The following is a 288,358-nucleotide window of genomic DNA, read 5'->3' on the forward strand; positions in this document are numbered from 1 at the left end:
TAAATGGATAGATCTCTGTAGTTATGCCTGCATTTGACAGGAGAGGATGAAGTCTCCTGGCTCAGTGAAGATAAAAGGCATTTCTGGCTGCTGCTTCTGTTGGATAGTCCAGGAGTAGAGCTGATGCCAACAGGACTGAGAGACTGCGTAACACCTTGAGGTCACAGCTCCTACTACTTCCTTGAAATGCTTTCTTCTGCTTCTCACCATCACTTCAGTCTTCCTAGACTGAGTCTGACTCATCTTTTTTTCCCCATCTAGGTTCCAATTTACTTCAGACACTGGAACAGCTAGGAAATGGCATTCTCTCCTGTTCAGCAGGAGATCCTTAGAGATGAGTTTAAGCACAGTAGGCTATACTGGCTTCTTCCATTGAGGAAAATATTCCCTCACAGGAAGTGTTCAAAGAACAGCTATCTTAAACTTTATGGGCCCAATACATATTTCCATCTACTTGTATATTTCTAGGATATAAATGATAATTACTCATTGTCAAATCTTCAGAATACTTCTTCTACCTTTTATCAACTGTATTTCTTACAAATATATATTTCTTCAATTAGCAACAGATCTCCCTTATCATTAAAAGAAATGTCAGAACAAATTACGTCTGCAAAATACATTCTCAAACATAAAATTCAATTACAACTAAAATATGACATTCTGATAATGATAGTTTGAGAAAGCAATGTAAAATGTACTCATAAAATACGTTTTCAGATTACTTTTAATAAAGTCAAGCAGACAAAACTATAATTACATTTATTTTATCTGAAAATATATCTAACATCAGAGATTGCACCAGTTGGAAGCAACTTATAGAGACATTTTAGATGAAAACAGAACGGAAGGGAAGGAGGAATTTATTTTGTCATCCATATTGAACTCAAACTACTGAGAGACAGACATAAGAAATGACTTGCACACTCACATCTCTACCAAAGAGAGAGAAAGTGTTTTTAAACAACTCAATCAAAATAACAATGTTAGCAAAAAGGTTAGCTGCTCAAATTACTGACTCCATTCATATTTCTTTCCTGGGTTTCTTTTGTAAAGACAAACATCATAAACTGAACATTTTGAAATACTATTGAATTAATACTAATACAGCTCATTACAGCATTTGATATCTGTAATAATTTTACATTAAAATTTGCTATAAATGCCCCACCACTTCACACTGGTCTAGATCACAATTTTATTAAACTGGCATATTGTATTTAACAAAACACATTAAAATGCCAGAGACTTGTCAGTTTTTGCTACAGGCCAATAAGTTACACTATCTGCTGTCCTGAACTGGGCCACAGTTTAAGGAGTAAAGACCATTTTGGTCTGTCTGTCTCATTCATCACTGTCTCCAGGTAGGCCCTCTTGATTCTTCACTGGCCAACTATTTCCCCACATCCATTATTTATTGATATTTTTTAAAAAATTAGTTAAGTAAAATAGATAGTAATTGTTTCTGTGTATAAAGCATAGAGAAGGGGACATGTGGCTAAAACAGTGCTTTATTGGAGCATGTTAGCAAAGCATTTTTTTGCTATAACTAATGTCATCCAAAGGTGCCTTTTATTAAATTTAGTGAAAGTGAAGCAAGCAGCAGTGACCACAATTATAAAAATAAGCAAATGAGTGCAGTGCTGGTTTGCTGAGTTAGATTTAGGGATATAGGCTGATGACAGCCCTTCCACCCCCTCACCCAGGGACTCTGTCACCACTAACCAACCCTGGCACTATTTTTAGCTCAGCATCTTATTTCCAGTGGACATCTTCTTAGTCTCCATCAGTTCTACCCCTGCAAGTGGTTGCAGTGTTAAGAGGTTTCCTTTTCACTATAGCCTGACATCTGGGGCACCCAAACCACAGGTTAACTCAAGTCAATCACCAGGAATGGGTTAAATTCCTGAAAGGGCAGGGTCCCCAAGCACTGCTGTGGGTGAGGAAACATGGGCCGGTGGATAAGACTTGCTTCACTTCTCCCCCTCAGACCAGGCGCAGCTCATTTGTAGTGAGCTGTAGCTCACGAAAGCTCATGCTTAAATAAATTGGTTAGTCTCTAAGGTGCCACAAGTCCTCCTTTTCTTTTTGCGAATACAGACTAACAGGGCTGCTACTCTGAAACCTCTCATTTGTAGGGTAAGGGAGTCCAGTCACACTGACTGCTCAGGCCTGGACTGTGCTAGCTGGCGTCCCCCAACGCTGAGCTGTTGTGTCTGACACAGCCCTCCTGCTGTCTCGCCCTGTGTGCGCGCTGCCGGGCGGCTGAAACGGCTTCAAAGCCTGAGAGGGGCAAATTGGGGGGCTGCCCCCGCGAGATGACACAAATCACCGGTGTCCCTCTGAATCGCAACGAAACAGGCGCCTCATTTGCTCACTTCCCTGCCACTACGGGAGCCTGCGGCTGCAAGGACCTAGTCTCCCGCTCCCGGGCTGCGTAATACTTGGGTCGCATTTCAGGTGTTGCGTTTAGGGTGCGGGCGCTGGGGGTGGCCTGCGATACGCAGGAGTCAGGCTGGACGACGGGGTGCCGCCTTCTGGCCTTAATATCGATGACGCTCTGCCAGGGATTGGGAACGGCGACGCCAGGGGGGCGACAGGGGGAGCCCCGGGAGAGGGGAAAGAGGAGCCCCAGCGCAGCCAGGCTTCTGGGAACAGCCCAGCGGAGGCGGGCAGGGGACTGGGAGAAGCGGGGCCGGGCTCCGCGGCGGAGAGGAGAAGGGGGAGCCGCAGGACGGGGCAGAGGAGCAGGGCACAGGGCGGAGAGGGGTCGGGCTCGGCACTGCCCGGGCAGGGAGCAAGGGTTGCGGTGCCCTGGCTGCGCGGAGCGGGAGCCGCGCCGGCCCCACTGAAGTTTTCCGGAGGTGTTTTATGCCCCGCGGAGCGTCTTACCTGGGGGTCCTGCCCGCGGCTCCGGCTCACGCTAATCCCGGCGGCTCGCGGGTGGGCGGGCGAGCTGGCTGGCTGGGGAGCGGCGGCGGCGCGGCTGTGGCTGCTGCTGAGCGCCCCTTGGCTGCCGCCGGCTCTGCAAGTTTCCATAAAAGTCCTGGTGCGCAGCCCTCGCCCGCATTCCAGGCGCGCCCCGGCCCGGCTGCAGCTGTCCCGACGCAGGCAGGCAGGGCCCGCCGCGGCCCCCTCCCCGCCGGCACAGGCCGACTCAGCGCGCCTGGGGCAGAGCCAAGCCCCCGGCCGCGGCGGCTGGGTTATTTTGAGCTGGAAGCACCACAGGCTATAAATAACCTGGGGCTCTGGGGAGCAAAGCGTTCCCGGGGCCGGGCCCCGCGCAGGCGGCCTCCCGCCGGGATTACTTGACAGGAGGGGAAGGGGACCCAAGGAAGCCTGGCAGGTGAGACAGGCAGGGGACCAGGGCAGCGAAACAGACCTTGCCATGGCCGAGTGGCACCTGCCATGCTGGGCAGAGGTGAGACCTGGCAGGTACATACCTGGCGCGCCTGGGATATTTGTAAGGCGCCTATCACCTAGTTTCAGAGTGGTAGCCTGTTCGTCTGTATCAGCAAAAACAACGATCAGCTTTCAGAGTAACAACCGTGTTAGTCTGTGTTCACAAAAAGAAAAGGAGTACTTGTGGCACCTTAGAGATTAACCAATTTATTTGAGCATAAGCTTTCGTGAGCTACAGCTCACTTCATCGGATGCATCTCGATGAAGTGAGATGGATGCTGTAGCTCACGAAAGCTTGTGCTCAAATAAATTGGTTAATCTCTAAGGTGCCACAAGTACTCCTTTTCTTTTTGCAAAAACAAGGAGGAATCCTTGTGGCACCTTAGAGACTAACACATTTATTTGGGCATAAGCTTTCCTGGGCTAGAACCCATTTAATCAGATGCAGGGAGTAGAAGATACAGGAGCAGGTATAAATACATGAAAAGATGGGAGTTGCCTTACCAAGTGTCTTCTAAGCAGTCAGAAAATACTTACGGCTCACAAGCCTTTCAAGGGGCCTCTTCCCACACAAAGTTCTGCACCACAGCAGGCGGAGATAATGCACTGGCTCATGCTTTGTGAGTAACTGTGATCTGGGCCTCAGGCCCTAAAGCCCTGGGACATTTTATAGCATCAAGCCCATGAAAGCAGCCAGCTAATAATAGTATGTGACAAAGTTCAGGGTGGTGGAGTGGGGAAGAGTCTAGACAGTACCAGGACTATGGAACTACGTTAGCTACCTAATGAAGAGTGTATAAATTATTCTGAAACAGCCATTTAGGGAACAGATGGTGCCTATCTTCCTTCCCCTGGAAATTAAGAACTTTTCTGTGCTTGATGCACAAATATAACTTTAAAACTTGAATTTTAAATATACTCTCCTCCCCTCCCCCTTTAAACTCACCTATAGAGTTCTTCCTTCCTTAGATTATAAGGTCTCTTAGGCAAGAAGGACTGTCTCCTAGTTACATTTGTTGTACTGTGCTTAGCAGAGTGCCTTAGACTTGGTTGCATACGCCTTAGAATAATACATGATATTGCAGCTGGCAGTCTGAACATTGGACTGGAAGCAAGGCATATTTTTTTAACACTGAAAGTAATTAACTGTTGGAACAATTTAGCTAGGGTTGTGGTAGATTCTCCATCACTCACAATTTTAAATGAAGATCAGATGTTTTTCTGGAAGATCTGGTCTAGGAATTATTATGGGGAAGTTCTATAGCTTGTGCTATATAAGAGGTCAGACTAAATGATCACAATGGTCCCTTCTGGCCTTGTATTCTATGGAGATTTAAAAAAAAAAAAAGAGAGTGAGGACACAAGAATTCCTCATCCTTTCCTCACTCCAGTGGATGAACCAGTATCTCTGAAATAAACCTTTCGGTTAAAACCAAGATGGGATGATTTAATTTAGACTTCTTTTTAGATAGCAATGAGCAATTTGAAAGACAGAGTTAAAATAAAATGTCTTGTGACTTTGTGGCTACAAGACTTAGATGGGAAAGTACCATCTATTTAGGTTGTTAAAATAATGCTTTTTGCCCTACAAAGCCATTTATAATGTACCTATTACTATGGAAACGGAAAACCTTAAAAATACTAGTGCATGTGAATGATAGATATTATCTTTGCTCTTCCTTTCTAATAACAAATATGACGACTTAGCGCAGGAGGGGTGTCTAATTTAGAGGAGATCACTGGATTCCATATCAAGTTATGGTCCAGGATATAAATTCATAACTTCATAGACTACTCAATCTAGACACTGCTGCAGGGGAGGTTTGTCTAAGGGAAAAATATAGTTTATGTAGTAACTACACTTTTATTTATAACTTATTCATGTGCTGTCATTATTCAGTGAGAAAACCCACTCTCCTTTAGGCCTCCTGTTTCTGTTCTCTTTCTTTGCATGCATTCTCTGTACTGTCCTTTGGCTTTCTTTCCCTGCAGCAACTTGCAATTCTCATCCCTTGAAGGCTTCACTTCCATCCCCTTTCCCATTAGCTATTAGAGTTGACACACCAATAAAATTAAAAGAGGACAGGAACATTCACACCTCATAGTCACTGTTTCAGACTCTGACAGATATTGTGATATTGGCTTGCACTCTCACCTCATAGGAGCCATCTCATTTTTGATTGAAGTGGCCTTGTCTCTAATGCTCCCCTGCTGGGCTCTTCCTTTGACCTGCAGTGGCCTATCACAACCTGCTTCATCCCCCAAATCCCCTCTGGATGTTCAGTGATTTGGTTCTCCAGCCATGTCACATAAACGTCTAAACCTCTTCCAGGCTACCACAAACAAGTCCAAATAAAAATCAAAAGAAGTCTTCAAACTAATATCCTGCTACCCCTTTGAAGCTTCATTGTAGTTCCCTTATTGACTTTACCTCAGGGCTTCCACTGCAGGAACCTAACCTGCTCCTATAATGTTCTTCCTCCATTGTTTCCTAGCTATTAAACCCTAGCCCAGGACTTCTCTTTGCCAGAGAGATCTGTCTCCTCTGCAGGTACTCACCAACTGAGCTTCCTCTTACCTCCTGGCCTAAGGAGGCAGAGCTATTAATTACCCCCCAGATGCAAAGCATGACTAATTGGGGTTCTTTCTCTTGCCTTTCAACTGGTGGGGATTAAGCCCCATCAGACACTCCAAGGTCTATGAGCAGGGTCTCTATGGGTCTGTCATGCCACTTACACTCATGACATGGTCTAGATCCTACCTCCAGGCTATACGTTTGACACTCTAGGTCTATATCTTTTCTTCACCTATGTTTTGGTTGATAGAAGAAAGGAGTAATAACTTTTAAACTACAGGACTAAACGACACCAATTTTCTGTTAGACTTTTGCTAGATCATCATCTTATCATGCCAAAAATCATGCTTGGGGATTGTTTAATGTGTAGAATTAAACAAAAAAGGGCCATACTATCAGTTTAAATTAATGCACCTAAATGAAACATGTTCTAATAGTTTCTGCCCCCCTGCTTTTTCTTTTAATTATTTAAATTAAAAAGAGTTTGAGAAGAAAACCCCAATACCTACAAGTTTCATTGGTGCCAAAGGTGGCTGCAAATAAAATATTGGTATATTAAAGTACACATGCACGTTATAGGAAAACCTAATTAAAATTTAGACATGTAAGGAAGTACTGGAGTAGATATGCATCAAGCTGGTCCAACTACATATAATGAATGAGCATTAGAACAAATATATAGTAATTTTTTGCTTTATATATGGAAATTCATTGTACAACTCAAAATGAGAATTATTTTTCTTCTATAGTATTTTCATTTAATTGTTATACTCGATATACACGTTTCATTTAGGCAGTAGACAGTTCACCAGTATGCTTACCCTTAGCCAACTTCAGTTGATACATATTTAGTTTGGTAAAAAACAGACTACATAAGTGAAGTACGATAATCATTAACATATTAAAAGTGAGATTACAACTAAATCACAGCTAATATAAATATCTTAATCCTTAAAAAGAAAAGGAGTACTTGTGGCACCTTAGAGACTCACCAATTTATTTGAGCATAAGCTTTCGTGAGCTACAGCTCACTTCATCGGATGCATTCAGTGGAAAATACAGTGAGGAGATTTATATACACACAGAACATGAAAAAAAATGGGTGTTATCATACACACTGTAAGGAAAGTGATCACTTAAGATGAGCTATTACCAGCAGGAGCGGGGGGGGGGGGGGGAAGGGGAGAGGAGGGAGAAACCCTTTTGTAGTGATAATCAAGGTGGACCATTTCCAGCAGTTAACAAGAACGTCTGAGGAACCGTGGGGGTGGGGTGGGGTGAGGGGAAATAAACACAGGGAAACAGTTTTACTTTGTGTAATGACCCATCCAGTCCCTATTCAAGCCTAAGTTAATTGTATCCAGTTTGCAAATTAATTCCAATTCAGCAGTCTCTCGTTGGAGTCTATTTTTGAAGACTTCTTGTTGTAATATTGCGACTTTACAACAAAAAGACTTCAAAAACAGACTCCAACGAGAGACTGCTGAATTGGAATTAATTTGCAAACTGGATACAATTAACTTAGGCTTGAATAGGGACTGGATGGTCATTACACAAAGTAAAACTGTTTCCCCGTGTTTATTTCCCCCTGCTCTCCTGCTGGTAATAGCTCATCTTAAGTGATCACTCTCTTTACAAGTGTGTATGATAACACCCATTTTTTCATGTGGTGTGTTTATAAGTCTCCTCACTGTATTTTCCACTGAATGCATCCGATGAAGTGAGCTGCAGCTCACGAAAGCTTATGCTCAAATAAATTGGTTAGTCTCTACGGTGCCACAAGTACTCCTTTTCTTTTTGCGAATACAGACTAACAGGGCTGCTACTCTGAAACTTATCTTAATCCTTGTATCATTTAATGTTTCTGACTGACCTTAGCAGTACCGTATGGCTTTTGCATGTAACTTGCTCCAACTAGCATCAAAATTTGCATTCAAAAGTAGCATGTTTGAACAAATAAATTCAGTTCTGATATTTCATTATGAAATACTACATATAAACCACTGTAGTGCAGTAGGAGACGTACCATAAATACTGAAGTGTAACTTTGGCATTCCTGCTTCCCAGGATAGCAGGCATAGGTAGAAAGCACTTCAGATATATGTAGCTGGTTAGCAACAGATCTTCTTTATGTACTTTCTTCGAGGCAACCATGCAAAGGAATTAATTTCTGTGACAGAAGCAGCCAGCTGTAGGATGAACTAGAAAGAAAAAAATTACAGTCCAAATAACTGCATCCATGAACACTGACTCCTTCTCTCCAAATCTGTATCCATTTTCATCAGCACAGTTTATTGGAAGTTCACATGATAAGTACTACTTGCTACATACTATCTGAAGCACACAGTGGTGACCATTTCGCTGAAAAGCAAGATAGTGACTACATCAGAACAGGAAACACGTGAACCTGATTTAGAGCCTAATCCTAATTCTGTGCGATGCTGACTACCACCAGCTTCTACAGGTTTAAAAGGATTAAAAATTAATATATTGAATTATCATCTATGTTCTACACCAGTGGTTCTCAAACAGTAGGTCAGGACCCCAAAGTGGGTCACGACCCCTTTTTAATGGGGTTGCCAGGGCTGGTGTTAAGACTTGCTGGGGCCCAGGGCCGAAGCCCTGCCGCCCAGGGCCAAAGCAGAAGTCTGAAGACTTCAGCTCTGGATGGCGGGGGTCAGGTTACAGGCCCCCTGCATTGGGCTGAAGCCCTTGGGCTTTGACCCCCTCCCCCCATGCCCAGGGTGTGGGGCTTGGGTTTTGGCTTTGCCTCCCCCCCCCCAGATTTGTTCCCCCCTCCCAGGGTTGTGTAGTAATTTTTGTTGTCAGAAGGGGGTCATGGTGCAATGAAGCTTGAGAACCCCTGTTGTACACCACTTTAGACTTAAAAATAATTGAGAGACAAGGTGGGTGCAGTAATATCTTTTATTGGACAAACTTCTGCTGGTTAAAGAGACAAACTCTTGAGCACCACGGAGCTCTTCTTCAGCTCTCTGATGCTCGAAAGCTTGTCTCATCTCACCAATCTTGTCTCTCTCATATCCTGGGGCCCACATGGCTACAACACTGCACATTAACAATAACTGTTTCATTAATTTTTCTCTATTTAGCATTTTTTAAATACAAACTGCAGTTCTCATTTTGGATATAAAATAGACTATTCAGGTTCCAGTCAATTCTACATTTATATTATGCACAAGCACAATGGGTTGCACCTACCAATAGGGGCACATTTGTTAGTAGGGTGGGAAAAACTGGGCCGACTAGAATGTAAAAGAAGACATTTCTATTGAACTTTGGTTTTGTAAAAATTAAATTTCCACATCCTCATGAGCAGTGTTAGGTGGCAGTGTTCTAAACATCTTATGTAGAATGGAGGGAGGGGAATGGACAGGGCTTCCTTTGACATCATCTCAGCTGGTGAGGTTGCTGGATAGAGCATGCTGTTTCCTTAGTACTTCCATTCCCAGTTTGATTCTTAATTAAATATCTCATTATTCAGTATACTTCAGTTTTATACATCACAATAAATTGTTAAAATGTGAATTTCTGGAACTGTGCCCCAAGGGAAATGAGTATCTTTCTTTTGAACTGAACAGGAAAGGTGAAAAAGATTCCACACTCTATCCGAAAATACTCTTTGGAGAAAATACATATAGTGAGATGAGATGCCAGGTCATGCATCTTGAAACAGACAGATCAGCAACAGTTTTTGGTATCTGTATTACACATACACATCAATTATTATTCTGATTTTAACAATATTTCAGTTGACATTTCACACAGATTCACAAGTAACATCACCACCTTTCTTGTATTCAGAATGTTTATCCATGATTTTACATTTTTTTGGGATTGGTTTCTGCAAGAGAAGCAGAAATATATTTAATGAAATACAATTCCAATTTGTTTACGTATTCGAAACTAGAAACTTTTAGCTACAAAGCTGCAGAGTTATTTGTAATTATCCCATATCAAGTTTATTATATATGGAGGGACATTTCTCCCAATGTTGTGGCTGCTTTATGTCACACTTCTGGTGCAAAAGCAATTCAAAAGCAGCATGAAAGCCAGTGAGGCCAGCCATGGAAAGATCACTTCAGTTTGACATACAGGATCCTGCACCATCTTTACTCCTGACCGCTAGTGTAGGGAACGTGGCCAGGGAAAAGGGACTTGGCTACAAGCTCTCTGCACCCTGGTGATCCCCAGCTACTGTACTGGACCACATGGCAGTTGGCAGCCAGCACAAGTTATAGCAATCTGAAAGCTGCTCTAATTTATGCTATGAGACCAAGAGAGCACAAAGCACATTTTGTCCACATCTAAGGATCTGGGCCAGAAAGTGCAGAGTAAAGACAGTAGCTACTAAACCACTTGCAATCTAGCATATGGTGACAATAGTGCTTATAGTCTGCATTAGCAACTACTGTCAAGAAGTCATAAATGCTGGTGGCAGCACATTAAGATGCTACAGGTTATTCCATATTTTTATATATATAAAAATAAAATGTTTTAATCTGTTTTCCTTTAAAAATTGGATTGTGGAAGGGCACATTAACACAAATAAAAAAAATCTTACTCAACTCTTACTTTTGTTTTTGGTCTATAATGCAACATTAAACTTAAGACTTTCAGCCTTGAAGCCTTAAGTATCAGAACCTGGAACTGTAACTGTAATCTAAAATGTTATTTTAAAAGCTAAACATTTATTCTATTATGTGTATCACTCAGATGCTGAAATACTCTATTGTTATAAAGTACCATAAAAAGGGTCTTTGTGGCTTCTCTAAAAGGGATACCCATGAAAAAGTTTTTCTTCAAACTTTTTATTCTGAAATTCAAGACAAGACTACACGAAAGATTCCCTGAACTGAGCACCAGTTGTGTGTACTGAAAGACACACTTACCAAAACTCATATATAAAGTCTTCTCCCCAACCGAAGGCTGGCTTTTTGAAAGAAATGACTGAGACTGATTTAATTGAGAAACAACATGTCTTTAGGTTTTATTATACATCCTTACTTTAAAATATAGTTAAAATGCTACATTTGAACCAAGAATGATACTAGTTTATTCATAATCACAGCATAGTTTTAAAAACTTAGAAAGATGAGTTTTAAACCAATTAATTAACCCGAAAAAACTGTCATTACTTTTAGAATATACCAAACAGTGATCTCACTCGTGATTTCAAACATCAACCTCAGTGATGATGTATTTACATATTTTAAGCCAACACCAATTAGCATTGAGTTTTTCATGTTAGTTTCACCTGCCCAAATTGTGACTGCATTTACTACATTACTCCATTATGTTTCAATACAAAATGACTGCTTACCTACACAAACACAAGTATAGGGTGTAGTTAAATATTTTGTCAAGTTTTGTTTGTTTGTTTATTTTGGGTTTTTTTTGGCAGGTGTATCACATAAGTTGAAAGATGTGTATACCTTGGCTGAAACACTTTCTAGACATAAAGCACATTGCAGAGTTTGTACTGAACATTTCATATAATAAGGCTTAAAGACAAATTCATCTAATAACTCCATATACCACATACTACATAATATCTGTGGCAAGTGTACAGTATTTCATAAATACATTTTACCCAAATATTGCAGAAAAAACTTTGGGGTACATTATATATAAATACAGCTGAGCTGTGATTTTTAATTTAGGTATATATACTGTAATATGCTCACCAGTTCTTTTCCTAATTTTTTTTTTAATCTCCCTGAGTCCATTCCATATTTAGCAACACAGTTATATTTTCAGATGTTTGCTCAAAAACAGTAATGACAGCACTGGAGGAGGGGGAAAAGGCAAGGTACACTCAATTTAGATTTTTTTAAGCTTATTGTACTTTCTCTTCCAAAAGCCCATTGGCCGTGATGTGTCCACGACCACTTATGCAACCACTGACATGCCTTAGTGAATCAGCTCCAAGGTAGGCCATTAAAAGTTCAGTGCGACGCATTAGCAATTGCATAAGATCTTCAGCTAAACTCTCCATAGTTGAATATCGCACCTTTTCAAAGTCAAAAATGTCTTTGAGGAAGTAAAGAACTTGATCCTAGTGGATAAAAAAGAAAAACCTGTATTTACTTATAGCAACGTATAGAGTTTTGTTAAATATTAAACAATATGATATATTTTTCCTCATTTATACATAATCTCTCCAAAGCATACATAAAATATGCACACAAATTTATTGGGAAATTTCTTACTGTGTTTAACTCCCAACATTCAGTTACTAACTCTCTTGACTGTTTTAAAAAAAACCATTACAAATAGACACTGTCAGGTAGGTTTAGGCTCCAAAACCAACCTAAGATTAATAGAAATGTTCAGGATTAATATTTTTCTTAAGACGTTTTGCTGAGCTGCAGTGTTGGAAATAAACAAGAAAGCTTACAACAGCACTTCGATAGTGCATGGAAGAACAAGAAAGGGAACGGACTATAAATAAGTAAAACTGACCAATCTAGGTTCACTGTTCACACAAAATGAAATAAAAAATTAGAGCAACACCATAAATAGTGAATTGCAAATTATAGCCCTAATGTTGTAAGCAAACACTTATGTATACTAGTAGTCTCATGACTTCAGTTGGATTCTCATGTACAAAGTGTTACACAGACTCCTAAGTGTTTTCAAGACTGGGGGTCCTATGTTCTGACAATTCTTAGTGTGTTAATAACTTACAGCAGGGGTGGGGAACCTCCAGCCTGCTGCTTAATTTAATCTGGCTTGTGGCAAGTCTCTGCACATGGGCCAGAAGCCCTGAGCCTCGGTGCCTCCCCCTCCCTCCCACCCCATGGGGTTGTGTGTGGCCTGCGACTGAGCCTGCACCCCCACCCTAACCCCCTGCCCCAGGTCGGAACCTGCTCCTGCACCCCAACCTCCTCATCCCCAGCCCCATCCCAGAGCCTGCACCCCCAGCCAGAACCCGCACCCCCTCCCGCACCCCAACCTCCTGCCCCGAGCCTCCTCCTGCACCCTGAACCCCTCATTTCTGGCCCCACCCCAGAGCCTAGGGAAAGCCCCGAGCCACTGCACACCCCTCCCTCGCCCCATGGTGCTGCGTGCGGCCCGTGACTGATTTTTTTCTGTGGGTCAATGGCCCCTGATAGAAAAAAGGTTCCCCACCCCTGACTTACAGTATAATTAGCAACATAGGTAGGGATTGTTTTTCTAGTAGGGGGCAATTAATCCCTGTTATTTGTGGCAACTGGGATACATTATAATCAGGATGAATATTGACTAGCAAAGATTTTTTTATATACATTATTTTTATCTTAATGGTGTCCCTTTAAGTAATATCCTCCCATCTGATTAGTGCTTTTTTATGTTAGATAAATGATCATTACAAAAAGGATGCATACCTTAAAGAAGCAGCATAGATCATAAAGAGAGTTTCTAGGTCCCAAAAAGCCCCATGCCAAAACAGGACTCACATGCTCACAAATGGAATAGAAGTGTGCAAAAAAACCATCAGGTACCTGGTGATGTAAGTAGTAGAGAAAGGAGTTATTTTTCTCAGTATAAATCCCTATTATATCAAATTAAGGCATTATGTAAGTCTCTGGTAACTAGCCAAACTACTCATTTAAATTACATTGTATATCAAGTAAGTGGCAGGATTGTTAAAAGTTTTCATCTTCAGCAGTATTTTAGAATATAAACATTTTGAAGGAATCTCGATATAATATTGATAGTCATACATTAATAATTTAAGGCTAGAAAAGACCATCAAATCTAGTCCAGTGGTTCTCAATTGATTTACCACTGTGCGCCAGATATGCAGCTCTGTGTGTTATGGGGGCCGCATCCACACAATATATATACTACCTGTATGCACCTGAGGATGTCACATGCGCTGTAGCTGTGTGCTCATTGTGTGGCAAACGGCCTGTGGGTTGAGAACCACTGATATAGTATAATACTCTTATATAACACAAATCATAGAATTTCATCCAGTTACACCTGGATTGTTTGATTAAAGCACCTTTCTGAAAGCATCCTGTCCACCACTTCTTTTGCTAACTTGTTCCAATGGTTAATCATTCATTGATAAAGTTAGATCTTGTTTCTAATTTAAGTATGGCTGGCTTTAACTTGCAGCCATTGATTCCTACTATGACTTTCTCCACTAGATCAAAGAGCCCTTTAGTACCTGGTATTTTATCCTTGGAAGGTACATACACAACATCATCAAATCATCTCTTGGTCTTCTTTTTGATAAACTAAACATATATGACCTGAGAGGGTTGATATATAAACAAATGTGTCTACTACATCTATTTGTGTATTTTATTTATTCCTTCAGACTTAAATATCTATTGATGGCCAGCCTATTCTGTCAACACCAATTTCAAACTAAAATACAATAAAATATAGAAAATTATGCACACACCAATGAATGGCCACCAATCCACCCCCCTTTCCCAAGCAAAACAAAAACAAAACAAAAAAACCCTTCAACTAGTCTCAACCTTAGCCCCAAAGACTTACATATGTGCTTAACTTTATGCACTGTGAGTTGACCCATTAGTCAACAAGACCAGTCACACTGAGTCAAGTTAAGCACTTGCAGGATTGGGACTTCAGTGTATAGGGAATTAAACAGAAAAATAATCTATGCACTGAAATGATGAAAATAGACTCATTATTACTACTTTTCTAAGTACACGCTCTTACAAACTGTTAGCATGGAAACAAATGTCTTGTTTACTGGAGTAAAGATTCACAATTTGCAAAAGATGGTTACTTACCTGTACTGTAACTATTGTTCTTCGAGATGTGGACGCAGACATGTATTCCACTTAGGTGTGCACGCCCCCAGCACTCCGAAACTGGAGAACTTTGCCCAGTAGTACCTGTAGGGTTAGTGCTTTCATCCTATGGCTCTTGTTCTTCCCCAGGCTATTTAAGGACAGCACCATCCCAACCCCCCTCAGTTCCTTCACACTAAATGTCAAGAGTAGAGATTTTGATGCAGACGGGATGGAGGGTGGGTCATGGATTACACATCTGCACCTATATCTCGAAGAACAAGAGTTACAATCAGGTAAGTAACCGTCTTTTCTTCTTCAAGTAAAGTTGCAGACATGTATTCCATTTAGGTGACTCACAAGCTCAGAGTCTACTTAAACAATGACTGCAGGACTGCCTTCCCAAAGTTTGCATCTGACCTAGACACAGTAGTAATTATATAGTGCCTAGTAAAAGTATGTACAGAAGGCCAGGTAGCAGTCCTGCAAATGTCAAATACCAAAACATCACTGAGGAATGCTATCAACATTGCTTGGGCCCTTGTCGAATGAGCCCGCAACCTCCGTGGAAGCATCGCTTGAACTACTTCATATGCTGATGTAATATAGAAAGTTATCAATCTGGAAATCGTTTGCACAGAGACCATTTGACCCCTCAATCTATCTGCGTAGGAGAAAAATCAGACGAGGCGATGACTGAAAAGGCCGAGTTCTGTGTAGATAGAACATCAAGCGTGGTCTCAAATTCAACATGTGAAATCGCTGTTCATCTGCGCTGGAGTGCAGTTTAGGAAAGGACACCGGTAAGTAAATAATTTGATTAAATTGTAAAACCATTTTTAAACAAAAATTTTGGGTGCGTATGTAAAGCCACTTTGTCCTTGAAAACCTGTATGTTGGAGAGTCTGCCAGTAAGACCTCCCATAGTCTCCTTGCAAATGTAATAGCCACAAGAAAGGATGTCTTCTGACACAGGAAGGACAGAGAATAGGTTGCCAGGGGCTTGAACACAGGACCCATGATGGCAGTCAGGGCAGTATTAAGGTTCCACAAGGGAAGTGGCTCTTTCACAGACAGTTGGAGACAAATGACTCCCATTAGACATCTCAACACCATAGGGTTTGGGAAGACTGACCTCCCTTTGATGGGTGGATGAAATGCCAAGATCGCTGCTAACCCTCAATGGACTGAGACACAGATCAAAAGACTAAGATGTAACAGGTACTCCACAATGTCCTGAACGTATGCCAGCTGAATTCCCCAAGCAAGCAACAAACTGAAAACTGCTCACACTTGGCCAAATAAGTCACCCTAGTAGAAAGCTTCCCACTGTTACACAACACCTGTCCAACAACATCCAAACTTCATTCCTTCTGCTCATCTAGCCATGCAAGCATTCATGCCATGAAATAAAGAGTATTGAGTGCTGGATGCAAAACATGACCATGATGTTGAGTCAATAGTAGGTCAGGATGAAAAGAGAGAGAGATGGGAGTCTGAACCAATAGACCGAGTAGATCAGAGAACCAACATTGCCTCAACCAAGGTGGAGCAATGAGGATTAGTTTGGCATGATCCCACTTCAGCTTGAGAATGACGTGTGGGATGATTAGCATCAGAGGGAAGGCGTACATCAGATTCAACCCCCAGTTAAGGTGGAAGGCATTGGTTAAAGAGCCTGGATTGAGACCTGCTTGAGATTAAAATTGATGGCACGTCTTGCTGTCTCTCGTTGCAAACGGATCAATAGCTGGAATACCTTATTCCACGAAGAGGGACTTCAGCACAATGGACTTTAGAGACCACTTGTGATTCTGGGAGAAATTCCTGCTTAGGTGATCTGCCAAGAGATTCTGGACCCCAGGTAAGTGTGCTGCTATGGGAATGATGCTCTCCCTGTTTCAGAACTGCCACAACTTGATTGCCTCCCAACACATCTGGTTAGAGTGGGCCTCCCTGCTTGTTCACATAACGCACTGCAGTGGTATTGTCAATGAGTATATGAACCACTGTGCCATGATGTGACCCAGAAAGGCTTGACAGGCGTTGTAAATGGCTTGGAGTTCCAGGATATTGATAGAGAGGGAAACTTCCTGTTCCAACCACAAGCCCTGCATTTTTAATACACCTAGATGTGCTCCCTAAATTATTGAGGAGGCATTGGTGACTATAATTCTGGCAGGTGGAAGATGTGCAAAGGGAACACATTGGCATACGTTGCTCTGAACTGTCGACCACTCAAAGGAGGCTAGGATTGCCAGAGGCACAAAGACAACCTTGTCCAGCGAAAGACACCTTGATCGATAGACAAACTTTGGGGATCAGGAAATACTTGGAAGAAAAACCCTTTCCTTGATGTTGCAGGGGAATTTTCTCAGTAGTACCCTGTGTAAGAACAGTCTGGACCTGCTGCAAGAGCAATGTCTCGTGAGGGGGTCCCTGAAGGGGTATGGGGAGAGGCGACAGGAATTGTAGGGCATAACCTAATATCATGTGCTTAGGACTCATTTGTCTGTGGCAACCATATCACAAGTACTGTAAAAACAAGACAGCCTGTCTCTGAACTGAGGAGGGGAGGTCACAACTAGAACACTGTCCTGGACATGCAAGTCAAAATGGATGCTGGAGGATGATGAGCTGGCTGGTTGAAATTTACTCCCAGGGAATTCTGCACCAAAAAATTAAAAATTCTGTGCACAATATTTTAAAATTCTGCAAAATTCTGCATATTTTTTGTCAAAGCAACACAATATGATCCATCTAATTTCAATTATTTTGGTAATTTATTTAAGCTACAATACAATGGATGGAGAATGGGAGTGGGAACCCTGGAGGAAATCACCAAACCCCTCTAATAGTAATGTACCTAGTATTGACCCTTTACTTCTAATTATTAGTCAACAAATATATGTAGCCATATGTTCAGTGTTACATCATAGGCAACTGAAGAGCAAGTGAGGGCTGGGGATTCAAACTCACAATTTATACTGGCTACTGACCATTTCCAAAAAGGTCAGTAGCAAACAGTTCATGGAGCACATTTTGATAGGAAATTTTTTCAGTCCAAAAATTTATACCACTTCTAATCACTAAAGCACATAAGCATTTATAAGGTCATACTGTCCTTTATGAAAAGGCTCCTTTACATCACTCTGGCAATGTAAAGGAGCCTTAAAATTCTTACACTGGTTTTATACTTCTGGGGGGAATTCACTAAGAACAACAGGACCAATTTACTAAGTAGGCAGGCTGCTACATTCTGCTCTGAGGGGACAGAGCCTGCCCCACACCTACCTCCTCAGAAACACCCCAAAGCCCTGCCCATCCACACCGAGCATGCTGCAATAGCGAGCCTCTCTCTCTCTCTCCACCACCCCCAGCAATTTACATCTCTACCAGCTGCTCTGGGTGCCCAAACCAACCTGCCTGCACTGCTGAGAAGGGGTGCATGACTGCTCTTGTGGATTCCCTTTGCTTCTCGGTCAGAAGTAATTTTTCTGTGGAGAAGCAAAGAAATCTGCAGAATTCCCCTGGGAGTAGAAATCGGACCCAGAAGACCTCCTCTGCAATCTATGACCCTTCCTGGAAAAATCCTATGGTCTCACAGGGAAGGATGACTGGTGGAAAAAATGCTGAGAGCGGTGCTGCTGTTGACTCCTCTTTGTGACTGGGGTATAAACTCCCAAGGAAATCAAAGTCATATACAAGTCCTTAAAATTAACGTAAGGACTTGTCAGTCTTTTCTGAAAACAAAAAATAACTGCCAAAAGATAAGTCATCTGTGTACTGCTGAACATCAAGAACTATGCCGGAGATCTGCAACCATCAGGCCCGCCTCATGGTCACAGCTGGTGTCCGCCACATCCAGAGCCGACTGCAATAAAGTCTTGGCCCACCAGATGGCCCTCTGCCATGAAAGCCTTAAACTCTTACCGGGAGGTTTCTGGCAGCTTCTCTGTGAATTTGAACTTAGCATCCTGATGAACAAAGTCATATTTGGACATTAGTGCCTGCTGCTTTGCAATGTGCATCTGCAATGATGAAGTTGTACAAAATTTCCCTCGCCATCAATTCCAGCCTCTTGGATTCCCTATCCTTACTGGTGAACTTATATCTCTCCTGTAGTAACTTGTCATTTAGTGCTTTCATCACTGCAAGAGAGTTAAGAGCTGGATGAGAGTAAAAACACTCAAAGCACTGCATGGGTACATACCACTTAGCTGTAGAAGGTAATGAAGCTGGGGTAATCCAAAGGGACCTAGCAAGCTGCAAAAGGGTTTCATTTATTGGGAGATCAACTCTCCCTGGAGCCGAGGACTGGAGGATACCTGCAACTTATGTGTTCTCTTATATGTACACTTGGCCTGGATCCCAAGGTGTAAGATAATATGCCTGAGAAGGTCCTAGTATGACTTGAAGTGCTCAGGCACTGGTGAGGAAGAGTTCAGCATTGCAGTCATCCAGAGAGGAAGAAGAGTAGTGCAGGGCCAACAGAAGCTGTTGTAGGGGGGGCAGGTTCCTGCATGAGAGGGTCAGTCTGGAACAGCACAGGAAGAATGACCTGTAATAGAAGTGGCTCAGGAACAGAGACTGCAGCTGGAATTGGCAATCTTGCCCTGGACTACATCGAAGAGTGGGATCTTCCAGACTGGGATACATCCCAACAATTCCAAAGAGGCAACTGGGAATAGAGGTAAGGCATTGGTGGTCAGTGGGTACTAGGCCAGGACCCCTATTCTTGCTGCAGGAATAGTGTCAATCCTGGTACCAATGATGATCTGAGGTGCTTCGAGGGCGAAAGGGAAGAGGAAGATGTCCCTGAACCAGATCTCTAGAAGCCCTGGGAGTCAGCTGGTGGGAACAGAGAAGCCTCCCCTGATGGAGCAAACAAACCATCAGCCTTGTCCGACATCTAATAAGAAAAACTCATCAGTGCCGAGGATGAATGAGTGATCAACACCATCGGTATCAGGAGAGGCATCAACCTTTAGCCAGCACTGGCGCAAACGAGGGTGCCAAAACCCATGTCAGCACCAAATCCAACAAAGGGGTCCATAGTACACACATCATCGGAGCCAAAGAAAGTATCTGCACTGATGATTTTTTTGGTACTGCAAAAGACATTGGCTGTGACTCTGCGGTTTGAGACCCGGACAGTGCAAAATGTGGTACCAAGGAGTGAGACACCTACGTGACCTGAACAGACAACAGCAATGGTGCAGCAGAAGATGATGATGTAGAAGCCATGGCAACTGACAACACCTGAACTATAGGGGAAATCAGGAATGGAAAGGCAGAGCAGGTCAGATGTCGTCTAGTATGCCAATGGCATGAAGATGATCAGTGCCAATGCTGGCATCACTGGTATCAAACTCAACAGAAGACCCATGGCCAGAAACAGAGTCAATAGTACAGAGTCCAAATAAACTTGGCATGATACCGGGGAGTGCTTAGATGGGCCAGGTCCATCATGAGTACCAAAGGACTCATGGTGCCAGTCAGCACTCCTCTTAAACAACTCAGAAAAATCCCTCCAAGTCCTGAAAAAAATCTGACTGAGAAACCAAGGAAGAAGAAAGATCTCTCTTCCTGCTAGAGGGAGCACCGGATCTTAGGCCAGAAGCCACATTTCAGGTTGGCTCCAAAGGAAAGCACAGGGCCTGAAGAGGTTCCCATAGAGCAAAGCAGGAGGCCCACTTTGGCAAAGAGCTGCTAGTTTCAGATGCAAGGCTCTCGCCATCTAAGTGCTCTTCTTAAACAACTAGCATATAGCGCACCTTTCCTTAATGTGCCCCTCTCCACAAGTGTGGGGGTCACTACTGTGGATAGTTAACCCACATGACAGACAATATTTAAACCCCAGAGAGGGAATCGCCCAGGGCAACTATCTATCCTAACTACTGTAACTAAATCTAAAGGTACTACTAAGCTACAAGACCTAGCAATGAATTATATACAATAAATTCCCAGAGAAACTGAGAAAAAAAAAGTGAGGTAAACCACCACATAGAATGCACCAACTGTAGCTACAGGTGGTGAGAAGAACCTGAGGGAGGTTGGGGTGGTGTTGCCCTTAAATAATTTGGTGAGGGACTAGTGCCACAGGGCACAAGCGCCACCCCTATGAATTCTGCAAACATTTCCAGCTTCAGTGTGTTGGGGGTGTGCACACCTAAGTGGAATACATGTTTGCAACCATTCAAAGAACTATATTGATACAGTGGTGTGATAACTCAAGATTCCTGTCTCCTATTCAGACCATATGATTTTTAAATGATCTATTACAAAGTGTACCATTACAAATGAAGGCAACCTTCTGAAAAATGGATTTGTTAAGAATGGCCAACATGATTTGCCTGAGATCAGAAATCAGTGGTAGAGAAAGGATACTCAGAGTGCTAGCTGAGATTCAGGACAACTAGATTAAATTCTTTACTCTGCCACAGACTTCTTGCATAACCTTGGGAAAGTCACTTAGTCTCTATGGCTGAACTCCCCTTGTGTAAAATTTGGGAATAATGGTACCTCCATACCTCCTACAGGAATGCTGAGAGAATAAATACATTGAATCCCTTAGCATTTAGATAATATGGTAATGGAGGCCATGTAAGTACTTCTATCCAGACAGGACTAGAGGCAGATCTTGACTCCAAATTCTGTGCTCTACCCACAAAAACATTCTGCCTCCCTTGCAAGTGTCTTCAAGCCTCAGGGCATGTCTACACTACTAACTTAAGCAGACCTATATTTTTGTCAACTTATAGCCACTGCAGTAATTACTGCAGTGGTGCATGTCTACACTACCCTCCTTCGGTCAGTGATGCGCTCCTCACCAGGAGCCCTTCCACCAACTTAAGAAGGGTAATGCAGGGGACTGAGCGCCCAGGCTCTCAGTTCTGTGCGTAGCTCCTTGCCGAGAGCCTGCTGGCCCACCCTCTCCTCCCCTCCAGCTCTCAGCTCCCTGTGCCGGGAGCCCAGGAGGCAGCACAGCTACGAGCAGGGAGTCAGGCAGGGGCAGCCGGGCTCTTGGCTGGAAGCCCAGGCATCCCTCCCTGGGATGACAGACCAGGAGCCAATGTAAGTAACCCGCAGTGTGTACTGTGTAGCCCTAACTAAAATGACATAAGCACTATGCCTCTCGTGCAGGTGGAGTTATTATGTGGGTGTAGTAGGGCACTCACATCAGCAGGAGCAAAGCTGTAGTGTGGACACTGACAAAGTTAGGTCAATTTAAGCTCCTTACATCACATCCCTCCCACCCCATAGCGTGTGTCTGTCACACACACACACACACACACACACACAGTCTTTCACACTTACCTCCCAACACATAACTTGTATTGTTGTTACTTCTTGATACTTCTTGCAGTGCACATATATTCTCTACAATTTTATTCTTTCCAAGTGCTGTTATTTTAGTTTTCTGACTGGTCTATGAATTTCCTAATTTTTATTTCTCCCTTATGCTTAAATTTAATTATTTGATTAGTGAGTTAAAATGTCTAACCTGTCCTGGCTGGAATAATTATCCCTGCGGTAACTTTTAAAAATATATATATATTATACCTATTTTTTTTGTTTCTACTGGTGGCGCACATCCACACATTACCTTGATATTGGTGAACATAACAAAATTCATTCCACACATGGATGGAAAAGATTAGAGGGAACATTGCAAAAAATTAGTTGTCATCTTACTCTCTATGAAACCACATTAATTGACATGGTAGACTTTACACATGTACACTTTTAAGTGTCTGCAGGAGCAGGACTTTGTAATTTACTTCTTTGATGGCACATAGCATGACTTCAAACTTCTAGTATTCTAGGAGTTGGTCACTCAAGTTTGGTCAGAATCTCTGAATTATAAAATTAAACAGGCTTCAGATTAGATCTCAGGACAATTTACCTTCATTTGCTGCCTTTTTTGCTTCAGTACTGACCAGCAGCTTGAAGCCACAGCCTAAATATAAGAAGAAATTATTTATGTAACTTCTACACAAGAAAACTATTTAAAAAACAGTAGACTATAAGATCTTGCATTTGATGACCAGTTATTTCCTTTATTTTAATGCTGTGATAGCATAAGTTCAAACATAAAATGTTATCTGTTGTGAATAGCTCATTTTACTATCAGTTCATATTTCTTATGTTTAAATTTTAAAAAATGAAATTGTGTATTTTCCAGAAATTTCTGTCTCATTTTGCATTGGTGCCAAATTGTATTTGAATTACTAAGTCTCCTAACTGTTTTTCACAATTTAACATTAGCAACACTTAAATTCAACCTCGCAGACACACAGTATGTTGTGTGCCAAAATGTGTGTGTTCCAAAACCATAACTATCTCAGATTTTAAAAGGAAGCATATGAATACACAGTAATGGCCTTTTTCACTTTAAGAAAGAACATACTTGAAATAGTTTTGCATACAGCTATGGAGTTTTGTCCAAATAAGGAACTGAGCAATATAACATATTGATGGCAAATCGAGGCTCCCCTCCCCCCACAGCACATAACAGCATTCTGATGGAATGTGATGCTACTTCAATACCATGAGGAAACTTGCTACTCACAAAACACAATTTTCCACATATGCTACAAAAAATATGTGCCTTACCTTTTTTCTGTAGAAGAAATATTTCAATTGAAGGGTAAAAAATAAAAAAGGAAAAGGAAAACCAGCAGTTTATAGTTCTAAATAGATGCAATGACAGCAACATCTCTCACCTATGAACAACTGGCCACACCACAATCCCTTCCTTCAAACATGCATGGATAAGCTCAGTTATTATTATGAACATTTTCTAGCAAGCAAAACAGGCTGATGCACCTATGAAAAAAACCTAAAATAAGTTTCTGAAAATGTTATGAATATCTGAGTCTTTGTATATTTTACAATGCTTGCTACTTTCCATACCTGACCAGTACAATTCTGGGATATGAACGAATAGATTTCCCCCATAAATCAGTATATCTTATTTCAAAATGTGGTTAACATATACACCAGCCTTGCAAAATTCTACACATCCAGGGCAAATATTTCTTTTTGCCAAGTGAGTATAAGTTTTTTCCATTATAATCAAGCATCATGGCAAACGGCTGGCAAGTAAGTCTAATAAATTTTAAAAATTAAGATTTTGCAAGACTGACAAGTGTAGTAGTTTTTGCTCAGGAATATTTTAGGACTGAGCTATAGTTGGAAATGGAATTACCTCTGACAGAGAGAAAGGTCTCCCCAGATCAGAGTTGAAGCCACCCATTGTGTTTACTTGCACAGTTCGTAGCCCCTGGATAAAAAGGATGAGTTCAGTTGCTACAGATGCTGGTATCCTAATCTTTAAGGATAAGACAGGTATCTATTCCCAATAGTATACTTATTTAAAAATTTTAGAAAGGAATGTTGAAACTAAAGTAATTTTATCATGTCTCCTATCAGTTACAATAATCTATAAGAATCATCGTATAAGAAATTTTAAAAACCACTTACAGTTTCTTTAAAGGAGGAATTTAGCCAACGGTTGTTTACTACATTCTGTATAGATGTGGGTGGATTCTCTAAATCTTCAAAGGAATCCATTAATATAAAATCCAGAACAATGTCGTAAAAATTTAGATTTTTCACCTGCATTCAGTTAGAATAAGATCAAAATAACTTAACTTCTCTTTCAATACTGGAACAGAGCATAAGCCAGTATTCCATACTCTATATATAGATCAGGCAGATTTATCATTTTAAGTTATTTAGGTAACACTAAAAAGCATTTCACTAATGGAAAAGAACCTGACATTGCAACTCAGCGGTACAGAGGTTTTAAAAAAGAAGTGGAAGCACATTTCTCTAAATCATCTGAAGTATAAAAAAGCAGCTGGATTTCTCATACTTATGATTAATAAATATCAATTTTGAGAGGGGAAACAGGTTGTATAATCAAGTTTAATGAGGAAAAAAGCACTACAGAAATCCTAACTTACCCCCCTGGCAGCAAGTTCCATTTCAGTATTATCCCAGTGGTCTGTTTTCTCTAAAAAATGTATCATTTCATCAAAGACTTCTTCAAATTTCTTTGGATTCTGTGAAATACAGCCAGTTAAGTGTCATATTTCCTAGTAGGACGACTTGTTTTAGTTCTAAACTCCTAAAAGGCAAGTGTTTTGGGGTTTTTGTTTTTTTTTTGTTTTTTTTTTTAAATGTGCCTAGAGAATTTATCATGGTCAACTCTAAGACCAGACAAATGAACTTTGATCTCTGGTTACAATGAATACACTAAAGTAACAACAAAAAAGGAATTTACCTTTCGAGCTCTCACAATTAAAGCCGACAAAATTTTTCTTCCACTCTCAGCAAGAAATAGTCTGTTAGCTGTTTCTGAAAGAATTACCTAGAAAAATTTCCAGGCAATACAGACCTATAAGTACACAATTTATTTATGAAGGGAATTGCATTAAATGAGGCTATTAGTTTCTTTAGTCAAATCAAACTAAGAGATGCTTGATATTAATACAGTATGCAAGTACAATACTTCTAACCAATCCAGGAAGCAAAGGTTCCAAGGATACACAAAAAGATAGGTCTCCCATCCAGTGATGCACATCATTATCAAAGAGACCATTCATTTTGTCTTAACATATTGTCCCTGATTCAGAAAGGTACTTAAGCATGTCCTTTAAATTGTAGGCACCCGAATGCAACAACATTCTTAGGTAGATAAAATGTTACTCAAAAAGCTTTAAAATTAATGAAAAAACTCTCAAAAGTTCATAGTTCTCAAAACATAAAAAAGCCACTCCTTCAGTGAGCTGAATATTAAACAAAAATATGCTGCTCTCAAACAGCATTCAATAATTACAATATATAACTATTACACTAAAAATAGGTCACTGAAGAAGTAGGGCTAGACAAAAACCTCTTAGCTTTGACCTAACTCTGCTCTGCATATTGTAGAAGAAAGAATGTGTGAGAGAGAGTGTATGCACCACACTGATAACTAAGTATTTACCTGAAAAGCCTGCCGAATACAGTGAAGTTTAGCAAGAAAGTCACTATCTCCTAGACACTCCAACATTTCAGTCCTACATAAAATGGAAAAAAGTTGTAAACTATATTTAAAAAACCAAAGCACAGTACAATTTGACTAGGATTTATTTAGAAATAGCATCCATTACTCTGGGGTTAGAAGATTAAATGTAGTATTAAGTAGAGTATTTATCTTTATTCCTTGGCTTTTCTTGGAAATTAATTAGTAAATATAAATCAATACCTTAATATTCTGGAATGAATTTTGCCCTCTTCTGCTAAGTGCATAGCTTCTTCATATAATGGACAATGGCAAAGAGACTCTAGACCATAGGTATTTCGGATCTCTCTGTGTTCAGTAAGCTGAAAGATATTTTTTGTTAACGCTTATTAACTAACTTGCTAAAATGATTTTAAAAGTAAAATAAATTAATTCAAAGTCTGCTTGATAGTCTGATGAAAGGAATATTCTTTTCTACGTTGGTTAACTGTATCTATAACTGGTCAACACTCAATACTAAAAACAAAACATTCTAGAACATTGTGGATTTTAAAATGAAAGCTATGGTTTCAGATTTGAGCTTCTGCAGAGTTAAATTGTAGAACAGGTTCAGATTAGCGTGTTCAGAATTTGAATACTTAAACCCATAGGGTTTGTTGAAAGGAAATGTCTCTCTGCTGGTCACGAAGAATAAATTGATGATGAGGCATTAAAAGGGGCAAGAGGATCACATCATAAAGAAAGCTGGGAATGTTTATAGAAATCACTGTCATTTCCTAGTAAACATGGCTGTTAATTACTAAAACACATTTTCTATGATTAAGACATTACAATCCAATTTTTTACTTAGGCGCCAAAAGAGTCTCTTCTCTGTCTTATACGGTTTCTAATATTTGAGTTTAAACCTTTGGCTGACATTACTACAGAAATGCATCATTACCCATCCCACGGAATGTTATTAAAGAAATAATATTTAAACCATTCAAAAAACATTAATGTAGAGCATCCTATGTTAGGAATATCATAATTTTTCACTCCACATAGCAGTGGCTGGTAGATTAAACAGTTACCACTTCTATTACAAACATTACATCATTCTTATTATCTATCCAAAAAACCGTAGAGGCACACATTTTTCTATTTACTAAATGGCTAGAACACACATTTAACAACTTCAAAAAAATTTACTTTATAGTATTACTGCTGATCACCTGAAAAGACATTTTGTACTTCTAGGCATCAAACCCCTAATTTAGAAGTGTCTTAAATAAAACTAATTTTTACAACAATTAAAATATACTCTATCTGGGTTTTTAACATATTTATATCTCTGTCTTCTAGACATGTTCAAAGTTAGACAAACAACTGTTACAATGTTTCCTTCAAACACAGTCTTTCCTTAACATTAAGTTTTAAGATGATAACGTTACATTTATCTTCAAGTAAAAAAAAAAAGGGCATATTTTTCCATCATTGGGGATACATCTCTGTAAGAGGTGGCAGGAGAAGTTCTACATGTATATTAATAAGAAAAATATACTCCTGAGTGCACCTGTTCTGTGGTCCCTATTGGAGCAAATCCCAGTGACTACAATGAGAGTTAGACCAAGTAAGGATTATGGCCTTGATTCAGGAGAGCACTTAAGCATGTGTTTAAATTCCCCTGATTTCAATGGGACTTAGTGTGTGTAAGTATTGACCTGAAGAGAGAGGCTTTCCTGAACTGTGTTCAAAAGCATGACAGAGTACTTAAGAGAATAAGTGAAGAATAAAAACTTTAAAAAAATTGGTAAGATAATATACTTAGAGCAATTTACAAGCAATTAAACTATCATGAAAATTAACAGCTCTGTCTTGAGTTTTAAATCTTTGTCCTGTCTTGTTTATTTGCTGCTTTTGCAGAATGGACTAGGATAAACAGACTTCCTGAAATAAATCTGCAGCTGTGAAAACATATCAAAGTTTTGATACTAGTTAACAATAGCATCATATTAATAGTAACAAAATAGCCTAAAACATGTTTAGAGAATTTACAGTGTTACTCTCTAAAGTTGCTTTATCTTATTTAATCAAAAAAGCAACAAGTTCTTTCATGTGAAGATTGTCAAATGTATACTCGAGAAGTTGTAAGTAATATTTTAGCTGATTAGCAGTGGAAGGAATAAACAGATTTTCTAGTATTTTTCATATTTGAGGTATAAACATACTTGTTATGCAAGTTTTTCCAGTAGTTTCAGAATAAGAAAAAAGTCTTACTTCATACAGAATCTGTTTTCCAGTGTTACAGCCTAACAATTTTTATAGAAAGGTATTTTTCAAACTTTAATGTAAATATTTTCAAAAAGAACAAGCACATAACAGGACACACTGAATCATACTAATGTTAAAAGATCCAATCAACGCCTAAGGATGCCAACAGACTCCCATATGCTTTACTTCACCTGCAAAGCAGGAGAAGGAATACAGGTAACATGGGGCCTGATCAGACTTCCATGGGATTTGTATCAGGCGCAATGTTACCTGTAGTTAACAACTCCTTCTTATACTTTGCAGATGAAATAAAATAGCAACACACGCTACAACAGCTGAACCCCATGAGAAAGCAACTGCTTTCTTGACACATTCCCGTCAAGTCAAAGCATGTAGACAAAGGAGATAATTTATAAGTTAGTTATTACATCTATAAAGTATTTATATTTTACTTAATTGTCTGTAAGGGAGAGTTAAAGACCTGAAATGCCCTAGACAGGGTAGCCGCAGTGTTTTCACTTTCCTGGATATGAAAAATAAGTCATAGCACTTTAATGACAAAGAAAATATGAAATTACTTTAAAGTGTTCCTCATAGTGAAACTGTGGCAATTCATCCTAGTTCTGTAATACTATTAATCTAAATTATAAAGTAAAAAATATCCAAGTCAAAATCAAAAAGGGGCAAATCTAGTAGTAAAATAAGGTTTGTGACAATTAGCAAGTATACTGATGAACATTCAGTTCTTTCATAAAATTAGGGGACAATAAAAAGAGGTGTTTTACCTCTACTGTGGCTCAGTTTTTAGCAGCAGGATTTCTGGAATCAGAGAACTTTAAAAAAAAAAAAATCAACATAATAAATTTTAAGTCTAAAGCCATCAATGCATCCCAGCAGCCTCAGAGATGGGGGGCTTTGTCTGGAAAGGCAAGGTAAAGAGGGCTGTCTGGCTTCTTGAAAGGTCACCCCTCATCCTTCTAATGGGTGCTCAGCTGCCTCATAGGTTTTGGAGCTGACTGGCTTGTCTAGGGGGTGCAGTGAAAGCCCATATGGTCCTATACACCCACGAAGAAGGCATATAAGGTCTCTTCCCCTGGTTGGGGCTCCATCACATGACCAGAAAAACAGCTTCCACTCTGAGGTTAGGACCAGGGTTTTTTGAGTCTGGTTTGGATATTGTGCTAATTGCCTTTTCTGTGACTGACAAGGACTTTTCCCCTCATTGCCAGACTGGCCAGAGTTATTTTTGCCTTTCCCATAGCAGCCCAGGAACCTAGTGGGCTGGTTAGAAGGCAAGGGTGAAGTTCAAGTTGTTGCAACTTAACAGGTGTCCAGTGCAGATACTTGTTCGACAGGGGGTCTGCTAAACTGGAATCTGAAGTGGAGTTAGAAGCAGCAGCTGGGGAACAGGGCTGGGGTTCCTACTGTGTGGTACAGGGAGGAGAACTCTTTTTCCCAGCCCCCGGAGGACAGATATGTCCCAGCAATGTGTTAGGACCAGATGTGGAGAGGTGATGGGAAATGGGGACTGACAGCAGTCCTCCACCAGGTGGAACAGATTATGGAGGGAAGGATGATCTGCACTGGGCAATATATTACTGGATAGCTCCCAGATGAGTTAAATTAATAAAGTTGCAGCCTAGTTAAACCACATCCCATGTGTCTTGTTTGTCCCAGACAGTCAGGAAGAAAAGACAAATGCTCTTGGAAGCCGTGAAGAAACAAAGGGCCTATTCATGACCCTGCTCTGGTAACATAAAAGGTCTGTAACTTCCTGCCCCCTCAGGAATACCTGTCAGTATAGAGCAGGCTCTCTCACAGGGAGGGAACCTGTGCTGGGAATATGGCCTGTGAATTGCTGGCTATTCTCAGCTACCAAAATGGCTCCTTGGTGGCCAGCCTAGCCAACCATAGCCCCTACCTGAGACTGAACTATTCCCAAGCAATTGCTAAAACTTCAGGAGCACAAAGGTATTTTTAAAGTCTGATTAGCACTGTGACATAGCTGAGGATCTGGGTCAGAATGCCTGTGGTCTCGAGAACTCACCTGCCACGCAACCTTCAGGCCCAGCCCCATTCCTCACAAGTGTCCCCCCATCTCCGGAACTTTTATTTCCAATTGAGTCTAGAATTTATGGATGTGGTCTCACTCAGATTGTATGCAATAAATTAAAAGGTACTTTCTTCAAATACCTTCCAGTTGTAGATTTCAAGAAAATCTTTTAAAGCATAAAGAAGAGCAGGACCCTCCCAAATAATGTATTCTGTTTCTACAGTCAACACAGTGTGAACAGGATCAGATCCTGGGTCTAAAAGCAAGAAACAAAATTTGTAGTTAAATTTCTTTAGCTGTATCTACCACTCAAACTAAGTGTCAATCCACCAGCTATTAATTAGGACAGAAAATTAAAAGGGTACAACTGTCGTGACATCTGTGTGCAAAAGCTGCTTCAGTGGAAGTTAATGTTTCTGAAAAATAATGTCTGGCAAAGGAATGCAAGTAGGATCAGGCAGTTGGCTTGAAAATTTCTTCTATGTATGACTGACTTCTCTTGGCTTACAAAGATATCTGAGACAGAAAGGAATGTGCTCTAACTTTAACTTGAAAAAGGTGCCTGTATCAATGAATAATCTTTGAAAATACATCTGTAACACTGTCATCTCATCTGCCATTTCTTCTTTTCCCTTCTCACCATAACACAATTTAAAGTTCCTAATGTCTAGGAATGGTCCGTCAAATTCTCTCTCAGAAACAAAGTAAAGGCAAAGGTTTGCCAATACAATTTCCTGGTCCAGATAAAGCCTTGAAGGGCTTCAAAAGGAACAATAAACTTGACTAGTAATTTGAAAAGGGAAACGTGCCACAATTCCATCACAAAATTACTCTCTGAATCCAAAAGGTGAGAAACACTGACACTCTAACATGTACGCTTCACATCCCCATTTTTAACACAGTGGAGATAAGTCTTGCCACAAAGGGTCAGATACTACAGTGTTGAAACTCAGACAGAATTAACAACATATAGAGCATGGAATGTTTTTTAAAGAGAACCTCTCATGCTAGCATCAAAGGGAGCACTAACTCCATAATTTGTAAATCCCTGAGGCACACTACCTCCAAGTTTTTAAAAGACGTATTCATAGCTTTGCCAAAAATTCCTAAGAAACTACTGTCTGACTCTTACAAACCACTAACAAGAGAATGTATAATTCAGAATGATTAGTAAGATTAACTAAAATCGAAGAACAAGATGAAATAACAGTTTTTTCTTGCAAAGAAATGAAACAAGAAGGAAGATGTACAATAGCTACAGACAATAATGGATAAGTAGACGCCATATCTAGGAGCAGAATTAGACACTTGTGGTTCATTCCAACCCCATAAAGAATACAACCTACTCCTCTCTACCAATAGCTGAAATACACCAAGAAGTAATAATTTTTCATTCTCCTATATGTACAGCAGACTGCCTCAGTTATTTTTTTGAAAGTGTTTCTCTTCCCAGAGACAGGACAAGCTTCTACTAGAAGCAAGTGCAGGTTCATCCATCAGAAAAGATGGCTGCCTTGCTGCCTAGTTTGGAAATATATCTATCTTTTTTTTTTAAAGTCTATGCATGCATGTGAATTAGATAATCCAGATTAACAGAGCTTGATTCTTCACACCTCTCTTGTGACTAGACCATGTGAAGATATTTGAGTATGATACTGCCAGTAAGCTAACGAACCAGATTCTTTAGTTCAAGCTGTGGTGGTTCACACTTTTAGATCCAGAAGTCCCAAGTTCAAACCCCACATGTGACCGGGCCAGGGGTATCACATCAAATAGGATTGGTTTCCCATAACTGGACTGCCTGAAAGGTGAACTATTAAAAGTTTTTTTTTTTTTTTTTTTAATTTTAAAGTGAGGCTTTTAAGATGTGTAAAAGGCAATTCAATCCCCGTCACCCCAGTGTCAGATGCCTTCAAAATAGTAACCCCTCCAAAAACATTAGTAACTTCAGCTCACAGAGTTACCTCTGGTTTGCTGTAGGTAACTTTGGGGACACTGAACATCACTACTGTATGACGACGACTGGGACAACTGTGGCTGAGGTTAGGATGGAACATCCCCTTCCCCCATGGTTAGGGGCTGGGAATACTGCCGCTCAGGTTTCAACCTACAGTTATGACATTCTAGACCCTCTAAAGACTATCAAAACCCTCTTGTAGGTTGGCAAGTTCTGATATTTCAAATGTAATGCTGAAAACACTGTTTATACACTTTGTAGTCACTTTTAAACATGAAAAGGCCTTCATCACTTACTCTTTAGGCTATTCATATGAAGATGTTTCTCATTTACCAGGCTTCAAATGTGTTTCCACAGCAAGGAGGCTCATAATTGGTAATCAGACACCATTTGACTCATGGTGGGTAGTCCTTCACTGATTTTTTGTTTTTAGTGTGCATTCCTTATTTGTGGGACTACTCAACCTGGATTGAACTAGAACTAGGCCCTGAAGGTATTTATTCCCACAGAAACAACTGCGGGGGAATAAAATATAACCCAACACACTTTTGAATGAGAAATCTGTAGTTTCCTATGAACTTCTTTGCCGCTTCCTTGATCTTCAGAACTTCCTCTTCCAATGGAAAATTTCACTGCTAGGGAAGTAACAAGTAGGATCCCCAAATGAACGTCACTGGGATGGGTCACAATGTTTAGGGTATGATTGCTAAGTGGCCAAGACAACTGAACAGGAAGAAAGTATCTTACACCATTTTCTGTGCTTTTGGGAAGAAGGGAATCAGAACTGGCACTAAGGGTATGTCTGCCCTGTAGTCAGGAGGTGTGACTGTAGCACAGGTAGGCATACCTGATCTAGCTTATTAAAAATAGCAGTGAAGCCACAGTAACACAGATCAATCTCTCAAATACAAGCTTGCGTGGGACCCTGGATACATATTCAAGTGGCAAGCGTATGCCATTGCATCTTCACTGCTATTTTTAGTGAGCTAGCTTGTGTTTATGCCTATTGTACTGTAATCTCACCTCCTGATTGAAGTGCAGACATACCTTTAGTGGCTTTAGAATATCAAGATGGTGAGACTACCTTGACGATTTAAACAGGCAACAGCCAAGGCTATTGTTCTTGCCAGTTATAACAGTGTTTCTTAAGGAGACTGAATCACTTTAGGCTCAGGATCACTGTTCCCTCTAACCTGTGCGCGTGTGTGGGCGCGCACAGATCCTAAACCCCACGCACATGGCGAAACACCGCATGCACAAAAATTTGTACAGAAGCACAACAATTTGCACAGAAGAAATGTTTTGCGCACACAGCCTGTCAAAAATTTGCACAGAAGAAATTATTTGCACACATGGTCTGTCAAAAATTAGAGGGAACATTGCTCAGGATACGAAGAATCTCCCTCACAAAACATATCAATCTCTCTTACTGAAAGACTGTGTCCCCGGCCTGTTACCAAGCAGACACAAGATAACAGAGTGCATTCTCTGCATATCTGCTTAAATAGTAGGAAAGCTCATGTAAAAAAATGGGAGATGGGGTATCTTTTTTTTTTGTATCCTCTTGAATTGACAGCACTCACTCATCTGAAGGGACCTTGGATAGTCTTCTTCTCCAAATTACAGGAAAGGGCAACTAGTCACAGGAGATATATTTCTTGTTAGAAATTACTTTTCCCCATAGGACTGCAAATTACTTTGAGCTGCCAAACTCAGGAAATCTTGGATGGTTACATATGCTCAAGAGTTTAATTGCAATCAATTTCAGATAATTCACTTCACCAGTGAAGCATCTTCCCCCCAAACCTTCAAATTATGGGTAGGTGGCAGGAGCAAAATAATACAGTTATTTAGATGGTTGGTACTGTCCCGTCTAAATTTTGCTTCCTCAGTAATCAGAACCATTATAGGTGTTCATAGATATCCAGCTCTGATACCCAGAAAGATGGTTGTTTACAGTGGTTAGCAATTCATTTTTAGAAGGATGGCTACCTCATGGAATGTGCCGCTAGGTGACAACAAAAGCACTAAAATGACAGTTCTGAAAGCAAAACAAAGAGGACAGGAATTAGTGTGACTGTGACTCCACCAGTCCAAAGTAAAAAAAGTACTAGGAAGTTGTCTACAGAGGGAGGCATTTTTTTCATGTAAGATGCCATTTATTTTCCCCACAAAAATTAGTATCTTTTAATTTACAGTAAGAAATGAGAAACACTAGTAATCTATTTATTTTTCATGAAAGAAAGATTCTAGTATGGTTAAAGAAGAAATTCTTCTGACTCTTACCTCAGCTGCTGAAACAAAGGAGTCTGTTGATGCAATGCTCAGTGTATCTCGCAGACAGAAATCTTCTGTGTTATCCCTCACAGTTATATCGGTATCTTTATCTTAAAAATGAAAAGAAATCAATTTACCAGTTTGTCATTTTCTTTGACAGTCTATTGATTTAGTTATGTAAAAGTTGTTTAAGGAAATTGATATAATGAATGCACTGAAAACTTTAAAGTTTTTGTATTGCATTTATTTTGTTGAGGTACCTAGAATGCTACAGCATACAGCTATAAGAGTGAAAAGTTACCAAACCAAACCCTTACTCTTCTCACCAACACACGCAAGATTTGGGTTTTTTCCCCCAGTTTTTATTCACAGAGTGGCTTTATAAACATCAACTTCTGCCATATATGAGACTTCCAGTGGGAAAAAACAGCAAGAAAGATCCAAAGATGTCTTATGGGTTTTGTCCTCTGAGGCTGTTTTTCTCTCCTCAAAGATCTGCTACTTCACTAAACTAATTTAAATAATCAACTAAGACTTTAAACCTTACAAAATGTCAAATAAAAGCTTTTTTTTTTTTTTTTTTAAAGTAATCAGGACATGTTATGTGTGGTATAGGTTTTTAAAAAAAACAAGGTAATTTTAAACGACTTTAAAACACCTAATTAGATACATCCAATGAGCTCTAAAGTATAAGAATCCTAGAAACACTCAATGCATCTTATTGCTTCAGGTTTTGCTTTCCACTCATTTTTGTTATATTTTAAATATACATATCCTTCAAAAAAAATTTTATAATGTGACCAATGTTCTGTGTGATCTCAGTTACACTGATCATTTAAAAAAGGAAGAAAACAAACTCTAATTCTAGTTAAACCAAGCCACAAAGTTGTGTTTTGGGTTTTTTGTTGTTTTGTTTTTTAAATTATCCCAATTCTGTAGTTTTTCCATTTCACTCAGCTTGGACGGTAACCAGAGTAAAATCAGTTTATTTTCTGGTTCTCATGCTCTTAAAAGGAAACTGCAAGGGAAAATTTACCCTTCCCCCCCGCCCCCCCGCAAACACTTCTCCTAACTCCCCACAATCCTCTTCAGTGAAACACACACATCCAGAAAAATTTCTACCAGCATTATGATTTTTAAAACCTTCAACAAAGCCTGTATTTTCCACTAATATCACATTCTATTAATCTGCAATACAAATTCTTTCAATCTGCATTTAACTTCTTTCAGATTTCAACAATTGCTGTACACGCTGCCAGCATATATGGTTTTGTTTTAATCATGCAGAAGCACTTTCACAGAAGGATTAGATTCATAAGTCATTAAGTCAAATCTTGGCTTGATGTACTTCACACTACATTCTCAACAGAACACAGACATTTATCTTGGATTCCTTTACCTTCAAACATTACACATGTGTTGCTAAAAAGTCTGTTTTATTTCCAGCAGTCAGCAACAATGAGCTACCCAATGTCATCCAGATCAGTTACTATCATTATACTTTATAAAAAACACTATTACACAGCAAAGTGGCTGCATGCCAGTTTTACTGGAATGGTTTACTAATCAGTTGAAATGCTACAATCCACATTATTATTTCAGTAATTGTTATAGATTTAGAATGGCAGCTCAACAAATTATGCACTAGGTATCAATAAATCAACAATATCAATATCAAACTAAATATCCGTCTTTGAGAAGACCCAAGGAAAAATAATATTAAAAGTCTGGACAAAAGCGTTCTTAGATATTGCTATACTGCATTCAGTTAGACTGAATCCAACTTTAAATCACAATTTCACTATTACACATTGTGACGGATTTCCCCCCTGGGGTGCCACTTGATGTACTGGAGTACCACTGAGCCTGCCTGTTCCACCAGCCTGGGCTCCCTCACCCTGTCCTGCTGTGCCAGCTTCCTCCAGCACACAGGCAGGTAGGGCCACACCCAGCTGCAGAAAGACAGACACTGATATCAGATGTGCATGGGAAAACTCAGCTCGGGAATTGCCCAGCACTCAAGTGCATACCCACTCTGGAGTGTAAACCCCAAATTGTTTTGCCCTGCACAGAAAACTGTACAGCGTAAGTTTATGAAATTTGCTCCTTTCCTCAATGTGGCGGAAGATATGCACAGTTTTTTGTCCCTCAATTATGAATTGCACAAACTGGTTTATAGAAAACAAAAACAAGCTTCTTAACTACAAAGGATAGATTTTAAGTGATTTTAAGGGATAGCAAACAGATCAAAGCAGATTACTGAGCAAATAAAGGAACCACACAAACTGAGCTTAATACACTAAAGAAACTGGCTACAAGTAGTAATTTCTCACCCTAAATGTTGTTTTAAGCAGGTTGTAGAGTTTCTTGTAGACAAACCCCTCTTACTTGCATCTTAGAACTCCAGATATTCCTTTCACAGGCCAGACACCTTCTTGCCTGGGTCCAGTCCTTTCTTCCCCAGATCAGTCTTAGATGTTTTCAGCAGTCATCTTGGGTGGGGATTCAGTGAAGAACCGACCTAGATTAACTCACTAACTTGCCTTAAATAGGATTTACATATGGCAGGAATCTTTTGTTTCCCACTCACTATTACTGGAAAAAAAATAGTAGGCCAAGATGGGGCCCAATACCAGGTGACATGATCACATGACCCTGCAGTGTCAAAGCAGCATCCCAGGAAGCTTCTCAAGAAGGTGGGAGATTAGAATCTTCGAAGTCCTATTGTTCTCCTTAATGGCCCATTGACTAACCAGCCAGCCTGCTTGCATTTTGTCTGGTGGGCGTTCCCCAGGTGCAAACACTTTTGCAATTGATATAGTCCATATTCCTAACTTCAGATACAAAAATGATACATGCATACAAATAGGATAATCAGTCATAACCCTTCCAATGATAACTCACATGATCAATCTTCCATAAAATACAACTCAGTTATGCCATATTCATATCACAACAATATCTCTATGAAGAATATGGGGTGTATTATCACACTCATATTAAAGCACTGATTGTCAGATACTCTAATTGTTTTTAATTGTGTGTTCTCTCTCTCTGCTAGCCTTTTTAAAGATAAGAAAACAAAACAATTACAACATCCTGGTGGATTTTCCAAGCATCAAGAAACAATCATATATTGTACTGAAAATTGGAAAGCTGGGACAGCGGAGGTTCTCAGACTCAACTGTACACCACTGGTGGCTTGCAAAGCACTTGCTGGAGGTCTACAGAAAGCAGGCTGGTAAACCGATACTGCCTCCTCCTTATTTCTAGCTCATAATTTGCATTAATACCCATCTAAAAATACATTAAATGCTTTTTTATTACTTCTCCACATAAGCAATTGCTATAGCTGTAATACGGATGTTAAAGGCAGGGCTCCATGCAGCTGTAGTTTGGCTGCAAAATTTTCCATAGAATTGACCCTTACCACAGAACTGTGTTCCATAATAGAAACTATTTTTAAACTGAAAGTTTAGATCCCTCATGGTTGTTAAGAAAACCTCTAAATCAGTGGTTCTCAATGAGGGGTATGTGTACCCCTGGGAGTACGCAGAGGTGTTCCAGGAGTACATCAATTCATCTAGATATTTGCAAAGTTTTACAACAGGCTACATAAAAAATACTAGCGAAGTCAGTAAAACTACAATTTCATGCAGATAATGACTTGTTTATATTGCTCTACATACTATACACTGAAATGTAAGTATAATATTTATATTCCAATCAATTTATTTCATAATTATACGGTAAAAATGAGAAAATATGCAATTTTTCAGAATAGTGGCTGTGACATTTGTATATTTAGATTTTGTACACAAGTTGTTTTTAAGTGAGGTGAAACTTGGGGTATGCAAGACAAATCAGACTCCTGAAAGGGGTATAGTAGTCTGGAAAGGTGGAGATCCACTGCTCTAAATCAAGAGCTAATGGCAAGCCAACTCAGTATTATCTTCCAGATCTTCCTGAGTCTGCAGACAGCCAGTTACAATTGGTCTGAGAGATGTGAACTGCCACATTCACTTCAGTGAGCTGAACTCTGAAACCTCTGCTGACAACGCAAGTATTAACGTTAACCATTTCGCAGCTGATCCCTTTAGCAGAAACACCTAGATAGGGCCTGATTCTCATTTACACAAAGATCTGGGTAAAGCAATCTTTGTATAAATAAGAATCAGGCTAGGCCTGACACTAAAAAGTTAAGCCAACATAACCCCTGGTGTACATGGCACTAGGCTGACAGAAGAATCCAACTCTCAGAGAGGTGGATTTACTACAGTGACAGGAGAACCCCTCCCCTCACTGTAGTGAGTGGCAACACTTACATCGCCATAGCGGTGCAGCTGCAGCACTGAAGCCATGCCACTATATCAGTGTAAGTGTAGATATAGCCTAAGGCAGCATTTCTCAAATGCAACCACCTGTGGCTACCAGAAAAGCCCCTGCCTCCTGGGCTGTGATTTGGGGGAAGGCGGGCAAACCAGTTGCCCACCTTCCAGGGCCACCAGCAGATGGGCCCTGCCCCCCTCCGGAGACACAAATGCTGGAGATGCAGGCAGCTGGTGAATTCCCCACTTTCCCGGGGGGGGGGGGGGGGGGGGAGAGGCTTTGACCACAGGGCTTCAGGCTCCAGGCTCCATCCATGTGGCAACATGCTAAGGTTCCAGGCTCCAGCCCCAGGCTCACCACCCCCACCATTGTCCCTTGGCCCTGCTCCCTCCCTGCCCACCTCCCCATTCAGGGCTTACCGGGGCTGAATAAGTCTGCTGTGAAAAGTGATACTAACAAACATACAAATATCACTTTTCACAGCAGCAGACTTACTAGCTAGCAAGTCTTTAAAGAAAAAAAGCAATGAAAAAAAGCAAAACAACAACAAAAAGACAAGAATATGCAAAGCACCTTATTTGTGTTTCTATTCTGTTTAGGTACAGTAATGAAGAGAGACAACCGTACATTATTTTTATTACTGAGTCTGAAAAAACCCGACATAATAAATTACAATGATTTGGACATGTATGCGTGCATATTAATTACCTTTAGTAAAAACAAAAAGTATTTTAAGAAAAATTGTCAGTGCGACCACCAGCAAGAGTTGATGGCCGCACTCTGAGGCCACCAAAAAATGTATTGCGAGAACCCCTGGAAGGCCTGCTGTATGCTTATCTCATAATCCGATAAGGTCTCCCATATCTTCTCATGTGTACCTTTACCCTGCTGCCAAAACCTCCCATTAGTCTCTGACTACTATGTAATCATGAGTCAAGATAAAAATCTTCAGCATTCTGAAAACTACAAATCTTAATCTTGACATTAAATTACATAGATTATGTCTCTCATCACAACACAGGGGCCACTGAATTGATTAAATATGAACATCTATAAACAGAAATTATTAAAAATGGTTCCTAATGTAAATGAAACAGCCAGAGAATTTTCAGCTTGCTGCACCACATTCCCACTGATTCTAGGGACTTGGCTGCAGAGTTTAGGCCTGGCTTGCTGTAGCATACGTGGGGCTCTGGTTCTGGAATTTTGAATGGAAGGGGAAACAGTCTGTGCAACTGTGAATCATGGAAGCAGTGTCACAAGCCAATCCCTCTTTTATAATGGAGTTCATGCTATGGAAAAGCTTACAAGAGAAAGTGGAGTTACAGTTAAGAAGAGTTGAAGGCAGAGATTAAAAGTTCAAACAATCTCGAACGTTAGTCTTTGTTATGCACACTTTTGAACAGACTATGCTACTAGGAATAATAATTTTGCCAACTGATTTGTTTGTTTTTCAGACACTGAAGATAAAAAATTTCTAAAGCACCCAAGTCACTTAGGAACGTTGAAAGTGGAACGTAGGCGTTTTTGAAAATTTTATCTTGAAAACTAAGTTTTTTTAAATTACTTTTAAAAAGTTGATCCCTTGGTAAATAACTGTCTACCAGACATAATAGTTTTAAAATTCTACAGCCATTCATTTTTAGGAAATATTTTTATGTCTGTCAAAATCTTTGAGACCAGTTACTAGTTTTATTAGCAACTTACATACCTTTCCTAGATGCCAAGTTATTCGACCTTTCCACAAAAATGCTATTTCTATGTGCCAGTTGATTTCCTTATTTAAAAATATGTACAAACCCACACAAACTGTAACAGCAAGACACGTTGTGGGAGTAAAAAGATTTTCGCCCCAACTTCCAGATACAGCCCATTAAAGTTATCCACACAGAGCAGATGGCACTGGCCCTTTCACCTACTGACTGTCAAGGTCACTCTCAACTTCCGGCCTTCTTTGTAGGTTGATAAAACAAAATGTTGCGGCAATACTTTGTGGGAGCCCTAAGCTTTAGTATCCTCCTTAAAGTTGTTCTATGTGACGTTGATAGAAAGAGAAGAGTATAAACAAAGTTGCTCTCTAGTACTCCTTGCAAGATAGTTCAGTGACAGTGGTGGTTTCTAGAGATAGTATAAGGGGTAGACTAAATAGAAGATTTTTGTGATCCTAAATATGGTATTTAGCACTCATAACACAGTGACCCAGATACTTAGAACATGATCTATCCTCCCAGACAAAGGGTAGCTCTATAGGACACATTTTGTTGTAGACACGGTTTCTCTTAATTTTTATTTAAATTCACCTTTTATATAAGCTTATAAACTTCAGTAAATGGAAGTTTCTTTGCTAATGCTGTATTACTGCATATGGTAATCTTCCTTCTCTGATGCACGGGTGCGTGCAAATTGGCTGACTTACATTTATAGTAGGAACGGTAATGCTGAATTTTCTGACATGTATATTTTTAAAATTTAAACTGAATGTGGAATATCAGTTTTTGTTTTAAACACAAAAAATGCATATTCCTGTTACTGTTATTTACAAAGAATGGCATAAAATTCATAGGATTATAACACCAAACCAATTCAAAGGAAAGTATTAATTACTGAGTGATAGAAAATTAAGTCTTCTGGCAAGTGACACAGGTTCACTCAAAAATCAATCTTTACAAACCAAAAAATCCTGCTTGTCAGATATTCCTGGCTTCCTATTGCTGCTCTTAGCCTCCAAAACTCCATCGGCTAAGAAGGTGCTTAACACCTTCAATACACTACAAGAAGGGTACATTCTAAAAATTTTAGGGTACAAATTAAATTACAGCTGAAGTGTATACTGTGCAAGTGTTACAAGAACATTCGTAGATATGAGAACACGAGAAAAGAGACAGTAGCAAAATGAGAGTCTAGGAATGAACAGCTGCTTGAAGAACGTACTAACTACAGACCACATTTGCTGGTAAACTAGCTCTAAGTTCTCCACTATAAGTCCTAAGTTCTCCACTTCTTGTCAAAGTGCCCTAAAATTTAAAGTTGACTTAAAACTAGAATAAAGGCTATTGAAAATTCTAAAGAAATGGAACATGGTCTGAGTTTATAAATCCATGCTTCATTTCATGTGGGATTTTGCAAACCTTTGTCAGTTTGGAAAAAAAGTGTTTTAAAAAGCCTTAGTGGTTACAAGTTATTGTAGAATCTGCTTTATGTCTATGTACTTATATGGCTCTGTAACAGTGTGAGCACTTCCGTGCTCTAACACTGACGCATCATACTCTCAAAAGAGAAGGGGCCTGGTCTCTTCATGAGTAGCTCTGGCTCCAATTAACAGAGTCCTCTCAACATCCAGATGGGTAACAGGTCCCATAAGGAGACTGCAAAGTATTTAAAAATATAAACATCTTCCTCAGATCCCACTCTGTATAAGAAATGGGGAAGAATGGTTCATAAGGTTTTTGGGGGGTTTATTTTTGTGTATGTGTTAGTGAAAGCAGGAACATGTGCGTAAAAAGCTTTCTGCAGGTCAGAGAGATGCAGCTTGTATTAGTTCTGAATGCCACAAGGCTTGTTGCTATCATCTGTAGTGTCAGGTTGCATAGTTTAAGTCTCTTGCTGAAAGTTCGGTGAGTTGAACTCATGATTCTCTCCTCTTGGCTTCACAGTTTCATGGATCCAATGGAATATAGTTGCAGTGAAAAGGTACTGGGGATGGGACAGGTGAGATGACAGGTAACTATAGCCAACCCCTTGGATGACTTTGAAGATCCAGACAGAAACCTTATAATGGACTTTATTCAATGGGAAGCCAGTGCAGAGAGGTGGGGGGGGGGGGGGGGAAGTGGGTGAGTACAGAGATTTAAGCTGATGTGCTCACAGTGAAGTATGTGGCTAAGCAGACTGGCTGCTGTGTTTTGTATCAGTCAGCTTTCTCATGCAAAGCTTCACACCTAGAAATGAGCTGCAATAATCAAACTCTGAACTCACAAATGCATTACCGTAACAAGATCTAATTTCAATAGAATGGGGCACTGTGTTCTAGCCAGTCACAAATGAAGTGGTCGTTACTACCATAGCTCTTTGGGCATCCAAGGTCACTTAGGAGTCCAAAAAAATCCCAAAGCTGCTTTAACTTCATTTACCTTTATCAACAATCATAACAACAACTCAGGGGAGTTTTAATCAAGGTGTTAAGTAAAGGTTTGGAAAAAATCAGTCCTGTTAAGCAGGAACTGGCTCTTGGTGCATTGAAATTAAAATTTCCAAGATTCACCTATAAACTGGTTAACTTCACTTCAAAAGTCATATCTGCCCGAGAGAAGAAGTTTGTGAATCTTCAGTAGATATCCCCTAAAGATGAAGCCATGTAACAATAATCAAAAACAAGGATTTAGCACAGTTACCAACAGGATTATTTTAAGTAACAACTATTATCTACATGTATTATCTAAATTCTATTTCTTTAAGAGCACACTGATCACCAGCACAGCATCCCTTTGCAGTCCTTCAGAATCCTTAGAGAAAATCACTAGTCTCCAAGTTATATCCTCCTCACAAATGGCCCATTTAGTTGACATTAAAGTTCCAGTTGTTAGCACAAAAGAAGGGCAAGAGACTCAAATCTTGCCCCCTTGACAGTTTGCTCAGCCTGGCTGTTATACCAGTTACCAAATACAGCTACATTCTTCGTGGTTTAGAGCTTAAAAAAAATCTTATGTTTGATATTTTGAATTGAAGTGTAATTACATTTTAGCTCTTTTGACAAATTACCAACTTCTAAAATGTATACAAATAAAAATAACCTAAAAGAAATACTACTATTTTATTTAAATATTTAACCTAAAATTAAAATCTCAAAATAAGACCAAACCACCACCATACTTTGGACCATCTCCTTGATTATTCAGAGAACCATATTCAGTAAACAAACCTGATCACACTCCCACATACATAAAAATATGAGCTTGTACCTTTTCTTTGTCTGTTACTGATTAACTTTGCTTGACGTATATAACAAGTTTTATTGAAATTGGTAATTTGTGGTCCATATACAATGAGGTCCTTTTAGGTTCTCACTTTTCCTTCAATTGTTTTGAAAATTACGTTTGTTTGTTCACACCTGCACATTATAAGTTTCCACCAATGACTCTCAATAACGCTTCTTGCTCTTACGGTATGCTTGTGTGTAACCAATATTTATGTGATATTTTCTCTTATGCTTGCATAGTAAATTAATGTCCAGAAGTTAGTCTTATATGTGGTTCAGTGCCATAATCTCTGAATAATAAAATTATTTATACTATACTGTCTTGACGGTAATCATGCTGAACTTCTGTGGAGAAACTCAATGGCAGAATTTAGACAATTAAACCTTTTCTTTGCCTCCTGCACAATTTTAAATGTATGAAAAAGAGCGAGTAGTGGAGCTATTAAAACATATTACAAACAGGAATTGTTCTTCGAATAACAGCATTTTACTAATTTGTTGAGTTCAGGCAACAGAGTAAATGTTTTGCACTTGTTTGTTTAGTGCCTTTAACGTTCCACTTTTCTACTCTACCATCACACAATCAAACTTGGAATTTAAAACTGGTAAACCCAAATTAAGCTGTACTAAACCTCTAAGTTAGTTGCTGTCTGACATATTCTTGCACTTCCAAGAGGAAGTCCATCATAAAATAACTTCTTATTCTGAGTTGCTTCCCAATACCATTGAGTGAATTCTTAGTCCTGCTTTCAAATTGCCAGCAAGTTTTTATTTCATAAAAGATCCTGTTCCCTTCACAAGCTTTAAGTCACATTTAAAACATTTATGTAGGCAGACAATGTCCATGTGCTGCTTTTTTCCTCTGCTAGGCACTGAAGCCAACAATCAGGGGATCTGGTCTGATTTTAGACTAATGTTCTTAAATCCCAATCCAAAAATTCCAGTATATCTACTGAAGAATTTGACTGGCTTTTGGCCATCCCATTTGTTTTGAAGCCTAATAATTCATGTATCATTTGGCTTCTATACTTAAATTTAATTTGATTAAAGAAAGCAGAGATTTGGCATCTGAGGTTGTCTAATTCCTTCACAGTTAATTCAAACAGACTGTCAACATAGCTTATTTTCGTTTCTTCCTTCCCACTCTGCATAGCCTAGAAATCATTAAATCTATTTTGGCCACAGCAATCTACTTTAGATTCCAGGAATACTTTTTTAAAAAAAATCTAGGCTGTCGATTGGGAATTTTATAACAGAGTGCCATGATAACTTCCAGATACCTCAGTCGTCTGATTCAGATGTCACTGCCTTTTCTTAGCTGTTCTTTTCATATTTAAAAACAGGCTTTGGAATCCAGTCCCTCCTCTACTTTTGTGCAGAGCTGTTTTGCAGCAATTATGAAACGATCTGTCCACTCAAATTCAGTCTTATAGCACATTAATTAACGTATTCAGATACAGAGCTCACAAAAAAACCAATCACTTCAATCTCTCTAGTCACGCGATTACAGACATGAAAGTTGCTATTTTACAACAAAAAAACTTCAAATCCAGACTCCAGCGAGAAACTGCTGAATTGGAATTCATTTGCAAATTGGATACAATTCACTTAGACTTGAATAGAGACTGGGAGTAGCTTAGTCATTATGCAAGGTAGCCTATTTCCCCTTGTTCCCCCCCCCCGACGTTCTTGTTAAACCCTGGATTTGTGCTGGAAATGGCCCACCTTGATTATCATACACAATGTAAGGAGAGTGATCACTTTAGATAAGCTATTACCAGCAAGAGAGTGGGGTGGGAGGAGGTATTTTTTCATGCTTTGTGTGTATATAATAAGATCTTCTTCACTTTCCACAGTATGCATCCAATGAAGTGAGCTGTAGCTCACGAAAGCTTATGCTCAAATAAATTGGTTAGTCTCTAAGGTGCCACAAGTATTCCTTTTCTTTTTGCGAATACAGACTAACACGGCTGTTACTCTGAAACCTAAAACAACCAAACACATTTTTGGAAGGGAAGAGGGAGGAAGATTAATTACAGGGCTTCCACTCAGAGAAACTTTTAATTTTCCCTCTAAGGTTAACTCCCCATCCTCCTCCAGTTTCCAGTCTCACTCACCCACAAGGGAAGCCCAAAGAACATCTACAGAGATTTTAGGTAGTGCATCCTTCTCACTAGGCTTGAAGTTCAAAGGTCTTCTCATCTCTAATGCAAGGTACTTAAGCATGCAATGGGACTATTCATGTGATTAAAGTTACGCACTTGCGTAAGTACCCTACTGAATCAGGGTATTAATCTGCGCTACCTACTGTTCCTCTGTTAAGCAGCTCTCCGCCACCTTCCTGGATCTCTGCTGTGCTGCCCCAGGTAGATAAGCAGACAACGAGGGGAAATTAGTAACAGGGAGGCATAATAATGACAAGAACCTGCTAGTAATTACTCAGTACTTTGAAAGCTTTTTTAAAACAATGTCCGGGGATTTTTATCTTTTGAAAAAAGAAGAGAGGTAAATTAACATTCAAGAATGTTAAACTCATTGCTGGAGACTACAAGAGCACAGCCCCACACAATATGCTCACTCATTGAGGCACGGGCTCCTGCCAGCGATGTGCTAGCAATATTTTAAATGAAGGGTTTTTGCAAAAGCTTCTCTCCTTAGCCAGTGCTAAATCTTATATCACAGTGGCATACAGACTTCCTGAGGTAAGTAGTAAGGGCCAAGGGAATATATTTTGGTTTATTTCCCATTTAAAGAAAGATACACTGTCCAGCATAACCAAGAGGGGAGATTACATCATCACTTGGCAAACAAATCTATTTTAAGCATATGTGCTGGCACCTATACTCAGTTCTGAAAAATATATTATGTTTATAGCTTCAGCAAAGTCTGACTTCATGGAGCATGTACTTTAAGAATCTAATTCAGCAAAGCTCATGGTTAACTTTAAAACACGTGACTTAAACACGCTCAAGTGGTTTGCTGAATTGGGGCCTGAATGCATTCCACTTTCTCACAAGAATAATAGGGAGTGAGGCAAGCCTCTCCAACACATGTATTGAAGGAAGGAGAGTTCTTTCTCCAGGACCCTACTTCATTCAATCTACACTTGTGCACTGAATGACAGGGTTAAAAAAAAATTGCCCCAGCAAAAATTCCCGTCATCTTAATTAAGCAAGCATACAGGGCTACAACAATGCTGGGAAATTTTTATTAACCTATTAAACAAATGAATGCACAGGCAAAAAGTACATGAAATAATCTGCACTTTGATCAAATCAAAAGGGATTAATCCCAGGCCACTGAAACAGACATATCCGAGCCAAAAACATTCTTCTTACATGCAATAAATAGCTAAATATTTTGCACCAAAAAAAAAAAAAAGTTTAATGACAGATTTTACCCGCTCTGTTGTCTTTATTCTTAACATATAACATGTTTTTATTCTGACTTTCCAGAATGACAAATTCACCTGAGCAGAGATCAGAAAAGCCTAAAAGTGAAAGTTTGAGAAAGTTATAAAGAAAGAGGCCCTTTAGAATGGAAACACGTAAGCAAGCTCAACTATACATGCAATTATGCATGTCAGAGAATGAATATATATTTTAAATCAAAATGTCTGCATCATATTGCTGCTAACTACACACCTGTTGCTATAGTCTGACAGGGGTGCTGTATAAAGAACTGTGGGTAGGCGCTTCAGTGGGCATCAATTGTTGTAGAGTGTCCTATTTGTAGAGTGTCCTATATGGAGGCATTGCCCTGGCTTAGGTAAGCTTGGCTGGCCACTACATCGACACTGACGAGTTCAGAAATTAACTGTACCAGAAGGATTTAACTAATGTTAAGCTCTGAAACACTTCAGTCCTTTAGTGTAGACTGGACGTAAATGGAAACTCTGGTTTCAATAATATATGTAAAATAAATAGAAGTGGCTAGACCATGCCAGCTATTGGGAACAACAAAAAAAAAAAAGTTATTGCAGAAATTTAGTATGTTTGCCATGAAAAAAGTTAACATTTTTCACTCAAGTGATTCCACTTCAAAATGTGCTACTGACAAAAGTTGTATTTAATTTTAATACCAACGTGCAGTCCTGCACTAGTCAGTGGATTGCTTTGAAAGAATGTTAGTCATCACACGTCAATAGCTTTATGCAATACTTACAATATTCCATTCTGGTATTATTTTTAAAAAGGCAGAGGAACAAAATAAAATGGAGGTGTAACGTATCCTGATGTCTGCAAGGTTAATTTGCCAAAGTATCACTTCAGAAACAACCTCTCCTAATTTTATCTTTCAAAGCCACATATTCTAAATTGACATTTTATTTCAGCTTTTCAGGCAAAGCTTACTGAAAAAAACATTTCAATGATAGATATGGGCCAAAATTTGCTTCTGATAATCAGTTTATATAACCTCATGCTGTGCAACTCCAGCCAGAAAAAATAATATTTGTCTCACAGGAAAACTTGTTATTTGTCTGGTATAGTTCCTCCTGCCATTAGTAAACATATACTACAAGTATATGTAAACACATACAAATTATGAAGTATATGTAGATCTTTAAAAATAGAAGGAGGAACTTGTAAACTAAAACTAAATTTTAACTTGCTACAACATGCTGCACAAATACTTTAGGGAAATCTACAGGCAAAAGTAACTTTTTTTCTTTAAGTTGCTTCCACTTCCTCCCTAACCCATTTTTAAGGAGTGCTCAAGAATTGCTATTTTGTCAGGCTGTCAAACAATTAAAAAATTAATTGTGAAATTAAAAAAAGCAATTGTAGTTTTAATTGCACTATTAAACAACAGAATACCATTTATATAGATATTTTTGGATGTTTTCTACATTTGCAAATATATTGATTTCAATTACAACACAGAATACAAAGCATACAGTGCTCACTTCATATTATTTTTGATTACAAGTATTCGCACTGTAAAAAAATAAAAAATAGTATTTTTAAATTTTTTAAAAATTCAGTTCACCTCATATAAGTACTGTAGTGCAATCTCTACCATGAAAGTAAAACTTAGAGATGTAGAATTATTTTTTACGTAACTGCACTCAAAAATAAAATATAAAACTTTAGAGCGTACAAGTCCACTCAGTCCAACTTCTTGTTCAGCCAATCGCTAAGACAAACAAGTTTGTTTACATTTACGTGAGAGAATGCTACTCGCTTCTTATTTACAATGTTGCCTGAAAGTGAGAACAGGTGTTTGCATGGCACTGTTGTAGCTGGCGTTGTAAGATATTTACGTGACAGATGTGCTAAACATTTTTATGACCTTTCATGCTTCGATCCCCATTCCAGAGGACATGCTTCCACGCTGATGATGCGTTCTGCTTAATAACAATCCAAAGCAGTGTGGACTGAGGCATGTTAATTATCTGAGTCAGATGTCACCAACAGAAGGTTGATTTTCTTTTTTGGGGTTCAGGTTCTGTAGTTTCCAAATTGGAGTATTGCTCTTTTCAGACTTCTGACAGCATGTTCCATACTTCATCCCTCTCAGATTTTAGAAGACACTTCAGATTCTTAAACCTTGGGTGGAGTACTGTAGCTATCTTTAGAAATCTCACATTGGTACCTTCTTTGCGTTTTGTCAAATCTGCAGTGAAAGTGTTCTTAAATTGAACAACATATGCTGGGTCGTCATCCAAGACTGCCATAACACAAAATATATGGCAGAATGTAGCAAAGACCACAAAACAGGAGACATACTATTCTCCTCCAAGGAGTTCAGTCACAAATTTAATAACGCTTAAAAAAACCAAACCAAAAAAACCCGAGCATCATCGCCATGGAAGCACGTCCTCTGAAATGGTGGCCAAAACATGAAGGGGCATACAAGGGTTTAGCATACCTGGCACGTAAATACCTTGCACTGCTGTAGCTGGCATTGCCATGTTAATACTTGTTCTCACTTTCAGGTGACATTGTAAATAAGAAGTGGGCAGCATTATCTCCTGTGAATGTAAACAAACTTGTTTCAGTGATTAGCTGAACAAGAAGTAGGACTGAGTGAACTTGTAGGTGCTGAAGTTTTACATGGTTCTATTTTTGAGTGCAGTTATGTAAAAAAAAAAGAATCTACATTTGTAAGTTACACTTTCATGATAAAGAGATTGCACTACAATAGTTGTCTGAGGTGAACTGAAAAATACTATTTCTTTTGTTTATCTTTTTAACAGTCAAATATTTGTAATCAATATTAAGTGAGCACTGTACACCTTGTATTCTGTGTTGTAATTGAAATCAATATATTTGAAAATGTAGAAAGTATCCAAAAATATTTATATTAAATTAACTCAATTAAAAAAAATCAAAATCAGTTTTAATCACACACTGTTAAACAATAATAGACTACCAACTTAAATTTGTTTTGAGTTAATCGCTTGAGTTAACTGCAATTGACAGCCCTACTATTTAGATTTAATTCTTATGACAAATACATTCTAAAAGCACAACAATGTATCAAGCACTGAAGGATTATGAGAAAATTTACAAATTGTACATAATCTTTTTCCCCTATACAAAAACATACAGGAATAATAGATTAAAAAAGGTAAAATTATTTACATAAATTACTATGTAATGGTCACTGCTGCTAAGTAGTAATGACAAGAATTAGAAGAGGTTACTTAGGCAGGAATAGTTTAAATCAGGGGTTCTTAAACTTCATTGCATCACGACTCCTTTCTGACAAGAAAAATTACTACACGAACCCAGGATGGGGGACTGAAGCCTGAGCCTCACCGCCCCACATGGGGGCAAAAGCCAAAAAGCCCCCCGCCCAGGGTGGGGAGCCAAAGCAGAAGCCCAAGGGCATCAGCCCCAGGTGAGGGGGCCTGAAACTTGAGCCCCACCACACAGGGCTGTTGCCCTTGGGATTCAGCCCCGAGGAGTGGGGCTTGGACTTTGGCCCCAGGCCCAAGCAAGTTTTATGCCAGCCCTGGTGTCCCCATTAAAATGGGGTTGCGACACACAGTTTGAAATCTGCTGCTTTAAATTATTCCATACAAGGTTCCATATTTTACATTCACATCAGGGAAGATTCACACATCACATTCTTAACACTTTACAGGAAGATTGTGCATTTAAGGTCTGATCTGACTCCCACGGACCTCTACGGTAGGCAGATCAGGCCCTTTGTCCTGGCTTGGGGCAGTTTTTATAGTAAGGCTGCAAGTATAAAACCAAATGAAAGTTAAGTGCACCCACAGATTTCTCTCACACGGTTTACAAAGGTCAGATTCCCTGACAAGGGAGAAGACAGGAATTAGTGTCTGTCAAAGAGACATCAACCTTCTCCATTCTGTTCTACCCCTCCCTGACCCTTCTCAAAAAAGCCACAACAAAAAATTAACATGAGAAAATTTGATCTAATTATCATTTCATTCTATTTAATGTTTGAATATCAGACTATACTTAAAAATATTCACATGCATTACAGTGACTAGCCATATCCAACATCAAAATAAGTTACATCAGATAATGAATTTGTTCATAGTCTTCTACATATAAAGAAAATCTTGAACAAAAGTATTTGCCACTATAAATCCTTGCAGATTACTCCACAAGAAATGCCATAATTTTTCTGAGACGATGTCTTTCAGTTTGACTGGAGAGAGACTGAAACATTCTTCCCAAGTTAAAACTGGCTGTTCAGACCATGAATTTAAGATACCAACAAAAAAGTCATAGCAACAACATGGCTAGCAGGCCCTACCTATCAAAATGCTTTATTCGTTGTATTCCCACTCAAGCTGCCCTTATAAATAAAATACATAGTAAATTGCATCAGGCAACTGATAAGCTCTCCCTCAAGGGAGCTACAGAATGAACATTTGAAAAGAATGCAATTACTTGGAACAGACTCTTAGTAAACAAGCAATGAATTTGACAAACAATGGAACATCAATTTTTAAAAAGTCTGTCTTAGAAATGAAGTCTTTTAAATGTGTAATCACAGCTATAATTAAACAGATTACAAAATATCATATTTACAAAGTAGTAATTTTCTAAGGACTGAGTGATCAATGTTTAAAACTTGAGTTTACAGGAAAGAAGTTACAAGTAAACTGACAACAGCTGATATGCATGAGAACCTTGTGCCAATGGAAATTTATATGACTGTGGTTTCAGTCCTCAAAATGTAACGTCCATACCCCTTTCTCCTTTATGAGTTACGGTAACAGGTGTAAAGAAACATGCCAGAAAGCTAACTTTGATCTAAATTTAAACTCCCATGTTACTAAGAGCTATATTTAGTGGTTATAGAATATCAGCAGGATTAACAGATGAAAAGTACTGCCCCCTGGTGACATTCAAAGTTGAAGCTAACAAACATAAGATTTGTTTTGCATTAAGTAATTGGCAATTACCCATTTTAGATCAGGGGGCCTGTGTATCAGGGACATATCTTTGTCCATCCCTCTGAAAATCCCCCTCCCCCCAAGTTTGGCAAAGTTATAAGTCTTTGAAATAACTGCAGTTCACACATGATCAGACTTAATAGTGTTGACAGAGAAAATCTCTTAAGGTTCCATTCACACAGCAAGCTTCAGCTCATGGCGGAGCAGGATTTTCCCTGCAATGGCAGCTCTGAGCTGTTGAGGGCTGGGCCAGGTCTGGGTCCTGAGAACAGGGGGACAACATTTCCTGTACTTTTTGTGCCCCTTAGCTGATGCCCAGGAAGGAGAGACGAAGCTGCTGGATTCAAATGCAAAGCGGACAAGAGACAGGGTTTTTTTTTTTTTTTGGAGGGAAGAGAAGGGAAAAGGAAAGGGGGAGTGGGACTGGTTGGGTATTAGACTGGGAACTGGGTAGGAGGAGACATATGAGGAGAAGCCAGGATACAGGCGAAGAACTGATAAATGGCTGGGTAAAGAGAACAGGAAACCTGATTTGACTAGGAGCCCAGGGACCGAAACAAGAACTATGCTCCAATGGAGATGGAGAACGGGAAATGAGAAAGGGGCAAGAGGGAAGATGGGATGACACTGAGACAAGAAGCCTAAGGAGCCCAAAGTGAAATGGCTTGGTGAAGAGAATGGCAATAAGACAGGTTGGAAGGGACAGGGAAAAAGACTCTGTGCCTAGTACAGTACATTCCCTTCAGAGCCTCGAATGGAACCCTAAATTTCCCGAGTCTCACTATTCCTTTGTCAGCAAACATCTGTGAAAAGTCTCTGGCAAAGGCTCTCTCTCATCCCCATCTAGTATCAATCTACCCAAGGATAACAGCCTATTAGTTACTGTAACAGCTCAAGTGGCAGAAGTCTGTATGTTGGATCTAAAGGATCGGCCCTCCTACGTGACAAAATAAGTTTTTTCAGTTGGCTTTTTAGAAAACCTAGGAAACTGCGTACACACAAAAAAAGTATGTTAAGAATGCTAAGGTTGCAAAGTCAAACACTCAAATATTAGGAAATGCCAGAATTTAGGTTGCCAGTGCAACCTCAGTCTCGCCCTCTTGTGCACTTGCATTATGATACAGTCTTTAATTATATGATCACATACTACTTTTTCCTCCACAAGACCTCTGCCTCATTCACTGCACAGGACGGACCTGCTTTGGGGATAAATCAGGGTTGCAGATACAAGGATGCTGCTGTCTGTGAGACTCCTGCTTCATTTGTTACAGAAATTGGAAGGTGTATAGTGAATGAGGCAGGGTACTGAAGGAAGAAAAAGGACAGTCTTTCACGTAAGACAGCTTAATGCTACCCTGGAGAAATGGATTCTATCCTTGCCCCAGCATAGAGTTCCTACATGATGCCAGGCATGTCACAAACTTTTCACAGGCTTTTCACTAACTGTATGTTCTTCATTTTCTGGGTGTCTGACTTGAGACCCTGGGGTCTCATTTGCAGAAACACTGGGCTCTTGCAGCTGAAGTCTATGGAAGCCATGCCTAAATATATAAAGTGCTTTACAACCTTAAGTACTTTTGAAATGTCTCAAATTGGGCTCCAAACGTAGTGGATACTTTTGACCATAACCTCTGTGCCTCAAAGCTCCATCTGTAATACGGGGATAATACTATCCCCTCACCTCGTAGGGGTATTGTGAAGATTAATTAGTATTTGTGAAGCACTCAGATATTACAATGATAAGTACCATAGAAGAGGAAATTAATAATACTGCTTTTAGAACAGGGTTTGAATAATGGGACTAAATGAATTCTGGGGCCACACACTGAACTATGAAGGTAACAAAATACCGAATAGCTGCTCATTGAGCACCATCCATTCTGTGCACTGAATGAGGCAGGGGATTTGTGGAAAAATAGAATATGGGCTCACGTAATTAAAGATTTATCATAGGGCATACCCACAACAGGGACAAATTAAGGTTCCAAAGACAACCTTAATTCTGCCATTTCCTAATTTATGAGTGCTTGACTTTGCAACCTTAATAAATGTTCTTTTAACCTATTTTTTGTGTGTGTAACTCTCTCTCACACCCCGCCCCCTGCAGACCCCATCCAGGAGACTGTATGCCAATTTGCAGCCTAGACTGAATTTTTATAGCCTTTCCTACCTCCTGGGGAAGAGCACCCAGTCATGGCTGCTACATGAGGCAGGCAGAGCTCTTCCTCTCAGGAGCTAACACAAATTTTTGGGAAAAGAGGGGAAAGAAGCAGCAGTCAGTACCTTTTTCACAAGGAGAGAGGGCAACAGCAGAGCTGCTAAGCTTATTCTCCGAACTCCTCCCCTTCTTGTGAAAAACAGGTCAGTCTGCTCTCTGCTTTGCTTTCCTTTCCTCCCATCTTCTTTGCTCCAACATTAAGCCTAGGAAGGAGAAGAGATGATGGAACCTTAAAATTGTTTGCAAAGCTGTTGTAGGTGTTGTGCACACACTGGAGGTGGGCAGGGGAGTTAACCCCCCCATATCTTATTTTAAATCTTTTTCAGATCTGATCATTTTTTAAATTAACACTAATGCATGTGCAGGAGAGGAAAGGAAAAGGAACAGGACAGAAAGTGACGAGCAAGAGTGTGGGATTAACTTTTCCCCTTAAAGACAGCTAAAATAGAAACACTCTTAATATTACTCCAGTTCTTGTAGTTACCACAGGGTTGTTATGTGATCACAAATGGAAGGGGAGGTGATTCAGAAGACAATTTCATGGAATTTATTAGGGATTTAGGACAAATTTGTGTGTGGATAATTGCAAAATTTCATCTCTTTCATTTTTTGTAGGTCTACGCCATGATTATTTTCTTGCAATCCTTGAACTCCCCCAGTTCTACATAATATTTCAGGAATTATTGTTAGAGTTCAGAAAGTTCAGAGAACCCCTATCACCCCATTATAAGTATCATCTTAACTAGCCAATTTAAATAGACTCAGACTTTAAGGTCTATGTATTCTTCTTCTACAGATATTACTATAACATATTTTTAGGTTCAGAAATCCTGGAACATTGAGAAATATAAATATACCAGAAAAATACTCTTCCTGAGACCATTTATAAAGATGGGTAAAGTTTGGAGATTGAGCCAAGTGACATGCAATTATACTAAGCCAGATAATGGGGTAAAACTGAATTATGTAGAGATGATGGTCCATTTACTGTTCAGTATATTTCTGTTTATTGGGTCTTTGGTGTTTTTTTTACCATCTGGTTGATCATGTTAAGAATGATAAAAGTATAAAGATAGAAGAACTCACCAATATCATTTGCTAGGGAAGAAGGATCAGATGCCCCAAGGGTTGCCTCAAATTCCTCCTGAAGACGATAAGCTCTTTGAAGCAGGGATTCAAGCTTATGAATGAATTCAGCACTAATGATATCCTGCAAGCAAAATTAAATTATACTGTACTTAACAGAAAATCACATTTCTTTCTAAACTACTACTTTTCAAAACTCTAAAAATATTAAGCCTTCAAAGAGTTCACAGTACCCCATTAACTACGCAGTAAAAAAGTTCAGACATTATCAAAGAGCTCAGGCATCCAAAATACTTGCTCTACTGGGTACAGATACACCTTATTAGGTATAAGTAAAATAAAACCAGCATTTAAAACAAAAATCTTTGTAAGATGAGTGAAATCATCATTCCTGATATTTACTGCACTAGTGATGATGAACGCCATGGTGTTTGAAATGTGTGTGCATACTTTACTATCAGGCATTTTAGGACAGAATTTTATGGGCAAGGGGAACAAAGTTTAATTTCATTACATTGTGCATGTTCACCAATGAGTTCTGCCTCCCAGGAGCCATTTGTACTGAGTTCCTATCCCATCTCAGAGTTTTTCTTTTAACTTCGGGAGGAAGTGACAAATGGGTGCGCTGCAGAGAACTGGTTCAGGGAACGCCAATGGACCTCTGATTGTGTGGTGGTTTGATAATATCCTCCAGGAGGAATGCTAATGGAGCAACAATTGCCTATATGGCTAAAAACAGGCTAATGCTAGGGGGAAAGGCTGAGGTGGAGGGAAAAAAAAAAAAAAGAAAAAGTGCTCCAACTGCAGGTATTCAGAAGAAGTTTCAGCAGCTGCAGTAGAAGCTAAGCTCTGTTACTCAAATATTTTCAGTCATTTGGCTATGCTACAACTATATACTAATATGAGAGAGTATGTAATACTCACTTCTACACTCTCTTCTGCAATGGCATCTCCTGCTCCTAGTTTGATGGAACTACAATTTGCTTCATCTTCAGCCTGTCTGCTACGGAAAGTCAGTGCCTGCTCCCATCGACGTAGTGCCTCTTCAAAAAGCTCCATACCTTCAGTAGATCATGAACACTTCCATTACATCAACAGAAATCCTCTGCATTCTTTTATGTGTCACTGTCCACAACTAACCACACACAAAATAAGATTATAGTACAAGTGGAAATATTGTTTTAATTAAATTACTAGCAATTCCAACGTTATTTCCTTAAGTTCATGACAAGAGGTAATTTATGATTAAAGCAAAGGAGTTCAGTAAGCATCTCTCCTACTTACTTACAGAATTTTATATTAATTACCAATCTGTTAATGTAACGAACATATATTGTCAACTTTTCATCTTTTAAAAAATTGCATGTGTCATAACAGGGAAAGATTTCCTTTTCTAAATTCATTAAAATTAATGCTGGGTGAAATTTTTTGGCTGAACTTTTTTAAGCCAAAAAAAAAAAATGCAGATTTGGTGAGGATGAAATATTTCATGAATGTGCATTCTTTTTGCCAAACTATGTCAACAATCTGTTTATCGGCTTTAGGTAAAATAAGAATTCATGGATATCTGTATATTGGAGGTATTTTGTCTAGCATAAGTAAAAAGATCAAGTTTTTAGGCGGCCTTGGTAGCATATCATGATAATACTATGAAGGAGTCACTTTATTATAAATCAGGGTAATCTGTTCAAATTTTAAAGCATCTGAAAGTGGCTGGCAAAAACATAGTACGGCACCATACCACATATTATTATAACCTACCCATCAAATATAAATTTTCAGGTGTGGTCACTGGAATATTGACAAGCTTAATATCTTCATCTGCTTTGTCCCAGGAACTGGAATTGGCACAAGCACAACTATGGGAAGAGGTGACACTTTGGACCTAAAAAAGTGAGGTGCATTGTTAAACGAAGGGTACTTTAATAATAATTATTTCCTGGTGCAGTACACTACATAGCCCTGATTACAACTAGTTACTGTAACAGATTACATTTCAAAAAATATAACAAAGTATTGGCTCTTTTCAGGCCAAGAGTAATGTTAATTGCTTTTCATGACACCACACTCAAGTATTAACAACGATATAATAGAAGTGTTAATGTTCAGTCTCACTGGGAAATTCAAATTCATGATAAAAATTAATCAGTAATAATTACTATAACAAGAATATAATCAGCAATTTGTAATGGTTAGGTTTCAAAACTAAGTTTGACACCTGATTGTAAAACCATATGAAAAACAAGTTTAAAAAAATAAATCTTGCTCTCTAGTCTTGTGTTTTATTGGATATTTTACAGCTTCATCAGGCACTATACAGTGAAAAAAATTCCACTCTGATCTTTCTTTACCACCTAGAAGAAATGTGATCTCCAGGTACACTCGTTCTAGGGCATGGAATCTTGAGCGGTGCTTGGGGCCCTAGTACTAGATAACAGCAGGGTGCCACCTGATGGCTCCAGACAGGTGAAAGGGTAGCGGGAAAGTGCAGGATCCAAACAGGGCCTCATGGAGAGCTCCATAACTTGTCCCTGGAACCTGAACTAACGAGATTCCCTTTGTGTACCAGGCAAAGTGCAGCAGATGCTGCACTTCGAGGGGACATGAGGTTCCCCGAAGACTTACAGGAAGCTCTCTCACGGGGTTGCTCACAGCGAGGACCCGGGGGGGGGGGGCAGGCAGGCAAGGCTTAATGCCTGGATCTTTGGGCATAATAGATGCCCAAAATGATGGGGGAACAAAGGATGGGGAGCCCTCTTCCCCCCCGCCCCGATTCCCAACTGACTAACACTAAAAAAATAAAAACTATTTACAATATTTACAGATTCAGCAGCAGAATGCTGAAGAGTAGAAAATGGACACAGGAGTTTCCATCCCAATGAGTCCCAGACAGCAAGCAGCAGAAAAGGAATTGGAAAGGTGGTCAGTCTGTGCTACCCTTTATGTCTTCATTCAGAAGCACAAGGAGGTGCAGGATGCAGACCAACTGACATTGCTATTAAAGAATTTCTGGTCCCGGGGGCATGCATACCCACAGTGAATACCCATAGAGATCAGCACTCAGAGAAGAACAAGTCCTCTTCTCACTGCCCTGAGCTACCCAACACCAGGTCTGTATGACCTCCTCTGAGCTGTGCTAGCACAAAAAAAGTAAAAGACATGTCCAGAGGGAGATATACACAGTAAATGGAGGATTTATGAGAGCTCCTCCTCCACCTTCAAAGCTGTTCTAATGTGGAACTTACCTTGCTTCTACGTAAAAGATAAGCTAAACTTCACCATGCATGCGTCTTGCTGGCTGTGCAGCCCATACAGCCAGACAATTTCAGCTCAAGAGAACTGTGTGCATTCACTGTAGGCAGTGAAAATTAAAGTTCAGCAGTTTATTCAGTTTAGTGTATAACAGATCCTTAAGAATAGCTAATACTTACCGAAGCCAAACTTTGTACTGAACCAGAATATTTACTGAAAAGTCCTCCATTTGCATAAACACAAGACTGAGATCCTTTTTCTTTGGCTGAATTCAAAGAAAGAGTCAAGTTTTGTCTGCTACTGGAACAACTGGAACCTAATAAACAGAGAGACTAACGTTAAAAGCTTCTGCAACCAGAAACATTTATTATATCAGCAAGTGTTCAGCCCTGAATTTTATCTAAATATTCACTGTGTCACATAAGAACTTTAATGACTAATCTTATCTTCCCACTTTGATGTTTATATATAAAAGTATCAAAATACCTGCAAGAATGAGCACATTATTAAAACATTTGCTCTAAAAGATATCAAAACCACTTCTATCAATAGTCAAAATTTATCTTCAGAACTGTTGAAAACAGTAACTCTCAATAAGCTTTCGATTAAAAGATTTTATTTGCAGAGATTATAATTAAAACATTGGCTTTCAGAGCAATGCCTGCCTCAGTTATTATAGGGTTCTAATTTTTGTTTTTACACTTGTCTATTTTTCTATTTTCTTTAAATACCTTAGAATTACAAACACACAGTTTCCTTATTTCCAAAACTAAAGAAAAATCTGTCTTGAGTTTGATTACATAGTATTTAAGGTTTATGTAAGAGAAGAAAAAAGGCTTCTTTGGTTCTCTCATGTACCTTTTTCTGATGCAGCTGTTTTAGTACATTCTAATACAAGATGGCCTGGCTCCCATGGTGACACTTTTGTGTTTTTCTTTCCACGTTTTCTTTTAAAATGATGTGCTAGAAAAATTACAGATACTGCACTCACTGCTGTTACTACAAACAGCTTCTTCAACCCAGGGGAAAGTTTTACCTGAAAAGAAATCATGACTATGTCATCATTGAAAGTTAACACACGCTCTGATTCAGGCATGGCTCCTAAGTCCTTCTCCCGTCCACACACACAACCCCTTCAACTGAGAGCTGTGGTGCTTTCAACCAAAGCTACCTGGAGATAACCCACCAGCTTTGCAATGAAGACAGTCCAAATCACTTGTGTGCTGACAGTCCTTCAATGCCCTCCCACAATTCCCCCTGCGTGCCCAGAAGGATAGTCAAGTTCTTCCACAATTCACTGGGAAAGAATCAGAGTAGCTCAGCTTACTGCTGCACAACGAACCATAGGATATGCCCCCAGATGACTTAATGACACACATGGGTGAGTTACTCCTGGGGGAATTCTGCATCACTGCACATGCCCAGAATTCATGGTCCCCGCAGAAAAATGACTTCTGACACAGAAGTAAAGGGAAGGCGCAAGAGTGATCACGTGTCCCTCCCCGGCAGCGAAGGCAGGTTGGTTTGGGCACCCAGAGCAGCCAGTAGAGACTTAAATCATCGTCAGGATGAAGGGGGGATCACTCTGTCCCTATAGCTTATTATTGCGGCACGCTTGGTGTCGCGGAGCAGGGCTTCAGGGTGTTTCTGAGGTAGGCAGGCATGGGGCAGGCTCTGTCCCCTCAGTCAGAGCGCAATACAGCAGCCTGCTTGCTTAGTGACTTGTTCCCATTGTCTTTGTGAATTCCCCCAGGAATATAAAACATGGGTAAAAGTTTTAAGGCTCCTTTACATTGCCGGAGGGGTATAAAGGACAGTATGGCCTTATAAATGCTTATGGTGTTTTAGTGATTAGAACTGGTCTAAATTTTTGGACTGAAAAAATGTGCTCCATTAACTGCTTGCTACTGACCTTTCTGGAGATGGTCAGTAGCCAGTATAAATTGTGAGCTTGATTCCCCGGCCCTCAGTTGCTCTTCAGTTGCCTACGATGTAGCACTGAGCATATGGCTGCATATATTTGTTGACTAATAACTAGAAATAAAGGGTCAAACCTAGCTACATTACTATTAGCCAAGGGGGACTGGGGATTTCCTCCAATGCTCCCCACTCTCATTCTCCATCCATTGTTTTGTAGTTTAAATAAAATTACCGAAATAATTGAAACCATTTTCAATTATACCATAAAAGAGAGATTATACTGTGTTATAATATATATGCAGAATTTTGTATTTTTTGGTGCAGAATTCCCCCAGTAGTGAGTGCAGCACCAGTGAAGACACAGTAAGTCAGTTGTGGGCTTTGCAATGTGGCTTCTCACACCAGAAGTAGGCAATTCTGGGTGCCAGTCACCTCAGCGAAATCTTCACTAAAGATGTACCCCAAGAGTTGGGATCTTTTTAAAGCATTATTAAAATTTTACTGACTACCTAAGGAATTGACACTGAAACTTTCAGGTAAACATTTTTAAATATCAGTAACTGTCAGATCCCATAGCTACTTTCCAAATTATTTATCCAACAGCTTTAAAAACAAAGAAACAAAAAAACCATGAGGAACAGCAAAGACCTCAATGGACTAACGTTTTTTGGATCAGTATCCCTCCTCTTTCCACAATTTAAGAAACATAATTTATTCCTTTTTTTTTAGTTTGAAACACATGTGCTTACACTTTGTATTTGGCTAGCAGAGTGATATTTTACTTCTACATTTTTGTCTGGATATAAGCCACTTTCATTTGAAATTTTAACATGAAGTTTTATGGAAAACCTGACATTATAAATGCACAATAAAGCACAATTCTGCATTGGCAAAGAAAAACTAGGTGATTAAATATAATAGCCTCAGACTGAGTCTCAGTCTCTAACATCTAGGAATTTCTTCTGTGACTCTCTATATAATGTGATAAACAGTAAAGTTCAGATACCAATAAGCAACACTCTAAATATGCAACTACTGGAATTAAAAATATTAACAAAACTTTGAAAATCTGAAGTGGCAAACAGTTCAGGAAAGTAAAGAAAAAAATTTAAATGGAAAATGAGGTGTTAGATCATAAGTAGGGGATTTATGCTGTTTTGGTGGTAGAGAGCAGAAAACAGAAACCCACTTTGGGGCTCCCTCAGAGGGTGGGCATAGTGGTTTTACAGCATGCCCCTCCCTCAGAATAAGGGCATGGCTGGAATATCTCAGCTGTCTGGCAATCCTCAGCTGTAGATTGCTTGGAGATATAATTAGCCAAGTGTAATTTAAAGAAACCCTGAGGTTGCAAATTACACTTCAGGTAAGGCCAGCCTTTAGCCAACCACAGGGTAAGACAGCTGGAAAGGGTCTAGAGCCACCTCTGCCCCCTTATCCGAACCCTCACAGTGTATCATGGCCAGAGCTGTAGATCTAGTCCAAGATTGAAAACACAAGTTTATATAAACACTAAGGCTGTCAATTAGTTGCAGTTAACTCACGTGATTAAAAAAATTAATCACGATTAATTGCAGTTTTAATTGCGCTGTTAAACAGAATACCAATTAAAATTTGTTAAATATTTTGGATGTTTTTCTACATTTTCAGATACATTGATTTCAATTACAACACAGAATACAAGAGTGTACAGTACTCAATTTATATTATTTTTATTACAAATATTTGCAATGTAAAAATGATAAACAAAAGAAATAGCATTTTCCAATTCACCTCATACAAGTACCGTAGTGCACGCTCTTTGTCATGAAAGCGCAATTTACAAATGTAGATTTTTGTTGTTGTTACCTAACTGCACTCAAAAACAAAACAATGTAACACTTTAGAGCCTACAAGTCCACTCAGTCCTACTTCTTCTTCAGCCAATCGCTCAGACAAACAAGTTTTTTACATTTGCAGGAAATAATGCTGCCCACTTCTTGTTTTCAGTGTCACCTGAAAGTGAGAACGAGCGTTCGCATGGCACTGTTGCAGCCAGCGTTGCAAGATATTTACGTGTCAGATGCACTAAGATTCATATGTCCCTTCATGCTTCAACCACCATTCCAGAGGACATGCGTCCATGCTGATGATGGGTTCTGCTCAATAATGATCCAAAGCAGTGCAGATGAATGCATATTCATTTTCATCATCTGAGTCAGATGCCACCAGCAGAAGGCTGATTTTCATTTTTGGTGGTTCGAGTTTCCACATCAGAGTATTGCTCTTTTAAGACTTCTGAAAGCATGCTCCACATCCCGTCCCGATCAGATTTTGGAAATCACTTCAGATTCTTAAACCTTGTGTCGAGTACTGTAGCTAGCTTTAGAAATCTCACATTGGTACCTTCTTTGCATTTTGTCAAATCTGTTGTGAAAGTGTTCTTAAAATGAATGTGTGCTGGGTCATCATCCAAGACTGCTATAACATGAAATATATGGCAGAAAGTGGGTAAAACCATGGAGCGGGAGACATACAATTCTCCCTCAAGGACTTCAGTCACAAATTTAATTAACAAATTATTTTTTTAATGAGCGTCATCAGCATGAAAGCATGTCCTCTGGAATAGCGACCAAAGCATGAAGGGGCATACGAATGTTTAGCATATCTGACATGTAAATACCTTGCAATGCTGACTACAAAAGTACCATGCCAACATCTGTTCTCACTTTCAGGTGACATTATAAATAAGAAGCGGGCAGCTTTATCTCCCGTAAACGTAAACAAACCTTGTTTTTCTGAGCGATTGGCTGAACAAGTAGGAGGACTGAGTGGACTTGTAGGCTTTAAAGTGTTACATTGTTTTATTTTTGAATGCAGTTTTTTGTACATAATTTATGTAAGTTCAACTTTCATAATAAAGAGATTGCACTACAGTACTTGTATTAGGTGAACTGAAAAATACTCTTATTTGTATAGTGCAAATATTTATAAAAAATATAAAGTGAGCACAGTACACTTTGTATTTTGTTGTAATTGAAATATATTTGAAAATGTGTAAAACATCCAAAAAATTTATATAAATAGTATTCTATTATCAACAGCATGATTTATCATGATTAATTTTTTTATTCGCTTGACAGCCCTAATAAATACTGTTGTCAGAACTAATCTGAAAAGAGAAGCATTAAAAACCCAGCAGCACTGAAAAACAAGATTACAGTGAGCAAATATCAACAGAATATTTAAGAATACACACATGTATTTAAATAAAAAGGCTAGTTGCAATTATTTATAATAATGAATTACATAAGATTCAGGTTTTTAAAAAATTTTAATTAGATATTGTGGGATTTATTTTTCACACAATTGTGCATGCATATATGATGGAACAATTGAACAGACATAAAGGAGAGCTTTAGGATGTAAAATTAATCCTACAGTTGGACACAATATTAATAGAGTGCATTAGCTTGGTTACAACATTGCAGCAACACAGGGTGAGACCAGCGGACTCAGTGCGTTCAGTTCTGAGCTGGTTTTACAGGAGAAAGAATGAGTATTTCAGCAGTGACTACTCTCATTTTTTTGTAGTAAAACAAGAAAAATAATCTTATTTTGGGTACTAATAAGTATGCAAAGTTATACACCATAAAAATGTTTATAGTTGTATTTCAATACATAATGTATTCACTGGTTTTATACACTGAAATTAAATATGAATCAGTGTCTTTACTTTTTAGAAACATCTGTAGACGGTCCTGACTGTAGACCAGTGGTTCTCAAACTTTTAATTTATAAGGGGGGGAGGGGTAATACAAAAGCACTTTGTTATATAACACCATTATAAATGCTGGAGGCAAAGCGGGGTTTGGGGTGGAGGCTAACACTCACGAACCCCCATGCAATAACCACACGATCCCCTGAGGGGTCCCGACCTCCAGTTTGAGAGCCCCTGCTGTAGACCAAGTTTTGATTTCCTGTCAATGTGGCTGTGTGGATTAAATGGAGAACGAGATCTGGATCCAATTTTATATTTTACTTATTTATTTTACAGACTAGTAGCATTCCACCTTCTTCTACATGGTAGGGCAACAGGACATGGACTTTTCTTCAGCCATAATGCCCTACAAGGGAATTCTGTGCCAAAAAAATAAGAATTCTGTGCATAATATTTTAAAATTCTGCAAATTTCTGCATATTTTATTTGTCAAAATAACACTGTATAATTATGCCAGTTTCAATTATTTTGGTAATTTACTTCAAAATATCTGTTAGCAACAATACAGACAACAAAAAGATTCCCCCCAGGAATAGAGAGTTAAATCCATACGACAACCCTGTTTCTCTGCCTCGTTCCCCCCAGAATCTAGCTGCGGGGCCAGACACCTACACCCCCTTCCCCCAGAGACCAGCCATGCCCCCAGCCCAGACACCCATACCCCCTCCCCTCCTGACTCAGACACCTGCACCCTCTTCTCCCAGAGCCCAGCCGTGGGCCCCCTTCACACATCTGCACCCCCGCCCCCCCAGCCGCAGGGTCAGACACCCACACCTTCTCCCCCCCACCCCGAGAGCCCAGCAGTGGGGCCCCTACTGCCCAGACACCTGCATCCCCTTTCCCAAGAGCCAGCCTCCCCACCCGCCCCGACACCTGCACCCCCTCCACCACAGAGTCCAGCTGCAAGGTCAGACACCTGCACCCACTCCCTGCCAGAGCCCAACCATGGCCCTGCCCCCAGCCCAGACACGTGCACCTTCTCCCCACCAGAGCCCAGCTGTGGGGGCCCCGACTCAGACACCCACACCCTCTTCTCCCAGAGCCCAGCTGCAGGGCACCCCCTCCCCAACAGAGCTCAGCCATGCCTTACCCCAGCCCAGACACCTGCACTCCCTCCTGACCAGAGCCCAGCCGTGGGCCCCCCAGCTCAGACACCTGTGCCCACGCCCTCCCAGAACCCAGGTCCAGGGCATCCCACAGTCCTGACACCCACACCCCCTACCCAACAGAGCCATTAGCTAAGATTTTTGGGGATTTTCAGTTATAAGGAGGTACCGAAGATAGAAAACAGGCTGGATGTAAACCAAGAGGCTCTCAACTACAGATCGCCCCTGTGTATGTATTACCTACAGTACAACCTCAGAGTTACGAACACTAGAGTTACAAACTGACCAGTTAACCATACACCTCATTTGGAATCGGAAGTATGCAATCATATCAGGCAGCAGCAAAAACAAAAAAAAAAATACTGTACAGTATTAAACGTAAGTTACTAAACGTAAGTTACTAAAAAAAAAAAGGAAAAGCAGCATTTTTTTTCTGCATAGTGAAGTTTCAAAGCTATACGAAGCCAATGTTCAGTTGTAAACTTTTGGAAGAACCATAATATTTTATTCAGAGTTATGAACAACCTCAATTTCTGAGGTGTTTGTAACGCTGAAGTTCTACTGTATTGTAAATGAATCTGATAGTTAATAGCACTCACCTCATTAATCTTTACATTTAGTGTGACAATTCATTAACACAAGTTCATTAAAAAAATCTACACTCTAGGAAAACATTTTGAAATGAACCAAATAATACTACAAGGATTAATCACATTTAAACATAAAGAGTGCGATATCTGACTTATCAACGGAGACCTGTCGCAATGAAGGCACATACTAATGCAGAGAGAGCAGCCTCTGCTACTACCAAATATTATGCACAGAATAACTGATTTAAAACAAACATTATAAAAATTAACCAAAAAACATTTTCAGATCTGTCTCTAAAAACAGACCACCACAAATGAGACTACTGAAATATATTAATTTACCTGGATGACAGAATAATACCAGGAAAGTGGAAAATCAAATACCCGTAAAGCTGCTGTCCTCAAAGAAAAGTGTGTCTCACTAACAGCTTCTTCCGACATGGCTCCTTCTCTCCCATTACCTCATTAAGTAAAACTACCTCGAAAACATTTTAGTCACACATGGTATCTCAGAGTCTGCCAAATGAAAATTACATGTTAAATTATATATCACAAGCATATACATAGTTTTCTTCTGAAAACTTCCAACAACCTTACATTATAGGATATATATTTATTTTGAGTAACGTTTATATGAAGGGGTGAAACTAGTGTTCTCAGTAGCAACTACCAAGAATAGGGTGAAAAACTGAAATAAAATTAGGCCCAAATACTTTTAACTGCTCTGTGGAGAAAGCTCCCCATATTCAATCATGGGGATCCACACATGGAACAGCTTGCAAGATAGAGACTTTAGTTCTTTTATTATGCATAACCCCCATACCGAATTTACTTCTGCAAGTCATGATCTCTGTTTTTTAGGAAACAAAATCTGCTGCTAAAAGAATTTGGAAATCTTAAAATTGAATAATCAGTGACCACAGAGTTAAAGCACTTGAAGTATCTTCTCTCCCCTTTAAGGTATGAATCTCCTACAATCACACAACCGTGAATAATGTGGCTGCTCAAAGTTCCTGCAGTTTCATTTCTTAAAGGGAATTTCACTACTTATCCTCAATCAAGCCAGATACAAAGTAAAAAAAAGCCAGGTACAAAGCCAGGTACAAAGCCAGGTACAAAGCCAGAAGGGCCACACAGACAGGCTGCAGGGTCAGTTGTAGAGACAGGCCATTTGGTACCTGTCAAGTAGTTCATCATATGGCAGGGGTGACCCTCTGAGCAGCATAAGACAATATTCAGAAGTTTGAGAGCAAGGATACAACTGCCGGGGCTCAGGGTTTTTGCCCCGCTTCTACTGAAGCCTCGAGACCTGGCAGATGCGCCCAGCAGGGCTGAAGCCCCAAATCCCCACTGCATGCTGGGCAGAAGCTAGAGGCGATGCATTAGGGAAGGGCATAGGCGGATCACATGACCTCCCAGATTTTTGCCAGGGTTTGCTGGACCCACTCAGTCACATGGTGCTGCCAGGCCTCCTCCCTGCAGGGCAGCTGCTGGAGCTGGAGAGTTGTGCCCATGGGGAAAGGCAGCAGCAAACAGCTGGGAACAGCAGGGGGAAAGCCCCTGGCTCTCTCTGTAGAGCTAAAATAGAAAGGCCTCTCCGTGCAGCTCCGACTGTTTGCCATTGTCTCTCCACAGAGCTAACACTTGGGAGCTGCAGGGAGGGGCCATTGAGGAAGCATGCCTGGTGTGACCTGACTGAAGCGGGGGGTGGGGAGAGAGAAGTTGAACCTTTAAATTGTGCCCCAGCCAGCACCAGTTATTTCTGGCAGAAGCCCCCCCGTCCCCACCATGGGGCGGAAGCCCTGAGCTCCCCCCACCCACACTCTGATAGGCAGAGAATGGGGGTGATATAGGAGGGAATCCACGAGCCACACTTTAATGGTAAAAAAGCTACGTGTAGCCCAGGAGCTGCAGTTTGGCCACCCCATCACAGGGTGCAAGGCAGAGAAATTTCTCCCCATCCTAAACTATCCACCTACTCGGCACTCGGTCTCCGTGATGTTCCTGGGGAAGGAGCGTCCTTTCCCCTCTCTGGCGGCCCCACCTCCGAGGCGCTGTGAGCAGAGCACCCTTGTGCCCGCCTCCGGCGGCTAGCGCTAGCTAATCTCCGCAGCCTGCCGCTGGGGCGGGAGACACACCTGCCCCGGGGTGCTGAGAGCTGCCTCAGTCTTCCGGGCCGGGGGCTCACAGGGCCCCTCGCTTAGCACCCGTCGTGCCACCGCGCAGTGTACGCGCTGCACGGGTTCGCGCCCCCCGAGGACAGGGCGGGAGCCGCCCTTACCCGGTCAGGAGCAGGACCCGCGCCGAGAAATGGCCGCAGCCAGCTCAGGGGCGAACACACAACACCCCCTCACCCGCCCATGCGCAGACAGAGGCTCGCTCGCTCTCCCCCCGGCAGTGCCCCACCCAGGCCGCGCTGCAGGGCTCCAGCCGACGCCCCAAGTTACCTGCCGGCGGTAAGAACAGCAGCCAGTGCCCTACCCCAGCAGCGCCCTCACAGCACCGCCGGCTACTAGGAGACGGACAGGAGATCTACTTCCGGTGCCAAAAAAAAAGAAACACGGAAGGGAAGGAGTCGCCATCTACTTCACGTGAGTAATACAGTGTAAGAGTCAGTCATCGTCATCTTCGTGCGACCCCCAAGCCCCGCCATCTTTGTGCGGGGCGAAGCTGTCCGAATGTGTGCGATACGCCCAGCCCCGCCATCTTTGTGCGGGGCGAAGCTGTCCGAATGTGTGCGATACGCTCAGCCCCGCCATCTTTGTGCGGGGCGAAGCGATCCGAATGTGAGCGATACACCCAGCCCCGCCATCTTTGTGCGGGGCGACGCTGTCTGAATGTGTGTGATGCACCCAGCCCCGCCATCTTTGTGCGGGGCGACGCTGTCCGAATGTGTGCGAGAGATACAACCAAGCACCGCCATCTTTGTGAGGGGCGCACGTCATCGTCCGGGGCAGACTTGCTGCTACAGCAGGCAGGCGAAGCGGGCAGTAAGAAGCGGAAGGAACCGCCGCTGCGGGCAGCGAGGGACAAGCGAAGAGCGGGGTCCGTGTGAGCTGGTCACCGCGCACTAGGTAAGGCCGCCGAGCAGCGAGTCCTCGGCCCGGACGCCCCTTCCTTCCCCCTGCAGCAACCTCCGCACGTCGCCTGCCGCCTCGTCTGGGCGCTGGGTCCTCCCTGCGGAGGAGACCTCTCCCTGGGGGCTCCTTCCCTGAGGCGGGCGGGCCCTGCCCCTCGCGCCTGGGCTCTGACACTGCCGCCTCCTCCTCCAGTCCCCCGCGCTGCCTCGGGCCCGGCACCGTCCCCCTTCGGACCCGCCCTCCCGGTGCGAGGCCGCCTCCTTGCGCCCCCGGTGTCCCGGCCCCTCCTAGGCAGCGGTCATGTGGCGCCTGTTCCCGGTCACGGCCACTCCGCGAGCCGGCGGTGCTGGGGGCTGCTTATTCTGTAACTAACGAGCGGCGCTGCGGGAGCCGGCAGGAGGGAGCGTGGTCGAGAGGCCAGCAGCAGGTGCGGGGCTGGTCGCCGCTATGCAGGTTTTCCCTGGGTTGCGCTGTGTAATGGGCCTGCCCGCGGCTGGTGTCTGGAGGGGTCTGCTCGGCGCTGCTGCCCGCGCAGAGCCGCACGCGTTGCTGCAGCATCAGCCACTGGGCCGCCTGAGCGAAGAGGGGTCTGCGGAGTGTGGGTGCTCTGCTGGTAACAGCTGGCTGAGACCATCAAGTCTCCCCAGGCGGAGTTTCCCTCATTCAATAAAGCTGTCATTTAACAAGCGGGTATGATGTTAATACTTTCGTAGCCCTGAGATTCGCGGTGTGAGGCACATAGACATGTGGCAGTATTTGCCGGGGTTTTACATTTATTTTACGGTGGTGATAGCTAAAGAGCATGGAGACAAACTTCAGAAAGAGCTAATCAAATGAAGGGATAGGACAGCATGATTGCCCATAAAATGAAACCTAGACACATTTCTCTTGTTCCTATAATGCTTGTAAATGTAAGCAGTGCTGTGCAATAGATACCAGATACTGTAATAGTGCCAGATACTGCAGTATAATGCATTATACTGCCAGATACTGCAGTATAATGTATATTGTGAAAATCAGTCTAAACTTCTACGCGATGATGGGCTCCGAGCTAGCAGAATCCTCATAGAATTAGGGTGTATGCTGTGTTAGTGGAATTTTTAATTAAAACAAAAAAGTAAATGAGTTGTTTGGATGTATCAAAATAGGATGGAAAATTAAACACAAATGACCGTATACCTAAAGAGTATACTCTCATTTTGAGTGTGGTTTTATTTTGAGTTTCCTTTTATTCAGAGAGCACAGGAATTACAAGAACAAAGAATAGTGAAAATGGTTTGCCTGTAAAAATGCTACTTGCCTAGGGTGAGTTTTGCATCTCAGAGCAGGGACAATACTGTATTTTCTTCTGTTCTTCTCAGTGTTATCTCTGAACATGCTATTGGCAGTTGACAACAATATGGCAGTGTTTCATAATAAGTGTAGAAAAGCAGATTTTGTGTTTGGGCTGATAAAGCATTGTCGATATTCTAAGGATAGAGTAGATGTATTGATGGGGTTTACATAAAATGAAGTGGTGGGAAATTATCCTTTAATTTACCAATTGACTAAAGATGCTTTACATTCTTCTTCCCAGGAGTAAAGTGACATAGAAGCCATGTTCCTTTTGTCACATCTCTTAATGTAGGAACAAAGATACACAAAGAATAGCTTTTCACATTTATTTCGAGTTTTGAGCAATTTATAGTCAACATGAAGAAATTACTGCTGTAGGAGATCAAGACACACTGTAACAGGATTTTTGAAAAGACTGGGTAGTTTTGTGAGCATTTATCGTGTATATATACACATACACCCACATACACACAGAGCTATTTGATAGAAAAAATCTACAAATTAATTAATTGAATACATAAAGAAATCTGAAGCTTATTTGGGCATGTACTTTGCAATACTGTGAATTGAATGCAGTGTTGTTTTTTTTAATGTACAAGTGGTGGCATAACAGTTGCTGAAAGACCAATAACTTTGGATTTCTTGACTTTTGTGTATTTAAATCTTCAGGTATAATGTTGCACGAACAGCAGTGTAGCCATATTTCTTTTATTGAAAAAAATGAAATAAATGCACTTGAATGTGTGGTTATTGAAGTTAACACAGGTGCAAAGGAAGACCCTGATCCTAAAACTTGATCTGCACAGGCAAACCCTTATGTCATCATGGAGCCAGTTGCAGAATTAGAGCCAAATTTGATCCGCATTTATTTCCGCCCAAAGTTCAAAGTGATGGTCTTTGGGTGTTTTTTAAATCATTTCAATTCTTATTAGTGGTCAACTTTATTTTTAGTTACTTACATAACATAATTAAATTTCCATGACTGGCATGTAATAACGTATAAGGCAATCACTGTCTTTATTGATTAACTTTTCTGAATGTTGTATTTTTAATAAACAGTCTTAACTTAAACGGCATTTCTATTTGTGCCAAGACTAAGACTTTGTTTCCTCGAGATTTTATTTCTGTATGTTTAATCATGATGAACATGAATTCTTTCAGAATGCTACGAAACTTATTTGGATCTGTTAATTGTATATAGTATATATTAGCAATCAGGAGAAAATCCTATGAAATCGCTGGTAAAATAGCTGTATATTTTAAGGACTTCAACATAATGAAGGAAGTGGGATGTTAAATACTTTATATGATTTTGTTTTAATATATCGTGACGCTATCTAAATCTAAGTGGAAATGGGGTGTAAGCTTCAGGGTCTGTGCATGAGCCTGTCAGATCCTTTTGGTGCTATCTGAATTGTCTATCTCAATGTTTGAGGGGTTAGGGACCCTTTTCAATTACAGGACTTTTATGGATGAGGTAGTTCTTCAGTGTTAAGCATTATGCAAGTCTGTGGTGCTGTGGAATTATAAGTTGTAAATGGAGAAAGAGGCTGCCTAACATGAAGATTTAAGATGCCATTCACATTGCTCTAATTGTCAGATCTGCTCAGCATGAAAAAGTATTATATAACATATTTTGATTTTTAAGATGAGCCTAACAGTGTCAATACCTTACTTCTGTAGGACCACAATTGTGCATGGTGCTATACATGGTCACTTACTTATTTAGCACATTTTCATTTACTGTGTAACAGGTCCATATCTTGAAAAGCAAACGCATGATTGGTTCAGTGACCGTATGGTACAATATACAAGAACATAAGAATATCCATACTGGGTCAGTGCTGCGGTCCATCTAACCCAGTATCCTATCTTCTGAAAGTGTCCAGTGCCAGGTGCTTCAGAGGGAATGAACAGGACAGGGTAATTATGAGTGATCCATCCTCTGTCATCCAGTCCCAGCTTCTGGCAGTTGGAGGTTTAGGGACATTGTAGCATGGGATTGTTCACCGGACAATCTTGGCTAATAGCCATAGAGACCAGTACTTGATAGAATAAACATCCTGATAGAAGCTTTTGGGAAGATAACCGAGGGAAGTAGCTCATTAACTGGAAGTGTTTTTCTAAGTGAACAGTAGCCACTGAAGAGGCACTATGGTCTAGTGGGTAGAGCAGTGAACTAGGTATGAGGAGACTTGTGTTCTGTTCCCAACTTTGCTACTGTCTTATTGTGTGACTTTTGGGCAAGTTCATAGAATCATAGAACCGGAAGGGACCTCGAGACATCATCTAGTCCAGTCCCCTGCACTTGTGGAAGGACTAATTATCTTGACCATTCCTGACAAGTGTGTGTCTGACCTGCTCTTAAAAATCTCCAGTGATGGAGATTCCACAACCTCCGTACACAATGTATTCCAGGGTTTAACCACCCTTTTTTCCTAATGTCCAACCTAAACCTCCCTTGCTGCAATTTAAGACCATTGCTTCTTGTCCTATCCTCAGAGGTCAAAAAGAAAAAAAATTTCTCCCTCCTCCTTGTAACAACCTTTTGCGTGCTTGAAAACTGTTATGTCTCCTCAATCTTCTCTTTTCTAGACTAAACAAACCCAATTTTTTCAGTCTTCCCTCATAGGTCATGTTTTCTAGATCTTTAATCATTTTTGTTGCTCTTCTCTGGACGCTCTCCAATTTGTCCCCATCCTTCCTGAAATGTGGTACCCAGAACTGGAAATAATACTCCAGTTGAGGCCTAATCAGCGTGGAGTAGAGTGGAAGAATTGCTTCTCGTGTCTTATTTACAGCACTCCTGCTAATACACCCCAGAATGATGTTCACCTTTTTTGCAATGGCGTTACCCTGTTGACTCATATTTAGCTTGTGACCCACAATGACCCCAAGATCCCTTTCCACAGTATTCCTTCCTAGGCAGTCATTTCCCATTTTGAATGTGTGCAACTTATTGTTCCTTCCTATGTGGAGTACTGTGCATTTGTCCTTATTGAATTTCATCCTATTTACTTCAGACCATTTCTTCAGTTTGTCCAGATCATTTTAAATTTTAAGCCTATTCTCCAAAGCACTTGCAACCCCTCCCAGCTTGGTAAAGTCCGCAAACTTTATAAGTGTACTCTCTACACCATTATCAAAATAATTGATGAAGTTATTGAACAGAACCGGACCCAGAACTGATCCCTGCGGGACCCCACTCATTATGCCCTGCCAGCATGACTGTTAACCACTGATAACTACTCTCTCGGATCGGTTTTCCATCCAGTTTTGCTCCCACCTTATAGTAGCTCCATCTAGGTTGCATTTCCCTAGTTTGTTTATGAGACGATCATATGAGACAGTATTGAAAGCCTTACTAAAGTCAAGATATACCACGTCTACTGCTTCCCCCTGTGCACAAGTCTTGTTACCCTGTCAAAGAAAGCTATCAGGTTGGCTTGACATGATTTGTTTTTGACAAATCCATGCTGACTGTCCATGCTGACTTATCACCTTATTATCTTCTAGATGTTTGCAAATTGATTGTTTAATTTTTTACTGCATTATCTTTCCGGGTACAGAAGTTAAGCTGACTTGTCTGTAATTCCCCGGGTTGTCCTTATATCCCTTTTTATAGATGGGCACTATATTTGCCCTTTTCTAGTTCTCTGGAATGTCTCCTGTCTTCCATGACTTCTCGAAGATAATCGCTAATGGCTCAGATATCTTCTCAGTCAGCTCCTTGAGTATTCTAGATGCATTTCATCAGGCCCTGGTGACTTGAAGACATCTAACTTGTCCAAATAATTTTTAACTTTTAAATTTTAGCCTTTTCTGATCCTACCTCATTTTCACTGGCATTCACTACGTTAGATGTCGAATCACCACCAACTTTCTTGGTGAAAACTGAAACAAAGGAGTCATTAAGCACCTGTGCCATTTTCACATTTTCTATTGTTTTTCCCTCCTCATTGAATTGTTTCAGTTCCTTTGTTTCAGTTCCTTTGTGCCTTTGTTTCCCCTTTTATCCTTTGCTCCTATTTTTGGGGGGGGTTGGACTTGTTGTGACACTGCACCCCATATTCGTCATGGTGATATTATGGTATAATTATGGCATAATTCTGATGCATATTATGCAAGATGGGTCATGTAGGATGTCATGGGTAAAGTTATGATTTGTTGAATATGCTTATCCTACTTGTATGCATGTATCATTTGTGTTTGAAGTTATGAATATTGACTGTCTGTGTTTCAAATGTAGTTACACCTGTATAAATGTAGTTATAGAGAGAGATTAAAAGTAGATGATTCGTTAACAATCAAGGCATGTAAAAGATCTGGGTTGGACATATACAGTACAGATCTTTAAGTCGGTTTCTTGTGCTCTCAACCTGTGGAGCACATTGATACTAGATGTAGAAGTTATTCATGGTTATTTTCTATTTCTGGAAGTTCCTATCAACAAGGAAATGTTTCTTGTGGCTTGTACAGATATTTTAAAATGTGAAACATTTTCTAACTGCCTTGTATGGTAGAAACTTATTCTTCAGAACTCTCTCTCTCTTACGTACATTATTCCTTTTATTGTCCCATTCATGATGCTGAATACGTAAATGTAATTTTGTCCATGCTGCAGAAAAAGGAGGCTGTATTACCACAGGTTTTCATTTAATATTGTACAGTTAAACTGTGGCTCTTGTTTTTGATGTTGCAAACCATTTTGTTTTCATTGTTCATAAAGATACATCACACCTGGGTGATGCCCATTAGGCAAGATGCTTTCAGTCTAGATAGTGGGTGGGGAAGGGCCTATTCAGGACAATGGGCCATTAGGAAAAACAATAGGAGAAGCTTATCCCCCACCTGGTGAGCCTTCCTGAGAAGATACAGACAGCCCGTAAGTAAGGCTGCTATAACTCTACAAGGACATATGACCAGACAACATGATTTTGGACTCCATCTTGGGATGTCAGTATTTTTCCACAAACCGGTCTGGAAACCAAATTTTGAAACAAAGGGTTCCTGCCATATGCAAAAGCTATATAAGGCAGGGAGTGAAATCATCTGACGTTCTTCACTCCACACCCAAGACAGCTCCTGGAAACACAGAGGAACAAAAACTGAACTCGGGGAAGTGTTGGATTGCAGGCTAAAAAGATTTCTAGCCTTTGTATGAAAGACCTTGGGATTCCAAGTTGTAAAGCAAGTGCAACTTGCCGCTTAAGAATCTGCAACCTGCTTGTATCATTTCTCAGGGTGAGAATCTAATTCATATCCAATCTATTTAGCATATTAAGATTAGTGTGCATTTTTGTTTGTTTGCTATGTAATCTGCTTTAATCTGTTTGCTATCCCTTATAATCTATCTTGTAGTTAATAAGTTTGGTTTTGCTTTATCCAAATCAGTGAGTTGGAGTGAAGTGTAAGAAGATTGTAGCTCAAGGGGCAAAGACCGTTGCATAGTCCTCTCCATGTTGAGGGATGGGCAAACTCTATGAGGTTACGGTGTACAGTTGCCAGTGCAGTGCAAGACAGTATCACTTTGGGTTTATACTGCAGTCAGGGGTGAGAGTCTGGAAAGCTTGAAAGTTGTCTGTTGTCTGTTGTATGTATTTAAGTGGCTTGGGTGTGATGCTGCTCTCTCAGGTAGCTCAGCTTGGATGTGTGGCACCACCTGCTGTCGTGCTGGGTGATAACAGGGCCTGGGTTAGGCTGGCTGTGTCTCCAACCATAGAAAGCAGTGTGAGCTGGGCCAATTCAACTGAGTGGTTACAGGGCTGCAGCGGTTTCTCACAGCTCTCAGACTGCACCCCAGGGGTGACAATCTCTGATATCTGACTTTCAGTGTATGTATATTGCCAAGCACAGTGGGGTCTCAGTCTCGGCTGGGTCCTCTAGATGCTACAGTCATACAAATAATAAGAGTGTAAAAGGGCACCAAGCTGGACTCAGGATTGACTACAAAGTGGAATGGAGTACTGAGGACAGAGGTGGAGCTTATGGAGTACTTTGAAAGTTTGAAAGGAGAACCTTGAAGTCAGTGCAGGTATTTGAGAAGTGGCTACTGTGGGAGGGAGAGATGTGGTCAGAGCAATGAGAAAGGAAGATAATCTTAGCTCCTGTATTTTAGATGGAGTAGAAAGGATGGAAAAAGGAGACGTGAGCAAGGAGGAGACTACAGTAGTCAAGAAAGGATAAGGCACCAGAACATGAGTTGTTTTTTTGGCCGCAAGGATAGAAGGAAAGAAAGGAAGGAATTAATTTTGGTAACAAAAGGAGAGAAGCCTTTTGATCGCATCTATATGGGGGTCTGGCATTAGTATGGGATTCCCTGTATAAGCCAGTAACTGCTGCCTACTGCTAATGGAGGTCATTCATCATAGATGGACATAAGTGAGAATATGTGTTCTTGATTCTAGATTGCTCTTTGGTACAGGCTGCATGTAGAAAAATAGGAGCTGAATTTGTGATCTTGGATTAACTGTATGAAAGGTTCAGCTGAACTCATCAATCTTAGTTTGTTCAGGACTGCAGTTTGGACTTGAGGCACAGTTTCAGAGGTTTAAAGCAGCTTGTTAGTTACTAATCCAGTAATGCAAAATGAACCGCTAGCTTGCTTTGTATTACTGGGAGAAATACATTCAGAAGTCTTAGTATGTAAAATAATTAAGCCTTTAGTCCTTACTAATCCATTATACTCTTCCTTCCTAAGTGAAGCATTTGTGTTGATCTTCAGCCTTAAAACAGTACTGAGGTTTTCAGTTGGTATAGACTTGATTCAAAACCCAGTCAATCATTTCTAATGCCTTGATAGGGCTTGTAGTAAGAGCAAAAAGACTGTATTTCTGCTACCGCTTCCATATACTCAATGGCTTTCTTCGTTCTAACTGGAGTTTATTAATATTAAAGGAAATTGTGGAGGATTCATCATTTTGAAATTTTCACTTTAGCTTAGATTTTATCTTATTTTTAAGAAAATGCGTAAGACGGGGTCAGGACCCCTCAGGGGGTCGCGAAGTTATTACATGGGGGGGTTGCAAGCTGTCAGCCTCCACCCCAAACTCCACTTTCCCTCTAGCATTTATAATGGTGTTAAATATAGAAAAAAAGTGTTTTTAATTTATAAGGGGGGGGTCGCACTCAGAGGCTTGCTATGTGAAAGGGGTCACCAATACAAAAGTTTGAGAACCACTGGTGTAAGAGCAAAATCTTTCGTATTTTTAAACATTAAAAGCACAGTTAAGTTTATGTTAATTTTGATCCGGAAAACCATCTTCATTGTAGCATTTGGCAGGAAAATTAAAATTATTCTGCAAATAGATACTTGGTTTAAATAATTTGAGGAACACTTCTCTAGTTGCAGCTTAGTCTTGGGTATGACATTTTTTAATTTTTAATTGCTGGTCCAGTACAAGGGCTTGGAAGATAATTTGTACTGGTTTGCAACAGTGTTTCTAGCCTTGCCAAGTCATAACGTTTTTGCTCATAAAGTAGTTGGTTGGTTGGTTTTTATAATTTTGCTGCTGTGTTAATGAATGTTAACTCTATTAAACTTTGACATTTTCAGAAGACCTTCTGTCAAAAGTTTCAGAGTAACAGCCGTGTTAGTCTGTATTTGCAAAAAGAAAAGGAGTACTTGTGGCACCTTAGAGACTAACCAATTTATTTGAGCATAAGCTTTCGTGAGCTACAGCTCACTTCATCGGATCAAAAGTAAATGCTTGTATCACAGTTGTTGTGCTGTCTCCCAGTATATTGCCTTTGGGAGGCTGTATTGCTACTAACAAAAGAATTTCCTTATTCTACATTCAAGATGATCTAAAATGGCCCAGATAAGTGGAGAAAATATTGAATTTAGAAATAAAAGGGTTTGATGTTAACCCTGCTCATTTAATTGTTTTGATTTTATAATGTAGTTTTAAAAAGCATCTTTACTGGTTCCAGGCATCTTTGACATACATTTAAAATATAGGTTGGTAAAAGATAAAAGCAGCAGCTTTTCTTCCCTCTGTAACCCACAGATAATCAATCAAAGCTTAAACCAAACCCAAACAGTGCATTGTTTCATCTACAAATAACTTAATTCAGCCTTTTTAATGGGTAGGATAGGGTTGTAATCAATGGTGATTGTGAAGGTAGGAAAAACAGAAAGTTGATTGGGAGTGAGTTTGAGATGGCAACTGGACGAAATGTTTGGAAGATGGTTCAGTAGGTAAGACTATGATCAGGTGTACATTAAAAAGTTAAGTCTACCCAGCCACATCACTCATCAGTGTAAAAAAATCCAGATCCTTGAGTGAAGTAGTTAAGCCAACCTAACTCCTAGTGTAGACAGTGCTGGGTCAACAAAAGAATTCTTCCATAGACATTGTTACAGATCCTCTCGGAGAGGTGGATTCACTACGGTAACAGGAGAATACTTCCTGTCGCTGTACTGAGTGGCCACACTGATAGTTCTACAGCAATGCAGCTATGCCACTGTAGCAGTTTAAGTGTAGCTGTAACCAGAGATCGGGCAAGGGTGGGCAAGATGTAAAATTGGGAAGCATTGGCATAAATGAAGTAAGCGAAACCATGAGATTGGTGGGTTCCTTGGAGGAGGATTTGGAGAAAGAGAAGATGAGGGATGCTAACTTATCTGGGCTATAGAGAGGAAGAGGAAAGGCTGAAGAGGCAATTGTCAATGTCTAACAGTGAATGCCAGTGAAAATAAGGTAGGATCAGAGGGTAGAATAGGAAAAGAACAAGTTAAAAATTACTTAGACAAATTAGATGTCTTCAAGGCACCAGGGCCTGATGAAATGCATCCTAGAATACTAAAGGAGCCCACTGAGGAGATACCTGAGCCATTAGCGATTATCTTTGAAAAGTCATGGAAGATGGGAGAGATTCCAGAAGACTGGAAAAGGGCAAATATAGTGCCCATCTATAAAAAGGGAAATAAGGACAACCCAGGGAATTACAGACCAGTCAGCTTAACCTCTGTACTTGGAAAGATAATGGAGCAAATAATTAAGCAATCCAATTTGCAAACATCTAGGCGATAATAGGGTGCTAAGTAACAGCATGGATTTGTCAAAAACAAATCGTGTCAAACCAACCTGATAGCTTTCTTTGACAGGCTAACCATCCTTGAGGACAGGGGGAAGTGGTGGACATGGTATTTCTTGAGTTTAGTAAAGCTTTTGATACTGTCTCACGTGACCTTCTCATAAAGAAACTAGTGAAATGCAACCTAGATGGAGCTACTAACTGCGGGTGCAAAATTGGTTGGAAAATCATTCCCAGAGAGTAGTTATCAGTGGTTCACAGTCCTGCTAGAAGGGTATTAACAAGTGGGATCCCGCAGGTATCAATTCTGGGTTCAGTTCTATTCAATGTCTTCATCAATGATTTGGACAATGATGTAGAGTGTACACTTACAAAGTTTGCAGACAGTTCCAAGCTGGGAAGGGTTGCAAGTGCTTTGGAGGATAGGATTATGATTCAAAATGGTCTGGAGTAAATAGGATGAAATTCAATAAGGACAAATGCAAAGTACGCCACTTAGGAAGGAACAGTCAGTTGCACACGTACAAAATGGGAAATGACTGCCTAGGAAAGAGTAGTGCGGAAAAGGATCTTGGAGTCATAGTGGACCACATGCTAAATATGAGTCAATGGTGTAACACTGTTTCAAAAAAAGCAAACATCATTCTGAGATGTTTTGGCAGGAGTGTTGTAAGACTGACATGAGAAGTAATTCTTCCACTCTACTTCTGCGCTGGTTAGGCCTCAACTGGAGTATTGTGTTCAGTTCTGGGTACCACATTTCAGGAAGGATGAGGACAAATTGGAGAGATCTAGAGAAGAGCAACAAAAATGATTAAAGGTCTAGAAAACATGACCTATGAGGGAAGATTGAAAAAATTGGGTTTGTTTAGTCTGGAAAAGAGAAGACTGAGAGGGGACATAACAGTTTTCAAGTACATAAAAGGTTGTTACAAGGAGTGTTACGAATTATACCCGATAGGTCACGCACAGGAACTGCTGCGAATTATACCCGATAGGTCACGCACAGTTTGAGTCTAGGCTGAGGCACACGAACAAAGTCCACAACTGCAGGGTTCCCAAAAATACTAAGTTTATTACGCTCGAGCGTGGTGCCCCCCTGCTAATCAGGAGGGGACCCCGCATGCAGGTTATACAAAGATTATATACCTTTTAGCAAAGCATGTTGCCCTCGTGCATCGGAAACCTTAGCCAATAAACAAACCCTTCTCTTTTCTACCACCTATTCCTGCTAAGTACATTCCCCGTGCTAAACCATTACTTTAACCACATTACATGGTCCTAAAGCAATGCATCAGTAACTTTTCTTATCAGGATGGGAGGCCCACATCAAGGCCAGGAGGCAGGGAGTTAGGAACAGACAAAGAACAGAAACTGGGAGTTGAAACAGGCTGGAGACAAGGGGGAGAAGATTTTCACAGGAATGCAGTATCTAAGAAACACTCCTCCTGGTGCATCATATGCTTGCTTTTAGACGGTGGGCCCCAAACCAAAATGGAGTTACATATGCTCACTTTTCCTTAACAGGAGGAGGGAGAAAAATTGTTCTTTTTGACCTCTGAGGATGGGATAGGAAACAATGGGCTTAAATTGCAGCAAGGGAGGTTTAGGTTGGACATTAGGAAAAACTTCCTAACTGGAAGCGCTGGAATAAATTGCATAGGGAGGTTGTGGAATCTCCATCATTGTTGATTTTTAAGAGCAGGTTAGACAAACACCTGTCAGGAATGGTCTAGGTAATACTTAGTCCTGCCAGTCATGCAGTGGACTGGACTAGATAACCTTTAGAGATCCCTCCCAGTCCTATGATTATATGTAGTTGAAGAACCAAAGGAACATAAAACTGCAAAAGCCAATAGAAGAGAGAAAAAATGGAGGAGAGTGCAATAAATGATGCTGAAGAGAGTAGACATATCAAGAATACAAAGAATAGAGAAGTGCATCTTTGAACTCATTAGGAGGATTTAGTTTGGGAAGTTGGTATAGGTGATTCATTCTGGAAGGGGTGATTGAAGGGTTGGTGGAGAGGAAGTCTACACAGCATGTTCCAGGATTTTGGTGACAAATCAGAAGAAAGAATAAGGTAGTAGCTAGCTGTTAAAGCAGCGTGAATCAAGAGAAAGTTCTTGGGTGAGCATAGTAAAGGCTGTCAGACTGTACAGTCTATAGACCAGTGGTTCTCTACCAGAGGTTTGCATATCCCTGTTGTATGCAGTGGTCTTCTAGGGGGGTACATCAACTCATCTAGATATTTGCTTAGTTTTGCTACAAGAAACATAAAAAGTATTAGCGAAATCAGTACAAACTAAAATTTCATACAGAAAATGACTTGTTTATACTGCTCTATATACTGAAATGTAAGTACAATATTTATATTCCATTCAATTTATTTTATAATTATATGGTAAAATGAGAAATAATAGTGTGCTGTGACACTTTTTTGTACTTTTATGTCTGATCTTGTAAGCAAGTACTTTTAAGTGCGGTGAAACTTGGGGTATGTAAGACCAATTAGATTCCTGAAAGGAGTACAGTAGTCTGGAAAGATTGAGAACCACTGCTATAGATAAATCATACATACCTTGTCTTTGAGGGAATATAACTAAATTTAGTTTTTTCCTTTGTATTGCAAAACAATCAGATATATTTGTGCAACCACCAAATAGTAGTTTTAACTGACATCTGACCAAGTGACCAGGTCTGAGACAACCTAGGAGTGCTTCTAACAAAAGATTTTATATATTTGGCATTAAACCAGCCTTGCATCAGAGAAAGTGGAAGTCTGGCAAAGAACTGAAGAAAAGAGTTCTGTACTACATATGACGTTTTCCTTTTGACATCTAATATGGCTGCTCAGGAGTATGTCACTGTAAATAAATGAGACCAGGATAAAGTTCCCTATATCAGCTCCTTTCTCCTTCAACAAGGGAGTCATGGATTGTGAAATCTGGTTTCCCCCTGTGAAATGTGTATAATATAGGGTAAAAGCACACACAAAAAACAGATTTCACAGGGGAGACCACAGTTTCTCAAATTGGGGCTCCTAACCCAAAAGGGAGTTGCAGGGGGGTTGCAAGGTTATTTTAGGGGGGTTGCACTGTTGCCATCCTTACTGTCGTGCTGCCTTCAGAGCTGGGCGGCCGGAGAGTGGTGGCTGCTAACTGATCGCCCAGCTCTGCAGGCAGCAGTGCAGAAGTAAGAATGGCAAGACCGTACCAGGCCATCCTGACTTCTGAGCTACTGCTGGCAGTGGCTCTACCTTCAGAGCTGGGTTCTCTCCAGCTGGCAGAAGTAAGGGTAGCAGTATCACAACCCCCCCTACAATACCCCACAACTCCTTTTTGGGTCCAGATCCCTACAATTACAACACCATGAAATTTCAGATTTAAATAGCTGAAATCATGAAACTTACTATTTTTAAAATCCTATGACCACGGTTAATTTCACAAATTTGGTAGGGCCCTAGTGATTAGGTTCTCCCTCATTGTTCTGAGTGGGGGAAAATGACTTTAGCTACATTGTCCCTGTTTCTTGTATGGTAGCAGGATTTCATAGGGTCTATGTCTCAGTAAGTTGCAAATGCAAAAATCCATTTTAGTGCAGACTTGCAATTTAGCAGGTTCAGCTATATTTAATTTTATTTACTAGATTCTGTTACTTTCAATAAACAGTTACTTGCATTAATTTTAAAATGCAGCATGTGCATTTTCCAAGTGTACTTTTATTTAACTGAACAGATAATGGGATTGTCCTGGTTTTATATTATAAGGTTAAATTTATACAGCAGTTCTGTCAAATGTCTAATATTACTGCTTACAAGAATAAAATTTCTTCAGGTTATACTTAATATTTTTTATTCCTGTCTTGTAGATATTGCCTCATCTTAAATGCTACAGGAGCTAGAAAACTACTGTTGTTAAAATGTCAGCTCTCAGCAGTGATTGCCCACATTTGGAATCGGTTGGCGAAATAACAAAGGAAGAATTGATACGGAAATCTCATGTGAGTTTCAGTTCTTTACTTGGTTCCCTGCTGGAGTAAAACCAGTTGTGTATTTCAGCTGCAAGGCTTGTTGCTAATGGATCGACAAATTGCTGTTTGTGCAACACATTTAAGTGGTAAATGTGATCATGGACAAAATATTTAGGTTAAAGTCTTACCATTTACACTGTAAATTACAGTGTACATGATCTGAGTTCTACTGTTAAACAAAAGAAACAAGAAGAATGGAGCTGATTTAAGCAGTAAAACCAGTTATTTCATACATAACATTTAAAGATGAATAATTGTATACCAACAGTACCAGCTAGCCTGTCTCAAGGGTTCTCTACCTCTTTCATAGTATGGCTATATTTTAAGACAGATTTTTGTGGGCTGGCTCCTATTAGTGATTGTACAGACCGCTTCCCTTTTCATTTGAAATGCGGTAACATCCCTGTAGCAACTACGATTGCTAAGGTTGAAAAGTAACATAAAGAAAGAATTAATTGTATTTTAGCTGACTTTTAATGCTGTTATCAGAGAAAATACGGAGAAGAAGCTAGCATCCTGTGACCAGTCAGCTCTCACTGGACCACCACATGCTCTTGGTCCAAGGACCACAGTTTGAGAACCTCTGCTCTATCTAACCTTTGCTTCCTATCTCATTAAATATGGCAGCTGAAACTTTTAATAATTCATAACTATAGTGGCTATGAGGTGGAGAAAGAAGAGTCCAACTTCTTCTGCTTTATGTATATTTTCTTAGACTGAAAATGCAACAGTTGGGTTCTTGTTTCTCTGTTCAGAAGTATGGCACTTCTGTGCTACTACATATTTTTGTATGCTGTTTATTTTGTGATTTAAAAATTTCATGCTTCTTTATTAAAGGAAAGACAAGCTGCAGAATGGTTGGTTTTAAAATGATAACCAGTGTCTGTCAGTGTGACCTTGAAAGCTTAAAATGAGATGGTATATGTACTTAGTTTCCTTTTTAAGCCCCAAATAACAAGTGAAATATCACATTGTGCTGTATAGCAGACTTTTCTCTTGATGTCTATTCCCTTCTACTCTGGAACACTTAAGAAACTTAGAGAGTTTTGTCACAGTCTAAAAGGTAATAGAAGTGGAACAAAAACTGAATGGCATCAACAAAATTCTTGATTTTCAACAAAGATTAGATTACAAAAATTGTAAATTCATCTGGTGATGAGCAACTGAGTATTTAAAGTCTTCATTGCGGTACCAGTTACTTTATGTTGTTTTGCACTGGAGTCTTGTTTCCTTGGGCCATGCTACTGCACTGGTTTTCAGAGGTTCCAAGGGAAGAAGGGACCATTGTGATCATCAAGTCTGATATCCTGTCCAACATAGAACTTCCCCAAAATAATTCCCAGAGCAGATCTTTTAGAAAAACATCCAATCTTGATTTAAAAATTGTCAATGTTGGAGAATCCACCTTGATCCCTATTAAATTGTTCCAATGGTTCATCACTCATACTGTTAAAAATTTACAACTCATTTCCAGTCTGAATTTGTCTAGCCTGAACTTCCAGCCATTGGATCATGCTATACCTTTCTCTGCTAGACTGAAGAACCCATTATTAAATATTTGTTCCCTGCAAAGGTACATATAGACTGTAATCAAGTCACCCCGTAACCTTTTCTTTGTTAAGCTAGTGAGAGAGATTCAAGGAGCTCAGTCATAAGGCATATTTTCTAATCCTTCAGTTTACTGGTTCTCAACCAGGGGTATGCACAGGTTTTCCAGGGGGTACTCAGTCTAGATCAGTGTTTCTCATCCTGAGGGATGTGATCCCTGGTCGGGGGGTCTCAGGGCGGGTTTAGGGGAATTGCAAGTGCAGTACTGATACTAGGCGTGGCAAGCAGGGCCATTGCCTGGAACCACATGCCACGGGGTCCCCATGAAGCTAAATTACAGTGCTTCAGCTCTGGGCAGCAGGGCTTGAGCGTCGGCCCCACCCACTGCCTGGGGCTCCAGCTTCAGACAAAGCTCACAAGTGAAAAACAGGCTCAAGTATCACAATGAAATGTAACTTCAAGATTCCAATTGATTTTATAATTACGTGGTAAAAATGAGAAAGTAATCAATTTTTCAATAATAGTGTGCTGTGACACTCTTGTATTTTTACGTCTGATTTTGTAAGCAAGTAGTTTTTAAGTGAGGTGAAACTTGGGGTACACATGACAAATCAGACTCCTGAAAGGGGTACAGTTGTCTGGAAAGATTGAGAACCATTGCTTTAGTTAATCATTTTCCTGGGTCTTCTCTGAACCCTCTCCAGTTTATCAACATTCTTCTTAAATTGTGTTCACCAGAACTGGACACAGTATTCCAGCAGTGGTCACACCAGTGCCAAATACAGAGGTAAAAAAACCTCTTTACTGCTACTCAGGAGTCCTCTGTTTATACATTTAGGATTACATTAGCTCTTTTGGCTACAGCATCCCACTGGGAGCTCATGTTCAGCTGATTATCCACCATGACCGCTAAATCTTTTTCAAAAGTCACTGCTTCCCAAGGTAGAGTCCCCCATCCTATAGGTATGGCCTACATTCTTTGTTCCTAGAGATATACATTTACATTTAACCATATTAAAACTCATATTGTTTTCACCCAGTTTACCAAGCTATCCAGACTGCTCTGAATCAGTGACACATCCTCTTCATTATTTACCATTTCCCCCAATATTTGTGTCATCTGCAAACTTTTATCATGATGATGACTTCGTTTTCTTCCAGGTCACTGATAAAAGTGTTAAATAGCATTGGGCTAAGAACCAATCCCTGGAAACTGGATTAGTAAAATAATTCCTCATCTATATTTTATTAACAGGGCACTTGTCAGGACTGCAAAGTTAGAGGACCAAACCTTTGGGCATGCTTAGAGGTAAGCTGATCTACTGCAGGGGATATGTGTGATAGATCTGGGTGGTCCTCTAGTGAAGCTGTATATAAAGGTTTGCAACATTTCCTGCATAAACAGCTATTATGAGGGGCTTAAAATTTAACTCTAAAATTACTTTATATCAAAGCTTACCATACATGCTTTTAGCCTCAAAGTGATTTGCTTTGTAACCAAGATTCAGACACGCTTACATTTTGTAACTGAAAATGATCATGAACTTAAAAATGAAATTTTGCTGTCTGTTCACTAGCCTTTCCAGGGTTATTTGTAAGTGAGGTAGATTATAAAATAGCTTTAGGAAATCCTGTGTTCTGCCTGGTCAGTAGTCCTGGGAAGGTCTTAATGCATCACAACAAATTACATTTCTTGAGTTGCTTTACAAAGAATGGAAATACTATTGGTATTTACAGTAAATATTGACTTGTCAGAGCACAGCATTACCTGATGCAGTGTTTCTCAAATGCAGCCACTGTGTCTGCTTGTGGCCACCAGGGACTTTTCTTGTGGCCACAGCCTCCTGGGTGGTGATGGGGGGAGGGCAAAGCCAGCAGTGGTTGGGTCCTGCCCACCTCTGGAGACACAAGAGCTGGAGGAGCAGGCAGCCAGTGAGTTCCCCACCTTCCAAAGGCTGGTGGGTCAGGCTTTAGCCCTTGGGTGGCGGGTGGAAGGCACCAGCCACTGGGCTTCAGGCTTTTTCCCCGGCCATACGGTGGCAAGCTCTGGCCCCAAGGTCACTGCCCCCTCCATTGCCCACTACCTCCATATCTACCTCCCCATCCAGGGCTTAATTTGTCTCAAAGCTTGCCGAGGCTGAGTAAGTCTGCTGTGAAAATTGATATATGTATGTTGGTTAATATCACTTTTCACAGCAGACTTAGTAACTAGCACATCTTTAAAAAAAAAAAAAAAAGGGGGGGGGGTGCAACCAAAAATTAAAAGACATAAGAAAAAAGACAAGAACATACAAAGCTCCTTATTTGTGTTTCTATTCTCTTAGGCCCAGTAAAGAATAGAGACAACTGTACGTTATTTTTATTATTGAGTCTGGAAGAAAAATCAGACATAAATTACAAGAATGTGGATGTATATATGTGCATATTTATTTGTTTTTCCTAAAGTTAATTAAGTATTTTAGGAAAACTTGTCAGAGTGGTCCACCAGCAAGAATCATAGAATCATAGAATATCAGGGTTGGAAGGGACCTCAGGAGGTCATCTAGTCCAACCCCCTGCTCGAAGCAGGACCAATCCCCAGTTTTTGCCCCAGATCCCTAAATGGCCCCCTCAAGGATTGAACTCACAACCCTGGGTTTTAGCAGACCAATGCTCAAACCACTGAGCTAAGAGATGGTGGCCGCACTCTGAGGCCACCAAAACAATTGTGAGAACCCTTAATCTAGTGTCACTTCATTGTCACCAAGCAAAACAAGTAAAATAAAAATTTATTCAAACATTTAAAAATTCCATACAAACATTTAAAAAGTATTTTCTTCAGGCTTTGTCCTTACCTACACTACCTACTTACCTCTTTTTCCCCTCCCTCTTAAAATAACTTCACCACCTTACCTCCAGCATTAAGATATATTGCTGCTTCACCATCCCAGCTTTTGGCATGAAGGGGGGCTTCCAGATGTTTTTAAAAAATGAATGGAGAGAATGTTGCTTCTGATTAAGGCGCATCTCTATGGTACAAGAAGGGAAGTGCAGCTGAATCAGCTGTAAAATGTCACTCGAGGTGCTGCAGGTGTGCAGATCTGCCTCAGCAGGGTTTTTCAACTCCTCGGTGAGCTCAGATGCGTATCTCTTGTCAACGCTCAAATCTGGGCTGAAACGTGACAGGGAGCAACCAGTATGTATATATTTCTAAAATTGCTTTCCACCACCTTCTTCAAGAGAATCCTGGTTGCAAGAAAAAGAACAGATTTTTCTGTTCTTTCTCTCAAAAAGAGAGAAGGTTTGCTGAAGTATTATACAATTTCTCATTAAACTGTTTTTTTAAGCTACCAAATTACATCTAAAAAACTTTTAGCAGGGGAAACCAAAGTGGAAGGAGTGGGAAGGATGGGAATATCAGGTGGAAAAGTCACAAAACAAAATGGGGGGGGGGGAGAGAACACCAGGCATTTTCTAAACAAAAATAATTTTTTGTCTGTTTTGAGTTTATATCCACTTCAATCTGGAACACTTGGACATTTATTGAATAATTTATTTTAATTTCCTACGAGTATTTCCATAGGGTGATATTATAATCACAAAAAGACACTTCAAAGGAGGTGTCATGGTGTGATATCTCCTCTTCTTGGATGATTTGGCACCTTGCATTCCCCTTTGTGCTTAGCCAAGCACCCAGCACATGGTGAGATCCCAGCATGATAGAAACTTCATTATCCTCATTGCTTAACCAGTACCTACTGTTATCTTCTATAAATGCGTGCTATTAAAGTTTTAGAAAGCAGTTAATGCAAACGTACAGGAGCTATTTGACATTTAAGTACCCATGCTTTGTATGAGCAACATCTGTGTTAATGTGCACAAACAGTATGTACAGATTACTTAAGCGCTTGTGTTTGGTGCTCATGGAAATGAGGGACTAATAGCAATGTCTTGAGGTTAGCATTGTATGGACAGCTTCAAGTTTGCATACTAGCTCAACAAATACATGTTAAATCAGAACTGTAATAACAGAATTGTTGAGAGTAAATAGTCACTGCATTTTGTAACTCAAACATGGCACATGCTTAAAGATGGGATGTTGATGGCTATTAGCTTTCAAGGGTAATAAATCTGTAGGTTATAAAATAATATTCAGATGGTCAATAGCCTTGATGAGCATATAAATGTGCACTGATGTTGAAATGATTGACATATTGAATATTAACAATTTTGACAGTTTAGAGGCAGACTGAATTAAAGATCCCAAATAATACACACACAATTGATAGTGCCATGTTTACATTTCATGGATTTTCAGAATATCTTGGACGCTTTGTTTTTTAAATAAGAAAAAGACCAAGTTAAAACAGCTGAAGAGAAGACATATATCAAAAACGTTGTCTAACCCCACCCTCAAAATCAAGGAAATTCAGAGGAAAATCTTGCAGCATTCTCATTGCTTTACTATATTATTTATTGCAGTGCTTACCTTGTGTGATACCTTGCTCTTTTCAGAATCCTGCAGATGTACAATAGTGTGAATTAAAAATGCATTTGGAAGCTGTATCACTTTGTTCTGTAAGTTTGATTTGACAACTCACTAAAAAGAATTAATAGAGTATACTGCACCATAATTATGTCTCTTATTTTTGTTTGACAGAATAGATGTTCGTATGTTGGCTGCGGTGAATCCCATGTAGATCACAGTACCATACATTCTCAGGTAGGGGGGTGTGTGTGTGTGTGTGTGTGTGTGTATATATATATATATATATATATATATATATATATATAAAAAACATATATATACACGGTTTCATTCTAGTTTTTGTCATCTAGGGTCTCGCCATCAAATGGTAAAAGCCCTTTATTCTAGGACAGCAACTTTTTCCCTCCCGACTCCTTGAGAGGAGGAGGTGGAGGAAGGGAAGTATAGTTAAAGAGTATTCTTGTTGTTTTTGACCAATGCAGTCAGGTAGTTTTTCCTGAGTTGAAGCTTTGCTTGTTGATGATGCCTTCTTGCGCTTGGGGATCATGTCTAATTCATTTGGGGGCCCATGTGTTTATAAAATGATTATGCTGCTGCATAATTATTCATCTATTTAAACTTACTGCATAATTGTGCTTCGCAACATAAAATGCCCCATGCTTCTCACTTGGGAGTTAACACTGCAGTTTAATTATGCTCTTTTAGATTAACTATTTCATTGCTGATCATTTTAACAAAAATTCTTTGTCACTGTTGGATGTAGACAGGCAGTAGGTCTGGGTGCAGTGGAACAGTTAATTACTGTCAATGTGTAACAAGGGGGGAGGAATTTTGTCTCCCTGGTACAACATCTTGCTTCTCCTTGACAATTTCTGGAAAGCATCTTTGTGTTTGCAATATACAAATCTGCATAAAATACATTGAATTTAATGTTGAAATCTATAATGAAGAGTTTGAACTAGTGTGGGGAAGGGGGGGAAAAATCATTATTGCATAGTCCAGGATTCGTGCTCCATAATTCAGGTCTAATGTGCAGCTTAGCTCACAGAACCTTGTTCATAATTCCTGCAGCTCCTAGCAGCATTCTGCCATCTGACATGTGTTTGGAGGCTTTATTAAGTTTTTGTCTTTTACTCTTCTCAGACATTATTATATAAACAGTAATGTCTTTTTTTTTCCCAAATAGATTATTTCTTCCTACATATGATGCTTGGGTTAATTGTCTGTCTGCACTCTAAGGGTATGTCTACACTGCAGTAAAAGACCCACCGCATGGCTGCAGCTGGCCTGGGTCAGCTAACTTGGGTTCACAGGGCTATAAAATTGCAGAGTAGATGTTCAAGCTCGGACTGGAGCCCAGGCTCTGGGACCTAGTGGGGGGTGATTTCAGAGTCCAGGCTCCAGGCCAAATGTCTGCACTGCAATTTTCAGCCCTGCAGTCCAAGCCCCATGAGCCTGAGTCAACTGACCTGGGCTCTGGGACTTGGTGCCACAGATTTTTTTTTTATTGGATTATAGATGTAGCCTCTGCAGCATGTGGATGTTTTTCTCTCATGACTTGAATCTACAGCAGAAAGGTCTTTGGAAAGATTGTGGAAGTCTTTGAACCATTGGAGGAAAATATACTTTTGTGTAGGGCCATTCACTTTACTGTGCAGTCCTCTTTTTTCTGACCTCCAATACATTACATTGGAAACTCTTAGAGAATATCTGAACATTTGGAAAAAGTATATCATATAATAAAGTGCATTTGTATAATATATGTATTGATGTACTGCTTCAGTGCATCTCCTACCAAGCTTAGAACCTGGTCTAGGGGCCTGTGCCTTCAGTTATGGGATAGACACGGCATAGTTAGACGGGATGCTTGTGCATATGGACACACTGCCCCATTTTACACAAACCATCTTGGATAGTTGAGTAGTTGCATTAACACATTAAGTAGTTGCAACAGAAGCAACCCACTGGTTCAAGCATGGCTGCCTGCCATTTAACCCTTCCATTCTGACCACTGAACTGCAAACGGAGTGAACCTTCTTGTGCATTTGCAATGGCCATTGACTAGAAGTCCTTTACCTTGCACACTGCTACCTGGTCATGAGATCAGCCAGATTTGGTAAATCCCTGGTGCAAGGTGACCAAAACATTCAAATTCAGTACGAGGGCTAGAAGTGTCTATGCATGTCAGGAAAGAGCGAAGAAGCTGGCAGAGTTGGGGATTGACTGGACCAGTGACCAGTGCAGGGAGTAGATTAAGCAGCTCAAGAGCAACTGTTGTAAAGCCAAGGATGACAGCCGTACCTCTGGGAACATTCCATCATACTACCACTTTTACAAGGAGTTTGACGGGGTGCTGGGTACTGTGCTGAGTGTGGAGCCAACAGTGGGTCACCATCAGTTGGGATGGCAACCTTCTGAACGCTGAATCAGCGGGGAGCCGGAATAGGCTACCAAAATGACTCTGGTGCTCACACTAGTTCCTGAGGAGGTTTTGCCACCAGAGCAGCTGTAGCATGTCCTGAGTCCATACTCAGAGGGGCAGTTTGATGATCCCCAGGAGGAGCAGCCTGCCACAGAACCAGCAGAAGTAGTCCCAGAGCCTGGTAAGTTTCTTGTTCCATGCTTGCTGCTGCTGTTTGTTATAGGAGTGGGAGGGATTTCTGATTTGACCCAAAACAAAATATATTGCTAGCTACAGGTAGCAGCATGCTTCCACTAATGGTGGAATGCGTGCCAGAGCCTTGGTATCAACCCACAACCACCGCCATCATGTGGAATTCGAAGTGGAGACCAGGAAGCATAAACAACAGTTAAACAAGCATTCACACTTTCATTTTTACTTGTTGCTTGCACATTCTTGCAAAGATGCGCTGAGGTGTTAAAAGTAAAAATCATATATTACCTTCCCTTTTAGTATACCATTCTGAACAAATCAGCCACACAACAGAGTAACAAGCCGTCTGTACCTGGTAAAGATGGAGGGTGAAATATAGTCCACAGATGAAAAAAATCAATGTCTGAAATACAGCTGAGGCTGTATGTAGTACAGAAATGTGCTAAGAAAGAAGGGGGGGATGGCTGTGTAGTTCTTTGACAGTCCATTATACTGTGTGTTTGTATATGTAGACTTAGTTAGAGGAGGCTTTATTGGAAGCTATAGGGAGGCAGTAATCCATGTGGATGCTAACACAGCATCTTGTTGATTCCCCCAGGAATTTTGACTCAATTCCAGATGCTGATAGCTGCAAACTTTTCCCATACTAGGAACCCCAAATAGCTATTCACATTTCGAGAAGGACATATTTTCTGTACCCACCTCTGAAGGTTGCCAGCCCATTCTATTACCAGATGTGCTGCTCAATTGTCATAGCTTGAAAACCTCTTGGGCTGGTTTGCCACTGGCAGCTTGGAATAAAATTTCACTTTGCCATTCAGGAAACTCAAAGGATTATGTCCCCCAGAAATGTGGAATGCCTAAAGGGATAGAGAAGGCTTAGGTAGTAATCTGCATGCCCTCCCCTCCTCCCAAAGCCTACAATAGTCTGCAATCTTTAAACCAGTGGTTCTAAGCCCATGGTCCACTTACAGCCCAGTCAGCACACAGCTGTGGCCCATGTGATATACAGGTTATATATTATTGTGTGGATGTGGCCCACATAACACACAGGGCATGTCTACACTCAAAACTTAAGTAGACCTATATTAGGTCTACTTACAGCCACTGCAGTAATTACTGAGGTGGTGCGTATCCACATTACCCTCCTTGGGTCATTGGTGTGTGTCCTCATCAAGAGTGCTTCCACTGACCTAAGAGAAGCAGTGCTATTTTCTCATTTCTCATTACTTAAGCTTCCCACACTCTCAGCTCCGGTGGTAGCTCCCTGCTAGGAGCCTGGCTGCCCCACGGTCTCCCGGGCTCTGGGCATGCTGCCTCCACCTCCCACCACTCGGCTCCCAGTTCCCTGTCCTGTGTTGGAAGGAAGCCGACCAGGACTACTTGGTTCCCTGCCAGGAGCCAGTCAGTCTTGTCAATTTCATGGGTTCAACATGGAGCTGTGAAATTAGGACAGCCAAAATTTCTAGCGGGGGGTGGGGGTTGGAGGCTGGCTTTTGCACCCCCAGCTGGGAGCAGAAGCCAGCCACCCAGCTCTCCAAGGGAGTGGGGGATAGCTGGGCTCTAGCTGCCCAGCTTTCTTGTCAATTTCATGACTCCCCTGGAGCTGTGACATTGACAAGAGAGCTAACAGCCAATGTAAGTAAGAGTGTCTACACAGACACTGCTTCACCTAACTACGCCGAGGTAAGCCTTATGCCTGTCATGGAGGTGGAGTTATGTCAGTGTAGTAGGGTATGTACATCGGTGGGACACGGCTGTAGTGTAGACACTGACATAATTAAGTTGACTTAAGCTGCCTTTCGTCGACCTAACTGTGTAGTGTAGACCAGGCCACAAATTGCTACATATGTGGCCCACAATGGTAAATAGGTTGAGAACCGTTGCTTTAAACATAGCATTTGTAAATTTTAACTTACTGTTGTGCTCTTTTTCACCCTAACTCTGTTGTGTCCATGGAGCTTCTGGGAACCGAAGCATTCCTCTTCGATAATGCTGCTTCAGTATATTGTTAAGTGTCAGTTTTTGGCTTTGAGATTCTACAGGTACTTTGTGGATGCACTGAACCATTTTTGAAGTACTGAGATGATAGTGTTCTGTTGGACATGCAGGTCCTTCAGCCTCTGCAGGCCCTTGTACCTCGCCAGCTAAGCCACATTGCAGCAGGAGCCTGAGATTTCAAACTGTCACAGACAGGTCCAAGAGTAAGAGTTTCTGTGATAAACTTACAGGATATTCTGGACAGGGCCAATAAGCAGGTGCAATATGAAAGGGAAAAGGATTCATGACAAGTGGAAAGGCACAGGCTGAAGATCATGGGGACAGAATTTTAGTGTATGAGGAGAGACTGGCAATGTGATTTTTGGAGCAGAACCGTTGCTTGAGGGAGGAAGATCTATTTCAGAGGCTGCTCGCGCTAATGATCACAAGAGTACAGACTCTTGCTGCTCTTGCACGACATCCTGTGTTCCCTCCCTGATACCATGTGCTGCAGACCACAAACATTTTGGACAATTCTATTTTGGGTGACTCTTGCAACTGGGACTTAACGCTACTAAATACTAGAGAGGGCAAATATAGCCCCCTGCAGGCCTCTGTCCCTGTGCAGTGGTACCAAGTGTTGAAAGTGCAAGAAGGGAAAGGAAAACTGGTGATGGGGGAGAGGACACGGAAAAGTAGGGCATTTGCTTGTTGGCACCAGTTTCACTATTTGCCCAGTTCACTGTTTATTTTATGCACTATGTTTTATTACTGGTTTCACAACTGGTGTTGGTTTATTGCTGTTGTTTTGATAGAGTAATGACAACTGGCCTGCCTGACAGTGCTTTAATATTGGGGTTTTGTCTTTGTTTTTTTGTAATACTGCAAAGTTCACAAATAAAGACTTTTCTTCTATTAAGAACGTTTGTGTTCATAATGTGTATTTTGAATAATAAACACATGATGAGGCACACTGTCTGGCTGAGTGTTCTGGTTCAGCAATCCATTTCTGTCATAGGTCCATGCAGGCGGAAATGGCTCACCTTTGGTTTTACAAAGATTGTGTAGGGCACAGCAAGCCTCAACAGTGCAGGCAGCATTGATGATACTGGAATCTAAACAGTTCTGTAAATGGAGCTGGGGGGATTTCAATCTGCCAAATGCTCATTCAATCACCATTCTACACTTACTGAGAGTGTAATTAAACCTTCTGGCCAGGGCCTCTGCGATCAAGATAGTTTCATAAGCCAAGGCAAAAGATAGTATGCGGAGTTCCCTAGAATAACAGTGGGGAGAGTTACTCCATTTATGCCAGTGTTTTCTGGTGAGAATTGTGTCCCGGTCTGACTATGAAGGTAAACTCCTGATCGGCAGGAAACCCTGGCATCATGAACTCTTCCAGTACAGCCCATGTTGGCATCCATAAATAGGTCTCTTTGGTCCACAAGGACCTCCATAACAATAGTATCCTTTGTGGTTTATGTACTCATGTGTCCTTGAGGAGGGCAGCTATGGGCACATGAATCCCATCAATGGCTCTGGCACAGTTTGGAAACCCCGTTCTCTCAAAACCAGCAGTAATTCAGGGATATTATTTATGCCCACAATCTTGCGGTAAATCACACGCCTGATTTCCTCAGGAACTTCCACTGCCACTTTATCCACATTTGTCTTTCCAATGCCAAATTGATTAGCAATGGACTTGTATAATTCTGGAGTAGCCAGGTGGATATAGCAACCTGCTTCTCTGGCCATCCTCTTGCATGTGTCATGACACTGGAAGGTTGGGGCAAGCTGCTTACAAAGCTCCAGAAATGTAGCTTTCTTCTTGTGGAGGTTCTCATTAGTGGTCATTCCAGGTGCACATGACTATGTGCTTGTCAGTCTGTGCTTGTGGCGCTGCTCCAGAAGCGCTATTCTACATAGGGGCATCAGCGGCTACACTGAGAGTCACAAGCAGCATCAGCCAGTTCGAGTCTGCCATGTCTCTAACGTTGTCATCATCATCTTGCTCCAACAGGTGCCTTTGGTAGGTGAGAAAATGCTGTCAGTATGTCCAAAAGATGGCCTGACAGGATGTCTCGGTGGGCTGCAACAACTTCCTCTAAGGTGCAATGTGGACAGTTCAGTTTTCCCATAGTGCATCATGAACAGGGGTAGAGTAGCTTCAGCTGGGGAGAGCATTCGGGTCTGCTTCAGCGTTAGTGTGAGACTTCGGTTCAGAAATTCTAAACCTAGTGAGATTTTCCTTCTTCCTCTTTTATGTTCAGTGGTAGTAAAGTTAAAAATGTTACTTTTAATATGCCCTTTCTCTGGACATATGTGGGCTATGTCTGACTTGGTACAAAAATGCGTTGTTGTTCAGGCTTGCACCCTATTTATTCAATGACAGTCCATTACAGATGCATTGCTATTGTCTAGTCAGTCAGCAGTTTGTTCTAGTACTGCTGAATCCAGGCCAAGGCGTTGCCCCAGGTGATAATACTGTGCTAGTAATTAGTCCTGGAATTAGAGCGCTAAGGAGAACTGCAAGGGGTCTCTTTGTCCAGCAGCTTCAAAGGATCCCCATTACAGTAATTACAACAGAGTCTGGTTTGTATACCATGACAGGCAGCACAGTGCCCTCGTGACCACAAGTCTCAGTTACTGAGATTTCTCTTTGCACGGTAACTCAGCTGCATGTAGCTAGTCTAGAATATAGTACATTTGTGCACTGATTGAAGCAGCTGTGTTCGTATTACATCCACCCCATGTTGTGGCTATTGGCTGTCTACCAAGTGTCAGGTTAACTTTAACCTGGCACTATTGGTTATTAAAATTATAATGGCATAGGCCCTGGCTATACTCAAGGGCTCCTGCGTGAGTTTTACCACACAGGAATCACATCTCAACTTGGCAGGTGATTGTAGCTTTGTGGCCCCTTGGATGTGGATCCAGTGTCTCCTGACAATCATTTAGATAATTGCTTTACACTTCTATTAAATATCTTAAGGCTTTTGCCTAAGGCCTCTGGGATTTTTTTTATCATTATTTGCCCTATATGTAATACCTTAACATCCCTTTCTCCTTATATTAAATTTCTCATTTGTTTTTACTGGTTTGAATTTCAAGTAGAGGTTTTCTTTTTGTGATACTTTATTTTTTGCTTTATAGCACAATGGTGGGAGGTGGCTTATAAATGTGTTTCAACATGTTGGAGAATGAGTTTACACAAGTGATTAAAAACTTTGATTTCATTAACACACCAGTATCTAAATTCCATAGATCGGTTATCCCAAAAGGCTCTGTAGCAAAAGATATCAAAAAGTATACTGCTTTCAGTACTGTTTAGGAAGAAACTCACTCTTGCCCTCATCCACCTTTCTCATTTCCCACCTGTCAGTATTCTCTATTTTTACTTCTTGCATCTTATCTTTAATTAGAATAATTATATCCTGGGGTATAGATAATTTTTTTACTGTTCACAGCAGGATAGCTTATCAATCGGGATTTAGCCTTCGTGTGTTACTATAATATAGCTAATATTTAGACATTGATATAATCCTAATATAGTATCTCACAATCTGATTTGCTAATGACTAGCATTAAAGATCAGTTTTACAACTTTTAAGTAAAATGATATATAGTGTGAGCTACTTGTAGGGCATTTGTGGTATGGGTGGTACCTGGCATTTCTTGTAAACATTTATAATTTCCTAGCACTGTACTGAAGTTTATTGCTGCCGCCTTACACCCTAAGTTAGTGTTATTGATATGTGTTTTTCAGGTAGCACAAAGGGAAAAGATAGCTTTGCCTGCTGTCATTTATAACAGCAATATCTCACATTCTTGTTCAGTTTCCTTCATTTCCTTTAATTTCTGGACAATAGCCCATATCTAACTGAAGCTCTTTTTATCCATTTAATCCATCCCTCTAGTATTCTAGATAGTCATTTCTGATCTTTCTAACTTGAGAAACAATTAAGGTTGATGTCAGTTTGTCACTCCCTCTCATTTTCACTGGCTTCCTTGCTTTATCTCTTTTGCATTTGGCTATGCTAGAAATAATAATTTTTAACTCCTCCACTTAGAGAATATTGAGCCCTTGCTGTAGAGGTTTGTAGCAGTTTATTGTAGGCTTCTACATAGCTGAAGCTGCAGGTGAAGACTTATCCTGATAATTAAGGAAATTCTACTTAATTATTTCAGTTACTCTGCTGAAAATGAATATAGGAAATGTCACCGTTTCTAGCAACTTTGTTATCCAAAAGTCTGCAAGTCAAAAGCACTGGCATTGTTCAAGGCCATATTAACAGAGAAAATTTTATCTGTAGCTTACAACAGCTTGCACAAGAAGTGCACTTTGCCCCAAAGCTCTGTGTGCTATAAAAGTACAATAGTAGTCTGTGAGCAGGGACTCAGGTGGAGTGGCCACATGAGAGAGGGAAGGTGCGGAGGGTGTATGTGTATTTAGGAAAGAGTGTCTTTGAACCTTGTACAACAGCAAGGCTGTTTCCTTGCCATTATTTATGATAGCACCCGCAATGTGCTGTGCATTTTCCAAACACTCCTGTAATGAGAAGCTTACAATTTTTATATATGGTATCGTTTGAATCATTGTAGGCAACTTGGGAGAAGTCTTTCAGCGACACTTAAATGTAGACAATGTATCAGCTTTGAGGATAAGCCTGAGAATATCATATCATGCATAGAAGGCCATGTGGAAGAATCCACAGCATTGATTTGTGGGAGAAGCTCAGAACAGGCTTGGAGACTTGGTGGAGCAAAGGGGACGGGCAACATGAAGCTTGTTAAGAGAGAGTAAGTAGGGAGAGACAGAGCTGTGAAGGTGGTGACAAGAAGCTTAAAGGTGATGCAGTAGCAAATGGAGAGCCAGCCGGGGGGTTCAGAGAGGGAGGTTATGATCAAATCAATAGCCAAGCAATGTAAGTTTAGCCAGCAGTGCTCACGTGTGTTTGAGAGAAAGAGAGCACTCACCGTGTGAGAGAGAAAGAGAATGCTTACCATGTGTTTTTGGGTGCCTGGAGAAGAGAATATTGGAATAATTAAGGTCTGAATGAGATATTTGACTGTGGAGAGGACAGATGTTGGAGATATTGAGGAGGAAATGGCAGGATTTGGAAATACCTGGCTGTATGGGGCAAAGGAAAAGGAGGAATTAAAAATGACTGAGATTGCAGACCTGAGTGACGGGGAGGAGGATGACATTGTCAACAGTGATAAGGAGTTGGGTTTTGACCATGTTCTATTTAAGACATCCAGGAGGAGAGATGTTGGAGAGACAAGCTGAGATGTGCAGTTGGATAGGAGACAGTTTAGTGCTGGAGAGAGAGTTGTGAGCCATCAGCACAGAGGCGACTGCTGAGGCCATGTGAACCAACTATCGCCCAAAAATAAGGTTTAAAGTCAGAAGAGCAAAGGGCCAAGGACAGAGCCCTCTCACAGAGTGAGAGAAGGGAAGAGGATCCACTGAAGGAATGGTCAGAGAGGTAAGAGGAGACCCAGGAGAGGACAGTATCTGGAAAGCCCAGTGTGAGGATATGATACCAAGGAGAGGATGATCTATAATATTAAACGCAGCAGGAAGGTCAAAGGAGATGTGGGAAGAGTTGAGGCTGAAATTTGTGTAGGAAGAAATAATTGGAGACCCTAGAAAGAGAGGTTTCAGTAGAGTGGAAACACTGGAAGCCAGATGGAGGGGGTCCAAGGCTGGATTGGAGGAGAAGTGAATGCATTGGTAGTAGACTGTGTTCAAGGAATTTAAAGGTGTGAGAGATATGGGGCTGTAGCTGGAGGGGTAGGTAGGACTGAGGGATAGTTTTTGGAGGACAAGGGAGACCAGGACATTGTTCATATTGTGAGGGAAGAGGTTGAGAAAGAAGGATAAGGGAAGAATGAGTAATAGAAGTAAGGAGATAGGAAGAGGAATGGGATCACTGTGGCAGATATGGGTGTTTATAGGAGAAAAGGCAAAAGACCTCAAGGCTGGTGACAGGAGAAAGGGAAGAGAACGTGCAAGGGGGAGATTCCTGGTGGATTTTGTTGTTTGGGTTTTGTTTTGTTTTTTTCTTTTTTTTTTCCCTCTGGAAGACTGCAAGAGCCTGTGCAGAGAGACAGGAAGGGGAGTGCTTTAAGGAGGGACTCGAAGGTTGCCAAGAAGTGATGGGGACTGTGGGCATGGGACTCCATGTGGGAGAAGTATAGTTGCTTCGCCAGGGAGATGATAGTTGAAGGAGAGAAGGAATCTGCAGTGAAGGAAGTTAGTGAGGTCCCAGGATGCTCAGCAGCACAAGGACAGTAATGGAGAGAGCAGATGCTGGGAGTGAGACAGGTCTGGAATTGGTGTATTGGACTTCACAGTGATAGAAAGGGGCATGGGTGGAGGAAAAAGCAGAGTGGAGAGTGGACAAGAGGGTTGAGAGGAGGGGCCTGATGTAGCAGAAAATTCATGAACATTGATAAACTGAAGGTTGCAGAAGGCCCAGTAATGGGGCAGAGATGGGACAAATGTGTGGTATGATATTGAATGAGGGGAGATGGTAGTCAGAGAGAAGAAATTCAGATGGAGAGATCAAAGAAGAAAGGAGTGTTGTATGAAAACAAGATGAAAATAGGTTGTGTTAGGGATACCAAGGCAGGAGCTTCTGGGTCTGCTCTTACAGCAGCGGTCCTCAAATTTTTGAGGCTTGCGCCCCCCCCCCCCCCGAGCTGGGAGCGGTGCTGTATGGGCTGCTGTATGGGGGAGGATGTGGATGGGATAAGAGGGCCAAGGCTGGATATGGGTCTGGGGCCACAGCCAGGGGCCAAGGCTTGGGGCAAGAGCTGGAGCGGAGCTGTAGCCAGGCTGTGGTGGAGGCCATCAGACGGGCCCGCGGCCAGGTGCGGCTCCACTCCCAGCCTCTGCCCTGGGCTGGGAACAGAGACACAGCCAGCGGCCAAGGCTGAGGGCTGCCGCAGGGCTGGGAGCACAGCCGCACTGAGGCTGGGGATGGGGACGGGAGTCAGGGAGGTGGTTGGAGGCGGGACTGGAGCAGAGCTGGGAGCAGGGATGGGCTGGGTGGTGCTCCCTTCCCACTACTGTGGGGGATGGCCAGGCCCCACCGCACCTCTCTGGGCATTCCTTCACACCCCCCAGGGGAGTGTGCCCCATTCTTTGGGGACCTCTGTCTCACAGAAACCCACCGGCTTGGAACTTCCTGCATGAGGCACCTCGGGGGTAAACGTCCTTTTCTACCATCATTTAACTCCAGATATTTGTTGGACTAAATCCAGAATGCTAACTTACAGTTAGACTAACACTGACCTGTACGAGATAAGAAACATCAAAGAACTTAGGCTTTATAAGGGCAGCATACTTGAGACCAACCTTTCATTTGAGAGCCTTATTTATTATGCTTGAACATAACTACATGCTTGAACCTGAGCAAATCAGCCATAGGATTGTCAGTTTTGTTATCCATTGTATATCTGATGAGAACACACATGCTACTGTTCTAATGTTTACAATTTGAGATAAATCTTGATTTTGGGGGGCAGTTCCAAGTACGTAGACTGTACTTAAAAGTCCTTTCTGCTAAACAGTTTAACTAACTGGATTCAGGATATATCCCCAACATTTTGTAGCTGACAGTCTTGTTTGTAGTTTGCTAGGAACTGAACCAAAATGTCTCATTTTACATTACCATATGACAGCTATTTAAGGGCCAAAGACTTGATTACTTGCTATCTCCAGGGGATATTTTTAAATACTGACCTAGAGATGAAAACACTCTATCCCATTGGTAGGGCCCTAGGTATTGATAGTTCATGGCTGTGAAAACACATCACAGATCATGAAATCTGATCTTCCCCATGAAATCTTGCACGGGGTTGGGGACTCCTACTCTGCGCAGTGCTCCAGCTGCTAGTCCCAGCTGGGGATGGGGAGGGACAAGACTTCCTCTTCCCCTGCAGGGCAGCTCCACAACCCCCCTACAATAGCCTTATGTAAACATCTGAAAAGGTGAAATTGATCAATTTTAAAATCATCCGTCTGTGAAATTGACCAAAATGAACCATGAATTTGATAGGGCCCTACCAATACCCAGATACTTTCTTGATGAGTGAATTGTAACAGTTTAAGATGATTATGGACAACACTGAGATCTTCTCTTTTCAGATTGTACTGATAGTTAAAGCAGACATACCTCTTAGATGGTGTTTGTGGTTTGGACCCTTTCAATCTAGGTGTTACGAGTTAAAAGCTTGGATTTGAGGAACAGCTGAACTGCTGCTAGATTTAATATTTTTACCTGGTACATGTTAGTCTTTTTTTGAAAGATTTCACATATTAATACAGTTCTGGCTTGGACACATTGAGGTTTAATGTAAGTTCCTAAATCATTTTTTTTGTTCTGTTTTAGGACACAAAGCACTGTCTGACTGTCAATCTTACCACCCTGCGTGTCTGGTGTTATACATGTAGCAAAGAGGTATTTTTGGATAGAAAATTGGGATCTCATTCTCCATTATCAAATGCCAGACTGTCCTTCCAAACACAAGGAAATAGTGTACAGGTATGTTCTTTAAAAAAGTGAAATAAACACAGACCTTGTTTTAGCTGTGCTTTGTCTTATTTCCCAGTTGTGTCTTATCTGGTGCTGGAGATAATGTGATTCTCTGTACTGTACTCTTCCCTTCTTATGTCTCTGAAGACTAATGCACCTTAATGCCCAACCTACATTAAATCTTTCTGTGTATCACTCTGTTTGTTTCCTAAGAATGATATGAGTGTATTTTATTTAGTTTTTTAAATCAACCAGAGAATATGAAATTACATTTGAGTTTTAAGATGGGAATAATCATTTAGCTTTGCTTCCCATCCTATAGTTAGTGAGAAGTTTTTAATTGTCACATTCAAATTATTACTGGCTACTGTATGCAGAAGAGTAAGTTGTTTTGGTGTCTGTTTATGGAGCCTCTAGCCAAAGAGAGGTGCAAATTCACATGGAGACACAAGTATTGTGTTTATCAAGAGAAACATGCAAGCAACTGTCAGTCTATATTGGTGGCTGAATGAATACAAAAAAAATTTAAGAGGATTTGCATGACCTTATATTTCTGGTATAGCTCAGTAAAACTTACTGGGTTTGCATCATTTTACAGTACTAACAAGGTGTGTAATTGTTTTCTTATTGGAGATATTTTTCTTTTTCCATTGGGCAGTACATCCACAGTTGTAGTAATTTTGATCTCTTCAGCTTTGATATATTCTTCCTTCAGAGGACAGGAGTAAATGGTCTCTGTGGCGTGTGTGATTTTTTTAAAAAGAAAAGTGAACAGAATAAAGTATGCTGTCATCAAGGACACATTAATGTACAACTAAGTCATCAGAAAGCTGATATTATTTGTAGTGCAATTAGGATAATTAAGCTTTTTCATGTTTACACATGGCCAGGATTTAGGAAACTCTATAATAAAATGAAACTAGAAATTTAGATTTCTAAACTGTCATTTATTACATGATAATAACATAGTAGAGGAACTTGACCATTGTTAACACATAATTTATAACAATTAACATTTGTAGCTGAAAGAGTAAAATATCTAGGGGGTCGCACACTTTGTGGCTTGTTTAGGCAGAACTCATTGTGCACACCAGGGGCTCCTTGCATCTCCCCATTCCTCCCCTCTCCAGCTCCCTGTGTGCCACCCTCTAGCTCCCTCTATTTCAGTGGTTCCCTAGTCTCTCTCCTGCCAGGGGTTTGATCTGTCCCCCCATCTCTCCTCCTCCCATAGCAGAGTCCTCCATTCTTCCCTCATACCAGCATCTCTATGTGCCACCCCCAGTCTTCCCTCCCCTCATCATCAGTGGTTCTTTGTGCTCCCTCATTGCCCACATCCTCTCATACCAGGGTCCCTTATTGTCCATCTGTGCCAGGATCTGTTTGCACCTCCCATTTCCCCATACCCCATTTCAGGGGTTTTGTGTGCCACCTATGCCCCTCCATGCCATGGACAATCTGTGTTCCCTCCTTCATACTAGGGCCCCACACTTTCTCCTCACCAGGAGTTGTGTGTCTTCCATCACTTCCTGACGCACACACAGGGCCATCCTTACCCATACGCAAAGTACGCAGCTGCCTAGGGCACCAGGAAATTTGGTGCCCCAAATTTCCTGGCACCCTGCGCAGCTGTGTGCTGCTCCAGCCCCTGCTCCAGTTCTTCCAGCCCTGCCTCTTCCCGTCCCTGCTCTGCCCCAGCTCCGCCCCTTTCCCACTCCCCTGAGCTCCGCAGCGGGGCTGCTTAGGGCCCCGGAATAGCTAGGGACAGCCCTGCCACACATCAGTGCCCCTCATTTTCCCCCCCATCTGCCAGGGACTATATGCACACCACCATTTTCCCCTTTCCTCTTCTTACCCCACCCCATTCCCCGCCATTATTAATTGTCTGGGAGATAAGTCATTGATGGTGTCAACATATTAAACTCTATGGGGAGGAATGGGTAGAGAGGAGATGAGGTATTCTTAGGCTGGAAGGTGTTAATGGGTGCCCTCAAAGAGTTGTTTGATCTATAGATAATTGCAGAGGTGCTTGAAGCTCTGGCTGTGCTAGCAGATGGCATGGGCTTCACATGTCCCCCGTTTTTCTCCTTTCTGATTTTCACCAGAATGATTATGGTTCTGGCCATTGATGCCAAGAATATTTTGGAATTGATCAGATGTTGCATTCTAAAGCAATTACATTACAGAGAAATGCCATCAAGTTGCGTGTATAACCTCATAAGCTCTTCCAATGAATGAAAAAGAAATAGCTGAATTGGGACAAATAAAGAAAGCAGGGGAAAAAAAAACAGGTATTTAAGGCTTCCATGTACAAGCTAAAACTATGCCATTAAATAAGCTATGCTGCATATATTAAAAGTAGATTGTAAATACCTTCCTTGGAGAAGGTAGTTACTTGCACATCCAGCACATACCTGTTCTCCCACGGAAATCAGTGAGAGTTGAGGGTTTTGCAGGACTGGACCTTTTGAACAGTGCTGTCCACATTGGAATACTAAATAATTAATATTTAGACATACAGCATTTTCCTTGAGAAGCTGCATCAGAATTTCCCTGTAGTCATTAGATGAGTTATTTTAATGTGAAGAATGTTGGATAGACACTATCTATTTATATGCCTAACTACTTGTTAAATGACAGCTGACGTTCAAATACAAGGGTAAAAAATAAGTGTGTAAAGAGTAAAGTGAATAAAAGCACAATGCCAATGAAAACTTTTTTTTTTCTGGGAAAGAACATAGCACAATAAATCCAAAAATTACAAGAAGTTGATTTAAAGAAAATTATACAATACTCTTGTTACAGTGTGTATGATAATACCCATTGTTTCATGTTCTCTGTGTATATAAATTTCCCCACTGTATTTTCCACTGAATGCATCCGATGAAGTGAGCTGTAGCTCACGAAAGCGTATGCTCAGATAAATTTGTTACTCTCTAAGGTGCCACAAGTCCTCCTTTCCTTTTTGCAGACTCAGACTTACACGGCTGCTACTCTGAAACCTGAATATTGTTAGGGAAGTCACAGAAGTTTTAGGGGAAAAATACCCCTGAAGAAATTATTTAAAAAATACTTGTATAACTTTAGCTTGTTTTCAGTTTTAATTATTAGTAGATTTGACACAAGGCATAATACTTTTTTTTTTTTCTTAAAACACCAACCACATAATTCTAATTGTGTAGTGGTTCAGCTAAATATATTGGATTTTCTGATGTTATTCACGTGTGCTCCTGAAATATATGGTGTCTTGACTTAAAAATAACGTTTGGCATGATTGCAGAATTCAGATTTGAAATGCATCCAATACCCAATTGTTTTTCTACGCTCAAGGAAGTTGCAGCATACATGACATTGCATAAGGAGAAATAAGCATGATTTGTGACATTTGTGTTGCTTTTTATCTTAAAATTTTGTTTGGGATTTTCTCCCCTTATGTGCTCACAGGAAAATAACATAAAATACAATAACAATTTGCCTATCTCGTACTGCATCTCTGTTAGGGTTGCCAACTTTCTAATCCCACAAAACCGAACACCTTAGCTCTGCCCCTTTCCTTAGGCCACGCCCCCTTCCCCAATGCCCTGCTCACTACATTCCCCCTCCCTCGGTGGCTTGCTCTTCCCCACCTTCACTCACTTTCACTGGGCTGGGGCAGGAGGTTAGGGTGCAAGGGGGGGTGAGGGTTCTAACTGGGGGTGCGGGCCTGGGGCGGGCCAGAAATGAGAGGTTCAGGGTGTGGGAGGGGGTCTGCGGGTTGAGGCAGGGAGTTGGGAGCAGGAGGGATGAGGGTTCCATCTAGGGATGCAGGCTCTGGAGCGGGGCTGGGGATGAGGGGTTAGGGTGCAGGGGGGGCTCCAGGTTTGGGGGAGCTCAGGGCTAGGGCAGGGGGTTTGGGCTCAGGGTTGGAGTACAGACTTACTGCTGGCGGCTCCCGATCAGCAGCACAGTGGGGGGGCTAAGGCAGGCTTCCTGTCTGTCATGGCACCATGGACTGCACTGCGCCCTGGAAGCGGCCAACAGCAGGTCCAGCTCTTAGGCGGAGGTGCAGCAGGCGGGCCTGCACGCTGCTCTCGCCCACAGGCACCGCCCCTACAACTCCCATTGGCCACGGTTCCTGGCCAATGGGAGTGCAGAGCCGGTGCTTAGGGTGGGGGCAGTGTGCAGAGCTCTGTGGCCTCCCCGCTAGGAGCCGGACCTGCTGGCCTCTTCCAGGACGCAGCATGGAGCCAGGACAGGTAGGGACTAGCCTGCCTTAGCTCTGCAGCACCACCAACCAGACTTTTAACGCCCAGTCAGCGGTACTGTAGCCATAGGGTTCCCAACCCAAAAGGTGGTCAGGGTGCTGACCGGAGCCACTAGGATCCCTTTTCGACAGCTTCTGTCTCTCTCGATTAAATGCAGTGGGCCATCTGATGGCACATTTGTGTGCTGACTTGCATGTAATCCTTTATAAACTTGGTGTTATAATCCATTGTTATGTGGTGAATTGCAAAGCAGGCTTGCTGTTCCTGAAGCAGTGGCAGGAAATCTTACAGTGCTTGGCATTGTATTTTGACTGCTTTATTTTCTCAACGTTTTCCAGAAAATGGTGCAGTGCTGTATTCTTACCATACGTACCTGCTTGAATTAGTAAACTTTCATAGCGTAGCTGCAAACTACTTTTGCTTTACATAAAATGAAACATGCATTTAGAAGGCAGTTATTTTGAATGCACTCCTATGTTTAGTTCATAGGCATATGTTAGTAAAACTGTACTAACACTTAAAGAAAAATGGATTTATAAATATAATCACACTTTTATATTTTGCCTTTTCTTCTAATAAGGATTTTAAAATACCTGGTAATCCAACACTGAAGATTCCTCTAGGTGCTGTATTTGATGCTTTAGATATAGAGGTGGAAGAAGAAGATGAACTGAAGACAAGAGGTAATGAAACTGGAGGATTAAAGCCTACACTGTCAACTAATTGCTCCGTCCATGCCCTCACTTCAATAATTCCACAGTGTATGAGTATTTCTTTGAATCCATTCCCCAGCTGTTTAGAAATTACATCTTTTCCAGCTGGAACTATTTTCCCCCACTCTAAAATAAGAGCTGCATTTTCAGTTTGATATTACTGCAGCATCCTTTCCTTTTCTTCAGACAAGAGGCTCTCGTGTTGTTATTTGTAGTACATCAGTCACTGATAAAGCAGTCGTGATGTTTAGTGTAGTTGCTAGTTTTCATTGGACTGAAATATGTGTCATAGCCACACTGGTAACTGGGTAGGTATTGCAAAATTTGTTTTAACATTTTTGCTTTTTTTTTTAAAAGATGCTTTCTGAATTCTGGTTAATGTTTTGGGTCTGCAGTTCTCAGCACTTTGTTTTGTTAGTAATGGATTTCATGCTCTGCCAAATGCTATCAGTGCAAAAGTTAACCCAAGCATGGTATTTATATAATGGAAAAGGGGAAAATGTAAGGGGGAAACGTAATGAAACTCCCAAAACTGAGAGGGTTTTATTTGTCATTTAACAAACGAACCCCCGTGTGGCATCTCTTTGAAGTCTCCCATATGGATCACTTTTATAAAGAATAATTTTTGTTTACTACTTCCTTCACTTTATCTCCTGGTTATATTTTACTGAGCTGCTTTGTTGAGACACCAGTGAACATGTCAAGGCAATTCCTTCTCTTATCAATGATGGGGAGATGTTTCTATCTCATGGACCTTGTTTCTCTCTCTGTCTCTGTTCTCCCTTGACTCAGCTAGCACCAGCTTTCTGCCAGGTCAGCCTCCCTGTTGTTGGCCCAAAGCCTTTTCCTCTGCAGCTCTTGCCATTTGGCATAGCCTTCCTCATAGAATATCAGGGTTGGAAGGGACCTCAGGAGGTCATCTAGTCCAACCTCCTGCTCAAAGCAGGACCAATCCCCAATTTTTGCCCCAGATCCCTAAATGGCCCCCTCAAGGATTGAACTCACAACCCTGTGTTTAGCAGGCCAATGCTCAAACCACTCACTGAACTCTCCCTGGATCCTGTGTGTCTCCACCTCACTGATTCATCATCTGCTCTTAAATCTTTGAAAAAACCTGTTTTTTATCACCTGTCAATGCGTTTCTCTCCTCCTGCTTTTATTTGTATTTAACCCTATGAAGTGTTCTGGGGATACACTTTTATATGAAAGTTGCTGTATGGATAAAGTTGTATTCTAATTCCCATTAGCACTGTATATGCTTCAAGAAAGAATAAGCTTTCATAAGTCAAATTTATCTTAATGTTTTATTTAAAAACAAACGTTAAATGTTTCTGACAAGGCATATACTGGAGAGCAGGATGAAGCAGTGTTAAATGTAACTGCAGTGAATAGTTCAGTTACTACTTGGTGAAAACCAATAAGTTGTTAAAAATGTCGCTAAATAAATTTGTATTGAATAAAAGCCCAATCCTTTAAATGATTACACAGTTACTTAATTTTATGCTTATGAACAATCCCACTGAAGTTGATCACGTGTAAGTGCCTGCAGAATCAGGCAGAGCCTATGAAATTATATATAATACATACACTGTATTTGAAAAAAACTTTTTGAAGTATTCTTTTGTATTTCAGTACTGTATCTCCTTAGCTGTGACTGGTATTCCTTCTGCCTCAAATTAGAATTAGTCTTCCTGGTGGGAAGAATCAGGAATGGCAGTCTGATGTAGGTTGAGCGATGGGAAATGGAGAGAGAGAAAGGAGACCTATTTTTTTTGCTTGTTTGTTTTTAGAAAATATTTTTGGTTAATTTAGCTCAATTAACCAAGTAAGTTTTCTAAAAATAATACTGGAATTTGCAGAGAGTCCTTTCTTTCATATATTAAAATGATGAGATGCATTTCTTGTGTCTCAGTTAATTTTCAGACTGTTGAGCTGAAGGCTTTGTCTGATTGCTAAATATTTTTTTTTAAATGCTGTGTAACTTTTCTTGGTAATTAGAAGTAGTGATTAGATTGTTTTCAGTAGTACATTACAATTATTCTTGTAGAAGAACTTTATTATATTTTGAGACCAACTTCTATTTTATTGATTTCATTTATGCTTTGGCAACACTTGTATAACCTGTCATGCCAATAAAATTTAATTGAATTGAACTGAGATGACCATGTAATAGTTGCTAGTTCTGACTTGTAGGAGTAGTCTTTTTGAAGCCCTTAGGACTACTTGCATGGGTACAGACTGCTCAAATATTTTAATGCTTACCAGGTGAGCCCTATAATGAAAGTTTTTCCCATTATAACTTGTGCTATAGATGGAGTGAGCGTATATAATGTTTGCTGAGTTAATTAAGAAAAGTAGTAGTCCTAGTCTGAAAATATGATTTTCTTGGAGAGGGTGAATGAAGCTGTCCTGAATAAATATTCACACTTAATAAATCTATACAGGAAAGAGAGAGAAAAAGAACATAAATTAACTAAAACTGATTCATTTGCAAATATAATTACACATTGAGAAAACTGTATGTACTGTTATATAGTCTAAATATTCATTGCACAGATTAAAGGTATTGAAAAGCCATTGATAAATCCTCCTAAAAACCTGTCAGTTATATAACTAACAGTTATAGACATCAGGCATATACAGATAAACAGTAGAATGCATTTGAACTAATAAACTCATTAAATGCAAGTAAAATTAAAACATTCAAACCCTTATCTTTATAATCTTTCTTCAAAACTGTGTCACTCTGCAAATATACATAAAGATACTAAGTGTGAATAAAAGGTCAAATAAAATCCACTTACGCTAGGTATTATAATCAACCAACAGCAAAATAGGAGTTGAAATAATTTATCTGTTTAGGAATCAATTTCTGCTTACTTACACTTGTGCAATCCTGTTGGTCTCAAAGGGGTTGCAGAGGTGTAGCTGGGAGTAAAATTTGACTAGTAAATTTTTGAGTGGAAAGATTAATTTCCTACAAGTTTATTTTTAAATTTTAGCTTGCTTGATGTATTTTTCCTGTTTACAGGTCTTAAAGGATTGAAAAATATTGGAAACACTTGTTACATGAATGCAGCTTTACAAGCTCTTTCCAATTGGTAAGGAAAATAGCAGTTAAATGTAACCTTAAAGTAGGTATGTGTATCTTCATGTCTTCAGTTATAAACCAGACCCTCAAAAAAGTTTTAGAAAAATCATACCAGTATAAACCTCATTTTGATGTGTTTGGTAGCCTCATCTTGCAGTAGCATGAATAGTGATATTGAAATCAATGGTATTACTTAAGAGTTGTAGGATGTGTATATAGTTTCCCTTGAATAGCAGTATGTGGGTTTGTTTTCCTGCCTCCTCTCTAATATCTCACAGTCCTCAACCAACAATTATAGTTCTAAAAATTAAAAAGAGAATTGGCTGTAAATATCCAGGTCTTCTTTTTAAGTGTAGGGTCATTCTTTGATACTTGAGGAGTTGTGTGTTTTTTGTTCTTCTCCAGTCAGGAAATGGTAATATGATGTATGGGGCATAAGCGAGCTTTAAATTCCTTTTTACCATGTTATCTTTCAGTCTGGGAAGTTTTCAAATTGCTATTTATAGCAATTAAAATGAGGTGGCATGGTGTAATCTTTTAGTGAAAGAAGTTTAAACTCGCAAATTTTATAAAAGCAGCCGATATAAAACACAGTTGATTAAACACTTGAACTACTTGGATCTTAATCTCAAAAATAGATCAAAGAATTTCAAGATTCTAATTATATACTAAACATACATAATGTACATAAGTAATGATAAAAATTGAAGTGAAATCATTTAGAAAGATTTTTATTTTATCCCTAAATATTCATAGATCAGAAAGAGCTGCATAGCTATATACTTGAAAGTATCAGGGATATTTGGTTAATTTTTGTTAAATGTTTCCAATTATAAAATAGCCTGTCCTTGTAGATTGTTAATTAACCTATTGACTTAAAGTACATTTGTTGAATTTCAGTCTTGCTAGCTGTTCCTTTTATATAATGAACCAAAAACAAATTGAGACTTTTATTATTATTATTAATGATTTATTGCTGACTATTATGTATTCTGTTTGAGACTTCCCGCTCCAAAAGTGTGCTGAGTTAGGATTTGGTATTAATAATTATAATCCCTAGCTGTTATATAAGGCTTTTCACCAGTAGATTACAAAGTACTTTACAAAAGAAATCAGTATCTTTATCTCCGTTTCATAGATGGGTACATTGAAGCACGGAGAAAGGAAGTGACTGCCCCATAGTCAACCCTGCAGGCCAGTGGTATAGTTAGGAATACAACCCAGGTTTCCTGGATTCAGTATAGTGATCTATCCACTCCTCATTATTTACTCTGAGGTCCTTGCTATTATCAAAAACGCTGTGGGATTTTTTAAAGTCTTTTAATGAAAAAATAAATAAAAAGGTGGAAAATAGCCTGGAAATTTGGCAAGAAGAGAGGGAAAGGACCAAATGCTTTTTCGAATATATTTTTTGTTCTAACAAAATATCTCTTATAGATAAGGAACCAGTTAACTACTGTTTCTGGTCAATATTAATGGTATGGGAGAGGTCAAGGTTATAGTTCCTAGAATTTCCTTGGGCCACCAGTTGATTTTAAATTGCTACAGCATATACATATTGAAAAGCACACTGTGAGTATGTCTACACTGCGGTTAAACACCCTCAGCTGGCCTGTGTCAGCTGACTTGGGCTAGTGGAGCTTGGGTTGTAAAACTGCACTGTAGACATACCCTAAGGCAGGGATGGGCAAACTACGGCCCGCGGGCTGGATGCGGCCCGCCAAATGTTTTAATCAGGCGCTCAAGCTCCCGCTGGGAGAAAGGTTGGGGGCGTTCCAACCAGGTAGAGGGCATTCCAACCAGGGAGAAAGGTCGGGGGCCGCTCCATGTGGTTCCCGGAAGTAGCAGCATGGCCCCCCTCCAGCAGTCCAGCCAGGGAGCAGGGTCGGGGCTGCTCGCCTCCGTCTTCTATGAGTAGGGGCAGCTCCGCTCTGCATGCTGCCCCTGCCCCAAGCACCGCCCCCGCAGCTCCCATTGGCTGGCACCACTGCCAATGGGAGCTGTGGGGGCAGTGCCTGCAGATGGGGCAGCGTGCAGAGCTGCCAGTCCATGTCTCCGTGTAGGAACCGGAGAAGGGACATGCTGCTGCCTCCGGGAGCTGCTTGAGGTAAGCGCTGCCCAGAGTCTGCACCCCTGAGCCTTCCCACCGCACCACAACCTCCCTCAGCCTGGAGCCCCCTCCCGCACCCTGAACTCCTCATTTCTGGCCCGCACCCCCAACCAGAGTCCTCACCCACTCCCGCACCCCAACCCCAATTTTGTGAGCATTCATGGCCCACCATACAATTTCTATTCCCAGATGTGGCCCTCGGGCCAAAAAGTTTGCCCACCCCTACCCTAAAACCTTGTCTACACTACAAAATTAAATCAACCTAGGTTAGGTCGATGTACAGCCACTGCAATAATTACTGTGGTATTTCATGTCCACGCTAGTTCCTCCTGTTGGCGGTGCATGTCCTCCCCAGGAGTGCTTCCACCAATGTAACTGACAGTGTGGGGCATTATGGGGTGTTGACCCCTCCTGATGTGCGATGGTGGGGGAGAAGAGCCCAAGCCTGGCTGCCTGCGGGTGAAGGATTGGGGGTGGGGTGGGAGAGGATCTCTCCTTATCCTCCCCCCCCCGCACCATCCCTCACTGGGAGGCAGCAGCAGGGCTCCAAGCTCTCCTCCCTCCCCAACCCCCAGTTCCTCACCAGGAGGTGGTGGCGGGGCTCCGCGCTGTCAGCTCTTGACAATGTAATTAACACAGGGACTACACAGACACTCCGTTGTCCTCACTACATCGACCCAAGCGCTACAACTCTTGCAGAGGTGGAGTTAAGTTGATGTAGCGGGCGTCTTACGTCGTCAGGAGCACCATTGTAGTGTAGACCTTTATGGAGTTAGGTTGTAAACTGCCTTATGTTGACCTAACTTTCTAGTGTATACCAGACATAGGTCTTATCAACACCAACGGTAGGTTTGACGGATTAGTCTAGGGGTACGTTGTCAATCAAATGTAGACCCCATTCCCTGACCCCTAAGGACACACCCACTTGTCACAGTAATCTTCTCCTCCTGGGGTATTGCTTCCGGGGCCGAGATTGACATGATCAGGAAGCAAGATGTGACATGTGTCCCCTCTAAGATTTCCTCCCACTGTCCTCTACTAGTCAGCATGGGTTTCACCACCATAGACCCTTTTTGTGTACCAATCAGAATAGGTATAGCACAAAGGTCTAGCCCAGAACCCTCCTCTCTGGAGCTCAATGGTTGGCCAGTCAGCAGCACTGCCCCTTGGAAATCCGATCGCTGTGTGAAAAGGTCCTCTTGTTTCAAGAGCGTTTTTACAGAAACCATGGAAATGTCAAGCATAATTTTTTTTAATTTGACCACTCTAGTGTCTCATGCAGCTTTCTTGTTCCATCTTAACAGTTTTGCATCTGTAGGTTTACCATCAGACATGACAGCCAGGAGGTCACACGCAAAACACAAAGTAGTACCAATGTAAGACAAGTCTACTAAAGACTGTCTCTCTTTATGGTCGAGTAGACTATTGAGGATAGAATTGGAAACTCTCTACAGCCATTCCCACCCATGTTTGTTTTACAACTACCGAAATGCAGCGTAATGTCCCATGAACACATATCTCTCTCTTACTCTGTAGCAGTTTACCAACCTGATTTAAGAAATCGTCAGTAGAGAGGTCATCCGTAGTTCATCTTACTGAAGATTGTTTAAGGATTGTTTAAATTACAGCTCTCTACATGTAATTGAACAAAATAATCTAGGGCTAGCCTACCATTAATGTTGTCAAGAACTAACTGTATCTCCCTGTGCATGGCTTCCACTGTTAGGGGACTTATTCCTTCACCCACTTACTTCCCTGGTCCTTCTTGCATGAACAGAGAGCAATAATACCCAAAGTCCAAAGGTGGAAACAATTCAATATTTATTGGGGTGAACTTCCAGCAAGCATGATTCCAGTTTCCTTCCTTAGCATCCACCTTCCCAGCTCTGACACCACAGAGCCCTACCTGTGTCCCTGTTCCTATTTCCCCCCTTAACAAAACATGATTCCAATTTCCCCACCCCCATTCCCTGTTCCCATTTCCCTCCAACTTCCTGATTGACTGCAGACTATATAGTAAAACTTGACAGGTTTCAGAGTAGCAGCCACATTAGTCTGTATCCGCAAAAAGAAAAGGAGTACTTGTGGCACCTTAGAGACTAACAAATTTATTTGAGCATGAAAGCTTATGCTCAGATAGATTTGTTAATCGCTAAGGTGCCACAAGTACTCCTTTTCTTTTAGTAAAACTTGAGTTCTGCTTAGCTATACCGTAACCAATTATTTTACTGAAATTTAACTAACCAGTCCTAACATGATTATTTAACCAATTATATCCCACCACGTTAATTAGTTTACACTCAGCAAAATTAATTATACAGCAGACAGAAACAATCACAGAACCAGACAGAGATTATACAGACAAACAATGGGGAAATGGGGACTACAATGATAGAACAACACAGAAATGAGGATTTCACATTTCAGCTATTGATAAGTGAGTTCTTGCCAGACAGGATGCTATCAAACTAAGTTTCCTTTTACATTTTCTAGGCACTTCCCTTTCTCTGGAGGTGATAGGCACCATCAGGACAGGATTGTATTCCTAACAGCCCAATAGCACCTTATTTCAATGTGACTAGTTTGGAATGTAAGGATGTGACCGTTTTCTTCCCAGTTTATGACTGCCTCTGCTGCTTAGCCAAAGGCCTTAGCCTAAGAACAGGGCCTCAGACTGTCACAGGAAGAGAAGGCCCTTATTCTGGCAGACAGTGATTTTGATTCTCTCTTTTATACCTCTATATAACTAGCTAAGTGATAAGAATATACCTAAATTCTTAGAGTATAGGCCTTTACAGACAGGCCTGAATATCTATATCCTAACATCCACAACCTGCCAGCTTGAGTTCATCCTCTCAAGATTGAGAAAACAAAATTCTTCAGAATACACTGCACAGCTAAATCTAGGAAATTCCCATTGCCAGCTTCTCACTTGCTCCATATACACATCTGTTTGGGGATCTGCAACTGCAGAGGTATATGGGGGTTCCTCTGTAAAACCATAGGTGTGTCTTCTACATCAGACCCTATCTGAGAGTCAGTTTCCAAGGGGCTACCGCAGGGATCATCAGGAGTAGATGGAATGTAGACAAGGAGAAGCCCTCTACAGAGCCTTCTGAATTTCTAAATCAGACTCCATGTGAGAGTCACCATAGCCATAGGAGACCAGGATCAGATACAGCCTCCTCATTCTCAGACATGACAGTTTGAGAGTCTCCCCTAGGGGGCATCTCTTTAGTATTTTTCTGTTCTCATTAGCCTTTGTAAAATTTTAAAAATGACCCTGCCCCATAACTTTTTGGCAGCTTTGTCCCCCAAATCCTTTAGATACAATCTTTTATCTCCATTGGAATGTTAAGGAAACATGGGTGTGTGATTACATCTGAAGGCAATAGTTCAACCCCCTTTTTTCAGTAGGTTGTGGTTAAACCAATATGGTTCCATGGGGTTGAATCAGCTGTATTGTACGCAACCACATTTCTCAAACATCCATGTTCTATACAAAATATGGGAGCTTTGTGTATTATTTCTGCCCTGCATTTTACTACATGCATTTCAGCTTTTTGCTGTAAATAGGTCTCTTTTCTTAAAGACACAATAGCTGGGTATTCCGAAACTGTTTTTTATTTAAAAGACATATAGCCCTTGAAAAAATATCAAGATGCGCCATCAAATCTTTCATCTTGTTTAAGGACCACTCAGACCTTCTAACAGAAACACAGATAGTCACAAAGCCCTTTTCAATAGATGGTTTTATTTACAAATACCAAGTTTTATTATATTTTATATCATGTTTGTCCCCTCTAACTTAATCCTTTCTGATTTCTTACAAATACTGTAGTCTTCTTCCTAAGCAGAATTCTGTAACTTTTTGTGTGGATCAGGCAGTCAATATAATGTGCTAAGTGGTATTACTCGGTTTGATAATTTTGTTCAAAATACTGTTGGAGTCTCAAGAGCTTTGTAGAGCATTTACCAAGGTCACCCTTAGTGCTACATTTTCTTGGATTAAGCACAGACATTGCATTATATAGCCAATGGCAATAACTGTGTTTAAACTTTCCAAACACAAGTTAGCACACAGGGCCTGGAGCTTGAAGTCCAATTCACACAGTCATGATGCCACTGAGCTGGAGCATCTATAACACAGCCCTCACAATCCTCAGAAAGCTTCTCCCTAAGACAGTGATTAAGGACAGCATAAAAAGAAACATGTACAATAGACTGCATAACTCTTTTACGGTAACGATGTGGCACTGGCTCAGCTAGATCTATGCCAAGGACCTTCCTTAAATCCATAGAGCTGTTGCCCTCTTCATGCTCGATGTCCTCTTGAATAGTTTGTCTTGGTGTTGAGCAAAAACATGTTGGGCCTGATTTCATCTTTGCTCCCTGATGTAATGCTGTCCAGGGCCACTTCTAGAAAGGTGGCATTGAGCTGGTGAGAGATTTTTGGAAAAGAAACAGCTGTAAGTCCCCTGTTGTTAGATTTATGCAACCCCAGGTCAGTTCCTACCCCATTGCATCTCATCCTTGACCACCACTTTTTATAGTCTATTTACCTGAGCAAAGTCTTCTCCTTTCACCTTATCTGATGGTGACTCCGACGAGCCGTGGTCCTTTTCCTTCATGGGAGCAGACAACAAGCGTCCATCATGCTCATCAGTCTGCCTCATGAGCTCTTGAATCTGGGGGTCAGGTTCTGGTGTATCCATCAACGGCAAGGCCAAAGGGCTCCCCTCCTTTTCCTCAGAATAGTCGCTGAAGTAGAGCTTTCTTTGCAGGCAACCAAGCATCCTCAGAACTAAAATGAATTCCGTAGTTCTCACGGGGGTAGTGAAAGAGGCCATTTTTCTTCTCAGTGTATCCATAATTTCTGAAAAATACACTGGAAACAAGACTGCCTGTTCCACGCAGTGATGGGTTTTCCAGGGGAAGTGCAGCCAACCATCCAAACGTTGAGCTCCAGAGGTCGGGGGTTCCCACCTAGACCCTTGTGCTATGTCTATTTTGATTGGTATAAATTTGCCTTATGGGAGGGCTTATGGGGGTGAAACCCATGCCATGGTCACCCCACTCTGGAACTTGCCATGATTGGTCAAAACTGCTCCTGGGGAGGTCCTACAGGGCTGAAACTGACTCCAAGTGGTAGAGGGCAGCCGGGGAATTCTTAGAAGGGTCACATGCCACCCCTTGCTTCTGGTCCCTAGTCAGTCTTGGCTCCAGAAGTAATACCCAGTGGAGAGGGGATTAGGGTGACATGTGGGCGGGTCAGAGAGAGGTACCAGCATTTGATTGACATATCCCTAGACTACTCATGTTTCCATTAACAGATTCTTCAACAAAGGTATGTACAACCAATACTTCAATTATTTTTAAACACCTATTTAAAACACCTCTTGAAAGCTTGAAAGCACTGGGTTACCCAAACTAGTTAACAGCAGTTGAATTTAGAGCCTACAAAATGTATTATTCCCAAGAGAAATCTTAATATCAGTTCTCACTACTCATGTGAGGTATGTTCCTTAATGTGACATTATCGTTTTAGAAAAAGGAGCTAGGATAGTTTCAGGCACATTACTACACCTACTTCTGAGTCTCCCTGCTAATTTTTATGGTTTTAGAATACGCTTTGATTTTTTTTCCAAAATGTTTTCCCACTGTTTCTGTGAGAAACACCCACACAAATATAGAAAAATGATAAACTATACATGGGAAACAATGAAATAGACTTCTGTATTTGAAAGGTTGTCAAATGCACAAAGTAAACTGATGCTGAGACTTTTTCTCTCTAATCTCCATAGTAGTAATCTTAGACGGTCCAGTACTTGTATGTAAACAGTTTTCTGTCATTAGTGATTTTTTTTTTTAGTTGATGTCCCTTTAAAAAGAAAAGAAGTACTTGTGGCACCTTAGCGACTAACCAATTTATCTGAGCATAAGCTTTCGTGAGCTACAGCTCACTTCATCGGATGCATCCGATGCAGTGAGCTGTAGCTCACGAAAGCTTATGCTCAGATAAATTGGTTAGTCTCTAAGGTGCCACAAGTACTCCTTTTCTTTTTGCGAATACAGACTAACACGGCTGTTACTCTGAAACCTGTCCCTTTAAAGGTAGCCTCCCAGTGTTTTCTTCCTCTGTATGGTAAAGTGTATATTTTAAGGAAACAACTTATTCTCTCAGTGCTGCTTAAAATAATAGATATTGGAACTAACCCACCTATTTGTTCCAAAAAAAGTTAGATTTTCCAGATCAAGCTTTTCTGTAATTCTAAAATTCTGTAATTTTCTGTATAGCCTGTCCCTACAGTGATATATTTTAATACGATCCTTGTAAGACATAAAGGAATATTTTTAAAATATTAGTTATGAAGGTTATCTGAAAATGTCTTGCAGAATATAACATAATCAGAAAGTGCCAGCTTTCAGCCATCATGACTTTGCAGGGCAAGGATCACAGGGACATGCCACGATCGCCCGGTGACTACGTTTGCTAGAGGGAACCTGCCCTTGTAACGTGGCTCCCACTGGACAATTCCAGTGCTTCTAACAAGTGGCAGGATTGGTCTGTGAGGGGTATTGTGCCACTCAAAGTGGCCCAAATAAGCATGATATATAAATGTTACCCGAGGGTTTAGGAAAATAAATCATTAAACGTTTACCATGTAAATGTCAGTAATTAGCCTTCACTAACATGCTGTTAAAATGTATGTAGGGGGTGGTTTACACTTCTCTAAGCACTATTTAAAGAATAATAATCTTGCTTTCTTCCCTCTAATCAGCCCACCCTTGACACAGTTTTTTCTTGACTGCGGGGGCTTAGCACGAACAGATAAGAAACCAGCAATATGTAAAAGTTATCTCAAGCTGATGACAGAACTTTGGCACAAAAACAGGTATTGTACCACTTTTCTTGTGGAATATGTTTATATATAAACTTTGGACAGCAGTGCAGCACAGAGGTGAACGTGTCTTAGGTCCAATTGTTTTCTCATGCGTGATATTCAGAAGGTGTATTACAGGCTTTGAATTTAATTAATTTAAAAATAACTCTAAAAGGATGTGTGGTGCAGTTTGGGAAGTTAATGTTTGTTTTAGTGGGAAAGTTACATGGAAGAGGCTTTTCTGTGTATCATGTGACAAGTCAAAACAAATGTCATTTAGCTGCTGAGTGATAATGGCATCATGTGTGCCTTTGGGTTGAAAAGAACGATTTGCCCACTGCAGCTATTCCTGTAGTTGAACCCATAATCCTGCATAATGGCATTAGATTTTCATCCCAGGAAACATGACAAGATTGATTTCCTTACACAATGAAACATGTAAGTTATAAATAAGAGCTCTCTTTTATGGATAATTGAGCCTCCAGTTTCCAGCACTTTAAGCTCAACCTGAGATAGAGCAAACTTTGGTTTTCCATCTGCTTCATACAGCATCATTACATACATAGATTTCCCATATTTCAGTGACTTATATAAATTTCAATAACTTGTTTTTATAAATGATCCATCACTTTTGATATTTGGAATTTGTGTGGAGAGGAGGCAGAAAAAAAAGAGCTGCACTGTTAGGCTCTATAGTAAGGGCTTGTCTACACGTGGATTTGTTTTATAATAACTGTTCTACTTTAAATTCACACCCTACTTTATTCCTCCATAATTTTATGTGTAGACGAGACCCAAGTTAATACGTTGCAGTCACACAGGAACAGCACTGTGGCCACACAAGTCTTGAAGCTCTATGCTTACTTTTCTCCTTATCTCCTGAATTATCTGAAAAGTGTTTTTAGGTGTACTTTCTGAGAAAATGGAGTAGAGCAAATCAGCCACCTTCTCTCCTTTCAAAAAACACCTAAAAGTAAGAGAAATTAACTTTTTTAAAAAGAAGAACCATTCACAACAACTTATGCTAAAATTCAGATTGGTGTGGAATTTCCTTCCTATTTTTTCTTTCCAAAATGGCTTCACTTTTGGTTTTGGATACAGTTAAAGACTAAAATATGTATTATTGATTGTCCCTGTGGGATACCTTGTATCCTGGAGTCACTTGCACACCATTCTTGTGCCTATGCTGCTACCCACCCACTCATCTATGGGTGCTGCTCAATATATAAACCACATCTTCTTTGTGGCCTTGACTCTGTATCCATTTGACATGAGTCTTTTTTATTTCAAAGGGGGATATGATGTTATACAAATAAACTTGTCTCCTTGCATTTACCCTGTAATAAACAAATACTCCTTAATATTTTTAAATGGGTCTTTGGAGGAAATTGACTTCTATCATGCATACCAAATTATTTCTCTGCTGTATTGCTGATTAATTTTGGTTACAGCTTGCTTGAAGGCCTTTAAACATAAATCCCAATTTCACACTTTTGGTTTTTCTGTGCTCTGGGAGAAAGATGTTTCTATATTGAAGACCCCCCTTTCCCCAAAAAAGGATTACATTGGGGTAAGAATAATATAGAACAAGTTTGTTAAAATGTGTCTCACAGTGATCAAACTGATGATGATCCCAATGAAGTTAGAAAATTACAGTTCATTTAATTTTTTTTCCAAACTTTTCTTTCCCAGACCTGGTTCCGTTGTTCCTACAAATTTGTTTCAAGGAATTAAAACAATTAATCCAACGTTTCGAGGCTACTCCCAACAGGTAAACCTTTCTTAGTATTATCCAATATTATGACAATGAAGTGTCAAAGATATAACTGCATGATTCAGGTAGATTAAATTGTTGGATTTAAAACTTCATAAAGTAGAAAAAAATATGTATTTAAACCAAGCTAATAATAAACTTTTAGATTTTACCTTGCCATGCTTTAAATCTATATCCCCTAAAACTCCTCTCTAACTTTTCTGAATCACAGACTTCTGTGCTGAATTCAGCTGAGAAACTGCTGAAACTCCATGATCCTTGTGAATGTCTCCTTTCTCAGGGACAAGCAGCAGAATGGTTAATAATAGAAACTTGTCACCTGAAGTATAGTAGCTGGCATATAAGCTGTTCCAGAAAGTGACACAAAGGTCTTGCTAAGCAAACATAAAGAATATAATAGAGCAAACTTTTACCATATTAATTTACTATTTGAATATTTTTAAGCTGAGTTGGTAGCATCCAGTTTTTTTGTTTAGACAATGAGCCCCACATCTTTTTCTTTTCTTTTTCTTTTCTTTTGAATGTTACTTAAGTTGGTTTACAGCATTATGGATACTGAATACTTGTGTCCTCCAGCTCTTATATAGGTAGTAATTACTTGTAGTGCACGGGCACTGATGGTTATGTGGCTGAATTATATTGTAGGTGCATTCTTCAAATCATCTTTAATGAAGTGTATTCTAACATACTATTTTACTGTTTAAAACATATTTTATTAAAATCCCTATTGTGGGGACCACATTCAATTTCTGGTCTTGTAGTAAGAATCAGATCCTTAATAATTTTGTCAGATTCTCTGCATTGCAGTAGTTTATATTGGAAAACTTTGGTAATTCAGTATAATGAAGTTAGTATTAATGAAATGGAGGGTTATATGTATTTTTGATATGCAAATACTGTCTGTGGTGTCAAGTAAGTGTCAAAATAGCAAACTTCAGAATTGTCGTAGATGCTTTTCATTATTACTGACATCCTGACTTTCCGTTGTGACCAGGGTATCCACAATTTATTCATGTATCTAAATGAAGAAATTAATTCACTAATATATGGAAAAATGACAAAATCGTCTGCAGCTTTAACAACATACATTTCTTCCGGGAAATTTAGTACTTGCAAGCTAAAATTTGGGATGAGCGTACCGTTCTGTACTCCCCTAAGTATTTAAGGGGAGACCCCAATGTTATTCCTCAACACATCACTGTAAGATACTCACTAGGTCTCATAGTGGCTGCTTAAACAAAGCAGTGTTAAAGTGACCTAGCTCTCTCATTGAGAGATTGGGGTCTCCCACAGTCAAATTTTATCAATTCCTGGCGGTCATCTTGTTCCCAATCAGGATTGCGAGACCAAGAGCCTTCCCCCCCCTCACCCCCCAATAAGCTGAATTTCAGCCATTGTATCTGTGACAGACTGACACTATGCTGTGATATCTTGGTCAAATCTTATGGAATTAAAATAAATTTGTATTGAATTAAGTTAAACCTTATTGAATTAGGTTAAATACCTTTGCAGTCCATTGTATTAAAAATTCAGTTGTGTATGTGTTGTTGTGGAATTGTATGTACTGTCTCTTGTAGGAGGGGATGCTAATGTAATTCCTTCATTATTAGCCCTTTGAGGCAACCCCACTGGAGAGATCTGCATATACTAGTTTAAACTGGATTCTCCAGGGCCCGACAGACAAAGACAGGATCTTTGGATAAATAGCCTGGTTTTAAATCGGCTCAGGGACTTCTTTCTGATCTAGTAAATATATGGAGCCCCAGGTCTGTGAAGGACCCCACTCCTTCGAGAAGGGTTGGGAAGTCTTAGCCTACGGAGGCCCTTAACACGGGGTGCTAGCTCTGATCTGAGGCTGTTACGAACTTGTGACCGTTGAAAGACTGTTCCTGCCAGAGCCTATGTTAGAGTTGGGGTGATCTCTGGCAAGCTTATTGGCTTGTGTGTAGGTTCTTTTTTTGTTTTAATATGTTTTCTCTGTAGTGCTTTTACCATGAGAATAAAATAAGCTTGCATAAAAAGAGCTGCTTGGTACTTATAACCATGGCAGTCACACTTAAACATCTCTAGAAAGAAAGCAAGCAGGTGTGCTTTGGGCAGCCCGTCTCTGCTGAGGTTAACTAGGGCCCTACCAAATTCATGGCCATGAAAAATGCATCATGGACTGTGAAAATTGGTCTCCCCTTCCCCTCCCCTCCCCCCCCCCAATGAAATTTGGTCTTTTGTGTGCTTTTACACTATACTATACAGATTTCACAGGGGAGACCAGCATTTCTCAAATTGGGGGTCCTGACCCAAAGGTGAGCTGCAGGGGGGCGCAAGGTTATTTTAAGGGAGATTGTGGTATTGCCACCCATACATTTGCGCTGCTGCCTTCAGAGCTGGGTGGGTGGATAGTGGCTGCTGCTGACTGAGGGCCCAGCTCTGCAGACAGCAGTGCAGAAGTAAGGGTGGTATGGGGTGGCAATACCATACCATGCCATCCTTACTTCTGCGCTACTGCTGAAGGCAGCTCTGCCTTCAGAGCTGGGATCCCAGCCAGCAGCCACCGCTCTCCAGCTGCCCAGCTCTGAAGGCAGCACCGTCGCCAGAAGCAGTGCAGAAATAAGGGTAGCAGTACTGCAACCTCCCCTACAATATCCTTGCAACCTCTCCCCCTCGCCCCCCAACTCCTTTTTGGGTGAGGATCCCTACAATTACAGCACTGTGAAATTTCAGATTTAAATAGCTGAAATCATGAAATTTATTATTTTTAGAATACTATGACCATGAAATTGACCAAAATGGACTGAATTTGGTGATGCCCTAGGAATAACATAGTGAAGGCAGGGAACTGTGCAGCCTGGAAATACCTCGGTCACATGGGAGTGAGTTGTTGTTCTCCTCCCCAAAAGGCAATTGCGGGGGAGCTGGGAGTCTGAGGGTGGTGCCCTTGCTGGACCACTGAGGGGAAATACAGGTGCAATAGTCCTGAACTGCAACAGTATCTCTTCCCCTAAAAGAATTACCAGCCAGGGCAAACAGGTCTAAAAGTTTTAAATTTACATGTGTACAGATCATTGGGCTGAGGGAGAGTCCCGGAAACCAAACAGTGGTGACATTAATAAATTGTAAGCAAGTAACCAAATGATTATGTACCAAACTCCTCTTAAACCTACCACCGCTGGACCAAAAGATACCCTCTTAATGAATTAGCTACCTGTACAACAAGAATAAACAATGGTTAAGAACAAAAATATTAGGAATTAATGAAGATGGGAGCAGCAGAAGGCAGGAAGAGGTCAAACTTCTGCCCCCTTCCTGCTCTTATAAGAACAGCTGTGAGCTCAAACTGAAAGTAAGTCAGCAGTGCCATTGCCATGGTAGCTCACCCACTCCTTCCACAAGAAATTGCTGAGCTGTTAGAGTGTGAATCTACAACATTCCCTTTGTTTCCTTCTCCGGTCCAGGCACAGCTGGAGGGCTGGGACAAATTAAACTTGAGTCTTTTGAAAGGTGCAAATGTAGTTTTCCTCACCAGTGTATGTAAGGCCCTGATTGGGTGTTGCAAAAAAAGTTTGAAAATCTTATATGATGAGGTTAGATTCCTTTATCGACAACCTCTGGTAACTGCACAGCTAGGAGCTAACCAGGTACAGTACTTGGTTGTTGCTTGTATCAGGATGCATGTCATTGTGATGGTTCTTGGGGTACCCAGGACTGAGAGTCACCTTGTTACCCCCTGCCTCCAACCTGAGGGAGTTTCGCCCATGCCTGGCTGCTCCTTACCACCATTAGCCTTTCAGCCACTTGAACTCTTTCCCCTGGGCTATGCCAGCACTGTCTACACCTTGCAGATTAACAAAAGGTGCACCCCAATCCATTTGAATCAGTCCTCTGTGATATGCTGCCCTGGACACAGACTACTCACAGAAATCCCAGATCCTCTGCTCCCAAAGGTGCAGTGTGTCCCAGTTTACTAATTTTACCTTAAATCGCTGCTCCCATAAATCAGACAGCACTTGTGAACCACTTGCAGTAAAACAAAAGTAGATATTTGTAAGAAAGAATAAACTACAAAAATAAACTACAAAAATTTAACTACAAAAATAGGTATAATACAAAACAAAATCAAAATGTGAAGCTGCATCTACATTTATTAATAAGTTACCTTTCCTAGCTAATAAAATAGGTTTCCTACTCCCCGATGTTAAGTCTGTTTCAGAACTTCACAAAAACCAGGATCAATTTTTCATGAGAATACCTTGTTCCTCAAGATGTCTTCTCAGTGGCAAGATGCAGAGTACGTTTCCCTCCTTTGTAACAGGTTTCAGAGTAGCAGCCGTGTTAGTCTGTATTCGCAAAAAGAAAAGGAGTACTTGCGGCACCTTAGAGAGACTAACAAATTTATTTGAGCATAAGTTTTCGTGAGCTACAGATCACTTCATCAGATGGAGTCAGTGGAAAATCACTGTAGATCATGAAAGCTTATGCTCAAATTTTAGTCTCTAAGGTGCCACAAGTACTCCTTTTCTTTTTCCTTCCTTTGTGTTATCCTGAAACAGTTTTTTGTTTCTTTTCGTAGAGTGAACCCCTATCTTGTCATAATGTTTCTTTTTTACCTTCAGGTGGTTTTGATTGTTTGCAGTTGCCTCTGATGATTTTCCATTGAAAGCTTTGGTATTGAGCAAGGTTAAACAATTGAGCCTTGCATTGCATCAGTGGCAAAACAGGATGGGGTGGCAACTCGCTCCTGCTGAATAGGCTATCACTGAGACATTATCCTCTGGTGACTAACATTTACACCAAGTCCATAAAGCATACTTTCAACATACATGTATGATTACTTAAATATTACCTATACATACACCATGCAGTGATTATGAATCTCAGTGAGTTATGAGCTTTCTGTAGCTACCTTACATGTTACTTTTTATGGATAAATATCCTGTAAGATATGTTTGGTATAGTGACTTTGTCAAGCTTGAGTTAAGTGTTATTTGCAAAGAACAGGCGACCCTTTGCCAAGGAACCTCTGTCACAGAGACCACACAAGAAATATTTTAACAAGTAAAATATCCTAGCACAGAGTATCAGCTTTGTGATGAGTGAAAGTGTGAGAAGGAAAGTTGCCGAGTAAGACTCCTCGTGACATGGAATGGAACTCGTGTAGGAGGTTACAAAATCCAAAATGAAATATTATTTGGACTGACAGTTTAATTCTCTTTTGCACCCCAGACTGGACAGGAGTCATTTACTTTGTTTTTACTACTTTGATTTAGTGGCCAGCTTTAGCTTTTTGTTGTTTCATCTTGTTCTGACACCACTGTGTGCGTATCTTCTAAATATAAAAAGGGATTATGTACCTTATTTTAAATTCCAGGATGCACAAGAATTCTTGCGTTGTTTAATGGATCTGCTTCATGAAGAGTTAAAGGAACCAGTCATGGAAATAGAAGATACCCACTCTACAAGTATAGAAGAGAGTATGGAAGAAGACAAGAGCCAGTCAGATGTAGATTTCCAGTCCTGTGAATCTTGTGGTAGCAGTGATAAGGCAGAAAATGAGGCTGGTTCCAGACCCTTTTCAGAGGAGTATGCAGAGACTACTATGTTAATTCAAGACGTTGAAAACCACTCCCTCACAACCAAAGATCAGCAGAAAGAAAAAACACCATGTAACAAGCTTAACCGGGCAAGTTCTATGGAGGACTTAAAAAAAGACACAAACACTGCTTCAGAAACTGCTGAATTTTTACATAATCCAGGAACAATCAAATTACAAATACACAGCAGAATTTCAGGTGACTGTATGATCAGTTGCTAATGTGTAATTATAACAAAATCATAGTTGTAGCTGAAATGCATATAAAAGTAAAAATGAGGGAAACCATTCTAGATGTATAACTTGTCATGTATCCCATCAGAGTAGATTGGTTTCTAAACTGGTGCTCAAAGTCATTAATGTGGTACTTTCATTACATGTTTGTTTAATCCATTTTGAAGTCCAGTGACTGTTTACCACCTATTCAAGTTTTGTAACAATTGAAAGACTTCAGATAACATTACAATTGGTGATTGCTTTTGGATTTTTTTGGTTCATCATTTCTGCTTTAACAGTTGCTGAATTAAAACTGAATTTTTTTATACACAAGTGTTTAATCAGTCGCCTACTGGTGTGCTAAAATGTAAGTTATCTAACTGTTTTGCAGTTCAACGTGAAGCAAAACTTTACTGTTGGAAAAATTCAGCTGTGCAGTAATACAAATTTCTGTTGCAGACTACATCAGTGATGTCCACATGACTGATCTGTCAGGACCGCAAAGCCCTCCCTCAAAGGAAGGAGTGAATACACGTTTATCAACCTCTCCTCCAAAATCAGGCTCATTACGGTCTGGATTGGCACCTGCACACAAAAAAGGTATAAGCTTCTTTTTCTCCTTGCATTACATTGCTTATAAGTGTGCCATTCGTTTTTGCCCTTTTTTGCGGGGGGAAGGGGGTGTATTTAATATTGACACTATATGCTTTCAGGCCTCTACTTAGAGAGTTGACACCATGCTAATGGGATACAGAGCTTCTCATGATTTTCTACATCACTGTCTCTTTTCACTTTATTGGAGAATGGTGTGTCACTACCAGTCATTATAAGCAGTTGTGTATCCATAGCACTTCCTGCCTCTCCAGTTGTTTTTGTCTCCTTGCTCTTGAAGCATGGAGCAATATTTTTCTTGATCTTTCTTTATAGCACCTGATTGGAGAAATGGAGGTGGCGGGAAGAATGCTCATAGAAGGAAAAAAGTTGTGTTTTTAGAGGAGAGTCTGGAAAGGAGCCCATTGGGTACTCAAGAGAGAGGCTTCTTGCGGGAACAAGGCATCAGTTGAGTCTCCCCAGAGTGAAAGAGCTCATGTCTGTTCCTACTGCTGTAGGCAAGTTCACCCATTGGAGCAGTCCTAATTTCTGCTACCCACACAGAGTGGTGGAGAGTCTGTTTAGGCTGCTTCCATTCTACAGTCTACTCATCAGTAATTGGTCAGCACTTAAAAGGGCTAGGCTCTCACTGCCTGCAGGGTTGGCTCTGACACAGTGCTCCTTTTCCTTTACTGCAGTCTCCCAGCACCAGGGATATGTTTTTATAGCAGTTTCTTCTGTCTCCACAAAAGGTTCCCCCACTTTGTACCCTGGCTGCATCTCTCTCTGTGGTCCCTTTATAGAGTTGACACCAAAATGCAAGTCCTCCAGCAGGGGCAGCTCTATCTTACTCCACTCCTCAAGCTTCCAGATCCCTTTCTTTCCTCTGGATGAACCTATGAACAGCTTGGTGGAGAAGTGATCTGAAGTCCCATTCTAGCAGATCTTCTCTCCACCATCTGTCACAGCTTTAACTCCAAGGGACCCCGAGCATGCTCAGATTCCAGGCAGCCTACTCAAAGCATTAGGAAGTTGATCGTGGTCTCAACCAAACTTCCAGAAATTCCCATTCTGACAGGCTTGCTGTTCCCTCATCTGTGGCAGAGGTGGTCAGCCGAATAGCCGGCCTTTCTCCAGCCATCAGCAGGAGTCTGAGCAATTTCAATGGAAAGCCACTCTGGTACTCTGCTTCATTATACTTCCTTTCCTTTGCTGAGGATCTAGACAACAGTGGTGGTTTCAGACATGGCCCAGAGGGGTTGCCTGCATCCCCCTTTTAGGATTGTTGCCAATGTGCAAGACTCTAGATATAGTGTGATAATTCATTGATGTAAAATGTTCCATAATAATCCATGGTTTTGAGTTTGCTGCATAATTGCGCTTCAAAATCTGAGCATTCATGAATAATTGCTGAAGATTTATTTATTTATGGTTGTGAAGAAAACCTTCATACAGTGATGCCCGCTATATTTGGCAAAGAGCGAAAGACCACAGCTCTCAAAGACGTGTTAACTGACCCATTCCCGTTGATGGTATGTCAGCACTGAAGTCTAACAAGAATAATTTAAATGGCAACATTGTTTCACTCCTGGTCAGCTCTCCAGAAATATCAATTTAATGCCATAATTGTGTGTAGTGGAAGATATGGGGCAGATTGCAGTGAGGCTCATGTCGAAGTTTGCTGGAGTGGGGAATGAGAAATTCATCCTTCCTCACTCAGATTTAAAGTTACCTCCATCTTTGTCCAGAGTGGAAATAATAGAGATCTGTCCCCTGCCCTGTACCAAAAGTCTCAACTGCCTCCTGATTGCCAAAAGCAAAACTGTCTCCTGTGCCTTCCTGACTCTCACAAGGCCAAACAGTCCCCTACCCAGAAGCCAATACCTCTGTTTCCCCCTCCAACTACATCTGTCATGCAGTTATGCATTTTCAGTATGGAAATCTCTGGCAAATTGAAAATGTGAAGTGTTCTAAAACAGTTTAATATAAAAATACATGACTGAAGGACCAGGAAGTGGGCATTGCTGCATAACTCATGGGTTCCTGCAAAATGCACATCTAAAGTACGACATGAAAAGAGGACTTGCCAGTGAGATTTCTTGCTTGCTGGCTTTTCTTCCTGCCAGTATTCTCTCTTCAGATCCAAACTCTTCCCTTCTCCAAGCCTATTTCAGCTAGCAATGAGGCAGGGAGGCAATTTCAGTTACATGAGACAGCAGGCACTCAAAGGTATTTGCTTAGGGGCCATCCAGTTAGTGTATGGACTTCTATGAAGCAGCCTTGGGGAGATGCATCCCTGTGGGGGAGGTCTGTTTGGAGCTGTTTGTTTACCTTTTCACTGTTATTGGCCCCACACTTTGCTGCTCCTTATTTGTATTGGCAAGTAGCAAATCAGCAGGTCCACTGCCAAGACTCTTACAGGAGGAGTTTTGGGGACCTTTGTCTGTTGGGTAGGATACGGCAAGAGCATTTGCAGTCTATATTTTGTATGATGCTTCTAGGTTTTAGTCTCTAATGTAGGGGGGCCAGGAGACTGTTTTTGAAGGGTTTTTTGTACTCCAGAGAAGCAGCTATTATTCATCTAATACAGATCACAACTTGAAATTATTTATACTTGATTTCCAGATCTGTTGGGGAAAATCCCTCTGAGAGCTTTAGAGACTGCTCCACTTAGGCAGTCTCAGCAGGGGGCAGGTTTTCTTTTTTTCAATCAGTCTGCTTTTTAAATTCTGTATCTATCACTGACTCATCTCAGTTTGGCCCAACATAATCAGTGCCTCAGCATTTCGAGTCTGTATCAGTTGAGTCCTTTGGACCAAGATATGTTGAAGACTCCCTGCAAAACTGTTACGGTCAAATGAGGCTAGCATATGCTCTCAGATATATGAACTTTATACTCTGAGTGAGAATACGCTTAAAATGGGCCTTAATCTGAGAGCAATACACTAAGGATTCTAAGATTGCCCCTCTAATAGTCTGAGTTTTACTTAACTTAAATGCTAGCCTTGGAAATTCCACTAGGAAAGAAAGAAGGATCAAGCATGGTTGTCTGTCTACCTTAATCCTACTAGGAACCCACAGGAACAATTGAGCCTAGGAGATATACTAACTCAGCCATAGCTGCCAGTAATTTGGCTGCCTGGTTCCATAGGAGATGAGATAATGGGGAAAGGGAATTAGTTCTTTTATCTCAATCCTGAAAAGAGGTGGCACGTACTCATTTAATCCTGTCATTTTAAAAACGGATTCAGGCAAAGCAGAATCAAAGGTTACACACTGTACTTTGAACCCTCTTTAACCATTTTTATTCTTGTCTTTTTATATTAGTTCCAACTTCTCCAAAAAAGAAGAAACACAAGAAATACAGGAGTGTCATATCTGACATATTTGATGGGACCATCATAAGTTCAGTGCAGTGCCTGACTTGTGATAGGGTGAGTGTAGGGAGATGTTCTGATGTGAATGTGGTGTTCATTTTTATATTAAAATATAATCGTTAATTTCAGTCATTTTACCTTTACATGTGTAATCTTTCTCTTGGGATTTCTCTTGTGGCGGGCTCCCTGGGCATTCAAGCAAGGCTGCTGGCCCCTTTCTGAGTTCTGCAGCTGTTACGTCTCCTCAATTTAATTTTGTAGTCCCTAATAGTAACTGTTGCAACCCTTCTTTAATGTAGACTCTTGCCTCTCATTTGGGAATAGAAAGAACATAAGCCCAACTGAAACTCAACAAAATTGTGGGTGTTAGTTTGCAACCAAATTTTTTTTCCAAGTGCAGCAAAGTTTTCATTTTCCTTCCTCTTCCCTCCCATCATCCAGGAGGTTCTCACTATTGGTTATAAACTAGCTGAACAGCTATGTTACCTTGCTTAGACACACAGCAAGGTGTGTGTGCAGGTGAAGGCCACAGTTCCTTTTCCTGTGGTATTATGGCTAACCAAGGATTGCGGTGTCTACATGCTGTCACTCACAGATTGCTAATATCATTCAGAACTGCTCATTCAGTTATATGTTAAGCTATGAGGTGCATCTTTTGAATTCTTCTGTTTAATAAGAATAAAGGATTTCTCCTCCCCCCCAACACACAGCCTTTGCCTGTGAAAAGCAGTTCACGGCAGAAGAAAGGAACCCAATATGGAGGAGGAATCTTTTATGTCTGCAACTTCATTTAGCAGACAAATCCAATCATGGTTTGCCTGACTTCCTAACACACACAACTTCCTCAAGGAAAAATTCCATGTAATATAAAATAGTCTAACTGCTACATCGGATTAGAAAAGGCAAGTCATTAAGTGTTTTTAATTATCTGGAATATAGAAAAGGGTAGCTAGTCATACTGTTTCAACAGCCTCATCATGCAAGTTAGGGCTGAGAAAATTCAGGTCTTGTTAAAAACATTTAAAATTAGATTTTTCAAAGTGGTTTGAAGTCCTAGTCTGCCTTATGAAGCTCAGCTTCCTGCTGGAAAGCGTAATGTTCTTTAGTAAAAATGGCAGCGCCCACTGAAAAAAGCAAGTCCCAATTCTTCATAGTGCCACTTAAAAAGTAGCAGGTAATTAAAAAAACTTCTAAAAATGATTCTTAGCAAAAATTTACTTCTAAGTTATTATAACAAACCACTTCAGTTTCCTTTAAAAATAGCCCCAAAGTCAGAAGTGCTCATTCTTATTTGGAGGGGGAAGGCTGTTTTTAAGTAAAACACCATCAAAATTATTTGAATAATGTTTGGAAGAATTAGCACCCATGAGAGCCATCTGTGAAAAGCTCTGTACCACTAACATGACCACTACCATGGGATAAACCAGCTGGGGTTTATAAAAGAGCCATTGTTACTACTTTAGCTATAAAAGAATTACCAGGTGCACTGTTCTTCCAAAGACTGGTTTTATGACCCAAATCCATTTAATTGATAATTGAGAGAGTGCCATCTAGTGGAATTTTAGGAGTAAAACACTGAATCTTTTGTTAGCGGTCACTCTTTTGATCTAACTTCTCAAGATTATAAAATAAAGTAACAAAATACTGTGGTGTACTTTACAAAATTAGAATTAATTGCTTATTTCTTTTAACAAAAGCCTAATTTTCCTCCCTACTTCATTTTTTGCATAGGTGTCTGTTACCCTGGAGACTTTTCAGGATCTGTCATTGCCTATTCCAGGTAAGGAAGACCTTGCCAAACTGCATTCGGCAAGTCATCAGACTTCTCTAGTCAAGGCAGGGTCATGTGGTGAAGCATATGCTCCCCAGGGATGGATAGCATTTTTTGTGGAGTACTTTAAAAGGTAAGTGATTCTCTTTGTAGTGCTTAGATTTTAAAATTGCAGTTTCTGCTCTACTGGCAGAACATTTGTTGTGTTTTCTGTCAATGATGTTTCAGGTTTGTTGTCTCATGTGTTCCTAGCTGGTTTTGGGGTCCAACAGTAACCTTACAAGATTGTCTTGCTGCCTTTTTCGCCAGAGATGAGCTCAAGGGTAAGCCACTATTTAAAATACATATCTAATGTGCCTTCTTTTTAAAACAAGGTAAATAGATGAGGTAGTTTACTTTTGCTTTTTTTTTTAAATTGAACCAATGCACACATCAGACTTTTAAAAATATTCCTGGTCATAGGATCAACCTTCGTTGTTGTTTTTTTTTTTTTTTTAATAAACCACTTTTGAAATGGATTTTGAAGCAAGAATTTTCCACATAAGTTTTCTTGGAATTATACAATAATTGAATTTCTCTTCATGAAATAAAATCAGATGAAGTTCAGGACATTTTCAATCTAAATTTGGGAATTTGCTCCTTCTCTTGCCTTTAAAATGTGTACTGTTCCCTTTTATTTTAAAATAATTAAATCACCCAACATAATCCAGAATATATTTTTAATGTTTGGGAGCATAAACCCTAAGAAAACCATATCATACATTTGCTCAGCGAAATGCTAAACTTTCTCTAGAGCAATCCAAAGTCTTCAGGCACGAACTGAAAACATTTAACCTGAAAAATAAATGATCCCTGAAATTACAATGACACAATCAAAGCAAGAGAAAAGTATAATAGCTATTGTAAATGGCAATTATCAATAAAGTATAGTGGATAGCTTGAAGAATAACTACTTGTGTTTAGAGAATAATGGTTGTGTTTTCCCCTCCTCCCCCCCAATATCTACAGGTGATAACATGTACAGTTGTGAAAAGTGTAAAAAGTAAGTCATCTTTTACCTTGCATTTGCTTTGATAAGCCTTGGTATTGATCAGCACATTAATGTTGCTGCAAAAGTTTAATGTGTGGAAATAAATGCAACATACAGTGACTTTCATAGATGAGAATCCTGTACTTTTGGTACAAGGACATTTTTTGATGGGCAGCTCGTTGTTATGAGAGCTTGTACTATACCTCTCAAAAGTCTAGTAACAATGAAGGTGTATCAGCCAGGAAGTGCTTTAGGGATGAGTCAACCATATTGGGATTGTGATGGGACCTCAGGGTGCAGCCTGGGACTGCTCTGTGGGACCACTGTGCCCCCTTACCTCTCCAGCCTGGGCTGTCTCTCTTAGTGCTTTGCTAGTGACAAGCAGTAAACACCTCCAGGCACTGTTATCACTCAACACAACTGCATGTGGAGCCTCACACCCAGCTAAATTGCATGAATGCTCCCAGAGTCACTCATAAACCACACAGAGAAAGGCACCAGCCAAATCCCCCCAGCACCCAGCCTTGTACCTTGGGAATATACCGTCTTGCACTGTTCAAGACCTTTTCTTGAGCAATGCAAGTTTATTAACTGGTTCACATCTTGGAATAGAAATTGGACATACACCAGCCTTTGTGAACCTGAGCAGATTTACCAAGCACTTCAGGCAAACTCACTGGTAAAGGTAAACAGTAAAACAAATTTATTGGTTACAAAAGATAGATTATAAGTGATAGGCAAAAAGTCAGTCACCAAAATAAAATAAAATATATAAGCACGCAGTCTAAGCCTTAACTCTTATCATACTTGACAGTATTTAGATCAAGCAATATTCTCACCCCCATTGGATCTTAGTCCTTAATATACAGGTTTGTCTCTTAAACCTGGGCCAGTCTCCTCTGTTGAAATCATCAGTCTTCTCAGCATCCTTGTTGCTTGCGTAGGTCAGGGGAGGAGAAAAGGCAAAGCATGGGGCCTCGTGTTCTGTTTTATACCCTTACTCCATGTGCTTGGAGAACATAAGTCCAGGCATGTTTGATGGGCATTGCTGAATCACAAGGTGAGGTTGAGCAATTTCCCTGATGTGGCCTTGTGCAAGTGAGTTATTGCATTGTAGCTCCCTTGCTGGATAATGGCTGTTGATGGTTGTTCAACACCCGCCTGGGCATTGGTTATCTCCCTTATAAAGAAATATATCATCTAAATGTATAGCAACCCTTTGTATTACTGTAAGATAAATCCTTAATTGTTAATGCAGTCTAAATTATTATATTTTATTAAAATAAAGGAATGAAACAGTGTCAGACTCTTAACAGTTGTTGCTGTTTATACATAACACTGTTATCTTGTTCAAGCATCATTGTATAATTTAAATATTGTATGGGGACAGTAAAATACATATTAGCACTCCATTAAAATTATTTATTGATACTCTGCTGCGGTTAAATTTTCTTCAAGAATGAATTTATTTGACAAAAACTGGAATTCAGCCATAATTTGCTTTCACAAAGTCTAAAAGCTCAATCTTTTCCCCATACTAAGAAAATCCATTGGCTAGATAGAACTGGTAGGCATATACATAGTTACTGCTTTGAATTATTCAGTGGAACAGATTTTCTCTGCTTCAAGATTTCATTATTCATATCACTTTGGCTTCAGTAAGTCTAGTCTGCATTCCAGAAATATTTCAGGTTTACTAATGTAACGCACAACCCTAAGACTTCATCGTCATGTTTTTGCTGAGTTGGCACAGGAGGTGAAACATTTATAGGACTAAATGTTTTTCTTCTTTGCTTAGATTAAGAAATGGAGTGAAATTCTGCAAAGTGCAAAAATTTCCTGAGGTACTGTAATCACACGCATTTTAAAATGTTTCTTCTCCATGATTGGGAATGCGGCAAGGTTAATGAGTTGCATACAAAGTAGATTGTGTCTTGCGTGTTAAAAAATGTAGCAGCATGCTTGCAATCCTGAAAAAAACATGTTTGCATCTAATCACATTTGGTCAGATACTTTACAAGAAAGTTAACAACAGTTAAAATGAAAGGTAAAGTTAGAAGAAGAAGAAGAAAAAAGAAATGTTTTTCCTACAGTCCTGTAGCCAGCCTGTGGAATTCACTTCTGCAGGAGGTCATAGAGTTAAATACTGTAGCTGAGCTGGAAATGTTTCTGACTTGTTAGGTTTGTAGCTGTGCATGCTAAAGGTAATTAAATCTTATTCTTCAGTGCATCAGCTGATGACTGCAAGAATCGTGAAGGAATTTGACCCTGGTGACAGCCTTGCACAAATAGTTAAATGTAGTAGAGGAAGAGATTTGCCCTTCATTGAAACATCAGGTTTTGGCAGCTGCTCAGTGCTGGCCTTTATGATTTTTGCAGGATCAGTAAGATGATTTTTGGGGGGAAATCCCAAACGCAACTAATTTAAAATAAATGTGGAGGATCCTGAGGCTGCCGTCAGCTGCCTCCGACTACAGAAGAAATTGATTCCAGCTGTTTGTACTGGAGCCATAGGAGTCCCTAAGATTTTAACAGTGTGGGAGGAAGGGCAATAGGGCCTCTGCAGTATAGTTGCTATATAGATAATTACACATCAATTAGTTCTTAATTACAGATAGTTCTTCTTACAGATACTGTGCATTCATCTCAAAAGATTCAGACATGAGCTCATGTTTTCCACAAAAATTGGTACCCATGTATCCTTTCCCCTGGAAGGACTTGATCTTCAGCCTTTCGTTGCTAAGGACAGTCCAGCTCAGATTGTGACATATGATCTCTTGTCTGTCATCTGCCATCATGGAACTGCCAGCAGTAAGTATTGATTTGTTGTTTCAGAATGCAAACATAGTGACAGATGTTCATTTTATGGATGTAGATGTGGGATTAAGGGTACCATTAAGATTTATTGGTCTGAAAGGTAAATATGGACAAATGGTGGTAGCAATATTAATTCCAAAATTGAGTAGTCTTACTGTTGATTGAAGCCAGAAGCTAGTACATGTTCTGGTTGATTATTTGTTTTTTAAAGTGAGTTGTGACATACATTTGGAATGCTATTTAGGAATCTTGTACAATTTGAAGAAGAATCGATCAGCCAAGCCTATGTCTAAAAAAAAAAAGTACTTACAAAAACCTCTCTAGTTAACCATCAGGGGAGGGATAGCTCAGTGGTTTGAGCATTGGCCTGCTAAACCCAGGGTTTGAGTTCAATCCTTGAGGGGCCATTTAGGGATCTGGGGCAAAAATTGGGGATTGGTCCTGCTTTGAGCAGGGCGTTGGACTAGATGACCTCTTGAGGTCCCTTCCAACCCTGATATTCTATGGTTCTATACGATTCTATGATCCTGATGTTGTCTGCTACATAAATTCAAGTACACAGTACAAATAATGATACAATATAAAGGACTGCTTATCCCAGCTAGCAACACCACAAGCAAATACAATGTGGATAATAAAATAAGCTCCTCTGTCCACAAAGATCTGTGGAGAAAAGATGGACTTTGTGGCATGTCCAGAGAATTAGCTGATCTTGGCTCTCATTGTCAAGGGGGAGTGCACTGCAGATTCCCCTTGTGAAGAGTATTCTGCCAGTAGTTCTTTCTTGTTTGGCTGAAAGAGTTCCAATCCTTCTGTTATAAACTCTGGCAACATGGCGTGGGAAGAGAGGCAATTTCTCATGTAACAAGGCCCTGAACATCTAAGACATAGATTTAACAGTAAATGCTTTCAGTTCTATCCTGAAACCTACTGGCATCTAATGCAGATCCAACAGCTCTGGTTGTAATGTGCTTCCCAATGATGCCCAAATCAATCAAGCAGACATAACATTCCTTTCTACAGTAGACCCTCAGAGTTATAAATACCAGAGTTATGAACGGACCAGTCAACCACACGTCTCATTTGGAACTGGAAGTACACAATCAGGAGGCAGCAGCAGAGACCAAAAAAAAGAAAGACAAATATAGTACAGTACCATGTTAAACATAAACTACTTAAAAAAAGGGAAAGCAGCATTTTTCTTCTGAATAATACAGCTTTTAAACTTTACTGAGTCAATGTTCATTTATCAACTTTTGAAAGAACAAACATAATGTTTTATTCAGAGTTACGAACAATCTCCATTCCCAAGGTGTTCGTAACTGAGGGGTTCTATTGTAGTTAGATTCCATGTTATTCTCAAGAGTCAGAGACCAGGAGAAAACTAGGTGCATTCAGTGAGAAATGGGAGTCAGAATAGCTCAATAATAGGTTCTTTAGTAGGTTCCAAAGACAAGAACCTCATTGTTTAGGTCAAGTTGTTTCATCATCTTCTTCCCTAAATACTGCCTCCCTTTCAGATCAAGGGCAGGTATATGATTATCACAACTGTAGGCACTCCATATTTTAAGAAATAACCTGAGCCTAACTGTGAATAGTATCCAAGATACAAATTCAGAATCTTGAGATGTTGAGCAGTAGAACATGGTTCCTATTGCATGCAGGTACACTGGCTGCTTTTAGAGAATGTGACCATCTGGACAGAGGAGTTCCTTTGACTAAAATAACTTACTAAATGGACTGTCTTGGACATCATGACCCAGAGCACAATATTCACATTGCTCAGAAATCAATCAAACTAAAGATCACTTGGAGAGCGGAGCTTATGTTGGAAGAACATAACCATGTCTGCCTTTTCCCTTTAGCTGATGGGAATGGAACAAAAAGCTGATCTTAGTTTTATAAGGAACTTAAACCAAATTCTATAGTAAAAAGTCCCTTTCATTAATACCATAAAACATATGTGGTGAAGACATGTACAATTTTCTGTTTTTCCACCTGTTACCTAAATTGTTCATAGCCTCACATTTCACTGTACTTTCTGACTCTAGGTGGACATTATATAGCTTATTGCCGAAACAATTTAAATAATCTGTGGTATGAATTTGATGATCATAGTGTCACAGAAGTACCAGAATCCACTGTACAGAATGCAGAAGCTTATGTTCTCTTCTACAGGTAAGAAAGTGAATAAAAGGAGGAGAAAGGTCAGTGTCAGTATAAACCTTGTTCAAGTAAATGAATCACTTTTGAGCTGTTGGCCATTTGGCACCCAGCTTTTAAAATTAGGTTGCTAAATAAATTTTGTGAGACATTTGGATTTGGGGAGGGGAGGTTGGGTCAGTCAGACACTCAGCTATTGGCAAGAGATCCTGTAGTTCAGATGGAACTAATGTCAAGTATGTGTCACCACAAAATCAACTATGCTGGAGAAAAGCTTTTATTTTATAATAGCCCTTAGAAGACACATTAACAATGCATAGCAATTTCAGTATAAGAAAAAAGGAGGCTGCACTCTTCTGCAGAAGGCAGTAATGCAGCAGCACTACCGTAGTGGAAAGGCTTCAAGAAGATTTGCTCTAATGTGATATTGAGAGGAGCACTCGATGCCACCATGGAGATGCTTTGCTTTGCTTTAGTGAAAATGCTTTGCCACCAGTTTATTTTTTGATGTAACAATTACAAGGTGAAATTGCTTGAATGTTTAAATGCTTATAAAACTTCAGAATAAAACCAGAGAGGTGGATCAGAACATTTTTTGTGCAGATTGAAGATAATGAAAACTCAGTGAGATGACGAGAACTTGAAGAGTTTTAGAACTGGCAACTAAGATTGCCTCATTTTTATTCAGAGGATGATGCATATAGGGAGGATTCTGCACACAGACAGACTAAGATTGTTAGAGCTATAAAGGGAGTTGAGGAAACTCTTTAGCAGCTGGGAACTGGAACAACAGGGGTTTTACTGTGTGCTTATTTTGCTGTGTCCTGGTCTTTTTCTGAAATTGAGACAGTGTAAAGGAGACACCTGCTATTACCATCTTTAGTCTCTGTCACTTTTATACTTGGAACTATACATGCAGACTCTTACCTTTTAACTGTTTTACAACTATTAAACTATTCTGTTTTTAAGCATTACATTCTTTATATTGCCATCTAGTTTTAATTAACAAAGGATATGTGTTTGCTACCGGAAGTTGAATACTGAGTCTAGCAGAAATAAGTTACAGTAGAATTGCACAGATGAGTAGATACATTCTGATAATATTTTTGTCTTTGCCACAAGCACAAGATTCAGGCTGCTGGACAAGATATGGTCATTGGTCTAACCCAGAATGACTGTTTCTGTGTTCCTTTTAGGAATAGACCATATTGTCAAAAAGAACACTGTGCTTGTTGTGAGCAAATGCTTCAAAATTAGAATATAAACTCAAGCATGTGGAATATTTATATTTTGGTAGTACGTATTAAAATTCAAATCCTTTATTTAAATAGGTGTCTTTTCTGTTGGTTGTTTTAACTTGAATTAAAATTATTTAATGGTATAGTAATGGGATATTTTTAATTGGGTTTTTAGGTGTATTAAATGTAATGACCCAGAAATTCAGTGAAGGAAAAAGTTGGTTTCCAAACCAGTGTTCAAAGTAAATCAGCACCACACATAAGGGTACATCCTTTGCTTAATGCTTTTTTTAATTCATATAATAGGAAGAGCAACGAAGAAGCACGAAGAGAGAGACAGAGGGTATCAAGTCTGTTGACTATGATGGAACCAAGTCTCCTGCAGTTCTATATTTCTCGACAGTGGCTGAATAAATTCAAGACTTTTGCTGAGCCAGGACCTATTTCAAATAATGATTTCCTCTGTATGCATGGAGGTGAGACTGCTAATCTTTTATGAAGTACCAGTAAAACAGAACATTTACCTTTGAGGATAAAGATTTATTTCATTGGCCAGCAGGGAATTTTTTAAAATACAGGAACTTGTATGCAATCAGTTTCTTTACTCTTATCAGTTACCCAGAAGCCAAGGTTATTTATTATCTTGTCATCATTTCTGGTTAGGGACCTACTTTAAGTGTTTTACAGTCAAGGTCTGACCACAGTGTGTAATTCCACAAAGAGTGTATATAATAATTTTTCTTCAGTGTGCATGTTTTCCATAGCACCCTAATATGGTCTGCATGTTTTCAAAACATTTATATTGATTTTTTGATGATTTATACCTTGGATTGCATGGTTATATTCCCCTAATAACTGTTTGGACTAACACCTTGTAACCTAAATCCTTGTCACAACTACACCCTGAGGATAAAAATCCCAGGAACCCAAAAGTGATAGGGCACAACAGGGTATCCAATGTGAAAACAGTAATGATTAAAGACACTTTCTTGCATGTTTTGTACACAAGTTTTAAATTGTCCTTCCTCTGCTAGACATTCGTGAAAACTGTTTTGTGATGTCACCCTTATTTTGCCATCTGACTTTCTAAGCAACCACCACGCAGATCAGAGTCAGACACAGGCCAGAGCAAACTCAAGAGTCAGGTGTCATGAGACAGGCAAGGTCAGGTTACCAGGAGATCAGCAGTAGGAGCAGGTATTGCCAGGGAAGCAGCCCTAAATATGGTGAACACAGTTGCTATTCTGGGTTTAAATAGGAGCTATGAGCCAATTGGGACCTCTGTTGGTCCACCAATCAGTCCCCAGGACTGGGGTCTTCTATCAGAGTTTGGCTCCTCTTCTGACAACAAGTGGCAGGTTGGAATTTACTCGTGTCAGAGTCCTGTGGACCAGCGTTCAAGACCCCCAGTCCCTTACATCCACATGTGCATCATCCTCGCTAGTTTCCCCCACATGGAGAGGCTAGAATGCTGTGTATGTACAATAGCTGTTTATAGTACATAGTATTCGTACAGTCGTAGGAGCAACAACAAATAATCCCGATAGCCTTTCTTCTGTTCCCCCTCTTCCTGAATTTTCATTATCCATAACCCTCTTTGTGGACTATTGATGCTATGTAGAAAGCCTGAAGAGCTTTACTGAGTAGTGAGTGGAATAGAATTTGGTAAGTCACAATCAATGGCTTTTATGTGAGTAATCCGGAAGTTCTTAAGTAGCAATTTTAAATTAGAATTTAATTCTACATTTAAAAAAACATTTTACAACCAGCATTCTTAAAAGATGCCTTTACAATCAATCCATTTCTGCTTTCAAATATGTCTGAATTAAATCTTTGATGTGATTCCCTTCAGCTTTTCCAGTAAAATTTTCAGCCACATCTTAAAGAGAGTGGGGCCTCTTTTAAGAGATTACTCTTGAGTTGGTACTTTGACGCATCATTTAAAACAACATTTACTATATTATATCTTATATTTTGATTTGAAGTGGTCAAAAGGTAGTTCGTGACTTAGAGACCTTTAAAACATTAGTTATCTCTTTCCCTAACTCTATGTAGAATAGCCACCCAAAAAAAAAAAATGTAATAAGACTTTTTTCTTCTTTTATAGGTGTTCTTCCACATAAAGCTGGTTTTATAGAGGACTTGGTTGTAATGCTACCTCAGAACATATGGGATACCCTATATAGCAGGTAACTGACACTGCGCTGTGGTTTGAGAGCCAGCATTTGTGCTAAGTCCTGAGTTCACAAATCTTAGGGTTAGTGTTAAAAATGGAGTTCTGGATGAGAGAATGGAGTGCAAGGTGCAGATTTAGGAAATCTGCTTTGTACAAGACAACCCAAGTAAATGGTGTTACAGGTAACTGGGGAATCATACCAATAAATGCTATATATATTCTACAAAATAACAAAGCATGTCAGCTAAACGTGCTTTGCAAGAGGTATTTTGAAGGAACTGTGTATCACAGCTTCCTAGCTATAGAAAGAGCTAGTTTTCTGTTCCCTTGGTTTTGTCTGTCATCTGCCAGAATTATTTCAAAATAACTTACTTCTGAGGGGTCTCTGTAATTCCTCTGCACTTCTCTAGCAGGTTGAGTTTGTGTGCCTCCTGAAGGAGTGACCCTTGTAAGGCCCAATTCTTTTTAAAGCAACAAAGCTTCATGGGAGCCCCATTGAGGTCCGTGAGGACTCTGTTGCACATTACACATTCCAATAATTTTTATCTTTTAAATCCCAGGCATCTGAGCATGAAAGCTCAGGTGGGGGTGTAATGATTTGTAGATATCCCCAAGCAAAAAATGGAAATGTGTTCCTACATCCCCACCACCCAGCTTCTTCCCACTTCTCTATGGAGCTTGTCTTTTCATTGCACCTAACCCATACAAGCAGCATCTCTTCCCTCTCTGTCCCGTCCCCCCGCCCTGAACTTGCCAGTGCCTCCCAAAGAGACACCCATTTCCATGCTTGTCATTCTCCTTCCAGCAGAGAAGGATTTATTCCTCAAATAATTCTTTAGTGTTCCTGCAGAGATACTGGGAATTACTCTTTTACCTCCATATTGAGGTCCAGGGGAGGAAATGTGACCTGATTGTTTTTATTGTCCCTCCTACTGACTAACCAGTAATGGTTAAGGCCACTAACCACCCCCACACTAAATTCAACAAGAAACTAGAAAGTTACAGATCTTTTGAAAATACCATGTTCTGAGACATGCCCCTCCCATGTCTGATCTTTTCCTTACTGCAAATCAGGGGTCTTGTCAGCATTTCAGGCTAGGCAGACAGTGTCTGCTGCCTTCTCTCTCTACAGCAGCGGTAGTCAATTTCTTGGTCAAGGTATAGTCAAGATCCAGCCACCAGAGAAAATAATAAAAAATAACAATAATGATAATAAATAAAAAGATTTTGGGATCTGTTCAAAAGTGTCTGGCTGTCCGGATTTGGCCCATGGTCCACCTATTGACTACCTCTGCTCTACAGCTTGGTGGGGCAGTCTTTCTATGCTAATCTAATAGGCTTCTTCAGCTGAAGAAAACTGAAATTCTTATTGCAAATGCAGTTAAATTTCACCCATCAAAAACTAAATTAAAAAAGTGTTCAGATTGTTCTTGTGGAACCAAGTAAAGGTGGAATTAAGCCTGATTGGGACCAAACTGCCTTCAATACTTTCAGAGGACTTGTCAACATAAAAGTTGCACTGGTATAACTAATTAGTTTAAAATCACAACTTTAGGCCAGGTCTGTATCAGCAAATCCTTCTAGTATAGAGACCATTTATACCAGCAAAATAAGCAATACCAACCAAAACACATGTATGCCAGTATAACTATTTCTACATGAGGCTGTTAGTATAAAAGTGTAATAAAGAAAATCACACCTCTAACTAACATTGCTATCCCTTCAAAAGTTTGTTGCAGACCTGGCTTTAGTTAAACCAGTGTAACTTGTATGCAGAGCAGATCAGAGAGTAATAGAAACAAGTTCTATTCTATAGAGGTACTTATTAGAGCTGAGCAGAAATTGGAATTCCCATTCTGTGGGAAATTCTGACATTTCAGCATTTGTTTTCATCCTGAAATTAGATGAAAATTTGACATTTCAAAATTTTCTGCAGAACAAATTCTGAAAAAATTGTATATGGAAATGTCAAAAAAATTTGATCAAAAATCATTTCAACATTTTCCCAAATCAGAATACTTCGTTTTGGATTGTTGGGATGTGCTGAAATGCTTTGTTTCAAGTAACTTCAACGTTAACCTGCGTTTTCTCGTTGTGGTGCATTGCTGTTGGGAAGCCTGATATCCCACTCTCTCCTATGGGGCCATGTTCCTGACTAGACTAGATCTCCCACAAAGCTCTGAGCTCAGTGAGAGGGAAACCAGTGCATTGCCTTATGGGAGTTACAGTTCTCCAGAAAGAAAAGGAGTACTTGTGGCACCTTAGAGACTAACAAATTTATTTGAGCATAAGTTTTCGTGAGCTACAGCTCACTTCATCGGATGCATTCAGTGCTCCTTTTCTTTTTCTTTTTGCGAATACAGACTAACACAGCTGCTACTCTGAAAACAATTCTCCAGGGAACCCAGTCCATAGGCAAGAATGGGGGCTGGAATTACAAATCTCATAAGACAATGCGCCATGATAGGGAAATACTGTTTAATGTTTTGTTGAAATGAAAAAAATTAAATATTCCATTTTAGGTTAACCATTCTCAAATGAAATATTTCATTTTGATATTTCTAACAAGAAATCAAATTCTTTCGGGAAAATCAAAGTTTTCCCATGCAAAATTGAAATTTTCCAGAAATTGCCTTTTCTCCCAGGTATCCAGGTGCCTTCCAATTTAAGCAACATGGCTAACATTTGTCATGTGGTATTTGTTCTCTCATCCTTTCCCCAGTGTTGGGGAGGTGGTGTCCTTTTGAGTAAAGTGCTAAAAAGTGTACGTGTGTTCTCATGATTCTAAATTTCCTGAAGAAGAAGAATGCTTTTAGTGGGTGCATTTCCCTTTTATTTTTAATAAGTAAACAGTATAATCCGCATATGACCTATTCAGTCGAAAATATATATAGGTAGAGAATATAGTTCAAAATCTAAAATGTGATCTTGTAAAGTATTGTTTAGTGCTTGAGCTAAAACAAGACTGTCACTGATTTAAATGCATCCATGAAGTTTGATGAGTGATAAGAGACAAAAATCTGAGTGGGTACAATTTCTTATTGTAATGAAATAACTCAATTTTAATTTAAACAAAATGTGACATTTCTATATCTTGAAGGGTAATATCCTCACAAATTATTTTTTTGTAAATGGAGTGATAATCGTCTAAATAATCCTAAACAACCGAACTTACTATCTTCAGAGGTTTCAAATAAAATTCTCTTCGGATTCAAGATCTTAAATGCCAGATTTTAGACTGGAGCTTATTTGTACAGCTAAGTAAACAAGGCGTTGTAAAGTGCTTTTTATCATTGCTTCAAAGAACTGGCTTGCATTTGTGGTTTTTAAAAAAAAAAAAGCACTTAGCATTAATTTTCAAAAACTCATCTGCATAATCAGCCAATGAAATAAAACAGTGCATCAGTTAGGTAGATTGTAAGCATCCTACAGCTAAATCAGATCCTACAGGTAGGGTCAGATTATCCAAATTGCTGTGTCTCTTCCATAAATAATGAATTTCACTGGAAAGGAACACAAATTACCCTCAGTCCATAGTCTACATTTCAACCTGACCTTTCTGCTGAAACAAATATTATTCAGGATGATCTTCGTGGCTTCAAGCCATGTAGGCATTTGATCAGGAGCAGTCCTATAGTCTTTGCTTTGTCATACTGCTGGTTTTCTAGTCCAGCCAATGCTGCACTGTCTCCAGGATAATGGTACTGACTGCCCTGCATTTTGGTATTAGCAATGGCTTTGAAGATGACTTTCTTATGTGCTAGCAGTTGGCAGAAAAGGTAAAGATGTGGAAAAATAATCTTCGATGAACAAAACAGTGGACATGAGCAAGTTTAGATGTTGGAATCATGTAGAGCAGTGGTTCTCAAACCTTTTAGTCCACGGATCACTTGAAAATTGCTGAGTGTCTCGGCGGACCACTTAATGATCTTTCCAAACGTTGTGTGTATCGTTAGCTAACTATTGTAAAGCGTTTTGGATAAAAGCGCTACATAAAAAAAACTTAATAAACTTTTTTTGTTCTACAAATAAAAGCACACAACTCATATTTTAATATTAGTAGTCTTACCTTTCTAATGCAATGGATGTGCCCTCTCTCCCCTTCCACAGCAGCCCCCAAGCTGGGGCTGAGAAGGAGGAGGGTCTCTCCCCGGCAGCTGCAGCCCTGGAGCTGGGGAAAGTCACCCCTTTCTCTGGCCACTGCAGCCCTGCAATCACAAATTCCCCCCACCTCCTCTTCTCACCCCACAGAACTTCGTGACATGTTTGCAAATGCATAGAAATCGTTTTGGTGACATACAAATGTGAAGTGGCATTTTTAATGTGGCACATCAAACATGCTTATATTAGGATTTTGAGTCAGAATTACCAGGTGAAGAGTTGTTATTCTTTTGGATGATAATTTGTTTAAGCCATGTGGTGGGTGGATTTTAAAAATATACTGTTCCTTCTTTGTTTTTAAACTTCAGATAACTTTTAACTGGCGTAGGGCGGGGCTGAGGGTTTTATTGGTCTTGTATTCCACCTTCATAGTTTTGTTTTAGTTTTGTGTATTTAGTTTTGACAAACAAAAGCAAAATAAAACAGCCAGAATGACTCTGTGCATGTCAGATAAACTGTGCATTTAAAAATGCAAATAAAATTGTTAATAACTGACTAATAATAGCTGCTGTTTGAATCCTCATCTGGGAGACATGTTCAAAAGTGTTTTGTTTTTTAAAGCTTTTTCTGTTAATTGTATTAATTTTTTTTCTTCATTCAAAACTGTTGGGTTTAGAGGTAATAAACTGCTACTAGCTTTTTTGTGGTAGAGCCATGAAGGCTTTGGGGAGGGAAAGGGGGGAGTTGTTTGCATTTTTGTAGTGGATAGTATCAGAGCAATAAAGGTTATTTTTCTCTTTAAATTTAACTTTTTTTTTTTTTAACTTGGTGCTGTTCATTGAAGGAACTTGTGACCAACTCTCTTTATTAGGAGAAGATTTCAGTAATAAACTATTCGGACTGGGTCTAGCGAGGCAGAATCTGAAAGAGATTTGTTTCCAAAGATCAAATGCCAGTATCCCCAGTTATGGTAAATATTACTGTAGTATAGAGAATAAATGGTAGCCTACATGTGTCATAGTGACCAGAACCTGAGTGTATTATAGACAATTCTCAGCAGCTCTTGTTAGTATGTGCAGCTGTGCTTTGCTCCAATTTACAGATGAATTATCCAGGGTAATAGCATTAAAAATAAGAAATTCAGTCTACACTGCTGTGCGTTTGCCACATGTCATTAAAACAAACAGAATCTGGTGCTGACATTCTCATGGCTATTAGAATGTGGAGGAGAAATATGAAATATTTGTCATTAAATTAATAATGAAATTTACTATGATTATAGGTATGGGGGAGGACCAGCTGTTAACCACCTGTATGTTTGTCATACCTGCCAAATAGAGGCTGAGAAAATTGAAAAAAGAAGGAAGACTGAATTGGAAATATTTATTCGGGTAAAAATTAGTAATCTATATTCTCTGATTCTTTCCAGTCTTTTTGTCTTTATCTTGTAGATTCTTCAGAAGCAATATTTTGACCAGGATTCTCAACTTCTTTCATAGTGACTCATATTTCAATATTTCAATGTTTTTTACATGAACCACCTACTCTCATTTGCAATAATATAATATCCCTGTGGTATCTATGACAATTATGTATGTGAGACCTGTAACATTAGGGAAACATTGAATACGTTTTTAGCTGATATTATTTTAGTGCTACTTAATTGGAAACAAAGGAATAGAGCCAGCACCATGTGAACAATCAGTTCTTCTTCAAGTAGTGTCTCAATAGGTGTTCCACTATAGGGGTGGGTGGGTGGGTGGGTGTGTGCGCCCCCGCAGTACCAACTGAAGAATTTCAATAGCAGTCCATCGCACATGCGTCTCCCCACTTGCCATGAGGCTAACCAGCAAGCACAGGCATTTCCTTCTCAGTTCCTTCTCAACTGCCCCTGGCTAGAGAAAAGAACAGGAGGACTTGTGGCACCTTAGAGACTAACAAATTTATTAGCGCATAAGCTTTTGTGAGCTACAGCTTGGAGCTAAGAGCTGTCCATTAATGGATCATTAACTCCCTATAGTTTTGCAAATTTTAGCTTTCCTTGAAGCCTTTTTCTTTTAGTACCTGGTTTGTTTTGAGTTGGTCATGCCAAAAAAAAAAAAAAAAGAAAGGGTTGGTGGGGATGGTGCAGACCACCCCTGGACAAAGGTATGCCTGGCTCTCCAGGCTTCAAAAAGTGACTTAGCAGCAAAGAATTCATCCCAATGACAGATGGACTTTTGCAGTGCGTTTGCCTCCTGGGGGAAAAGCACAGTTCACAAAAATGTGGTTGGTGCCAGCAGTTAAAACCTAGGTCCAGGAAGGACAAAGAGTTAAGGCTTCAAATGCCAGAGCTATCACTGCAACCTTCTACATTGAAGGCAGGTGATCCCAAGGAGATGAGCCACTCACTCAAGACCACTAAGAAAAGGTCTGTGAGTCCCTGTAGCAAGCCTCAGTTGAGCCAGAAATGATTGGTACTGACGGTGCCGAAGGCATCTAGAACATGTGCGGTACCAAGCCAAGAGAGCAAGTCGATCTCCCCAAAGACCTGATGGGGACTGGCAAAAAAGTACCGGTACTTGATGTGGGGGCATGAGAAGCATGGAAGATCTGCACTGGCGAAGGCTACATCTGCACGGTCATCGGCACTAACGCCAGTGCGCGTGGCACTGGCGGACCATAGGACTAGGTCTACATCTCCAACCTGCACAACAGACCTCTTGGTGTCTGACACACCAGAGTCGCCCGTACTCAGTACTGGGGCTCTAATGCTGAGTTTTCCAAGAGCATTGGACTCAATGACATCTCCATGCTGCGCACCACTTTTCTCCTCATCAGAGTCAGACAGTGAGCGAGAAGACTTGGGTTCCCACCGTCATCCTACCCGCCATATGAGTCCCAATTTCATCATGGACACCAGGCCCACCCGGGTATTGCCCACCCGATCCTCAGCCTCTATGGTTTGGGCAGCCATAGTACCAGCCGCTAGCTCCCACCCTCAGTGGACCTATTGGGACCCCTGGCTGGCTCAGAGGCAACAAGCATCCCAGGCCCCCTAGTGTGGCATACCAACAGGCAAGGAGACACCCCCGTTCTGCTGTGGTGTCAAAGGGTTCAGAACCTCCTGAGCAACTCGGGGAGGAAGTTGAAGATGAGGCAGAAAGGAAATACACCCCTCAAGCTTGTCTCATTGTCCTCACCTGATGAGGCAGCAGATGCCCCCTCCACCATCCATGACAGATTATTTTAAATCACTTAGCTCAGAGGGTTGCAAAAGTCCTGCCAATAACAGGTGCACAAAGTGACTGAACCTCACCACAAACTGGTGAACAATCTTCCACCTCTAGCAGTGACCCTCTCAGTTAATGAGGCACTTCTGGATCCTGTCAGAGTTATTTGGCAGACCCCTGCGTTCGGCCTTTCGACATGTAAGTGGGCGGACGAAAAGTATTATGTGCCGGCAAAGGGCACCAAATATCTATTTTCCCACCTGCCTCCAGTTCCATCACTGTGGATGTGGTTAATTCTAGAGGCCTCCAATACCAGGTTAAATCCACCAAGATGGGAAACGCTAGGAACTGTTTCACAGAAAAGTGTATTCATCAGCCACTCTTCAGTTCTAGGTGGCTAATTATTGCTAATTTAATTGCTAATTTAGCCATGTTGTTTAGCAATGTTTAGCCAAATATGGCTACCAGAACTATGTGCATTTCTTTATCGATCAGCTCCCAGATCTGCCACAAAGACTGATTCATGGTGATAATTAATGAGGGCCAGCTGATGGTGAAAACATCTCTACAGTCCACATTAGACGCAGCAGACACAGCGGCTCGTTCAATTTCCACAGCTGTGGTTATGAGAAGGCTACAGTTGTCTGGCTTCTGGCTACAGTGGAAGATCTTCCCTTTGAGGGAACGAAGCTGTTTGCCGAAAAGACATATGTGTCCCTTCACACACTGAAGGATTCTCGGGCAACCCTTCATTCCTTGGGGATATACATGCCAGCCTGCAAGAGAAAATACAGCCGTTAGCCACTGTGTAAGTCCTGGTCATCACAGTACACACCTCAATATTTGTCACAGAGATCTTATGAGCCACAGAGAAAGAAATCAAGATTCCCGTCAGGACCACAGCTGACTTCGTCTCAGCCCTCAATCTCGAAGCGGCAGTTTTGGTTCAGTTGGGTTTACAGGCCAAACAGAGACAACATAGGCAAGCTTATATCGATGCCCACCAGGGTCAATAGCAGCAAAGAGTCCTGTGGCACCTTATAGACTAACAGATGTATTGGAGCATAAGCTTTTGTGGGTGAATACCCACTTCATCGGATGCGTGCGTTGGATGTATTCACTCACAAAAGCTTATGCTCCAGTACGTGTGTTAGTCTATAAGGTGCCACAGGACTCTTTGCTGCTTTTACAGATCCAGACTAACAGGGCTACCCCTCTGGTACTTGACACCAGGGTCAAGCAATCCTTAGACTGGTGGAAGGACCCAATAAACATCTGTATGGGAATCCCGTTTGCTCAGTCTTCCCCATCCCTTTTCATGATCACCGACGTATCCCTTATAAGCTGGGGAGCACATCTCAATGGCCATACAACATATGACAGATGGTCTCCAGCCGATGTGTCTCCACATCAACCTGCTTGAGCTCGGAGTAGTCAGAAATGCTTGCGCTCACTTTCTCCCACTGATCAAGAACACGCATACAAAGGTCATGACGGACAATATGGCCTGCATGTACTACATAAACCAACAGGGAGGTGCAAGGTCTCATTCCCTGTGCATAGAAGCACTGAAGTTATGGAACTGGTGAATCTCTCACAATGTCCTAATATCAGAGGCTTATCTACTGGGAATACACAACACGATAGCCAACTGTCTCAGCCACAAATTCCCACACAACCACAAATGGGAAATAGTCGATGATTCTACACTATATATTCTGAGTACACCTTGTAATAGACTTAATAGACTTGTTTGCTACTCACCAAAACAAGAAATATGTCCACAGTACTGTTCCAGGGCGGGGATGGGTTGACGCTCCATGGGAGACGCTCTCCTCCTTCCTTGGGATAAGGGCCTTCTTTATGCTTTTCCCCCATTCCCTCTATTGCTGAAAGTTCTCTTGAAGATAAGAAGGGAAAAAGCAAACATCATTCTTATCACCCCCACCTGGCCCAGGCAGATGTGGTACCCTTATCTGTCGCAGCTGGCAGTACGTCCACCGATTACTACTGATCACTCCTTACCTCCTGTCACAGAACGAGGGCAGGTGGCGGACAGGATGAAAGGTCTGCTGGTATCGTCCCAGAGGATCTCGTCTTGGATAACCGCCTGCATCAAATTTTATTATGAACAGGCAAGAGTGTCTCCCCGGTTGTCATGACTGCCCATTCCATGAGGGCACAGGTATCATCAGTGGCCTTCCTTGTACAGGTACTAATCTGCAGAGCCGCTACCTGATCTTCGGTCTATACCTTTGCCTCCCACTACGCCATCACCCAGCAGGCCGGGACATTGCCAGTTTCTGAAGAGCAGTGTTGCAAGAAGCATGTCCGTGAACTCTCAGCCTGCCTCCAGGGCTACTGCTTGGGAGTCACCTAGCATGGAATAGACATGAGCAAGCACTCGAAGAAAAAACAGTTACTAACCTTCTGTAATTCTTCTTCGAGATGTGTTGTTCATGTTCATTCTGTGACCCGCCTTCCTACCCCTCCGTCAGAATTGACGGCAAGAAGGAACTGAGAGGGCGCAGGGCCAGAGGCACTCCTTATATGGGCTCATGAGCACGGGGCTCCATGAGCATATGGCCTGCCCTGTGGATATCACTAAAGAAAAAGTCTCTGGCAACTGTGCATGTGGGCATGCACACATCTAGCATGGAATGGACATGAGGAACACATCTTGAAGAACAGCAGTTACTGTAACAGCAGTTACAGAAGGCTAGTAACAATTTTTTCTAGAGTTTAAAAAAAAAAAGGAATAAAAACCTCTTTCATGCTGTCTTTTTACATTATAATAAAGAAAACAAAGGGCACAAAATCAGTTTTTTCTTTCTAAGGTCTCATTTGAAGGAAAGTCAGCAAGATCTCAAATAGTTAAGAAAACCAGGTTTAGATATAAGAATTGCAAAGCTGTTTATATGGTAAAATAAAATGTAACTTGATTCTTCTTTCACATACATGAGTCTGGGTTTCCCTGACATTCCCCTACAATGGTTGGTGGTGGACACTCTTATGCTCAATAGAGGAGCATTAGTTTTAGTTGTTAGTTAAGGTACTAGTTTATTCAAAGGAAACATAAAATCTTTAAACTCTCAAGTAGGAATTGACTTTCAGATATTTTCGTGAGATTCAAGACTACCAAGTATTTACTGCTTTGATACACTGAGAACATTTAAATAATTTTGTATCAATCCAAATATTGCTACTCAACTCATCAGATATTAGATAGAAATCATGGTTTACTGAAAAAAATCATTTTGCATCTATCTATAACAATGCAGGTAATGGGCCTGTCTGTTTTATTGTTTTTTCTAGCTCAACAGAGCATTCCAAGAAGAAGAATCTCCATCCATTTTTTACTGCATCAGTATGCAGTGGTTCAGAGAATGGGAAGGATTTGTGAAGGGCAAAGACCGTGGTAAGTAACTACTTGGGGTTATAAAACTCTCTTCAGTAGGTAGGTAATCTGTGCTCTTTCGTTATGTTCTCTGTCTTTTCAGGTAGTAGTACCAGTAAAGTAAATTATGTCTGAATGTTGTCAGAAGGATAGAACAAAGAATATTATGAGCAGAATAGTAAAGAAAATATTTAATGCATGCTTTGATATGTTGCAAGTATTATCCAGGAATTATGCAGCTCTTGTTAATAGAGCTGTCTTCAGGTGCAAGTCTCTTTTGTAAAGCTACAGTTTAAATATTGGATAATATCTATTATGGGGATTGGGTAAGGATAGCAATTGTGGCTAACTTGCTTTTGAAACTGCTCGAAGATTTTTATTCATTATTGCAATGGTTACTTTCTGAAAAATGTCCATTTGTGTCTTTGTATCATAGTACTATTGCTGAAATTATCTGTTTCCTTTTCCTCCATACAAAGTATACAATTCAGCAGTGAGTAGACCAATGGGAGGCAACTCAACTGCAATGCTCTTTTAAAAAAAATAAAAATAAAAACTACTTTCTTTCAATTTTCAGAGTCCTAATTTTTTATTATTCTTTTTTCCACACTAGATCCTCCAGGCCCTATTGATAATACGAAGATTGCAGTCACTAAATGTAGTAATGTTATATTAAAACAAGGTAAGTAACTAATAATATTGTAAATTATTTATGCAGCCTATTCTTTGTTAATGGTTTGGGAAAAATGCTGCTATGACGTTCTATATGCAGGTTTTAGTGGTTTTATGCTCTTCATGCTAAGTTTCAGATCATACATGCATGGCAGTTGGAGAAAAAAACAGACACATGACCCCAAGCAGCCAGGCCACCTGACAGTTTACCCAAGAAAATTAATGGACTAGCTTCTATTGCAGATAAATCCAACTACAGATATGAGTATCGAAAATAGTGTAGAGAACTAATTTTCTATTGAGGGGGAAAGTATTTTCTCTCTGTCTTTCGTTAGATGTGTACCACTCAGTATGCTTTGAGCTTGGAGTCTTTTCCCTCTAGGTTGGAGGTGCTGGCTTTGAAGCTACTGGATGTAAGATACATCCGTTTAAACGGTCTGTCCTGATTTGGATCATCAGTTTGAATCAAGAATTACGTCAAAGTAAAAGAATATAGCCACAATGTGTGTGTGCCCAGCTCGAGACAAAAATATCAAAGTCTGTGCCCAAGAGAAATACAGAAAATGGAAAAGTATAGAAAAAATGCCCTGGGAGACCTAGAGGAAAAGGATCTTATTAAATTTTAAAAATAATTTTAATAATTTTTGTGAGCCTGATAGAAGTCAGTGTTCTGAAGGGGATTTGAATGATAGAGCTGGAGTCCTCTAGTGGATTGTTATTGGTAGGTCATTACATACAGAAAGCGTCATCTGCATTCATAGCATATAGTACTAATGGGGGAATTCTGTGCCAAAAAATTAAAAATTCTGCACAAATATTTTAAAATTCTGAAAAAATCTGCTTATTTTATTTGTCAAAATAACTCAATGTAATCACACCAGTTTCAATTATTTTGGTAATTTATTTCAAAATACCTGTCAGCAAGTATGTGTGTAACAATACAGGCAACAAAAAAAGATTCAGGAAATGTTTTTGACAAATAGATTCTTACTAGGCATATTAATACAGAACTCTGAGGAGTAATTCATTTAAAGTACAGTACAGAACCATATTTCCCGCACCCCTCAGAAGCGGTGCAAAGGCCTGGGGAGTCAGGGGTATGGAGGAGCTGAGGGAGGGCGAAGTAGTTACTGGGTATGAACGTGAAGGGTTGTTGGGTATGTGTGGCAAACATATGGAACAGAGTTTTTTTGCGGGGGTGGGGCAGGGAGGGATTGTTAGGAAGCATCCCCCATGCAGACCCTGGCTGACCCCTAGCCTCTCCCATTCAGTCAGGCACATCTGCCCCGGTCAACATGTGCCACTCCACCCCCACTCAGCCACCCACTCACCTTCCCCATACGGCCCTGTACCCCTCCCCCCTGTCCCTATGTGTCCTTGCACCCCTCAGCCAGCCCCCTCCCCTCATCTCCATGTATCCCTGTCCTAATGTGTCTTTGTGCCCCCACTCAGCCATCCCCCTTCCCCTCTGTAGCTCTGCAGCCCCTCCCCCTCTGCTCATGTGGCCCTGTGCCTCCACTTGCATTCAGCCCCTGCCCTAGTCTATCCTCCTCCACTAGCCTTTATGAGCCTGCGTCTGACCCCCCCAGCAGCCTATGCTGTCTGTCTCCGCATATCCCCTATCTCCTGACCTGGCCCAACAGGCGTTGTGAAGAAGGCAGGCTCTTTCTCTTCCCTATTGAGCTGGGGTTGGCCAGGAGCTGCTGTTCTGTTTTAGCGCCATACCGCCCTCCGGTGGGACAAAGGCAGAACTCCAGCAACTTTTCTGAAAAAAAAAAAAAAATTAAAAATATGCGCATTACATGAAATATGCGTGCATGCAGTGGCACAGAATGCCCCCAGGAGTAATATAGTAACTGTACTCTTTCAAAATTCATCTTAATGCATTTCATAATATTACCCTCTAAGATGTGGTTTTAAAGTTTACAGGCAGTATGGCTAAATATTTACATTATCCTGTTACTTGGTTTCTATGAGACTTAGACCCATGGTATATTAGAGGTTTTTAATTATTTAAACTCTATATACACAGTGTCCATATGTTAAGCATCTGACTATAACATACAACAATAAGGAAACTTGGTGTTAAATCACTTACTGCTGGTAGATTGGCCACCAAGCTCTCACTCTAGCTTAAGCTATCCTAAGCCATAATAGAACTAGATAGGAATTGGAAAAGTATTTCTACTAAACTCACTTGTCTTGCATTGACTCTGAGTTGAAAGAGAGAGAGGTGACAGGAATTCTGGTAAATACTGTACAGTACCACGTAATTGCTGATCCAACACCTGTTAAAGTCAATGTGATTCTGTTGTTGTCCTCTGTAATGTCCTATTGGTGTATTCTTCCTTGGGTTCTGAGAATTTCTTCGTGTTTCCTGCTTTATAGTCTGCACTTCTAGTGCTTTGTCTCAGCCACTGTGAGCAGACTGGACTTTGTGGAGTCCCTTAACTCCATGCCTTAGTTAGCTGGAGTTGGATGTGAAATCCTTTGATTGCCAGAACGTGAACACAAACTTGTCTGCAATCAGCCTGGTGGACAAATATATCAAATAAGATGATTCATTATAGAAACTTCACATTTTATAACCTATTTTGGGTTTTGATATGCTAGTTGTACGTTTGAGATAAAATTACGTGCCACATTCTCTGGTGACCAGTTGGTTTTGGTATTAATTAGTATTAAATGTAAGAAACAGTTTGTTCTCCATTATGTTCTTGACAATTCACTTACAAAATACTGTAACCAGGTTGGATAGTATGTACAGTGTTGCAGAAATTCAAAGGGATGATATTAAATTGGAGTGTTTAGTATTTAGGGCAAGAAGTTTTCTGCCACTCTTAAACATCTTTTTCTAAAGTCACAGGAGTTTTACTCTAACTCATAATCTAAATTTTTAAAGATACTCTTTTGAAAAAGATTAAATATATTGTTTTCAGGAGCAGATTCTGGACAGATTTCCGAAGAAACTTGGAATTTTCTCCAGTCAATCTATGGGGGCGGGCCAGAGATCATGCTCCGACCACCTGTTGCTCCAGTAGAACCTGATGTGCTTCAAACAGAGGAGAAGATTGAATTAGAAACTCGTGGTCTGTAGCCATCAGCACAAATATGAATTTGTAAGAAATCCTTTCCACTTGCCCAAAACACATTCCTGAAAGGTGTCTAGTTTTTATTTTATTTTATTTTTGCCTAGAAAGGGGCAGCTCATTGGGCATTATGTTAGTAATGGAAGAATGATTTGAAACTTATAATATAGATTTGTTAAAAAATTTACTTTGAAACCTTTCAGACAGACTATTCCCTTCATGTTTTGGAAGGTATGTGACTTACATAATTTGGAACATTTGGTTAATTGAAAAAAAGTCAACACAGTTTTTTGCTACATATTAAACCTATGCTGTCCTTTGTAGAATTATAAAATTGAGATGAAGGATTTTAAAAATGCTTTTAAATATCGCTATAAATTGCTGATCAGTCTTTTCTGACGTTTACAAAATGCAGCATGTCTTTAATTGTACAGTTTTGACAAGACGAGGTATAAAAAGAGCATATTTTAAATGGATCATGGGGAAGTAGTAAACACTCAGGAAAAGTTAAGTTTCACTTTTTTTTGTTTGCACTGCAATGTATAAAATAATGAACAGCATAAAACTTTCAAATTCTTTTCTTATTTGAATGTATCAAATATATAATTAGTCTGGATGGAATATTGTTTTGGTCAGCATATGTCAGTAACTTATTGCTTACTAAAGTTTAAATCATATAATAAGCTTCTGTATATAAACCTACCAAATATCTTCAATACTATCAGTGATGGAAAAAAATCTTAGTCTTCTTTAGGATATTTGTTGAGAGCATGAAGCGTGGAATGTAAATGATTGTGGACATGAGACTGATGCGCACTTAAGAAATTAAATTGTCTAGTCTTTTTTTTAATTAAATTTAATTAAAACTGAAAAAAATCATTGTATAGTTACAAAACACTTTTTGGCATGATTTGTGATGTCAGAAGTTGGATAAAATATGTTGCAAGATTACAAAATCTTGCTGGATAATGTATACTGGAATGTGAATGGCATTCAATCTTTTTTCTTTCTCTCCCCCTCCCCTTTCCCCGCCTGAAATCAACATTATTTAAGGCTGGTTTAAATAAAAATGACCTTTAAAAACTGGAAATATTTATTCAAATGTGTTTGAATTCTTGTAAGTGAAATACAAATAATATGTAGTAACTTGATTGCAATACAGATTTCATGTGTTTAAGAGGTGTTCCTTAAAGTTTTCCCCATTTAGGTGTTAGGAGCTGGTGTTTAGAGACAACGTGAGGTAATATCTTTTATTGGACCACCTTGGGGGTTGTTTGAAGGCCAGAAGAGGGGTTCAGGAAAGATTTCTTTCAGGATGGGGCCCTCATCGAGTTTGGGTTGTAGTTGTTTAATGATATCCCATATAGGTTCCAGTGTGGAGTGGCAAGTGACAACTACAAGTGTGCAGTCGGGGAGGGGGTATATCTGTATTGAAGCAGGTTTTCTCAGGGTATAAAATAAAATAATAATACTCCCTCTGAACACTGGATTTATGACTTATTGCAACAAACTGAGGGGATGGTATGATGAGACTTCCTACAATGTATGTAGCCAATCTGCGACTGCTAGCTGCAAATGTCTCCAGTGGCTGGTAATGGAACCCTAGATGGGGAGGGCTCTGAGTTACTACGGAGAATTCTTTCCCAGGTGTCTGGCTGGTGGGTCTTACCTATGTGCTCAGAGTCTAACTGATCGCCGTATTTGGGGTTGGGAAGGAATTTTCCCCTAGGTCAGATTGGCAGAGACCCGAGCGGGGGTTCGCTTTCTTCTTCAAGTGATGGTCCCTATTGTATTCCATTGTATGTTACACGTGTCCGAAGCTGGAGTATTTGAAAGTAGTAGAGTCCATTAGTTTGTGCATGCGCCCTTGCCTCACCTCATGGTTTCATCAGAGGTGGTAAAGAGCGGGGCGGACTGACTTTGTTTCCAGTTCCTTCTCATTGCTGCATGGTCAGAGTGAGAGCTACTAGTGTTCTCTCAAGTATGATGCACCTTCAAACATTTAGAATTGTATATAGTTAGTTTTTCTTGAAGTGTTTTCTGTTTTTACAGTTATAATGTAGTTTTAGCTTTTAGTAGTATTTGTAGTAGAACTGAGACTTCGGGGGAATCTGTTTACGGATTACCCGTCCCCCTCACCCCCTCCACCTCAGTACCTGTGGGTGGGTACCAGGCTATGCCAAAGACACCAGGATTTAAAATCTGCCTGCCCTCATTCCTTCTTGATCAGTTATGAACATCAATGCTGCCTCTACTGGTTGGGAGAAGCCCCCATTTCATCCAGGTGCAGTATCTGCAACTCCTTACCAAGCTTTACCCAAAAAGGCTGCATGGAAGTCACCATGAGGCCTCATTCGGACCCAGGTCAGGGAGCTTTTCCCTCCACACCCCTGCACATCAGCCTGAGACAGCCAGTGCAACCTCCTGCTATGGAGATTTGAGTTTTCATCCTCAGAGGATTCCAATGGAGTACAAGGGCCTCCCATTCTCTACTGCCACTATGAGTACCCCAAAAGACCACCGGCATCATGTCAGTACCCTCTTCTACAACAGCAGAGGAGCCAATGGTTTACCACACAATAGGGCCCTGTGCAGCACCCACCAGCTCTCTCTCCTCGAGTCACTGTGCCCACGACTCCTGGCGGGGATCGCCAGCTCTGCGTCATCGCGGATCTAGACGTCGCAGCGTCTTGAGAAGTAGTAGCACAAGGCAGCACCATTCCTCGACGTCGGAGTCCCGGTCCCCGTGGCAGACGTCGTTCTCGGCAACATTGATTGTACCGCTCCCATGGTACTGATAGGTCATTGGTAACCCTGACCTCGTCCCACATGTGGCCCCCTGTGTCCCAGCCCAGCCAACCTGACCAGCTAGTGCTGCTGGTGTCACAGCACGGTCAGTGGCAAGGGCCCCCATAGCAGGGCCAGTGGTGACAGTGGATCCCCTAGCCCCCGGTGCATGCTCAGCCAGAGGCTCATTCAGTAGCAGGGGCGTCGGAGGCTCCCTCCGCCTCACTATCCAGGCCTCCAAGGGATAGATCGATGGGTCATGGATCCTCAGCACCACACGCGGAGTCCGACCAAGGGGTGGATCCCGTGGCGCCGGCTGATGTGCAGAGCTCTGTACCAGCCTCCTCCCACGCGCCGGATGACAAGTTTGCAGCCCCACCCCCCTCCGCACCACAGGAGGACTTCAGGGCTCACCAGGAGCTACTGAAGCGAGTAGCATTGACCCTCCAGCTCCAATCTGAGGAGATTGAGGGACCCTCAGACTTGCTCTTCAATGTCCTCTCCTCTTCAGTTCTGGGCAGAGAGGCCCTACCGCTGCATGAAGGAGTGGCTAACATTTCCAATGCCTTCTGGCAAACGCCGGCCTCCCTTGCGCCAATGTCGAAGGCAGAGCGCAAATATTTTGTGCCCACGAAAGGGCACGAGTATCTCTCTACCCATCCGGCCCCCTACTCTCTAGTGGTGGAGTCTGTAAATCATAGGGAGAGACAGGACCCACACCCAAGAATAAGGACTCTAGAAGGCTGGACTCATTTGGTAGGAAGCTTTATTTGTTGTCCAGTTTCCAGCTCTGGGTGGCCAACCACCAAGCCCTCCTTAGCTGTTATGAGTTTAACTTCTGGAGGTCACTGCCCAAATTCGAACCCTCCCTTCTGGAGCATGAAAGGAAGGAATTTAAGGTGCTTGTGGAGGAGGGTGCCGCTGCTGCGAAGGCTGCTCTGCAGGCAGCTTCGGATGCAGCTGACACAGCTGCTCGGTCAGTGGCCTCTGTGGTGTCTATGCACAGGGCGTCTTGGCTACTGCTGTCTGGGCTGTCCACGGAGGCACAGTCTGTGATGCAGGATCTTCCCTTCGATGGCAAGGACCTGTTTGTGGAACAAACAGATGTGAAACTTCATGGCATGAAGGAATCACTTACTACCCTGTAAACCCTTGGGCTTTACGTCCCGCCTGCCAAGGACAAGCCTAAGCTGCAGGCTCCCGCCCCAGCTCCTCAGCCAAGATATGAGCCCGCCTATAAGAGGTCCAAGACCCAAAAGAGGCAACCTAAGAGGCAGTCTCGCTCTGCCCCTCAGCCTGGGCCCTCGAGGGGCAAGCAGCAGGGCAAGAGACGTTTTTGACTGGCTGCGGGAGGGTACCTGGGTGCCTCCCGAGAGGACCCTCCTACCAAAAAGTTTGCCTTCAGCAACCATTTGTGCGCATTCCTTGCGGAATGGTCCTGAATAACATCGGACCATTGGGTACTCAACACCATTTCCCAGGGCTACAATCTACAGTTTGTTTCACCCCCGCCCTCCCACCCCCCTCCCTGGGACGACATGGGAGACCCATCACATGTACCCCTGTTAGAGCAGGAAGTGGGTCAGCTCCTCAGCTTGGGAGCTGTGGAGAAAGTTCCAAGGGAGTTCTGGGGAAAAGGATTTTACTCCCGTTACTTCCTTATCCCAAAGGCGAAAGGGAGGCTCAGGCCTGTCCTGGATTTGCGAGACCTCAGTCGGTTCATGGTCAAATGCCAGATCTGCACGGTGTCTCTGGCATGTATCATACCCTCTCTGGACCCTGGCGATTGGTATGCGGCCTTGGAGCTTCAGGATGCATACTTCCATATCCATATATTCGAGGGGCACAGATGCTTCCTTCGTTGCTTGGTGGGACAGGACCACTACCAGTTTACGGTCCTCCCATTTGGCCTGTCCACCACGCCCAGAGTATTCACAAAGTGTATGGCGGTTGTGGTGGCCTACCTTGGATGCTGAGGGGTCCGGATATTTCCCTACCTCAATGACTGGTTGCTCAAGGGCAGCTCCCGGTCTCGGGTACAGGACCATGTGGAGCTGCTTTTGGCTGTGTGTGCCAACCTAGGCCTCCTAGTAAACGAGGCCAATACCCTTGTGGTGCAAGCAGCAACTGAATGGTCCAGACCCCAGCCCCTGCACTACACCCCAGCTGATAAGGAGGGCAAACAATTGGACTTTCTGGGAAGCCAGGTCTGCTCATCAGCTAGCCTCTAGTTCCAAATTTCGAACTATCAAGCCTTGTTGGCTAAATATGAATTCCTCAACTATGGCAAACTGGAGGACTTTACTGAAAAGCTGTCTCAGCAAGATCGACCCCGGTTCCAGTCTATCCTGGATGAAGGGAAACTTGTGGCATGATCAGCGCTTCAATCTGCTGTAGACATGGCAGATACCTCATTGTGCTCAATGGCTGTGGGCATTGTCATGCAGAAGGAATCGTGTCTTCATTCATTTGGTTTCCCCATAGAGGTGCAAAAATCACTCCCTTTCAGTGAATTGCATCTATTTAACCAGAAAACTGATGATTCACTCCATACCCTGAAGGATTCAAAAGCCACACTTTGATCTCTGGGCATCTGTACACCTGTACCCAAACAGAAATTCTACTGCCCACTACCAACACAGTGGTTCAGGACTACCCAGTTTTTCCACCAAAGACTGAACGAACCACCGCGCAAGCACCAGAAGACCCAATACCCTCCAGGCCCGCCTTCACAGCCTACATCACCACACACATGCAACCCTCTCAGAAAAGCTATTTCTGAGTACCACTACAGAGCTGTCAACCAGTGAGACTACTGTAATACAACCACCCCATCCCTTTTAGCATTCATTCTACCAGCTTAGAGAGCAATAGCAACAGACAAGCAGGTGCTAGATGTCATCCGTTATGACTATCCAATCAAATTCATGACACTACCTCACCCACAACCCTACTTCTTAGGGACCATTCTCACTAGAGCATCCTTGCCCTAGAGATAGATTCAGTACTACAAAGGGAGTGATAGTCCTCCAAACGATCAAGGGACAGGGTTCTATTCAACTTACTTCCTGATACCCAAAAAGAAAGGCGGTTGGAGACCAGTCCTGGATCTCTCTCCCCTCCATTGCTTCATTCACAAACCCAAGTTTGGTATGGTCACTTGAGCAGCCATCATACTGTCGCTAGAAAAAGGTATGTGGTTTGTGGCTCTCGATATGCAGGACACCTATTTTTACATCAACCCACAGATGACCCTGAGCTTCCTGGTAGGCCTTCAGCACTTTCAATACAGGATCCTACCATCTGGACTCACCACTGCTCCCAGGGTCTTCACCAAAGTTTTCTCTGTTGTAGAAGCCCACCTCAGGCATTATGGGGTCCTTATATTCCCCTGTCTCAATGACTGGCTACTAGAAGCGTGATCCAGAGATGCAGATCTCATCTCAACCACCATGTTGCTCAGATTCCTTTCCTCCATAGGAGTCAGGGTAAATGTCGAAAAATCAGCTTGGGTTCCCACACAGTCCCTAGAGTTCAGAGGGACCTCCATCAATTCAGTCACAGCACGAGCTTACATACCAAGGGACAGATTCCAGACTCGGCAAGAACTCATCCCCTGAATAGTCTACAGTCCATCTGTCCCAGTCAGGACTTGCCTATCCATCCTTGGCCACATGGCAGCCTGCATATATGTCACTGCCTGTGCTCAGCTCTGCCTCGCTTCAGCTGTGGCTTCAGAGAGTTTACTCACCCATGTGGCATACCATAGATCTTATGTTGATAGTCCCCCCACATTGGTAGACTCTTTCCACTGTTGGTGGACAGACTTGCGACAGGTCTGGGTAGGGATCCTCTTCCTCCCATCCTCCCTGGACAGGGAAGTCATCAGAGACGCATCCCTTGCAGGATGGGGAGCACACATGTGAGACCACATGACACAAAGGACACAGACCCCTCAGGAATCCAGGATGCACATAAACATTCTGGAACTCCGGGTGGTACGGAGAATGTGTCAAGCATTTCTCACATCCATTCGCTGCCATTATGTTCTCATCATATCAGACAACAACACCATCATTTATTACATCGACAAACAGAAGGGCACGAGGTCAACTGCTGTGTGTGCAGAGGCCAGTCAATCTCTGGGATTGGTGCATCACCCACAAGATCCTGTTTTTGGCAGCTTTTATATTCCAGGGACTCAGAAGTTGATTGCAGATGTTCGCACTAGAAGATTCATGGCTGATCACAAGTAGGAATTCCATGACACTTTAGTAAATGACATCTTCAACCAATGGGGGACTCTGAGCAGAGACCTCTTTGCCTCCCATGCCAACAACAAATGCAGCACATACTGCTCTGCGGGGGTGCGGAGGAACAGGGGTGTGTCGGTATCCACTCTCAAGGTGACGTTCTCATACTCCGCTGGTCAGACCAGATCAACTATGCCTTCTCCCGCGCCCCCCTTCCCCAACCACCACCTTTCCTGCCATGTGTACTCCACAAGATCAGGTGGGAGAGAGCCATTATCATTCTGATCGCCCCATTCTGGCCAAGACAGTTCTAGTTTCCCAACCTTCTCTGCATGTCAGCCTATCCCTCACTTCCCCTACCTGCTTTCCCCAAGCTGCTAATGCAACACAACAGCAGGATCAGACATACCAATCTGCAGACATGTCACTTCAGAGCGTGGTACTTGGATGGGCAGCTTCTCTAGAATGGGAGTGTTAATCGGAAGTGCAAGAAATCCTCTTGAGCAGCAGAAAAGAGTCCACTAGGTGTTCCTACTGGGCCAAGTGGAAACGTGTCACCTCCTGGGACCAACAGAAAGGGCTTTTCCCACAGGAAGTAGAGATTCCCCTTCTTTTCAATTATCTCCTGTCCTGGAAGACATTGGGGCTCGCCCTCAACTCTCTCAAGGTCCTCGTAGTGGCAGTCAGTGCCTTACACCCCCCCCCCATGGAAGGACACTCTGTATTTACACTTCTGTTGACTAATAGGTTTTGGAAAGATTTCCTCAGAACTTTCCCACCCATACAACCTATCGCTCCCCAGTGGGTCCTCAACCTCATTCTAATGGCACTAATGAAATAGCCCTTTGAATCACTGGCTTTGTGCTCTGTCCTTTCTTTTCATAAAAGTTGCATTACTTGTGGCTATCACTTTGGCGAGAAGGGTAGGTGAACTTTGGGGCCATGATGGCGGACCCCCCCCTTCAACATTTTCCATAAGGACAAAGTCTCCCTGCACCTACATCCCAATTTTCTACCAAAGGTAATATCCCAGTTTCATCTCAACCAACTCATATATTTAATTGCTTTCTTTTCAAAGTGTCATGCCTCAGCAGAGGAACAACAAGTTCATTCCCTCCACGTCTGCCAGGCCATGGCCTTCTACCTGCAGGGGACAAGACTCATCAGGAAGTCTCCTAGATATTGTTTATTGCAGTAGCTGAGAGAGTTAAGGGGCAAGCAATCTCCACACAGAGAATCTCCAAGTGGATTTTGGGGTGCATTACATTCTGCTATTAGTTGTTGCTACTGCCTGCACCGCTCAGAGTGAGAGCCCATTCCATAAGCACCCACGCGTGTAGGGCAGCCATATGGAGTTTGGTACATACTTTTGCAACAGATGACTCATTTGGCACCGCTGTCCTCCCCTCAACTGTTCCATCCTCATCCTTGCATCTTCCTCCAAATTAGGTACTGCTTGTTAATCACCCTCAGTGGAATACAATAAGGGCCATCACTCAAAGAAGAAGAGGTTACTTAGCTGTAACTGGAGGTTCTTCAGAATGTGTGGTCACTGTCTATATTCAACTTTCTACCCTCCTTCCCCTTTGCTGCGGATCTATTCAGTTGGTGATGGAGAAGGAACTGGAGACGTGGTCAGTCTGCCCTGCCCTTTATCACCTCGGATGAAACCATGAGGCGAGGGTGCATGTGCGGACCAACGGACACTACTACTTTCAAATTCTCTGGCTCCAGAAGCATGGCATGCATGCATAAACCCTCAATAGAACCACGCATCTCAAAGAACCTCCAGTTACAGGCAAGTAACCTTCTCTTCTGCTGCAGCATGGGGCCTGGGTCACTTTCATGTTTAAATTAGTGTAAATGGTGGATTCTCTGTAACTTGAAGTCTTTAAATCATGATTTGAGGAATTCAGTAACTCAGCCAGAGGTTAGGGGTGGGTGGGTGAGGTTCTGTGACCTGCAATGTGCAGGTGGTCAGACTAGATGATCATGATGGTCCCTTCTGACCTTAACCACACACGCGCGCGCGCGTCTTCCCACCTCTGACTGGAGGCCTTGTATTTAGCTGTGATACTTTGAGTGAGTTTCCAAGACCTGAAGAAGAGCTCTGTGTAAGCTTGAAAGCTTGTGTGTCTCACCAACAGAACATGGTCCAATAAAAATTACCACCTCACCCACCTTGTCTCTCAACAACATTTCCAAACACCATGAGATGAGATTTTCTGGCATGAGTTTATTTTCCTTCAGAACTAGGAGAAGGAAGTGAAGGAAGAACCTTCTAATGTGTTCATGAACAGTACTCATAACAAATCGTGCTGGTTCGCATTTCAGATCTGTTTACGGTTTAAACGGTTCCAAAAGGTTAGTCTTTCTTGCCATCCATGAAGTATATAGAATTGTACTGTAAATTTGCAGAAATTTTTTTCACCAGTAAATTAAATCCCAGCTAGAGGAGTACTATAAACCTACATAATCTGTTTCACCTCCCTCTCCAGTGGATTATGATTTAACACTTAAGCTTGATGAACATGGGGGCACCAAAATAAACCTGCCTCTATTTCTAGTGAGCAGTAAGAATCTTGAGTGGATATATTGGATAATCCATTTTTTTTCCTAACAAGGAAAAATATTTGGAATGGCTTCTCTGATAGCTATTGGGCTTACTTTCAGTGATTTCCCTAAATGATAGTTAAGGCACAGCTGTTCCCTGTGTTCATTACAGAATAGCCATATCAAGAAAAGACCCAGCTGGAGCCAAGAGGAATACATAAGTTTGTCAAACTCAGTTGGAGAGAATTTTCTTATGCACTCTGATAGCACTACATTCCTTACCTTGGTTGGTGGGATCTGTTTCTCATATCTTTCAACTGTTGAGTTGCCTGTATGCAATATATATACTACTTAGGCATCATCTAGAGGCTAGCTGAAGAAAACTGTTTTGGTTATACTTCTCTTTGCTGAGGTTTTAGAAACCTCTACAAAACCACTTAATTCTGTGATTTAGTCTGCCCTAGAAAGGCGGAGTCAACATGCTTGTCACGTCACGGAAGCGTGAAGGTGTTTGTATATCAAATCTAATTCCCTGCCTAAAACCAAAATAGTGCCAGATCCCAAATGAAAGCTCTTTTCTCTAAATGGCGAAAGTGGACTCATTTCAAAATGAATCTGGGACCACCTGATGTGACTGGCAGGTCTTACAGCTTCTATAAATATTGCATCTTACATCACACAAGTCACCTGAGCACAATTTCCCCTTAGGAGTCATTGATGGGTACATAAGTGGATTTTAAAAAGTGGATTGTTGTTTTCTGTTTATCCATGCAGTCTATTTCCTCCCAACTGGTGGAAACAAGCCAAATTTAATTTTCTGACAATTACTATCTAGATATTTCCTGCTCAAGACTTTGAACTGCATGGGGGAAAGGTACAACACTAAATTTGGACACTGAAAAGTGGAAATAAGGTGATATACAAACATCATCACAGTAAATCATAAGATGAATAGATTAATTTAAATGATGGGAAAGGTGGTTTGTTGGTAAACTATGAATGGGGGCACTGCTTGTATACAGCACAGTGGGAAAAGCCATTTAATTCTTGCAAGTCAGTACTATTTTAGCTGAAAATAGCTGCAGTCATAAAAAGAAAAAATACCAAAACAATTTTTATGTCCTTTTCTCCAAAAGAAATTGCAAATTCCTTCATATTGTAATTCAGACTGTGCAATGTTTGCTTTCCCCAGAAATCAACATTTTTTGAGGTGATTAATTTTATTCTGTCTCTTCTATGTACCTTTTTGTAGTGTACATTCTAAAACAAGATGTCCTGGTTACCATGGTGACACTGACATTTTTTCCCATGGCTTTCATTAAAATGGTAAATTCAAAAGAAGAGAGATGTAGCACTGACTGACACTCTATATTGATGTTTCCTTCCACCTCGGGGTAAACCTTCTCTAAGGGACCAACTGTAAGACTTTTTAATTAGATATTCAGCTTTCTTAGCAAAACAAACACTTCCATAGTTGCCCAAATGTAACTGGTTGGTTGCAATTAATTCAGTGGCTTAATCATTTAATTAGAAACATTTCTAATTACATTTCTTGTCTAATGCTGTTTATAATTAGACTGATTCTATGATTTAAATACACAAGCAATAAATATCAAGACATTTCAGCTGTGACCTCTTCAGAATCTAAAAATCCCTATACAAATTTAGTAGAGGGCCACATTGTCTCACCTTTTTTTTCTTTTTTTGTAATCTAATTAGTTCACTTCCCTGCCCAAGAACCAAGCAATATAGAATTAAGCATAATTTTTATAAAATGTTTACAAAACTAATCATTGCCGGGTCAAATAAAGGCCAAAACAAAGACAAGACAGGGAACAGATCTGAATGAAATTTATGGTGAGTGTAATATGTCACTGTAAATAAATATTAGTAGTACTGACAACCAAGCTCTCAGCAGAATCTGAACATGATTTAGTCCCCTGCAAACGCTTAGGCCTTTGTATAGTCACATGCATGAGTGCTTACAGGTTTGGAGTCTTAATTTAGTAATAGTTAATGCTTCATCTCTGTTTACAGTGTTCTGGTTAGAAATGAAGAATGCTTTGATGCCAAAACTACCATTTTTCTGGGACTTTTGAGGAAGTGTCAGGAACCCTAGCTAAGATAAATAATAGATCAGTGCAATTTTTCAGAGCGAATAACTAATAAAGCTTGTCTTTGAAAACAATGTATTAGACTGTCGGATTTCACTGAGATTTGTGAATGGGATTTTTTTTCCCAGCTTGAACTGTTTGATCATCTTTCCTGCACTAGAAATAATGTATCACATTTCAAATTGTATCACACCTACTACTTATTGAGAGGCTGCATGCAAAATGTTCAATTGTAAATGACTGATTTCACTAGGAATCCTACCGCATATCTGTCCTTCAAACAAAGTTGTATTTGGTCCCAGAAAATGTTCCACATCACAACACTGCCATTACTATGTCAGAGTGAAAAGTATACAGAATGGCAGAATTAAACACTTTTTTAAAAAACACTTCTTTGGGAACAAAATGAAAACCTTCCCACAAATACAAGTGTGACCATAACCACCTGGCCTTTTTATGTTCCCACAGTCCTGGATGGCAGGCTTCTCTACAGGAACAGTAAGATTTTTTAGACTGGAGCATGAGGGGAAAAGGGACCGCACCGGAGGAAACCCTGGTAGGAGAGGAGGCAGAGTCACAGGAACATACCGCAGATCAGGCCCTACAGCTGGCTAGTGGGCCTCCTGGGCCTGTTTTCTGAGGATCTGTTCAGGGATGGGCCCAGGGAACAGCCTGGGGAGGGAGTGGCACAGGAGCTGGAACAGATCAGCAGCTGGGTAAGCAGCAGCCAACATCTTTATTATAATTATGGGGAAAATGGTAGCATAAATGGGAGGGATTTCTGGGTTATGGCCAATAAAATAGTTATGGAGGATATTTGGAATGGGATGGCTTCAGACGGTTAACGGTGGAAGTCATGCCGTTTCCCTGGTCCTCTTCCTTCCGTGGGACCACCATGTAGCCAAGGTGGCTTCCACATGGGGGAAAAAATTAAACATGCAACTAAGTTTCCACTTAAAAAAGAAAATAAGAATTACAGGTTTAGCAAGCATGAGTACATATTTCTGCATATATTGCTCGGTTTGTAGCTATGTCACGCTGGCAGACTGATACAGTTACACCGTTATTAGCATTAGAGCCTTGTCCCAGACAGCATAGATTATAAACCCCCGTGGCTGTATTAAGTGAAAAAAGTCCCTTCGGGATGTCTGTACTTGGTCTACTGACCCGGGCCGTCCACAGCATGCTGTCTGAGCTGGAGAGAAGGAAGCAGGGGGAATCGGTTCTGCTGTTAGCAAGCCTCCACATTCTGATTCAGTATCCTGTTAATGTTCATCTGAATTTTCCTCCCCTCATGGCAGGTAGTGCTTGAAACTTTTTCATGCAGGAGAATCAGTGAGATTTCTGGGCAGGATAAACTTCCAGTGGTTGCTCTGTAGTTTAACCGCCCTCTCAACTCCTTGCTATGTTGTTCAGCCAGCAGGTGATGAAAAGATCTCCATTGTATAGATAGAGGGAATTCCGGCACTAGCCTGGAACATTTGCTCCCTCTTCCACTCGGGGACCTCCCGCAGGCTTTCCTGGCCTGAAATAATATTGAAACCAATACTGGGAACAGGTCCCCTGGTCTAAATAGCCTAACCACCCCCCCAATCAGTTCCTGGTATATTTAATTAAATCTGAAATTCCTTATTATGTCTTTGGTCTGGGTACATGGCTACAAGGAGCTTCTGAAGATGCCAGTGTGTAAAGATGGAATAAAAGTATCAAACTATAGTATGATGGGGGATTTTTTTCTCTTTCTATGGATGAAAAATAATTTTAAAAGTTGAAGGCCCTGTTGGATCAAGGCAATCATCCAGGACTCTTGAGGAGAGGACCCTCAACCAGCATGGAAAAAGGAAAAGGCTCAGATGACCTGTTGCTTGAGATAGGGCACAGGTCAGAACAATGAACACCTCAAGGAGCAGCAGTGAGGGAGAATAGTGATGCAGTTCTTGATCATGCCCAGAGGGAGCAGTGTGAGTGGCTGCCCATCCTGATAGTTAGCAGGCAATAGCTCCTGCACCATCATTGATGCCTATGGACTCTCCTTCACTTCACCACACCCTGCACCCTGTGCAGCCATTGGACAATCCAAAGATGGGGTTGGCTATGACCCACTCTATGCACTGGAATGGGCAGATGTTCCCCATTTACTGTATCTCTATACAATGTGTAAAGCTGCAAGTAATGAGAATGGATACACATATAACATCCAGTTCTTCTTTGAGTGATTGCTCATGTCTATTCCACAATTGGTGTGTGTGTTCGCCACGTGCACCGGTGCCAGAAGTTTTTCCCCTAGCAGTACACATGGGGGGAGCGCCCCCCGCGACCTGTGGAGTGGCGCCTTCCTGGCGCAGTATAAGGGGAGTTGTGTGCTCCCCGACCCTCAGTCCCTTCTTGCCGCCAGTGAAGGTGCATCAGAACTACTCTGCTCCAGCTTTGCTGTAGCTCGTCCCCAGGAACTGTTTGTTCGTTCAGTGTTAGTACCTGTAATTAGTTAGCTGTTTAGTCAGTCAGTGATTCCGGGCCAGGGCACGCCCCACGCCCCGGGGTTTAAGTCGTGTGGCTCTTGTAGGCGTTCTATGCCAAGAAGTGACCCGCACGCAGACTGTTTGTGCTGTTTGGGAGAAACCTATATCAGTGAAAGGTACAAGATTTGCAAGTTGTTTAAGCCTCCGACCAAAAGAGAAAGGGACATTAGGCTCCGGGACATCCTGATGAAGTCGGCGCTGACCCCAACTCCAGCACACCGCTCCAAACCGGTACCTGGCACCGTGGCATTGGTATGTGGCGACCCTCCAGTGCCATCAACCAGTCGGCACTGCCCCCCGTCCACGGGGCACGCCAAAAGGGCCAGGAAGATTCCCTCTTTGCAGCGGCACCGAAGGAAGTCTGGGACAGAGGCTAGGCCCATGTCGGGCGGTCCTCGATCCCCACCGGGGCCCAGGCCTCGGACTCACGTTGAGCGGAGTAGCCCTGCCCCTTTGGAACAGGCCTCTCCGGATGTCCAGATGCCATCCATACCTGAAGCCCTCCAGGTGGCCCGGGACGTTATGTCCATGCCGATGTCAGCCCCATGCTCCAGAGTCGCCACAGCCCGGTACCGGGCTTGGTCGAGGGAAAATTCCCAAGCCGTTCACCGCTCACAACCCAGCAGAGTCCATGTGGATCGCCCTCGATGCCGACCAGACTGTCTGGCTGGATTCTGGCCGCCTGAGACTCTCGGCACCACTTGTCCTCAAGGAGCGAATATAGACAGGACCGCAGCAGGTGTTGCCAACAGTCCTTGTCTCAGAGGGAGTACTGCAGTTGGTCACGGCTCGGTCATCGATGCCGTTCCCGCTCAGACTCCTGCTCCAAGTCTCCGCCAAGACATCACAGTCCTGGGCGTTGATCACCGGCATCTCGCTGTCGTGAGTCTGCCCGTCGAGGCCATTCGTGGAGCAGCTGTTACCGTTGGTACTGGTCCTCCACATCAAAATCATGGTCCCATGGCCGACGTAGATCCCAGCACTGCCACTCCTCCCGCTCCAGAAACAGCAGCAGATCTTACGCTAGCCCGGCCTCCATTTGTTGTCGTCTTTCGATGGGCCAGACCAGCCAACCCGAACAGCCGGCCCCAAACAGCCACGCGAGTGTCGTGGCTGGCCTAATGGTACCAGTGGGCACCGTAGCCTCCAGCGCAGTCCTGGGTGGGAGCTCGCTTGGTGGCTGGAGCTTCAGAAGCAACGTTGGCCTTCCTCTCCAGACCCCCGAGAAAAGAGTCAGTGGGACGTACGTCCTCTGCACCATGCCCAGAGTCTGACCAGGTGGTGGACCCTCCGGTGCCAGCCAATACCCAGAGCACCTCACTGGCCTCCTCGCCCTCCCTGCAGGCAGCCTTGGATGCTGTGGAGATGGCCACATGATCCATGGCATTCGCGGTGTCCATGAGATGGGCGTCATGGCTCCTGCTATCTGGGCTGGCCAGTGAGGCGCAGTCTTCCATGCAAAATCTCCCATTTGATGGGAAAGCTCTGTTTGTGGCGGAAACAGATACAAGGCTGCATGGCATGAAAGACTCCCACACAACCCTCCAGACTCTGGGCCTGTATGTCCCAGCTCTGGCAAAACCTAAGTTCAAGCCACAGCAGACTCCCGCCCAGGCTGCCCTCCTGAAGTATGAGGACACCCATAAGAACCAGTGGGACTATAAGAGAGGCCCTCAGAGGCAGTCTAGGCCTGCCCCCCAGCCTAGGTCCTCCAAGGGCAAACAGGCGGGGAAAAGGCGCTTTTGACGGGACGCTTGGGGGCACCCCGCCAGTCCTTATCCGGGATCCACCCCCAATAAAGCTCCCCTTCGCCAACCGGTTGTGTGCTTTGCTCCCGGAATGGTTGTGGCTAAACTCGAACCAATGGGTCCTCAACCATCTCCCAAGGTTACACTCTCCAGTTTACCTCCTCCCCACCCAAACACCCCCCCGTCCCTGTCCCTCTTGGGGGACCCCTCACACAAAACTCTAGCAGGAGGTGGGGCGGCTCCTAGGACTAGGAGAGATAGAGGCAGTGCCCGAAGAGTTCATGGGCAAGGGTATTACTCCCATTATTTCCTTATTCGGAAAGCCAAAGGGGGCTCAGGCCCATCCTGGACCTGCAACATCTGAACCAGTACATGGTGAAACTCAAGTTCCGCATGGTTTCCCTGGCCTCCATCATCCCCTCCCTGGATCCCAGGGACTGGTACGCTGCCCTAGATCTACAGGATGCGTACTTCCACATCCACATATTCAAGGGGCACAGGCGCTTCCTCCATTTCGTGGTGGGACAGAATCACTACCAATCCATGATTCTCCCATTTGGTCTGTCCACTGCCCCGAGGGTGTTTACAAAATGCATGTCGGTGGTAGCGGCCTACCTCAGACGGCGGGGGGTCCAGATATTTCCCTATCTGGACGATTGGCTTGTCAAGGGCACCTCCCGGTCGCAGATGAGGGATCACATGGCGCTCCTCCTGTCCACATGCACCGCCTTGGGCCTGTTGGTAAACAACACTAAGTCCATGTTAGTCCCGGCCCAACGCATAGAGTTTATTGGGGCACTCCTGGACGCAGCGTCAGCAAGGGTCTGTCTCCCGCCAGACAGATTTGAGACCCTGAACGGTCTCATCAACTCGGTCACAAGGTTCCCGGTGACAAGAGCCAGGGTCTACCTGCAGCTCTTGGGTCACATATCAGCGTGCACGTACATGGTCCATCATGCCAGACTCAGGATGAGGCCCTTCCAGCTCTGGTTGGCCTCAAAGTTCTCCCAGGCCACGGACAGGATGGACAAGGTCCTCATCGTGCCGAACTCTGTGATCACCTCCCTACGGTGGTGGTCCACCCCAAACAAAATGCTCCAAGGGGTCCCATTCAGGGACAGGACCCCGTCGTTGGAGCTGGTGTCTGATGCGTTGGACCTGGGTTGGGGGGCCCATGTGGGAAACTTTCAGACCCAAGGCCTGTGGTCGGCTCAAGACCTGACCCTACACATAAACGTCAAGGAGCAGTGCGGCTGGTGTGTATGGCCTTCCACTCGCACCTGGAGGGCAAGGTAGTCAGGGTCCTCATGGACAACATGCTCTCGATGTTCTATATCAACAGGCAAGGCAGGACCTGATCCTCTGCCCTCTGCCACGAAGCCCTCAGGCTGTGGGACTTCTGTACAGCCCATGACATTCACCTGAAGGCCTTCCACCTACCGGGCGCCCAGAACAAGAGGATGGATCGCTTGAGCAGGGACTTTTCCTCGCAACATGAGTGGTCCCTCCACCCAGAAGTGGCCCACCGGCTCTTCCGAAGGTGGGGAACTCCCCAGGTGAACCTATTCGCGACTCGGCAGAACCAGCGATACCCCCGGTTCTGCTCTGGTGGGGCCTGGGGCGGGGAGCTACCTCTGATGCTTTTATCCTGTCCTGGTCAGGCTGGCTTCTCTACGCCTTTCCCCTGTGCCCTCTAATCAGCAGGGTCCTGGAGAAGACAAAAACGGATAAGGCCCGGGTCCTCCTGATTGCCCTGCCGTGGCCCAGCCAACATTGGTATGGGACTCTCATGGGCCTGGCAATAGCTTGGCCGTTACCGCTCCGCCCGGACCTGCTCTCTCAGGACTAAGGCCGCCTCCTCCATCCCAACCTAGTGGCTCTTCACCTCACGGCGTGGCTGCTCAGTGGTTAGGTGGAGAGTAAAGGACGTGCTCAGAACAGGTTCAGCACATCCTCCTCGAAAGTAGTCGGCCCTCCACTTGCTGCGCTTATTTGGCGAAGTGGTCCCAGTTTCCTAGGTGGGCGGCGGACCAGGGTGTCTCCCCTGTGGCCGCCCCGATCCATCTTATCCTTGATTACCTCCTCCACCTGAGGGCCCAGGGCCTGGCGCCCTCATCAGCCAAGGTGCACTTGACAGCCATATCAGCCTTCCATCTGCCAGTGCAAGGGCACACGGTATTTTCCCATGCTATGACTGGCCAGTTCCTTAAGGGTTTGGACTGTCTTTTTCTGTATTCTAGGCCCCCGGTCCTGCAGTGGGACCTAAACCTGATGTTAGCTCGTCTCATGGGGCCCCCATTTGAACCACTGGCCACATGTTCCTGGTCTCACCTCTCATGGAAGGCGGCCTTCCTGGTTGCACTCACATCGGCAAGGCGAGTATCAGAGCTCAGGGCCCTGACCTCCGAGCTGCTGTACACAGTCTTCCATAAGGACAAGGTCCAGCTCCGCCCACACCCCGCATTTCTCCCAAAAGTGGTCTCCGCCTACCACATGGGTCAGGACATTTTTCTACTGGTCCTCTGCCCCAAGTCTCACGCGTCCAGTGGGGAGCACCGTCTCCACACTCTCGATGTACTGCAGGCTCTGGCTTTATACCTCGAGTGGACCAAGCCGTTCAGAAAGTCCTCCCAACTGTTCGTCACCTCGGCTGAGAGCGCGAGGGGCAGCCGATTTCCACTCAGCGGCTTTCCAATTGGATCACTTCATGCATCCGGTCCTGTTATGAGCTGGCAGGTGTCCCCTGCCACCCATTGTGAGGGCACACTTGACTCAGGTGCAGGCCTCGTCAGCTGCCTTCATAGCCCACGTCCGCCATCCAGGACATCTGTAGGACCTCCACGTGGTCTTCGGTTCACACATTCACCTCACACTGTGCAATTGTCCCCCAAACCAGGGATGACGCCGGTTTCGGCAGGGCTGTCCTCCATCCTGGGAACTTGTGAATTCCTACCCACTTCCAACAGATATAGCTTGGAATTACCTATTGTGGAATACACATGAGCAATCACTCAAAGAAGAAAAGACAGTTACCTTTTCCGTAACTGGTGTTCTTCGAGATGTGTTGCTCATGTCTATTCCACACCCCACCCTTTTTCCCCTGTCGGAATTGTCTGGCAAGAAGGAACTCAGGGTGGGGGGAACACGCAGTTCCCCTTATACCACACCAGGCAGGCGCCACTCCAGGGGTTGTTGGGGGCGCTCCCCCCTACAGGTACTGCTGGGGGGGGAAACTTCCGGCACCGGTGCACGTGCAAGTACGCACACCTATTCTGGAATAGACATGAGCAACACATCTCGATGAACACCAGTTACGGAAAAGGTAACTGGTTTTTTAGCAATGAGACTCTATAGCTGAGACTTTAGGTAATGGCACAATTCTGCAAGTTTGCACTTTCACTTACTTGTGTACAGGGAGCTGGGATGCCTGCAATGGCTTTCAGAATACTTTTGGTTATGTTAATAAATCGGTTTGCTTGAAAAAAGATAGTCATGAAGTTGTCCAAAGCTTTTAATAAAATATCAAACTCTTACCACATAAAAGCAACAGCAAATAAAAAATAGCAAATAAACTCATATGTCTCTTACAGCCCCACCGGGCACATTTCCTCATGTGTCACCCTCCACTGAAAGGATATGGGAACACAAGGAATCCCTTGTATTTCCCTTGCTTGCCTGGACCAGTCTCAGTAATGACAAAGCTCTTTCAGGTTACCTATACTAGATCTGCAAACCAATGGTGTCCGGCCTAATCCATGTGAAAATTCTTACCGTTATCCTCAGAGATGATGTGGAGAGTTCAGCATGCCACAGTAATACAGATGGCATTGGACACAGTGGCATCCAGTTTTGCAGGTAGTCCCATCTTGCCTTCAAATGCGCACACTACCACATCCTGTAACTGCTAAGCGGCTTCTATCAGGTCAGCTGTGTAGCCAGACTATAGTTTCATGAGCTATGGCTGTAAAGGGTAAGCATGGGCACAGACCCTCACCCCCAATGATAACCATGTTATTCGGAGGGAATATGGTTCCTGCTTGTCCAAACAGGAACCACCAGAGCTCAGCATGCTGCCATCATGCAACTTGCTGGTACATGCTTGCACTGGTGTTTATGAATCTGCCTTTTTGATTGACTAAGGCCTGCAGAATGTATGCATAATAACCTTTGCAGTTTTCACTTTCCTGTGCCCTTCGTGGCAGTACCATGAATGCCATTGCTGGCCCAGCAGAGTTTGGGGGAAGCCAATTATCTCAAAGCCAGCTATTATTTCTGGCACCTTGTTTATGTCCACCACCCACTGGTAAACCATAGCATCAATTGCTGCTATCACAGCACCATTTGTGTGTCTGGGAGTATGCTCTTCATACGGCTCCATGAAGTTGGCCTTCCTCTGGAGTGCTGGGCCCGCTGCTGTTCATCCCAAGTTTGCATGATGATGTGATCCCACCATGGTACTAGCTTTCTAGCACTAGTCTACATATGATTACAGCATGCAACAGGTATATCTCCACTCTGCCATGAGTGAACTCCCTTCCAAGACCTGCCCCTGCCTTCTGAGGGTCAGACACTGCTGGTGAAATGCTATCCACAGTCCATCTGTATATAGTGGTCACAAGCAGGAACAGCTCATCCACCTGTGCTCAAGCTATGGCTTGGCATGGGCTGGAATGGCCAGAAGCAGGGAGCGTGCCAAGCTGGGTGTGCCACAGCCAAATGCATTAGTGGGCTAAGAACACGTCTGCGTAGGGGCCTGGGAAGGATGGGCAAGTTCTCCCACAATATACTGCAAACCATTTTCCAGAAGAGCCCAGGTTAGTGAAGTACTAAGAACCCTGGGATATGCTCAAAGCAATCCTAGTGCCAAACCAGTCTAACATCAATACCAGTGTGCACACAGCTAGATGAGTCTGACTTGGATGCAGCTGTGCAATACCAATCCCACATGTGAGCATCCATAAGCACAGTTTTGCATGCAAAGGGGCCCAGCCAATTGTACACTGCAGCATATACATACCTTATGTCTGAACAGCACATAGAACAATGAGGTCCAGTGGATAGGGCACTGGATTGGAAGTGACAAGTCAAGGGCTCTAATTCCTGTCTCTGCTATGGACCAGCTATGTAACCTTGGATAAGTAATTTCAGGGTAAGTGAAACAGGGATAGGGAGGACAAGGTAACAATAACACAAGCATGTGTTCGTGTATGTTAGCTATGCACACAGTGTAACTTACTGCCAGTGGAACCATTTTTATAAGAGTGTTCTGTAGGTACAACAAAAGAGCAGAGACTCTTCCAGAGGCACTTGAAGAGGACAAGGTAGTGAGTGGATTTATGATTTTTTGGTAAGAGTTACCGTATGTAAGGGTCAGTACAGGGGAGAATTCCAGAAGTGAATGAATTGGCCATGAGGGCAAGGAATGTTGGAGTAGCAAAAATACAATCAACAGCAGAATAGGTAATCAGTAATGTAAGTCTGCACTAGATCTGAGTAGTTGAATCCATGTGCCCACATACCACTTTATGGTAAAGGACTGGGGCTTTATTCAGTTTCCCCTGTGTCCTACTCAGCACCAGGAAGAGGAAAACCATTGTTAAAAATAGTAAAGTATGATTGCAAGCCACAAAAGCCGGCAGGTTGACTCAGGAGGCTGATATGACTTAACAAATTTTTGGAAAAAAAAAAAAAAATCTAGATTAAGTTGGCAATGTCCCTCTCAGCAAAAGCTTTGTTTAACTTTCCACCTCATAGATTTCTTCTAGTGCCAAGGCCTACAAATAACTTAACTGATTATGATGTAAATGGTATCAACTGCTACAATTAAAATTACATAAAGGTTTCCATTCCAATCTTACTCAGAACCTTCCTCAACTGTCACCCATCACTCTGAAATTTTCCAGACCCCAATGGGTGTGTTACTTTTTTGGAAGTTTAAACCAAAGTTCAAGAATGAGGAGAGTGAAACTCAAAATAGCTGAAAGTAAAATAACAATAACAATACACTAGTTTCAAATATTTTAAACTGTTACACTGATATTTTAGTTTTGTAATGTACAATCCAAGCTCCAGCTATATTGTAATCTTAAATGACAATATGTATACTATGGTGAGCTAAACAGAATATCTGACTGTCTTCAGCTTTGAATACTGCTTTTGTGGTTTGAGTCACCAAAAGATCTAAATGAAATCATTTCCTTGTAATTCACTGCATTCCAGACATTATTCTCTAGTCACCTGATTCTGAAACCTTTACTCTTGCCATTTGTGCAATTGATTTAAATGGGAATAGTCTCATGAGTAAGAATTTCAGACTTGGGACCTCATGTATTTATGAAATGGAGCAAAGCTGTTCTGTGCTGAATTATAACAGACATTCTAAATGTTTGTGAAAAAAATATATTCAGTCCTTTCTCTTAGTCTTAGAAAGGAGCAAAACATTTTTATTACTATCTTTTAGATTGCTAACATACATTAAACTTGCAGGAGTATATATGGAATGAAAGTGATGACTTACTGCATATATTTTAGTATAGCAACTTATTTTTGCATAAAAGCACTTTGTAATAGAGACCCACATTAAAGATTTATGTTAAGCAAAAGATCCACTAAATGCATTTATATAATTTATTTTTAAATTAAAAAGTTACCCCTATAAAACAAAACATCTGGATAGAGAACTACAGATGAGGAAATATCCTTTATTAGACTCACTCCTCCCATTCATGGCACACAAGGAAGATTTCAGGGATAGCTGGCAGTCATAGTAGCTCCTGGAAGCACAAGTAAGGAAAATGTTCATGCAGTCCAGGGGCAACAGCAAGCATGGCTAGGAAGCAAAGCAGAGGACATGAAACTAAGATAAGATGGGAGGTGAGAATTTGGCTCTTAATAGCACAGGCATTTGTTAAACAAAAATACGTTCCCTTTCAGCTTTAATTTTTGAATGGGCTTCCCTGTGATTTTTGGTGTGTTCAGTCAAAAGGAAATGTAGTTTTCTATTAGTCATTTTCTTTTCTCAGTGTCTGTTTTCTGTGGTTTCAGCTTTTCTAAAGCACACCGTTCTGGCACTTATTTAAGTCTAACAGCTTTTACAAAATCTTTACACCTTCCCATACAATAAAAAAAGTTATGTCTGTAAAGGATTGTATTTACCATAAAGGTTACTGAGTCTAAACATCATTTATAGACCCTCAGTGACCTCATGTGCGAGGGTGTTCCATTGTTTAATTGCTGTTACAATAAGGACATGTTTCTCTCTTATCTCAAGTAAACTCTCTCTTCTTTAGCCTGAAGTCATTCTTTCCTGTAAACTCTTCAATGAACTGTTTTTCTTCCCAATAATGTCAACCTGTTACATAATTGTTTCATTACATTGTAAAATACATACAAAAGCAAATATTCTTCCAAGAGGGATTTTTTCCCTCCAAAAAATTAACTGCTTAAATTTCAATATTAAGTAGTCAGATATTTCCTAAAGTTGGCTGTGGTGTGGTATTTTGAAAAATCAACTTTTTGGCATTTGATTTTACATTTTGGCACTAATTTTGAAAGTAAGCCACTGAGTTACTAAATTGAGCTGTTGCCCTGCCAATACATTGCATAACATTTTGTTACTAATTATTGTGAAAGGGCAGGACTCTAAAGCACCAAAGCATTCTAGAAAGTGAAAGCTGAATTCTCATGGCAACTTTCTAGTTGCTTCCTGGATACCGTTGGGTCTAAATATGAGAGTTGGCAGGAAATGGGAAGATTGTTGAGGTTTTGCTTTAACCAGAGAAAGGGCTGAAGATCTGTCTTCTGCTCAACAAACCCCAGTGAGGGAAACTGGAGATTGCTGATCCCAAACTCAGACCTCCCACTGAAGTGAATTTAGTACGAAGGGATATTGGCTCCATAAATACTGCGACCTCAAGTTAATGGAGATACTGTAAGTGCTGTTCAGAAGGATTGTTTGTCTTCAGAGTACATCTAATTAGCATCAATATTAAATCTGTAGTTGGGGAGGAACTCTGAACAGAAAATTTGGCATGACCTCCATAAAAAGTTGGAAAAGGAAAGGTTCATAGCTGTTGGGAATAATAGTTGGGGATTGGCAGTTAGCTCTTGCTGGCTAAGAGTTTCTCTTAGGAAAAGGAGTCTTCTTAGGAAGAACCAGAGTTATTTAGATCAACGGTTCCCAAACTTGTTCTGTGCTTATGCAGGGAAAGCCACTGGCAGGCCGGGCCACTTTGTTTACCTGCCGCGTCCGCAGGTTCAGCCGATCGCGGCTCCCAGTGGCCATAGTTCGCTGCTCCAGGCCAATGGGAGCTGCTGAAAGCAGTGCAGGGAGGCAGGGACTTAACCAGCTGGCAGCAGCAAGTGGTGTGGGGATACGAATTACTCTTTTTAGAGCCCAGCAGCTATCAGCTCTGGCCCTCTTACCTGCCCAATGAGACAGATTTACTCTCCTTTAAACCCCTCCTTTTTACTTGACCTCTGTACAAAAACATAAGACTCTTACCATTTTAAAAACAGGTATTTTGTTTGGAGAGGTGGTTTGGGCAGTATGTATCACAGGAACCCCGTGCGTACCTGATCTCTAATTTGCACCATAAACTCTGACATATTAATTTTCAAGCTGCTATAATTATTTATCTGGATTTTAGATGTTTGAAAATTTGAGTGGAAATCCTGTAGCATCCTTAACTACGGAGTTCCTACTGCATAATCATCCACACACTTGTTAATTACTAGGTTGGATTTCTGCACTATAATCAACCTGGGATTAACCATGAAGGCTAAGCAGAAGCTTCTGGTAGTGCAGAGGACAGCTTTCACAGAAAGGTGGGCTGATATTAGTAACATACTACACTTATCTGTATTCTTTACAGGCTAAATTTAAGGTTCTGCTAACCCTTTATAAATCCCTAAATATGTGAAAAGTAATTAATTGCAACTATGGAGGAGGAAGAGATCAATAAAAGATATATCAGATCTGCCTAAAGAGAGACAGCATCCTGGAGTGAAAAAAGAACAGCTATAGTCAGATAGCTGATTGAAAAGGTCTTGGAAAAAAGGTAGGCAATATCAGTTTGGATAAAACATGAAGGAAGGGGCCGGTGCCTGTGACAGGTCAGGCTGCGTAAACTCTGTTCCTGGTAGGCAGCGATAAAGTTAACCCTCTTGTCCTAGAAAAGGCCACAAATAAAGACGATATTGTTATGCTGGGAACATGTTTAATGGCTGCCATCAAGTGAGTCTTTCATCTACAATCACAAAGCTGGTTAAAGCAAAGGACCCGTCTTCCAGGCTCCATAGAAGGAGCACTTAAGCTTTTTTATCATGACATAGTTGGAAATAAAAGCTGCCACTGCCCAAAGCAATGGGCCATATGGCAATGCTTGAGCAGAAGCTAACCTCTGTGGGATGATGTGTTACCTGATTGCAAATGCAGAAGCTAGGGGAGCACAAGCTAAGTGCGTGTAAAGATAGCCAGCAGACAGCGACAGAAACATGTGACATGAGCATGATCCCGTGAAGGAGCAGAGACACAAAATTCCTAGAGCAGAGAACTGACTGGCTTGGGGATTGGCTCAGCAAGGAAACTGCCTTACTCATTACTACAACATCCAGGGAAACAGAACTCTCTGCACATCCTTTGTAAATCAACAGGATTGTGCCAGAAAATACACCTGACTCACCTCATCCATTTCTCTTCCTAATGGACACAAACTTGCAAGACCCCGAAAGTTGCTCATGTGCTTAAGCCAAAGGGGCACGGGCAACCGTCTAAAAGCCCAGAAGCCAGAGTTGCCTGCCTGGGGAACAGATGGAACCGCTTTCTAGGGCTAGGCCTTGCCACTCCATTGTCTGCATGCTCTGGAGAGAGGCGGGTTTTCGGTGGGGGCAGGGAACGCACCCGCTCTGCCCCATCCCTCGCACCTCGCGCTTCCACCATCCGCACCTCGCAGGGCCCAAGTCAGGCCCCAGCCCGGCGCTTGACTCACACGCCCTCTGGCCCGGCGCCCGTCGCGTCCGCGTGGGCAGGGCCGGCTCGCGCCCAGCCAGAGACCGTCCCCCTCGCACCACTCGGGGAGAACAGTCACCCGGCGGCGCGTCCGGCTCCGTGCGGCAGCGCCGATCCTCACCCCGCGACCGTGGGCGGCGGCTGGCCGCCTCCCCCAGCTACCAGCAGGCGGAGCTGCAGGGAGCGGGTCCCCGCTGCAGCGGGGGGAGGGGAAGGAAGCGGAAGGAGCCGCCGCGCTGAGGGGGGGAGCAGGCGCTGTGTGGAGCCGCCGCTGCCCCCGCCGCTGCCTGGTGCGCGGCACGGAGAGAACGAGCAGGGGAAGCGGCTCCTCTGCCGGCGGGCTCCGTGCGCGCGAGATAGCGGGAGCCAGGTGAGGCCTCGACACAAGGGAAAGGGGGGACCCGGATGATGCCGAATTCGGCGCCCGCGAGGGGGGGCAGACGGAGGGGCAAATTCCCACGTGACCAGCGCGTGGGGGAGGAGGCTCGCGCGCCCCGTTCGAATCTCGGCAGCTTGGGTCCGGAGCAGCAGGGCAACTCTTGCGCGTGCGCTTCGGCTCCGCCTCCCCCTCCCGTCGCTTGCGTGTACATGTGCGTGTGCGCGCGCCGGGTGCCAGAGCGAGGCGTTTGCTGCGGGACCGGGACACGTGCGCGGCGCCAGCGCCATGTTGATTCCCAGCGCAGCTGTGGGGGAGGGGACAGTATGAGACAAGGAGGAGGGAAAGGGAGTGAGTTCTCGCGAGGTTGTGTGGTTCCCGTGGGAGCTGGCCGGCAGCAGGATGGCGGCGCGGCGCTGGGCTTGCTGGGTAATGGTAACTGGGGTCTGGGGGGCGGGGACCGTGGGACCAGCCTCCTCGCACCCTCCTTGCCTCGGGGCACACGGCGGGCGGGGTTGAGCACCCCAGGGACTCGGACCAGCGCACGCTGGGCCCGTGCGGTAACCGTTGCTGCTCCACAGGAGGCGCCGACCCGATCTCTTTTGCTGACCCCCTGTGGCTCTCCGGCAGTTTCTGTTCCCCCCTGCAGCGCCCCCTGCTGTCTGCCCTCAAGTGCCCCGCCTGTTATCGGCCCCTGCTGTCTGCCCCAAAGCGTCCCCTGCTGTCTGCCTGCCCCATAGCGCCCTCATATTTTTCCATGCAGCCCTGCCTCTTCCCAGCACCTCCCATTGTCCTCAGGCAAACCAGACTTCCTGCACTCTGACCATGCCCTATCCTGTAGCGCTTTGGGCCGCCCTCTGGGCAGCACGCTTAAGCACCCCAAACACATCTCTTATAGCTACAAAGTGCCTAGCACACTGTGGTCACTACTGGAAATCAGAACAAATAATAATGCTGTTTCCCTGAGTAGACCTGGCTCCCAGCACTGCTTTATCTGTCCTTTCTGGTGATGACCCCACTTAGTCCTTTATTCCTGCTATTCTATACCTTGCTCCTTGCATGTTTCTGCTGTGATGCCTCTGAGAGTGCCCTGTAGCACCCTCACCACTTCTGTTTTACAGGCATGCCAATATCATGGTTGGCTTCAGAGTAACAGCCGTGTTAGTCTGTATTCGCAAAAAGAAAAGGAGTACTTGTGGCACCTTGGAGACTAACCAATTTATTTGAGCATGAGCTTTCGTGAGCTACAGCTCACTTCATCGGATGTGATGAATATCATGGTTGTGATGGGTGAGGTAGAAAAGTCTAAATAGAATGGATAGTTATGACAGGTACTCCAGACATGACCTCCTAAGACTGTACTGCAGTGTGATGCAGCACCCGAAACACACTTTCTCTTATATTTGAACAGTTCCTTGCACACTGTGGCACTATTGGAAATTAAAGAAAATAATAATATACTGTAGTACCAAAGCATTCCACCTTTGCAGTACTCCCTGCTTTTCTAACCTTGGTCCCTCACAGGGTTTTGCATATGGTCCTACTGCTGCCTGGTAGCATCCCTGTTACATTTCACTTCTGGCTACTCAAGGTGCCCTGACAGTTTTCCTATGCTAAAATTGCAACATCCCTTGTTGTTACAGTTCTAGACTGCTACATAGCTCTGAAATTTCTACACATTCTACACATGTGACCCTCAATTCTTTAAGTCTGGACTTCTGGAGCATATTATCAGTTATTGAGAAATGTGGTATATTAATTTTATGATGGGACTACCCATTTGCTAAGATCTGTGTTGCTATTACCAGGTTCAGTGTACCTGGTAACTTAGTCCAAGTAAATGGACTCAGATTTCCAGAGGTGGAACTCTGGCGTATGATCTAGCTCCAATTAAATACTAAGTTGGCAAACCTTTGAGGACACGCTTTTTGTTTGTGTTTTTCTAGTTGTAATGTTAGATTAATCTTATTAACTATGATTCACTTTTTGAAGTTTTTGCTTGTGATGTGTTTTAAGACTTGTTATACAAGAATTGATGCCCAAAAATTAGTTTGTAGATTTGTAGCTTATGATTAAAAAGTTTTTCTTGAAAGTTAATATATGTTTAAGTTGAATACAGTAAAATTGGTATTCTGTTTTACATAAAAATATCTGGACATTTTTAAGGTACTTTGTTTAAGGTTAATAGAAGCAGTAACTATTCAAAAAATTGATGATATAGCTCTAGGAGTGAAAAAATAGAGAGGAGTTTGCAGATTTTATAAAGTAGAAGAGTACATGCTAAGATGTTCAATATTTTCTCAAGGCACAGGATAGAGAACCTGGATATTGGGGTCTTCTTGGCTCTGCTGCAGATGTCCGGTGAAATCTGGACCCTATTGAAGTAAATGGCAAAACTCTAGCTGATGTCAGTGAAGTCAGGATTCTACCCTGTCAGTATGACTTTGAGCAAGTTACTTAGAGTCTGATCGAACTCCAGTTGAAAGCTTTTCATTCATTTTGTTGCTCTCAAGACTGTATAAAATAAGTAGTTTTAAGAGGAAATGTCTTAGAGCCCAAGATTGGGCCCAAACTTGCAGCCTTGCACAATAAATTATTTATTTTCATTCTATTGAATGGTGCAGCTATGTGTGGATAAGTAGTAGCAGACTGGACCTTAAATAGGAATATCTTTTTTAATATGATCCTCCAGGTATATTGCTATTTTAAGTTGATGTGGTAGTAATTTAATACAATACTGTAATTTTCACCATTCTGAGTTCTCGGTGTGATTAAAAACTAAAGTGATTATTCCTTTGTCTCTGTAATTATAAAATGTTTATTCCTTTAAGTAATTAACTATTTCAAATAGCATAATTATTAAGGAAAAAATTAAGCATAATCATATTTTCTCTGTGAATATATTTAACATTTGCAGAATCTGAAAAATTTACCAGACACTTACCTAGAACACCAAATGTACTGCAGAGTTAAGTAATAAAGAAGAGTTGGGTCTTCGTCAGCGAGGCCCAGGGACGAGTCTCTAATGAGATTCCATTCCACTTTTTCTGCCACCCTACCTGATGAACAATGGGAAGGTGCTTTGATTTCTGCCAGGATTCCAACCTACTCTGCTCAGGGGTTCTGTTTTGTATGAGCTTCTAGCTGGAAAGAGTCTAATAAATTTGAAGCTTCACCATCCTGTTTTTTCCTGGAAGGATGAAGGAGCTTTCTCTCTTATTCCTCTCCCAGAATCTTCTGGCTGCTGTGTTGTGGGATTCTTCATTATTCTACCCATTCCCTAGAGCTGTCTGGCATCTGCAAGGATGGAAAGGCTCTGTTACACCAGCATTCTGTCGAGTAGATGGGAGAGGGCATCTTTCCCTTCTGTACTCTGCACAGTACTCAGTTGGCTGGGTTGAGGTCTCTGCTTCTTCCACAGCCTCCATTTTTGTGGCATTTAATTGGTTTACTTTTTGTTCAAATTTGGCAGGTTATCTTTACAATTATAAGGGCTATAATTTGTTTTAAAGACTTCTATTCTGTAGAAATTAATGCGGTAGCTCCCCTCATTTGGTAGGGAAAGCTCACTCATCTGGGATGAGTAGTTTTTTTTCAAGTTGGCAGCATTTGCTTTAGCACAAATCTTGCATTGTGCTTATGACAGCTTGCTTATAAATCAAGTTTTACAGGTAGTTTTATATAACTATAGCCTTAAAAACACTATAGACATGGCTTCTCTTTTCAAATGTTGCTTTCACAGTAGAGCAGACTTCATAAAAGAGAACTGTTAAGATCAGATTCACTATAAAATATATCCCTAGCCTTCTGTAACATCCAGGCCCTTGTAGCCCAGGTATGCTAAGTCTTTTGCACTGCTATGTTTTTATTTGCATAAAAACATTTGTGTTCTATTTGAAAAACTTTTTTAAAATTAATTTTGAAATATCTGTATTAGAAGTAGGATTAAACTTGAAGTAACAGGTTTTCTTTCTACTGTATAATATACTTTCTAGACTAAAATGATGATTTTAAACAAATCAGTACAGTTAAGAACTCAATAATTCTTGCTTCTACACCATTTTTCTCCAGAATCACTCTTGTCTGTGTTTTGTGCAACCCTGTTTAAGCTGTTCTGGTACTGAAGTCAAACATGTTTTTTAAGGGTACCTCCAAGATTTTAATGGAGAGTGAAGGACAGCCTGTCATGTTTGTATGTGCTCCTAGATTGAGAAGAGGTTTGAAGTACAGCAGAACATAACTTATGTTGCATATTTTGGCATCTGTAATCAAAGTAAAGGTGAGGGCAAAACATGGCCTGTTGACAAAAGTATGCTTCAGTCTATGACTGTCTAATCATAATTAGTCTGTTACGATTGTTTGCATTTGACCAGTGACAGTAGTTATCCTATTTTATATTCTTGCTTGCTTTGGCTTAACGCTGTGTCGTCATTTTGTTGTTTGTAACTGGTGGCAAATTAGTCATTAATCAGTAAAGAAAAAAAATGGAAGATTACTTGATTTTTACATTGATTCAAATGCTGAGAACATAAATCCTTTAGTGCTTTTGTATTTGTTTCCTTTCCGTTGATATGAAGTTTCTTTTTATATCTTCAACCAAATCGTGGGCTATAACTGAAAGGAATTATAGATATTTCTTAAATTAAAACTTTATTGCCTCAATAAAAACATGAATTTGATCTTAAAACTGATGGGAACCTGATTTCTAAAAAATAGTGAAGGAAGCCTTTCCCCTTATATTAAAACAGAATTTGAATGATGTAGAAGAATTCATCTTTTCAGTTGTTCATTTTAAGAATGTTCCAATTTTGTCAGGAGTTGTCCAACTTTCATATTTTGTACCATACTTTAATACGGATATTGCCTTCTCCTGTTCTCTGTGTCACAAGCCACCTTCCTTCCTATTTTCAATATTTTATAATATTCCTGTGGCAGCTATAATTATTGCTTATACTGGAAAATAATATTGAGAAAGGTGTTTGTCCTTTTAGTTGTCCTTAATAAGGTAAAATGACAGGTTTGTATCATGTGACAAGTGGGTTCTCCCTCATTCATTAGCAAATATTTTACAGACCATGTCTGGTCCACTAGAATCTCTGTAGTAGAACAATATTAAGAAAATATTTTGAATGATAAAGAGATGATCCAATTTTGATGTATTAAGACAGAATCAAAATATTAACTTGAAGTGAGTGGCAATACTTTTTTGTAATAAAAATATATATTCTCATCAAAACTAACGAGTCAGTCTTCAGTATTTATGAATACATCAGGAAAATTAAAATTCAGACTAAATGAGAAGCAGCTGGGGGGGGGGGGGGGGGAGGAAGGAGTTGTTTTTCAGATGCCTACATTTGGCATGTATATTCCAGAATGAATCTGTACTTATTTTTACTCTGCATTTGTAGGACTCATTATTTTTACCAATACTGAAAATCAGTTGCCTGCAGAATTTTACTTTAATTTGCAGTACTCATGGCTGTTTGTTTTTGGTTTTGTTTTAGTTTATTTATGTTTGCAGTTTTTCATTGTACATAAAAAGCCAGAGTTAAAACAGCGGTCAGTTTAACTGACCGGAATTTTGGTATTTGATCATGTTGACAGCCGTCAGCATGCTGTCTAAATTGACATAATTTAAATTAATTTATTTTCTGAACTCTGTTTTGCACCAGCGCAGATCTGTGGATAGCTCCTCTCTCTCTAGATTTCAGGCAGGAAAGAAACCAATGAGAAGCTCTCATTGTTCATCCCTCTTTGATCTGCAACTTTCCCCCTTTTTATCTGGTCTTCTTGCCTTACCAGAGGAGTAGCAGAAAATATATCTCCTATAATTTGGCAAGTGTTTTTTTTTTTTAATGGTTTTATATTTTTCAGTATGCTCATGGTTTACTGTTTTGGTTTTCTGAAAACACTAGTTTTTTACTTTGAGGAGTAAAAGAAAAGGTTTCAGGCTCATTGCTTCTTGTGGCTCTACTCAGGCCACAATAGTGGGATCATTCATTCCTACTTGTGGATGTGAAATTGAAAGGACTCCGGACTCCCTGGATTCAGAAGTTCATTATTATTTTGCAGCCCCCACAGCACCATCCAGTCTTAATTAGAAACACAGGAGCAGCAGTAACATAAACACAAAATCACCCACAGATTAACTTTCCTGTTTAAATGCATTGTTTGATCATTCACTTCTTTATTTAACATAGAAAATGCTATCCTGGGAGAATGGTGAAGTATCTGTTATTTTTATCTCATACATTAGTCAGAGTTGGTTTTTCTTTAATGTATAGTAGGGCTTGATGAATGTAAGACCAACTCCAGAAATTCTTAAGTCAAATGATACCTCACAAGCCAGCCCTCTAAAAAAAGTCTGTTGGTTCTAGTGCATCTGTATCCAAATACTTGAATTTTTTGGGCTCCTGCCATTATTTATTGGGCAGTCATTCATTGATTATTCTGCTGTATGTTCCAGGTTGGTCTGATGCATGATATTGTTGTTGAGTGCAGTCACTTTGCTCAGTACCATACAAAATATAAAACAATGTCTTTGCCTCAGGGAGATTGCAGTCTTCGGAGCAGTGTGCAGCATGCTGTTGGCATATAACACAATAATTATATGCAATGCAAGAATGGACTAGGAGACCAATAGAGTAGTGCTAATTTTAGGTGGGGGAAATGGTTTCGTTCTAAGTGGTATATTGACAGAATTTGTTGACATGGATTCAATATTTGTTAACCTTCTGGAAGAAGCAGATTTTCAGGGAGGATTTGAATGAATAAAGAGCAGGTGACTGGCACATTAAGATGCACATTTCATTCCATACATTGAAGGAGGTATGAAGATGAATAGGAAAAGAGAGGGTAACAAGAAAAACTTCATTAGTGATGTGAAAGGAGTGAGGGAGATGGAGTAAGAAATCAGAAAATGATGTAGGCAGGGGCCAAATTGTTTAGTCTTGAGGATGAAGCATGTGTAGGACTGATCCCCCTGAAGCCCATCGCTGCCACACGTTAATCTATTTGGAGGTTGTGGTGGAAGACTGAGAGGCACTTAGCTTTTGTTCTAAACTTTTTGTCATAATTAGGTAAATATGTTGCTATTTGAGATACTAACTTTTGATGACTCCGATCCTTGAGGTGCTACTGGACAAAGATTCTGCAGTGATTGCAAACTTCTGTTAATGGTCTTCCAGAATTCTGCTTAATTTAAAAAGAAAGCTGTTGGAACTCTTAAATGTCAGAATATGCAACAGGAATACAGGAGTGGCATAAATTATTGGTATCCTTGAATTTTGCATTTTAGATACACCAAACTCAACTATTGAGTCTATAGATTTATTTCTTCAGTGGCTATTAAATCTAAATACTGTGCGAAAACAATAGTGAAAATGGTTATATTGTATGACACAGATGCAGTAAGTAGATTGTAGAGTACTTGTTGCCCACCTGTCAAGACTGTTTTTCAAAAAGATGTTCAGTAGAAAGAAAAACATAAAACAAGTGTAATCCAAGGTAGACGCATTCAGATCTCCAAAGCGAAGGTACTCTTAGGTGCACAGGATTTAAGAGTTGTTTTCTCAGTCAGGGGATATAAAATAAATCCGTGCCTGAGTTTGTTACAAACACATAAGGTACACACATCGGACAAAGTCCAAAGCAGTTTAAAAGGCTTTAAATTGACGATGGTCTTAATTTAAAAAATGTTGTTGAGTGGGAGACTCATTCTGGTTTTAGTAAAGCTAGTTTAAAGTTGACTGGTTGCGTGGTGGTCAGATGTTTAAATGTGTGCTGAACTTTTTCATTTTAGTTTCTGTGTCTTTTGTCCATATAACTCCATATAAAGGGTACATCTACCTGCCCCTGGAAACATTGCAATGGTACTGTTAAGAGTTTATTGTATTAAACAGTCAGCAGTCTTTGCACATCTAGGGATAATTATGTTGTGACTATTGTATGGTCAGGAACAGCATAGGATACGGATGCAGTAATGTCTCTTGGTGCGAACATACTTTACTAGCTGAGGCTGGTCAGGTGGATTAATTAATTTCATTATTACTATGTTTTGCAAAAAAATTGATTTAGAGATTTTGAGAAGTTTGGTGATAGCATGTATGGTGGTCTTTAAAAAACAAACCAAACCAAACCAACCACCTGTGGTTTTGCTTTGGATAACAGTATGGATGAGGGTCTGAGGCCCCTGAAAACAAAAGTATTCATTACTAGTTTCATTTGTTCCTTTGCTCTTTGGAGTTGCTCTAAAAGGCTATTTTTCATATCATTTGAAAAAAGAAGGGCACTGTACTCAACATACTATGTTTTGTAAAATAGAGCAAAGCAAAGAAACAGTTAAAAAACCAGAATCATTTCTCACGGAGGAGTCAAATGCAGACTATGACTTCGTCTTGCCTCAGTTGAAATATGTTGATATGCTGGGGGCACCTTTCATCTAGGCTCACAATAATATAATGTGTGTTCAGATAGCCCATTTGAAAAAAAGGATCTTGTGTTGCTTCCCCCCGCCCCTTTTCCTGTGGAATGGGAGAAAAATGGAAATACGTTTAAGTACAAAATAGTGTTGTGAGATTGTGGGCAGAATTCTTTTCTGTGTAATTCCAAGTATTTATTTCAAAGTAATGAATGGAGTTATTTTAATAAAATATTTTAGTGTGCTTACAGAGGAACTCTACTCTGATATGACCAGCTGTTAATTTTCTTTTCTGCTATTAAGTCTGATAGATTCAATTTCTCTGCCTTAAATAATGTTTATAACAAAACAACTAAAGCACTGTGGTTTGCTTCCTGTTTTTCTAATATTATTGAATGTTGAAGATCTTTTTTATTATAAGCTGGTGCTTATTGACTCTCCTCAGTAGCTGAGGAAGAATCTTTGTCATGCTCTTGGGCAGAGGATTTCTGTACTTTACGCTCCTATTCATTGTGCACTTTGCATTTTCTTTATAATAGGAATTTTCTATAAAAATAACAAGCCACTAGTGGAAAAACTCCAATATTTTTCCATCAAGAAGCATGTGGGAGGTAAATAAGCTCAAACATATTCTTAAGTAACAAATTAAGAAATATACCTCAACGTTTACAAGATTTATTCTTTGTTTATTTATTTTAAAATGTAAATATTAAAAATATTTAAAAAAATAAATTAAGGCTGAGAGTCCATATTAGAGATTTATGGTTAAAAAAGAAAAAGTTACAGGGATATTGTAATTATCCCAATAACAAATATTACAAGTCCAAGAAGTTCAAGGTTAAACTTAAAGATCCAAACATGTTATGGTATGAAAGGAAGGATGTTCTGCTGCCTAGGATACTAACTGGGGCCATGGAAGACCCTGATTCAGTTCTCTAATGTGCTACAGACTTCCCGTGTGTCCATACATAAATCACTTAATCTCTCAGTGCTTCAGTTTCCCATCTGTCAAATGGGGATTATAATACTTACTTATTTCACAGGTGTGTTGTAAACATAACTACATTAAATATTGTGATATGCTCAGATACTACCGTGATAGGAGCTATATAAGTATCTAATAGTATGTCTACCCTGGAGTCAGAGATGTGATTGCCTCTTGGGTAGACATATCCATGCTAGGCTAGCTTCAGTCTAGCTAGCGTGGCTAAAAAGAGCAGTGAAGGTACAGAGACATGGCTTCAGCACAGGCTGTACAAGTGCTCCTGGGACCCTGGGTGTGTATTCGCTTTCCTACCCTGTGCTCACTCCAATGTGTCTTCAGTGCTATTTTGGAAATTTAGTTATATTTAAGCTAGAGTGGGTGTGCCTACACATGTTGAAAATCACAGCTCCAATTGTAACAGACATAAGATTTGCTAGATAGATATCCAAATATCTTAACTGTATATTTCCACAGCTTTAACTCTGCCCTGTAGTAATACTCAACAATAAGCATACATTTATGATTAATGTATTTTAGTGTTTGTGATCCCTGATTAGGCGAAAATGATTTATGAAGACTCATTTGATTTCCCCCCCACACACACATTTTTCTGCATGGTGTCACTACAAGGCAGAATTAAGGTTGAGTCCGTTTCCATACCTTAACTCTTTGGGTTTCAGATTGCCAGACAGTTTGTTTACATTTGCACGGCTGCCTGCAGCTCCCAGTGGCTGTTGTTCACCATTCCCGGCCAATGGGAGCTGTGGGAAGTGGTGGCTAGCACGTCCCTGCAGCCTGCGCTGCTTCCCGCAGCTCCTATTGTCTGGGAACGGCAAACCAGTGCCACTGGGAGCTGCGGGTGGCCATGCAAATATATTCAAACTGTCTGGTGACCTGCCAGCGGAGTACCCTGACAGGCTGCATGTGGGCTGCAGGTTGCCCACCACTGATCTCCAGTCATGAGCCTTACAACACTGAAGTATAAGCTCAAAGCTGAGGAATGGCATGTAAATGAAATCTGTCAGGCTAATACTCGCTTTCCTTAATCCATGATGCCAGCTCTTCAGAGGAATTAAGAAAGAGGAAACCCTGAACTTGGCATAGAAATTTTAAACTTTTTCACTTACAATATTTGGAAAGGACTTGCACTTTAAAATGGGCAAACAAGGCTTCCTCAGATGCTGTTTCTTTTTTTTATGCCTTGGGCTCCGTTGTAAGTGAACCAGAAAAGAAACATTAGCAACACTGGGCTCTCTAAGCTTTTTACTTGACAGTTTTACTCCATAAATGTTTGACTATAATTTTAGATGTGCATCCAAAATAACATCGTGTTCTTACGCAATAGAATATTTTGTAGCAGTCATAGACTAATAAAATCAAATTAATCCAGAAGAGGTTACAGTGACTTTTTAATTTCTTTAGGAGTTATTCCCAAGTTTATAATGTAAAGGTTTTCAGTAGTAGTTGCTATGCCAACCTCATAAAATTGCTGAAACAAATAATGTCCGGACTAGAAAAAAATGAGCATCTTCCATAAGTAGTCCTGTACAACTAACGGATTCAAAAGAGAAAAGTCTTCACAAAATTTCTACTTCACAAAATAATAATAAATGTATTCATTCGTAAGAACTAAGTAAAAAGGGGGCAAACATCAGGTTTTTTTGCAGGTTTACAAAATACAACTTGGATCAAATATGGCTGACTTCCTTGTTATGAATTTTAAAGAGATATTGCCAAATTAAAAACCTTGAGCCTCTCAGGTGCTGAGTACAGAGCTCAGAGGGAGTGAGGGCTATAGTTGCTTTAAGTCTGAATTCCAGGCTGTTATAGCAGACAGAGTAGCCCCTTGGGTAGTTTAGATGTCCCACAGGGGCTGTCTGAATTATGGAAGTCTGTCCCCATCTGCCTATGTGCACCTGTGCTGCCCAGAATCTGTACAGTGCAATGTGCTTTGGCTCTGCCTCTGGCATCACTGCTGTGCCAGGATTTGTGAGGAGATGCTCAGAAGGCAGCCTGCAGTTGGACCCGTGCACCCACATGGAGATCTGCAGGCACAGATGTTTGCATATGTATTGTCAACTGCAGGATCAGAGTTTTAGGGGGACTACACTGTAGCACAGGGGTTCTCAAACTGGGGGTCGGGACCCCTCAGGGGGTTGTGAGGTCATTACGTGGGGGGTCGTGAGCTGTCATCCTCCAGCCCAAACCCCGCTTGCCTGCAGCATTTATAATGATGTTAAACATATTAAAAAGTGTGTTTAATTTATTAGGGGGGTCGCACTCAGAGGCTTGCGATGTGAAAGGGGTCACCAGTAAAAAAGTTTGAGACCCACTGTAGCACAATATAATTCACATAGTTAAAAATAAATCTTTAAACACACTGATCAGGAAAACTATGCTTCTGTTCCATCCTTAGTTTGGTTAGGACTTTATGCAGACAGTTTACTTATCAAACAAGACTGGTGTCCTAGTGTGTTTTCACATTCTGGTTCTTGTGCACTAGTGAAATGGTACAGTGTATTGTTTCCAAAAACTTTAAGGGAATGTTGAAATAAATATTTCAACAGGTTTTTTTACTCCTGAAAATAAATGAATATGTTTTATAAAACTGTCTTTAGGCCCAAAATATTGGTTTTGTTTAAAGCTACCTGGTACGTATTTTGTATGTCAGGCATATCTCTCTCATCTTATGGCACACCCAACCCTTCTTGCCTGAGATCAGTAAGGGTGCTGGACTTGCATACTCTGTGTGGCAATGCATTGTACTGCAACAATATAGCTGGGCTGGCAATAGCTTTCTTTTTAAACAAATATTTATAAAATATAAAGGTACCTGATTCTCCTTCCAATTTGTTAAAATTATCATTTAGTGTATCCTTAGAGTAGCCAAGAGAAGAACAAACAAGATAAGCCTTGAAAAATAAAAAAAGTGGAAGTGCCTCTTGACGTATGAAAATCTATGTTGCATACAATTTAGGAAAATCTGTTATTTACTCAAATATATGTTGGTTTTATATTAATCTTTTATAAGTAAAAGGAAAGAATGGTACTGAATGCCAGATTCTTGTCTCCTGTGATCAAGATTTAAGAAATATCAAAGGACCCAGAATTCTGACTGTGAAGTTTGAGTTTTCCAACCTCATTATGTAAAATGTACATGAAAAATGTAAGTGCTTTAATCAGCGATTTGTTAAAACATGACCATTGTTGGCACTTGGTTATTTTATCATGACCAATGAAATGACAAAAAAATTATACCATAGCCAGTGAGTGCTGTAATAAGAGATTTATTATTATTTTATTGAGTTTGGCTTCTAAAAGGTTGGAGAAAGGAGAAGGTGAGTTGTCATTTAACTCATGAGTTCTGGTGTGTTCTTGCAGTTTCGGTAGGAGTGCTAATGTAGAACAGGCTCTAGCTCAGTGCTTCTCAAGCTATCTGATGTGGGGGACTGGCAGTTTTTTTCTTTTTCCAATGCGTGTGTAGACCGGCAGCCGATGGCTCGTGGACCAGCACCAGTCCACGGACTGCCACTTTGAGTAGCACTGCTGGTGTTTTGACAACTGTATCAATTAAACCTGGTATTGACGTGGTAGCTAAAACACTGGTACCTTGTGTATACTTCAACTTCCACCATTACGAACACTGTGGAAATTTGTTCAGGAAAAAACCCAGCCTAGGTGAGGCTATAGAAAGTAAGGCAGAAGATGGAGGTGTTCTGAAACAAAAAAAAAGAAGAAGAAAATCATTAATATTCCACAATGTGAGTATATAGAAATGCCAAGTAATAAGGAAACAAAATACAAGTTATTAATAAACTGTCTGTGCTGCAAGTCTCTTCCCTTGCTGTCTCTTAGTTGTCTGGCATGGTTATGGGCCTTGGTGTTCTAACTTTTTTTTTTTTTTTTTTGTAGTGCCACTGTGACAATATAAGTAGATAGGGCTTTTGGAAATATGTCAGAGTAAACTGAACCAATAGAGCAAAATTATTATACCATTCATAAATGAGGAGACGGGTATGAAATTAATAACTCAATGGTTGAGATAATTAACTTTTTTACAAAATCTGACAAGAAAAATAAAGAAATTTGGACAATTAGAAACGAGGAAGAGTTTTAGCAAAAATAGCTAATTACAGCTAATTTAAGAACAGGTAAGGGAATACATGGAGAATCTAAGCATATATACGAATCAACAAGTACCTCTAATATGTTAGTGTGCTAAGCGGACAGGTGGTAGGTAGGCAGTGTTGTAATAGATATCTTCTCAGTAAGGGTCATTGTAATATGATAGAATGCTTACATATAGCATAATGTCTAGGAACTTGGAGAACTTTGTTTAGAAAGTGCTTGATGAGCGAGGATAGTGTATATGGGGAAGGAAATGAATGATGACCGTTTCCGTGTCTTGGTGCTCCTTCTTTCTATACTTAAGCAGACAATGTTGAAGGAAATTTGATAGCGGACAGAGAGAGAGAGAGAGAGAACTCCGCTATTGAAAGATCATGCAGAGAGTAGGGTTTAGTGAAGACGCGGTCCAGTGAGTGGAAGAGTTCATCTAAACCAGGGATCGGCAACCTTTGACACGCGGCCCGTCAGGAAAATCCGCTGGCCGGCTGGGACAGTTTGTTCACCTGCAGCGTCCGCAGATTTGGCCGATTGCAGCTCCCACTGACTGCAGTTCGCCGTTCCAGGCCAACGGGGGCTGTGGAAAGCAGTGCAGGCAGGGGGATGTCCTGGGGGCGGCGCAGCTGCGGCCAGTGAGAGCTGCAGTCGGCCGAACCTGCGGACACTACAGGTAAACAAACCGACCCGGCCCGCCAGCGGATTTCCCTGACAGGCCGCATGCCAAAGGTTGCCAATCCCTGATGTAAAATAAAAGTTTAAAAAGGTGAGGGGGAGGAGTTTGGAGGCTAAGGGGTCAACACAGAAGTTGAAATTAGTGGTGATAATGGTAAGAGAATGTACCGAAAAAGAGAGAGGGCCAGGAATCAAAATCAGGCAGGAGGATGAGGAAGTGTTAGGTTGGTGCTAGATGACAGCTGTATAGAGAGAGTCTGGGAGTGTAGTTTGAAGGAGTGGTAAGAGGGAGTTAATTTTGGAAGATTTAAACACTAGGGTTAGCACCTTACAGGCACAAAACGGTAGTAAGGGGTAAATGAATTCCAAGGTCATTTCATAAATGTCTAAGTAAGACTCTCACGATAAAGTGATTGCAATAAAAATTCTCAATAGTGGTCAGATTTGTAAGTTTGCCATGATGGATATTGTTTTAAAAAAAATTTATTTTTTTTTGGTCCTATTGATGGTTATAATTTTATGGTCTGAGATGAGGGAATGAACTTGGATAATCACTCTGTTACTGAATCTGTCCTGATGCGGATGAGGAGTTCTAAAAATTATTTGTTACCTGTGCAGTACTACTTTGTTTTAAGCCCCATAAGTATTGAAGTGACAGCTTATCTACTTCATATTGGCATGCTGAATGTCTTTGTGAACATTTGGCAAAAAGTTGCTACTTTGAGACTTTTTCAAAGCGATCATTTTTAAAGTGCAATTTGCAAAAATAGTAAATTATATATACATCAGGTTTTCCACAAGCAGGCATATTTTTTACCTACTAGAAAAAAGGTTGTTCACATTTGAAACAAAACAGAAAACAGTCATTTTCATTTTGTTTTCTATAAAAGTATCTTTGAAAAAGACATATCTGTGAAACAGCATTAGAAGGAATCCTGTCACTCCCATTTCACTGTGATTCTTTATGGTCCTTTGAGTGCTGATGGATTTAAAAAATTATTGGCAGAATTGTCTTGATGGCTGTCATCAGTTTGTAAATTCTGCTGTTTTGCGTGACACCATAGTAATAAATTTGTCAGAAAGGATATTAAATAATTCCATTTAGGGAATGTGAGTGGAGGCCTTCTTTATGTCATAATCCATGATTTGAAAATAGATGGTCTTGTTTGTAATTTTTAGATTAAAGCATTGCTCAGAAGCTACAACTCTGTAGAATGCTAATTAAATGCCATCCTACAGGAAGTGTTGATTATTAGTGCTATCTAGCATCTACACAGTATTTTTAAGTATTTAGAGTTTTACTGCACGCTTGCTTCTAAGTCCTTACTTAACTATGTATGGACTAAGAACTGTATACCACAGGTCAGACTTCCTAACCTTAGCCAGTACCTTTTTGGGGAAGAGGAACTGTTGAGTTCCTGTTACTCTTAAGTGCCAAGATTTACATGTGACCTAAATGTATTTGAAGGATTAAAAAGCTTAAAATGATAACTTTTTTAACTACTGGAAATGATACAAAAATATTGTCAAAGGAAAACAATGGAGCAAAAAAATCTGCTAAAACATTAGTAATTAATAGAGATAGTTGGAGAAATTTTGATTTTTTTCAGCAAAAATAGAAAACTGAATTACTTCAATTCTGAAATGCCATCACGATGATTATTGGAGTAGTAATTTACCCATTGTCCTCTATAGGCTAGGCTCCCTTCTTGGACTGCATCTCTGATGATGCACTACAGTCTCACCTCCTGATGAGAGTGCATGATGGCAGTCACATGTCTGAGGTGTGAATCATGGGAGTTGAAATCCTTCTGGGGTGATTCAGTGGAATTAAAAGTGCCCCTTCTGAAGAATATGGGTTTTGTAAGCTATTGGGAAAAGAGTGCCTTGACTCTGAGACAACATCAGATATACTGCTGGGCTATCTTCTACTTGTTGGAGACAGTCCATTTGTTGAAAGAGTATATCACCAAGACCATCTCACAAGCTAAGAAAATAGTCTTCTCATTGTCCTAGTGTGCAAGAAATTTTATAACTCCTGGACATTATGTTCTTCCCGATAGATCAGGTTGTCTAGGTATGCCGTCACTCCTGATCCCTTTCACTAGGCAACGTAAGGGCCAGAGAACAATATCCTAAAAGTCAAGATTCACCTGGAAGAGAGAGTGCAATCACAACTGCTCTGGTAGGAGCCTCATCAGCTCATCAGGCAGAGAATGCAGTATGGTGTAATCATCATAAATGCCATCAGAAAGGGTTGGGGCAAGAGTGACTTTTCACTGAATTCAAGGGACGTGCTAGACAAACATTTTTGAATTGGTATGCTCAAGCCAGTGGCACAATAATCTGCCATGTATATAATTAAAATATTAAGTTATTTGCTTAGGGGAAATTTCAGCTGGAACTTGGGCAGGCAGACAATTTCAGGGGAGTGGGTAGTGCAAAAATCCATCCAATGGGGAGGATACATTTACCTGTATGTGGGGGGAGAACTTATCGCTGGGAATTTGGGTGGTGGTGGAATTTGAGTTCTAATTTAAGAAAAATGAGGGCTTGTCTACACTGGCAACGTTAATGGCTTGTGTAGTCTTGGCACAGTGCTGGGAGAGGGCTCTCCCAGCGCTCTGAAAAAAAAACACCTCCACAAGGGGCGTAGCTACCAGCGCTGGTGCACGGTCTATACTGCCATGTTACAGCGCTGAAACTTACAGCACTCAGGGGTCTGTTTTTTCACATCCCTGAGTGGGAAAGTTGCAGCGCTGTAAAGTGCCAGTGTAGACAAGCCCTGAGTTTTTTGGTTTTTTTTAAGTGAGCTAGCTGATCCTGGGGATGATAGATCAGTGAGTCTTACTTCAGTACCAGGCAAATTAGATGTAAAAATCTAATTTTTTAAAATTATAGTTATAAACCACTTAGAAATATTTTCTTCACAATGTAAAATTAGCCTGTGGAACTTATTTCCAAAAGGTATTATTGAAGCATGAGCTTTGTAGGATTACAAACTTTTGGACACTTGTATGAGTAACATTCACAGTTACACCAGTTAGGATAAAACTTAGTAAAATCAACCCTTGTGCCAGTCACTAACTTCCAGGAATTAGAAAGAAACTTCTCTATAGCAGGCTATAGCATATTTGTCTAAATGAGTGTGGGGGGTTATTATTTTTTTCTTATTGATATAAACACTTTTCTTTGAAATAAATTATATTGGTCACTTTTTGAGACACCATCTTGAAAACGATGGACCATTCATCTGATCTGGTCGGATCATTCCTATATCACAACAGATATTAACAAATCAGAATATTGTTTGTAATAGTATAAGCATGGCACTTAATACAGTTTTGCAAAGAGTAAAGACATACATCCAAAATCACAATGGCTTTTACTTCACTTTTCTAGTACAAGATGCTCTTCTTGAGGGTCTGGGAATTGTAATGTAGGTTTGGTGTATGAGGAGCCAGTGTGTTAATTCTAGTCAGTCCAATTCAAATACGTGGTCCTGAACATTAAAAGAATTAGGACTAAAAAATATGCAACAGTGCATATAGGTTTGCTGGCCTGCAGCCACTATTCTGAAGATAAATCACTGCTGTCAGTCTGGTAACTGATTATGAAGTAGCTATCAGTGTGTCTTTCTAACAGTGATTCCCATGCTGCCACTTTCTTCCACAATCATGTATTCTCTCTCTCTCTCTCTGTATATACACACACACACACACAAAACTGGCTTATCAGAGGGCATTTAAGAGTAGAGGAAGGCACCATCACCTTACTTTTCAGACACTAATTAATTAATATAAGGGTTGATAAGTACTTGATAACTTTTGAACATTCCAATCCACCCGGTGTAACCAAGGAATTAATAAATCTGATAATACTTCTTAAATAGCTTTTAAAGTTTAATATCTTTCTCATACTATAATGATAAAACTATTAGGAAATAACAATGTTTCTAGATGTCTTTACTGATTTAAAATAATATTCTAGCTATGTTTAAGAGTTTATTTTTCATCATCTGCTATTTTCTTTAATGAATACATATTGACTTATGGTTACTGTAATGAAGTTATTTTAATTTTTTAAATTAAACTTTAATAACTCTATAATTTAAATAAATGTATTTGTAACACATTTCTGTAATTGTGTACAAATTGTGTTGGATAAGAGCAAAGCTGTTTAGCAGATGGGGTTATGTTTCACATTGACAGTATGTCAGTTTAGACGGCAGACATAAGGCTGTGATGATATGATAAAATGGGGAGGAGGAGGCAAATATATAGTATGATAGTAGATAGGAGTAAAGGTCTGATTTGTGAGGCAGGACATGAAAATCATTTGTTTAGTCCAGTGGTTTTAAAACTTTTTTTCTGGGGACGCAGTTGAAGAAAATTGTTGATGCCCGCAACGCAATGGAGCTGGGGATGAGGGGCAGAGGGTTGGGGTGAGGGCTGCGAGGTGGGGCTGGGAATGAGGGGTTCAGGGTAGAGGAGGGGGCATAGCTCTGGGCTGGGGGTGCAGGCTCTGGGGTGGGGCTGGGGATGAGGGGTTTGGGGTGCAGGAGGGGTCTGGTTTGGGGGGGGGCTGATGGCTCTGGGCTGGGGGTGCAGGCTCTGGGGCGCCTCCCCCCAGCTCCCATTAGCCGGGGAGCCAGGGCTCAGGGCAGGGGCAGCATGTGGAGCCCCATGGCCCCCCTGCCTAGAAGCCGGACCTGCTGCTGGCCACTTCCGGGGCACAGCGCTTTGTCAGAACAGGTAGGCACTAGCCTGCCTTAGCTGGGCAGCACTGGCAATGGGACTTTTAACATCCTGGTCAGTGGTGCTGACCAGAGCTGCTAGGGTCCCTGGGTGCTGAGCCCGGCGACCCAGTGCCTTACATGCCGCGACCCAGTACTGGGTCACGACCTGAACTTTGAAAAACACTGGTTTAGTCTGCATCTTGTTATCTTGACAGATTATCATGTATTAATGTATCAGACAACTCTTACTTTTGATGTGCATAAAGAGTTAGTTTTACCAAAATAAATGTTTTAGGTTGAAGTTACCTTTTTAATCTTCCTGCTGAATTCACTGTATTAGGAGTCTTTTTATTGACTTCAGTGGTTATTGGATATGGTCCTGTGAGCCTTATCCTGAGTTTTGCCACTAACTTTAATTGGAGAAGGACGGTATCAGTATTCAGATGTGACTTTATTTGTGCCACCATCAACATAGGGACTAAATATCTAAAACTGAGAACTAGTCCTTTGAATTTCTTCATTTCCTAAAGCTTAGTATATCACTTACTGAATTTAAAATTGTCCTGATGTTGGAAGTTAAATGTTTGTTACACAGGATACCAAGATCCATAATTGCTAAAGAACATGTGGGTTCCTATATCAAAGGTCATGTATTAATGATGTGTTGAGATTTAGAGCAGCGTTGGAATCTGTTATGGAATTATAGGGTATGCCAATATTCAGCTGTAGAAAAAATATTATGAATGCAAAGGAAAGAGAATAGCTAGTAGGAAAGGTCAAAATTTATGTCAAATCTTTAGTCTTCCAAGCCGATATTTAGAAGTTTTATAAATATTTGAATTAGAATGGAAAGTGTTGGACAACCTTAATATTGATGGTTCTAGTGTTCTATCTAGAATATAATTCTCTCCCTCTCTCCCAATCCTACTGAATTAGATTTGCGGACTTCTAGTATGAGAGAAAATAGAAAGATTTATTTGTTCTTATTTGAAAATTTCCTTTCTCTGAGCAAATAAGTTCCACAGAACTGGCCCATCCTTGGCAGATTGTTTTCTATTACAAGCAGGGACCCGTTTTGGCTTTTGATTCCATTAACAAATGTTGATGTTCCTGTTAAGTTGGGCAGTGCATAATTGTAATAGCTATCTTTCTTGACACGAGTTCTGTAATGGTTCATTGACCAGGCAAAACTTTGACAACAAAGCGTTATCTTAAACTGTGTAGGTCTTCAGGGACTGAGCCACAACTTTTCTTGCTAGTGACTGAGAGGTCTGGTTCTGCTTCCAAAACTTCAGATGGGCTGAAGATCCCCTGTAATTTAGAAATAATTTTAAAAATTGAAAAAATACTATGTGATCATGTAGCTGAAGACAATGCCTATGCACAAGGGGCTAAATTAAGGATGCACAGGCATCCTAATTTCCGGTGTTTCCTAACTTTTGAGTGTCTTAGTTTACAATCTTGATTTTCTTTTAACATGTTTTTTGGGGGAGCAGGGGAGGGCAGTGTGTGTGTGTGTGAGAAACTTGTCTCTGTCCCAGTCCTGTCTTTTCTCTAACCCATGGCTCCTCATCCCAGTCCTAATAACCTGATCTAGTCAGCCTCAGCTTCACCCACTGCCTCAACTCCTTGTCCTCAGTACCCTTGCCACCCCGTCCCAGGTCTCCCTTTCTTCCCTCATCCAATATGTCTCTCCCTTGCCCCCTGGACTCCAGTCTTTTCCCCAACCCTCATGGGCACCTAGTGCCAGTTTCCTCCATCACTGTTTCCTTGTCCCAGTCTCTCTGGACAGCCACTCCCAGTTCTCCCTCTGCACCCTGGTTCGTTGTCAGATCTGGGTCTCCACTCCCTCCAACGCTTGTCCCTTCCACTGGCTTGCAATCTCCTTGTAAACACAGTCCCAATCTTCTCTGCTTCCCTAGCTCTTTGTTCAGATTTAGTGTTCTGCCCTTCCCATCCTCATTTTTTTCCCCCCACAGCCACTGGTTCCCAATCTCCTTGCCCAACCCTGCCTCATCAGTACCCAGTCTCCTTGCCTAATCTGTCCCCTGCCTGAGCCCCTAGTCCCCTTCCCAATAAATCCCAGTTCTCCCTCCCTCAACTTCCAGTCACAGTTCCCCCACCCCCCCCCTCCAGTCACATTCTCACCAGGTTCCTTGCCCCCATCTCCTCCTCACCCCCATTCCAGCTCCTGTCCCCATAGCATTCAAGTCAAGCAACTTCCTCCTCCTTGTTTCTTGGGTGCTGACGGGAGGGTCATTGAGGGGACAGGAGAGACAGGCTCCCTGCTCTCAGTTCCGGTGAAACTTTCCAAAAATTTTCAACCTGAGGCAGATACCTGACAGGGAAAATTTCAGCCTAAATGGTTAAAGTTTGGCAAAATTATAAGCAATTTAAAACAATTAGGACTTGTCTGCATGGGGAAATTTACTGGAACAGGTATACCCGTATAATTATATTGGCATAGCTATGTCTGTATAACTCATTATGTGGACACTTCTGGTATAACAGTGCATTTTTCAGTTTAGCTTATGCTGCTTTGAATGTGGTATAAGATCAATCAGAAAATGGCACTCTTATTCCTGAATAAAAGTGCCATGCATGGAGTTATACTGGTATAGCTCTGCCAGTAAATTTCCCCATGTAGAAATCCATTATAATTGAATGTGTCAGGCGACCTGAATAATAGATGGCGCAACCAACCTCACTGATGACCTACTACTGAATTCAGACATGGAGGTGGGGTAAATATGAAAGGGTTAGAGTTTGGAAGAGGGTGTATAAGAGCAGTCTGAGGTAGACCTAAAAGTGGAGAGAGTCTTGGGAGTCATGGAATGGGATGCAGGGAAAAGAGTGGAGAGGCAGTGTCATTTATATATGTTATACATAAATTTGTAATATTTTAAAATAAACTTGGTAAAGTCTGCAAAAGTAAACCTAATATTGATATTCCTTGTATCTATCAGTGTCGGACTTCCTTCATGCAGACTTTATATACCAACCAAATTAATGCAGACTTTATATACCAACCAAATCTGCACTTTTGGTGTTTGTTTATAAATAACTCAACTTGGGTAACTCAAAAACAAAACAAAAAGCTTTCTTCAGAGTTATGGGTTAAATGTGTTTCGGTGAGTACCAATAATAAATTATTAGACTGTAATAAAATTCTGTTCCCTATTTAAGCAGTCCTTTTCCAGTAATCACCAAATTAGTTATTTTGACCTTCTGTCTGTCTGTTTTTTGCAGTTTTTAGGGAGCAGTGCAAGTGTAGGGTGGGTGACGTAAGTCAGGTGATTGAGAGTGCAAAGTGAAGTAATTGTAGGTAGTGGAGAAGAGGCTGGATCATTTAATTATTTGTTATTAGAATGCTTGAGTTTAACAGATATATAATTCTTAAGAATATCATACTGTTTCATTGTTTTAGCTGTACTCACACCATACACGACTCAATCTCAAGTTTGCACTTCCGCTCCTTGGCGTTCATACCCTACCCCTGCAACCATTAGGGCTGTTAGACTGGGCAAAGATCTCCACATATTCTTATCATTCTAGAAACCCCTTCCCCAGAACTCCCTACCTACTTGTGTAGCAGTCTTCAGGATAGCTTTAGGTCTGCTGCACCACTGCTATCTCAGGCTGGTGCATCATCTCTGTAGGTGTGCTGGTCTTGGGGTCCAATCTCTCTATGTCCCTTGGCTGGAACAGAATCTCTCTCTCCTCCTGCCTCACTCCAGGTGCCTGGGGCACTCTCAGTTCCATTAGCATACTATATACCTCTCCCTCATTTGACTTTCTGTACTGGGGACTGTTTCTGTTCATTCACAGGACCATATGTTTCTGAGGGTCATCACTCACTTCCCCAAGATCCCAGTCTTCAAAAGGACACACCTTTGCGTATCCCACAATTTCAGGGACCAACCATGTGTCCACATTCTCCACCACATGTAGGGATGTGTGCCTGTTTCTGTTAATGCTAGGCCCAAAGTTTGTTCAAATGATAAAACATTTCAACATAAGTTGCATGTATAAACCCAGTCTCTGCCCCTTATTTAGGGTTTTCTGCAGGGGCCCCTTGTATCTCTCCTCACTGCTCCAGGGTCAGCCACAGGAGTCCTCCCTCACTCCCACAGCTGCACTTCATTTGAGCTCTCTCAGCCCTTTATAGATAACACCTGACCTTTTCCCAGCTGGATCTGATCATTGAACAAGACTGGATGGGGAGGAGGCTTAAAGGGACAGACAGTCCTGTTACAGTGCTATCTAATAAGTAATAATGTAGCATTGTGGCTAGAAACCTGAGTTAATCTTACTTACAAAATTCTTCTTATATTAAAAGATGACTAGTCTGTTTAGCTACTAAGAAATATGTCAATATTTCAGGGACCTTGTACTTTAACAGCAATTTGTCACACAGATCCAAAATATTTTACCCATCTCATTATAAAACAAATTCACTTAACTTTCGTAACCATTTTTTCAATATGTAGTCATAAGTCATGTATTCTAATAAAAAAAGTTCTTTATTTTAGTCCATCTTTTGCTTCATGATATTGCAGTCTAATCAGCATCACATTCTTGGTAATACACTGAAAATCAAATGGAAAAACTAGGTATGTTGTAAGGGAAAAAACACTTTGTGTTGTAATAAGTATATTTAAAACTTATGAGCATTATAAATACATTGCTACAAAAATATTTGTACATTTTTCTTCATTGAATTTGCTGTTTAGTGAAAAAATCCTTTTTCATAAGCCCTAGTACAAAAATAGATTTTCAATCCTGAGCCTATTTAATGAATATCAAAAAGATGGTTTCTCTTCACTAAGAGTGTTCTTTCATTAGTTTCAGCTCTCTTCCTTCCCCTGTTGCATGCTTTATTTTCATAACTTTCATTTTTTCTCTTTGGTGTGTTTTATTGCAAAGCATATCCCAGAGCTGTTAAATCAAGTGTGAAACAAAACTATTATGAACAAATGTTGGACACTATCAAGATACAGCTATTGAGTTGCAAATAATATGTGATTGTGTTTTATCCATAAAATAACTGCTTGTAAGAAACTCTCTCAAAAGTCTGTTGACTTCCTGATTTAGTTTTATTAAAGAGTTTTGCAAAGTTCTTAGTCAGCGCTTCTGTTACCAGACTGAAGTAGTGAGGATTGTAGCAATTGCCTCCTGCTATGTTGTTCCTTCTGTACCTGTAAGGGACAAGGACACCAGTAGTCTGGTCTAGGGTCACAGCTGGGCTGGGGTCACCAAGACAAGGACCGTCATGAGGTGGTAGTCAGCGTGCAGGGGTCAGAGTAGTTGCTAGAGCCGGGATCAGTAGACAAGAGCCAAGGTCGGAGTGAGGCAAGGATCAGAAAACAGAGATCAGAGGTACTTACCAGCCAGAGTCAGAAGGCAAGAGCCAGAGTCAGGCTGGAGTAGGAAGCCAGAGATCAGAGAGAGTTACAAGTCTGGAAGCAGGAGGCAGGCTGCGGTCGAAGACATGAGATCAGCAAGCAAGGTGAGTTCTAGAGTCACAGCAAGCCAGCAGTCTACATATTTGCCCAGACAACTTCCTAGGCCACCCACAAGGGTTAAATAGTGAGCATGGGTCAATTGGAAAGCCACAGGATGCTGTTATTCCAGACCGTTTGGGTGGTACTTTCTGAGGCACCTAATCTCCACAGTTCTCCTTGTTTGTGATTCTGTGTGGCCAATGGTAATGGTGGAAGGCAGTTGTCCCAGGCTCCACAGATCCAGATTTTAGTCCTGTGGATCCTTACAAAGCCCTCTTTTGTGTATCATAAATTAGCAAAATATGTTTTGGGCTTTTGCTGAGCAGATATTCAGCATATTGATTTGGAAATAATTGAAAACTAGTTAACTTGAACCAGGTACAAGATACACTACTCTAGTAAGTAATCCTGTGCCTGTTTAAAATGTGAGTAAAGGCACAGCAGATTATCGTACTATATATTTTTTTTCATGTTTCAGCATTTGGTGTAATATTGACAAATCTGCCAGCTAGCCTTTAATAATCCACAGTAGCGGTTTAATACGACTATTAAGGATTGCTGTACTGCACATATCTATTCCCTGCTTGTCACTCCTATGAAATAACCATTATTTTTCTAAACAATGCATTTAAATAACTCTATATCCTATTAACAGTAATTCACCAAAGACAGAAACATCAACAAAACACAGAAACAACAGGAAAAAAAAATACCTTGTTTTGAGGTTGGACATTCATCTGGTTATCTCACTGGTATATTTTACCCTGTGCCCTGTGTACAGAGCACTTTACCAGAATGGCTGCATGATGTTTGTTTGTTCCAAGATGCCATATAAATCTCTCTCTCTGCCTCATATATCCACCCAGATTGTCTTTTCCTTTCAGCCTATAGTTTACCTACCAAACATTTAAAGCATTTTGCAGGAAAGAGGATTGCAGAGGATTAGGGGCGTGAGTAGTGTGAGGGTTAGAAAGGGCCTCAGAGAGCAAAGAGAAAGTTGTAGAAGAAGCTACTTCCATTTAGGGTTGCCAGGCATCCAGTTTTTGACCAGAATGCTTGGTCGAAAAGAGACCCTGGTGGCTCTAGTCAGGACTGCTGACCGGGCTGCTAAAAGTCCCGTTAGCCGTGCAGCAGGGCTAAGGTAGGCTCCCTGCTGCCCTGGCTCCGCGCAGATCCTGGAAGCATATCTGACTCCTAGGCACAGGGGTGCCCACGGGGGCTCTGTGCACTGCCCCAATCCTGAAAGCCAGCTCGGCAACTCCCACTGGCCAGGAGCCATGGCCAATGGAAGCTGCAGGGGCGGCGTCTGTGGGCATGAGCAGCACGCAAAGCTGCCTGGTCACGCCTTCACCTAGGTGCCAGAGGGACATGCAGGCTGCTTCCGGGAGCTGCCTGAAGTGAGCGCTGCCCCAAACCCCTTCCTGCACCCCAACCCCCTGCCCCCGGTCAGAACTTCCTCTCACACCCACACCCCCTCCCGCACCCTGATCCCCTCATTTCTGGCCGTATCCTGGAGGATATAAATGCACCTCCAACCGGAGCCCTCATCCCCTCCCTCACCCCAACCCTCTACCCCAGCTCGGTGAAAGCGAGTGAGGGTGTGGGAGAGCAAGTGATGGAGGAAGGGCAGATGGAGCGAGTGGGGGCGGGGCCTCGGAAAAGGGCAGGGCCTCAGAGCAGGGTGTGGGGCAAGGATGTTCGGTTTTGTGTGATTGGAAAGTTAGCAACCCTACTCCCATCCTTCTTGGAAATTAGGTGCTTCTTGGAAATTAGGAGCTCTGTATGACATCAATCTTCTGCTATTGTAGCTTGTGCTGGCATTTTGCTCTCATCTTATGTGGCTTATGTTCTGAATGGCAACTCCTCCTGTTCCCCTTAAAACATTGCTTTAGCCCAGAGGTGGGCAAACTATGGCCTGTGGGCCACATCTGGCCCGTGGGACCGTCCTGCCTGGCCCCTGAGCTCCCAGCCAGGGAGTCTAGCCCCCAGCCCCTCCCCTGTATGTGTGCCGCGCAGCTTGTGCCTGCCCACCTCCCAGGCTTTCCTGCCACTCTGAGCAGCCTGGTAAGGGAGGGGGGGTGGAGGTGTTCGGATAAGGGGCAGGAGGTCACTGGGGGCAGTCAGGGGATGGTTGGATGGGGTGGAGGTTCGTGGAGGGGGGTGGTCAAGAGACAGGGAGCGGGGGAGTTGGATGGGGGTGGGGTCCTGGAGGATTGAGGGGTCCTGGGAGGGGGGGACGGGAGCAGGGGGGGTTGGATAGCGGGTGGAGTCCTGGGGGGTTGGAGGGGGCGATCAGGAGACAAGGAGAAAGGGGGGGTTGATTGGGGGTAGGGTCCTGAGGGGGCGGTTGGGGCGGGGGGTCCTGGTACGGGGCAGTCGGGGACCGGGGTGGGGTTGTTTGGGTCAGGAGGTCTGAGGGGGGCAGTCAGGGGGCGGGATTTGGAGGGGCCAGGGGCCAGGCTGTTTGCAGAGGCACAGCCTTTCCAACCTGACCCTGCATACCGTTTCGCAACCACAATGTGGCCCTCGGGCCAAAAAGTTTGCCCACCCCTTCTTTAGCCCTTTCTGTCACCTGCCATCTACTTTCCCCAGTTTAAGAGCTGCACAGTTATCATGCGGCTTTATCAATTAACATTTCTACACAATTCTGTGATTCTTATATGGTTATTAATGAATAATTTACATCTAATTTGGCTAATCCAAATACAGATACAGAATTTTTTTTAATCTTGTGAAATAACTGATATTTTATGTAACATCACTATGCCCTTTTTTTTTTTAAACTAATGCATTTTCACTAGAGATAGTTGTGATAAGTCTGTTTCTGCGCTCATTTATGCTAACTTTATATAAATGAATTACACGTGGCCTTCTGTCTTTTTCAGTGATGATTAAGGGCAGCATAGAATTAAACTATTAGAAAGTACTACACTTTTTTAGCATGTCAATTCAGCTACAAGAACAGAGATTAAATAGATAGAGACATACTTGAGGAATCTGATTAGTCTTCCATGTTCAAGATATTGACAGAAGAAGGGCACACACTCCAAAGTTTGGAGGTCCCACTGTAATTGTTCCAACATTATAAGATATCAGTTGTCAAATGGCAGATCAAAAGTCTAAGTCTTGGTTACACTACAATGACTACATACATACTTTGGTATAACTGCGTTACTCAGGTGTGGATCCTGAGAGATGTAGTTATACTGATAGTAACCCTCTGTGTAGAAGCTCTCCCGCCAACATAGCAACTGCCTCTCGCAGACATAGACTTACTAAGCCAGTGGGAGACCTCTCCCATTGGCTTAGCGCATCTCCATCAGATGCACTACACAGCAGCACAGCCTGCATCAGTGCAGCTGCACTGATGTGAAGTTGAAGCATTGACCTGCCCTAAATCATTGATCCAAAATTGGTATAACCACCTGGAAAAGATTTCATTTTATATTTAAGAAACCATGACATTTGCTCGATTGATTAAAATTAAGTGGCTGAAATCCATTCTCTTTGTGTGTAGTTATAAAAATGTCCTTTATATTTCATGCGATTGTATTTATTGCGTGTGATCAGCTTTTTTTTCTCATGTGAGTTTAAAATTCTTCCAATAGTAAATTGGAACTATGATTTATGAACTCACTTTTGGCTCTACTGTGGTTATTGTAGATCAGTTTTCTTTTACATTAAGTAGTTGATTGGCTGTACTTAATAATTACTTTAAAAATATCTGAACCAGACAGGCATTTTAACATTTACCTAATATTATATAAGGGTCATGTGTCTTTAGGGTTTTGACACTTTTTACATTCTTGATTAGTTCAAACTATGCTGTTTTTCTGTGATTTTCATAAAACTGGTGAATGCTTATTTGAGAACCTGTCACTCTTCTTGTACTGGAAACAATTACAAAAATATATTTTCATTATAAAATACATACTAGCTTTGTAAGCAATGAATCCTTATTCAAATGTTTTAGTGACATCGTTGCCCTTTTTCTTGGTCGTAATACAGTATTGTCAAATGTGACAACATAAGCTAGTCAAATAAAGGGTCTGGAATGGACCATGGCCATCCACAATGGTTATTGGTAGGATCAGAGCACAGCATGGAAATCTGATAAACCATGCACCAGAAGTTTACATTTTCTCCACTTTTGCAGTAGTTGGAAACTGTTAAATTTTGTCCTTCCCCCCCACCCCCGGAAAAAAACGTCCAGCATTGTTTATTTCCTTAAAAAGTAATACAGTGACAAATAAGTGAAGCTTTTTGTGAGGCAGATATCCGTCATTTTTTAGTATCTGTTGAATCTGGCAAGAAATATTTAGAAGGGTATATGTAAACTGGAAATTGGTTTATTTGATTTTGCTTGCTATTGTCAGCTTGAAATGTCACTTCCTGGTCCTTATGGATAATACTGCTAAGTAAAACAACGCAAATAAAATTGACTGTCTAAATGACCTTATTCTAGGAAGACTACAAGCACCTTAATCAATATTTGTTTATTTTCCATTTCAGTTGTTGCAGTTTTTTCAACCTATTTCCCAGTAACTGTTACAATTCAAATTTGTGAAAATTTATCCAAAAATGTCATCATATTATGGGGACAGCTGGTAGTGACTCCTATATTTAGCTTACCTAATATTTCCCATTGAAAAGGATTATTGCAACTTTTTCTTTGAGAAACTCGGAACCTCCATAGTTTGCAGCCTGGAGAACTCCCTCAGGCTAGTGAAGTGCTCTTTCTTTGTCACATGAAATTCTGTCAAGCTTTTGCAGAGGTATAAAGTGTTAAAAATTGCCATTACTATCACTTGCAGGCTTCAAGGAAATGTTGGCAGCCTGCCAAAATAACAACTAAGCACAGTGCTCACACCTTTTGAAGCTGGGCTGATTCTGTCACCAGTGCAGCAGCAGCACACTCTGTACGGGGAGTTGTTAGAGCAGCTCTGGGGAGATGAGTTATGTGGGGTTTTCTTCGTCTAGGGCATGGTGGGACAGCCAGTCCTGGCCCCCAGTGGTTCATGGGACAAGAACAACCTTCCCGCACCTAGACACCTCCTACTGAGTAAGCCCTCCTGAGCCTGGCATCTAGCCCGAGTGTTCCCTCTTTCTTTCCCTCCTCACACCTTCTCTCTCCCATTCTGGGGATCTGGAACTGCCCCATTTAGAAAAGGGAGGGGAGGGAAGAACTAGGCTAGGCTCTTCTCAATCAATCTGTTTCTTGGGCACAAGGGGTGAAAGTAATATTAATTTCTTACCGGCATGGGTGCCAGCTCCGGCCCCTGGAAGGGACGGGGCCTCGGGCGGAAGGGGCAGGGCTGAGGGGGGTCAGCCTCCCCCAGCCAGCCAATCTGCACTGTCTGGCTCCTGCTGCCTGGGGCTCCAGCAGCTATTTAAAAGGGCCCGGGGCTCCAGCCACTGCCATGGTAGCGGCAGCAGCTAGGAGCCCCAGGCCCTTTCAAATCGCCAGCCCCAGGGCAGCTGCCCCTCTTGCCTCCCCCATCGGCAGCCCTGCCAGTAAGGTCCCCAGCGGCAGGGCCACCGACATGGGGACGGAAGGGGCAGCAACATTTAAGGAGGGTCCTTTGCCTTGACAGCACTGTAACATCGCTGCCCCTTACACCTCCCACGTTGGCGGCCTTACTGGCAGGGCCACCGACGGGGGAAGCAAAAGAGGCAGCAACGTTACAGCACTGCTGTGGCAGTGCTTTAACGTGGGTTGCATACGGGCCGGTACCAGCTTCTTACTGGTACGCTGTATCGGCCTGTACCAGCCCACTTTCACCCCTCTTCCCCTCATCACCTAAACCAACCCTCCAGACCCAGCATGTGGCCCCAGCAGCTCGCTCACTCTGTCTCTTTTAGGGCTATAGGAGCTCAGTGCTCTGTTCCCCTCTGGAATACCAGCTACTGACAGCTAATGTAGTTTGTCCTCTATCTTAAAACGATAGTCTACTCTATGCTGTGCTGAAGGTTCAGGCTTAACCCTGATGATAGTGCATACTGAATGGTGTTACAGTTGCACATAATTCAGTTTGTTTTTACCTTTTTTCTTTAAAAAAACCAATCCTTAGAAATTATGTACAAAACCCCCAGTTAAAAGAATATTTGGGTTGCAAAGTCAAGCATATGAAAGTTAGAAAGTGGCAGAATTACAGTTGTCAATGTGTAGTTTTAGTTCTGCCCATTTCTGTTGCTCTTCAATTTGTGCATTAATTAATAGAAATTAATTTTTTTGGCAAATAGCTTATGTATCAAAAAAATTCAGTTTTGGCTTGACCAAAATTTAATGAATTTGGGTGAATTGGTCAAAATTTTAGCCAAAAAGGGGGGGGGGGGGGAAACAATCTGAAAATATCTAAGCAAAATGGTTTAAAATTTAGCTGGTTTTCAAAAAAAATATATAAACCACCAAAACAAATGCCAAACAAAATATTTTATTTGACCGAAAAAAGAACATTTTGGTTTTGTTTTTTGGTGAGAAAAACAGACAAACAAAAAAGTCACTTTGAGTCCATCAAAAACAAAGGGATTTTCCCCCAAGATTTTTCAGCTCAGTCACTGAACTGAAAAATCAGTTATTTTCCAGCTCTAATTATGTGTATGTTGAGAAAAAACTGGGTCTATAAACGATGGAATGTGTTTAATGAAAATATTAGTGATTGATTATGATATGTGCAAATGTTCATGAAATAAAGATTTAGGTCAGCATTTTCAGAACTGGATGCCTAAAGTTGCCCTTAAATTCATATTTAAAGACCTACATAATTGGGCAGACCTCCCACAGTTCCCACCAAAGTCAGTGGGTTCCTGAATGTGGATGTAGAGGCCTCTCTTTGGGCGCCTAATTTTGAAAAATGTGGCCTTCCTAAATAAAATACAAGTTATTTATAAAATAAATAAGAAAATCTTTCAAGATGGTTTTAGGGAAACATGACACTGTTTCAATATCTCTTTCACTGAGTTGTGCTATTGCCATTTTAATTTGGGACTGCCACTTTAGTGATGCTTTGTGGCACGCACTTCAGTTGATGTTGCAAACATTAAATGAGTATTGGAAGTCAGAAAGTGTCAAAGTAGCATGATAAATTGTAGTAAGCTCTTTTTTTCTTTAATGAATTTCAGCCATTTAGTTCTATTGCCGAAGACGACAGAGTCTTAATGTTAGACTTGGAAAGAATGAGCATCTCCTGCACCTGTGTTACAGTATGTGAGAACTGCCGCTCAGGTTACAAGCATATGTGACATAGATAATTTACCTTTTTGCACATATTTGCATAAGTCTGTTTCTGTACCACATGCGTCTACAAAAATGGCCGCTCCTTCTTTGGATATTGCCTGTGTGACTCTCCTCTCTGACTGATGTTTGTGCCCTCAAAACTTTCAAAATAGTTACATCGTGCACAAAACCCCTCAGGTTATTTTAAGGATGCACAGCCCAACTGCCACTTGGTTCATTCTGCACTCCTGGGGAAATTCTGCTCCAAAAAATTAAAAATTCTGTAATAAAAATTAAAAATTCTGCGCACAATATTTTCAAATTCTGCATATTTTGTCAAAATAACACAATATAATCATACCACTTTAAATTATTTTTCATCATTTATTTCAAAATACCTGTCAGCAAGTATGTCTGTAACAGTACAGACAACAAAAAAGATTCAGGAAATATTTTTTGACAAATAGATTCCTTACTAGGCATATTAATACAGAACTTTGAGTAATAATTCATGTAAACTACAATACAGAACAGTATTTCCCATACCCCTCAGAAGCAGTGCAAAGGCTTAGGGGAGTCGGGGTAATGAAGGAGCTGAGGGAGAGGAAAGTAATTGCTGGGAAGGAGCCTGGGTGTGAACTTGAAGGGTTGCTGCGTATGGGTGGGAAAAGTATGGAACAGGTTTTTTTGGGAGGCGGGGAGGGATGGTTAGGGAGCTTCCCACATGCAGACCCTGGCTGACCTCTAGTCCCCATGTGTCCTTGCACCCCCTGTCCACATGTGTCCCGCCACCCTCACTCAAGCATCCACTCCCCCTGTTCCCAGGTGTGTCTGTGCCTCCACTCAGCCACCCCCTATCCCTATGTGGCCCTGCACCCTCTCTCCCATCCCCATGTGGCCCTGCACCTCCGTCCCCCTGTGGCCCTGTGCCCCCACTCCCATTCAGCCACTGCCCCAGTTTGTCCTCCCCCACTAGCCCTTATGAGCCCCTGTCTGATCCCCCAGCAGCCCCATGCTGTCTGTCTCCCCATAGCCCCTGTCTCCTGACCTGGCCCGACAGGCGCTGTGAAGAAGGCAGGCTTTTTTTCTTCCTAGCTGGCCAGGAGCTGCTGCTCTGTACTAGCCCCACAGCGCCCTCTGGAGGGCAAAAGCAGCAACTTTCTGTCAGAAGCTTTTTTTGTGTGCAAAAAAATGAATATGCATGGCTCATTAATTATGCATGCACACAGTGGCACAGAATTCCCCCGGAAGTAATATTGACAACTGTAGGCACAAGCAGAAACTCAGATCTGGTTTACACATTGCATGGCAAGCCAGGGTATGAACCTACAGCACATTAGCTTGGCACAGGATACATCAAAGTGCACTATGGAACTTTTCGTGTGCATTAGGAAGAGCCACATAGCAAGTTAGTGTGCAGCAATCAAGTGCACTGTAGATTTAGACCAGCGCTTGCTGTACACTAACTTGCTATGTAGACAAGCCCTCAGAATGTCTCTCATTATCATCCTGGGTGTGTCTCTAGGAAAACCACTCTTTCTTGTTCTTATGAGTATAAAATTATAATAGTTATTGTAAGGGATAGCTTTTTGGCACATTTTGGAAAGTTTTGCCCCTGTTTGGCTCTTTCTTTTCCTTAGGTTCCCTTCAGGATCTTCCACTTCAAGGCAGATTGCCTTACTTGATGGGCTTTGGATGATTGTGGCGAAATCTGCCAACTTCAAGCATTGTCCTTCTTGTACTGATACTGTGTTTGTGACTGATGAGCACACTCTGCAGCCCAGTCTACTCACAGAAGTTTCATCAGTTTAACTAAATCAGTTTCCAAATGAATTTAGTTAAATTGGTGTAGTTTTCAATGCGGGCATTCTTAAATTGGTTTGAATAGCTAATATCAATTTAGCTTAGTTCAGTTTATTACCAAATTAAACTAAATCAATGATAGTTACTCTTTCTTAACTGATTTATATTGGTGCAGTTTCTTTGTGCAGAAAAAGCGTATAACTTTTCTGCTTCAGGGACGGACATAATCTTGAATTCTGTTTTGTATGCTAGCCTTCTAAGGTGCATGCATCAAGTCTAAGAGAGCTGACTCAAGCACCATCTTTGGGAGGCAGACATATAGGCCTCATCATCTGCTACTGAGCATTCAGGCACACTGGAGGTCCTGGTCTGAATCCAGGACAAGCAGCCTCACACCCAAAAAAAGCTGGATGTCTCAGGACTCAACAGTGTCATCCCATAAGGAAAGCTCTGATGCTAAAGGTTATTCCAAACAACAATACAGGAGTTCTCTGTCCCACTCTCCTAGTTCTGATGTTGGAGATTGTAAAGGATGTTGTGAGAGGTTACTTTATACGGTCACACTCCATGACAGCCACCCATCCACTTTCGGGATGCCCCACGGGAACTTAAGGCAAAACTGCTATGGTTTATCTTTCCTCCAAAAGAGAGCCATAGAGGAGGTCCCTCAGCAACAGAACAGGAAGGGATACTATTTGCTTTATTTTCTAGTTCACGAAAGAGAGTCTAGATGTTGCATCCAATGATGAATCTTGGATGTTTGAATAAGTAAAGTAGGCAACTGAAATTCTGTGTGGTGACGCTGGCATCCATAGTTCCTTTTCTGTGTCAGCAGAATTGGTTTACAGCTCTTGACTTGAAGGACACATGTTCCATATTCGCAAAAAGAAAAGGAGTACTTGTGGCACCTTAGAGACTAACCAATTTATTTGAGCATGAGCTTTCGTGAGCTACAGCTCACTTCATCAGATGCATCTGATGAAGTGAGCTGTAGCTCACGAAAGCTCATGCTCAAATAAATTGGTTAGTCTCTAAGGTGCCACAAGTACTCCTTTTCTTTTTGCGAATACAGACTAACACGGCTGTTACTCTGAAACATGTTCCATATTGTGATACTACCTGCTCGTTGAAAATACTTTTGGGTCTGAGTGAAATGCCATCATTGCTGACAATAGGTTCTCAAATTCAGATTTTCCGTGGCCCTAAAAGTTTTCATTAAATGCCTTAATATTAGTGATCTATCTGAGTGCCTCGGCAACTAATAAAAGACCATTTGCCTCAAAGTTGCAGTCTGACCTCAGTATATTCTGCCAGTTGTTCCTGTTATTGAACCTAATAGTTAACATCACAAAATCCACTTTTGCCCTTTCACAAGTGGATTTCATACGGGTGGTTTGGAACTCCATAATCACCGCATTGTATCTCCCACAATACTGATTCCAAGCTATGTTCAAAGTGGCTTCTGCTGTAGTTAGGCAATTGGGCCTCATTTCTTTTGCACATTTATCATTTTTCTTGCTCAACTTCAGTTGAGATAATTGCAGGTCTGGCTAAATACAATCTTCATCTAGACAATAGAAGAGATTTTTAAAGGCACGAAAGTCAGTTAACTGCCCTTTCAGTGGAAGATGGGTGCCTAACTCTCCTATTTGTTCTGTGGAACATTTTCCCTTAACATGGACTTGCAGATTGCCATACCTCCTGCAGTTGTGCTTTCCATATTGTGATGGATAAAACAAGGATATGATGACAAAAGCAAACTCTTCACCCAACTACACTAAGTTTTAGGTTTCAGAGTAACAGCCGTGTTAGTCTGTATTCGCAAAAAGAAAAGGAGTACTTGTGACACCTTAGAGACTAACCAATTTATTTGAGCATGAGCTTTCGTGAGCTACAGCTCACTTCATCGGATGCATACCGTGGAAACTGCAGCAGACTTTATATACACACAGAGAATATGAAACAATACCTCCTCCCACCCCACTGTCCTGCTGGTAATAGCTTATCTAAAGTGATCATCAAGCTGGGCCATTTCCAGCACAAATCCAGGTTTTCTCACCCTCCACCCCCCCCCCCCACACACACACAAATTCACTCTCCTGCTGGTAATAGCCCATCCAAAGTGACAACTCTCTGTACAATGTGCATGATAATCAAGTTGGGCCATTTCCTGCACAAGTCCAGGTTCTCTCACCCCCTCACCCCCCTCCAAAAAACACACACACAAACTCACTCTCCTGCTGGTAATAGCTCATCCAAAGTGACCACTCTCCCTATAATGTGCATGGTAATCAAGGTGGGCCATGTCCAGCACAAATCCAGGCTTTCTCACCCCCCCCCCCTTTTTTTCCAGGGAGACACACACACACACACTCACTCTCTCTCTCTCTCCCCCCCCCTCCCCCCCCCCCCCCCGCTGGCAATAGCTCATCCAAACTGACCACTCTCCAAGTTTAAATCCAAATTAAACCAGAACGTCTGGGGGGAGGGGGGAGTAGGAAAAAACAAGGGGAAATAGGCTACCTTGCATAATGACTTAGCCACTCCCAGTCTCTATTTAAGCCTAAATTAATAGTATCCAATTTGCAAATGAATTCTAATTCAGCAGTTTCTCGCTGGAGTCTGGATTTGAAGTTTTTTTGTTTTAAGATAGCGACCTTCATGTCTGTGATTGCGTGACCAGAGAGATTGAAGTGTTCTCCGACTGGTTTATGAATGTTATAATTCTTGACATCTGATTTGTGTCCATTTATTCTTTTACGTAGAGACTGTCCAGTCTGACCAATGTAAATGACAGAGGGGCATTGCTGGCACATGATGGCATATATCACATTGGTGGATGTGCAGGTGAACGAGCCTCTGATAGTGTGGCTGATGTTATTAGGCCCTGTGATGGTGTCCCCTGAAATTTGAGGTGTTCTTCTGGATCAATTCCTAATTTAAGGCCTCTAGACACAGGTTTGGTTAGTTTTAGTTCTCCAATCTGCTGGATCTGCCAGTAGATCAGTCAGGGTATCAGCCCAATGGATCAGATTTCCTGTGCTAGAAGCAAGGCCAAATTCAACATCCCAGTGTGAGGTTCCTGAGTCTATTAGTATGGATACCAGCAGAATGACCAAATTAGACAGACTAGAGTGCTCAAAAATCCACAATTATCTGCCAGAAAGTAGGAGACCATCCTCTAGAAATCTCCACAATGTAGAGATTCTTTCCTTCTGGGTAAGACAAAATAGTTCTTATGCTCTCCAGTTTTCCATTCCCTTTTTTCTGAGCCTCCTGCTTCTTCTCAGAGAAACTGGTCTCTTCCTGCAGCTCCATAAAATGCATCTGGTTGTGATTTTTGTCCTTTTGCCCACTGATACAGAACTCTACTGTGACTCCATATGTTTTATGGAAATACGTTTATAAGTGTGAATATGATGTAAGTGGAATATGCTTCATGCAAAAGGTCTCTTGTAAGGTATCATTACAAAGCTTATGATCTACTGAGTGTGTTCATCCTATTTGTTTGCATGTATTATTTCTATGTCTGGAGTTAAGAGAATAAAGTATAAACTTGTATTATTGATGTAAACGTTACGTGGAAGCCATTAAGGGTGCTTCAGAATCAATGAACTGTGAATGGGTTTATTTACATGGAAACCTTCCTATGTACCTGTCTTCCAGCTACTAGGTACTGAACAAGGAGGTCTTACAATGACATTAGATCATGTTACCTGAACTGGAATCCATCTTAAACCTGGCGCTTTTCCATTTAGAAGGAAGGGTGGGAACCTAGACAGAGACGCAGAATTCCTGCCTTGTGCCAAAGATATAAAAGGGGGTGGAACAGAACAAAGGGGGCTGCCAGTGATGAGAAATCCCGTAGTTACCACCTGATCTGGAACTAACAAGGTCTGTACCGGGGAAAGGATTGGGCCCAGACTAGGAAGGAGTTTAGTCTGTGAAAGAAGCATATTGGAACATCTCTGAGGGTGAGATTTTATCTCTAATCAGTTTCTTAATGTATTAGGCTTAGACTTGTGTGTTTTGGTTTTATTTTCCTTGGTAACTTACTTTGTTCTGTCTGTTATTACTTGAAACCACTTAAATCCTACTTTTTATTCTTAATAAAATCACTTTTGTTTATTAATTAACCCAGAGTAAGTGATTAATACTTGGGGGAGCAAACAGCTGTGCATATCTCTCTATCAGTGTTATAGAGGGGGGACAATTTGAGTTTACCCTGTATAAGCTTTATACAGAGTAAAACAGATTTATTTGGGGTTTGGATCCCATTGGGAACTGGCTTCTGGAGACAGGAGTACTTGCTGAGCAGTTTTTGGTTAAAGTCTGCAGCGTTCAGGGCGTGGTTCAGACCCTGGGTCTGTGTTGCAGCAGGCTAGCGTGTCTGGCTCAACAAGACAGGGTTCTGGTTTCTCAACAAGCCTTCAGAGAAAACGGGCCCAGAGGTAGTTTCAGCACATCAGGTGACAGTCCCGAGGGGGTCCCTGTGACCGAACCTGTCACATCTACTATTTTCTCTTTGTTTTGAAAAAAATGATGCATGAGTTTCTTCCTGTTCAGGAGTTACTTTTATTTTAGAGATGTAAATGTGCTCTCAGATTGGTTCAAGTGACCGTTGTGTCAGAATATTCCCTGCATCATCTCTCACTAAAGACTATGTCAGCTAAGAGAGACTGAACTCTTGATACCAATGGCTGAACCTCTGTATAGAATAGGATGTGTCTTAAGGTGGTACTTTATCTGCGGTGGACTCTGATTTCTCCCTCAACCAGTTATTGTCTGCCATTTTTTCCTCTAAGCACCAGTGAGGTGAGTCTGCATTTTTTCAGAGATGAAGGAACCACTTAAATGGCTTTCTAAACAGAATTATATTTTTCTAAGTCACCTACATAATTTGTATTATGATAAGCACAAGGGTAATTCTAAAAGTCAGTCAAGTTCCACCCAGATATTTTTGAAGTGGATTAGACTATGCATATTTGCTTGCTATGAACTAGCAAGTTTTGAATACCTACAGCTGCCTCAATGGCTGTTCTTGAAATGTGCAAGGCTGCTATGTGGAGTTCTAGTCATATCTTCATATTGCTCCCTGGATTTAGCTTCTAGTTTCGATTCTCAGTTCGGGAGAGAAGTTCTGCAGTGTTTCAGCCGAGACTCCTCAAATCCACTTCCTTTCCACTTGTTTATTAACAGGAGTGGAGATCTATGGAGGCAATGCTATAAGAAAAAGAAAGTGATTACCTATCACAGTAACATAGTTTCTTCGAGATGCTGTCTGCACTGATTAACAGTAGTCTCCCATCTTCCTGACTATTTTGGAAAATTATTTAATGGAAGGAAATGGATGGCCTTTGGGACTGTAACCCCTATTTGTCATCAGGTAATGCATGAGGATATAGTCGGGTGTGTGTACATAGCCCCAACAAGCACTGCTGTCCAGAAAGTATTGAGCTTGTAGGTAAAGGGAGTGTACATCACTGAGTGTGGAGGCTGCAGGAAATTTATGTTAAAGAACCACAATTACTATGGTAACTATTATTTTCCTCAAAAAGAAAAGGAGTACTTGTAGCACCTTAGAGACTAACAAATTTATTTGAGCATAAGTTTTCGATCTACCAGCTCCTCAGCTTTTTTTGCTACCATTTTGCCTTTTTTTCTCAATGTCTGTGGTCTTTCTGTGTGTTCCGCATAAGAGGAAGGTCAGTGGATTTCTTTCTTCACTACTGCCTTTAACAGAACAGAATGGGAGGCAGTGAGGTAAAAGTTATTTTACCCATCTCATCAAGATGGTAAGCAAACTGCTCTTCCATACACTGACATAAAGACGCAGAAAGATGAATCAGTGGAAGGACTGCGGGAGGAGACAGCTAACTGCCATAAAGGGTGCCAAAGCTGCCCAGGAATAAGAGCTCAATTTTGGGGAGCGTTAGAAGTTCCACATGTTAACTATTTATTTTTCTTTGTTGTGCTATGTGAAATCCCTTCACAGTTTAGATGCAGTGCAGTAGGCAAAGACAGTTGCTCAGCACAGCTCCTAAACTCCGTAACAGTGGAGTTTTATGCCTGCACAGTTAAAGATCCCCATATGGCATCTCTTTGCCTGGTCCCATTCAGCACCTTCTGCCCTCATGCTAATGCATGCCTTCAGCTAGTCATCCAGTCTAAAGTCTTCCTTCTGTAATTATCTTCAGTTTGTAGTTCATTTTTAGAATGATTTCAGACAAACTGAAAATTGCCAATGATTTTAAATTGTAAACTCTTTGGGGCATATACTGTGTCTCATTTCTGTGAAAATCACTGTACTGACTTCTGGTGCTGTATATATTGTAAAAAAATTGGCCATTGTTAAAAGTTGCTACATAATGTCCATTTTGCCGCAGAATTTATTTAGCTGAGTAATTTAGGTTTCATGCGTCACATGGTACAGCCTTGTCCAATATTCACTAGAATGCACTAAAACTATACAGCAACCTGTACAGACCCTAACCCTATTTGAAAACATTTTTCTTCCATTTCCTCTTTTGGCTTAGTGCTCCCCCTGTTTCTCTCCTTTACCTCTATAGCTGTTCTTCTCTCCTTTCCCCTCTCATTACTGATTTCTCTTCCTCTTCACCTGAGTGGAGCTCAGGATCATGCTCACTGCCAACTGACTCTCAGTTTCAGATGGAACATTTTGTTGAGCATAGCAGAGAGGTGGCTATGGGATTCAATGCTGGGAGCTGGCCACTTGCACTTAAGTGTATGTCTACGTTGCAAGTAAAAACCTATGGCTGCCCATGCCAGCTGATTGAGGCTCATGGGGCTTGGGCTAAGGTGCTCTTTAATTGCAGTGTAGACACTTGGCCTGGAGCCTGGGCTCCAGGAACCTGTGAGGTGGGAGGTTCCCAGAGCTTGGGCTGCAGCCCCAGCTGGAACATCAACACTGCAATTAAACAGCCCCACAGCCCAAGCTCCACGAGCCTGAGTCAGCTGGCATGGGCCAGCCACAGATGTCTAATTACAGTGTAGATATACCAGTAAGAGACAACCAAGGGTAAGGGAGTGATTAACTTGTTGGGAGAGGTGCTGCTGTTTTCTAAGTACAGCATCATTACTATATCCTGCTGCTTGCTACCATTGCCAGTTCTTGGGTAAGATATTCTAACTCTTATATAGTACCAGCCAAATTGGGATCATGCGCAACTATGTTTCTTTAAATATTTGTAGAAGAGCAAAGATCCTTGAGAATTGATGACAGAATCAGTTCTACTTCCAATGGTTATTACTATGTTATTTTCCTCTTAATGAGCATAAACCATGTCTAACTGTTTGTGTGTACACATAATTATGGCTGCAAAGGGGTCAAATCATTTTATCTTGTATTTAGGATCCCCCCAGGTGATAAAATGTAGAAACCTGTGTTTTCAGATTTTTACTTAAGACTTTGTCAGAAAAAGTTAAAATAATTAGATAAATTGAGATGACATACCATGTGACTTTGTGTTGTTGATTTGGCTCTAACCTGTTGCATCAGTGTTTGAATGTTGGTTTCTTTCAGTATATCCAGGGCATCATGTAATTTGTGGTTATGCAACCATGTAAATACCATATAATTTACCTTTTTGCTAAGATGTCACTTAAATCTGTTTATTATGCAGATCAGCACAGATGAATTTTTCCTGTAATTTTCTGTTCCTCAGCTTATCTGCTTGCCATTTTAGGATCTCCAGGAGAGAGAAATTGTGTAGCCTGACAGAGAAATGGGGAATACAGCAACATGAGGTTCAGAAGGTGCTAGTGCACTATCTTTGGGGAGCATGGAGAAAGATACAGAAGCATGTTGCTGCCATCCTATGGCTTTAAGGAACAGAACTATTTCACCTACAGGTTTCAGAGTGGTAGCTGTGTTAGTCTGTATCAGCAAAAATAATGAGGAGCCCTGGTGGCACTTTAGAGATTAACACATTTATTTGGGCATAAGCTTTCGTGGGCTAAAACCCCCTTCATCAGATGCAGTGGGTAAGGCAACTCCCATTTTCATATGCTGTGTATTTATACCTCCCTACTGTATTTTCCACTCTATGCATCTGATGAAGGGGGTTTTAGCCCACGAAAGCTTATGCCCAAATAAATGTGTTAGTCTCTAAGGTGCCACAAGGACTCCTTGTTGATTTCACCTACAGTGCATCAAGAGTGGAGCGCTGCTTAGGAGTTATGAATGCAGCTGCTGCCTCCTTCAAGCCTGCCCTGGTCCCTACAAGGCTTTGCTTCAGGTCCTTTTAGCCATCTGTCACCCACTCTCCCAATTTAAAAGTTGTAATGTTTATCAGATGTCTTTGTAATCAGTCAACATTGCTTCATATGTCTGTACTGCTGTGATGCATAAAACAGGGACGAATTAAGGAAAGGAGAGACCTTGATTTGGCTTAGTTAATACCTTAGAATAATCTCATATTTTGAGAAATTAATTTGTCAGGACTCTGAACTTATTTTCTACATAATCTTTAACTAACCTATCTAAATGTGTAGCAGTGTTTTTCATTTAAATACTTTCTTAACAATTGTCTTGTTAATTCACTGTCATTATACTGTAAAGATAAGTTTACATATTTTCATACTCTTGTGGATGAGTATCTAGGATGCATTAACCTGCATCTAATAATAGCAAACAATTACTTTAGGCTCTGTCTATGCTTTTTATTAACCTTAATAAATAGTAACAAATTTTTCATTGTTTGATTTTTATATATAGAATGTAAATCATTCCTTGTTTCATGGTCATAATGTTTACCAAGTAATACTTTCCTATTATGATATCTGGTACTTAATGTAACTGGGAATTTTTAAGTGTATTTGAAATAGAAATTTTAATATAAGCACATGTAAATAGGCAGTTTCATTAGTTGCTGTCATTGTCAGGCAGAATCAAACTGTTCTAGAAGCATATTGTCTTTCCCTGATTGATACAAATAGCACATTTACCCTACTTATCCATATATATAATTTTCTGAGAAGTGACACTGTCATTCTTTTTCCTTCTTGCTGAAAATGAAAAAAATAAATGCTGAAGTAGTTCCCTTCCATTTGTCAATTCATGCCTTTATCAATAACATGTGGGTGGCCTGACTTTATTTATTTATTTGTTTATTTTTAAAATAGCATTCAGGCCTTGTGCATCATATATGTCAGTTGAATGGGTTGCTGAAATCTGGAATTCTGACAGGTGGAAAAGAAAAAATATGCAGTTAAATATATGCAAAAAAAAAATTCTGTTCATCATCTTTGATGTAATAGAGCTCCAATGCTAATGTCCAGTGTTGTATGTTCAACTTTTAAATAATATGAGGAATGCAAGAAGATACGGCTGGGGTTTAAGATTCACGGATTGGACGAAACGTAGAGAGTCCTACTGTGTCACACTAACATCTCTGATCCATACACAAGGGTTTGAAAACTAGGTCTGAAACCACTTTTTCCCAAAATTTGAGATAGAAAATGATTCGGTCCATCATTATAGGAATAGGTTCAAACTGCAAATTTTAAATATGATGTTTGTTTTGGACCCATTTCTACTGTTAGTGGTTTGACAGTAGTAACATCTTTTGATCATCTGTCAAATAAGAAATGCAAATGAAAATAATGTTACTTATCAGTTTGTCTTTGATTTATAAAGGCAACAGATTCAGTTAGCAAGATACTGTATTATTATGTTTTCTATTTCATCTTGCTATGTGATTATAATTAATGTATAATGATGAATATGGAATTTTAAGGATGAGGTTTGATCTTTCTTGTGTGAGTGCAGACGTTTAATAATCATGCCTGTACAAAATGATTTTTTGTACAATATAGTAAAAAAAAAAGTGCATTTTAGTAATACTGAAGTGTTCCAGTTATATTTGATATTCAGACTTTAATGATACTCTGATACCTGTTCTAAAGACAGAATAAATAGAAATAGTAAGTAAACTATTCTATTTCTTGGGGCCAAAATACATCTCTGTAAAAGTCCTTATTTGTTGAAACAGAGGGGAGAAATAACTATATGTTTCATAAACATATTTAATTTTCACAATTAGGTACCTTTGTCACAATGTAGAATATATCCTTCAGAACATTAGCATATTTTTTATGAATGCAGATGTTTTTGAATGTTACTTTTTTCTCATTGTTTTGTTTACATTTTTTTGAAGGTTTCCCAATGAGTGGATCATGATGAACATACTTTAGGGACTTGCCATAGTATGGCTGCTTCTCGATCTACTCGTGTTACAAGATCAACAGTGGGGTTAAATGGTTTGGATGAAAACTTTTGTGGTCGAACCTTAAGAAACCGTAGTATTGCTCATCCAGAAGAATTATCTCCTCATTCTCAAGTACGATCAAGATCACCAAAGAAGAGACCAGAGTCTGTGCAAACTCAAAAGGGAAGTAATAGCGGAAGAACTACTGACTTGAAACAACAAAGTGCTCGGGAATCATGGGTGAGCCCTAGAAAGAGAGGACTGTCTACTTCTGAAAAAGATAATGTTGAGAAACAAATTGTGGAAAATTGTGAGAAAAGACCAGCAGAATCTGTATCACCAGTTTTAAAACGAATTAAACGTTGCCTGCGTTCAGAAGTAGCAAACAGTTCAGAAGAAGAGTTGCCTACTAAAGCAGAAAAGGAATCATTGGAGTGTAAGAGTTCCATATCGGACAATGATGCAGTCTCTGCAGGGACTAAACAAGCTTGTCGATGTCTTATACTGGATGATTGTGACAAAAGGGAAGTTAAAAAGGTGAATGTCTGTGCGGAAGGGTTTAATAATTCTGCAATAGTTGAAGAGCTCACGGGCTATCAGGCTGTCAATGGGGTTGATGAGAGAGAATCAGATGCCCTAAACTGTGATGACTGTCAGCCTGATGGGAACACTAAACAGAACAGTGCTGGTTCCTGTATGCCCAAGGAGAAAATAGTAGCAGAAAATGGGAATTCATTTGCCCATGCTTCATTGTTGCTTAATAGCAGCAAGGAGGACAGTGTTATAGACCATTATGTGCCTTGCACAAATTCATCTGAACAGGTAAAGTTAGAGGACCACAAAATAAGTGACTGCTTGCCTGCAGAACATGCTGATCAGGCAAATGAGCTAGCTACAGGGTCCTTTTCTGAAATCCAGTCATCTTTCTTAAGGGATTCTGAGGAGGAGGTAGATGTGGTGGGAGACAGCAGTGCCTCAAAGGAACAGTGTGCTGAAAACACCAACAGCAACCTGAACACCAGTCGTGATAATACATCAATCTCAGGTGAACCTGAACCACCATCTTCTGTGGTGGAATGTGTTTCAGCTCAAATTACATCTATGTCAGAACTTCAAGAACACAGATATACATTGAGAACTTCACCACGAAGGGCCGCCCCTGCCAAAGGTAGCCCCACTAAAAATAACTCGCCTTGTAGAGAAAATGGGCAGGTTGAGGAAAATAACCTTAGTCTCACTGAAAAGAATATAGCTGCAAGTACTAATAATATCCGTGGATCTCCCATAAATGCTAAAGAAATTATGCAGAGTGAAAAAGTGAGAGGTTGTGACTCTGGAGATTATATGAGTGATGGACTAAGTAAGCCACCCTCTGAGGCTCGGCTCATTGCTGGATATATATCATCTGCCAAAGAGAGTGCCAACCTGCACACTGCAGAAGATGATGAGGAAGAGCCTGATGTGTATTACTTTGAATCAGATCATGTGGCATTGAAACACAACAAAGAGTATGTGTAACTATGGTAACCATGAATTCTGCTTTTGTTCCTTAGCCAAAAATCTCATTTTCAAAAATTATCCATATATCTTTAAGTAATTCCACAATAACTTAAGTATTTCAATTTCTTAATTGTTCAGCTATTATTAGTTTTCACAAATACTTTAACCTCAACCCTCATTTCCCATATCCTCTCAAAAAGTAACCTTTCATCTACGTAATATGCAGTGTGGTACAGCAATATGGTTTATACAGTTTTAATAATTTAAGTTTCTAGCAAGAAATTTTTTTTTAAACATACTTCTGTTGTTTTCCCCCCTAAGGAACTTACAGAAACCAAACCAAAATATTACAGCCTTTAATTTAACTAGAAACATTTTGATTATTTATCAACCTGTCTAACAGTTACAGTACATACAGGTTTATTAAATGGTGATACTACTATACATAGCAGAGTATATAAACAAGTTGCTATGGCATCCATTTTCCAAGCATTGTGAAGAGATTTATATTTATATAAATATTTAAATATATTTATATTTAGTTTTATATTTTTTTTCATGTCAGTTAACTTGTCATGTTGCTAAATTCCAGTTCAACAATTTGAAAATTTACACCAGTGTTGTCATTTGCATCATGTTTTCATCTGTGGTGACGTTATTTTAGCACAGAAAGTATAGATTGATATTCTAATTTCCTTAGCAAGTATAAACGTCATTTGTTTATTATCTGAATAGCTATTAGTAAAACAAATATGTAATGTGATGAAAGTCCTTGTAAAGAAAAGGCACTGGTTTTTATATAAATATAGTTTATATGGAAAGAATTTGCCCTAGAATGACAGATCAGACCACAACTTTATACCACATGACAATTTCAAGACCTTTTTAAAATTTGTGTTTGTTTTTTGTTTTCTTGCTATTTAATATATTGTCTAGATTTTCTTCAGAGTATTGAAATACAAAAAATATTAAGTGCCGATGAGCTTTGGTTTGCTTCATATGAACAGACAAACAAAGTTATTGCTAGCTGTAAGACTTGACAGAAGCTGTGGTTTCCAGAGATAATGGCACCCCTTGGGCATTATAAGGCACAAGATACAGATGATTGTCTCTAATCCTGCAGAATTTTGACTGTGTTATTATGGCTTTTGGAGTTACATTGTTTTTATAATGAAATTTCTTCAATATTGGATGTAAGTAAATTGCTTTGATTAGAGAAAGCTGCCAATTAAAATAGACAGTAGTTCAGCTGTGAGGTTTGCATAATGTACGTGCACTACAGCACTTTATCAAGCCAAGTATTTTTTGCTGCTTTCCCATTGACAGACCTTGCATATTGTATAAAATTTAAATGTATGATGAAGGTCAGATGAAATGGGAACTTGATCACTTTCTCTCATTTAATTTTTGTTGTTTTTATTTTAAACAAAGTGATCTATTTTAATTTATGTCAGTGCGAAGACAGTTTTTCTCTCAGCTCCGTAATTGCTGATTATTAGGAATAGAATGTGACAGTGGGGCAAATTTTCAGATGCGGCCTTGGATTTTGCTCTTCCAAAATTAAGTATACACAAAACCCACATTATTGTAGACGAAATCCACATGAGGTTGTAAATATTAGATAATAGTGCATTTAATTTCCCTAGTAGTATGTGCAAATGGGTGTAAACATATATTCCTATACAGTTTAGAGGCTGGTTTGAGGCCACCTGAAAACCTGGACCAATATTTTAACATCTGTATGTGTACAATTGCTCTTTAAATTTAACTAATTATTGTTGAGCTTGGCAGGCTGCTTGTGACAGCTGCTTGGAATGGTTATATATTTATAGGCTGCTAGTCACTGGTGATTGTTAAGAGGTAATGATGTAGATGCAGAATTTTAATTAAATATTAGAGTTTCTGAAATGTGGGACATTCCATCAGTTACTATAGCAAGAAAGGGAGACTTTTGAAGTCCTTTATAAATAATGGTGTAAATCAGGAAAGGACTGTGCCCACTTTCTAGGTGGAAAGCACAGTTCCATTGAAATACTGTTATTTAATCTGCGGTCTTTCTTCCTTAAAAAGAATGTGCAAGTCAACACTGACCCACGGTTTGGACTAAGTGGCTGTGAATAGCAGTGTGCACCAAAGTGCTGTGCTATAACTCCACTGTGTGGAAGCCGTGCGCGTGAACTTAAAGGTCCCTAGTTCACGCTGATGTAGACCTGTTTAAAGAGTTTCCATTATAGCAGGCAAACGCTGTTAGTTCTGTGTCATTTTGGCTTTGCAGAGTGTGGTGGTCTTCTGTTTAGTAGCTCTGCAAAGAGCATAAGCTTTCTCTATCTTACAGCAATTCATGATTAACCGTGTCTTTTCTTTGTGGGTGAGTCTTGCTCTTCGTTCACCTTTTAATTCCTTCTTACAAATCAATCCAGGCAGCCACTCAAAAGATGACACCCTGTAGATTATCAAAGAGAAATCAGTGTTTTTTGATACCCACCTGTACCCTAGGCCAGCTCCCACAGGGTGGGGAGGGAGCGCCACCCTGCCCCGTTCCTCTCGCAGCTCTGCTCTGGCACCCCCCACATCAGGCATGGCCTGGCTCCCAGCCTTACACCCAGCCTCTGCCCCCAACCAAGACCCCTGGCCGCAGCTCTGCACCCAGTTCTGGTCCCAGTCCCAGACCCGCCCCCTGCTCAGGCCCCAGCTTCAGCCCCCTTTTACCTGTCTGCATCCTCCCCCTCTTCCCCACCTCCCTGAGCCACAGACCCACTCCCTGCCCTCGTGGGGTGGGGTGGGGGAGAACAGAAGTAAGGTGGGGGGGTGACCCTGAAAAGTTTAGGAGCCACTGCCTTAAAACAATGTATCATCTGTAAAACTTGCCCAGTTTCTCTCCCTAGTGTTCTCATAGACCTTAACTGTACAGTTCATAAATCTAAGTTTCACCATGTTTGAGAATGGCTTTATTGTTTTATGCAATATTATCATGGATTGTCATTTACTGATGAACATTAAACTTGTATTGATTTCCTTGTTAATATAAGGCATTTCCTACAATTACACAACTCTCAATAATTCCAATAACTTAATTTGTAAAATTCTAACAATTACAGTCCTAAATAGAAATATGAAACTGTTAGACTATGCTAAAAAGGCCAACCCAAAAACCCAAAGACTCGTTTCCCAGAAAAACAAGGTAATAACATATGTATTGTAGCCTTTTAATGTGAAATTATGATGTTTTAATTTGGCAGTGTCCATAAAACATTTTTATGTGAACAGTTCTAAGAAAATATGAAAATACTGTAGGAAAATAAATACCACAAAAATGGGAGGATAGTGGAATATTATTATTTAATATTTATATTGGGTATAACAGTCTCATCCAGGTCATGGTAAGTGCTTTACAATCCTATAGTAAATGACAGTCCTTCTCCAAAGAGTGATTCAGAAAACTATAAACAGTAGTTGTACAGCAGTACATATAAACAATAACAGGCTGATCTAGGAGTTTATATAATTGTAAAATGTTGGGTTTTTTTCCTTTGTTTCATATATATATATATATATAGTTAATTCAATCTTCGATTTTGTTTTTCTTTTGTACAATTTCTGCTCGTACAAGTGCTTCTCTGAAAAAATCCATTCTGTATGTAATTTAAAGTGTTTCCATATATTTTGCCAGTACAGAATTTTTACATTTTAACACAGTTTTCAAAAGTCTTTTTATTTAGTCGTCTTATGTCTTACTACTTGCTAATATATCGCCTTGCTGTCTCCTTGTTAACTTTCATCATTCCCGTTAACTTACTTGCCCTAAATTCTCTGTTCTCTCAATTCAGGCTTATTGTTTTCAGTATGTGTCTCCCTTTGTCCTGCTTTTCATTTTTCCTTAATTCTCAGCCTTTTTTTATTTTATTTTTTACCTACTTCTCTTCAATTACATTACTTTCCCTATGTTTATGTCTTTAAATGCTTTGCATTACAGGGACTATGGGGAGGGGAGCTGGAAGTGTCTGCTCAGAACTTTCTTTTGAGAGATTGGATAGTCCCTGGGCCAAATTTGAGTGAGTTCATAATATCTTTATGTATTGCTATACAGCTATGGCCTGAATCCTGAAATCTGAAATCAGTTTTTCAGGGAGACACTTACACTTGCAAGGAATCCCATTGAAGTCAGTGGGGTTCTGCATGGGCACAAGGACCTGCATATGGCAACTAGATTACAGGATATGGGGATCTATATTTTTCCAACAGACAAGTTCTTCCTTATATCTTTCTGCATACATTTATTGTATTTCATAGTTTAAAAATGACACATTCATATATGAGTTTAAAACCAAAGACAAAGAGTGTAAAACATTTAATTACATTTACAAAATCCCTATTTGTTGTCTGTGATGGATTGTTTTGTCAATGTGGAGCCCTAATTGAAGCCAGTAGGCTTCACACAGATGCAAGAGTCCACCTGCGGACAAAGAATTGCAGGGTCAGACCTAGATATTTTAACTTCCAGCATGTTGTGAGCACACACGTATTTTGCCTTACCAATTATTTCAAGACCCTCTTACAGAGAACCCATTTGAATTATAAATCTATAATGATTTCATGACAAACTGTTTCAATTTTTGCATTTTAATATTTTTACTGGTTTTCATTAATCTATTCACAGATAAAAACCAGAGAATTCAGAGTTAAGGTTAAAGTTAAAATAAATCCAAACATGTTAAGATTTGGTAATGCACAGATAAGGCATTGAAATACCTTGAAGTGACACCATGCATTTATGAGTTGAGCCTAATAGTGTGTGTAGTTCCAGTTTAGATTATGCTGTTTTTTATAGACATGTTAATTTTTTTCATTATTCCTTTCTTCATGGGGCACACCATCTTTCCTGAGGGAAATTCAACATTACTTTTACTTGGAACAATGGGGGCCGGTGGTCATTTTGAAAGAGGCCATTTTTTTGCTAATAGCAGCCTTGTACCCTCACTGACATTGGAACAATAGGAGATGGCAAATACTTCGAAACAGAGCAATTCTTCTTGATATTCTCTGTAGAAGAATATTATTTGACAGTCGCCGCCGAAGAAGAAATTTTCACTTTTGAAGAATAATGGGAATAAATTACCATTAATCCTTAAAAAGAATCTCCAAGTGTAGTTTATGCATAGGTTGGAGTGAGTTTTAACTGTGAGAAGGGTCTGTGTTATTCTCTTAATATCACTTGGGACAGAATGGTCTGACAAAGGGTGATACATTTCTTAAATTACCCATTTTTAGTTTATTTTAACTCATAAGACACTTAATAGGTTTACTTGTCAATTCAGAAAATTTATTCTGTGTTCAAGCATGTGCTGTAATTTTGGTGAGGTGTGGCTGTATTTTTCATACAGAACAAAGTAGCTTAATCACTGCTTTAAATGAAAATCTGACCTTGAACTGTGGAACCACTATTGGTGCTTCCATAAAGTGGAAGCATAAAGGAGATGTATAAGAAATCCTTTGTATGAGTTTGAGATGAACTACAATTTAGTAATACAAATAAGTTTTTGTTACTAAACAACATTATACTAATAAAATGTGATTAAGTTAAGTGATGTTAGTGAAGTTCTGCTGTTTTTTATAACTGACCCCAAACTTACACAATTTCAAAATTTTAGTATAATTTCTCTGCAGCTTCCATTAGTGTCACATTTATAAGAGATACAATCTTGAGAAAGCAATAGGTATCAGTAAATAGAATATTACATTAAATATTAAATTAACAAATAATAAACTAACCCTCCACATGACTTGAAAAATGGCTTCGATGAATAACACATAGCTAGTGAAAAGCTTCTCTGGATGAGTGCTGGTAACTTCTACAGAGTTGAAGCTTTCCTTTATAAAGAATTTTTTTTTTTTTTTTCAAAAATAATCTTCAAATGTGAGTGGAGCCTAAACCAATGCAGATGGACAACAGTTCCACTTCCTATCCAGCTATTCATAGCTTTGCCAAATTGCAGCAGATTAAAACTAACCAGTTTCATTGCTGTCCACAGGACTCTGACAGTAATAAGGTCAATTTCACTCTGCTGCTAGTTGGGAAACCTTTGAGTAGGAACAGGGTCAGAAACTGCAGTTACTTATTAGGGAAGAAGATTTAATAATTTGCATCTGAAGGGAGGGGGTACAGTAGTGGAAACATCTCCCTTTCCGTAGCCAGAATGCTGTGATAAAGGTGAACTAACAGAAACACACACACTAATCACAGCACCTATAAGACACCTAATAGTAGAGAAGTGGAGACCGCCGATTATTTTGATAGGGCCCTGAAATGAAAGAGGAGCAATAGTGTGAAACAGAATGTGCATGCTCATTTTTCTTTCCAGCAGGCACAGTGGGTTTGTGGAGACGCTGATGGGAACGCTTCAAATTTATTAGGCACTTAGTAGCCAGAGGCTGATTTTAAAGCTGAACCCACTAAGGATCTTGGGATGACATCCTGATATTACTCCCTGTACCCTTCTCTTTCCTTTGGCACCTGGACAGTGGGAGTGCCCTCATCATTTCTATTGGTCTTTGACTAATATTTTTCATTATGTGGCTCTTAGGCATCTGTTAAAATGTTAAAGCGCTTATGTGATGGGTTGGGTTTAGGGAATGTATGAAAAATGTTTGCTTGTGAGAGCATGGACATAGAAGAGAAGGAGGGATTGATACAAGGTAGGAAAGCTAAGTGTGATATTGAGGGAGAGAAAGAGAGAAGGAAATTTTGGTGGAAGAAAGAGAAAATAGCAATCACAAAGAGAGACCAAAGCGTGAAGGAAGCTACGCAGGTTTGTTAAAGGAGGGTGTGGGGGGGAAAGAAAGGAAAAGTCTAGTGAAACTAGGAATAAGGGCAAACTAAAGCAAGAGATGTTAGTAAGTTGCATTTAAAAAAAATATTAAATAAAAAGTTGTCACATGGTGTAATGACATAAAGTACCCAATAAACAGTAAACAATGGATTTATTCCTTTAAAATTTCAGGAGTTATTGCCTTGGGGCATGGCTAATCTGCTTAGCCTTGGGACGAGTCTACACTACAAAATTAAGTTGACCTAAGTTACGTCAATGTACAGCCATCCCTGTAATTAAATTGCTTTTGCCTGTCCACACTACGTTCCTTGTGTCAGCAGTACATGTTCTCACTACTAGCACTTGCATCTGTGCAGAGAGCAGTGTTCCTTGGGTAGGTATCCCACTGTGTAACTCACCACCATCTAGCGTAGCGTGTTTTGGGAAGGGTTTGGAATGCCTCAAGGGAACAAACGAGTCGCACAGGAGATACTGGGAAGATGGTTTCAGTGTCCCATGATGTATTTTTCTCCATCCCATAATATTTTGTGCCTCTTTTCAAAAGCCCTGTGAACCCACGTGTCTACCATCTATGTGAGAAGCATGGATCCTGCACATCTGTGGACTACTGTGATGAGTGTTGCGAGCACAGCACATGCTGTATTTGCAGAGCCGCCAGAGGAGCCGCGGGGAACATGAGGATTCCTTGGAGGCTAGCTTGCTGTGGGATATAGAAACAGTTCAAAGTTGTTGGCATTCACGGAGCAGCTGCAGATGGTGGAGTGCTGATTCTGGGCCCAAGAAACAAGCATTGACTCACGGGATCGAATCGTTATGCAGGTATGGGATGACGAGCAGTGGCTGCAGAACTTTTGAATACGCAAAGCCAGATTCCTTGAAGTGTGTGCAGAGCTTGCCCAGCCCTCCGGCGGAGCGACATCAAAAGGAGAGCTGCACTGACAGTGGAGAAGCGATTGGTGATCACTGTGTGGAAGCTTGTCATGCCAGATTGCTACCAATCTGTCAGGAATCAATTTGGAGTTGGGAAATCCACCATGGGAGCTGCTGTGATGCAAGTGTGCAGGGCTGTTAATCACATCCTGCTGCAAAGGACTGTGTCTCTGGGCAATGTGCAGGACATAGTGGATCACAGGCCCTGACTTTCTAGAGTGCCGGGGGATGCTCGCCCTCTGGCTCTGCCCCAGGCCCTGCCCCCACTCCCCCCCATCCCCCAGGGCCCCACCCTGCCACGCCTCTTCCCGCCCAGTTCCACCCCTCCCCCAAGCATGCTGTGTCCTCACTCCTCCCCGCTCCCTCCCAGCCTCCAGCTTGCGTGCCATGAAACAGCTGATTATGGCAGACGAAAGGCATGGGGAGGGAGGGAGAGATGCTGATCTGCGGGGCTCACAGGTGGGAGTGGGGGGAGTTGATATGGTGGCTGCTCGTGGGTGCTCAGAACCCACCATTTTTTCCCCCGTGGGTGCTCCAGCCTCGGAGCACCCATAGAGTTACTACTTATGTAGTAGATGGTTTTGCAGCAGTGGAGTTCCTGAATTGTGGTGGACAATAAATGGCACGCATATCCCTATTTTGGCACAGGATTATCTTGCCATAGAGTGCAGCAACAGAAATGGCTACTCTTCTATGATATTGGAAGTGCTGGTGGATCACTGGGGACGTTTTACTGACATCAACATGGGAAGATCAGGGAAGGTGCATGACATATGCATGTTTCAGAACACTGGCCTATTCAGAAAGCTGCAAACAGGGACTTTCTTTCCAGACCAGATAATTACCATTGGGGATGTTGAAATGCCAGTTGTGATCCTGGGAGACCCAGCCTACCCCTTCTCCCATGGCTCATGAAGCCTTATACCGGCAGCCTCAGTAGTAGCAAGGAGCGCTTCAATTACAGGCTCTGCAGGTGCAGAATGACAGTTGAATGTGCCTTTGGCTGTTTGAAAGGCCGCCAGTGCTGTCTATTTACAAGATTAGACCTCAGTGGAAAAGAAAATCCCAATGATTATATCTGTGTGCTTCATAGTATCTGTGAAGCAAACGGGGAAAAGTTTCCACCAGGGTGGAGGGCAGAGGTGGAATGGCTGTCTGCTGATACTGAGTAGCCAGATACCAGGTCTTATAAGAAGAGCTCAACAGGGAGCTATATGGCTCAGGCACACATTGAAAGAAACTTTTTAATAGTGAGCCACAGTAATGTGTGTTGCTATAGTGTGCTCTGCCTGGTATTTTTTTTTGCACCCGGGTATGAACCTTGTAATAAATGCTGTGTGTGTAGTAATATAACATTGCAAGTGCACCTGTTGTTGTTATCCGTGAATGATGTCAGCCCCAACCAGCATATGTTATGAACTAATAAAGATGAATTAAGTTTCTATAGACTTTTATTCCAAACCCATGCAAACAGACATATTTGTAACTGAATGAAACTTTATAAATACAGGGGAAAGAACCTTTGAAGGGGAAAGAACAGTTATTTTCATTTCACGAACACATACGCCAACCGTGTCTTTCACAGATCAGCGTATGTGCAGCTCTGATTGTACTCTCCCTGTGGGTGGAGTGGTAAGGGTAGTGCTGCGGCTCTGGATGCCACGTGGAATGTGCAGTAGGTGTGTAGGGAGTTCCCAGAATGCAGTTCTGTCTGGGCTGTAGAGGGAGGCGAGCGCGGGTCTGTTGAGTCTGAAAGTCAACAAGAATCTCCAGTATGTCTGTTTGATGCTTGAGAAATGCCAGCATCTCCTGTGGCATGTGTCTTTCCTTTTCTTGTGCTTTTGTTCTCTGTTCTGTCCCTGTCCATTCTGTCTGCAAGGGTGATCGTCCAAGCCCTGTGCTCAGTATCCAAAGCACTAGAGGCTTGCAGGGTCTCTTGGAACATGTCATCCCGTGTCCTCTTCCTTCTCATCTGGCTAAGCTGCTGTGCTGGTGTGGATGGAGAGACCGTCAAGACCACATTTCCAGTTGCAAAAGATATGCACAGAATTACTATTGTGAGTGTATTCCCAAGATAAATGAAAACTTGGTATACTGAACTTACTCCCTTCGACCCACGCAAGTTACAACACTGCATTCTCACTTCCCTTGAGATTCAAAGAACACGGCAGCAGTCCCAGCCATGGTGAATATGGCCCAGGGAGGGGGAAGAGGGCTAGTTGGATCAGTAAGGCAGGGGTTATCTCATGGGCATCATGAGTATATGCTGATAGAGCAATTGAATACTGGCACCATTTTCCACAGGTGGTTGTGATTTTAGCCAATATCTCACTCCTGAGGGAACAGAGGCTGAAAGGGGACAGCTCCTGCATGTATCCGGCTGCAGACGGGGTCCTTATACTGCTGGCCTGTGTGCTGCATTGGTGCCAGCTAAAGTAATTGCTGAGTGGCATGGGAAAGTGTCTTACCACAGCAGAAGAAATAAGGCAGCCCTCCCCAGAAACCTTCAGCAGAAGATTGCAGACTACCTCCAGGAAAGTTTCCTCAAGATCGCTATGGAGGATTCACGGGACATCCCGATGCACATAAACTATTCTACCATGCCTCCTCTGCCTAAGTGTACATGCGAAATGAGACGCAGATAGCAACTCTACCTCTATTGGTTATTTCCTACCTCTTCTAGTTTGATTAAAAAAGAGTAAATGAACAGATGTATCCCTGAAATATCAAAGTAAACTGCATACTTACCAGAGGTTTCTTCCCCTGCATCAGACTGCTCGGGAATCAAAAACAGGTCCTGGCTCACTTTGCCACTGGATCCCTGGTTGACTATCCCTCCTCCTCCTCCTCCTTATCCAAGACTTCCTCCTCAATGTTCGTTCCAGGGACTTGTGACTCCAGCTCCCCTGAAGTATCCACGGGGCCTTTGGGTGGGGGTGGCTGAGGATGGCATGCAGCTCCTTGTAAAGTTGGCATGTCTGCGGCGCTGCCCTAGAGCAACTATTAGCTTCCCTTATCTTCTGCCACAGCTCCTCTGCTTTGCTTTCATGCAGTATTTTTGCAGGTCCCCCTGGTAGTCCTTCTCCCCCATGCCCCGAGCGATCTGTTTGTAGATATCAACGTTTCTTCAGCTAGATTGGAGCTGTGCCTGCACAGCTTCTTCTCCCCACAGAGTCAGGAGATCCAACACTTCCTGTGTACCCCAGGCAGCATGGAGCCAGCATGGTCATCTGGTAGTTGTTAGGTGAGCTCTCCACACTGAGCAAACAGAAAACGGAATTTCAAAAATTCATGGAGCTTTAAAAGGGGAGAGGCATGTACATGGTATTGTACAGGCAGCAGAGTTCAAAACAGTGACCAGAGCAGACACGGTGGGGCATTGTGGGACACCTCCTGGAGGCCACTAGAGTCAACGTAAATAACATAGTTGTCTACACTGACACTGTGTTGCCCTAACTATGTCAGCCTAATTGCTACACCTCTCACGGAGGTGGAGTTAAGTCAGCATAGCGGGCGAGTTACATCAGCAGGAGTGACACTTTAGTGTAGATGCTTACAGAGTTAGGTCAATGTAAGCTGCCTTGCATCAACCTAACTGTAGTGTATACTAGGCCTCAGCTAGTTTTTTTCAAGTAATTTTTTTCAAGTCCTTAGTTTCATCACCTTCCTAAAAAATATAAATGCATACATATTTACTACAGTGCAGCCTAATTAATAGTCTATAACAAATTTAAGTAATTTTTTAAAAAGAAAGAAAGCAAAGATAACATTCGGCACCTACTGATTTGTACATGCTTAACCAGTTTTAAAGTACATTAATTATTGTAGAATATCTAAATTGGAAAGTGACAAAAGATTAGATCAACAGTCTCTCTTTGGAGGTGTCAGAAATATCAGGTTAAAAGAAAAGCAACTGCTACAGAACTTCAGTGTTCTTGTAAAGTTATAATTAAAGTAGAACAGGGCTGTCTAGTTCCGAAGAAACATGAACAGAATATTCTGATACTCTACTAAACAAACATGAGACTTTTCTATGAAATATTCCTTTGGTTTTTGAAATGGCTTACTTAATTTGGAATGTTGTCTCTGACGGTGGTACCTGTTAAATGCTTCAGAGAAGGTGCATGAGAAAACACAATGTACAATTTTGCAATAATGTGTCTGGAGAGTTTCTTCTTTACCCCAAGTATTTAGGATTTGTTTACACACAGAAGTTGTGCCGTATTTACTATAATGGAATAGTTAAAGTGATATAAACTCCATAGTTATGTCAGTATAAAGGTACCTTATGACAGTATAGCTGTTCCTATATGGGAGGGGAATCAGCTGTGCCAGTGAAAGGCACCTATGCTGATAAAAAAGTGTCCATACTAGGTGTTGTATCAGTATAACTATTTTGATTATTTTTTAAATCATACCCCTAATGACAATAATGATACTGGTACAAAATCTGGGTGTAGTTATTGGTTTATGCCCTGAAACAAGAGGGTTGGTACTTCATACATTTTAATGTATGAAGGCAATGTAAATATAAATTTCTAATCTGATTTTGAATTCTGTTCACTTATACCCATCAAGAGCCACTAAGCTTTTTGCTCCATTAATCCCTCTTGGAAATGATTTCCATAGGTGATGGTTGATGGTGGTGTTTGTTTGTATTACAGTAGTGCCACTAGGCCCCAATCCTGATTGGAGCCCATATTTGCTAGATGTTAATCATGTGGTGTTTAGAAGTGATTAAAGGAAATAAATACCTTTATTAGTTTGTTTCCTTTAAATTTGTTCTTGTTCTTACTAGGAATAGGATATAGACATAAAATAATGAATGAAATTTTAAAGTTCAGTTGACCGTTACGTCTTCTCCCAGGCCGTGTCTCCATTACCACTTATGTTGGCAAAATTTATGTCACTCAGAGATGTGAAAAAACTACCCCCCTGAGTGACAAGTTTCGCTGGCATAAGTGTTTGTGCGCACGGTGCTATGTCGGCAGAAGGTCTTCTGTCGGCATTGAGCTGCTACACGAACAATCATACAGCAAGCACAGTTGCAAGTTCACTAATGTGGACATGGCCTCGCTCTTTTTTCTGCAGACAGTGTTCAAGGTGAGGACATAATACTGATTTATATAATGATTCAACTGTGCAATTTTCCCAGCCTAAAGACAAAATCTGCTTACCTGCCTTTTAACAGTATGATTGATGGTAATAAAAAGACATGTCAAAGCACAGCAAAACAGAAAAAACAACAAAAGCAAAACAACAACTTGAGTGAATATGTGGAATTTTTCAAGGCCGACTAATGGTGATGGTATATTTTCAGTATTATTTTCCATTAGTTTCTTAATACCATGTAACATATTTTGCTTTTTTAAAATTATTGGTATATATTTTGGCATCTTTTTATTGAAGGTATCAACTGGATCCTATGATATTTATTATACAGATAGTTTTGAAAAATGCCAACACATTTTTCAGTCTTTTATTCATAGATTTTAGAGCCAGAAAAGGACCATTATGATTATCTAGTCTGAGCAACATAACACAGGCCATAGAATTTCACCCAGAGATTCCACCATCAAATTCAATAGCCGTGTTTTTTAATACAGCATATCTTATTAGAAAGACATCCTGTCTTGATTTAAAGACTTTGTGATGAAAAATCTGTCACGTGCCTTGGTAGGCTGTACCAATGGTTATTTATCCTCGTTTAAAATGTTTACGTTATTTCCGGTTTGAATTTGTTTAGCTTCATCTTTCTGCCATAGCATCTTACTATGCCTTCTGATTATTGAAGATTTAGTCTAAAGGTTACCCTTATAGATGATTCCTTGCATCAGGACTCATTAAACTGTTCATGACTGCAAGTCATGTTCTGTATAAATATATTGTAGTTCTGTAATAGTAGTATAATGCAATACCTAATGGATTAAGCTGTTAATATACTCTTAGAACAAGAGTATGTGCTTAAGCACTTTATTCTGGCCCCCTTGCTTTTTTGCTTAGTGAAAATCTACTTAAATGATCTAGGAGAAACCCCTAATTAAACAACAGCATTGTGGGATTTCAGCTGGATCTGGTGAATTTGAGCCTTGTTTATGGAGAACCCCCTCTGACTGACTGCCTTTCCATCCCTCCCACATCCTGGGGAACAGCACCCAGTCAGGGTTGCTGCAGAAATCAGTCAGAGATCTCTCCCTCCCATCAGAAACCAACACCATTCTCACAGGAGGGGAGGGAACAGACAGACCCAAGCAGCTCAGAGTGGCCTCCTCCGCCCTCCCCTCCTTTGAGCTCAAGGTGGCCTTCTTTTCCCTTCCCTGCCTCCTTCTCTGCAACAACAGCGCTGGGAAGAGGGAGAGAGGAACCACTGTAGCTGGTCACCCCGGCCTGGGAAAGGGTGTGTGTATGGGTGTGTGTGAAGATCGCTTAGAGCTGCAGGAAGAACAGAAGTTAGGTGGGGTGGGGGCCGAGGATAGTGCAGACTTAGGCTAAGAATTGATGAGGATGGAGGGCAGAACTAATGTGGAGTAGAATTGCTGAAGGGCTGTGAGACAAGGTTGATTTGAGAGATGGGAGGGCAGTATTAATTGCTGAGCAGGGAGATGAGCAGATGTAGAGGTGAGATCTCCACTGGGGACCAAAATTACTTTTCCCAATAAATTTGGGAGAGTTGGCAACACTAATTGACTCACACCGTGGGGATGGAGCAGAGAGAGTTCAAAAATCAAAAGACAGACTGAAATACACACTATAATTAAAAAAAAAAATCATCATTTTTGGACAGCTCTTGTGATATTTTTGAAGGGATCTGACTCAGGATTTTTGAACTTTGGGGGTTGGCAGGACTGAAACAAGTTATACTATATGTCATTATTGATGCATATGAAAAACTGGAAAAATAATTGGACACTAAATGCTGTGCAAAAAAAGTTAATGAAATTCTCAACTTGTTTTGGCAGCTTTAAAATATTAAAAATGGTGAGAAATGTGGAACATGTCCCCCCACCCTAGAATTAAGCATGAAGAAATGTGCCTGAATAACCTTCCTATTTCAGAGACTAACCAATTTATTTGAGCATAAGCTTTCGTGAGCTACAGCTCACTTCATCAGATGCAGTGATGCATCCAATGAAGTGAGCTGTAGCTCACGGAAGCTTATGCTCAAATAAATTGGTTAGTCTCTAAGGTGCCACAAGTCCTCCTTTTCTTTTTGCAAATACAGACTAACACGGCTGTTACTCTGAAACCTTCCTATTTCAGTGCACCAGGTCTCCCTCTTTCTTACTTTAAATCCCTCCCAACAACCCACTACTTTTGTGAGGAGTATAGATCCTAACTCATGTCATTATGCACGTCACTATTCCCATATTTTTTTTTTTTTAAAAAAAGAGTAAGTTATCCTCTAGGTTTCTCAGAGTGTCTGTCCTTACAGGGTGCCTCTACACTGTTGGGAAGAAAAAAAAATCTGTAGCAGTGAGACTCAGAGCCCAGGACAACTAACTCAGGCTCACGCTGCAACACTAAAAATAGCAGTGTAGATATTTGGGTGGGAGCCCAGGCTCTGAAACCCAGCCAGGGGGTCTCAGAGCCCAAACTTCTACACTGCTATTTTTAGCTCTGCAGCGTGAGCCTTGCAAGCTCAAGTCAGTTGAATATTGCTTCCATGTTTTTTGTTTGTTTGCTGTGTAGATGTACACTTAGACCGTACATTCCTTGAGGAACAGACCATGCCTTTAGCTTACACACAAATTGGTTACATACTCTGGCTTCAGGGCTCACTTTTAGATGTTTGTAATTTTAGGAATATTATTTATTTAACATTTTATATTTCAGTACTGTGTTCAGAGGATTAATCAGGCAGAATAGAAGGCTGACATAAAGCGCCCACAATCACCACAGATATATAATAGATAATAGTTGTATTGCTTAGCAGTGAAAATAACATTTCAATAATGTTGCTTCCCTACTTTTGAAGGTCAGGTACATTTTTAGCATTTTGGGCATATTTTAAAAAGTAAATTTAGGGTAGGTTAGTATCTCTACATTGTGCAACCTCAGTCCAAACAGTTGGGTATCTCTCTTACCTTAGGATAATTAATTTTTGAGCCACTGTCAATTTTTATATTGTCCTTATGAAGAAAATAATGAATCATTAATTTACTGAAGATTTATGTGTCATTATTTATGTGTGTGTTTCATCTTTTCTCCTCACCCCTAAACTCTGTTGTGTTAATTACATACAACATAACTGACATTTAATTTAAAATATAGTGATACTTCCATGATGGCTGAGCTAGGGATTGAACTGGGGACCTCCAGAGCTTAAAAGCATGATTCTCTATGGAGTGACCTAGAAAAACTAGGCTCTGTAGCTGGGGATTGTAACAAACACTGGCCATTGGGATACGTGTACTCTTTGAAAAGTACAATAGTAACAAAATTGCTATAACCTTTGCTAGGGAAGGGCTTGATTGGGCTATCATGTACATCAAATTAAATAAAAAATAACTCAGTTGAAGGCAGTGAATTACACCAGTATAAAATTAGTATGTCCGAACCAGCAGAGTTGGGTCCCATGAAAACAGGTGTTGTAAAAACAATTTAAGTAGCAGATGTATTTCTGATGACCATCTAAATTAGAGTATCATATGATCAGGCCCAGTCTACACTACATGGTTAGGTTGACATTTACTTAAATTTGTCTCCCACCAACGTAAGTGCCTCTCTCACCAATTTAGTAACTCCATCTCCCTGAGCGGAATAGTCATTGTCGATGGAATTAGGTCGATGCAGTGTCAGTGTAAACACTGCATTGCTTACGTTGACTGTTTCTGGACTTCAGGAGCTGTTCCATAATGTCCCACGCTGACAGTACAATGGATACAAATGCTCCTGGTGAGGATGCACACCATCAACATAAGGCGCAGAGTGTGTGCACACAAGCGATTTAATAACTTCAGTGGTTGTATGCTGAAGTAAATTAGGTTGACATAATATTGTAGTGTAGACATGGCCTAAGGTTAGAAGGATTAGATTTTTATTGGTCAACGTCAGTAAACTTTGATTATACTTTTTGAATCTCAATTTTGTCATTAAATAATTATTGTCCCCATAATTTTCCACAACTGTGAAAATGTAAATTGATAAAAATTGAAAAAAATGCTTAAAAATAAACAATATTTTCTGTCAAAATGATATATAAAATAATATTCTACTAAGCCTAAATATGGTACAGGACTTATTTTATATGGGAATCATTAACTTTTTATTAAAATTTTAAAATATACAGAAAAACCAAACATAAGCTATCCATAAACTTCTCATAGTATATAAATGTCTCATAATATAATAACCATTTGCTACTTAACCTTACCGATACTTGGAACATTTAATTATATAATAGGAATGGTTAAAATATAAATCAAATATTTGTATTACACAAATTACAATTTGTTTATAAATATCAAACAAAGTAAAATAAAAGTATTAAAATAAGATGAAGAATACAAGCAAAATTCAGAGGAAGGGGATAGAGATGGGGAGGGAAGGAAGTGGATAGAGAGGAAAGGGAGAAGAGGAGGAGAGGTTCATGCATTTAATAGGACCATGCAGATAATTCCAGGAAAGCGTCCTATATCTGAGAATTTTTCTTAAGTATTTCTGTTACAGTATACAATTCTGTCCAGTGTGGCCAAACTTATGATGTCTATGCTTAAGTCCTCAGTTGTTGGTCATTTTTTGGAATTCCATTTTTGTAGCACTAGTCTTTTAGCAAACTTTGGCTCAGCTGAACACTAATAATTATTACATTTATTCAGCTTCCAGTTAACATCCATTAGGTTTAAGATTATGTATGTAGCTTGTAACACAGTTTTTATTTGATAGGAAAAAAATTAACTCTGCCCAAAACGTACGAGTATAAAAGCATTCCGAGAGCATATGGAATAAGTTAACACCTGCTGAATCACAGCACCAACATTTGTCTGACTTAGAGGCACCTGTTTTGAAGAATCAGAGAGGGGACCAGTGCATCCTCCATATGATTTTCTGCTGGATTAATCTTAAATAGAGGAACAGTTCAGAGGATTGGCTAAAATTTGTTTCCATTGGTTAGCAGACTATAATTAAGTTAGTTGCTATTCCCATTTCTTTTTTAGGGAATCCGTGTTTAATTCAGATTTACTGGCCAAGTCTTCATATAGTATTGCCATAGGTCTTGGCAATCTGGGTAATATTTGGAAAAATAAAAGCAGTTCCAGTGGGTTGGGGTAGCACAGGCATTGTGGCAAAACAGAATGGAGGTGGAATGTTTAAGTTGGATATATTGCAACTCCTTAATCTCTAGATTGAACCTTTTAATATTTTAAGAGGGAGGAAGGTATCATTTTCAACAAATTGACTGATGGTCAAATCCATTTCCTAATCCAATCTTGACAAATGATGGGGTGCTCTGGCTATACAGTTTCAAGCTATCCCAGGTAGATGTCTTGCTATGTAGAAGGGAGTGATTTTTAAATTTAGTAGGTTTCAGAGGAACAGCGGTGTTAGTCTGTATTTGCAAAAAGAAAAGGAGTACTTGTGGCACCTTAGAGACTAACCAATTTATTTGAGCATAAGCTTTCGTGAGCTACAGCTCAGTTCATCGGATGCATACTGTGGAAAATACATAAGATGTTTTTATACACACAAACCATGAAAAAATGGGTGTTTATCACTACAAAAGGTTTTCTCTCCCCCCACCCCACTCTCCTGCTGGTAATAGCTTATATAAAGTGATCGCTCTTCTTACAATGTGTATGATAATCAAGGTGGGCCATTTCCAGCACAAATCCAGGTTTTCTCCCCCCCCCCGAATCATAGTACCAACATTTGTCTGACTTAGAGGCACCTGTTTTGAAGGGGGCGGGGAGAAAACTTTGTAGTGATAAACACCCATTTTTTCATGGCTTGTGTGTATAAAAACATCTTCTGTATTTTCCACAGTATGCATCTGATGAAGTGAGCTGTAGCTCACGAAAGCTTATGCTCAAATAAATTGGTTAGTCTCTAAGGTGCCACAAGTACTCCTTTTCTTTTTAAATTTAGTAGACATGCCAAGTATTTATGGCTTCCATAATATTGTAGTTGGTAATTATTCTTTAGGGAATCAATAGTAATCCAAGTGCAGCACACTGGAAAGGGGAAAAGGAGCAACTAATTCTACTTTCAGCTGGAGACAATATGGGGCTCTGCAGCACCAGGGAATTAGCCACTGTGCTGCTTATCTGTGCCTGATCGTAAAGTTCAAAGTCAGGAAATCTAAAACCACCTGTTTTGAGAGGGAGCTATAATCTTTTAAAGGAGATTCTGGGTTTGTTACTAGTAACCCACGAGAAGGACCTGACCGTATTGGTGATTTTGGTAAAATAAAAGGGAGGAATATAGATAGGGAGGGAATTCAGAATAAAAAGGATCCTGGGAAGGGTACTCATTTTGATTGTTTATTTTTCCCTAAAGGGAGAGAGGTAGTGCCTGCCATCTATTTAAATTGTTTGCTAACTGCATGATTAATGGGACTAGGTTAACTTTGACTGTTTTTAATTTCCTTTTGGAACAGAATGCCAAGATATCTGAGGTTTGTTTGTTGCATGTCCCTATAGGAGAGCAACTTCTAGCTAGATCCAATAGGATCCTCCTTGCTTGTGATTTACCCAGTTTATCTTGTAACCAGAGAATTTACCAAAGTTTTCTATTGTTTGTGGATATTTGGACTAAACTGGTCCAGATTTTTGATAAATAAGAGGATGGCCTCTACATACAGAAGGATTTTTGTGTTCTGAGTCCCTGGTTTGATTCCTTGAATACCTTTGTGTTCCCTATTTAGTATTGCAAGTGGTCATAATGCCAGATTGAACAGGACGGGGGCATCTTTGTCTAGTCCGTGAAACAGATCAAACTGGGGGATATAGTGCAATTTGATAGGATACAAGAGTTGGGATTTTAATGTAACAGATTGATCCATGAAATAAAGATTTCCCCAACCCAAATTTAGCTAGGGTAGGAAACAAATACTACCAGTTCAGTCTGTCAAAGGCTCTCTCTTTATTGAGTGAAATGATTGCATGGGAATTTTTACTGTTCATGGAATGCCATAACATTAATCAACTGACATGTTTTAGCTGAACCATGCCTTTTTTAATCAACCCTACCTGACTGGAGTGAACCATGTCACTCATTATTTTTTCAAGCCTCTTAGCCAATACTTTTGAAAGTATTTTTATATCAATATTGATTAAAGAGATAGGTGTATACATACGTATTACACATTTTTGTACCGTTGCTTGGTTTAAGTAGTACAGTAATTAGGGCTTCCCTCATAGTTGGAGGTAACGTACCTTTCTTTAAGGCATCTTCATAAATGTATAACAGCTTAGAGGCCAGAATTTCTTTGAAACTTTGATAGGCATCAGGGTTGGGGTATCTTGCCTGGATTCACTTCCTCCCTGGCTTTATTTCCCCTGATCGCCAGGGACAAGCATCCTGGCTTGTTGCTCCTCTTATATTTTTGGGAGGCTAAAAGTTTTATCAAAATTATTCAGTTTTATGGGAACTTTAAACGACCAGTTAGATTATCAGGATTTAGTCCTATTCCTTGTTGCACACAGAAGCAGGAAAAAAAATGTTGGAGAAACAATACTTCGCGGTGTGAGAGACTTTAGCCACAGATGAGCGAACATTTAGTCATGGGAATTATATAGGAACTTGGTTGCCTTGAGTGGAAGTTTTGGTGTTGAGGAACAGAAGATGATGCAGATGCCATGTTATGTGAAGAACAGTAGACGGAGGCATTTAGGAGGAGTAAAGCCTGTTCGGGAGTTAGACCAGATGCTGTTTGTAAACAGGAGAGACTAGAGAATAGTTGGAACATTCAGAAGAGCTGTAAGAAGGCCGAAGAGGAATTGTAAGTAGTCAGCAAACAGGCAGAGGCCATGTCTACCTCTGGTAACATGGAGTGGAGGCAGTATGTGACGCTTGAGGGACATTAGGCCAGCAGCAGAGGAGCAGGAGGTAAGAAGTGAGCAATCTACAAAGGAAGCAAAGCAAAGACTGCTGTGAGCTTTGTGGTGAACAGGCAGCCTATAGGTGTTTGTAAAAGGGGAGATGTGTAGATATGGAAGATTACATAGTTTTAAATGGGAAGTGTGACGTTGCACTCTATATGATTTTATAAAAATATGCTGATGAGTGTGAATATAATATAACTGGAATATGCTCCATGCAAAAGGTCTCTTGTAAGGTATCATTACAAAGCTTATAAAGTGTGGTCATCCAATTTGTATAAATGTATGACTCTTGTATCTGAAACTAGAAATATGAACTATAACTCTGAGATCCTATTGTAGTTATGCAAAGTGTGGGCCATTAATGGTGGTCTGGAATCTTGATGGCTCCCATTAACCAGGACAATTGACTGTAGATGGCTCTGTTTTACTTGTAAGTCTTCCTGTCTATGTGTGTGCTGGCAAGTGGGTAATGAAGTCTTACACTGACATGTGATCATGTCACCTGAACTGGAATTCATCTTTAACCTGGTGCTTTTGCATTGAGAAGAGGGGAGGGAACCCAGAGGGACAAAGGATTCCTGCCTTATGCAAAAGATATATATAAGTGGGTGGAACAGAACAAATGGGGAGCCATCATGAGAAATCTCCCTATCTACCACCTGAGCTGGAACAAGAGCTGTACCAGGGGAAAGGATTGTGCCCAGACTAAGAAGGCATCCAGTCTGTGAAAGAAACATTGAAATATCTCTGAGGGTGAGATTTTTATCTGTATTCAGTTTTATTACTGTACTAGGCTCAGACTTGCATGTTTTATTTTATTTTGCTTGGTAATTCACTTTGTTCTGTCTGTTACTACTTGGAACCACTTAAATCCTACTTTCTGTATTTAATAAAATCATTTTTTACTTATTAATTAACCCAGAGTATGTATTAATACCGGGAGGTGGGGGGGAGGGAACAGCTGTGCATATCTATCAGTGTTCTAGAGGGCGAACAATTTGAGTTTTCCCTGTATAAGCTTTATATAGGGTAAAACGGATTTATTTGAGGTTTGGACCCCATTGGGAGTTGGGCATCTGAGTGTTAAAGACAGGAACATTCCTTAAGCTGCTTTCAGTTAAGTCTGCAGCTTTGAGGCATGTGGTTCAGACCCTGGGTCTGTGTTGGAGCAGACTGGCGTGTCTGGCTCCACAAGACAGGGTGCTGGAGTCCCAAACTGGCAGGGAAAGCAGGGGCAGAAGTAGTCTTAGCACATCAGGAGGCAGCCCCAAGGGTGTTTCTGTGATCCAACCCATCACAGGAAGTACTTGTGGAGAGGGATTTATTATGCTTTATATTGTTACATTTCCTATTACTGAATCTGGTGAACAGCTCTCTTTTAAGAGGGAGGCATCAAGAAAATAAACCATTAAAGCTAGTAAACTAGTAAATATTATGGTTCTGGGTCAAGGTAGGAACTTAAGAACATTTTTGGAGAGAATCGGCAAGCTGACAAATGAAAAAAAAATAACTCTGACATTATTTACAAAGCAGGATTTACCTACCTTATAGGTTTTGGGGAAGATTAACATATGAGCAGCACCTTGAAGATGGAAAGCACTCCATATGCGTTAAGTGTTTCTTTTTTCATTGTTGTATTCAATGTAGTTGTAGCCGTGTCAGTCCCAGGATATTAGAGAGACAAGGTGGATGAGGTAATATCTTTTATTAGACCAACTTCTGTTGGTGAGAGAGACAAGCTGTCGAGACACACGGTCTCTCTCTCTCTCTCCAACATAAGATGTCCCAGTGAAAGATATTACCTCATCCACCTGGTCTCTTTTTTCATTATATATTGGAAATTAGCAGCAACAGGGAATTATAAGGACTTTCAGAGGACAATAGAACACATTCTGTATCGAATGAAGTGAATAGTTATAAAACTACTGCACAATGAGTTTCAAAACCAACCCAACAGTAGATTTTTCATGTCCCTGGTTGTGGGATTCAAGCATTCTTACCCACCAGATGTCACTTTTTTCAATTCCAGATGTAGGCTTGGCAAGCCAGTCAGTTGACCACCTATTATTTGATCATGGTCACATGTTGTCAGATATTTGAGCCTGAATGCCCTGATGTAGGCAGCAGTCTACGTAGTTCCTTTCGTCTTTCAGGATTTTATTTAATTGTTTCACATTTTTCTGAGTTAAAATAACTCATCTAAGTAACTTGGTTTTTGTAATTAGGCATAAGTATCTATCCAAGTCTAAGCCTATTAGAGATAATAAAGCCTTACTCTCTTTTGTTACTGTTGTTACTGTTCAAATAAATTGGTACTTTCAGGTATTTAACCATTTTTTATATTATTTGACAATATTTGATGAGTCAGTTGACCAATTAGTTTTGGACAGGTCAAGTGCCCAGTGCTAGGTGCAATAATTTTTAAATCTAAAGGCTTGTCTACATAGGGAAATTCAGGAAAGTTAATTCAAATTAGCTAAAAGTGTGAATTTAAAGCAGATTAGTTAAACCACATTAAATCCCTATGTGAATGCACTTTTGCAGAATTAAAGTGTCCTTAACTTGGTTTAGTTTAAATCACGTGGGTTATGTCGTCAGTGCAGTGCCATGTAGACTAAGGGGGTGTGAATTGCAGTGTACCAAAGTGTTGACCTCTAACTGCCCCCTAAGGACACTGCTGACGCAAACTAAAAGGTACCCAGTGTGTGTTAACAATAGTCCTCTTTGGTACGATCTGCAGTTTGCACCCCTATAGTCCACACTGCGGCACAGTGTAAACGTAGCCTTGCAAAGTGAATGAAGCTAAACTGAGTTAAGGACACTTTAATTATGAATGAAAAGCATCCACACAGGGATTTAATGCTGTTTAACTAATCCACTCTAAATTCACATTTTTAGTTAATTCAGATTAAGTTTTCTGAGTGTCCCTGTGTAGACTAGCCCTAACTCTAGTTGATGTAAAATTAATAAGCTTGTTTGTTTGTTTGTTTTTTTAAATGGAGACCAAGAACAAGACACCCTTTTCTTCTTCTCCTTCCCTATTTATATTATCCATCAGTCCCTGACTTGGATCTACATCTGTCTCTGACTCCCAGTTTTCTTACCCCAATATATTCCTTGTTTTTTAGTCTCAGATGTGCCTCAGAATACTTTGTGCTCACTGCCATGGTGTCACATTTGCTGTATCATGACAGTCAGTGAAAAAAGATTTCAAGCCTGAAATCTAGCAGTGCCAACTGAATGAATCTGAGCTGAAAAAAATACAGCTTGCTCAGGAGAGAAAATATTTGATCTGATTAATAGATTTCTGCGGAAAGCCAATATCATATTATTTGCTGTTGGTTAAATTTTAAATTCTAAATGCATTTAATTTTTTAAATTTTTTCTGCAGTAATTTACAATCTAGTAATATAAAGTAAGTAATATACTAATCCTTACTTAGCCCAGGATCTAATGAGATTTCTTCTGAATCACTGTTCTAGCAGGTGGGGAAAAACAACTCCTCTCCGCCCCCCTGCCCCAATCTGTGGTGATGACTAAATATAAGACTTTTCTTGAGTTGTTTGAATGCCAGTAGATGGCAGTAAAACAATGGTTTAGTCTAATGCTTGACAAACTGATATTGCTCTTTCGCTTAAAATAATTTATCTAAGCGCACAATAGCAAGAAATGGCAGAATTGGTATTTCAAGTCTTGTAAAACTGAAAACTATGTTTGTTTAGCACCAGAGATCCCCAGAATTGATCTATGACCATAATTGCTCTTTTTTATATATGTGTGTGTGTGTATATATATATATATATATATGCAAACTACCACTGAAATGCAGTCACTTTTTGGGATGGAAAGTGGCAACCAACAGTGCACAACATTCGATAGGGAAGAGAAGAAATATTTTTGTTACCAGGGTCACAAGACCAAAACCTTTGTCTTATGAAAGGTGCCATGGGATGTTCTAGTTCATTGGTGGGCAGCCTGCGGCCAGCGGATTGCACATGGCCCATCAGGGTAATCCGCTGGTGGACCGCCAGATAGGATGTGTACATTTGCATAGCTGCCCGCAGCTCCCGGTGGCCTTGGTTCGCCGTTCCCAGCCAATGGGAGCTGCGGAAAGTGCGGGCCACAGGTTACCCACCACTGTTCTAGATCCACAGACAGCTGACAGGACCGCTCTTATTCTGAAAAGTGCACAAACAATAAATAGCAGTGAACTCAGTACATTCATTTTTATTAAATATAAAATTCCAAAGTAATGAAAGCATTCTGTAACAATACCTTTATAACAGTTGTCAGCTTTATTCTGTGCTAGCCATATAAATAGGCTAGGAAGGATATTTTTGTATCAATAAATGTTGGTAAATGTCAATTTTACTGTACAGACACAAACCAAAGAGAAATATTTCCATAAATAATAATCAACATATACAGATAGGCAAAGTAAGAAAATGCTGCTTGAGAACATATTAGAGTTTGAATTAAGGATATTTACTTTGTATATTTTGGCACAATTTATGTTTTAAAGTTTATAAAGCTTTAACTTTTGGAATCTCAGCATGTACTGTTATTAAATAATTATTGGCTGACCCCCTGATCCCTTCCATAATTTTCCACCACTGTGAAAATTTAACTTGAAAAAATACTTACAAATAAACATCAATATTATCCATAAAAATTATAAAAAATAAAAATTGAATTCTGCCAAGCCTACATATAAAGCAAAATAATTTCATAAACTATCTGCTTATTTCAAAAATTATTGCCTAGAATTAGCCCAAGGAGAAAACTGCATTTGAATAAGGGTTCTAAGACCAGGAGATAACTCCACTTTCAAATGGTAAGAGAAAAAATTATTACTGTCATGGTAATGCCAACGTTTCCAATACATATGAAATCAATGCCAAACCCAAATAAGTATAATTTGCTTATACATGTGTCTGCTGGATAGACTTGATAAATCCTAAAAGACAGAGTTGGTAATATAGTGTGAAATTGTAAGAGTCCAAAGCTCTAGCAATTTCCATTGAGTGATTAAATAAGCAAATACAAGAAGGTTGAATATATTGTGGCATTGTAATCAGTTGTGTTGTCACATGGTGTTGACAAAATTCAGTTCATTATCTCCTGCTGGTATCACAAGCCTAATTTGTTTTACTTGAGAGAAGAGCAGAATTGATACTGTTCACTCCAGATCTCCAACCTAAAACAAGAAATGAAGGTGAAAATGGAGAGGCCAATGTATCAGATCAAGGAAAACTGCCAAATTATGGGTCCATAATGGTTTCGGATTTTTTCCTTACATTTTGTGTGTGAATTTAGTGTACAACTGACAACTCTGGTGATGGAAGTTCTCTATTTACAGTGGAGACAAGAGCATGTACTTCTTCACAGTCCACCCTATGTACATAAACCCAAACCTTTTGGGGGGATTAATTTTTAAAGAGAAGAGGGTATGGCATCCTTCATGCACATCCAGTGAATTTGACACCTCTGCTAATATTATGAACAAGTAACAAGTCTGCTACTTTTGGTGGTTTTTGTGGCATAGAAACCTGTCAGAACAAAATTGAAGCACAAAACTCATTTAATAAATTATTGATTAGCTACAGTGGGTGTTTTTTCATTTCCTGCTTTAGAATGGATTTGGACTGGTGACCTATCAGTGAAAAACTTGATGTCCCATCACCAATTCATTGAAACATTCAGTCACATGGAACTATTAAGTTTTGAAAGCAACATTTGAGGCCTTGAGAAGCTATAGGTAAAGTTGTTGGCACTAACTGTGACCCAAGAAATCCAGTGGTAGCACAGTATAAGGCTGGTGATGTGGTGGAGAGAAATCCATTCCTTTAAAGACCCTGATGACATCACATTATCTGTGAAGAAGTTTGCATATAAGTGGTTTTTTATTATTATTATTATTATTATTCTGTTTTTTAAAAAGAAAAATAAATGCAAGAAACATATTCTGTTCGTAAAGCAAGTGGAAGCCAGTATGTCAGAGACCACAGTCCTTATGATAAGTCATTGTCATTTCCCAACTCAATAAAGATGAAATATGTGATCCATTACTGGATACCTAAGAACAGAAATATAATTAGCACAGGACAAGTAATAAAAAAAAAAAATGACCACAGCAAAAAACAAATGGATCTTGCATCTCAGAAATGACTAGATGCACTACTTTGAAGATTTGTTGTGGGCAAAAAAAGAACATGATTTCCCAAAGAAATTTGTCAAAGAAAAAAAGGTAGCATCATATTAAGCAACCCTGCTCCCCTGCGCCCCATATGGCAGCATCTCAGAAATCGAGAGCACAGTGTAGTGCTTACATTGTGGGACAATCTAAAAATGGTGCAACAAACATTACAGCAGAACACTTGAGTAGGGGATTCTTGTCAGTTTATATCTGTCTTTTAAAACCTATTTTATTTTTAAAAGTATAGTCTCAGGAAAGCCTTTTATTTCATCTTAAAGATCACAGAGAACCCTACCTATTTAGATTATCAGATTATCAGATAGTTTAGTAACCTCTTATTTGGAAGGCTTTCTACAAACTACTGTGTATTTTGTCTGTCATTAGTGTTCTAATACTGCATTTGTAGATTTAAACAAATCTTAATTTCACAGACTGAAAGAGTTCCTGTGGAGAGCACTGTGCATTAATTTTTTCAGAAGTGCTAATAATTGAATAATTTTAGACATGTTTGTTGTTAAGATTAAGTCTGTAACTTGAGTTAAGTCAGTGTAGTATCTAATTGTGTCTGCGTCCTGGTCTACACTATGGGGTTAGGTCGAATTTAGCTGCATTAGGTAGATTTAAAAATGACTGCATCCATACAACCAACCCTGTTCCGTCGACCTAAAGGGCTCTTAAAATTGACTTCTGTACTCCTCCCCGATGAGGGGAGTAGCGCTAAAATCGACCTTGCTGGGTCGAATTTGGGGTAGTGCGGACATGATGAAGCGTCTGTTGGAGCTGCAGGAAAGCCAACAAGAGCACAGACCCCCGCTACATCCACTGTATAACCTCCTCCCCTCCTCCCCTTGTTCCATAGCCTCCTCACCCAGACACCCGAGAAGGCAGGGTGGGGAGGCTTTGGGCACCCAACCATTCCACTCCAGAGGATGGCCCACGCAACAGAGGGCTGTCATTCAAACAGTTTCATTTTTAGTGTGGTTCCTCCCCCACCCCACCCGGGCTACCTTGTCAGTTATCTCTTTTTTTTTTTTTTTTTTTTTTTAATTAATAAAGAAAGAATGCATGGTTTCAAAACAATAGTTACTTTATTTTGAAGGGGGGAGGGTGGTTGGCTTACGGGGAATTAAAATCAACAAAGGGGGCGGGTTTGCATCAAGGAAAAACACACATAGCTGTCACACCGTAGCCTGAGCAGTCATTAAACTGGTTTTCAAAGCCTCTCTGATGCACAGCGCACTTTGCTGTGCTCTTCTAATTGCCCTGGTGTCTGGCTGCTTAAAATCGGACGCCAGGAGATTTGCCTCAACCTCTCACCCCGCCAGAAACATCTCCCCCTTACTCTCACAGATATTATGGAGCACACAGCAAGCAGCAGTAACAATGAGAACGTTGGTTGTGCTGAGGTCTTACCAACAGCGCCAGCGAGCTTTTAAGCATCCAAAGGCACATTCTACCACCATTCTGCACTTGCTCAGCCTATAGTTGAACTGCTCCTTACTCCTGTCCAGGCTTCATGAGCCATGGGAGCAAGGGGTAGGCTGGGGTAGATGCAACCACATGGTACTGCCGGGTGGGAGAGCAGCCTGAGGCAGAAGCCTCCAGCTCGCAGGAGAGCAGAATTGCAGCAGAAGCAGTGGAGCCGTACACCATGCCCTGGAGGTTGGTAGGAGCTGAGCAGGGAAGACGTTCCCAGAACCCCTAGCCAAGCTACAAGACGAGGACGGCTACCAGTCCTACTGCACCGTCTGCTGCAGAGTAGCAGGAGAGCAGAGTTGCAGCGGAAGTGGTGGAGCCATACACCATGGATGAGTACGGCTAGCAGTCCTACTGCACCGTCTGCTGCGAAGGCACCCAGGAGCTGCTGCTGTGTAGCAATGCCAGCGGCTGCAGGTGTTTCTGTAATCGAATGCTTGGAGGTCCTGGTAGGGCAAAGTACCTCGGCCAAGGCAAAAGAGCAGGAGCCCTAGAGCTGTTACATATGTCAACCACAGAAGTGCTATGGGGTGTTACAGCGCTGACCGGACTGGAATGTATGGCTGCAAGACTTCTTCACCAGCGGCAAAGGACAGGAATATGATGCACCTAAAATCTAAAAAGGCCTGCACGTTTCCCAGAGTCACTGCCCTTGATAAGAGAATGTCAATGATCGCATTGGCTACTTGGATCACAGCAGCCCCCACAGTAGAGTTGCCCACAAAAGCAGCGGTGATGGTGAGCTGAGCGGGCTCCATGCTTGCTGTGGTATGGCATCTGCACGGGTAACCTAGGAATAAAAGGCGTGAAACGATTGTCTGCCATTGCTTTCACGGAGGGAGGGGTGACTGAGAACATGTACCCAAAACCACCTCTGACAATATTTTTGCCCCATCAGGCATTGGGAGCTTAACCCAGAATTCCAATGGGCAGCGGAGACTGTGGGAACTGTGGGATAGCTACCCACAGTGCACCGCTCTGTAAGTTAATGTTAGCCACCGACTTAATGCGCTTAGTATGGACATATGCAATCTACTGTATAAAATCGAATTCTAAAAATCGAATTCTATAAAATCAACCTAATTTCGTAGTGTAGACATACCCTTAGTGTGAGTTTAATAAAAGCACACTTGTGTAATTGTGCAAGATGGTTTTGTTGTTTTGTAAGGGATCATTTTTCCTGGTGATTCCTCAAAGCCCTAATCAAAGGAAATTATTTAAGAATTCAGTTGTTTGGAGCTCACTTTAAGAAGTTTGAAGTGTTGTTCTGGTGGGTCATCAAAGTATGAATTTAATTGGAAGTTTTGAAGTGGTTTGTAAAGGCTCTAGGCTCCAACTACATAGTTCTCATTTAGTTTAGCAAAATCTTATGCCTTGTCTTCTCTGAGATTTTGCCTCAAGTTAGTTAACTTGAGTTAAAAACATACCTTCTTTTCCCAGGGAAGACAAGGCTTTTGTCTTCTGGTGAATTAGCACAGGTACAGAGACTGACTTGAATTATAATTCATATTGTTATATTCACAGAGAACCTAGAAAATGTATAGTAAAAGTCTATAAACCAAATTATTCTGAAAATAGCCACTTTGCTTGTGCCCCTACAGAAAAGCATCTAATCCTAAACATAGTGCATGCACATTTTAAGATCCCTGGTTAAAAAATGAAACTTGTGACTTACTGCATTTTTTGAAATATAATCAAAATGTTATGTCACTACTTATAGACAGAGGAGAAGAAGAAAGTTTAGAGGATGTGAAATGTTTATATTCAGCCTGTAACTTCCTTGAATAAATCTGTTTCAAAAGGGTAGTTGGTTTTCATAGTAAAATAAATGGGAGTCATACAGCTAAAAGTCTGTATGCATCTTTGAAAATTGGAATGGCTAAAAACCTAATAGATTGGTGGCCAGATGAGTAATTGGTTGTATAATTAAGAAGCAGCGTTGAAAGTAAAAAGGAAGAAAGTATGATGGCTATTTGAGAACCTGGTAGTGAAGGAAATCTGACTGAATTGCTTAAGTGTAACAGAACACAAAGCATGTGCTTCCATATTACAAGGAAATGTTGTACACTATTTGCTTAAGGTACCAGTTAAAGGGATTTTACCTAAAAGGATGAAAATCTATGGTATCTTCTGAAGTCCTTGAGTGTTGACAGTGGCACTCCTGAACCACTGGTACAAACACCAGGCAGTAAGGAGGAAAAAAGAAAAAGCCAAGGTCATTTGTTTTGTTCCGTGGAATAGAAAATATGGAAATATTAAAGATGGCTGCTTTGCACTCTTTCCAGACTGAATTTATTTAGGGTCACTCAGTGTATGGTGCGTGAACTGATTCTAACCTTCCTGTTTCCTCAAAGCACCCCAGAAGTTCCCCTTTACGATATACTATTGTACAGTCAAGTCTGTAGGTCTGACATGTGGAGGTAACTTCATGGTTTGTGGCAAGATATTGATGTGAATCTGTAGCACCAATATTATTTTTGCTCCAGAGAGATTAGATTGCTTTCAGGACACTTGTCTCCCTCACACATGATGTCACACCCCAGTAGGTTATCTGTTGTGAATGGAGACCAAAGCAGCCAAGAGTTTGATATTTTCATGTTTATAATGTAATGTGTTACACCTAGGTGCTTTGCTATTGAAGAAGGATTTTAGGCAGTAGATCCATCAGGAAGGCAACACTCTTAACTCTTTCTCTTCTTTGTCTTGTAGTCAAGGAACTTGAAATACATTCTCTTCTATGAAGACTGTATAGCACCCACAAGGAGCTTTAGAAGGGAAAGAGGTGGCAGGGGTGGGGAGGGTGGCTTGGAATTTGGAGATAGACAGAAGTAATAGAAACAAGATAAGGGGAGACAAGGAAAGAGCAATGAAAGCCCAGCAGGACAGTCAGCCCTTGAGAACTGTTTCATGCTTTGCACTTGCACTCTCTGAAGAGTTCCACATAATGGTACGTAAATGTGTCTCAATATGATATATACTGGACTGAACAAGTAAGCAAAAATCACACATTCTGCATTTCCCCAAAAAGCTTGGGGGAGGGGGGGATCTAATCCCAGTTTAGTTAATTTCTAGGAAAAAAGACAATTTCCACTTCTTAATTTTCATTTTATTTATTTAGCATAGGGGATGGAGAGGGCATTAATTATATGCAATAAAACACTATCAGAACAAGGATGACATTTTTTACTAGAATGTTATTTTTAAAGTACAATTTAATTAATTTCAGGCCGAAAGGACTTGACAGTGTTATTTTATATTTAATTTTAAGATCTGTAAGTAACCTAATAATACTCATTCTAGATTTCGTCATTTAATCTGTACTGGGCCAAGAGTAAAGTGCTTACTTAATCACTTTTTAATTATAGGAAAATAATACAATTGATTTAGATTAGGTTCACTTGGCAACAATGTTAATATTTTAAGAAATATTTTACTATGTTATTAGAGTAGTTGTGCTGAAAAAGTACTGATCTTCCATTGTGAGTTTCATGGAGTTTTAAATATCAATTTATATTCTGTCTAAATTGCTTTAAACAGGTGTGTAGGACCTTCAATTTCAGTACTCCTGCTATCAGTAGGTGTATTGTCAAGTTAAACATTTATTTTATATTTGTTAAAAAGAGACCTGTAGTACTAACACTTGTATTTCCAGCCACAAAAATCTAAAAAAAAAAAAAAAAAAAAAAGCATGAGCCAGGCTCCCAAAAAACATGATTTAAAAAAAAAAAAGTGTTTTTGTCTCCTACTTTTTCAACTTTTAGTGTTCACATTTTCAAGCTGCACTTTGCAACCATGAGACTTATAAACTTACTTACTTTTAAAATGACAGCTCTGATCTTCATGTATTAATGTGATTCTACAGTCCTGCGGCTGTAAGAAAAATCAGGGTGAAAAGCTGGTTTCTGTATTTTCAAAAATGTAATGAGATACTTATTTTGTGAATCTTTTCATTTAATTACACAAAACTTAAATTTGGAAGCTAAATTATATGACAATATCCCTTGATGAATGTTGTAATCTCCAAATAGAAATAAATACCTTTAGCAGAAGCTAAAAACATTACTGGGAAATCCTATTTATCTGAATAGTTTGCTCAGCAAGTTGGGTTTGGCCTGAGGATATAGCTACAGTAACTGCAGATACACATTGCATGTAATACTTCTGAATACTTCTTACGTTTCTGATTTTTATCAAGAGCAAAGGGAGATACTTTATGAACCAGTGAACTTGCAATTCCTAAAGTGTCTTACTCAGCTGATCAGACCACAAGATAGGGAGAAATAGTTACACAGATCTGAATTTTCTTGTTTCTTCAGGAACGTAATTTCCTCTAGTCCCACCCACAACTGTGTATATTAAGGCCATAATAAGCTGATGACCCTTCTATTTTATATGTGCATGCCCTGTCTCATAGACTGATATTAGAAAAACATTAGTCCTTGTGAAAAATGATGCACTACTTAAAATCATTTAAATAACTGTTTTTCCTAAAACATTAAACAGTGCGATTGAACTCGGTGATTGTTTTATCTTGGATTCTTTTTGAAAAACTGTTGTTTAAACACAGTCTGGGGAAAACAGTTTAAGATACCCCATGTTTTTATTAAGAAATGAGAAGGCAGAAGTTTATTTAAAATCTTATGTAATTGACTATATTTATATAATTTATTTACTAAATTTATGTATTGACTATATTTATATAATTAACTATATTTTTAACCTTGGTTCTGCAAACTTTTGTTGTGTGTAGTTATGAAAGTGAAGGATTACTAGTACTGGTTCGAGCCACAAATAATGGTGTCAGGCCCTGTGCTATTTTTTACACAAAAACAACAAGGAGTCCACCGGACTGCTTGTTGTTTTTGTGGATACAGACTAACATGGCTACCCCCTGATTATTTACACAGTTCTGCTAATGTACCTTAATCCTGACCAGTGACACATCTTTCACTCAGATCCAAGGCTTGTCTCAGACAGACACTGCTCGTTGTGCAGAGTTGTGTGGTGATTGTGATGTGAATTTAGGAAGCTAGGTGAAAGGCTAGAGTATTAGGACCTGATCCAATGCCCATGGAATCAGTGGGAGTTTTACCATTGACTTCCATGGTCACTGGATTAGGCCCTTAACCACTTGAATCACCTCAGTCTCTTGGACAAATTCTCAAGACTTAATATGTTAAATTGTATATCTTTGATAAGATACCGCAGGTAAATATCCCATGAAATGTAGTCACTGTGTTCAGAAAAGGTAGGAACTTTTATGAGTCATCTTATCTTCCTCCCCCCACCCCCAGTAAAATAGCAAAATAACAAAAATGTAAGTTTTTAACATTTTCTTGTTGGTTTAGAGGAAACTGGAGTGCTGTTCCAACAGTTGCACCCTATTAATTGCTTGTTTAATTAGTATTTTGGGTTTTTTTGGTTTTCAGGTGTATACAGACAAATGTCAACTCTTTGCCTCCTTCCCCCCTCCCCCGCATTAGAAGAAATCATGTGTGCCTTATTTTCAGTAAGCCCTGTGTTTTTCTTGCAGAGGCTGCAGACCTGAACCTAGGTTTCTTGTCTTCTTTCCTTGTTTTCAGTTACTGCATTTTTTGTTCTCTTAAAAAAAAAAAAAAAGGGGGGGGGGACAATTATCTTCTGGTATGAGGACCATTTAACACTGGAAAATTCACAACTTTCAAATGAGCAAAGCACAAGGATCTGGTGGCATGAGGTGCCTGTTTTGTACCTGGCACATGGAGGCCCTGCTTTGATCTGTGCCTTTAAGGTCTGATCCAATTCCCATTCTAGTCAGCGGAGAGACCAAGGCCTTATCTACACTGCCACTTTACAGCGCTGCTACTTTCTCACTTAGAGGTGTGAAAAAACACAGCCCTGAGTGCTGCAAGTTTCAGCACTGTAAAGTGGCAGGGTAGACAGTGCACCGTTGCTGGGAGCCGCGCTCTCCCTGCGCTGGTAGCTACTCCCTGCGACTACACAGCAGCAGTGCTTTAACGTTGCTAGTGAGGAAATACCCTCACATTCACTTTAGTTGGAGTTGGATCTGATCATTCACACTTGTACTTGACGCTTCATTGTGTTAAACTTGATTTAAGTGAAAGATCAATAGAAAACAGGAATTTGTTGAAATAGAAGATAATTTTTGTTTTTAAGGTTTTCTCTGGGTTTAATGCAAGTCAGGTTACATTGTTGGGCCTAAACCAGGAGTTCCCAAACGGCGTTGTGCCATCAGCAGATGAGGGCGCGGCAATCCCTAGTGCACGCAGATCCCATTTTGCACTGCACAGCGTGACCTCACATATGTGGTGCATGCGAGGTCGTAATGCATGGAGGACGACACTTTGCTTTATAAAGTAGCGTCCTCCATGCTGTCTGGGGTCCCAGCAGGACCTTTTCTTCATTAAAATGGGATTGTACCTGCAAAAAGTTTAGGAACCCCTGGCTTAAACTATATAAAATTATAATATTACAGCATGGTCTACACTCAAAAATTAGATCTGCATAGCTCCGTTGCTCAGGGTTGCACTGTGCCATAGCTGTGCAGTGGTATTAGCTGTAGTGTAGACATGACCTACATGTATACATATCAGAAATATTTATATGCAAAAGTTCTCAAACTTACTTGTTTGCAGGACTGGAGTCATATATATGTAGGTACATCCACCATTACACAACTCGGAAACCTAAATGAAATAAAATAGGCTAGGTCTTTACAGGAACAAGAGAAAACAATGTTGTGAGTCTCTCCGTCCCCCTCCCCTCCCCACTTGGACTTGTTTTGTCATTTATTTAACATGTTCTTAAAGCATTGTTTACAATATATGTATTCTGTTTCAGAAACAGTAAATGAGATGCATGTTAATTTTATCTTTTCTAGAAATACTGGAACTAACCTGGTGAATGTGTAAAGGACACAGGCAATAGAGAGAAATTTTATTAGCGAGCTCCTATTAGGATATTCCAAACAATGACAACTATAACATTAATAAAAAGCTACTAAAAAGTAGTTCTCTGAATTTTTTTAAAGGTTCATATTACAATAACATATAATTTCATCACCAGGTTGACTTATGGAAAGCAGCTTGTGGGGAAATATGTTAATAGATACTCTCCTAAGTAATTTTACATTCTGGAAAAGCAGGATGATGTTGAGTACAGCTTGGCAGATGTTGTGGAGGGGACTAATTTTTGGTTTGGACTTGTTTATTCTTATACTAGGTGTTTTCTTGTATATGTTCATTTTGAGTCTGTTTAGTTCTCTCTTGGTTGATCTTTGTGAATAATTGCACTGTAGTATTTTCATCTGAAGCTGCTATGAAATTCTCGGTTTCTGTAGATGAGTATCTCAATCATTCTTCTCCACTTGTGGTAGAGTAACAAGTTAACACTTAATAATGGAACCATTTGTCATGGGGTGGGGTGAGGTGTGGGGAAGTTTATTTTGAGGTAGGAAATAAAAAGTCATGTCTTTTGTCTTTCTGTTTTTACCCTTGTGAGCAATTCTGGTTGTCACATGTAGCTATTGGGAAGCTCAGGAGCTTGCCTTATGTCACCATGATTTGTTGCCATTTTTATGAGCAAACTGCTAGAATAAGGATTTCATATTAAAGGAATGCCTGAATTTTCTGTTTTATTGGTGTGCTTTGTATTTAACTGCTTAAATATCAGTCAAGACCATTTTTGTTTCAGTAAAATGCTTTGCTAAACTGTTACAGATAAGTGTACAACACTACCTGACTTCTTCTTAGTAGGTAATCATGGCTGGCATTTAGATTTTTTGTTGTTGTTTTTGCTAGAAAACTTTAGTGAGATGTTTCCCTTTGTCTCTGTAGTTATCAGAGACTGTTACAGACGATTGCTGTACTCGAGGCTCAACGTACTCAAGCAGTTCAAGACCTTGAAAGTTTAGGCAGACACCAGAGAGAAGCACTGAAAAATCCCATTGGATTTGTGGAAAGACTCCAAAAGAAGGTATACAGTAGGCATTTCTTAAGTTTTACGAGAACTTTTTTTATAACAATTAACTCCTCACCTATTAAAAACTAGTGTATTTTATATATACTTGTGTAAATATTAAAAGGTTTAAATTCTGTAGTGAGAGAAAACTGCCCTATGTTCAGGTTTGATGATTGGTTAAATATTGGTTAAACCTATAAAATACAAGTAATTTTGAAAAATTTCTTAAGGACACATTTTTATAGGAGTATAAAACTCATCTTGTCTTCAAGCTTTCAATGCATATTGGCTTTTCAAGACTTCTATGATCAGAAGAAAGCATTTTGTGGTAGGGAATGATATTAAGAAGTCATTGGCCTTTGTCACCAAAGAGACTTAAATGCTTTGAGTTCTATTTCAGGTTAGGGTACTTTTAAACGGAGATTGTAAGCAGGAAATGTAGTTAGTAAACTGAAAGCAAAATGAGCTATAAAAGCATACCTCAAACCAAGAGAGTGCCAGTGATTATATCAAGCTAGTGTACATGTGTGGAGGAGGAGAACAAATTTCAGTAAAGAAACAGATTTCATTTTCAAAAGTTTAAAGGGAAGTTATAACAACAGTAACAGGGAAAACACATTTTTTAAAGTCTTAATAGTTTCTTTTTTAAATGAAAGCAGTGACTGACCTTATGTTCTGATAGCAGCACATTGTGCTTTAGTGAAGGCGAGATGCTGGTTCTGGGAGATTCCCTTTCCATAGGCTAATATAAACTTGGGGCCTGATCCAGAGGCCACTGAAGTCAATGCTTGTCTTTCCATTGATTTTTTTGAGTGCTTAGAAATCAATTCAACAAGTTATAGTTGTGATTCATCTGGCATCCAAGCACTGTGCTCTGGCAACCATATCAGCCAGTCCTTGGAAAACATTAATGCCTGTTGCAGAGCATTTCATGTATTTTACCATTTTGGCCAAAGAAATTATGCCAAATGGTATGTGTGTGTGTTGAACATTGCCAGCAATTGTATTGTGGGCAGAAGGCAACAAAATCAACTTAACAGTAAAAACGCAGTATAATGTGCAGTCATTTTTATTATAGTAGACATTTAAGTTTACATGTGGATGGGATTAATCAGTTCTGATAACTTGGTTACTTTTAGTTCTCGTTAGTCTGCTGTGTTTGCTTGCTGGAGTACAGGTCTGGGTATACAGTATTTTTTTAATATTTAACAAATCAATGAAGATAGACAGTAACAGGATATGAAAATCAGAAATACTTGGCTGCAACTATTCAATGTAATTTTCAAACTCCATGTCCAATAAACCATCATTGACCGTGCCGCTGCATATTTTATATGCCCTGCTGTGTATCGCTCTTTGAAAATGCTTTTCCTATATAAAGAATGTGTGCTGCATGGCACTTAAATATACAAACTTTGACTCCTGCTGTTAGCTAAAAACAGATCCAGGATTTCTGTGGTTCCATATCCTTTCATTTGGATGCTAAGTGACTGCATTAAGTATTGCTTCTCATTTTGATTCTTTCAGGTTGATATAGGGCTTCCATGTCCTCAAAGAGTTGTACAGCTGCCTGAGATTGCCTGGGACCAATATACCACCAGCCTTGGAAACTTTGAGAGAGAATTCAAAAACCGGAAACGTAACAGTAGGAGAGCAAAGCTGATTTTTGATAAAGGTAAGTGGAAAACTAAGTGTATATTACAGGAAAAAATAACCTGCTATGTTGATTTAATAATTCTTTCTTTATGTTGCTTGTAGTAGGTTTGCCTGCAAGACCAAAAAGCCCTTTGGATCCCAAGAAGGATGGAGAGTCCATTTCATACTCTGTGTTGCCTTTAAGTGATGGCCCAGAAGGTTCTACAAACAGCCGCCCACAGGTAAATGTTATAAAAAAGAAAGTAGGCAAAATTTTACAAAATAGTAACTTTAAAATAGATTACTTATTAATACTACATTATGCGGGTAGTGTTAAAATTGTTATAATAAATTTAATGCCTCGGTTTCCAAATGTTCAAAAATTCAGTCATCAGAACACTTGGTGATATCATCTTTTCATGTGACCAAGTCAGATAACTTTTTTCTGTCCTCTACCAAAATAATGTTTTCATGTATGTTTTTCTTTTACTTGGGTGGAAAAAGGGTTAAAGTCAAGTTATCCTAACTTTTTTTCTAAAGTCCTATTCCATGTTATATACTGTATTTAAGCAGATGATAAGAGGGCGACTTTGCGATGAGACCAAACCCGAAACTTTTAACCAGCTGTGGACTGTAGAAGAACAGGTAATGGGAAACCCTAGCTAGCTCGTAGACCATTTTGTAACTGAACAGTGATGTTCACCGAAATAAACTCAAATTGTGTAGTAATGTTTAAAGCGCATAACGCTTCGGAGTCAAAGATAACATGTATGTATTTATTCATTTTTTGCACCGGTTTGATTTTTTTTTTTTTTTTTTAGTGACAAGCCATGCCCCTTCTAGATAAGGTGTATTAATGTTTATGATCTTGTCTTGTGCTTGGTTTAGAAAAAACTTGAACAGTTACTCCTGAAGTACCCACCAGAGGAAGTAGAATCCCGACGGTGGCAGAAGATAGCTGATGAACTGGGAAATCGAACTGCAAAACAGGTAATGGGGAATTCTCTTGCATAAGTAACCATCTCTCTTGTTGCTTTGTAGACATTCCAGGAAATACTAGAGGGGGTAGGTGTCAGGTGGTCTTTCGCATAGCTTCTTCAGTAATGGAATAGTTATGTAGGATTTGCCTTGCAAAAGTCAGGTCGATTCATAAAGAGACAAGAATTTTTTAAAACTATAAAAAGTATTTTGGTTGGAAAAGAATTGATTGCTTCTGGGGGAAGGAACCTCACCAAAAAATTCTTTGCTTTCTTTAGTGGCTATGCCCTGGGGACTACTGACATCAATTACTGCATCCTGAGGATGTTGAAATACATACAAAATGAAGCTGCCCACATTCCATTTGGAGATTTTAAAATACTCATACTAGATTAAAAAAAATCAGGAAAGTTGTCAAATCCTCAGATCCAACCTGTTAATATTTTGATGAAAAATGTAATCAGTCATTCAAAGCAAGGGCTGAAGCACTACTAACATCACTACTAAGGGATCTGACCATAGGGCTCTTTGTTAGGACTCTTAAATGTGAAATTGTATTAATTTTTAATAAATGCCCACAAACCATGATTAAGCTGTCAGGTCTAATTGTTGTCCATTAGACTTCGTGCAGTGCAAGGCTGGATTAATGCTCCTGTGGGCCCGGGACTATTAGATTTTGTGGGGCCCCTGTATACAAGTCGTTTTCATGGGAGGAAGTTTGGTGCAGGAGGGGGCTGGGGCAGGGGATTGGGGTGTAGGAGGGGGATTCTGATCTGGGGCAGGGGATTGGGGTGTAGGAGGGGGTGCGAGGTGCAGGCTCCAGCTGGGAGGCACTTACCATAGGCAGCTCCCAGCCGGTGGCATAGCAGGGCTCAGGCAGGCTGCCTGCCTTGCATAGCCCAGTGCCAGCTGCTGGCATGTCTCTGCGTGTCCTTCGCAGGAGGGGGACACTGTGTCTCTGTGCGCTCCCTGCACGCGCAAGCACCACCCCCACAGCTCCCATTGGCCAGGGGAACTGCAGTGTCCGGGCTGGAGGCGGGGGCAGTGCGTGAACACAGACACGGACACACATGGACACGGACACACACACACACACCCCTCCCCAGGGGCCAGCCACTGCTGGGAGCAGCATGGGGCTAGGCCAGATGCCCCTTTTAGCGGCCCAGAGACTGCTGCCTGTGATTTATTTTGCGGGGCCTCCCATGAGTCGGAGCCCCTGGTTGCATCCCCTAAAGCCCCGGCCTTAATCCGGCTATGGCCCTGTGACCAGTTGCTGACAGAGTCATTTACTTTTAACTCTTATCGTAAGGTACTGTGAATGCATAATATCTACTGTTGTCTATCCAGCAGAAAGAGACCGTATGAGGGACAGGTTCTTCTTCAACACTGTAGAGTGGGCAAATATGTCTATGTTCTCAGATCATGGACCTGATCACACACAATATCTTTGCAATTTCAGAATCAGAAACTTAACTGCTATGCTCAACCCCCAATTTTTTTTTAACTCTTTGCAGAAGAATAACCTAGACATTTGCCTTTTATAAATATTACATAAAGTTTGGAATGTCATCTTTCTCTGAAGTTTGTGTTTTTCTTTAAGCACTTCAGTCAAACATTAGATTTTTAGTGGGTATTTGAATTCCTTATTTAAAGGTCATAGCGTATTTATTTATTCATCTAACACTTAATTAACTTATCTTGTTTCTTCTAGGTTGCCAGCAGGGTGCAAAAGTATTTCATAAAACTGACTAAAGCTGGCATTCCGGTACCAGGCAGAACTCCAAACTTATATTTATACTCCAAAAAGGTAAGACTACATTATAGCAGAAACTTCATATTTGCATGTGCATTTACATGCAAATTAGTTTTGAAAATATTAAATAGACTGCTCATCCCAAGTGATATGTATCTATTATTTCACTGACAGAGGTATTTTTTGCTGCTGTTAGCACCAGAGAGCAAGCTGGATTCTATTCTGGCTTGCACATCAACAGTTGTTTTAAGTAAGTTAGTTCCTGTTGCAGTGTCTTTATGGTGATGAAGTGCCAATAAGAAGCACACACTTGAGTTTGCAGGGCTGGCAGGTTTGTTTACTCTCTTCCCTCCGTCCCCCCGCCCCCAGCACATGCACACGTAAACTGAGCATATTTGATCTAGTAGTCATTGAAGACAAAAAAATATAGAATCCCAGCAATGGCATTTTCACAGTCACCTTTCAGAGAAGAACAAAACTTTAATTCCATAAAAATTAAAAAACACAGAAGATGAGTTTTCACAAAAATGAGTATATTTAAACTACCACGGCCATAGAGTTAACACTGTAACTGAATGCTTTTCTCAGGCCTGAACTCCTCTAAGATGTAAGATCATCCACTATTATTGTACATCATATTTGATTTTACTTAGTAAGTTCTTTGTGAACAAATCTCCACCCTCAGCCCTCCCAATCCCGTCCCCCTTGCATACAGTGTTGCTCTTGGAATGGTAGAGAAAAGAATAAGAATATAAGGAGAAGTTCAGTGAAGTTTCTGAGAATTCTTCCTAATACTGGGAAGAGAAGAGAAACTCAAATGTATATTTAAAATGTCATATGGATTGATGTATGCAGTGTTGTTGTAGCCACGTTAGTCCCAGGATATTAGAGAGATAAGGTGAGTGAGATCATCTCTTGTATTGGACCAACTTCTGTTGGTGAGAGATGTCCCATTTCCCAGACCTGAAGATGAGATCTGTGTAAGCTTGAAAGCTTGTCTCTCTTACCAACAGAAGTTGGCCCAATAAAAGATAGTATTTCACCCACCTTGTCTCTCTAATATGGATTGATGCAATTTTATGGGCGCTCAGATGCTGTTGTGATGGTCATAGGATATGAAGTGACTTACTCAAGTTTACACAGGTTATAGAACACCCATCTCCCTGTTCTTCTGCTTACCATTTTGTTTTCATTATATGTATTTATCATTTTTTGGTGTGTAAGCTGTAGCACAGAGCACGTCATTGGCACCCTTTCATTGACATTAACAGAAAAGAAAATATAAACTGATAAAACATGAATATCAATTAAGCCATCTTAATGAGATTTAAGCCAGACTTCAGGGTCTTCAAAATTCTCAAAGGTGGGTGCAGTAATGTCCACAAAATCTATTCACGCCAGATAACTCTGCTAAAATGTATTTGCAATTATAGGCCCGAATCCTGTAAAGATTTATGCACATGGCTTCAGTGTGTAAAGATAAGCACATATATGTCTTAACAGCATCAGATCCTTAATTAAGAATGCTCGCCATCAGAATTATTTGTGCAAACAACCTTTCAGAAGAAGCTAACATTGCTGCCACTTTGAAAACTTAAAAATCACAGCCTCCTGGGTGGTGATTGCGCAGGGGGAGCCAGTAGTGGTTGGTCCCTGCTCACCTCTGGAGACACAAGAGCTGGAGGAGCAGGCAGCCAGTGAGTTCCCGATCTTCCCAGCGCTAGTGGGGTCAGGCTTCAGCCTTGGGTGGAGGGTGGAAGGCTCCAGTCATGGAACTTCAGGCTCCGTTCCCTGGCCGTACGGTGGCAAGCTTTGGCCCCAAGGTCACTCCCGCCTCCGGTGCCCCTGCCCCCCACTACCTCCATATCCACCTCCCCATCCAGGGCTTAATTTATCTCAAAGCTTGCTGGGACTGAGTAAGTCTGCTGTGAAAAGTGATATTTGTATGTTTGTTAATACCACTTTTCACAGCAGACTTAGTAACTAGCACATCTTTTTAAAAAAAAAAAAAAAAAAACCAAAAAAGCAAAAGACATTAGGAAAAAAGAGAAGAATGTACCTTATTTGTGTTTCTATTCTGTTTAGGCCCAGTAAAGAATAGAGACAATTGTACATTTATTTTTATTATTGAGTCTGGAAAAAAATCCTACATAAATTACAATGATGTGGACATGTATATGTGCATATTTATTTGTTTTTCCTAAAGTTAATTAAGTATTTTAGGAAAAATTGTCAGAGTGGCCCACTGGCAAGAGATGGTGGCTGCACTCTGAGGCCACTGAACATTTTTTTGATCTAGACAGACTTATTCATCAGATATTAGACGGACTTATGATCAGTGCTGGGTAGGAGCTGGTGGTCATGGTACATGTAGGTACTAATAATATAGTGAAGGGTAGGAGACAAGTCCTGGAGGCCAAATTTATGCAGCTAGATAAGAGCTTAAAGTCCAGGACCTTCACAGTAAGATTCTCTGAAATACTTCCTGTTCCATACGTAGGGCCAGAAAGACAGGCAGACCTGCAGGGTCTCAATGTGTGGATGAGCGATGGTGTGGGGAAGAGGGTTTTAGGTTTATTAGCAACTAGGGAACCTTTTAGGAAAGAGGAAACTATACAGTAAGGATGGGCTCCACCAATACCAAAATAGAACCAGGCTGCTGGCATATAAAATTAAAAAGATTGTAGTGGATTTTTTAAACTAAGGGCTGGGGGAAAGCCGACAGGTGTGGCAGAGCCAGGAATAGAACACAGGTCTCTTGACTCCAAGGCCTGTGTGCTTGCCAATAGGCCAAACTGCCTCTTTTCAATTTTTGACTCTGCCACAGTGTTTCTGTGTGACCTTGTCATTTCATCTCTTTGTGCTACAGAGCCCAATCTGTAAAATGGGGATAATCCTGCTTCCTCTCTTTTCTCTTGTCTATCTTATTTATTTAAATTGTAAGCTCTTCAGGGCAGGGACTGTTCATTACTAGGGGTTTATCTAAAATAGAATTGTGTCACAGTATTTATGTATGGAACAGATAATGGAAAGCAATCTCCAAGGCATAATGTATTAATCTCTCAAGTGAATGCCCCCAGAACACTTGTACTAGGCTCAGAAGTGGATGCTGTCTGAAAATTTGTGGGAAAGATAAGAGATCACATATAAAAATTGTAAACATTTTGTCTACAGGTTTTATTGTTAGGAATATCTTACTAAAAAAATAGTTTCTGAGGAATCTGATCTGAACATTATTCGTCATTTTTCTACTACAGTCATCAAGCAGGCGACAGCACCCCCTAAATAAACATCTCTTCAAACCTTCAACATTCATGACATCCCATGAACCTCCAGTTTATATGGATGAGGATGATGACAGATCCAGTTTTCAGAGCCATATGGATGCTGCAGCAGAGGAGGAAGTATCGGTATGTCATTTAAACAAAATTGCAAAATGTCTCACTCAGTGTTTCTTGACTGTTTAAGTAATGATATTTGGAAAAAGTGTCCTTACTTAAACATTGTCAGGTATATAGTAAACTGTTGCAAATTCAGTTGCATAAGCCAGGTGGAGCAGGAGATTGAATTCTGGCACCTCTTTGATGTGAAGAGTCAAGTACAGAAAATTCAGGGAAAGTCCAAACCAAAGAAAGAAGCAAACAAAAAACATGATACCATGGAAGAATTAGACCAGGGGTCGGCAACCAAAGACAGCAAGCGAGCCGATTTTTAACGGCACGCTGCTGCCTGCCGGGTCCCAGCCACCAGCCCCGCTCAGCCCGCTGCCAAACCCAGGCCAGGACCCCGGCGGGCAGCAGCGTGCCATTAAAAATCCTGCCTGCCCCGGCCCACTCTTTTCCGCCCCTCCCCACGGGGGCAGGGTGAAGAAACTTGGTCCTGCTGGCTGCTGCTGCCGGGCAGAGGAGCTCCCCCCTCCCCCACCTCTTCCCCCAGCGTGCTGGGTTCCTGCCCCTCCTCCTCTCTTTCCCTGCCACCGATCAGCTGATTGCCCTTGCGAGGGAGGGGGAGAAGTGGAGCCGCAGCACACATGCTGCTCCAGGGAGGAGGCAGAGAAGAGGTGGGGACGGGGCCTTGGGGAAGGGGGATGGAATCAGAGCTTATCCACTCCAGCCCCCTGCCATGAGCCGCTCAGGCACACACCCCCAGCCTTCTTCCCTGACCCCTACACCCCCCACACACCCACCCAGCCCTCTGCCCTGACCGTGCACCCCCCCACAACCCCATGCCCTGACTCCAGCCCCCTCCACCCCATGCCCTGACTCCTGCATCCTCCTCACATGCCCCCAGCCCCCTGCCATGACCCCTGCACACCCCCAGCCCTCTTCCCTGACTCCAGCACCCCCCACACATACCTAGCCCCCCCACACCCCATGCCCTGACTCCTGCATCCTCCTCACATGCCCCCTGCCCTGATTCCTGCACCTTCCTCACATACCCAGCTCCCCCACATCCTATGCCCTGACTCTTGCAGCCCCCACATTCCCACCCCCACCCTGAGCATCAAATGGGAGCTCCTGCACCCCCCACACATTTCCACCTGCACCTCTTGCACCAAATGGCAGCTGCCCAGGTAAGCACTCCACACCCAAACCTCCTGCCCCAACCCTGAGCCCCCTCCCGCATTCTAGCTCCTGGCCAGACCCTACACCCCAACCCCCAGCCTGCTCCTTCACTCCCAGCCCTGTGCTCAGTGCACTCACATCCTCAGCTCAGTGCAGAGAGAGAGGAAGAGAATGGGCTAGAACCAGGGAGAAGGTAGATACACACTCTGTGTGGGCAGGGCCAGGATCCCAGACCAGCAGCGGGCTGGGCAGGGCCGGCACCCGGGACCTTGGCTGGCAGGAGTCGGCGGACGGAATCCCAGACCAGCAGTGGGCTGAGTAGCAGTGGGCTGAGCCAGTCTAGGGTCCTGCCGGTCTAGGGTCCTGGCCGCTGGCCCCACTCAGCCCGCTGCTTGTCTGGGGTTCTGGCTGCCGGCCCCTTGCCAGCCGGGGTCCTGGCCGCAGGCCCCGCTCAGCCTGCTGCCGGCCTAGGTGAACGGAACCCCAGGCTGGCAGCAGGCTGAGCGGGCCACTGGCATAAGATCAGCATTTTAATTTAATTTTAAATGAAGCTTCTTAAACATTTTGAAAACCTTGTTTACTTTACATACTACAATAGTTGAAGACTCGGCACACCACTTCTGAAAGGTTGCCGACCCCTAAATTAGACACTTCCGAAAACTTTTAATTGCACGTTCGCATCTTCAAAAACAGTTCAGTCACTAACTGTGAATTATTCTGAACACCAGATAAAGTGTGTAGACCTATTTCTGCCTAAGGTGTTGCACCAAAAGGACTAAATCCTTTCATCATTCTTTGGTATAATTGCATCCTATACTATATATGGCTCTTTGTCTTACCTTAGTGGCTGGACTAATCGAGGTTAGATGCAGAGGTCCACACAGACAACTCATCAGCAGTTGTCTCATCACAGACAACTCATCAGCAGTTGTCTCATCACAGACAACTCATCATTACATATTCAGTGGACTGGGTTTGTGGGCTTATAATATAAACATCTTTTCATACTTCTTTACACAATACTGTATGTAGGGAATAAATCCTACTGCTGAAGGTTATGGGTCTAGATTCTCCACTTGTGTAAAATCAGCATGACTCCATTGAAGTCAAGACAGAAGGATCTGGCCTGCTGAATTTATCATAGAATATCAGGGTTGGAAGGGACCTCAGGAGATCATCTAGTCCAACCCCCTGCTCAAAGCAGGACCAATCCCCATTTTTTGCCCCAGATCAACTAAACAGCCCCCTCAAGGATTGAACTCACAACCCTGGGTTTAGCAGGCCAATGCTCAAACCACTGAGCTATCCCACCCCCCCCAATTTATCTTTGTGAGAATGTTGGGGGGAGGGTGTTATCACTCACAAGCCTCACAGCATAACAAAAGGTAATGAGATTGTCCAGCACAGATCAGTTCAATTTTTCTCAATGACTTTGTGACATGTACTGCATTTTCTTCATCTTAAATTGTTATACTCCTGAATCCATTGTTCAGTTCCAGCCACATCTCTTGTCTTTAGACATGCTCTGTCTTCTCCTTGTGACTTAATTTCTGAGCTGTCTGGGACATCTCTCTCTCTCATCCTTTACCAGCATATCTGGTAACTTACTATTTTTCCATATGAATCTTAAAAGAGGTGAAAAAAGTATTTTTAAAAATTAATTAAATTTAATTAAATTAAAAAATTAAATGTTAAAATTTGCCTCTCTTTATCTTAACAAATCATTCTGGAATCAATTATACTTTTCTTCTGTGCACATATATATAATTTTTTATACTACATTCTACATCTAGATTCCCCTCCCCCTCCCCCCCCCCCCCCAAACTGCTTACATTTCACCCCATGATCTCACAATTATAGCAGGTTTAGGGAGTCTGTATTTCAACACCAGTTTTTCTTTTCAATTTTGCTACTAGTAGCTTTTGGTTTTGGTTTTTGCAATGGTAATGCTTGACTTGATCCTATTTTAGGAAGGTTGGCTTACTCTTTTCATTCTTCACTGGTGCAGCATTTCAGATGGATATTTTTCTCCTTTGCAGTAATGTAGAAAGAGACAGGTGAGCTCCATTACCAGAAAGACCCCATTATTAAGGCTAAGTTTTTTGTCATGGATGTTTTTAGTAAAAGTCACACACAGGTCACGGGCAATAATGAAAAATTCACAGAAGCCCCTGACCTGTCCGTGACTTTTACTAAAAATACCCATGACAAAATGGGTAGCCTGGGCAGCTGGCTACGGGGGCATTGGGAGCTCCAGGGATCTTGGGATCCCGGAGCTCTTGGGATCCCCCCTGCCTCCCTCCAGCCGGGAGCTCCATGGATCTCCACTTCCACCCATGGTGCATGGGAGCAGTGGGGATCCCCCCTGGCACCTGGGGTGGCCACGAGCAGCAGGGATTCCCCCTGCCGTAGCTGGGAACGGCAGGGTTCCCCCTTGCTGCCCAAAGTGTCCTGGACCTGTGGGGTTCCCCCCTGCCACCTATGGAGGCCAGGAACTGCGGGGGTACCCCGCAGCTCCCCACGCGTGCAGGCAGCAGGGAAACCTGCAGCTCCCAGCAGGCGCTGGCTGAAGTCATGGAGAAGTCACAGATTCCGTGACCTCCGTGACTAAATCGCAGCCTTACCCATTATCAATGCAAAATGACAGTATTAGGAGAACAAAAATATCATGCCCTGCTGACAAAATGAGTAAATTGGATTGAATTTCAGGATTCAAAGCAGGGCTCTCAGGATATGTCTACACTGCAGTTAAACACTCATGGCTGGCCCGGGTCTGCTAACTTGGGCTTGAGGAGCTCAAGCTGCTGGGCTATAAAATTGCAGTGTAGACTGTTGGGCTCAGGCTGGAGCCCAGGCACTGGGACCGTCTCCCCTCGCTGGGTCCTAGAGCTCAGGCTCCAGCCTTAGCTCAAACATCTACACTGCTGTTTTACAGCCCCAGAGCACACGCACTGTGAGCCCGAGTCATCTGACACAGGCCAGGCATAGGTGTTCAATTGCAGTGTAGACATATCCACAGTGGCAGCTGTGTTATCTCAGAATGATTTTGTGGGGCATCACAGTGCAACCAGCAAGTAGTAGGAAGGGTTTATCTATACTTCTTGACTATGGAGGCACCAGTTGCTGCCTGCTCCATAGTTAAAGCTAAGGCCTTGTCTACACAGGGGGAATTGACTGGTATAGCTTATTCTGCATTAGCTGTGCTGGTCAACTTCCCTGTGAAGACAAGCCCTGAGTTGAATTTTTCATATAAAGCAGGAATTCAGCCACTTCTTTATGTATGGAAAATACAGCACATCATCCCTAAAATTTTACAGCACTTTTACTTTGAGTATAAGATTAGTTTTCTGTAAATTTCCAAGCAAGTCCATTAATTAGTTTAGGAGTTAAAATTAATTAATTCAAAATGGGTCCTTTCAGAAATTTAGCAGCTGGTGTCAAACCTTCCCCGTGCCATTAACAATAGATTTCTTTCCCCAAATAATTCTTGTGTGTCTCTTATGTAGTTTATTCTGTCAATATTTTTCTGAAAGAAATCTGATCACACTTTTATGTTGAAGGAAGCTAGATCTTCTCAGTAATGATATCCTCAAAGCAAAGGTTTTCTTTTTTGAACAGGATGAAGAAAGTATCCCGATAGCATATCGAGAATTACCTGAATACAAAGAACTGCTAGAGTTAAAAAAGTTGAAGAAGCAAAAACTCCAGCAGATGCATGCAGAAAGTGGATTTGTGCAGCATGTGGGCTTCAAGGTAAGGTATACTGGTAATCTGTTGTTACAGTAGAACCTCAAAGATACGAACACCAGAGTTACAGACTGACTGGTCAACCGGACACCATGTGGAACCGGAAGCAAGCAATCAGGCAGCAGCAGAGACCGAAAAAAAGAGCAAATACTGTGCTGTGCCTGTATTGCATTTTAAAGGTAGGCACATCTGGACTGCCTGTCCCCACCTGTGAGGCAGCCACTTACAGCTAGGAGGTGAAGACTCTGAAGTTCACAGGCACAGCTGTGAGCCCCCTCTGCCAGCCCAAGGCAGCCTGAGCAGGCAGAGCAGGAATAATGCTGCGGTCTGTGCCACTTTCCTGTAAGCCGCAGGTGCTGATTTCACCCTCTTCCCTTGGCCAGGAGGTGGACAAACTTGCAAGCTCAGTCCAAGCCTGGGAAAGAAGCTGCCACAGCCCAAGCTGCTTATGCTGCAAGGAAGCTGCCGGTGCTGGGGTGGGAGCTTCTGCTCTTGCGGCCAGTGTCTGGCCTGGAGCGTGAGCCCGAGCTACTGCCAGCATGCTGCGCTCTGGACGAGCAGCTCAATTTTAAAGGGCCACAGCTTGCACGGCGCACTCACTGATGCCGTAGGGCCTCAGGGTGTCTCACTCATCACCCTTGCAGTCAGGGCTTGAACCAGCTGCCTGTCCCCATCCACATGCACGGGGAAGCCACTTACACGTAGTAGGTGAAGATGCTGTTCGAAGTTACAAACAACCTCCATTCCCAAGGTTTCTATAATTCTGAGGTTCTACTGTATTCAATTTAGTGTGAGCATTTTTTTAAAAACTAGCAGGAATTGGATTTTCTAAGAAAATAGGAAACTTTCCTTTTCAGAGTGATAGATATATAGGAAAAATAATGATGGAAATATGTAATCTCATAAGGCAGGATTTTGTCTTAGAAATGTACAGACAGCACAATAAAACTCGCTGTAAAGAAAAATAAATGACTACAGCTATCTGCACTGGTTTGTGAAATATAATCCTCTTGGAATATAATCTCTTTTGGGGTACTGGGAGTATTAAACCTTAAGGGTGAAATTAATCCCAGTTTATAGTAGCAAAGTTTCCCAGTCACTTAAAAAGATAGTCTTTCAGGAATTTCTCCTTTTGAGGGAAAAAAAAGCCAGAGATGTGGAATGATAACTTTGGTAGCTCAATAGGTAGTGTACTGAGGCTGTAGGTGCAGCGAAAAATTGCAGCAGCATTTGGGCCAGCTCCAGGCAATTTTTGAAGAGAGGATTCAAGCAAGGAAATAAAATGATGTTGGTATGAGATGAATAAAAATAATATTTTTACACTTAACATACAGAGATGTGCTATCCGCAGCACCATCCGTTTCTAGGCAACATTGAAAAGGGAAGGATACCTGTTCCAGTTTGAGGATTTTCAGTCATTACCAACAGGCTTCTTTGTAGCAGAGGTGAAAGTAAGCCAGTACGCCCTGGTACGGCATACCGGCAAGAGCCAGTGCGCCGTACCGGGACCGGCTTTCCCAGACAGCAATTTAAAGCCCTGGGGTAGCGGCGGTGGGGCTCTGGCAGTGATTTAAAGGGCCCCGGGACTCCAGCCCCTGGTACCGCCCCGGGGCCCTTTAAATCGCCGTCGGAGCCCCACTGCTGCTGCCCAAGGGCTTGGGCAGCAGGGCTCAGGCTGGGATTTAAAGGGCTCGGGGCTCCAGCAGCCACTACCTTTAAAGCTCTGCCAGAGCCCAGAGCCCCGGGGTAGCGGTGTCAGCCTGGAGTCCCCGGGCTCCTCAGTGATTTAAAGGAACCGGGGCTCCGCTGCAGTAGCGGCAGCTGGAGCCCTGGGCCCTTTAAACTGCCTCTGCAGCTGGTAGCTCGGGGGTGATTTAAAGGGCCTGGGACTCCCAGCCGCCACTACTGCAGCTGGAGCCCCAGGCCCTTTAAATCAGGATTTAAAGGGCCCGGGGATTTAAGGTCCTGCCTCTTCCAGTTGAGGCCAAGCTCCCTGCTCAGGACTCCAGCGTACCAGTAAGTCCTTTAACTTACGTTCACCTATGGCTGTTCCCCATGTATGCAGTCGTGCAGGAATTGCCTTGACTCCTTAGAGATGAGAAAGGGCTTATTGGGCTTTTTTGGTAGTAGCCTTTTCCATAAGAATGCAAGGTTATTCAGTCCAAGGAGACTGACATACACTTGAAAACTGAGACTATCAGGCTAGTAATATACTGATACTGACAGACTTATGTCACAGTATTGGAAAGCTGAGGCTTTTTTAAATGAATGCTATTATTGTCATTCAGAATATAAAATATGGACTTTGAGCAAGAATATTGCAATTCTAGCTATGAAATATAATGGACAAAGTAATTTGAGTTACTGATTTAGTACTTTAATGTACTATATTCAAAATGTTATTAAGGTTACTAAATCAAGCACTCAGAAGTTAGGCAATGCCAGAATTAAGGTTGTCTTTGCAACCATAATTTGTCCCCCTTGTGTGTATGCATCATGATACAGTTTTAGTTACATGAACACATACTGTATTTTTCCATGGGACTGCCAGCTCATTCAGTGCCCAGTGTGGACGTTGCTTACTTAATGAATAGCTATTCAATAATTAGTTTTTTTCCTGATTGTTCAAAGTGTGGCTTCTTGCCTCATTTACTGCACATTATTGAAACCCTGGTCAGAATACACAATTGTTTATTTCTTCATGGGCTTTTTTTTGGTGCTCATCGCTTTAGTATCTGAGTGCTTCACAAACATTAATTAATTGTCACAACAGCCCTGTGAACTGGAGCGGGGGAGAGGGGTGTGTGTGGTATTCTATTTTACAGATGGGGAACTGAGGCTCGGTCACAGACCTGAGATTAAGGTCAAAAGTTGCCCCCAGTAGTGAGTGCCCAGTTTGAAATGATTAGAACCTCATTTTTCAGACTACGTAGCATTATATAGCACTTTATATTTATATATAAGTACAGCTAAGTACAGTTTCCATTGATTTCAGTTCCAGCTCCGAGTGCTCAGCATTTCTGCATATCAGATCCCTGGGTCTCACTAATTGTGTGTTCCTTTTCTGGGTGCCTGTCTATGAAGAGTTTAAGAGATTTGTCTATGTCAAGGTTCCTCCCCCACTCTGAACTCTAGGGTACAGATGTGGGGACCTGCATGAAAAACCTCCTAAGCTTACCTTTACCAGCTTAGGTCAAAACTTCCCCAAGGTACAAAATGTTCCACCCGTTGTCCTTGGACTGGCCGCTACCACCACCAAACTAATACTGGTTACTGGGGAAGAGCTGTTTGGACGCGTCTTTCCCCCCAAAATACTTCCCAAAACCCTGCACCCCACTTCCTGGACAAGGTTTGGTAAAAAGCCTCACCAATTTGCCTAGGTGACTACAGACCCAGACCCTTGGATCTTAAGAACAATGAACAATCCTCCCAACACTTGCACCCCCCCTTTCCTGGGAAATGTTGGATAAAAAGCCTCACCAATTTGCATAGGTGACCACAGACCCAAACCCTGGGATCTGAGAACAATGAAAAAGCATTCAGTTTTCTTACAAGAAGACTTTTAATAAAAATAGAAGTAAATAGAAATAAAGAAATCCCCCCTGTAAAATCAGGATGGTAGATATCTTACAGGGTAATTAGATTCAAAAACATAGAGAACCCCTCTAGGCAAAACCTTAAGTTACAAAAAAGATACACAGACAGAAATAGTTATTCTATTCAGCACAATTCTTTTCTCAGCCATTTAAAGAAATCATAATCTAACACATACCTAGCTAGATTACTTACTAAAAGTTCTAAGACTCCATTCCTGGTCTATCCCCGGCCAAGACCCAGCATACAGACAGACACAGACCCTTTGTTTCTCTCCCTCCTCCCAGCTTTTGAAAGTATCTTGTCTCCTCATTGGTCATTTTGGTCAGGTGCCAGCGAGGTTACCTTTAGCTTCTTAACCCTTTACAGGTGAGAGGAGCTTTCCCCTGGCCAGGAGGGATTTCAAAGGGGTTTACCCTTCCCTTTATATTTATGACAGTCTAGCATCATGTAGGAACTTTGTGGCTGAGGAAAGGATAGAATCCAGTTCTCTAGGACACCATTCAACTGCCTTAACCATGAGACCATCCTTTCTTTTCCTCCAGTCCTCTGCCTCATTCACTACACACCTTCCAACTTCTGCAACAAATGAAACAGAGTCCTGGAGACAACAGCCTCCTTTATTGTACAACCCTCATTCATTTCCAGAGTGGGTCCGCCCTGTGCACTGAATGATACCCATCATTGAGTGTAATCCTCTCTGTGGGACTCCCAGTAGAGAGGTGATGAGACACAGTTTTCCAGAGGGTTTCACAGTTATTTGCTGTCAGCGCAAGAATGGTGAGACTCAGGAATCTTGTGTTCCGGTCCAGGCTATGGTGGGGAATTTGCTTTAGTCTCCTTGCCTGACCAGTCCTGGCCTGCCATGCCTGGTCCTAGTCCCAATCTTGCCAACCAGTCCCAGTCTCCTCTTTTCCCTACTTCCAGTCCCAGTCTCCTCTTTTCCCTCCCCCGATCTAGTTTTTGTCCCTTCTGCATTCAAAGTAGGCATCATCTTCCTCCACACTGACTGGTGGCCAGTAGGGGAGTCACTGAGAGCACAAGAAAGACTCATTGCTTTCAGTTGCAGTTCAGTCCCATTACAGGGAAAGTCCATTTTCACCCCTGTAGCCTTGGACTGGAGCATGCTCAGTCATTCTGTGGGAATGGTGCATGTGGAGTGTAATCAGCATTAGGATCTGTGAGAGGCTTGAGCATGTTCAGTGAGGAAGGAATCTTCAGAGATTTAACTGGTAAAATGGAAGAAGTCTCTACTGAGCCTGTGAGAACTGAGATTTCTCCTGTGCTTATAACTTGGACAAATTTGGCTGGATTTTTCGTGGGAATAGCAAAAGGCACATCCATGACACACAGGCCACCCCCTTCAAGTCCCTGCTCCAAAGCATGAGGATGCAAGAAGTAAAAAAGGTCTCATGATTTTTTTTTTAACATGGGCAGAACTACAGACTTTTTCCCTAGCCTTGTTCTTGGAAATGGCTGAACCATTTCGGTGGAATTAAAAATAAATAAGTAAAAACCAGCCATAGGCTAATACCCAGCATGGAAAATCTCAGTCCAAATGGGTTTTTTTGGCAGAGTTATAAGCAACTGAAATCAGGGTCTTATCATGGGAACTGTCAGGCACCCTTAACAATAGGTGGAACTACCAGCCTTGCATGGAGTATAAGTTATGTATGTACTGAATTTGGAAACGCTACTGTGTAATAAACCTAAGCTAATGTACGATGTTCTTTGAGTGCTTGTTCATGTCGATTCCAGTCAGGTGTGTGTTCACGCACGTGCATGGTAGCTGGAAGATTTTTCCCTAGCAGCAACCATAGGGTCGGCCTGGGCGCCCCCTGGAGTCGCGCCTTCATGGCGCCCAATACAGAGCCCTGCTGACCCGCCATCCAATCAGTTCCTTCTTACTGCCAGTAGAGTGACCAGACAGCAATCAGAATGCAAGGTCTGAAAAGAAAAATCAGGACCGGGGTGGGGGGGTAATAGGAGCCTCTATAAGAAAAAGACCCAAAAATCGGGACTGTCCCTGTAAAATCGGGACTTCTGGTCACCCTAACTGCCAGTGACGGTAGGTGGAACTTCCCTTGCTCTTGCTTCTGTTGTACTCACGTGGTTTATTCAGATCATGTAGTTTAGTATAGTTAGTCAGCTGTAAGTTTCATTTACAGGGGTTTACTCTCCGTCCCACCCCACTTATTTGTTGCTTCCGGGGCATGCCGCGATTCCCGGGCTTCAAGACCTGCAAGGACTGAGCAAAGTGCATACCAAAAAGTGACCCCCACACATCCTGTTTATGGTGTCTGGGCAAGGGTCACCAAAAAGACCGCTGTAAAATCTTGAAACCTTGAAAATTCCAACCAAGAACCCTGAAAGAGAGAGAGCAGCAGCTTAAAATCCTCCTCATCGAGGCAGCTCTTTGACCGCAGTTGGACCCCGGTGCTGGGGATCTCACCACCAGCACATCCTCTTCGGTGTGGAGCACACCGGTGCCCTCTTCAAGAGGCACCGAAGAAAGACGCGGCTAAGGACTCTAGGCACTGTCATGGAGTGTGTTGGGGACACTCCAACCTTTGGTACCAGTTCCAATTGCTGGTGCAGAAGAAGAAGAGAATTGAAAGAGGCCGATCCCCATTGCCTAGATCCAGAGACCAGGCATCAGTGGTACTACAGTTGGGCCACGGTTCCGAAACTCAAGGGGCAGCCACGTTGACTCCTCCCCAAGCGAGGCAGTCGAGTCCAGGCCTGTCGAGCTCACCAAATCCCTCAGAGAGCCTGCCGTTTTTGTCCACTCCTGAAGTGTTTGAGGCAGCACAGGACCTGCTCAGACTCATGGCACCATTCTCACCCCCGAGGCAGGAGAAGGCGTCGGCACTGCAGGCTCCATCCTGCACTGTGCAGTTGAAGGGAAAGCCAGCTATGATGTTGTGATGCTCCCCGTTGCCTCAGCAATTACAGACACCAGCACCTCTATCCAGGGAGCGCAGTCGGTCCCTGGGCTTCTGACGCTCCACGTCAAGAGGTGCAGCACTGCCCTGGTCCTTGTATTCCGAGACCTCGAAGTACAACTATAGCAGGAGCAGAAGATGGAGCTCAAGGCACCACAGGAGGTCCCAGCCAATGCCGTGCACCCCTCAATGGCAGAACCCAGCTCAATGGCCCTTCTGGACTCCATGGATCTGAGCCAAGGATCTCACTCGGGTGCTGCTTCACTTGTGTCTGCAACCTTTGTCCCACCACATCCAGTGGCTGAGCAGTTATCTCCATCGTTGATGCCAGCAACCGCAGCACTGTTGCTGACATCGGCACCATCTGCGGCGCCGCCTTCAATAACATCCTTGGCACCAGAGGTGTCAGCGGCTCAGGTTATGGCACCAACTGCACCTTTGGCACCGGCTCTGGCACCAACGCCGATGCCGTCATGGATGCTGCCTACGCCTATGTCGATTACAACCACGGCGCACACACACCATCAGACAGTGCAGCCGGCACTGGTGTGGGGGCCGACGTCAATGCCTGTACCTATGCCTTTCATGGTGCCATGACCGGACCATTCCACCTCTGCCCCCACCGGCTCAAGAGATCCCTCCAGCAGGGATGGAAGGGAGCAACTACCTTCCTTAGTGGCCTCCTTATCTTCCTCAAATGAGACACTGCCATTGCCCCAGCTCTGGAAGACTCGAGGGTGTTTCAGCAGTTGCTGCACCGGGTCGCACAGGGTCTAGGCATTAAGGCAGAGGAAGTTGTAGATGATGCAGACCCTATGGTGGACATCCTGGCCCCTTCGGGCCCTTCCTTTATCACCTTACCACTAATCAAAACTATCCCAGATATGACCAAGAACCTGTGGCAGACCCCGGACTCTCTGCCGCCTACTGCCAAGCTCAATGAACGGTGGTACTTTGTGCCCTCCATGGGCTACGAACATCTGTACAGTGGTGGTGGACACTGCTAACCAGTGAGAGAGGCAGGGTTTCCAGGGCCCTTCCTCCAAGAATAGGGACGCAAAAAAACTGGACCTCTTCAGGCAGAAGTTATACGCCACAGGGGAACTGCAACTCCGCACTTCCAGCCAACAGGCCATCATCAGCAGGTATGCCTATAGTACCTGCTCAGCAATGGCTACGTTTAGAGTTATTTCCCTCAGATTCCTGGGCTGAATTCTCGGCTTTGGTCAAGGAGGAGAGATTGATCTCCAGGACATGCCTGCAAGCAGCACTTGATGGGGCAGACATTGCCACTAGAGTCATGGCCATGGGTGTATCCATGAGAAGAGGCTAGTGGCTCCAGGTCTCCCCTTTGCGGTCCAGCAGACCATACAGGACCTGCCTTTTGAGGGTGAGACTCTGTTTTTGGAAAAGACAGACAAAAGGCTAAACAGCCTGAAGGACTCCAGAGCCACCCTCAGGTCCCTGGGCCTCTACACGCCTTCCACTCTGCAGAGACGCTTCCAGCCACAGCCCACTTAAAGGTTCAGTCAGCAGAACTATCAAGATGGCTCCAGAAGGCAGAACAGAAGTGGCAGGAGAAAGCCACGTCAACCTTCTGGCCAGAGCTCAGGACAACCGAAGCCATCTTCGGGACCTAAGCCTGCCTTTCGAAGGCACGGTTGAGGACCGTGTACCACACCTGGAAATGGATCCACCCTGTCTTACCTTCTCGTCCCAACTATCCCCTTTCCACCATGCATAGTCCCTTATTACCTTGTACCGATGGGTGCTCCGCACGGTACAGGGGAGGATACTCCATCCAATTCTGTGCCCTTCCACCCCACTTCCCTGTCCCTGTTCAGGGACCCTTCTCACAAGCAACTCCTTATCCAGGAGGTGCAGTCGCTCCTATTTTAGGGGCAGTGAAGGAAGTTCCTCAGCAGCACAGGGGCAAGGACTTTTATTCCTTGTATTTCCTAATACCGAAAGCTAAAGGCAGCCTCAGGCCCATCCTGGACCTGCTGGAACTCAACAAGTTTATAAAGAAACTCAAGTTCCGCATGGTCTCTCTGGTCTCCATCATTTCCTCATTGGATCCAGCAGACTAGTATGCCGCCCTTGACTTGAAGGACGCATACTTTCATATCGCGATCACTCAGCCCCACAGGAAGTATCTCAGGTTCACGGTGGACAGCACCCACTACCAATTCACAGTTTTCCCATTCGGCCTGTCAGCAGCACCTCAGGTTTTCACCAAGTGCATGGCAGTCGTCACTGTGTTTCTGCGCAGGCACCAGGTTGAGGTGTTTCCTTACCTCGACAACGTCTGGCTGATCAAGAGCCGCTCCAAGACCCAAGTAGAGGCTCAGGTCTAGTTTATCAGAGCCACCTTCATCAACCTGGGTCTCCTTTTAAACAAAGCAAAGTCCACTCTGTCCCCTGTCCAGAGGATAGAGTTTATAGGGGCAGTATTGGAGTTGACCCAGGCCAGGGCATACCTGCTGCAAGCAAGGTTTCAGGCCCTGACGGATAGCATTCGAGGCCTCAGACAGTTTCCCACCACCACAGCAAGAAACTGCCTGAAGCTTCTGGGACACATGGTGGCTTGTACCTATGTGGTGCAGCATGCCAGGCTCAGACTAAGACCTTCAGTCGTGGCTGGCGTCAGTGTACCGCCTGGCCAGAGACACCTGGACAGGATAGTGACTCTACCCCTCCTGGTCCTCGACTCCCTCCTGTGGTGGCTCAACCCTCAGGAGGTATGCTCAGTGTTCCCCTTTGCCAGTCCACAGCCGTCCCGTCTCTAGTGACGGATGCATCAGACAGGGGCTGGGGAGCACATTTAGGAGACCACAGCACTCAAAGTCTTTGGTCTCAGGTGGATCTGGCTCTCCACATCAATGTCGGAGAGCTGAGAGTGGTGTGCCTGAATTGCCAGGCCTTCCGGGCATACTTAACTGGACAATGTGTATCAGTCATGACAGACAACACCTCTGCAATGTTCTGTATTAACAAACGGGGGGGAGGGATGTGCACGGTCCTCTCCCCTGTGCCAGGAAGCCCTCATGCTGTGGGACTTCTGTCTAGAACATTCAATACACCTGCAAGTATCGGACCTCCCCGGGGTACAAAATGAGCTGGCAGACCATCTCAGCAGGTTGTTTCATGGCCACGAGCAGTCCCTTCACCCAGATGTCGCGATTTCAATCTTCCAGGGGTGGGGCTTTTCCCAGATAAACCTATTCGCCACGCAACACAACAGGAAGTGCCAGCAGTTCGTCTCCTTCCAGAACCACAGCCCGGGCTCCAGAGCGGACTCGTTCCTCCACCACTGAGGACGTTGTCTCCTGTATATGTCTTTCCACCCATACCACTCATTCACAAGGTGCTCTTCAAGACCGGAGGGAATGAGCTCAGGTTATATTGATCGCTCCAGCATGACCCCGACAGCACTGGTATACATCTCTCCTAGACATGTCCGTGGAAGCCCTGCTACTCTTCCCGGACATTCTGACGCAAAATCATGGTGGTCTTCAACATCTGAGCCTCAACTCGCTTTACCTTACGGTGTGGAAGCTCCATGGTTGAACCCGATGGAGCTTTCCTGTTCAGACCAGGTTAGACAAGACCTCCTTGGCAGTAGAAAACCCTCTATGAGAGCCTCTACCTTGCCAAGTGGAAGAGATTTTCAATCTGGTTGGCGCTGCGCCATTCGTCGCTGACGCTGGACCCCAGTGCTGCTTATTCTGGACTACCTTCACCATCTGAAGTAGCAGGGGCTTTCGTTGTCATCGATAAGGGTGCACTTAGCCACCATCTAGGCCTTTCACCCAGGCGAGGAGGGCCGCTCGGTGTTTGCTAACCCTATGGTCAGCCGGTTTTTAAAAGGGCTCAACAGGCTATATCCTAATGTCTGACAGCCTGTCCCAGCCTGGAACCTCAACCTGGTCCTTTCTAGGCTTATGGGACCACCCTTTGAGCCCTTGGCAACGTGCTCCCTTCTCTCTCTTACAAGATGGCGTTCCTGGTGGCGATAACCTCAGGAGGGTGTCTGAACTCAAGGCCCTAACTTCAGAGCCCCCTTGTACTGTGTTCTATAAGGACAAGGTGCAGCTCATCCTGCTTTCCTCCTGAAGGTTGTGTCACAGTTTCACGTGAACCAGGACATCTTTCTTCCAGTGTTCTACCCTAAGCCGCATTCCAGTGGCAGGGAGCAGAGACTACGCTCTCTGGATGTCCGCAGGATGCTAGCCTTTTACATCGAGAGAATTAAGCTGTTCAGAAAATCAGTCCAGTTATTCATGGCAGTGGTGGACAGAATGAAAGGTCTGCCTGTGTTGTAACAATGCATTTTGTCACGGATTA

The 288,358-nt window shown here is 41.4% G+C and overlaps 3 protein-coding genes across 16 annotated transcripts in view; 2 read left to right on the forward strand and 1 right to left on the reverse strand.

Moving 5' to 3' along the window:
- Nucleotides 1-10,955: 10,955 nt before the first annotated feature.
- Nucleotides 10,956-68,443, reverse strand: MIGA1 (mitoguardin 1). 6 transcript variants are annotated; one of them, XR_013346843.1, is made up of 17 exons: nt 68,372-68,443; nt 66,267-66,440; nt 59,410-59,587; nt 58,731-58,867; nt 57,061-57,184; nt 56,224-56,360; nt 55,300-55,423; nt 34,318-34,418; nt 26,015-26,133; nt 25,754-25,826; nt 25,049-25,135; nt 24,729-24,827; nt 24,244-24,378; nt 23,969-24,043; nt 23,484-23,586; nt 22,664-22,717; nt 13,404-13,482 (listed from the first exon to the last, which is right to left on the reverse strand). XR_013346843.1 is itself a non-coding variant. In XM_077823970.1 (16 exons), exons 2-16 carry the CDS (start codon nt 66,363-66,365, stop codon nt 11,835-11,837), a joined length of 1,761 nt encoding a protein of 586 aa, XP_077680096.1. In that variant the 5' UTR covers nt 66,366-66,440; nt 68,372-68,443; the 3' UTR covers nt 10,956-11,834. The 6 variants fall into 6 exon arrangements, 4 of the variants coding, with proteins under 4 accessions (XP_077680096.1, XP_077680094.1, XP_077680095.1 ...); XM_077823970.1 differs by lacking the exons at nt 23,484-23,586; nt 23,969-24,043 and adding an exon at nt 10,956-12,053 and having other exon boundaries at nt 13,366-13,482; nt 66,309-66,440; XM_077823968.1 differs by lacking the exons at nt 23,484-23,586; nt 23,969-24,043 and adding an exon at nt 10,956-12,053 and having other exon boundaries at nt 13,366-13,482.
- Nucleotides 68,444-68,835: 392 nt separating this feature from the next.
- On the forward strand, nt 68,836-157,903 carry USP33 (ubiquitin specific peptidase 33). Of its 3 annotated transcripts, none has more exons than XM_077823558.1 (24): nt 68,836-68,998; nt 83,249-83,380; nt 86,214-86,267; nt 89,598-89,660; nt 102,423-102,575; nt 107,388-107,490; nt 110,552-110,621; nt 119,504-119,617; nt 121,298-121,376; nt 126,742-127,162; nt 127,639-127,779; nt 131,098-131,204; nt 132,879-133,051; nt 133,147-133,241; nt 133,927-133,960; nt 135,747-135,792; nt 136,579-136,759; nt 138,817-138,943; nt 140,473-140,642; nt 142,274-142,355; nt 147,726-147,834; nt 152,971-153,073; nt 153,666-153,734; nt 156,664-157,903. In XM_077823558.1, exons 2-24 carry the CDS (start codon nt 83,300-83,302, stop codon nt 156,819-156,821), a joined length of 2,733 nt encoding a protein of 910 aa, XP_077679684.1. In that variant the 5' UTR covers nt 68,836-68,998; nt 83,249-83,299; the 3' UTR covers nt 156,822-157,903. The 3 variants fall into 3 exon arrangements, with proteins under 3 accessions (XP_077679684.1, XP_077679685.1, XP_077679686.1); XM_077823559.1 differs by having other exon boundaries at nt 133,171-133,241; XM_077823560.1 differs by lacking the exons at nt 68,836-68,998; nt 83,249-83,380 and adding an exon at nt 89,453-89,515 and having other exon boundaries at nt 86,218-86,267.
- Nucleotides 157,904-183,038: 25,135 nt separating this feature from the next.
- The window catches only part of ZZZ3 (zinc finger ZZ-type containing 3), a 108,395-nt gene continuing 3,075 nt past the window's right edge, over nt 183,039-288,358 (forward strand). The window contains exons 1-10 of one of the 7 annotated variants that reach the window (XM_077824350.1): nt 183,039-183,166; nt 226,813-228,371; nt 264,671-264,809; nt 266,322-266,469; nt 266,553-266,671; nt 267,000-267,074; nt 267,318-267,419; nt 269,119-269,214; nt 272,418-272,570; nt 277,344-277,478. In XM_077824350.1, coding sequence (XP_077680476.1) covers nt 226,864-228,371; nt 264,671-264,809; nt 266,322-266,469; nt 266,553-266,671; nt 267,000-267,074; nt 267,318-267,419; nt 269,119-269,214; nt 272,418-272,570; nt 277,344-277,478 — 2,475 coding nt within the window. In that variant the 5' untranslated portion in view covers nt 183,039-183,166; nt 226,813-226,863. Of the gene's footprint in view, nt 183,167-183,546; nt 183,602-226,812; nt 228,372-264,670; nt 264,810-266,321; nt 266,470-266,552; nt 266,672-266,999; nt 267,075-267,317; nt 267,420-269,118; nt 269,215-272,417; nt 272,571-277,343; nt 277,479-288,358 lie in introns of those variants that run through there. The other 6 variants (XM_077824349.1, XM_077824351.1, XM_077824352.1 and 3 more) reach the window with 6 other exon arrangements.

This window comes from Eretmochelys imbricata, chromosome 8, assembly GCF_965152235.1.
Source record: "Eretmochelys imbricata isolate rEreImb1 chromosome 8, rEreImb1.hap1, whole genome shotgun sequence".
Classification (NCBI taxonomy): Eukaryota; Metazoa; Chordata; order Testudines; family Cheloniidae; genus Eretmochelys; species Eretmochelys imbricata.

What these genes read in the sequence shown, in the direction of transcription:
- USP33 (XM_077823558.1), top strand. Translation starts at nt 83,300, where the DNA reads ATGTCAGCTCTCAGCAGTGATTGCCCACATTTGGAATCGGTTGGCGAA. An exon ending in AATACACAGCAGAATTTCAG is followed by an intron (nt 127,163 to 127,638) that starts GTGACTGTATGA and finishes TTTCTGTTGCAG; the next exon opens with ACTACATCAGTGATGTCCAC. An exon ending in AGTTGTGAAAAGTGTAAAAA is followed by an intron (nt 133,961 to 135,746) that starts GTAAGTCATCTT and finishes TTCTTTGCTTAG; the next exon opens with ATTAAGAAATGGAGTGAAAT.
- MIGA1 (XM_077823968.1), bottom strand. Translation starts at nt 66,365, where the DNA reads ATGTCGGAAGAAGCTGTTAGTGAGACACACTTTTCTTTGAGGACAGCA. An exon ending in CAGTACAAAGTTTGGCTTCG is followed by an intron (nt 57,185 to 58,730) that starts GTAAGTATTAGC and finishes TCACTTTTTTAG; the next exon opens with GTCCAAAGTGTCACCTCTTC. An exon ending in TTGCAGAAGAGAGTGTAGAA is followed by an intron (nt 55,424 to 56,223) that starts GTGAGTATTACA and finishes TTTTGCTTGCAG; the next exon opens with GATATCATTAGTGCTGAATT.